Source organism: Dasypus novemcinctus, chromosome 9 (genome assembly GCF_030445035.2).
Source record: "Dasypus novemcinctus isolate mDasNov1 chromosome 9, mDasNov1.1.hap2, whole genome shotgun sequence".
NCBI classification, from domain to species: domain Eukaryota; kingdom Metazoa; phylum Chordata; class Mammalia; order Cingulata; family Dasypodidae; genus Dasypus; species Dasypus novemcinctus.
The window spans coordinates 106101976-106390333 of NC_080681.1; the positions used below are offsets into that span (position 1 = coordinate 106101976).

The following is a 288358-nucleotide window of genomic DNA, read 5'->3' on the forward strand; positions in this document are numbered from 1 at the left end:
CCTGACTCGTAGTTCTGTGCTATGAAAACTGCCCCTAATCTGGATAGCACAGAATATTCAGTATGCCAAATTTTTTAATGGACATGTTTGTGCTCTTCTTTCCCTCATCCCTTCATTCCACAGGTTTCAGTTTTGTGAGCCCCAGTAGCTCTTTTCAGAAAGACAGCTGGCCATTGGCACACACCATTCTGGGCAACAAAGACCAGGCCTAGGTACCACCCAGAAAGCCCAGTCATTTCAAACTCTATGCCCACAGCCTCTAAGCCTATTCCCAAGACAGGACAATCTCTTTTCCTCCAAGCCTGTCACACACCCCTCCTATGCCCTCACCTTCCCTCCGCAAAGAGATCCGCCTGTTGGTTAGTAAGAGTCTCATATAATCGATAAAAAAGCACACACCTGGATCTGTTCCTACCAGCTAGGATGTCCCAACAAACTCAGCCAGCAAAGAGTTTGGGTATATCCTGCTGGCTCCCACTGTTGGGAGCAGGCTTTAGGCTTCTCTCTCTGGCTCACTGCCCTGGAGACCCCAGTAACAGTATGAAAATCTACTATCTCATGAAGTGCACTTCTAGCCTAGATTTAAGATTCCAAGAAGATTCCAAGCAGATCTGTTTGTGGGAAGCAATATGAGAAATTAGAGAAACCCTACTGAATAAAAATATCCGTCAATTTCTACCAGAGGTGCAAAGGAATGGGAATTGGGAATGTCAGTCCTCCCATTTCCAAAAACAAAATAAACACAAAGCCCACCACAAAACCAAGCCTAAAAATCCTGACAGTCTTAGATGGCAAGTGGGGATGAGTGGAGCTGGTGCTTGTATCCCTGGTCATATGATGTTTTGTGGGAAGGATGGCCCCTCAAAGCCAATTCCCTTATTCCAGAGGAGTGTTTTCAAGTAGGTGCCCGTGGGAAGGAAGAAAGGTCAGGGAACACAAACCTCTCTGAGTTATATTCCTTATCATCACGCAATTAAAGAGAGGTCAGGGATGGTCATCCAGAAATATTTCTTGGCAGGATCTGATTGAGGTAAACCCACCCTTCCCCTGTGTCAAGTGCACACTCCCAGAACTGGAAAACCTTATTTAAAAAACCTCATTAACTTTCCTTCCCCAAATCACCACTAAAAAGGTGTCATTAGAGCTTTTGGCTGAAAGTGCCTACTTTTCCGTGAGTTTTGGTCTCCTGAGATGGAAGCTGGGGGAAGAACTTAGCAGAGCCACTGCTTCTGCTGGGCAGCTGGGGAGGGAGGGCAGGAAGGTGAAGGCCACGGATATGTTCAAACATTCACAGTATCAGATATATCTCAAGCAACTTCTTATGTCTTTGATCTAAAGAAGCTCCAAGAAGAATGGGAGGGAGGAAGGCAGGGAAAAAGGAAGGAAAAGAATATTACATTCTTAGCAGAAGTTTCTGTTTCACCCAAATCACCTGCAACAGAGTGAGGGCCAGGGACTTTTTCCTGGGGTCTGTGGATCAGGGTAGCCACCCTGTATGACATTCTGGTAAAGTCACATCATTGGCTCTGAGAAAGGGCTCGTTTTTAAAATTTTGCTGTCATTCAAAGGGTATAAAACTAGGAGAGGTGCAGGGAAGCTCAGCTGGCGTTGGCCTCCAACACAGCTGACAGAGTCTTTGGAGAATTTCCTGAAGAATTCTGTGGACCCTGTTAGTATCTGAATTGGAAATAAATGGGGAAAGGCAAGGTTGAAGGGGTTGCAAGCCACCCCATTTAAAAGAAAAAAAAAATTTAAAAACAGTCCAAAGAGCGAAAAGCTAAGCAATTTCTGGTATCACAATATAGAAAATGGTATTCAAAAGGATCAGTGATACCTAGAAGAATCTCTTGGTATAAATTCCAAATAGAAAATAAAATTTTCTGGTGGTTTAGGATAATCTTGAAAGTCTGAAGTCTGACTACTCCAGGTTAGCTTCTTTATCATTTTGCTGGTTTTCTCTTGTATGGGAGAAGAGCAGGGAGTTGGGGATAAGATAGTTCCTAAAGGAAAGAAAGAAACACAATTTTAAAATCCTGCGAAGGAGAGAGTTGCCCACTCCTCTTTTTCTCTGATATGGTATCACTGCCAAGTTCTTGTGGTCACAGGGGGCAATCAGGGCTCAGAAAGTTTTCCAGGGTCTAGTCTCAGTTCTCATCGACAGCTTCTATAAGTCAAAGGTAAACTACTTTTAGGCATGAATTTATTTGGATCCCTGGCTCCCAGAAAGCAGCTACTCTGTTCCCAATTTTCTAGTCTTGCTCCAGAGTTTCAGCCATTCCTCCCCCAATACACCCTGCTCTAACCCCCATCCCCCATTTCCAGACATCTTTTTTTTTTTTTTTTTTTTAAGATTTATTTTTATTTATTTAATTCCCCTCCCCTCCCCCGGTTGTCTGTTTTCTGTGTCTTTTGCTGCGTCTTGTTTCTTTGTCCGCTTCTGTTGTCGTCAGCGGCACAGGAAGTGTGGGCGGCGCCATTCCTCGGCAGGCTGCTCCCTCCTTCGCGCTGGGCGGCTCTCCTTATGGGTGCACTCCTTGCGCGTGGGGCTCCCCTACGCGGGGGACACCCGTGTAGCACGGCACTCCTTGCGCGCATCAGCACTGCGCATGGGCCAGCTCCACACGGGTCAAGGAGGCCCGGGGCTTGAACCCGGGACCTCCCATGTGGTAGACGGACGCCCTAACCACTGGGCCAAAGTCCGTTTCCCTAGACAGACATCTTGATCTTGCCCTTCTTGGTTTTGTTTTCCTCTTCTTGTTCTTCCAGGTAAGCTCAGAGATACCGGTAACAAGTGGGTTAAAGCAGCAGAGAGAAGGGAGGAGGAAGGTGAAGTGGAGAAGTAGGAAGATACATGAAGATTTCGCAGGTGGGTGGGGGTTTATCTCCAAGTTTGGTGTATCTCCTCCTACCAGACACTAATGTATGGTTAAGTTGGAGCCAGATACTTAATAACCTCCTGTATCTCCCACAACACTTAGCCTCTCCTTGGTCTTCATTTTACCAAGTTCCAGTGTGGATACCTATTTGTAGAGATGGGCTCCCCAAGTGTACAGGGTTCCTGTCCAGAGCTCTCTGAGTCTGTGACAATGGGTATCCTCAATCCAACAGAAATACCCCCTACCTGAGCTCATTCCTCAGAGATCTCGGTTTCCTGATGGACAACCACCTTGGTCACTGACATGTCTGGGTGCTGTTCCTTTGCCTCCTTGATGGCTTGTACTAGGACCTGAGAAAGACAGAAACAAGCCCATTAGGCAAAGCAGAGTTCATAGGATATCATTTCTCTGGCTAATACAATACTACTGTCTGCTGTCCCAGGGCAACATTTAGGCTAAACCAAGCTGACAAATACCTTACCCACCCAATCCTACAAAGGGAGATTCCTGAACTGGTAACACAGAGACAGGGAAGGTTAGTGCTTTTTCAAGAAATCCAGAGAGGGACTTCAGGGGTCAGAGCTGCACCTGCTTGTGCGGGCCAGGGAGGAGTCACTCAAGAAGTAAGTCTAGAGGACAAAGGAAAATCTGAGTTCAACGTAGTGTAACCAAGAAGTTCAAGACAGGAGAGGAAAATAAAGACGTATGCTACATGGTTTGGGGAATGAACTATGGACTAAAGTATACTTACCAGTATTCTACTATAGACTTATTGTGATTCTAGCAGGTATAATATGGGGGCATTTTCAGGTCTTGGGAATCATCCTGAATGACATTACAACAACAGATACAGGCCATTATGTATCTTGCCATAACCTACAGAATTGAGTGGAAGAGAGTGTAAACTACAATGTAAACTATAATCCATGCTTAGTGGCAATGCTCCAGAATGTGTTTATCAATTGCAATGAATGTACCACGCTAATGAAAGATGTTGCTAATGTGGGAAAATGTGGGAGGTGTGGGGAGCAGGGCATATGAGAATCCCCTATATATTCTCTGTAGCATTTATGTAATCTAATATCTTTTTTAAAAAAAAAAGGAAAAAAAAAAGAAGTGTGCTACAAAAGGGAAGTGATATCTTTGGCTAAAGTAGAGAGAATGAAGGAAGGATGAGGAAAAAGGAAAGGAGGAAGTGAACATTCACTGCATGCCTACTATATACCATGTACTGGCCTAACCATGTAATTTATTTATCTTCCTCACAGCTCAGTGAATTAGGATAGTATCATTATTCCCATTTTATAGATTAGGAAACTGAAATTCAATGGTTAAGTAAAGTGCTTAATGTTTCATAGCTAGTAAATAATGCAACAGCATTTAAAAAAATAATATTTTACTTTAATAAACACTTATCTGATCACAGAAAGATGTCTGGAATGATACACATCAGACATTATCAGCGTCTAAGGTGTTATGGTCTAAGCTATCAAGATCTAAAGTATGCTATCATGGATGACATATGTCATTCATAGTTTTTTTGGTACTTTTCTAAATGACTATTTTTATGACCAGAAAATCATTAAAACATGTATTTTTTTGTCAAGATATAATTCACATGCCATAAAATTCACTCATTTAAAGTGTATAATTCAGAGGTTTTTAGTACATCCACTGTGTTGTACAACCATCACCCCCAAAAGAGGCTCCACCCATTAGGTTTAATATACAAAATATAAAAAGACCAACAACTCAACAACTAAAAGACAGAAAAGCAAATTAAAAAGTGGGCAAAGCATATTCCGCTCCCTGAAGATAGGCTTCATGGGGAAGAGGTGGGGGACTGCAGGCTGGGTTACGACTACCCCAGCCCCAGGGTAAAGGGGCCCTGCCCTTAGGCTGCTGCAGCAGTGAGGAGGGGAGGCGCGTGGCAACCAGTGAAGGTATAGGGCCACCTTTCCCCCCTGTTCTGTCAGAGGATAGGGCAGGCATTGCTTGTCTCAGTCTGGGACCCTCCTCCGGTTTCCTATTTGCAGTTACTTGAATTAAAAAAATCCTTTTCTGGGAAAAAAAAAGGAAAACTGAACATATTTGAACTTTTTAATACAATCTATAAAATTTATGGGAATTTGACTAAGTTTGTGATTGGGATAAAATGCAATAGGATTTTAATTCATCTATCAGACTTTCTTCTTTACCACTCTGTCTTTTTGTTTCCTAGGGTGATCCGGGTTTTAGATTTGGAGAATTTTGATTATTTTATTTTTTAAAAAATATTTATTTATTTATTTTATTTCCCACCGCACCCACTCCAGTTGTCTGTTCTTTGTGTTTATTTGCTGCATGTTCTTTCTTTGTCCGTTTCCGTTGTTGTCAGCAACACGGAAATGTTGCGTCATCTTGTTCTGTCAGCTTTCTGTGTGCGACACCATTCCTGGGCAGGCTGCACTTTCTTTTGCTCTGGGCAGCTCTCCTTACAGGGTGCACTCCTTGTGTGTGGGGCTCCCCTACAAGGGGACACCCCTGCGTGGCATGGCACTCCTTGCGTGCATCAGCACTGTGTGTGGGCCAGCTCCATACAGGGTCAAGGAGGCCCGGGGTTTGAACCGCGGACCTCCCGTGTGGTAGACGGACGCCCTAACCACTGGGCCAAGTCCACTTCCCTTGATTATTTTAGAAAAGTTGAAGAGAGCAGAAGGAAAATCAAAGGAGAGCAATGACGCTACTCTCCTTGGTCTGCAAGTCTCTGTGTAATGACATTACTTTCCTTGGTCTGCAAGTCTAAGGTATAATACTTGTTCAACACAGTGTTTGCAGCAAGGAACGAATGGTAGTATGGGGATTCTCAAACTGTCAATTCCCCAATCAGAAAGGACTTCAGTTAGACCTGACCAGTTGGACTGCTGACCCTGGCTCTTAATAACCATCTCTAGGAGAAAATGGGAAAGAAAGAAGATGCCTCTTCTGGTCTTGGCTCCCATTAAAGCCAAGCTTGGATCTGCCACCTCTATACCTTAATAGGCTCCTGCTTATGCTACTTGATCCTGTTTGTCCAAACCATCTGCCCATGCTTGAGATCCACTTGAAGCTCTCTCTCTGGTTAATCTATGAAACCCTGCATGATACTGCTTCTCCTTAGTCCTTAAAGTACCTCATTCCCCAGCCAAAATGTACTGATCTTATGCATTCTGTATCTTGGTACCTAGGAGAACTGAGGGACAGTGGAGTACTTCTCTGAGCTATCCCTTTGTCACAACAACCCGGGAAGAAACTTATGATTATCTTTATTTTATAGATGGTAAAAGTATAGCTTACAGAGGTAAAATAACTTGTCTAAGGACAATCAAGCAGTGAGTTGCAGAGTCAGGATTCAACCCAGGTCTATCATTCCAAACCTCAAACACCTTCTCATTTTTTTTTTAACATCTTTTTTTTTTAAAAAAGACTTATTTATTTATTTTATTTCTCCCCCCCCCCCCCCCCCCCCCGCCACTTTCTCATTTACTACTCATGCTGTCTAGCACAGACTGAGCACATCCACAGTAGGATTCTTATCATCCCAACTAAATAAGTAAGTGTAGGCTGGGCATGCAGTGGGACCCACTGAGCTGGGCAACAGACTGCAAGGTCTCTTACTTGGGCTTCACAGCCTTTCTTCTGGGACCCTGAGCCTAGTGTCCTCATCTGTATGTCTCAATTTTCCTAGCAAGGGAACTGCCAACACTGCAGCCCAGCTTTCCTTTTTTTTTTTAAAAAAAAGGCATTTAGCATATGAGCATAAAGGCCAAAGAATTATTGCTTCAGCAATCCTGTCAATGATTTCAGAAATATGTGCATGCAGTCTCTTCTATCCCCTCTTCTCTGCAACTTTACTTCTAATTTATCCAGCAGATAATTGGGAACATTAATCCTGACCTTATTATTTGCTAATTGCTTACAGAACACAATTAGCACCTAATTAACATAAAACATAGATTTTTTAGCACTCAGAAGGGCCCAGAAATTATCTAGATCAACCTATTCTTTTTGAAGAGGAAAAAAATTCAGAGATAAAGTGATGTGCCCAAGGTCACACTGCAAGTAAGTGACAGATCCAGGACAGAAACCAAGTTTCAAGTCTCCTGATTTCTTGTCCATCACACCATGTGCCCCCTAGTTGTATCCTTAGCTATGACAGCCCTCTAAGGGTAGGGGTTATGCCTTCGCTTTGTTTTAGTATTATCTACCATCTCTGGCACAGATTTTGGTACATGGTAACTCCTGAATGACAAGAGCTCTATTTACTGCAAGTCCACCATGTGCCACACACTTGTACATCCAGTATATCATTTGAGCCTCAAAACATCCTTGAGGGAAGCAGATTTGGCTCAATGGATAGAACGTCCACCTACCACATGGGAGGACCAGGGTTCAAACCCAGGGCCTCCTGACCCGTGTGATGAGCTGGCCCATGCTCAGTGCTGATGCACACAAGGAGTGCTGTGCCACACAGGGGTGTCCCCCATGTAGGGGAGCCCCACACGCAAGGAGTGTGCCCCATAAGGAGAGCCGCCCAGCGTGAAAAAAGTGTACCACACACATGGAGAGTTGACGCAGCAAGATGATGCAACAAAAAAAAGAGACAGATTCCTGGTGATGCTGACAAGAATATAAGCAGACACAGAAGAACATACAGTGAAAAGACAGAGAGCAGACAACTGGGGAGGGTGGGGAAGGGGAGAGAAATAAATAAAAAATAAATCTAAGAAAAAAAAACCTTGAGAGAAAGACATTATAATCCCCATCTTATAGAGGAGAAATTGAGGCCCAGAGAAGTTAGGTGCTAATTACGAATCAGGATTTAAACCAAATTCAATGTGAGTCTAAAGCCCCTGTTCTTTCCATTGCACATTCTGTGTATATATATATATATATATATATTTTTTTTTAATTTTGTACATTTAATAATTGAAAATATAAACAATTAAAAACTAAAAAGAAAACAAAGTTGAATAAAAACCATTGCACATTCTTACTTCCCTAATTTACAAATGCAGCACCTGAAGCTGCTTAGGCTCTGTTCTACAGGAAGCTCATGAGGCAGAGGCTGTGAAGGTAAAAAATTCAGCATTTATACCTAATGATTAAATGAATGAATTAAAAAGGGTTCTTTCCATAGGATAGGTCTCTGTATTTTTATTTTTGTTGTCCTTTTTTTTTTTTCCAGGAGGTACTGGGGATTGAACCCAGGACCTTGTATATGGAAAGCAGGTGCTCAACTACCAAACTACACCTGCTCCCCTCTTTTGTTCTCCTTCTTGATTAAGAGCCAGAGTGGCAAAAAGGGCCTCTTTGGAGATGAAGATGGCAGGGGAGCCCTTTGCAAGCAAACTCCTTCTACATTCAACAGTCTTCCTGCCCAGCGACCCCTCACCAGAATCTCCTCAGCATTCCCACCTGATCATGGTCAATATCGGCATCTCCTGTGATCACAATTCTTTTTTCAATCCGGGTCTCTGAAATCCCACCTTTCACAGTCTGAAACCAAAAGGAGTTGGTCATATGAGTTTAGTAATATAATGAGAGCGAGAGTGAGAGAGAGAGAGAGAGAGAAAGGGAGGGCAGGTGGAAGGAAGGGAGGGAGGGTGGGAGGGAGAAAAGAAGGAAGGTAGGAAGGAAAACAAGAGAAAACAGAATAAAACTACAGTAAGAGATTGTTCTTAAAGCTTCACTTCAAATTTTAGTCTGCTGCTGGGTTCTGCATAGGCTAGCTTTCTCACCCACCTGTCCAAAATCTTGGCTAAGAACTGATAAACTGAGCACAGCTCTACTCCATTGGATTGCTAAAATCTTTAACAAATTAAACTGAGGGCACAGTGCTCTATTTATTTACTCTTTCCTCTTTCTTCCTCAAAACACAACAGAAATTCAGTGAGTAAACAAAACGATAGGTGTTTCCCTTTGTTCTTCTCCTGTATATCTTATTTGATAATTTTCAGAAGGGAAAAAACAACAACAGAAAATAATGAACAAAATGCCACACAGATTGAAATTGGAGTCTTTTTTTTCTTTTTAGGAAGTACCAGAGATTGAACCCAGAACCTCATACATGGGAAGCAGGTGCTCAACCACTGAGCTACAATCTGCTCTCCAATGAGAGTTGATTTTTTTCATTTGTTTTGTTTTTAGGAAGTACTGGGGATTGACCTGGGACCTCATACATGGGAAGCAGGCACTCAATCACTTGTGCTACATTTGCTCCCTGAAATTGGACTCTTTATTTTAAAGCATTTCCACATTCTTGATGTCAAAAGATCTTCAAATAACCTTCTGAGGGTGGGTAGGTATCTCTGCTTGGCATAGGAGGAAAGTGAAGGTCTAGACACATTACGTAATTGGCTCCCAGTCATCTTTGTTCTAAGAACCTAGATTCTTATCTACAAGAAAATACATTTTACTCTAGTGCTACAGCAAATATGGATTGTCTCTGATTTTCTGGGGATAGGTCCAATTTTAGATATCTTGTCCCTCTTGCCATATTCTAATAATTCTAATATTTCAGCATCGAAACAACAGTTTACATGGTCCAACCTGGACATGACACAAAGATTCTTTGTCAGACCCTTGGTCCTGATTTTTAGCTTGGGAAATATGGTTGCGTAATAATACAAAAACACCTGCCTTTAAACTGACTTTTTAAACTTACCTCTACAGACAGATAGGGGACTCACTATCAGAGATCAGAGAGGCTGACAGATGTGCAAAGAGAACAACCACTTACTTCTTGACTGTGGTTCTTTTTGGAAACTGCTGAGATTGCTAAATAGGCAGGAATATTCTTAGGGTCTCCCTGGGTTCACTCCTGGGGAAAGCAGCAGGGCCTTTCCACAGAGGAAGCTTAGAATAACTTGTGTTTCTAGGGATGGCACTGAAAACCTTTACTTAAGGACCAGGGTCCTTCAGGAAAAGAGGCAGCAAGCTCAGCATGCTACTGGATTCCAGAAAAAAGTTATAGCTGGTCTGTTACCTTAGTAATCTGAGTTGTGGTGGTGCTGCTTGTGGTCTCAGATGTGATGGTCTGAGCTGTCAGCAAGACTCCTGGGTCTAAGTCTCCACTGCTATCATCAGCCTGCAGAAGGAAGCACAACTCATCACCATGACTTGTAGGCAAATGTTGAAGGCTGAAGCTTTGCTCTTCAGCTGCATATTTTAAATAAAAAACTTGACTTCCTTAAGGTGAAGTAGTAATAAATAAATTCCCTGGGAACAAGATTCCTTCTAAAAAAGTTAGATGGATCCAATTTCCTTAGCATTGGGTCAGTGAAGGAACTGCATCAGAAAGATGAGGCAGAAGTATACAGGTTCAAGAGTGACAATAACTACACACATGTATAAGCATTTTATAGTTTACAAATGGCTTTCAAAACATGTTTTTTGATGTTCGTATTAGCCCCATGAAACAAATAGAAAGGGCAAAGATCACTAGCATTCCCAGGTAAGAAAACTCAGGCTCAGAAAAGGTAAATAATTTGCCCAAAGACTCAAAACTAGTAAGTGACAATCATTCTTTCTACAGAAATCTGGTGCTCTTTGCATACTGCCTAAGGCAGAAAAGGTATAAACTCTTAGTTGGTTAGGCCCTGGGTAGGTTCTGAATCATATCACAGGACTTTTCAGAAAGAACTGGGAAAGTCCTTGCTGGGGTTTAAGAGGCCAAGAAATTTCAAGCTATCTTCTTTGAAGATCAGGATGGGATACTGGAGCAAATGAGGTAGGAAATGTCCTTTTAGGGCAAAATAAGAGGAGATATGTCTAAAATCTCTTACTGACATTTCTGATAACAAAACTATTATTGAAATGGGACCTCCTTATTAGGAAGGTTTTTAAAGTATTTCAAAGACCGAGTCACACAACTAATCTATATAGAGAATAAGAGCAGTGGGGCTACTTCTTGTTTCTCCAGTGCTCACTCTATTATGACTAAAACAAAATGTTATTATGATATTATGACCAGGCTGAGAAGTGACATTAGCAAAAAGGAAGAGAGATGCAGGGGACAAACTCAGCCTGACAAAAAGTTATCAGCAACACTTTGGGCTGTCAGTTAGACTTAGAGCTACTGACCCTGTGACCAAGACAGAGAGAAAGGGACATGGAAGGATGGAGTTTGCCTACTACAACATGCTTTTCAGGTAACAATGACCTGAAATACCTGGTACTGTTATTGTATACTTCCTCTGAGAGGGATTTAAAGAATTGCAACCATTTTCATACAGTACACTACAGAAAGAAAAAAAAATTAGGTTACTAACTTTCTCTGTCATTATATAAATCACTTAGATTTGCCTTAAAAGCAGAGGCCTCCAATCATTTTATGACCAGGATCATATTTCATTGAGCCAATACTCTGAGAATTGAGACAAAACCAAAGAGAGGAACATGATTATGGCACTTAAGTAAGCCTTATTATATGCCACCATCATACCAGCTATATAACTGGCTAATTCACCAACATTTTCTTTTTCTTTAAAAGATTTATTTAATTTATTTATTCTACCCTCCATCCTTGTTGTTTGAGGTAGCTGTCTGTTCTCTATGTTCACTGCCGTGTGCTCTCATCTTCTCGTTAGGAGGCTCTGGGAACCGAACCTGGGACCTCCCATGTGGAAGAGAGGTGCTCAATCACCTGAGCCACCTCAGCTCCCTGCTTAGTCGTGTCTCTCATGGTCTTTTCTCTGTGTCTCTTTTGTTGCATCAGCTCACCACGCCTGCCTGCTCTGCTAGTTCACCTTCTTCAGGAGGCACCGGAAACTGAACCCAGGGCCTCCCAAGTGGTAGGCAGAAGCCCAATCGCTTGAGCCACATCCACTTCCCACCAACGTTTTCTTAATCCCTGACCCATTTATCTACCTTAGATTCATACTCAACTAATATTTATTGCACTCCTACTATATGCCAAGTATATGATTCAAATTATCTCAATTATACCTCTCAATATCTGAGGTAGGTACTATTATTATTATTATACTGTACAGATAAGAAAACTGAGGTCCAAGGAGATTAAATAATTTATCCAAGGTCCACAGCTAACAAATGTTTGAGGTAGAAGTTAGAAAGGGCAAGAAATTTCTTGTCAGTTCAGACAGTAACTAACTGTGGGATATTGACAAGTCATTCTGTCTTCTCTGAGCTTTAGTTTTCTCATTTGTGAAAGGGAGTACTGTAATATGTACTCTGCCTACACTACAGCATTGTTGCAAGGCTCAAAAGAGATCAGAGATACAAAAATAATTTATAAATAGTTACATGAATATGAATTTGCACGCCAGAGTGGCTACACCCTTTTGAAGAACTCTTCCTCTATTAAACCTGTGACTATCTTTTTCTACCTCCCACTCACCTTAACACCCCTCTGTCTCTGAAGAAGGTAAAGATCGAGGAGATATTGTTATGATTTCCTACTTACACTCCTCCCTCATAGGACCTCTTCTCCTTGACCCTCTTACCAAAGTTCCCTGTAGACATATCTCATTTTTTTCTCATGTGTCTTTGGAATTTGCTTATAAAGTTAAACAACCATTTATCTTATGGCTCAGCAGTTCCACTCTTAGGTGTTTACCTGAGATAAATGAAAGCATATTCCACAAAAAGACATGCAATGTGTGAGACTGTGGAAGAAAAACAAAAGGTATCTGGGCTCGTCAGGCAAGATAATAAAAACAGCAGCAAAAACACAGTAAAAAAATATTAACAATAGCAAATGATTATCTGGTACTTATATATCAGGCACTTTGAAAGCATTTCCTGTGTATTAGTTCTAAATAACCATCTTTAGTTCTAAATGATGGTCTAAATGGCCATTCTTATAACCGTTCCATGAGGTATAATTATTATTAGCCCCATTTTACAAATGAGGAAACCAAGGTACAGGGAGTTTCATAATTACTTGCCTGAACATTAGTAAGTGATGGAGTAGGTTCAAAACCAGGAACACCTTTCCCTATTATACTACACTGTCTCTCATCATTAATACGAAGCAATTTGTATCTTGGCCTATTATCATAAGCCTGGTTAAAATTTTAAATATAGATTATAGCAATATAATATGATAATAGCTACCATTTTTAAATAGATACTATGTCCCAGACACACATTATCTTGATCTCAATACCTTAAAAGGTATTTTTCAGAAGAGAAAACTAAGGCTCAAGGAAATTAAGTGTTGTGCCCAAGGTCACAAAATTAGCAAGTTTTGGAATTGAGATCCAGGTCTCCTGGGACCTCCCATGTGGTAGGCGGGATCTCAATCACTTGAGCCACATTTGCTTCCCTGCAGCTATTTTTAAAAGCCTCTGATGAAAATAATCTCCAAGATAAACTGTTAAATGAAAGATACATTGTTAAATGAAAAAGCACGGTACAAAGTGGTATGTATAATATGCTACTGTTTATGAGACAGAAAAGGAATGTATGTATGTATGTACAGGCTTCCATAGGAACACACTATCCCTACATGGACACTAAAAACAAACAGCAGCAGCAATGGTGGCCTCCACTGAAGGGAGCTGTGGCACTGTGGCCAGGTGTGAAGAGAGACATTCTTCAGTACACTATGTTGAAGTTCTTAAATTTTGTGGTATATGCATGATATCAAGAAAAAATTCTAATGGCTCAAAATAAATTGTTTTAAAAAGGTGTTAGGGGAAGTGGACTTGGCCCAGTGGTTAGGGCGCCCGTCTACCACATGGGAGGTCTGCGGTTCAAGCCTCCTTGACCCGTGTGGAGCTGACCCATGCGCAGCGCTGATACGTGCAAGGAGTGCCGTGCCACGCTGGGGTGCCCCCGTGTAGGGGAGCCCCACGTGCAAGGAGTGGGCCCTGTAGAGAGAGTTGCCTAGTGTGGGGGAAGGTGTAGCCTGCCCAGGAGTGGCGCCGCACACAGAGAGAGCTGATGCAACAAGATGACACAGCAAAGGGAGGCACAGATTCCCGGTGCTGCTGATAAGGATGGAAGTGGTCACAGAGGAACACACAGCAAATGGACACAGAGAGCAGACAACGGGGAGGGGGGAGCGGAGAAGGGGAGAGAAATAAATAAAAAAATAAAAAGGTGTTAGGACCGTTAGGACCACTTTGCTCACAGAAGCCCATGTGGTTTGAGTATAGCCCTTACAAAACAGGCAGAAACAAGCAGCCATTTAAAAATATCCTAACATGGGAAGCAGATGTGGCTCAAGAGATAGAGCTTCCACCTACCATATGAGAGGCCATACTGATTCCTGGGGCCTCCTGGTGAGAAAGAAGAGAAAGCGTGCCCATGAGGCAAGCCAGTGCCCATGTGAGTGCCCGCATCGTGAGTCACTGCCCATGTGGTGAGCCAGTGCCCCATGCAAGTGAGTCACACAGCAAGATGATGACACATCAAAAAAGAGAGACAAGGGGAGAGTCAAGGTGAAGTGCAGCAGAAACCAGGAATTGAGGTGTGTAATTGACAGGGAACCTCTCTCCCCATCAGAGGTCTCTAGGATCAAATCCCAGTGAATCCTAGAAGAGAAAATGAGAAGACAACACAGACAGTAAAAACAGCAGGGTGGGAGGAGAGGAAGGGGGGGAAATAAAAAAATAAATCTTAAAAAAAAAATCCTAACACATAGGAGAAACATAGCGTGATGTGCTAAATAAAGCATATGGTTTTAGGAAACACAATGAGACAACAAAGCTGGGAGTGGAGTTGACTCAAGCAATTGAGCACCTCCCTCCCACATGGGAGGTCCCAGGTTTGGTTCCCCATGCCTCCTAAGGAGAAGATGAGCAGACACAGAGAGCAGAAAGCATGTGCAAACAGCCAGGGTGGGGGAGATTAAAAAAATGGCTGCAAAGAATTATCTTAAGTGGATATAGCATAATTATTTAAATAATTCCCTACTGATGGATATTTAGGTTGTTTCCATGATAGTGACAATTTAAAGGGTTTCCCTCCTGTATACAAGTAATTCTTTTCTACATCCTCTGGCTAATCTTAAATTAGTTTCCTATTCCTTCCCTTTCCAGTCCTCTTCATTGTCAAGTTCTACTCATTCATTTCTCTGTTCTTCTAGACCAGGGGTTCTTAACTATTTTTTTTTTAAGATTTTATTTATTTATTTATTCATCCCTGCCCCTCATTGTTTGCATTTGCTGTGCCTGCTTGTTGTGTGCTGGTCTTCTCTTTCTAGGAGGCACCAGAAACCAAATCTGGGAACCTCCCATGTGGGAGGGAGGTGCCTAATCGCCTGAGCCACCCTTTGCCAGTCAAGTGAAAACCATGGGCCCCTTCTCAGGATGTAGGGGCATTCAACTAGCGTCAGGTCTAACAACTACCATAATTTTGAAGTATGGATGAGTGTAAGCGATTTTTCAAGATATACAACAATTGTAATGTGATATGAAATGAACACTACTGAAATTTATTGCATACATTCATAAATAAAGGAAACGCTATATTTCAGTTAGAAGTCAGAGAAAAAGATAGTAAGTTGATTTTTTTCAATTCAAGATCATGGAACCCCTGAAATCTTTCCCAAGGGGTTGGTGGACCCCTGGTTAAGAACCCCTGCTCTAGACATATCTCTTTTTTTCTCATTTCCTCAGGCTACACTTAGTTCTTTAAAAGCAACTCCCCAAACCCACCTTAGTCACATTCCTGTCTCCAGGCATTTCCCCTACTTAAAAATATTCAGCACACAGCTTAGGAGTCATCTTCCAAAAACATTGCTTTGATTATGCCACTTTATCACCACAGCTCAAAAACTTTAAGCAATCCACTCATTGTTTACCAAATTCAAATTCCACACTCTGAACCAAAAGAGAGAGAAAGGGGAAAGCATACTAAAATCAACTGAATGTCTATGAACATACCAAGTGCTTTACAGACATTTCACTTAATCCGTCCCAAATCTTGCATGGTAGGTAGTACTGTCCCCATTTTACAGTTGAGGAAACAGGCTTAAAGAGTTTAGTGACTTGTCTAAGATTATCCAACTAGTACATGGTTAAGCTAGGATACAAATTCTGTTTATATAACTGCAAAGCATCAAACCACACTGTTTACTAAATGGGGATATCACCATTCAGTTCACAGTGATATGAGGATTAAATGAAAGGAATTAAGTGAGAGCAACCAGCTCTTTTCTTCCCTACATTCAGTCCCCAGTCAAAACATCACCTCCTCCTTGACTGTTCTAGACAAAAAGTAACAATCCTTCCTGTAGTCCCATACTATTTAATTCTTTTTTTTTTTAAGATTTACTTATATTTGTTTCTCTCCCCTTCCCCTGTCCTGCCCCAGTTGTCTGTTCTCTGCGTCCAATTGCTGCCTGTTCTTCTTTTGTCCACTTCTGTTGTCAGCAGCAGGGGAATCTGTGTTTCTTTTTGTTGCATTATCTTGCTGTGTCTGCGCGGCGCCATTCCTAGGCAGGCTGAACTTTCTTTCGCGCTGGGCAGCTCTCCTTACAGGGCGCACTCCTTGCATGTGGGGCTCCCCTACGCGGGGGCACCCCTGCATGGCAGAGCACTTCTTGTGCGGATCAGCACTGTGTGTGGGCCAGCTCCACACAGGTCAAGGAGGCCCAGGGTTTGAACTGTGGCCCTCCCATGTGGTAGGCGGACACCCTATCCACTGGGCCAAGTCTACTTCCCACTAATTAATTCTTTACTTCAGTTTACTTTCTTCATAGCATTTACCAGTGTCTGAAATTTATTTATACATTTACTTAGGTATTTTATTGCCTGGCTCTCCTTACTAGAATATGAGTTGAGAAGGATTGTGCCTACATTGTTCACTGCTTTGTATCCCCTGGGCTAGAATACATGATATATAAATGTTCAATAAATATTTGTTGCATGAATTAATTAACAATGACTCAGATTATAGAGGGAAAAGTTTTCCTTGCTTTTAGTACCTGTGAATAATAATGAAAAAAGATAATTCAACATCAATCAACCCTAACCCATTCAAATTACTAGCACTGGAGGAAAATTTTACTGCAAGTAGGAAGTAATAAAAAATTTTAAATACTTAAAGTCTTATGTGATTTTAAAATTAATTTAATTTAAATAATTATTATAGCTGCAATTTATTTATGCTTTCAAGCATAGTGCTCAAGTTCTCTCCACAATGCTATATCTTATATAATCCTCATAACAACCCCATGCCATGAGGTAGATACTGGCTTCATAGTGGGGGATAGGGGTGGAGACGGGATGGTGTGAGGGGAAGAAGGGGATCAAGGCTCAGAGATGTTTAAGTATTTGCCCTAGTAAGTAAATGGAGGAGCCAGGACAAAAACAAAACTCATGTTTTAAACCATTACACTAATTGAACTATGTGGATATAAGCAATCAGATTTAAGATGATTTTATTTTTAATAAAGCATTTTGGGACATCCCTTAGATCAGGAGTCTCTTCTAGAAAGAATTGCTCCAAAAAAGCATGGCTTTATTTGCAGTAAATACTAGAAATCCAGTGGAGAAAAGCGGTTATCTATTGTCTTTACTCCAGTCTTTGATTTTGTGAAGTAAAATAAAATGGTCACCTGCATTGCCCAGAGAAAAACCCCTTTCCAAGAAGGATTTGTCCAGAGGACAAAAATGATTGACCTGCAGGAGTTTCCCCAGAAAAGGGAACACACCCTACAGGCTAGTGGTAAGTAATACCTGGTGATAAAACTAGTAGAGGTCCCATAGAGAGGGCTTACCAGAATGGACAAGCACACCATACCCATCAATGTATATTTGCTCCCCACTTTCTAAGACACCTCCCCTCCAATCAGAACATTTCTTCACTTGCTTCAGCATTTGTCTTATATGAGCTTCCCATTTCCATTCTCTGGGGAAGTTAGATCCCTTCTTCTTTCTGAATGGGAATTACGCAATAAAGCTATGAGATCCTCAATTTCATGCAAAGTTTTTCTTTTAATGGCATCAAACTGTGCCCTACCTGGGCAGCCTCATAAGTGATGGTCTTGGTCTCAGTGTGGACAATAGGGACGTCTTTGGTTGGGATTTCACCTTTTGTAGCATTGGCAGTATCTGAGATGGTGACAGTCTGAGTCTTCACCAGTGGAGGCTGTGAAGCAGTAAAGAGAGAGTTATTGGCGTCTTTTTGATAGCTGTGGAGAACTAACCTTCTGACATTGATCTGATCAAAGTGTTAGCAAAGGTTTAGCTCAATCTCCAAAGGTATTTACTCCATCCAAGACTTGGACACTATTCCAAAGTAGCCTTGACACAGTGTCAAATCATGATGGATATTAACAGCATTCCTATAATCACTTTCATATGCTTAATGGAAAGCTATAAGATCACAGTTACAATTAGTGACATAAAACACTTGAGACTGACCTTCAGAATTTGAATATAAAACTATTTGCCAAATAACAATCACTTTCATTTGTCCTTGTGAATGTGCCGCTGTAATTAAGAAAATCAGTCACATTTCCTACACAAAGTACACAAAACAGCAGTGGCTCTGGATGCATTACTCTGGAATTCACTAACTTCTTTCAAATCAATGTCAGACATTAATTTGAGAGTTGTTGAGAAGAAAGAGTATTTGGAAAACTGGAAAGAAAAAATCATTTCTACCACCACCTGGTGATTAACCTCAGAATTTCAGAAGAATGAACATTAGTGGAATATCAAAGTCTTTCTTGTCTATCAGCTCACCTTCCCCAAGACTATCAATCACCCTAAAATACCCATTTGAGAAAATTAGTGACTATGATCATAAAAGCTCCTGTGAGTGGGGTCAGTGGAAGTGGTGGGGCTGCACTATGTGGCTACAATACAAAAGTTATTCTTTGAAGCCTGAAATCTCATAAAAAGCTCACTTGCGACTTTTAATTAAAATTATTTGACTTTCTGAGCATGGTCTCAGAACACTTAAGCTCCTACCAGAAAAGTCTCAGAAACGCACCTCTTCAAATAGCCCATGCTTACATAAGAAAAAGGGGAACATACTTAAACCAGCCTCATAAAGATAAAGAGCTGGAGTTTACACTCAAGATTTCTTTTTTAAGTCAGCAGAAGAGAAAAAGCATTTCTAGCCATGGAGTTAATTCCTCCAAATAAATCTCTTTGGAGCAATCAATGGCTTTAATTTTATTCTGTGATTTTAAAAAAGCACAGGGCGGCTACCCTCACCACCACTACCACCTCTCCACAGAACAGATTCTGGCCCTCTCCCAAAGAGAGTCGTCAGACCTGCATCAAACCGGTTACTACCTGGAAACTTCGAATGAGGGTTGTGAACTGGTTACCCACACGAGAGGAAAGAAATGATCCATTTTGCTTTCCAAGTGGCTCTCCTGGTGTAATATATTCTTCACCACTCTCTGCCTGTTTTTCACCAAGTTGCAGCTGACAGGAAGCTGGTGTAACTGAGCACTTGCCTAGGGGGCCTTTCAAGGCACTGACCTGTTCCTCCACTCCTATACATTCCCCACTTGGGCCTCTTGGCACCTCCTTAATGTCAAGAGGAGCTGCCCCCTGCACCTTCTCTTCTGTCTCCTTGCTGCTTATGGAGAGGAAGCCAAAGTCAAAGCTTTGTGGAGATTCCGCTGGGGTGGTCATTTGGTTCTCACTAGGAACTACTGAAGGCTTGGGGCCCTCCTGTTCAGAGCCAGGGTTAGTAGATGGCCCCTTTGCCACAGCAGCCACCTCCTCTGTGCGAATGCCATGTATACTCTACAAATGAATGAACACATACAAAAGGAAAAAAGAAAAAATTAGGAATAATGGGGAATATACGTGTCCAAACTCATTTTAATCATATTTCTCTAATACTGTTAATGTGAGAAATAATTTCAATATGCCTCATATAGTATCCAGAGCACTTTGTATTCTTATGGTCTTCCCTGTAAAAGAAAATCATTTAAGCATGATTTTCTTCATGCTTAAATGAGTTACTTTGCCATTCCTAAATACCTAACTCATTACTGCACAAAGGGTACAATACAACTCATAAGTCAATCAAAACATACTCTTGAGGAGTACAATCCGGTTAAAAAATGTTTCCTATCTCCAAACCACATCTATCATAATATCAGCCTCTAACAGAGAAGTTAAAATCTAGACTGATTGGCAGGGATACAGAAGTTGAATACATCCAGCACTGATTTACTACAATCATTGTCATGGCATCAAATATATCAAAAATACTTAAACGCTTTTCGTAAACAGAATAAAAGTGATTCAACAGCAGGCAGAGATCCATTTCTTCACAGATGACTGATACAACACTTCCAACCTCCAAGTGAAATAAACCCTGGAAACGCAGCAGAGTTCCCTCCTGGGTTAAATGCCTCACACCACGTGAAAAAATAATTCTAAATTAAGTACTTCAAAGATAATTTGGTTGAGAAAACACCAATTATAGCAGACAAACCTAAACTTTCTAAAGTTTATAGAAAAGTGCTCTAGGTGGAGGAAGAAAAGGAATTTACACTAGCAGGAAAGGAATATGAGTCATTTGAAAAATGAGAACAATCTAATGGAAGCCAAATGTCATGGCAAGTAACACCTGAATGTGCTTACCAGAAAGCTATAAATAAGCCACTTAGGACTGAATTCTTAAGATCATTTTAGCATATTATATACCACACAGGAACTTTAAAACAGAAAGGGTCTTTTAAGGTGTGCAAAGGTGTGCCTGGAGTATACGAAATATGCTTGGACAAGCTTACATATTTTCATACTCAAATCATGTTATAAATATTATGCTAAAATTTTTGCCGTTCATGAACTTGTAAACTAGCCGACATTGCAATGAATATAAACCAGTGCTCTAATAGGGCAAGAAAAGATGTACTGCACTAAAAAACTTCAGACCAGGGGACTGGATGTGGCTCAAGTGGGTAAGTGCCTGCTTCCCACCTGGGTGGTCCCAGGTTCAGGTCCTGGTACCTCCTAAAAACGAAAAAACAGCATACAAAAGAAAAAAACAACTCAGGGGAGCCAATGTAGCTCAGTGGTTGAGCACTGGGTTCCACATACAAGGTCCCAGGTTCAATCCCCAGCCCAAGTACCTCAAAACAAAACAAAACAAAACAAAAAAACAAAACACTTCAGACCAACTTCATTCCTAAGTCATTCTGAAACATGCCACTCAAGAGCATCTCAAAGTGGCACAAGTTGAAATCAGATTAGGCAGGTCTTTCACTGGCAGATTATTAATATTACTTAGGACAGAAAAGACAGAATTGAGAGATGAATATAGGAGCTGTTTCTGTCTGCAGATCTATCAGAGAAACAAAATATTCTTGCTAAGGGTAAATGAATTTCCTCAAGTTTAAAATGAGAATACTTGGCTTGACTCATAGGGTTGTGAGGACCAAATATAATAACATACATGGAAGCACTTTTTAAGTTCTAAATCACCATACAGATCTATTTAATTTAACCAACATTAACTTGTCCTATTATGTGCTAAAGGCCTGCTGTTATATTATTAATATACTGTACTACTTTCTAAGGTACTTCTCTCACTATCTCACCAGTCCTTTTGAGTCCACGAAGCTGCTGTAGAGCTGTCCAAAAATAGAGCAGCTGGTAATAAACAGTCTTTCTCAAATGGCTATGTGCTAGCCCTTGTATTGTGAAGAGCATATCCAAACCTATTCACATGGAGAGGAATTTCATGGTTTCTCCAGATAACTTTGTCACAATTGAGAAATGCTAATTAATAATCAGGAAAATACTTAAATATAATCAAATAAGTGCCAACTTTGGGTATTCTGCCCAAGAAATAAGTGGTGTCCTTTCATCAAGAAGTCATTTGTGCATTAAACATTGCTTAGGCCAGCACCACCTGGCTAATAGCCCAAAGTTCCTAATGCTGAGAAAAATTAGATCTATCCTTATTTTCAAAGTGTGTAGAGAAGACACCAAGAGTAGCAGTTGTAACCATTGTAAAATTAATTCAGCAAATTCTTACTGAGCCTAATATGTGATACTTAAAGGAAAACGGATTACAGTTGGGTTACCATTGATAGCACTCTCACCTATGGGCAAATCAACCTCTCCATGCGGCCCTGTTGTCCAGATCTCTGGATATCTTTCCAAGCATGTGGAATGCAACATAAATAAACTAATCTCTGCTGCTGCCTGGCTCCCCCACCCCAACTTCCTCCCATCTTTTCTATTATGTTGGGAAATGGTACCATAATCCATCCAATCTTCTATTTCTGAACCCTGACAGTCATCTTCAGTGCCTTCCTCACATTCATCCCCCAAGCCCCACAGACTACATCAAGTCATTTTTATTCTACTTTAATTTCTCCTTTACCTATCTGCTTGTCTTCATTCCCACATTCACCAGCTTTGTTCAAGCTCTTATGTCTCACCTAGACTACTATTAATGCCCTAAAACAGGTTTTCTTTTTTTCCTTCTCATTTCAAACCTTCCTTGAAACATTATCTACACTGCTTCCAAAGTATTTATTTCTAAAATGCAATGTTGAAAGTTGCATTTTCCAGCTTAAAATCCTTCACTTGCACTTCTTTGTTTTCTGGTTAAACTCTAGACCCTTTAGTAAGACATAGAAAACACTTCAAAATCTGATCCCCACCTCACAGCCTTCCCTCAGCTAATATAATATTTGAAGATTTTCAGTTTCAGTTTAAAAGTTATTGGAGGAGGGAAGCAGATGTGGCTCAAGCGACTGAGCTCCTGCCTACCACATGGGAGGTCCCTGGTTTGGTTCCTGGTGCTCCTGGAGAAGACAAGCAAGACAGTGAACTGGCAAGATGGGCAGGCACAGCTAGCTGACACAATAAAATGACTCAACAAGAGACACAAAGAGGAAAGACAATGAGAGACAACAAAGCAGGGAGCTGAGGTGGGTCAAGTGATTGAATGCCTCTCTCCCACAGAGGAGGTTCCAGGTTTGGATCCCAGTACCTCCTAAAGAGAAGACAAACAGACACACAGCACACAGCAAGTAGACAGAGGGAGCAGACAGCAAGCGCAAATGAGGGGGGGTGTGTGGAATAAATAAAATAAACCTTAAAAAAAAATGTTAATGATGGAGCAGATGTGCCTCAAGCAGTTGAGTGCCTGCCTTCCACACGGGAAGTTCCATGTTCAGGTTTGGTTCCCAGTTCCTCCAGAAAAAAATAAAAACAAACAACAAGCAAAACAAACAAAAAAGCCAACTCAGGGAAGTCAATGTGGCTCAGTGGTTGAGCGCCAGCTTCCCATATACGAGGTCCTGGGTTCAATCCCTGCCCCCAGTATCTAAAAAAAAAAAGAAAAAAAGAAAAAAGTTAATGGCTCCTCCTAAATATGATAATTCAATATTTTCTTCGTTTGGGGGAAGAAAAATGGATTTTTTTCTAAAGGCATTCTCTTGAAAACTATTTATTCAAAGGGATTATATCTCAAGATCATCAAACTCTGTGGATGTATGTGCCTTTATAAGTTAAAAATTATCCCCCCCCCACTTGTGGAGTTCAGATATCATTAAGAGCAGGATGTGGGTGTTTTACAGGTATTCTGCTGCCACTCTATTAAATGCAATCCAGAACGTTTTTCTTTTGAGGTTATTTTTTAAGTAAAGAATTTACATATTTGAAGAGACTGTCAAAAGAGCCACAGTTACACTTTATAAGACTATCTTATCCTACAAGCACCACAGTGAACATACATTTTGAAAATGTTTCTAAATTTTTGCTACATAAGTAAAAGCCATAATTTTTTTTTTCCTGGAGGGCATATGTAGTAGTTTTCCACACACATTTGGTCACTTGTTCCCTGCTTAGTGAAGACCAATTTCATCTGTGGGTGGCAACAGAAAAACAATTCCTTTCCCTGTTAAAATGAAGAAAAAACCCAAAACCATGCTATTGTTTCATTTTATCTTTGTATATATTAAAATCCTGGGGGGAGCGGATGTGACTCAAGCAGTTGGGCAACCACCTTCCACAAGGGAGGTCCCAGGTTTAGCTCCCAGTGCCTATTGAAAAAACAAGCAGCAAGCAAAGCAGAAAAAAAAAACAACTCAGGGATGCTGATGGGGCTCAGTGATTGAGCGCCAGCTTCCCACATACGAGGTACCAGTTCAATCCCCGGGCCCTGGTACCTCAAAAAAATAAAAAAATAAAAAAAATGTTTTAAAACCCTGGGCTGGTAGATAAAGACCAAGTGAAGAACTACAACATTACTGCCAAGCTTGCCAACTGATTTTTTTTTTTTAAGATATATTTATTCCCCACCACACACCGTTGTTTTTGCGCTCACTGTCTGTTTCTGTGTCTATTTGCTGTGTGTTCTGTGTCTGCTTGTCTTCTCTTTAGGCAGCACTGGGACCGATCCTGGGACCTTCCAGAGGGGAGAGAGGTGCTCAATCTCTTGCACCACTTCAGCTCCCTGGTCTGCTGCATCTCTCAATATCTCTCCTCTGTGTCTCTTTTTGTTGCATCACCTTGCAGCACCAGCTCTGCTGCGCAGGCCAGCACTCCTACATGGGCCAGCATGCTGTGCAGGCCTGCCTGCCACACAGGCCAGCTTCCCTTCACCAGAAGGCCCCAGGAATTGAACCCTAGACCTCCTATATGGTAGACGGAAGCCCAACTGCTTGAGCCACATCTGCTTCCCTTGCCAACTAATTTTAAGGAAGCACATTCATCTCAGGACAATGGTTAGATGTTGGGATTAGGTAAGAAGACAAAAGTGCTGACTTCAAAGACTAAACCCTCCTCTAAATAATGTGCTATGTTTTTATTTCTTATCCATTTAAAAATCCTATTTTCGTATATATGTAATTATATACCTGAAAAAGACTGTAAGGATATATACTAAAATATTAATAGTGGTGGGGAAGCAGATCTGACTCAACGGATAGGGCGTCCGCCTACCACATGGGAGGTCCAGGGTTCAAACCAGGGCCTACTGACCTGTGTGGTGAGCTGGCCCACGCACAGTGCTGATGCGTGCAAGGAGTGCTGTGCCACGCAGGGGTGTCCCCCGCGTAGGGGAGCCCCATGCACAAGGAGTGCACCCCACAAAGAGAGCCGCCCAGCGTGAAAAAGTGCAGCCTGCCCAGGAGTGGTGCCGCACACACGGAGAGCTGACACAGCAAGATGACACAACAAAAAGAGACACAGATTCCCGGTGCCGCTGATAAGAATACAGGCAGACACAGAAGAACACACAGCAAATGGACATAGAGAGAAGACAATTGGGGGGGGGAATAAATTAAAAATAAATAAATTTTAAAAAAAAATAGTGGTGAGATAGCAAATGTTTTTTTTTCTTGTGGGTTTTTCATTTCTAAAATGAATATATATTATTTTGTAACCAAAAAAATGTTATTAAAATTATTTTCCTATGGAAGCTTTTGTATCTGGCTTCACTAATAGAATGATTTTTAAAATCTGAAGAGTCTGGTAAACAACTTACGAAGTAAGTGTTGATAAATCCTTAATGTTATCCAAACCTTTAAAAGTAATTTAAAATAAACCTTAATAGGTTCCTACAAAGAAAAACTAGCTAATGGGAAAAGTTGTAAGAAATGTCAGTAATTGTTAAATAGTATGAAAATTCTCTTTTATAACAATAATATAAAATATGAAACTGTTAATTTAGTGAGTTGGTTTGAAAATCAAAGTCAATGATGATGAACTTTACATGGTAGGAAAAGAAATAGCTCAAATTTAAGTTGTAGCTTCATTATAGTCTGTTTAATGTTTTCTAATTTAGAGATGCCAGGGATATTCTCAGGAATACGAATAAAGATATGGTTCTATCTGTGATTTAATTTCTCAGTAAATTTTATTAGCTCTCTGCCTCTGCAACATTAAAGACACTCAAAGGAAATGATCACTCTCTTGCCAAAGTAATGATAACAATTGGGAATTTAAAATATGAAAGATCAAAGTAACTAAAAAAACTTGCTTTAAATAATAATTTGAGATTTGTGGTATATGCTATAGATCAACACCATCATATTTCACATCCAGAATGATTTCATATTTCTTACAAGATTACTTTTTGCAAAGAAATATGAACTACAGCAATAAAGTCATCTAGCTCCTATATGGCAAATAAATGTTTTCTGATCACCTGAAATGGTCTAAGCCCATGGATTTAACTTTCAACTTTTGTTAGCAAGTGCCCAATCAGGTCATCATTATATTTTAGAGAGCACTACTAGCCAGAACTTTGAGGAAAGAAATTATAATAGATAGAAGATAGAAATTAAAATAAGTAAATATGTGACTATCTAATAAATATTCCTTAGCCGAGATGCTCAGGAAGAACAATGGGTAGGCCATTTTTAATGGATAGTTTTGAGATCTATATTGTCTATTAAAAAAGAAAATAGAAGGAGTATTTCTGATTAGTCAAAAATTAACAACCATTTTAAAGCTTGACAGATTTATTGCTGTTTCCAGGGCCCAAAGCATGACTTTCTATATAATGTTAATATTGCACATTTTGGTTCCTGTAAGTACTAACTTTTCCTCAAAAAGAGAATCTGAAATTCAGCATACTCTCTCTAGTCAGTTTACACAATGGAATTTCAAAGTCTACCACACCTTTTAAGCTATTATTTTTTTCTACATAACCTTCATTCTATTTTGCCATGTGATCAAGTAAAATAAGATTAAGGACTGGTGTTTTAAGTACTACTTAATGGTATATAACCAACTGTGAAATGTCACCCTTATTTTTGCAATGACTTTGTGACATGTTGAAATGCAAATACCTCAGGGAAAGTTAATACATTAAACTTTTACTAGTATCTCTATACTTCAGAGAAAAGGGATTCATCAGATTTTTAAAATAGATTTATATAGATTTTAAAGAATAAGTTTTGATAAGAAAAAGGGAGAGAACAGGAGGTGGTAGTGAGATGAGAGGAGGGGGCACAGACAAACATACACCCACAGAGCATATTACCCTTGCTTTGCAAACCCAGTAAGAAATGCTTTGCACTTCAATTGCCCACAGAACCAGCAGGAAACGAGGTTATCTTGCTAAGCACAGAGAAGGAAGATACCCAGCAGAAGAATCCAGCTCCTGGTTCTTAACTAAAGTAAACAATAAATATCATAGATAACAAACAATAAATATTATCAACAATGTATTTAAATAATAGCCCCAAATAGTCTATAACATGCAAACTAAAAAACTTAGAATCCAATCTTGATAAGATCAGTTAATTGCGAGTGCTTTATTTCTATATTCTTCTCTTTAATAAAACATGGCAAGTTTATGTCTCAGCAAAGAATGCTTTAAACAGTTGGAGAAAAAGCTCTAAAAAGTGAAACATATAGCTTTATAAGTTAATATATTATCAATATTTGTCATTTCCTATTTTGAAAAAAAATTAATATCAGTGTTTCTCTTGGTTATATAATAATTAGTAGGTTAATATTAAAACTGATGAATTTTTAAAACATGTTAAGTCACAACAAATTCTTTTAAATGGGCACTTGCAATAAAAGATAAATCAGATGTGGTAATGGCTTCTTTTATAAAAGCTATGTGTAAGCAGCACATAAAAATGACAAGTCAAGCAATAGTAGCCCATTCTTCAGCCAAAAAAGGAAACAGAAGAATAAAGAACAAAAAAAGAAAAACATCCATTGCCCCTCCGCACCCCAAAAGCCTCATAAATAATAGTTTTGGTACACTTTTGGTAGAAAATGCAGGCCAACTGGCGATTTAAAAAGAAACATTATAAACACAAACACTGAAGACGGGGATAAACTAACAACCATGTGGCTAGAAAAAGAGTATTTAAAAATTCTATCTTTCCTTTCTGGTGTGCCATCCTTTATCATACATATATTTCTCTTCATATTCTTGGCTAGACTCCCTGGGCTCACTTTTTTTTTTTTAAAGTTTGCTATTGGTTGCTAGCTAGAAATGTATCTTTTTAGTGTTCACTAGCTTCTCCATGAAACTCAGAGCTATTTTCACAGTCCACTGCTACTCTCTGATATATAAAAATTTTAACTAGATAAAGGAGCTTATTCTGGAAGACGCTGGCCTTTGCTAAATTAAAGTTGCTAAAATAAACTGCTTATTATAAGAAAATCACTAATTCAAGTTTTCTGTGACTTTTACAAATGCCAGCAAATGAAAATTGCCAATGACAATTATCCTTGAAACATAGTTTTACGATTTTCTAAATAGTACTGTTATTAGATTATCCCCAGAAGAGATGAATGTAAAAGCAAACAGCTTCAAAACCAGTGCCTGACGCAAAATTTTAACTATTAAACAATAGAAAATTTTGCCTTTACACTGCACTCACCAGTAAGGACTCCACTGATCAAATGAATGTTCTCAAACCTGAATAGAACTACAGAAGTCAAAGTGCTTGGGTAAATATTAAAGGTTATACTAAACCTGTCTAGGAGATAAGAAGCTTTTACTGGTCAACTTTATTTCATGAGACTATGAAGGGCCATGTGGGTGGGGGAGGCAGGGCAGATAGTGATGGAGAGTAAGGTGCTGTAACCAGCTTTTGTGTTCTAACCATTTAGTATGGTCAGGATTTAGTAAGGAACAAAATTGAATTCATTTGGAAAGATTTCTTAGAAGTCACAATTCCAAAAGTGGTAAAAAGTACTTAAGAAAAATATTACACCTCTATTTGATGGCTAGGAAACAGCATCTTGAGTCCTAGTATTCAATGCAAAAGAAAATTATCATTAAACACTTAACTAGTTGTGTCTTCTCTTTCTGGAAAATTCTATAATAATGAAAATGGCTTTCCATGTTAACATTTTCAAAGGAATTCCTAAAAGGAATATGGCTTTGGGGAAACACTACAAAATTTTTATATTACTCAGACATGGTCACAAGGTACATACATTAATCTAGTAAAGAGACCACTGTAAAATGTGAAGTGTTCATTTTAAGTATTCACCTGGATAATATAATAACATCTACAGCTGTGAGAGTAAGATAAGACAAGGTTTACCTAAGGTGAAGTAAGAGATAAGCTGATATACTTTCTGTTAATTTCACATTACAGGAGCAAGCTCTTGTCACACCCACACATCCACACCCACTCCATTCTTCACTCTTCAATGTGATCAGAGTGGCAATACTGGATGGTTAATAACTACTACTCTGTAGACTGCTTAAAAAAAAACAAAAGCAAAATTTATCATATTAAAAATGCTTCTAACAGATGTGACACTTATATGTGTTGTAGTGACTAAGTGTTGTAGTGACTAAGGTGGTGAGAAAAAAGTTTGTTATTTTTAGCACTTGGTAGAAATAAGTCAAATGAGTTCAAAGATGATTTAAAACTTTACTGTTTTGAGGACTGAAGAAATTCCAATAGGTCATCTCTTTCTTAGGACAGAATAAAAGACAACGACAGTGAAAATATCAAAAAAACAAGAGAACATTTCTGGAAAGACTGGCTGACAGTCATCTTATAGATCAGTTTGAAACAGTGGTTCCCTTCCCCGTTTATTTATTTATGTATATATGTACGTATGCAGTGGGTCTGTCTATGCACAGCATTATTGGCTTCTATTTCCTTAATGACTAGGAGCAACCAGAATCAGATTTTCAGTACGGTTTATTCATAAATTTACATATTAACAGAACAAATAATTCGAGAAAAATATCAGAGAATATGTTCCCAAAGAGAAGTTCTTTAGCAGATTTCTTTAGGTTCAAATATCTTGTTGAGCTGTTGATGGATGAACAGTTTATTCAACTAAGTATCAGAGCTAAAGAATCCTGGGCAAGAGAACTAAAGGAACATAGGTTTAGGGATTTATTAGAAAGCACCTCCCAAAGCTAATTACATATCAAGGAATCCATCAGAACACAACCATGTCAAATAGGACACTTCCAAAGGAAAGTAATTTTATTTTATTGTGACTTATTGGTAAACACTGACCAAATAGGCACTAAATTAGGGAATTCCCCTCAGAGAAATGTCTTTATTTTAAAAGTAACGATTAGAAAGATGGACTCTTCTGAAATGGTTTCCTTACTCAACCTTAAATTTATACATCTGCCGCCTTAAAGCATTGAAGTGCACCAAAAGCTCAGAATGAAAACTTTCACCTTCTTTACGTGAACTGTTAGATAACTCTAAAACCTTGTTAAAGAGAAGCCAGTTTGGGAATTGTTGTTATTAATCAGTTTTCTGGTCTACATCAGAGGCCAGGGTCGGTAAACTGTCCAGCAGGCCAAATCCAATCTTCTTTTTGTAGGGCTATGAGCTAAGAATCATTTTTATATTTTTAAATGTTGGGAGAAAAAAAACAGAGAAATACTTAGTGACACATAAAAATTATATTAAATTAAATGTCAGTGTCCATAAATAAAGTTTTAACATAGGCATGCTCATTAAGTAATGCATTGTCTATGGCTGCTTTCACTCTACGATGGCAAAGTTAGAGAGTTGTAGCAGAAACTATATGGCCTGCAAAACCTAAAATATTTATCTGACTCTTTACAGAAAAAGTTTGCAAACTTCTGATCTGTATGGTGTACAAAATCCAGAAGAACTTGATATATCTGGTGTTTTTATATCAAATAAAATATAGCAGAAAGGCATTAAATTGCTCTGTGATTTATTTTAGATAAACATAAATGGTCAAATAACTGGTTCCCTTTATATATCCAAGATGAGCTTACATAAACCTACCTGCATCCCAGTCTCAGATATTTTCTATAGTGAAAATAGTTGATTATTGCCTCTTATAAATGAACAAGAGCTTTCGTTTTAAAACCAAATTATGAGACATTAATAAGAGAGACTGTCATCTACCATAGAGGTACACATAGATTGTCTGAATCAACCAAAGACAATACTATAAAATTAATGAGAGAGAGAAATGGCTCATGAGCTGGGTAGCAGAGGGGAGGGGACAGGAGAGGAGGGAAGGAAAGAAAATTTCAAAGCCACAAAATTACCCTTGTCTCATTTATCTAAAAACAATTCCAAAGGCCTATTTTTCTATAGGAAGATGAGATTATCAAGGATTTCAAAATGTGCTTTTAGAGAGAGCAAGATGATGGGTAGGGACATAAAGCTGAATAAACCATAAAGAAGCAAACTATGGACAGCAAAGCCAGAAAGAAAAAGAGCTGATAAAAAAAAGGAAAACTAGAAAGAGAGGATGAAAGAAGAATAACATGCTAGTGGGAAGATTAGGAAAGATCTGAGTATCAGATGGTAAGTCATCCAAGTGCAGTAACTGTGACAAATTCCAACCTTTATTTTTTTTTTAAAAGATTTTACTTATTTATTTATTTCTCCCCACTCCCTTGTCATTTGCATTTGCTGTATCTGTTTGTTGTATGCTGGTCTTCTCTCTTTTTTTTTTAGAAGGCACTAGGTACAGAACCTGGGACCTCCCATGTGAAAGGGAGGCACCTAATCGCTGGAGTCACCTCTACTCCCTGCTTTGTTGTGTCTCTCATTATATTTTTCCTCCCTATGTCTCTTGTTGCATCAGCTCACCATGCCAGCCCATAGGGTCAGCTCTCTGTCTTGCTTGTCTTCTCTAGGAGGCACTGGGAACTAAACCTGGACCTCCAATGTGGTAGGCAGGAGCTCAATTGCTTGAGCCACATCCACTTCCCAAGAGCTACCTTTAATTAAGTGAAAAACTACAATGTGGAAAAAGGTAGGAAATTCTTCAGAATGCCTTCATTCAGAACCAAGAAATTAAAGCTAAAGGGAAACAGATTTTGATTTAATGTAAGAATGGTTCATATATAAAATCAGAGCTGTCTATAAACTTCAGGTTGACCAAGATGGAGGCATAACACACTCCAGGGGGAAGCAGACTCGGTCCAACGGGAGGTCCACAGTTCAAACCCCGGGCCTCCTTGACCCGTGTGGAGCTGGCCCATGTGCAGTACTGATGAGCGCAAGGAGTGCCGTGCCACGCAGGGGTGTCGCCCACATAGGGGAGCCCCACGTGCAAGGAGTGTGCCCCGTAAGGAGAGCCGCCCAGCGCGAGAGAAAGTGCAGCCTGCCCAAGAATAGTGCCGCACACATGGAGAGCTGACACAACAAGATGACTCAACAAAAAGAAACACAGATTCCCGGTGCCGCTGGTAAGGATAGAAGCGGTCACAGAAGAACACACAGTGAATGGACTTAGAGCAGACAACTGCGGGGCAGGGGGTAGAGAAATAAATAAAAAAATAAATCTTTAAAAAAAAAAAGATACTCCAGGGTGCCATTTTCCCACAGAATCTTTCAACAACTAGCAAAAGTCGAAAGTCCTCTTCCTCAAAACCCCAGAAAACAGTTAAAAGACTGCAGTATCTGGGCGACTGCCAAAACAAAAACACAGCTTTAAAAACAGTAGGAAATGATGATAGACAACAACCATCCCAAGGAACAGAGAGAGTCTACAACTGCAAGCAAGATAGTTCCATCTATCTGACCCATGGGATCTAAGCCCCCTCTCAATTATAGGCAGAGTGGGCATCACCATCCTAGAATCCTCAGGATTGGGGAATGAATGATGGACTACAGTAGACTTACTGTTATTCTACTATACACTTATTGTTATTCTAGCAATGGAAGAACTTTTATCATTGATGTGGAGGCAGTGGCCACTAGAAGTTCTGAGGGGAGGGGAAGGGAAAAATAGGTGTAATATAAGTGTATTTCTGGGATACTGGAATTGTCCTGAATGATATTGCAATGACAGATACAGGCCATTATATATCTTGTCATAACTTACAAAACTGTGTGGAAGAGAGTTTCAACCATAATGTAAACTATAATCCACACTTATTGGCAATGTTCCAATATGTGTTCATCAATTGTAACAAATGTACCACACTAATGAAGGGTGTTATTAATATGGGAAAGTGTGGGAGGGGTAGGGAGTGGGGCATATGGGAATCTGCTACATTTTTAATGCAACATTTATGTAATCTAAGTATCTTTTTTTTAAAAATTGTAAAGCATTTAATAAGAAAAAAAGAAAAAAAATAGTAGGCGAGGTTCCTGGTGCCCTTGATGGCTCCTCCCCCACCCACTCAATGGCATGGTGTAGAGCTAGCCTGTGTTCCTATTTGGGTCCCTGGACATGTTCCAGAGGGAGTAGAGTAACCCTTATATACATACTGGGGTGCCTGTAAGTTGATGAAAATCTATTAAGTGAAAGTCTGAAAGACTGAATGAGGAAACTGGTCTTTGGCTCACCCTCCCAGAACTTGTCCTGCAGGAACACTAGCTTGTGGACAACTAAAGCAGTGTAAGAAACAATTCAGTCAAAACAGCCTGGAGCAAAAGATTAGTTGCTTTAAGTCATACAATAGAGTACACTGAAGGGGGAAAACTTCCATTTCCTTGGGAGTAGAAGGGACATTTGTATGCTGTAAACAGGAATTCCTAAGGTTCTGAAAAGATAGATAGGACCCTGTATTTTGCTTTTGCTTGCACTCTGATCTTGATAAGAGGGCTAAATTATGAAGGGAAGCACCAGCCAATACAGAGAAAATTTGCAAACACTGTGAAAGGTGATTTTTTTTTTGCTTTGGTTTTTTTTTTTTAGCTTCTGGCATGAAGAAAATCTGTCATCTCACTAGTTGTTTACAAACTTAAGGAATGCAAAATTCCAGAGGTAACACATTAATCTCACATAATGGAATTCACATTATGTTAACAGACATCTCATGGAGTAATAGCCAAAGATAACATGTATTAAAATGTACAGTGCGCACTAAAAGATTACAAAACCAAGAAACAAGAATGATAGCCCTCCAAAGTGACAAGATAAAATTCAGAAATCATAAATGAAGAAGACCAGACTGCACATATTAGACAAAGACTTACACACACATACACAAACACACACACACACACACAGAAAGAACTAAAGAATATCAGGAAAACAATGAAAGAACAATATAGGGATCTCAATAAAGAGATAGAAATTCAAAAAGGAACCAAACAGAAATAATGGAACTGAAAACCACAATAGCTGAAATGAAAAATTCCTTAGAGGGTTTCAACAGCAGATTGGAGATTGACAGAAGAAAGAATCAGTGAACTTGAAGACGAGACAATTGAAATGACTCAGGCTGAGGAGCAGAAAGAAAAAAGAATGAAAAAAAAGTGAACAGAGCCTAAGAGAACCTAGGGACACTATCAAGCTTATCAGTGTATGCATTATGGGGAGTCATTGGAGGAGAAAAGAGAGAGAGAGGCAGAAAGAATATTTTTTAAAATGGCAGAAAACTTCCCAAACAAAAGATAAGAATATGCACATTCAAGAAGCCCAACCAACTCCAAACAGAATAAACTTGAAGAGAACCACACAGTAGTCACTCTACCAAATGCAAAGGAAAAGAGAGAGTTTGGAAAGCTGCAAGGGAAAAGCAACATGTTATATACAAGGGAATCCTAACGTGATAAGTTCCAATTTCTCACAAGAAACCATAGAGGTGATGAAATATTAAAAATGTCAAAAGAAAATAATTGCCAACCAAGAAATTTATATCCAGCGAGACTGTCTTTCAAACATGAGGGAGAGATTAAGACATTCCCAGATAAAAAAGAGCTGATGGAGCTTGTTACCACTAGACCTGCACTACAACAATGCTAAAGGCTTTAGACTGAAAGGAAAGAACACTAAACAGTGGATCAAAGCAGCATAAAGAAGTAGACTTTCAGTAAAGCTAACCATATGGGTAATTATAAATGCCTGTACTGTTGTATTTCTCAGTATATCACTCCACTTTTCATTTCTTACAAGCTCTAAAATACAAATGAATAAAAAGTAATGATAAATCTATGGTTTTGGACATATGATGTATAGTTATAATTTGTACAAGTACAATAAAAATGTCAGGGGATGGAAAGATATAGAAACAGTGTTTGTGTATGCTATTGAAGCTAAGTTGATATCAAATCAAACATGATTGTTACAGATTTAGGCTAGTAAACTTAAGCGCCATGGTAACCACAAAGAAAATTTCTGAAAAAAGAAACAGAAGGAAATGAGAAAAGGACTCACAACTGTACAATATAAAAAATCAAATAAATACAAAAGTAAGCATTAACAGAAACATTGAGGCACAAAAAAAGTGTAGGACTTACAAAGACTATAGAGCAAAGTGGCAGAAGAAATTTACTTTAAATATAAATGGCTTAAACTCTTCAATCAAATACAGAAATTGGCAGAATGGATAAAAATGTATGATGCAACTATATGCTGATTACAAGAGACTCACTTTAAATTCAAAGATCCAAGTAGGTTGAAAGTAAAAGAATGGAAATATATATATATATACACACCATGCAAAGAGTAAGGAAAAGAGAGCTGGGATACCTACTCATATCAGATAAAAGAGACTAAGTCAAAAACTGTTACAAGGGATGTGGGGGTTCAAAGCTGGATGTACCCCAGAAAAACACATTCTTAACGTTAATACATCCTTTTCTAGCACACATGGAACATTCTCCAATATAGACCATAAGTTAGATAACAAAACAAGTCTCAATAAATTTTAAAATATTGAAATCATTCAATTTATCTTCTCCAGCCACAACGGAATGAAGCTGGAAATCAGTAATAGAGAGGGAAGTGGAAAATTCACAAACGGGAAATTAAACCACATACTCTTATACAATTAATGAGTCAAAGAAGAAATCACAAGGGAAATTAGGAAACATCTTAAGGTGAATGAAAATGAAAATACAACATATTAAAACTTATGAAATGCAGCAAAGGCAGTGCTGAGAGGAAAATTTATAGCACTAAATACTTACATTAAGAAAAAAGATCTTAAATCAGAGACAGAAGCTCATAACTGGAAGAACTAGAAAAAGAAGAACAAACTAAACCTAAAGTGAGTAGAAGGAAGGATATATAACAATTAGAGCAAAGATACATGAAATAGAGAATTTAAAAACTTGAAAAGATCTATAAAATTGACAAATCTTTAGCTAGATTGACAAAGAAAAACAGGGAGAGGACACAAATAACTAAAATCAGAAATGGAAGGGGACATTACCACTGACACCACAGAAATAAAAAGGACTATAAGGGAAGTGGACGTGGCTCAATGAATAGAGCATCTGCCTACCACATGGGAGGTCCACAGTTCAAACCCAGGGTCTCCTGACTCATGTGGTGAGCTGGCCCATGCGCAGTGCTGATGTGCACAAGGAGTGCCATGCCATGCAGGGGTGTCCCCCATGAGGGAAGTCCCACGCACAAGGAATGCACCCTGCAAGGAGAGCAGCCCCCCGTGAAAAAAGCACAACCTGCCCAGGAGTGGCTCCGCACACATAGAGAGCTACACAACAAGCTACACAGCAAGATGACACAACAAAAAGAGACACAGATTCCAGGGCCACTGACAAGAACAGAAGTGGACACAGAAGAACACACAGCGAATAGACACAGAGAGCAAACAAGTGGGGGAGAGAGGGGAGAGAAATAAATAAAAAAATAAATCTTCAAAAAAATTAAAAATAAAAAGGACTATAAGAGATACCATAAAAAACTATACACCAACAAATTCAATATTCTAGATGAAATGGACAAATTTCCAGAAACACAAAAACTACCTATATTGACATAAGAAACAGATATCAACAAACCAATAAGAGATTGAATCAGTCATCAAAAACCTCCCAACAAAGTAAAGCCCAGGACCAGATGGCTTCACAGGTGAATTTTACCAAACATCTCAAGAAGAATTAACACTAATGCTGCTCAAACTCTTACAAAAAATTGAAGAAGGAAAACTTCCTAACTCATTTCTATGAGGACAAAATTGACTTTATATCAAGCCAGACCAAGATACCAGAAGAAAATGGGAGCAGATGTACCTCATATGGTTGAGCACCTGCTTCCCATGTATGACATCCTGGGTTCAATCCCTGGTACCTACTAAAAACAAACAAATGAAAAAGCCAACTCTCATTGGGGAGTGGTTGTAGCTCATTGGTTGACTGCCTGCTTCCCATGTATGAAGTCCTAGGTTCAATGCCTAGTACTTCTTGGGGGGAAAAATCAGTTAATGTAATATACCACATTAATGGAATGAAGGGGGAAAAACACATGATCTTCTCAACTGACCTAGAAAAGGCATTTGACCAAATCCAGCATGCCCTCCTGATAAAAACAATTAGAAAACTAGGAATAGAAGAAAACTTCCTCAACAAGATGAAGGACATATGTGAAAAACCCACAGCTAACATCATACTCAAAGATGAAAGCTGGAGAAGTGGATGTGGCTCAAGCAATTGAGCTCCCACCTACCATAAGGGAGGTCCCTTTGGTTCCCCATGCCTCCTGGAGAGGACAAGAAAGACAGCACGCTGGTGCAAAGAGCAGGCGCAGTGAGCGGACACAACAAGATGATGCAACAAGGAGACACAAAGAGGAAAGACAATGAGACATGCAGCAAAGCTGAGGTGACTCAAGCGATTGAGCCCCTCACTCCCACATGTGAGGTCTCAGGTTCAGTTCCTGGTGCCTCCTAAAGAGAAGATGAGCAGACACAGAGAGCATACAGTGAATGGACTCAGAGAACAAAGACCCAGTATAAAACAATGAAGGAGTGTGTGAATAAATACAAAAAATAAATCTTTAAAAAAAAAACACAAAAAAACAAAGACTGACAGTTTTCCCTTTAAGATGAGGAATAAGGCAAAGATGCTCACTATCACCACTGTTATTCAACATTGTACTGGAAGTTATAGCCATAGCATTTAGGCAAGAAAAAGAAAATAATAAAGCATCCAAATCGGAAAGGACAAAGTAAAACTTTCCCTCTTTCCCTATTTGCAGATGACATGACCCTATACATAGAAAATCCTGAAAATTCCACAATAAAGCTACTAGAGCTAATAAACGAATTCAGCAAAGTGGTGGGGTTCAAGAGCAACATGCAAATATCAGTAGTATTTCGATACATTAGTACTGAATAATCTACAGAGGAAATCAAGAAGAAAAAAATTCCATTTACAATAGCGTCTAAAAAAATCAAATATCTAGGAACATATCTGACCAAGGATGTAAAGGACTTGTACGTGTAAAACCGTAAAACACTGCTAAAAGAAATCAAAGAACTAAATAACTGCAAGGACATTCCACATTCATAGACTGAAAGATTAAAAAACATTAAGACATCTAGTCTATGCAATCTCAACCAAACTTATAGAAATGGAAAAGTCAATCATCAAAGTTGGAGGACTCACACTACTCAATTTTAAAACTTATTATAAAGATATGACAATGAAAACAGCATTGTACTAGCACAAGGACAGACACAGACCACTGGAACTGAATTGAGAGTTCAGATATAACCCCTCAAATCTATGGCAAATTGATTCTTCAATGGGAAAAGAATAGTCTGCTCAACAAATGGTGGTGAGAAAATCAGAAATTTTTATGTGAAAGAATGAAGACTGATCCCTACCTCACACCACATACAAAAATCAACACAAAATGACAACAACCATTTTATAAGAACCAAATCTATAAAATTCATAGATATAACCCCTCAAATCTATGGCAAATTGATTGGGAAATATCTTCAGGATCTTGTGTTAGGCAATGGTTTCTTAGACTTTATACCAAAAGCCTCAGTAAATGTTACAGTGGACCCCAGAAAATCCTGTTTTTAAAGTTAATCCATTTCTGTGCATGTAACCGCATTTTAAGTAGGACCTTTTGATTAAATTACTTAAGTTAAGAGCCTTTGATTGGATTGCGGGACCTAGATGGGTCTTAATTCTTTTACTAGAGTCCTTCATAAACGGAGGAATAAAAAAAGCCACAGGTACAGAAAGAAGGCTTCAGAGATAGAGAGAAGCCTCTAGAAGTTGAAATTGCAAAAACTGGGAAAGAGAAAAATCACAGATGGAGCAGCCTGAAGCTGAAAGCAACAAGGCCCAGAGGAGAGGTAAGATATCAGCAGGCCCTGCTGTGTGCCTGATGGCCCACAGCTGTAGCTTGGTGAGAAAGTCTCTCTGATGATGCCTTTATTTGGACACTTTCATGGCCTCAGAAATTAATAAATCTCATTGTAAAAGCCAACTCATTTCTGGTATATTGTTCCTAGCGGCTATTCACATTCACATTTCACACTAAAACAAGCAACAAAAGAAAAAAATAGACATTTGTCTAAAGAACAAACACAAATGGCAAAAAAAACAAAAAAACAAAAAACCCATGAGAATATGTTCAACATTATTAGTGATGAGGAAAATATAAATCAAAGCTACAATGAGATATCATTTCATACCTATTAGAATGGTCACTATTAAAAAGACAGATTTTTATGTACCATTTATGTAATCTAAATATCTTTTAAAAAAATAAAAAAGTATATTGTTTAAAAAAGAGAGAACTACAAGTGCTGGAAAGGATGTGCAGAGATAGGAATGTTTATTCACTGTTGGTGGGAATGTGGTGTGGTATGGCCACTGCAGAGGACTGTTTGGCAGTTCCTAAAGAAGCTGTATATACATTTGCCACAGGACCCAGCAATACCACTACTGGGTATGTTCCTAGAAGAACTGAGGGCAGTGACACAAATAGACATCTGCACACCAATGTTAATGGCAGCATTATTTACAATTACCAAAAGATGAAAACAACCCAGGTGTCCACCAACACATGAATGAACAAACTGTGGTATAAAAACATGATTGGATATTACGCAACTGTAAGAAATGAAACTAAAACATGGCAACATGGATGAACCTGGAGGACATTATGTTGAGTGAAGCAAGCCAGACACAAAAGGACAATGATGATACACAACATTGTGATTATGCTAAAAGCCATTGATTATATACTTTAGATAAGAGCGTATGGTATGTCCATATACCTCAAAAAAACTTGCTTTAAAATAAATATGCAAGAATGAATAAATATGCAGTAATAGCAGCTATGTACAGCAAGAGAAGCAGAGAGAGATTGAGAGGTGATGAATTTTTTGTCTGTTTTTTATTATTATTAAAATATTGAATATGCTCTAATAATAATTGAAGTGATGAATGCACAACTATGTGATTATACCAAAAACCACTGACTGTACAATTTGGATGGATTGTATGCTTTACTGATATATATCAGTAAAATTGATTTGTTTAAAAAAAGAAAGAAAAAATAGATAAATGGGACCTCAATGAAATTTAAAACATCAAAGGACTTCATCATGAATGTTAACAACAACCTACAGAATGAGAGAAAATTTTGGAAACCACATATTCAATAAGGGTTTAATATCCACAATATATAGAAATGCTACATATTAACAAAAAGGCAAACAATCCAATTTAAAAATGAGCAAAAGATTTGAATAGACATTTCTCCAAAACCGATAAACAAATGGCCAAAAAGCATATGAAAGATACTCAACATCATTAGCCTTTAGGGAAATGCAAATCAAAACTATGAGAGGGAAGCAGATGTGGCTTCAGCAACCGGGCTGCCTACCGTATGGGAGGTCCTGGGTGTGGTTCCCAGTGCCTCCTGGAGAAAGCAAGCTGGCATGGAGGGCAGGCACAGGGAGCTGGTGCAGCAAGATGATGCAACGAAAGATAGACAAAGAGGAAAGACAATGAGAGACACAACAAACCAGGGAGCTGGGGTGGCTCAGGTGACTGAGTGCCTCTCTTTCACTTGGGACGTCCCCGGTTTGGTTCCCGGTGCCTTCTAAATAGAAGATGAGTTGGCCCTATAGATAGGGCATCCACCTACCACATGGGAGGTCCGAGGTTCAAACCCAGGGCCTCCTGATCTGTGTGGTGAGCTGGCCCATGCGCAGTGCGCATAAGGAGTGCCATGCCACGCAGGGGTGTCCCTCGTGCGCAAGGAGTGCACCCCATAAGGAGAGCCGCCCAGCGTGAAAAAAAAGTGCAGCCTGCCCAGGAATGGCACCACACACTGTGTCTTATTTTTGTTGCGTCATCTTGCTGCGTCAGCGCTTCATGTGTGTGGTGCCATGAAGAGCTGACGCAGCAAGATGATGCAACAAAAACAAGACAGATTCTGCGTGCCACTGACAAGAATACAAGCGGACACAGAAGAACACACAACTAATGGACACAGAGAGCAGACAATTGGGGGGAGGAGGCGGGGAAGGGGAGAGAAATAAATAAAAAATAATTTTTTTTTTTTAAAAAGAGAGAAGATAAGCAGACACAGAGAGCACAGCAAAATGGACACAGAGAATAGGCAGCAACTGCAAACAATGGGGGGGTTTAATAAAATAAATCTTAAAAAAAACAAATCACAATGAGATACCATTTCATACCCACTAGAATGGCTACTATTTTAAAAAAAAAGGAAAATAACAAGGGTTGGAGAGGATATGGAGAAACAGGAAGGCTCGTTCATTTTTGGTGGGAATGTGAAATGATGGAGTTGCTGTGGAAAACATTTTGGTGGTTCCTCAGAAAGTTAAGTATAGAATTACGATTTGACCTGGCAATACCACTTCTAGGTATATACTGAAAGGAATTGAAAGCAGGGACTCAAAAAGATACCTGCATACCAATGTTCATAGTGGCATATTATTATACAATTGCCAATAGATGGAAGCAACCCAAGTGTCTAACAACAGATGAATGGCTAAACAAATTGTGGTATATACATACAATGCAATGTTATTCAACAGTAAAAAGGAATGTAGTTCTGACACATGCAACAACATGGATAAACTTTGGCAATATAATATTGAGTAAAATTAGACACCAAACAAAAATATTATATGCTCTCTCGGATATTAAATAATTTAAGAAAGCAAATTCATAGAGTTAAACTAGACCAGTGGTTACCAGGCACCGGGGTGGTGGCAGGGAATGGAGAGTTAACAATTTATTGGTACAGAATTTCTGTTTGGAGTGACAGAAAAGTTTTGGTCATGGATGGTGGTTATGGTAGAACAACATTGTGAATATAATTACCACTGAATTACATATTTGAATATGGTTAAAAGGGAAATTTTAGGTTGTATATATGTTTCTAGATAAAATTTAAAACAACACAGGACTATACAACACCGTAAACGCTAACATAAACTTAGTATACTTAGTATAATTATTATATTGTTTCATCAAATCTAACAAAGGTGCAACACGAATGCAAAGTGTTAATAATTGGAAAACTGCATGTGTGAGAGGGGTATATGGGAAATCTATATTTTATGCATGATTTTTCTGTAAACCTATAACTTCTCTAATAAAACAAATTATATATATATGTATATACATATATGTACATATACATATATAAAAATCAGAGCTGTCCAAAGGTATAATGTTCTAAGGTAGGAGATACTTAAGCACAGGCTGTGAGATCACTTGGTAGGGATAGTGTAGAGAATAGTTGATCAGTAGGAGGGGGTTGAATTGGATTAGGGACCTAACCAATCCTAAAATTCTGATAATCTTTGCTTTCTATAATGCACAGCATAATGCCTTGCTTGTGGGCAATTAATGAATAGATAGCAATAATCATGTTTATTCAGGGTGAAGTTTATAATAATAATAAAAATTACTGTGTACAAGGATGAAAACTGGAAATATAATCTGAAACAGGTATAAAAGAATTAATAAAATGTTTACCCCTTAATTCTCAGTCTCTGTCTTACTGAGATAAGATCCTACATGTGTGAAGACTCTTCATAAACAGTAGAGAAGAAACTGAGAGGCTTAATGACAAGCTTTATTGACTTTGGAGACACAAGAGATAGTTGAGACTCTATGCCTTTCCCCTCCCTTTTATTCTTTGAAATGCCAGATTTATTCTATTTACCAAAACAGGATTCTGACTATGATAAAGGGGAGGGCATTGCTGCCTCTAGGATATCAATCACAAAAGCATTCCCAAAGCATCCATTTCTTCAGGAATCTGTCATCTATATATTTAGTTAAGCTAGTATTAAAATTATTTAGGTTTAATCTGTATTTCTGATCTGTGGTAGTAATAACTACTTATTACAATGAACTATACTTTTTTTTTCTTTCAAGTTCTAGTATAAGAATTTAGTTTATCAATTATTGGTCATAGCCATCCCTCTCTCTCTTTTAGCTTAACTTGATATGGCTACCTCTCTTATCTGTCCTACCTTCTTTTTATTTATTTATTTATTAATTATTATTTTTTAATGTTACATTCAAAAAATGAGGTCCCCATATACCCCTCCACCCCCCTCACCCCACTCCTCCCATATCAACAACCCCTTTCATCATCATGGGACATTCACTGCATTTCGTGAATGCATTTTGGAGCACTGCTGCACCACATGGATAATGGTTTACATTATAGTTTACATTTTCCCCCAGTCCACCCAGTGGGCCATAGCAGGACATACAATGTCCAGCAACTGTCCCTGAAGTACCACCCAGGACAACTCCAATTTCTGAAAAGGCCTCCATATCATATCTCTTCTTCCCTCTCCCTACCCTCAGCAGCTACCATAGCCACTCTCTCCACATCAATGCTACAATTTCTTCCTTACTAATCACAATAGTTCCATAGTAGAATATCAGTAAGTCCACTCTAATCCATACTCTATTCCTCCACCCTGTGGACCCTGGGATGGTTATGTCCACTCCACCTCTATATCAAGAGGTGCCACTTCCTAGCCCTGGACCAATGTGTTTCTTTTTGTGTTGTACATATTCTATTGCAGTAAAAAGGATATCCTAAAACATGAACAATAACAGCAGCAGAAATAAGACATGCCTTTTTGATGTCATACACTATAGAGTACAGGAGGCAAATATGGTTACCCCATGTCATACAAACTACAGAATAAGGAGTTGGCCCAGTTTCTAGTACCCAAATACAAATAGGGGCAGCTCAAGTGAAATGAAAAAAAAAAATTCTGCGTGTAATATAACAGTCTATCTTTACAGTCTGCTGTAAAGAAATTTGAAACTACAATGTAAACTATGGTCCATGCGGTGTGGCAGTGCTCAAGGGTATATTCACCAAATGCAATGAATGTGCCTCACTGATGAAAGGGGATGCTGATGTGGGAAGAACAGGGATGGGAGTGGGTAGGAGGTAGGGGGGTGGAGAGTGGGGTATATGGGAACCTCTTATGTTTTTTAACGTAATGTTTTGTGTGTTCTATTTTTTTTTAAAAAAAGACAATAAACAAAAGACAAAAAAAGAAATTTGAGATTTTATAATTTCTATGAAAAGGAACAGGATAGCAACTCTGTAGAGAAGTTCTATATATCTTTACTATACTCAATGCCCTGGGGAAAAAAGCAACAATAATAAATGTCTCATAGTATTTTTGCCTTTTCTGTCTTCCTTTGGTAAGTGTGTGGCCACTGGGTAAAGCCCAAGTGAAAATTTTGATTGGTAATGGCAATTTAAAAATAAATGTACTTCTAATGATTAGCATGACCTATATACTCATATGTAGGTATTTTAGAAGTGACTTAGGAAATTAGGAGAAAATGAATTTGTTTACATCCACAGAAAATTCAGAGTAAAATTTACAATAACTTAATAGAAAGAAATATACCAGGTTGTAGAATGACAACTGGAAATCTACTCAAAACTGGTTAGATCTGCTCGGCTATTGAAATCCACAGATAATTCCTAGTCTGATTTTAGTCAACAAAGTCAATCTTTTCTCCCCTCAAAACTTTTACTGAAAATGTAAACAAGCAGTAAAATTGACCCATGCAAATTGAATGTCTTTCAGATTCCAAGTGTCAGCATATAAGAAAATTGCTAAAATATAGGTCCAAAATATAGATGTTGGGTTTATTTTCAAGTATTCCACTTGGAAAAAACAAATTGCTTACAAGTAGGATGAATTTGGAAAGATATTTTTAACTTCAGTAGTTTTAAGTGCATGGTCAAATATCAATGAAGAGACGGAAATACACACAGCTATTTAAATGCTTACTTTCAAGAAACAATTCCAAGAAGTTTTTATAATCTTTATGTTCTTGGCTCTCTAAAGACCAAGAATTGATCTGCTGTTAAAATGACAACTAGAACCTTTGGTTCCTGGAATGCTACAGATTCATTCTCATGAGAAAGGTTTGTCTCCATGCTACTAAGTGGAAATCTGGTCACCAAGTAGTCAAGTGAACTGAGTCACCCTGGAAATAAATGGCAAAACCAAGGCAAAACCCCCAAGACTTTTTACTGGTCTATATTGATGCTTTTAATCCAAATAGTTTTTTATGTATCAACCTACCATTAAGAAGCTAAACCAGGGTAAAAACAATAAACAGTTATTTAGATCTCTCTATGGTATTAAGAATAAAATGAGGTGAGGGAAGGAAACCAAGAATATTTACAGCTTTATGTTACAAATATAGGAAAAATCCTATATTTGTATAGTGTACTTTGTTTGGGTAACAAAAAGCTGGAAAATCCAGTATTTTTCCTCTGATAACTATGATTGGTATTATCTTTGAAGCCTACATTGGCCAGTGTAGTGCAATACAAAGGTTTGGCCATTCTCTTCTTCACCATTCTTACTCTATTAATGGATGAAAAGACCTTTCCTTATACTATCAGTAAATACCTCTGAGGACTCCTGTCAAGTTTCAGAAAACTGAAAGTATCTATGGCTTAGACTAGAATTTTAATGGTCCTATAGAATAATTCCAACACCAAGGGAGACATAATTCAGGGTAAAGTTTATAATAATAATTAATAAAAAACTGTGTACAAGGATGAAAACTGGAAATATAATCTCAGTTATAAAAGTATTAATAAAATTCTAATATTTCATTTTTAGTTCCTTAAAAAAAATCCAAAATAATTTAATCAATGCTATAGTTGCATTTGTTCATTAAAGAAAGCTCTTATGCCTCTATTTCACAGACAAAGGGGAATACTTGTAATTACCACTTTCTGTGTTAGAGAGTAGCTTTGCAATATTTTAAGTAGATTTGAGGTTTCTCTTTTCTTATTATGAGTTAATAAATAAATATGCTTAATTACAAAATATTAACAATAAACAGACAGCATGTGACATGAAAGAAGGATACTCATACAAGATTTTAAAATTTAACTATCCCTTGCTTCTTTTCCCATTTTTTGGGAAGTCCTATAATGACACAGTAGTGGTTCTCAGGAAATAACAGAGAATTATTTCTACATGTCTTGAAAAATAATAGAATAATATTGGTGGATGTTGAAGGACAAAAGCTTCTTGGCTTTACTATTCTCTTTTGTTCTAAGAGGCCATCTCCTCAAAGACAAAAAGTCTTGTTTAGAAGTTTCATCAATGAAAAGGGTTGAGAAATAAAGTGCAAAACTCTGCTTGATAACCGTATAAATTCAGATTTCAAAACAAATATTTAAGACATTAACAAAATCATTCATATTGGTACATTCATATGGACATTAAAAGCAAGCTACATGCAAGGTTTCACTAATATTGGGGTAAAAAATAATTGGTTAGGCATCAGTTCTGTTTCAAACAGAAGGTGCACTAATATTTACATTCAGGGAAGCCTTAAAATCAACATGCAAACAGAGGACACATATTTATCACAACAGTACTTTAGCTCACAAGGCCACTGATTAAAAACAATTGACTTCAACACAAAGTGAAAGAACAAACAGGACTGAAGTGCATCAGGAAAACGAAGTATGTAAATATATATCTTAAGCTTATCATAATGGCTCAATATTGCTTCTAGTGACATAATTAATTAATTCAGAAATAAGCCACACTGTATTTTAATTCTGAAAAGGGTATGTTTTACAGATCATGAATAAACCTGTATTTTAGGACTTTTAAAGATGGGTAGGAGAAAGAATAGTGTGGGAAATTCAGCCATGCCTAGAAGCTACAGAAACCAGCACCATTTGCCATAAGCCATCAATACCCTACTTGTGAAAAGATGGCATTTACCTTTTTCAGATATCTGTACACTAGCAGAATAAAATCAACAGTCCCTGGACATCTCAGAAATACTTATAAGAAGGCCACAGAAGTCAAAAGCCCTTTTCCAGAAAAGGCCTTTGTTTATACTGGTTATGGGTTTGTAGATTAAAATGTATCATTTTAAGGCTTCTGAAAGGTTAGCCAGTCAAAATTTTTTTCTTAAACTACAGAGCCCATGCCACACAAATGATGGTAGATGATTAGGAAAATATTCCATCAAACGTTTTTAGAGAGAATCCTCCTTTGTGAGAAGTACTAGAGAGGTGAACATAGCAACGGTAAATAGTAAAAACATGCAGGATCTAAGAGTTAAAGCTTTTGGGGAAAGTACCAAATTGCCATATACTTAAATCTGATTTGGCTGTGCAGTATAAAGGCTTGTTAAACTTCAGTACATAAAAAGTTCAACAATTTTTAAAGTTCAACCAATGGCTTGGGCAATTCACTCCTACTCCTTTACACCACAAGTCACATACTCTACAAAGAGTAACATTTTATTGGCAGAAAAGCATTCACAAGAGCTCTCCTAAGACAGTGAAGAATCAAGATCAGAACGCATTATACAGAAGTAAACACAGTAGAAGCAACAGACAAAAATTCAATGGTTTTAGTCTTGACATTTCAGATGAGCACCCTGTTTTCTGATCACAGAAAGACCAACCACCAAATAGCCAATGCAAGGACCACAAGAAAAGACATCATGAAAGGAATACGAGGAGATGGAAAAGTACTAGAGTAGAGGTGGCACTTTTTGAGAGACTTGTGATCCTCAGGAATTGGAATAGAAACCTTGGGAAGATTTTCTTCATTTTCTTGCTGGGGCAAGTCTCTTTCAGTAGATCTCTCTTGCCTTTTAATTTTCTCTTCATCCTGTACTAACAGAGCACGTTGCTGTGTCTGCTTTCATGGTAGAAGATCAAGAAAGACAGAGAAAGATGAACAAAATGACATGAAAAATGCTCAAAAACGATACTTGGGGATGTGCAAAGGTTTTGGGAAGATCTTTTGGACATTCTTCACTTTAGCTTCACTTTCCTTAGGCAATATTTCCTAGAAAAGTATTTATAACTCATTAGGGTGCTCAACAGTTAAGTTTCTGAATTAATCAACATTAGAGCTTCTGAAAGTTCAAGAAACCACTTGCCTTCCTTTGTTACATTATTAACTCCTCCTTCAGAGGATATTCACATATGAACTTTGGGTTACTTTTCATTGCTTTGGCACTGCCAATTTTGCTTAGATCAAGTGAGCAAAGCCAGTAATGAAGCATTTTCTTGCCATCAGAAAAGTTAATTTTATTACAAATAGAATGGCAGAATATAAAAAGATAATCTCATATCTCTTCATATAGACTTAAAAAACTGCAACAGTTCTTTTGGTATGGTAATTAGCTTTTGCTCAAGGGAGTAAAAATCTTAGTTTTATACATTTTAAAGCCTGCAAAATAAAAAACAAAAATATAAAAGTTTATAACGTGCCTCCAAGGTCTACTTAAGTCGAACACACATGATTCAATTCTTGGAAACCTTACACATACAAAAAAGGAAAAAAAAACCAACCACCAAATTTTAAGCAATCGCAAACTTCCTCCCTCTTTCTCAGAGTCATGATTAAAAATAATAACAACCATCATGAAGGCTTATGTATTATATAAAGCAAATGCTTTTGATACTTTTAAGGAAAGTTTTTTTTTCCCAATTTGAGTAGTTTTTTTCCCCCTGTCCCCCAAATTTCTGTACTCTGCCCTCCATAGTTAAGACATGTTATCTATGAAAGGAAAAACTTGGCTCTAAGTTCTCTCAGTTGAGCCAGTCTTCTCTGATCAGTTTGGAAGTTCGACACTGGTTCTTTGCACACCCCTAAGTGATATGTATCAGGGAGAAAGTAGCTGGGGGACTGGTCAGCAAAAAGAAAAAAGAAAAAGAAAGGATGCAAAATTATAATGATTTTTAAAGAAAAAAATAGGGGGAGAAGAAAGACAACATAAAAAGAATAGGGTACAATTAAATTTATTTTCTTTCTAAATACATATTTACATCTTCATGCAGCTTTTCAACCAGCCATGCGCCGAAATAAGCAAATTGAAAGCTGCAAAAGCTGCAGCAGTGAAAATGTTACACGTTAGCCCAAAAGGCTGTGGATGTGAATTTACAACTACAGCCAAAAGAAAAAGGAAAAAAAAAATTACTCAGCAGCTGCTGTTCAGTTCTGGGGGGATTATGTGCTTAGTGCCATGACAAGAGCAAATTCTGATGGAGAAGCACAAGTCATAACAGCAGCTTTACCTCTGGCCCACCAACCTTTCTTTCCGAGGGAAGGATAGAGGTTTTCTTCACCTGGTCATACACAAATTATATAAAATTCAGTTGTATTGCAATGCAGCAACAATGCTGTTAAAGGTGGAAGAGGTATCCCCAGAGAAAAGAAATATTGTCCTAAATATTAAAGGAAAAGTAAGATACTCCAGACAGGGGAATTATCCTGATATTAAAAGGTTATCATAGTAGAGCTCTTATTTGTTACATAATTTATTTAGAGGGGTAACGTATGTAAGCATAAGAGTTAAAATTGCTGAAGGTTTCTTCATGAATTTAATTCAGTTTATAAAATGTTATTTCTTTAAAGTCCACAGAACAATATCTCTATTCCCAATACCAGATCTAAGATGATTTCTGGAGGGTTTCTATTAAAAGACATGATATATTTTTAACTGGAGACCAATTCAAATTTAACCTAACCTCATCCAAGAGTCATTAAGTTACTTTTTCAAAGCAGTAGAGCATCTTTTATAACTTGCTCAGAGTTAAAAAGAAAATTTCTAAAAAATATGCAGTTATGGTTTGTAGTTAGAGCTAACTAGGTCAGAGAGCAATGAGGCATTTTCTCATGGAGCCACAGACTTATAGAATTTTATAGTTAGTGAGGACCTTAACTATCACCCTATAAGCTAGGTCCTGACAAGAAGTGACTTGTTCAGAATTATTCATTAGACTATGATTAGCCTGACTCTCTCAATGAAATGAAGCCACTACCACTGCTATATCCTTTATGACTCGTATTGCTAGAGACTTTATCAGAATAAAGTATTTGACACTGAGAGTGGTAGTCTCCCAGAAGTTAGGATCATTGTTTCAGTTCTGGGTACATTCTCTAGAGCCACAAGGCACAACTAATGTCCCTTTATATCAGGGAATGGAATCTGAGAGACGGTTAGTAAGAAAAAGAGTCTTCTATTATCCCTAGTAATTCTATTTTTCTACTTAACATTTAAGTATTCTCCAGCCTTACTTGGATAAACTCATTCAACTCTGTTCAGAAGTTGTTAGCCAATTTTAATCAGTTTTCAAAAATACAAGAAGTATCCTTTGTGGACCGAGTTTTATCATCTCCAGTTTCAGAAACTAAACAATAATTTGGATAGTTCCGCATGAATTCAAAATATAAAAACAAGTTTTTTAATTATTAAGATGTAGGAGGGGGAGGGATGGGGGTATACAGAATCCCCCTATATTTTCAATGTATCATTTATGGAATCTACAGCTTCTTCAAAAATAAAATAAAAATTATTAAGACATCATTTTGCCTCTCTTAACTAGAATTGCTATTGCTTTGGGGGAAAACAAGCAAATAATTTTTAAATCAGTGTAATCACTCAATGAGTCATTGGGACTAATAATACATATAAAGTGACTGTTTATATAAATATTTAACCTGTATAGGCAAAAGATTAAGTAAAGGATCTTTGGGTATATGCTCAAGGTAACTTTCAAGATATTCTCATTACACAGATTCATTTATTCAGATAAAAGATTTCTAAAATAGGTAATGACAACAATAGAAAAACAGCCCCTGGAAAGTATTTCTGGCCTCCTCTAAATGTGACTATCTTATAAAACAGCATATTAAAAGTTTGATTTTACTGTTTATAAATAAAAAATAAATTGTCAATAGTGTTTCTAAAATTTAAGTACTATCATTAATTCTTGGTGTTCTCCATTCTCTGGTTTAGGAGCCTCCTTGGTTTATTACATAATTATGGCTAAACATTCCAGACATTACTAAGTTGTACAAATGTTCAAATAAAGTAAAAAAAAAAAAAAAAAGATAATCCCTTTCCAATTTTGACTTTACTAAATTTAGTAAACTCGCTGGTCCTTGAAGGCAAGTTTGAATATAAACAAAGCTCTACTGGCTTATGGTCAATTTGTAAACACACAGCTGCAGACAGTGCTCAGAGGCTCCTCTACTAATCATTTACTGGTGGCTCTAAATGGCTCCCATAATTGGATTGGGTAGCCCACTAACATAAAAAAACAATATTTGATTATGAATGCCTTAAAACTGAAAAAAATTGGTAAGGCACCAAAGTTAAATTTCAACTCTAACCTTTCCCTCAGATATAGAATATTAATAAACAAAGATATTTATTCTGTTCATTCTGGTAGTTGCTCACATGGACAAAATACTCACTCCTTCTCCTGTGGGGATTTGCCCATTGATGTTAAGTGTTCGGAAGGGAGAGTGAGTGGACAAACGTTTATCCCATTCACTAGGCCGTGGTTCTGGTACAGATTCCATGAAGTTCTTTTTCAGCTCACTGATGCTGGCATGATGTTTTTTAATCTCTTCTTGACTCTTGTCTAAGTCCTAAAGTTAAAATGACAAAGATGCAAAACAATAAATACTCGGGGATGTACCAAGAGCAGCCCATCAGAGACTATGGGCACTGGCAGAAAACATACTATATCTAGGATAATGTGCCTAATCCACAAACTGTATTCAAACTGTAAATATACTACATAGTATATTTGCTTGGTTTTGTTTTTTTTTTTAACAAGGTGCTTTTCTTGGAAGCAGTGAAGCGTCATAACCCCTTAGCTCTTAGTAGTTACAGAGTTCACTTTACATAAAGAATTTACTCCTTAATTTTATCTCTTCCTCCCACTATGCTAGATCTCCAACTCCCCAACCCGAGAGGGTAATCCCACAATTCAGCCTCAGCTTGATATGAACTGATTTAGGCTCTGCTTAGGCAGGATGGAGATCACAACTGATAAGGAAAAACCATTAAACAAGGACGGCTGAAAGATTCAACTCCCACCACTGGCTTTATTTTGCATTGGTCATGTGCAGCTATTCAGTCTTCCTCTAGTTCTATCTGGGGATAGTTTTGCTTCCCTCTTAGTAGGTGGCTGTTGTTGCTTTTAGATAAACAGGAACATTCCTTTCTTGATATGACTTTATGACTGACATTCCTTACTCAAGCCTCCAGAGCAGATTGTTATTACCTCTGGAAAATCACTCAAGGGTATGGAATATAATGGCTGCTTTTCTTTGCCAATGCTATTTACATGCATTAAAAATTGTATGCTTTCTAACTTCTAACAGCTTCATTACATTCCTTACTTAGTACAATTCAAAGTGAAGACCTTCTAGTAACCTTCAATGGGTTGGAAGTGAGTAAACAAGAGTTTGTCAAATACTTAGTATAGCTCCTTAACAATTTAAAATAAATGACTGTTCCAGAAATTTGAATACTGGGCAACCTGTGGTAGGGACAAGCTCTTAAATGGAATATTCTAGGGAGAAATGATAAAAACTAAGGTTAATAAAGCATGAACTAAAAATAATATTTAGGTTTATGTAACAGGAGTTAAGAAATATTAAGTATAAAAGTATAAAAGGAATGTCAAGAGACGGTCCAAAACAAGAACTTTCAAAAGAAGACTTAACCAAATATAGTCTGGGAGATGCAACTTGAGGACAAAAACTCAAATGTTTTTTGTCTAACACACTTAGAAAAAACTCAAAAGAGCTATGCTTGAGATCAAAATATGTGGGAGTCTGTCACTTGATAACTGATGAAAATTATGTTTATTATATATCAAAGAATCTCTGTATCCAAGAAAAGCATGCTAAATAAATCTTCTGATATGTTGTGTATATTTTGGGATTAGTCTTTCTTTTTTGGCTCTGTGGGAAACAGCCTAATTTTGGGGGGGAAAAATTGGAATTAGTTTAAATCTAAATTTGTTTGAAGGTTTTTCCTTAGGGAAATATAGGCCTCAACTAAATAAAACTTTTCCAAAGTAATGCCAAAGGGGAAATAGCATAGGAAAAAGAATCAGTAAGATACAAGAAAATAATTTTGATTCTGAAGGTGGTCATTCAGAAAATTCAGTTACTGGTCTACCCTTTTTATTTATTCAAGACTGAACCATGTACATTTGCTTTGTGATCCATCAAGGAAAACCAACCCCAAAAGGACAATCCTATAGCTCCCCCATAAGAGTACCACATGCCTGCTGGAATGAAATGTAAGTATATCTCACGAATATTGGTTTCGCTATGGGAAAATAGCAGTTTGCACTTTAGTTCTAGCTAAAAGCAAGAAAAGCATGTTTACTAGTTAAGGAAAAGCATAAACAAGCTCATTCAAAGACTCAGCGGTAAGCTGATCAACTGAGACCCACATGGCCCCACTAGGCACCTAAGGCCCTATGACCCAGTTCCTGATTTGAATTTCTATCTGCTTGGGCCAAGAACAACTTAACACTTTACACATAAAGAAGGGTTAAAAGTGAGAATGGAGCAAAACAAAAGTGAGCAAGAGATACTAGGTCGGATCACAACTCTCTGGATTAGACTTTTAACATGAGAGATGGTGATATGTTATTCTTCTTGCCTAGTTTTTGATTGGCTTGGAACCTGAGAAAATAAATGTTCCAATAAATCAGCAGCTTCTTATGGCACTTTCTCAATCTTTCTTAGCTGGCTTTGTTGGAAGCCTGTGGGGGCACAGAGTAAAATTAAGATCTCAAAGGGACCTGTTCCAAATAGAATTTGTCATAGACATGCTACAGGTTCTCTCTGGGAGATGGAGGAGGAGGCGGTAGATCTAAAAATGAATATGACCTTATTTGTGCCAGAACAAAGCATTAGTGAGGGTGGGGTAGGAGTAAGGGGAGGAGGGATGCTTTAAAAAAAAAAAAAAACTGCCTAAGTGACAGATAACTTGGGAGAACTTTCTTAGGGAAAAAAAAACCTCCTTTTTACAATGTCTCAAGAATGATGGTTGGCCAGATTACCTTGGCTGTTTTCCGATTAGACACTTTTTGATGCCTACCATCTTATAATTTTAGCAACAAACCAAATACTTCATTAAATATAAAATATTCTCAAAAGGCAGTTTTAATTTTCAAACACACACTTATTTAGGAATCTTTTCTCAAAGCTGTCAATGAAATGCTGGGAAAAATCACATCACACACAAGCACTTGGTAAGTCTAGAAGCCATAACACACCTCACAGAACAAATGGCAAATATATGATTGGTACTACCGGTTCCAGTTAGAAGGAAGCACTGAAGATGAATTAGTCAAAAAACAACAATAAAAAAACATAAATTTGGAATTGGGGGATGTTACATTGCTGAGTATAAGGAGATCAACTGACACCTATTATCTTTCCTATTCTCTGAAGACAGAAGACAGAGGTTTTCCAGCTTTGGAAAACTTCATGTTACATGACATAAACATATGTAAAGCACTTGGTATTTTGCCCAGTATGCAGTACATGCTTAATGAAGGCTGGCCAGTAGTATAATTTTTATTAATTTTACCAAAATACCTTATATACAGCAAAATAAAACATATATAGACAAAGAAAAAGAGGAGGTTAAGTAATTTTTAGAGGCCATATATTAAACCAGAGATCATTCAGAAAAGTTTCCTCAAACTACCAGTTTAATATTTATCACATTTAAAATATGTTCATAATTCAGGTCTCAACTAAAACATTACTTTGTCAGAAACACCTTCCCTGATTGCCTTCCAAAAAAATCTTTAAATGTCGAAAAAAATTTTAATAAGTTAAAACCTTGATACCAGAGTTAAAACTCATTTCTTTTGGCTCTGTCTTAAGTATAGTTGTAAGATACAATTCTGCTCATCAGGTTCCAAAGGTGACTTTTTCTGATTCAGAAACTAACTTAGTTGCTGTTTTTTCCATATAGAAGAATTCTCATTTCCTTATTTTTTCCTCTAAACTTCTAATTAGTTTTATATTTCTGTATCTAATGTGGAATCCAAAACTAAGTAAAATACACAAATATAGGTCTGCTAAAATCATACCAATGTGGAATATAATGGGAATGGGATGTTACTATTTCTGAATGGAAAACTATAGTTAGTAGAGTTAGACAGACCCTAACTCAAATCCTAAATTTACCAATTTACCAGCTCTGTGATCTTAGGGAAATTAAATTACTTAAATTCTCTAAGCCTTGATTTTCTTATCTTTAAAATAATGATGTTGTATTCACAGGCTTATTTTTGAAAGTAAATTATCTTATCTCCTAGTAGGTACTCATTAAATGCTAGGCTCCCTTTCTTCTCTTCTGTGCCTTACTTTTTTTTTTCTTTCCCCTCTCCTATCAGTTTCAAGTATCTCCAATATTTTAAGTCCTTTCTGAATTATTATTTTTCCCTACTTTTCCACACTGCCTTACTTCAGAAGATGAAAAAAATAATGCAAATTTGCTTCTTGAAACACTTTGAAAATTCAAAGACCTTTTAGCAGTGATGTAGAACTTTCTAAAGTGGGTAAAACAATGGAACCATGAGAAGGAGAAGTATTCCCAATCATATATTTTTAACGTAAGTATGAGAGATGGAAATAAATGGAAATAAAAAGTATCAGGAGGAGAGATGGTTGCGTTATCTTCAAGTTTATCAACATGCAAAAGCATTTTAAACCTAAAATTCTCTCATGCAATGGCATGCAAAAACAAATGCAGCATAGAAAGAAGAAAATGGAATGCAGAAGTTCCAGGGCATCAACTGAAATAAGCTTCAAGTTCATACAAACCTCCAACATTAAATTGCTATGTCTGATATAAATGCTTTCACCATCTAGTCTCTCTCTTTTTTTCTGTGAAAATGAAAGGGAAAAAAACAGAAAAGCATAAAAAATTAAAACGTTGTTCTTGCAGAGAAAAACCGCAAACTGGCAAACCAAAAATATTTAAAATTAAATGTCTGCAGTGCAGCATATGCCAACATGAAATGGAAACAGAAGCACAAGGACACACAATGAACACAATTACCACTAGAAAATGGATGACCTTGTTCATGAATGATGAAATAATAGGATGATGTTATTTAAATAGACAGTGCTCCTGGCTTCATTGGCTTCTTATATATCAAGTTGTTTCATATTCACTTTTCAAATACTATTTGGGGGTTTTTGAGCACTACTTTAAAATTTATGACTTTAAAAAGCTTTGAAACACCAAGTTCCATGGAATAAAGAAATGCCTGAAAATATTTAGCTTTTGGGACATATTTCATATTTAATAATACTGTAATATATATATCTCTAATACCTGTCATAAGAAAGATCTATAGGCATTTTATACATAATCAGTTAATATTCTTTTAAGTAAGAACTGATCCATCCTGCTCTGTTGTTGGGAAGAGTGAGGTGCAGAGCAGTCAAACCCACAGTTATTAACAATATTGAGAGTTGCTGCTATGATGGTTTTTATCACAAATATGTAAAATATATTGCCAACAATTCCACAAACATAATGCATTGTAAAATATTTCTTCTTTTTTTTTTAGGAGGTACCAGGGAATTGAACCTGGGACCTCATACAGGCAAAAAGCAGGTGCTCAATCACTGAACTACACCTGCTCCCCTGAAATATTTTTTATAAGGTTTAAGTATAAAGGATAGGTTTGGTCTTCACTCACTACTTTATTTTGTTTAAAGATATATTTTCTTATGGAAAGTTTACCTAAATGTGGGATTATAATTTCACTGGTGGTGTGTGTGTGTGTGTGTCTGTGTGTGTGTGCGCGCGCACGCGCCTGCTCTTTCAAAATAACTTCTGATCAAGAGAAATCAATGAAAAGAATGGAACACTGTCTTTTTAATGCACTGTATATCAGCATGGATGAAATGGCAATGTAGTTTTGTGAAAGTGAAAAATGGCTAACCTTCCTCATTCTTATCAGATCTTCAGTATTTTCAGTAAGCTTCTGTTTTGCCATAATTTTAAAAAGAAAGAAAAATAAAATATTGGCTCACTGAAGTTTGTTTGAACTTTTATTTCATAACTTTTGTTTTTAGGGATAGGGAGTAGGGGGAAAAGAAAAAATTGAAGGGATGGGAGGAGAGAGGAACAAGCGACCTGTTGGCACAAACCTGAGTTTGGTCACCATTTGAGGTGGGTACTGTGACCTCGATGTGGGTTTTTTCCACCTACATTTAAGAAATAAAGTGGTAAAAACATTTTAGGTTAGTAGGTTTCTATGAATAGCGTTGTTTCAAAATAAGCTGAAACTTTAAGTGGGTTGTGAAATATGCACTGACATGTAATCTTCATGATGCAGTCTTATGGAGGGTGTTACAGGGAAGGATATCACTCAATGCAATCTGTTACATTCACCATCACACTTTCAAGGCAGAGGAGGTAATATTGATATTCAAATTATCAAAAAAAATCAAATTAAGGTAATTATTCCACTAAAGAAAACATTTTTATATTTATTTATAAAAAAGTATTTATTAAAAAAATAGTTTAGGTTTGTCTAATGCTACAGACATGCTTTTGTTTTGCTGTTTTTTAATGATCTGGAAGTACTTTAAGTAACATTTAAAAACAAATTTACAAACGAAGATACCAATGTATGACATACATGACAGAATTTAAAAAACAAAATCTTTACAGTTAAAACATACATATAATAAGCCACATATATATACAAGCATATACAAACAAGTATATACAAAGGACTTTGCTAATTGACTGATTTATTTAAGGAGGCAATTTCAACCCTTCAGTTTGCTAGACAACAAAATATCAAAATCAACTCAATCCAAATTTTTCTGACACAAAATTACTCTCAGGGCTGATTTATAAATAAGTACATTCTGGGCTCAGCTATAACATTCAACATTTGTAATCTCCTCTCTAGAGGGTGGAGTCCATGTGTTTGGTGAAAGGGCAAGGTTCATCCTCAATAGTATGAAGAGAGTAGCTGAATTCTCTGTCTAGATTTGAAATACCTTTAGTAATAGTCACTTAATATCCACAAGATACAGTAATTACTTAAAGTAGGCTATTAAGAAGAAGCATAGCAGAGTGAACAAAGCCTATTACACTGGATATTTCAAAATTAGAAAATTAATTTTTTATCAAGGGTTAAATCAATCACATTGTATCATTAAGTTCTTATAGAGACTCATCAGTCTGGTTTTGACACTCTTCTCATACTTGGTAGCATTACCATGTCATTGTGCTACCTCCTCTAGGACTGAATGTAAAGAACATAAGATAACACCAAACTCTGTGACACTGTCAAATCATAAGCACATCCATTTAGAACACTTTTAACTATCAGGGGTAATTAACAATTTGGGACATTTCTACTGTGAATTCCAGTATACTTACAGTGTAGCCATTAACAAATTATTTTACCTCTCTGAACTTAAGTTTTCTTGTTGATAAAATAGAGATAGTCTTATATTGTACACCTGTATAATGGTAGTTTTTAATCATTCTATAATGCTTAAATTCCTTGTTTTAATAAATAATGACTTTTTTTTTGCTTTGGGTCCTTTAGCAATACAATAGTAGAAACTGAGAGCCTTTACTTCCGTCTAAAAATAAAGTCCAAGTAACAACAGCAGGTCTGTGTATGACCCCACAGACAACCTTTAATAAGATGAAGATGTACATGAGAGAGATGTGCCACCTCCACACCTTCAGAATAGGCTTTGTCAAATAACTCAAGATTGCAAAAAGCTTTCTCCATCTGGCACTAAATTAGTGTTAGATGATGAAATTTACCTAGTTAACAAGGCTACTTTATTACTACTGACACTTTATATAGTAAACATGGCTTAGGTGAATGCCATTATTATTTTCTAATTGCTACAAATAAAGTCAGCTCAGAGTCACCCTTTATTCTGCCACTATTATTACAGTGGCTGAAGGTTATCAGAACAGGCTTTCAGTCTGATTTCGACAAGAGTATCATATTTATATAGAATTAATTGACAGCAAAACCCTCTACTAGTAATTGAAAGGCAGATATATACCAGAGAGAGATCTCTCCATTCTGCTGAGGTCTCAAGCCAAGTGTACCTATTTTTGAAGATACTTGTGCCTGTCTTACAGGCAAAAGGAGAACAAGTAAATTAACATAAGGCCAGAGGAAACTTTGCCACTCAGGAAGGTTCCCTTGCCAACTCCAGTAATCCAACAAAAGGAAGGATAGCGAGAGTGCCAGATGAGATATTCTAACCTTAAAAAGGCATTATTGATACTGAAACTGATGACCAGTATCATGCACATTTAACTAGGTACAAAAATGCAAACACCATTTGCTCAATCTTTTTTTCTCTCTGGATTCAAATTAGTCTCAAAGGACAATAAAAACTGCATGTCGATATATTTAACAGTTTATTTTTTAGATAATAACGTTAAAAGAGATCCAGATTGGCCACTGTTCTACCATAAATTAACCAGATATTGAACTGGTTCCAAAAGAATAGGATTAATCCATCTCCAAAGGTAAGAGTATTTCAAAAATTTAGTCTTACACATTTTTAAATTTAATAGACATATAAAAAATTAATTCTTCTTGTGGACACTACTTCTCTGAATTTCTATTGTCAACAGTGAGGCTTGTATTTGCTTCAATAGATCTGAAATAGCACCTCAACTTTATCACTGCTTAAATGTGTTTAAAATGCTTATAGACATATAAAAGTAACTGTTACTCCTGGCAAATATGCTAATTAAATTGGTATTCTTGCAAAATGGCTCAGTGATTGTGGGTATCATCAATTCAGAAAAAGAAACAATTGAGCAGCATAACCTCTCCTACACAACAGATCTTCCCCTGTTTGTAAAGTTAGCTTAGGATCTGAAAAATGGCATAGATGTGTTTTATATTATATCTGTTCTCTGGAAATGTGCATACATCCATCTTAGAAAATCAAATTATATTTTAATCACACTAGCAGAACTTACTCTAAAAAAGGAATGTGGAGACTCCTTTTAGATGAGTAAAAATTCTTTTTATAAAGCAGATGATCACATACTGGTCTGTTTCACAAACTCATTTTTTTAGATACTAAGTTCGGTCCAGGGGTGGGTAATCTGGAAATTTCCTCTGGGATAGCTTACTGTTTTTATGGCATAATTCTATGAAATTATCTTATAGGTTCATGGGAGAAGCCATCTTCAGAAAGAATGAGGAAAAAATAACTTTGTTAGTATTCAATAAAAAAATCAATTGCTTTGAAAACCTTCCTGATCAAGGAATTAAGATCTGTAAATCGGAAAGTGAATTAGTTGGATATTTGGACTTATGACATACCTTCCACACTTCTGTGGGTGCTGGCTCAACTTGCTCAGGTGGCACTTCTTCCCTTTTCACTTCAGCCTTAACTGTTTCCTTCTGTGTTTTAGAGACCACTGTTTTTTTGACAGAAGTACCTGGGACACTGACTTCTGTGACCTGACTCTGAGCAATGGCTGGTGCAGAGGTGGGCCGAGGACTTCGGTCTGCTGAATCAACAGCCGCTGTCAAGTGGGAAAGGGTAAAGGGAAGAATAAGTGAAGGCAAGGGTCAACTGTACTACTTCAAAAGTCACTAGGAAAACTAACTGTGAAGCCAGGATGCATATGAGTGTTCCAGTGTCCAGTAGGCTATCATACAGAAGGTAAGAAAGAAATCATTTGTGTTCTGCCAGGTAACCAATGAGAACAGGAAAGCTGAAAGTCCCCAAATAGAAAAGCTAAAATGTGCTAATTATCATGCTCCATAAATGCTGAATTCTGGTGTGTGTGTGGGGTGAAGAGGGGGAATCAACTTAAGAAACTGAAAACCCATGTTGTTAGTTAGCAAGATTAGTTAACTTTGTAATCTGCTAAAAGTATAGGAAGTTTCAAGAATCTGCAATGTAGGCAATGGAGGAAAACAAGAAATCAAGTCTGATTTCTTCCATGAAACCTTTTTGAAATAAAGACCAGTTTATTTGTAGACAATTTCAGGAACCTAAAATATATTCTAGGAAAAAGGGATTAAGTCTGATTTCCTCTGTGAAGCCTCCTTGGAATGATTATAAAAGAGCTTGACAAATAAATCTTGATAAGAAATTTACTATTATTCGATGCTTGTAAGGGCAAGTCGTTGAACCAGATACTTTCTTTTTTAATAACAAATCATTTGATTAAAATAATATGAATTCAAAACCTTTGGCTCTCAGTCCTACCTAAAACAAAACCTTTTGGGTTCTGTCCTACCCCTCTCCCAGAGTCTTCTCAATTTTTATTATAGCTTCTATTCTCTAATATATTTAGGGCTTTTGTTCCCAACCGGGTGTGATTCCCCACCCCCACCCCCCAGGGACACATTTTGGCTGTGTTTGGAGACCTTTTAGGTTGTCACATTTGGGGGGTGGGAGTGCTACTGGCATCTAGTGGAGGGCAAGGATGCTGCTAAACATCCTACAATGCACAAGATAACTCCCACAATAATCCATCCCCAAATGCCCACAGTGCTGAAGTTGAGAAACCCTGATTTAGGGAAAGGCTGTACAGACAATATTAGAGAGAAAGAATAAACAATATTGGCTTATGAGAAAAGCTTGATCTTTTCACAGAGCTAATTGCTGTTTTGAACTACTTGGCATTTATGTTTTGATAGCTCACTCCAAAACAATCACTCTTACTCTTTTTATGGTTTCTATTTTCATTCTCTCAGGGACTAAAAGAAAACATCTGAGCATTTTGTAGTAACACCTCACTTATCTGGCAGGTCTAGGAATAAAGGTGTTATTCCATATGATTTAATTTTCTGATAACAGATCATTATACTTTCACATACTGAGACTTAAATTTTAATCATTTTGCATGGAACTATTTACAATTTTTATTACATACTTTCTTGTCTTCTTCAACTGAGTATACTGAACATAATTTACTTGACAAATTTAGATTCATAAGCTGTAAGGATTGGGCAAAACAAAGGAATTCCATGAATCAGGACAATTAAAAAATTTAAATTCATGGCTCCTTCATATACACAATGTTTAGAAAGAAATGCTCATTATCATTTATTGGTCTCCAGGAAGAGAAATCACTCTTCAGAGAATGGAATAGGGAAAATAGCACAAGCACAAGAATCTATTTTATGTTTCAGTGAAAAATTTGTGGACTCTTCCAATTCCCTTCTACTCACGGATGCTCAAAGCTAGTCACTGCAAGAATGGCAGATGGCAGACCAAATCTAACAACACAGGAAAATGTGACAAAATATTTTGCTCACAGTTGTGTTAAAATATCATCATACATGTGTATTCACACCTCCTCTCAAAGAATTAATTTAACTCTGCTGGGCATCATAGAAACATAGCCCAGGCTTTCACCATGTGTTATTTTACCACTTGCATTGTTTTTTTTTTTTTTTTTTTTAATTGTTGTTGTTGCTTTTTGAGCATTGGGTTTTTTGTGTTTTAAGATTTATTTATTTATTTCTCTCCCCTTCCCCACCCCGGTTGTCTGTTCTCTGTGTCTATTTGCTGCGTTGTCTTCTTTGTCCGCTTCTGTTGTTGTCAGCGGCACGGGAGTCTGTGTTTCTTTTTGTTGCATCATCTTGTTGTGTCAGCTCTCCGTGTGTGCAGCGCCATTCCTGGGCAGGCTGCACTTTCTTTCGCGCTGGGTGGCTCTCCTTACAGGGCGCACTCCTTGCGTGTGGGGCTTCCCTATGCGGGGGACACTCCTGAGTGGCAGGGCCCTCCTTGCACACATCAGCAATGCGCATGGGCCAGCTGCACACGGGTCAAGGAGGCCTGGGGTTTGAACCGCGACCTCCCATGTGGTAGACGGACACCCTAACCACTGGGCCAAGTCTGCTTCAGGCATTGGGTTTTAATCCAACACTAACATTGCAGAGCCAAATGATGTGTCTTCAGCATTCCTAACCCTGGCAATCTGCATGGTATGTGAAAAAGCAGGTGTAAGTAGGGAAACTGGGAGTTAGAAATAGAGGCAGAAACAGAGTTGGGAGGTTTGGAAAAATGATGACATTACAATGAAAAGTCCTGTCTGTGAAAGGCAGTGTGTAACAGACACAAAAGCCAAATCATAAGTCTTAGGTTTGAGCTCACTTTAGTAATACATAGCTGTATGATGACCTAGGGTAATAACCTTACTCTTACAAATATTAGTTACGTCATTTATAAAATGTGGAAGATATCAATTCTATAGGATAGTTCAGGAAGGGATATTCCAAGGATATAAAATACTTTTTAAACCATAAATATAAATAACTTTTAATGTTGTACTGAAGTTCCTGTATTTCTCTGGTTCTGGGTTAATATTATTTCAAGAGTATGTTGGGCAAAAATTAATTATGTACACATTGATGTGCAATTCAAGTGAAAGATATCACCTGGGAGCCCTGGAGAGTGGCAATATTGCTCTCCTTTTCTCAATAAGGAAATTGCAAACATGGATCACAGAGAATCATGGTAGTAATTACATTGTTTTTTTAAAAAACCAGTTATATTGAGGTATAATTCACATACCACACAATTCATCTATTTAAAGTATATAATTCAATGTTATACTCACTGGATTATGGGTAGTGATTTAGACGTTTTGGGCTCTTTCATTTGTTACCTTTTACAAAATTTTGGTGCATGTATAGAGGACATTTAAGTTTAAACAGATCTCCCATTTTTGAAGGCCTGGTAAAAGAAGAGTGCTGGTGGTAATAACCTTATGGATACACTAAACATATGTATTATATTGTTCTTGGTTGACAATAGCAGAAACTTAGACAATTACATAATAATCCAGTAAAGAGTAAAACTTAAAGAAAGCCTTAAATTCTAGCCTAGCTATGTTACTTAACAGGGCAATTCCTGGTATAAAACAGCTATGCAATGGGTTATAGGGTCCACATGAACCATCTGTGGATCTTGAAAAATAAACAGAAAATTTTAATCAATGCTCAGGTTAGACACATGAGTTAGAATATCTAAAAGTGAGATTTGGATGTAAGTATTGTTTGTTTTTTTAAATTTATTTCTCTCCCCTTCCACCCCCCACCCCCCAGTTGTCTGTTCTCTGTGTCCATTTGCTGTGTGTTCTTCTTTTTCCGCTTCTGTTGCCGTCAGCGGCACAGGAATCTGTGTTTCTTTTTGTGTGTCATCTTGCTGTGTCAGCTCTCTGTATGTGCGGCGCCATTTCTGGGCAGCCTGCGCTTTCTTTCACGCTGGGCGGCTGGCTCTCCTTATGGGGTGCACTGCTTGCGCGTGGGGCTCCCCTACACGGGGGGGCACCCCCGTGTGGCACAGCACTCCTTGCGTGCATCAACACTGCGCGTGGGCCAGCTCCACAAGGGTCAAGGAGGCCCGGGGTTTGAACCACAGACCTCCCATGTGGGAGGCGGATGCCCTATCCATTGGGCCAAGTCTGCTTCCCAAGTTTTGTTTTAAAACTCCAAAGATGATATGGATACACTCCTCTGGGAACAATCACTGAAGCCACTCATCACCAAATAAGTAAACAACCTGATTGTGTGACCCTAGTAAATTATATATATATTTTTTGCCCTAGTATCCTCATGATTAAAACAAGAATTCCTAAGTGCTTCTTTGCTGATATTAAATAGGAATATATGGGAACTGTTTGGAAAGCAAAAAGTGAAACAAAAATGTAAGGTAAAAAATTCTTCTCGTTATTAGCTATCCTTATGACCTATCACTCTATCACATAAATTGAGATCTTAACTAGTTTTAGTTCTCCAGCTGGTAAAGCAGATGCTCTGAGCAGCAGACATAACAGAAGAGAAAGGAATGCTCACATGTAATATTAAAGTGAGGCCCCTTATAAAGCAATACTTGTAAAAGTTCCCCTATTACACTATCTCTAGTTTAGAGGACTGTATTAATTAAAAAAGGAATAGGGTCCTAAATAAGGAAAAATCTCTTTTTGAGGAGGATGGAAAGGATCTAGGAAAAGGAGAGAAAAAATAGTTTTAAACATGTTCTGTTCCCAAGTTGTTATACTGAGAAACAGAGCACACAGAGGAAAAAGAAGACATTTGAAAACAGAACTGCAAAAATCTTTTGTCTTAGTTTGTGTGCAATTTACTTACTTAAAAGATAATAAATGTAAAGTGCTATAACAGTGCCTAAAACACACTAAATCCTCATATTGGCTATTAACATCTTTTATTCTCCCCCTTTCTACAAAAAAAAAAAGTCATCATGGTGGAAAGTAAACAAAACTGGTCTGGGAGAACAGTCCTAGCTTATACCTCCAGTTCTGTCACTAACTAGCTCACTAAATAGCTATGTGACCTGAGGCAAGTTACTTAAATTCTAAGGTTAGATTGTAAGAAATAACAAACATCAGTGGGTATCCATTTCAAGAAATTAGGAGGAAAAAACCCAGTAGATCAATAAAAGTAGAAAGAAAAAAAATACAAAAAATATGAACTGGCACAAATTAAATTTAAAAATTACAATAGGAAAAAACAAGAAACCTAAAAGTTGGTTGTTTGAAAAATTATTTAATCTAGCAAGACTCTTTAAGGAAAAAAGGGCACAAATTACTAAAATAAGAAATGCAAAAAAGGAACACTGCTATAGATCTTACAGATATTGAAAAGACAGTAAGTGTACATTATGCCAACTTTATGTTAATAATTTGAAAATTTACATAAAATGGATATTTCCTAAAAAAACACAATCTACCAAAACTGAAACGAGAACTATTGTTTTTTTTTTTTAAGATTTATTTTTTATTTCTCTCCCCTCGCCCGCCCCCACCTGTGCCTCCCCAGTTGTCTGCTCTTCTGTGTCCATTCACTGTGTGTTCTTCTGTGTCTGCTTGTATTCTTCTTGGTGGCACCAGGAATCTGTATTTTTGTTGCATCATCTTGCTGCATCAGCTGTCCGTGTGTGCGGTGCCACTCCTGGGCAGGCTGTACTTCTTTGGCGCAGAGCAGCTCTCCTTATGGGGTGCACTCCTTGCCTGTGGGGCTCCCCTACAAGGGGGACACCCTTGCATGGCATGGCACTCCTTGCATGCATCAGCACTGCGCATGGGCCAGCTCACCACATGGATCAGGAGGCCCTGGGTTTGAACCCTGGACCTCCCATGTGGTGGGTGAACACTCTATCAGTTGAGCCAAATCTGCTTCCCTATTACTTCTAAGTAATTCTATATCTAGTGAAGAATTTGAATCTGTAAGAAAAATCTTCCCACAAAGAAATCTCCAGGCCCAAATGGTTTCATTGGTGAATTCTTCCAAACATAATAAGTAAGAGAGTTAGAACTAGAATCTAGTTTCAATTGTTAAAACTTTACTTTTCTGGAGTAAATCCAATTTGACCATAATATGTTTTTATTTTTATATCAGTTTAGGACTTTTGCAACTATTTCATAAGAGAGATGGGCCTATAATTTTCCTTTCTTGTAACATTATGGTCAGGCTTTAGTACCAAATTTATGCCGGCTTCATATAATTAGTTGAGAATAATTTCCTCTTTTTCTGTTCTCTGGTAGAACAGTGTTATTTTGGTGGAAATTGACAAGCTGATTCTAAAATATATGAGAAAATGCCAAGGGTCAAGAATAACCAAGATATAGGGAATAATCTAGGGACTGAATAACCTAATGAACTTGGTGGTAAAGAAGGATTATGGTTAATAGTACAAACACGAGAGTGTTCTATGAATGAGAACAAATGTGCATCACTATTACAAGGTGGTGAGGATATGGTGATGCATGGGAAACATACAGTTAACTTATTACTATAATTAATAGCAATATTGTAATATTCTTGCATCCATGTCAAAGATCAATGCTAATGGTCAATTATAGGGGGGTATGGGACTTTTTCTTGTGGACTAAGGAAAACATTCAAAAGTTTACTGAGGAAATGACTGCACAACTCTGTGATGAAAGTGAGAGCCACTGAGTGTATACTTTGAATGGACTGTACAAGGTATAAGACTGTATAACACAGTGAACCATGATAGACTGTGGTTAACAGTATAAATATGAGTGCATTCTCTAATGAACTACTAGCAAATGTACAATATTAATATGTGATGTTAATAATAGGGAGGTATATGGAAAAATATACCAAATGTAAGGTACAGATCATAGCTAGTAGTAATATTTTGATGATGTTCTTCCATAATCTGTAACAAATGTTCTACAACAATGCAAGGTGTTGGTGGAGGGGTGATGTAAGGGAACTCTGCACATTATGCATGATTGTTTCGCAAGCTCACAACTTCTGTAATAAAATATATATATTTTATATAAGAAAGAATAGCCAAGACAATCTTGAAAAACATATTTGGAGAACTTACCATAAAAACTAAATAGTGCTGAGTCAGCCAAATATCCATACGGAAAATTATTGCATTTTTATCTCTATCCCATTCACACATAAAAATAAATCCCAGGTGGATTATTCGCAATATGAAAGGCAAACATTAAAGGTTTCAGGGTATTTTTTATGACTGTGAGTAGTTAAAGATTTATTAAATAGGGCCCAAAAAGTTCTCATGATAAAAGAACAAGTTGGTAAATTGGATGACATTAAAATTTAGAACTTCTGTTCATCAAAAAAACACTCCTACAAGAATGAATATGCAAGCCATAGAGTGGGATAATTCATTGCAATACTTAAATCTGACAAAAGATTCATATCCAGAATAAATAACTTCTACAAACTAATAAGCCAAAAAGCCAATAGAAATATGAGGAAATGATTTGAATAGGCACTTCAGAAACGACAAAATGTGCATGCCTATAAAAAGATACTCAACTTAATTGGTCATGAAGGTTTGAGTGAAGATCTGAAAAATCAGGAAAAAAATTAAAACTTTAATCCCAAGAAGTTAAAGAGTATTAGGAAATTCTAATACATTTAAAATATTACAAAGAGACATCTGGAACTTAACCTTCTACTCACATTCAATGTACTTTACATATGAAAAATAATCATTTTATTTACAACATTTATTGAGTACTTACAATGTAGCAAGTACTGTGGTAATTATCAGGACCATTTAAGATCTTTAATAATTTCTTTTAAAGATTCACAAAATGTAAAGATAGGAAGGAGGAGCATGGGATATATATATTTAAGAAGATTGATTAGGACTTCTGAAAATGTGGATTCTGTTCTAAGTTTATAGTAACTAATTCTGTTACTCTGGACAAATTACTTTGCTAGACTTAAGGATCCACTAGGTGGCCAGAAAAAATGATTTCAAAAATTGTTTTCCAAGTCCCAAACCTTTTTAATATTAATGGTAAAACCAACAAAGCTATAACCATCTATTCTTAAGAATTGTCTTACATGATTTGGTTTGGAAATCTCAAGCATTAATTTAGAATTCTGAAGGATGCGGACTTGGCCCAGTGGTTAGGGCGTCCGTCTACCACGCAGTTCAAACACCAGGCCTCCTTGACCCATGTGGAGCTGGCCCATGCACAGTGCTGATGTGCGCAGGGAGTGCCCTGCCAAGCAGGGGTGTCCCCCGCAAGGAATGCGCCCCGTAAGGAGAGCCACCCAGCATGGAAGAAAGTGCAGCCTGCCCAAGAATGGTGCCGCACACACGGAGAGCTGACACAACAAGATGATGCAACAAAAAGTAACACAGATGCACGTGCCGCTGACAACAACAGAAGCTGACAAAGAAGAACACACAGCAAATAGACACAGAGAACAGACAACTGGGGTGGGGGGAAGGGGAGAGAAATAAATAAACAAATAAATCTTTAAAAAAAAATTTAGAATTCTGAAAGCAAATTTTTGGAGATAACTCCCCCTGCCCCAAGAGTATAGTGAAAAACTTACTAACAACTAGTCAGTATTAGCTGGTGACAGCAAACATTTTTTAAGGTATTGAACTATGAGATTTCTACAGCTAGAAAAACAGAGACAGGCAGGATGTGATTTTTCTAAGTAAAGCTTTTTAACTTGTTTAAGGTACCAAAGCTAATTAACACTTGCCTCTGGTTATTTTTGCTATCATAAAGAAAAGATATATCGGGCATAGTATCTACCTAACTATGAAACCTCTTAGTGGAAAAAAAACAAGGGATATGGTATTAGACAGACCTGGGTTTTTGTCCTACCTTTGTAGCTAGTATCTGTGAGATCTTGAATAAGTCACCACAACTTTCTAATCTTACCTGGAAAATGGAGATAAAAATAGCTTCTAATATCTAAGGTAGAATGGAGGTAGGATGACTTACTGGAAAAGGAAGGAGATGCCTGATGATATTATAAGTGTATGGTAAAATATCTCAAAAACAAAAGTCTTGATTTTCCATATCTCTAACACTGCTTGCATCTCTCTCAGACTTTCCTACTGCACTAAATGGTCAAACCTAGAAATAAACCTTGATTTTCTTTTCCTTACCATTTCCAACCCTTAATTTATCAGCAATTCTGTCAGCCCTGCCTCCAAAATATATTCCTGATTACTTTTTTAATTTTTTAAAAATTTATTTATCCCACCCCCCCCCCCCCCCCATTGTTTGTGTTAGCTGTCTGCTCTCTGTTCATCTTCTTTTTTTACAGAAGGCATGGAGAACTGAACCCGTGATTTCCCATGTGGAAAGGAGGCACCTGATCACTTGAGCAATCCCTGCCCCACCCTGGTCACTTTTTACTATCTCCATTACCAATACTCAAGTCTAAATGTCATAATCTTTAAATAGATGCTGCAACAGACTTTTCCATGCTTTTGCTTTCACTCTCCCTTCAGTGGAGAGTATTATTTACTCAGCAATCACAATGATCTTTTATTTATTTATTTTTTTGAGGTACCAGGGACTGGGGAATGAACCTGGGACCTCATATATGGGAAGCCAGTGCTCAACCACTGAGCCACATTGGCTTCCCTGAACTGATTGTTTGTTTTGATTGTTGTTTGTTTTTGTTTTTTCAGGAAGCACAGGCAACTGAACCTGGGACCTCCCATGTGGAAGGTGGGTGCTCAACCACTTGAGTCACATCTGCTCCCACAGTGACCTTTTTTTTGTTAAGATTTTTTAAACTTATTTATTTGCCCTCCCCCTTGCGGCTTGCTTGCTGTCTACTCTCTGTCCATTTGCCATGCTTTCTTCTGTGTTTGCTTGTCTCCCTTTTGTTGTGTCATCTCGCTGTGCTAGCTCTCCGCAGGCGCAGGCCAGCTTGCCTTCACAAGGAGGCCCTGGGACATAAACCCAGGGCCTCCCATATGGTAGATGGGAGCCCAATCAATTGAGCCCAGCCACTTCCCTCCCACAATGATCTTTTAAAAACGGAAATCAAATCATATCACTCCCTCTAATAGCTTCCAATTGCAATTATTAATAAAATAAAATCTAAACTACTTACTGTAGCTTACTAGGCCCTATACAAACTGGCCCTTGTCTACCTCTCTGACCACATTCATTTTTTATTTCTCTTCCCTCATTCACTAGGATCTAGTCCTGTGTTGTCATATATGGGAGCTACTAGCCATATATAGCTATTTAAATTAAAATTCAGTTCCTCAGTTACATAGGCTCATTTCAAGTTCTCAATGGCCACAAGTGGCTATTGGCTACCAAACTGGAGAGTGCAGATTAGAAGACTTCAATCAGCACAGAAAGTTCTACGGCACTGATATGCCAAACTCTTTCCTATTTTCAGGTCTTTTAACTTACTATACCCTCTTCTGGACCGCTCTTCCTAGAGATTTTGGGATGACTGGCACCTGCTCATAAATCAGGTCTCCCCAGGAGTCTTCTAAATTTAGATTGGACCACCCAAATTAAAACAGCTCCCCACAAAAGGATAAATGGTTTAAAAAAAGACCAAAACAACAGCTCCCCAATATCTTCCTATTCCCAGCCACTCTCTATGCCCCTACCTTGTTTTATTTTCTTCATAGCACTTATCATTATCTCAAATCATTATTTTTTTTTTTCTATTTCCACCCATAGAATGTAAGCGCCATGAAGAGAGAATGTTGTTGGGAAATCACAGACACATCTAGTTGCCATCTCCCAGCCGTGGCCTATACTCCTGCCTTTTATATTGTGTGCAGATGTTTCAACGTTTCCATTTGGCAGTCCAGAAGAAGATGTTAGGTCTAATGAAATGGCCTGTCCATACCTTAAACTGGAAACCAGTTTCAGCTGCTTCTCAGGGCTGAAAACTGGCAGGGCCCTGTGCCTGAGGTGTAAAAATACTCAATGCTCAAAAGAGTACAGGGTCTCTCTGACTGAAGCAGGGTTTGTGGAGCCACCATCCACTGACCTAACCTAAACAATTAGCCTTCCTGGAAGTCATGATGGCATCGCTTCCCCTGCTCTTTTGGACCCTTTGTGCTGTATAAGTAATAAAGAAGTCATCTGCTGAAAGTTTTGTGGTGCTCACTGAGCCTGTATTCCCATAATGTTGTAGTAACTCATTCCATACATGTTTATGTGTTCATAGATGTATTATCTAAAACCATACCCTGTAAATAGGGAGTGCATAATGAATTTCTGAAAAAAGTAATAAACGAATAAATATCTGAAAGTCAAACCAACATGAAATCCAATTCTGGTATTTCCACTTACTAGGTATCATATCTTAAGATCCCTGAGCCTAGGCGGCAGACTTGGCCCAGTGGTTAGGGCATCCGTCTACCACATGGGAGGTCCACAGTTCAAACCCAGGGCCTCCTTGACCCATGTGGAGCTGGCCCATGCGCAGTGCTGATGCGTGCAAGGAGTGCTGTGTCACGCAGGGGTGTCTCCTGCGTAGGGGAGCCCCATGCACAAGAAGTGCGCCCCGTGAGGACAGCGCCCAGAGTGAAAGAAGGTGCAGCCTGCCCAGGAATGGTGCCACACACACAGAGAGCTGACACAGCAAGATAACGCAACAAAAAGAAACACAGATTCCTGTGCCGCTGACAACAGAAGCGGACAAAGAAGACGCAGCAAATGGACACAGAGAACAGACAACCAGGGTGCGGGGGGAGGGGAGAGAAATAAATAAATAAATACATCTTTTAAAAAAAAAAGATCTCTGAGCCTAATTCATGTTGTGATGAAAATTAAATAAGACAAAGCATGTAGTGTGCCTTGTACAGTTACTATTAAACAGTCCTTTCAAACTAAGTACAGTAGAGAAACACCAAGGGAAGAAGCATGGCTCACAGTATGGAAATATAAAAATCCTGGTGGCGGACTTGGCCCAGTGGTTAGGGCATCCGTCTACAACATGGGAGGTCTGCGATTCAAACCTCGGGCCTCCTTGACCCGTGTGGAGCTGGCCCATGTGCAGAGCTGATACATGCAAGGACTGCCGTGCCACGAAGGGGTGTCCCCCGCATAGGGGAGCCCCATGCACAAGGAATGCACCCCGTAAGGAGAGCTGCCCAGTGCGAAAGAAAGTGCAGCCTGCCCAGGAATGGTGCAGCACACACGGAGAGCTGACACAACAAGATGACGCAACCAAAGGAACCACAGATTCCCATGCCGCTGACAACAACAGAAGCGGACAAAGAAGAAGACGCAGCAAATAGACACAGAGAACAGACAACCGGGGTGGGGGAAGGGGAGAGAAATAAATAAATAAATCTTTAAAAAATAAAAATAAAAAAATAAATAAAAATCCTATTGCTTGTATTATTTCTTTTCCACATATCATCGGCCAATTCCTGATTTCTCTAAACACACTTAGGTATATATGATACATGCTTCTATAACGCTCTGTTTTCCCTATTACTGTATTATAATATCCCCATTAGGTTGAGACTTCAATGAAGGCAGGGGCTATATGTGTTTTATTCACCATATAATATATACAACTATAATACCCCTAGCACATAGAGCATTATCTAGCACAAGAGGTGAATAATCTATGAAACAGGTAGGAACATCCCAAGAAAATCCTCTTACTTTCTATTATAAAATTTCCTCATACCACAGAAAAAAATACTTGCTGAAATAATAGAGAATTTCCAAATAGCGCTTATGATTGCTGTAGGATGCTATAGATGCTTCCTTAGGGGGTCTGGATACATAAATAAGCCAGAATATGGGTGCATGGCTCTGGATGATACAAAACAAAATATTAATGCAGTGGCCTTCTTAATTATAGTTAACAATTTTGCAGGGCACTTCTTAAGTGCCAGCCATCGCACTAAATGTCATACTTATAACATCTCATTTATTCCTCACAAAAACTCTTTGAGAGAGTATATTATCAGCCTCAATTTATGAATGAGAAAACTGAGACAGAGAGATTAAGCACCTTGTCCAAGAACACAGAAGTATTGGGGTTGAAGAAACCAGGTCTGTCTGATTCTAGAACCCAACCCTTAACTTCTAGAGTCTATACAAACATAGTGACATGTATCTTCCTTTCATAGTAGATAGCATAAGGGTTTGCACTGGCAAATCCTTAAAAAATGTTAATTGATAATGAACTATTTTGATCTTTTGAACTATCAGTGTATAAAATCATGAAAATAGTTTATTTCCTCCCTATTTTAAATAAGTAAAATTCATGCATAAATAAATTTGGATAAAATATTTAACATTAAATGTCATATAAATATTAAATATTCATTTAAATATTTTATATAAATAGAATTTGAGGACTCCAATAATGGGACTGCTTTTTTTTTAAGGAGGTACTAAGGATTGAACCCAGGACCTTGTACATGCAAAGCAGGCATTCAACCACTGAGCCACAGCAGCTCCACAGGACTGCTTTTTCTCCATCTATAATTGCAATGAGACATTAGGCTTAAACGTGATTTTAAATGATTGCTGTACTCAGGCAGACTCTTTGTCTTTCCTATTAGAAAATGCTCAATGTGGTATTTCTTCTTTCTTTCTTTCATTTTTTCTTCTTTTTGCATTAGGTTTTGACTCTGCAGTAGAGAGACTGAATTCTGATTAATAAAGGTGTTCAGTCTACCACTACCTAGTTGTGGAACCCTGATCTAGTCACTATTTTCTGTGAACCTGTTTTCCCTTTCTTAAAATGACTCTACTGAATTAGACAATTAGTAAAATACCTTTCAGTTTTACCACTGAGATTTTTAAATTTGATTCTCTTATAGATAAATAACTATACTTTCTTTGTCTCTACCTAATGAGTTAGGATCACAAGAAATCATTAGTGATGGATATAGGCCATAACATATCTTGTCATAACTTATAAGCTTGTATGGGAGAGAGTGTAAACTATAGTGTAAACTATAATCCACACTTAGTGGCAATGCTCCAATATGTGTTCATCAATTGCAATAAATGTACCACACTAATGAAGGGTGTTGTTAATGTGGGAAAGTGTGGGAGGGGTAGGGAGTGGGGCATATGGGAATCCCCTACATTTTTTATGTAGCATTTCTGTAACCTAAGTATTTTTAAAAATTAAAAAAAAAAAAGAAATCATTAATACTCAATACAAACCTCCATCAAGGCTCCGTGATGCTCGTTTGCTTGCTGTGCGTTCAAAGTGTGGGGCAGGCCTGTCAATCAGAGCACTAGCTTGCCTGGTCTGAGCCTGAGTCCGACCACTATACCGAAATTTGGATCCCAATGCAAGAAATTTACTTTTGGGAATGGTGTCTGTAGATGTCAGCCTGGAAAAATAAACCCATAATAATCATATATTTTATATGTATATAATATCTTATTATTCTGAGACCATGAAATAATGTGATTAAAAATGAAATCAAATATAGAATGAGAAAAAATAGTTGGAAATCACATATCTGATAAGGGTCTAATATCCCAGAATATATTAAGAATTGCTATAACTCAACAACAAAAAGACAAACAACCAAATTAAAAAATGGGCAAGGGACTTGAAGAAACATTTCTCCAAATAATATATACAAATAGCCAATAAGCACATGAAAAGATACTCAACATCACTAGCCATTAGATATATACAAATCAAAACCACAATGAAACATCACTTTACATCTACTAGGAAGACTATTATTTAAAATATGGAAAATAACAAGTGTTGGTAAGGATGTAGAGAAATTAGAATCCTTGTGCATTGTTGGATAGGTGAAATGGAAAACTGGCAGTTCCTCAAAAAGTTATTCATAGAATGACCATGTGACCCAGCAATTCTATTTTCATATATACCCTGAAGAATTGAAACCAGGGTTCAAACAGATACTTGTACACCAATATTTATAGTATTATCCACAATTGCCAAAAGATAGTAACAACCCAAATGTCTATCAACAGATAAAATGTCTAATACACATACACATACATACACACAATGGAAAATTAATAGCATAAAAAAGAATGAAATTTTGATATGTGCTGGAACATGGAATTATTATGTTGAGTGAGGGAGACCAGACACAAAAGAACAAATATTTTATCATTCCACTGACATTAAATACCTAGTGTAAACGAATTCATACAGAAAGAAAGTAGATTAGAAAAAAAAGAAATATAAAAGGAGAAACAAATAAAATAAAGTAGATTAGAGGTTACAGAGGCCAGCAGGATCAGAAAATGGGGAGTTTTTGCTTAATAGATATAGAGTTTCTGTTTGGGGACAAGAAAGAATCTTGATAATGGATAATGGTGATGTAGCACAATATTGTGAATGTAACACCACTGAATTGTACATATGAAAGTGGTTAAAATGAGAAATTTTGTGTTATATATATGTTACCACAATAAAAATATTTTAATCAAGGAAAAAAAAGGTTCCCAATTTTCATAAAATCTGTATAATTACCAGAACTGATTTACAAACAATCTTATTTTAGTTCTTCATCATTTCTTAAAGTAACCAGTTATAATTTACTTGGGACCTATATTAAACCTATCATCTTATATATCTACAGATAGGGCCTTGTGGTTTTCTAAATATATTTATAGTATAATAAGATTTTCATCACATTTCTGTAATATTTTCACCATTTTATAGATATACAAAACAACCTAAAAAAAGAAAAGTTACTTAATGTTACACAACTGTTAAAAGGTTGGGCAGTAATATAATCCAAGCTCAGAGCTCCTTTTTTCCCTCTACTAGAATAATAATTTTGTCAAATGCACTCCAAATTCAATTAATGATTGGTAGATTATTTGTGTATTACCAACTCATCTTCTTGCTATGGAGTATGCAGGGCATCCTTTGTCATGGCATTTACTACACTACATGGAAACAATTCACTTACGTACTGGTCTTTCCTCTACAAGACTGCAAGTTCTCCAAAGGCAAAAGATAAAGACTATGACTTGTTTGTCTGTGTTTTTGCTTTCAGCATAGTGTCTGGCAAGAATGTGGCACCTGACAAATGTTTGTCAAATAAATATATAAACTGCTACCTCAAATACTACCAAAAAGGGAGTATTTTTTCCCCTCTGAGATAGTTCATTTTAATCCAGCAAATATTTACTTCTTTTATATTTTCTTTTATGTAGTGGAGCATTGTACTTAAATAGATCCTCTTATTTTGACGCAGTGAATTTATTTATTTATTTATTTATTTTTTATTTATTTCTCTCCCCTTCCCCGCCCCAGCTGTCTGCTCTCTGTGTCCATTCACTGTGTGTTCTTCTGGATCTGCTTATATTCTTGTCAGCAGTATCCAGAATCTGTGTTTCTTTTTGTTATGTCATCTTACTGCATCAGCTCTCCGTGTGTGCGATGCCATTCCTGGGCAGGCTGCACTTTTTTTGCACTGGGTGGCTCTCCTTATGGGGCGCGCTCCTTGCGCATGGGGCTCCCCTACGCAGGGGACACCTCTGTATGACATGGCACTCCTTGTCAGCACTGCGCATGGGCCAGTTTCACCACACGGGTCAGGAGGCCCTGGGTTTGAACGTTGGACCTCCCATGTGGTAGGCGGATGCTCTATCAGTTGAGCCAAATCTGCTTCCCGCAAAGAATTTATATATGCTATCCTACAGGTGATGCATTGGCTGCAGCTGAAATCTATACTATAGAATGTACATTCATTATCACTCTTCTCCATTTTCTGTGACTCTTTTTTGAAACTCTACTTTCTTGGTTTGATTTTAAAGATGACAGAAGTATAAAGAAATGTCCTAATGCCAGTAATTTTAAAATTCTTTAATAAAGTGTACTCTCATATCTTATTTTGAAATAATTGAAATATTATTTTCCCTGACTTTTCTTCCTGTTCATTGTGCTACAGTATTAAGTATGATACGAGAATACAAATAGGAGAATATATCAGGATTATGTCTCTTGAGAGATTTATAAATACTCCAGTTTATTTATGTATGAAATGACATGAATTCTGGGATTTGCTTCAAAATAAATAGGGAGAAGGAGTGGGTAGGGATATAAATGAAACAGAATAGGCCTTGGGATAATTATTGAAGCTGGGTGATAGGTACAAGGGAAGTTAAACAAACTCTTCTCTTTACTTTTGATATGTTCACAAGTTTCTTTTTTTCCTTTTGTTTATTATTATTATTATTATTATTTTAAAGATAGGTCACATAAAATACAAGTTTTATTAATAAAATGATTTTTTTTAAAGAGGAAAGCTGACTGTAACTATTTGGCTTTCTTTTCAACACAAGTTATTACTTATCCATGGTCTGTCTTCTCTGCTAGATTGCATGCCTAATCAGCAGAGAGAATAGGGTTATTTTGTAGTATATTCCCAATGCCTAGCACAGTGCCTGCACAAAAGCATCTTCTGCATACAGAAAATGCTTGGCAAATGAATACAAGGGGGTTAATAATGTGCCCTCCTGAAAGGTAGAGGATATGAAATTTCCTTTAGTCTTCTGATTATCTGGATAATTGGGCTTCCAAGTGGTCCCCTGTGCTCCCTTTCTGGGACTGATTAGAGCCAAGATAATGATCAGCTTCACACCTTTAACATTCCAGTATAAAAATCCACTGCAAATTAGGTTAAGTGCTGTCTTAGAGAAATTTCATGAAGGTAAGTCAGTGTTCCTTCTCCTATAGGACTGATTTTAACCTCAGTTAGGGCAATCACAGAGCCCATAAACACAGAGTCCTATTCTTCACTTCTTCCCTCCTCCAGAATAGCGTTCTGGGAGAGCTGGCGCATGTTTTTCAACCCAAGTGGGGAAAACTGAATTCTTTTTGTCTTACTTAAGATGATCTTATGTGAGCTTAAATAAAAGAGCTCCAGCCCTACAAAGAAGGGAATTTCAATAGCAGGCTTAAAATAGAAACAAGCATAAATAATTTATCGTTGAAAAATACCTAAGTGAGAACAATACCTGAAAAATGTGTGATGCTCTACACAGACTTTCCACAGTTTCTTAGCTGCTCGATAACTGGGAAGCTTGAATCCAATGGTACTTTCATATTGTTCTTGCTATAAAAACACAAATAAACATAGAACATGAGGTATTATCTGAGTCCCCTTACATGAATGATGCCAATTACATGATACAATACCAGAAAAATATGATTCTAGAGAAGAGGCCTTTGTGAATATAAAGTATGCTACCAGTTTAAGAATATAAAATACAACATGAAATTTTTTCCTACTTACCAAAAGAAATTCACTCACTGCGAGTGGTTTTTTCCAAAATAAGCAAGTCAAGGAATGCATCTTATTTTTGTTCAGAAATCACATATACTGTATGTTTTTCTGAGACATAATTAAAGTCACTTTTTGATTGTTCAAAGTCTGCTCTTCCTTAGCCACTGTCTACTTTGGGGATGCTCAATGATTAGGGAATGGGATAGCAGATGATTTCTCCAATCAATCAATGTTGTTTTACAATAGTAATTAATAGTAAGAACTAAAGATTCTGGCCCAAACCAGATTCTATTTATTTACTTATTTAAAGAAGTTGTGGGTTTATGGAAAAATCATGCATAAAATAGAGTTTCCATAAATACCTTAGTATTAACCCCTTGCATTAGTGTGGTACATTTGTTGCGAGTGATATTAGAATATTTTTATAATTGTACTATTACACAATTATAATATATTACAATAAATAAAGTTTCCTTTTTTTTTAAGGTTTATTTTATTTATTTCTCCCACCCCATTGTTGATTGCACTTGCTGTGTCTGTTCTCCTTGTATCTTTTTTTTTTCCTCTCTCCTTCCGCCCCGCCCCCCCCCCCCTTCAGTTGCCTGCTCTCTGTGTCCATTCGTTACGCATTCCTCTGTGACCACTTCTATCCTTATCAGCGGCACCGGGAATCTGTGTTTCTTTTTGTTGTGTCATCTTGTTGTGTCAACTCTCTGTGTGTGTGCGGCACCATTCTTGGGCAGGCTGCATTTTCTTTTGCACTGGGTGGCTCTCCTTACGCGTGGGGTTCCCCTACCTGGGGGACACCCGAGTGGCACAGCATTCCTTGCGCACATCAGCACTGCATACGGGCCAGCTCCACAGAGGTCAAGGAGGCCTGGGGTTTGAACCGCAGACCTCCCATATGGTAGGCGGACGCCCTATCCATTGGGCCAAGTCTGCTTCTCTCCTTGTTTCTTTAGGAGGCACTGGAAACTGAACTTGGATCCTCCAATCAGGGAGGGAGGTGCTTAATCACCTGAGCCACCTCCATTCCCTGCATTGTTGTGTTTTTCATTGTCTTTCCTCCTTGAACATCTTGTTCGAACAGTTTGCTGTACCTGCCTGTTGTGTCAGTTTGCTGTCTTCTTTAGGAGGCACTAAGAACTAAACCAAAGACCTCCCATGTGGTAGGTGGGAGCCCAATTGCTTGAGCCATATCTGCATCCCCATGGTTTACTTTTAAAGTTCACTGTTAGGTAAAGAAGGTCAACCACCACACCAGAGAGCCAAAAGTGCCTACAACTGAAAGCAGGAGAATTGCATCCATCATCCATGTGGAATCGAAGCCCCCTCTTAATATAGATGTGGAGTGGACACAACCATTCCAGGGTCCACAGGATGGAAGAATAGAGTATGGATTAGAGTAGACTTACTGATATTCTATTCACGAACTACTGTGATTAGTAATCGAAGAAAATGTAGCATTGATTTGGAGAAAGTGGCCATGGTAGCTGCTGAGGGTAGGGAGTGGGAAGAAGAGATGTGATGTGGGGGAATTTTCAGGACTTGGAGCTGTCTTCGGTGATACTGCAGGGACAGTTACCAGACATTGTATGTCCTCCATGGCCCACTGGGTGGACTGGGGGAGAGTGTAAACTATAATGTGCACCATTGACCATGTGATACAGCAGTGCTCAGAGATGTATTCACCAAGCGCAATGAATGTCCCATGATGATGGAGGAGGTTGTTGTTGTGGGAGGAGTGGGGTAAGGGGGGTGGGAGGTATATGGGGACATCATATTTTTTGAATGCAACATTAAAAAAATAAAGACAAAAAAAAATAAAAAAGTTTACTGTTAGTGTTGTATAGTCCTATGGATTTTTAAACAATTTTTTATTCTAGTAAAATATATACACCTTAAAATTTCTCCTTTTAACCGCATTCAAATATATATTTCAGTGCTGTTAATTACATTCACAAGATTGTTCAAACCAGATTCTTGAATTATTAAATGTGTACTCTTTTCATCCTAGGATTGATCACTAACTTATCTAAATACATCTTTCAAACCATATCCTGCGAAAGCTACTAGAAACACTGTCCTGCCTGCTCTCTTGTTTCTTTGTCTCTGCCTTAGGCATAGTTTATAAGATGGAAAGGAAACTTACATTTATCAAGTTCCTATTACTGCCAATAACACTATAATATAGGTAGTATCATCTGTATTTTAAAAATAAAAAAGATGAGGTCAGAGAAGTTATTTGCTGTGCCTCCCCGCTCTTAAAGAGGTAGAACTGGAATTTCACCATTTCCACTATACCTACCTACTTCTAAATAATTTCCTGCACTACTGTATTAATATTCTCTTTTTAAAAAAGAGTTTATTTATTTCTTTCTCCCCACCACCCCCTTGTTGTTTGCATTTGCTGTGTCTGTTCATTATGTGCTCATCTTCTTTTTAGGAGGCACCAGGAAGTGAACTCGGGACCTCCCGTGTGGTAGGCAGGAGCTCAACTGCTTGAGCCACATCTGCTTCCCTGTATTAATATTCTACTTCTCAAAATCCTACTGTTGAGAAGCAAATTTGGCTCAACTGATAGAGCATCCACCTACCACACAGGAGGTCCAGGGTTCAAATCCAGTGCGCAAGGAGTGCCCTGCTATGCAGGAGTAGCCCCCACGAAGGGGAGCCCCACCTGCAAGGAGTGTGCCCCGCAAGGAGAGTTGTCCCACGCGAAGAAATTGCAGTCCTGCCCAGGAGTGGTGCCGCACACGAGGAGAGCTGATGCAGCAAGATGATGCAACAAAAAGAGACACAGACTCCTGGTGCTACTGACAAGAATGCAAGCAGACACAGAAGAATACACAGCAAATGAACATAAGAGAGCAGACAACAGGGGGGACGAGGAGAGAAATAAATAAAAAAATAAATCTTAAAAAATAATTCTACTGTTGTTCGTGATTACTTTATTAAAAAAGAATTCAGAATTTTAAATATATTTCATATAATTGACATTTATAGAAATCAAGGACTGCCTCATTATCTTATTAATATTTGCACACATATATTTATTTTCTGCCTTCCCATGTTAAAAATGAAAGATTGTTGAGGAAAGAGGCTTTATTCACTGCTATACTTAGTGCCTAGAATAGTGACTGGCACAAGGAAAGCTCACAATAAACATTTTTGACTAAATGACTCATGGATCTGAAACTTCTTGAGGGAAGAAATTGTTCTGGTTACTTTGTTCTGGGCACAATTAAATAATTATGGTACTAAATAGATGGCTTCAATGATAATCTTTATCCAAAAATTTTAAAAGGCTGCTAATTCAATGTTTCCATACTCAAATAATGAGCCATATTCACCAGCAGATGGTGATATATACACAGAAAAGCCAAATTCATTTATGGTGCTTTCCTGTTGGGGGCTAGTACAGTTGTCTTCTCATTTGATCCTCAAATCAACTGTTAGCACTGCCTGATATATATACCCAGAAGAACTGAGAGCAGTGACATAAGCAGACATCTGTACACCAATTCATTGCAACATTATTCACAATTGCCAAAAGATGGAAACAACCCAGGTGTCCATCAACTGACGAATGGATAAATTGTGGTATATATACAGAATTGAATATTATTCAGCTGTAAGAAGAAATGAAGTCGTGAAGCATATGACAACTTGGATGAACCTGGATGACATTATGTTGAGTGAGGCAAGCCAGGTACAGAAGGACAAATATTGTATGATTTGGCTATTATGAACTGAATAAAATGAGCAAATCCATGGAGTTAATAGCTAGTATATAAGTTAACAGAAAATAGAATGAGGTTAAAGAATGGAAAGTTGAGGTTTAATCTGTGCTGAATTGGTAAAAAGATTGTTTGTAGATGTTTGGAAATGAATAGAAATGATGAAAGCACATCATAGTGTTGATAATTAGCAGAACTTCTAGATGGGTATGATAGTGGTTAAAGGGAAAGTCTCAGATTGTGTATATCATGCAAAGAAAAGCTAAAAAATGAAACACGGGAATGTATAGCATAGTGAACCCTCTTGTGAAAATAAATATGGTTAATAGTGCATACATAAGAATGTCTTTCTCTGAAACAGAACAAATGTATATTAATGTTATAGGAGGCTAATATCAGGGTCATATTTGGGCAAAATACAACTAAAGCAAACTATGCACAGTGATGTATAGTAACATATTAATAACCTTCCATCAATGGTTAAAAAAAAAGGAAGTATGCTAAGTGAAAGAAACCATACAAAAAGTTCTACATATTGTTTGACTCCATCTATACAAAATATATGAATAAATTATAGAGATGGAAATAGTCTAGCAGTTATGCAGAAGAAAGAATGATTAAGAGGTGACTACTAAAGGATAGGCTTTTTTTTTCTTTCTTCATTTTTCTTTTATTTGTGGAGAAAGGAAAATGCTCTAACATTGATTGAAGTGATGAAAGCACAACTCTGTGATTATATCAAATGCCACTGATTGCACACTTTAAATGGAGTGTATGGTTCATGAATATGTTTCAATGAAATTGATTTAAAACAACAAGAACAAAATCAATTGTTAGGGAGAAGGTATTATCCTGCTTGAATGATAAGGAAGCTGAGCCTTAGATTTACTCAAGGCCTTTTTTTTGCTAGTAAATGGCAGAACAAGAGCTAGAACTAATTCATTTTCTCTCTCTCTCTCTGGATTACTTTTTAAATGATTTCTACCACAGTATGATGGTGCTTTAATACAAAAGTTGCTTGGCCAGCATTAGTATATCATGAAACTTGACCATTACCTAATAAGTGAGTTATCTCATACAAAGTTGAACATCCAACTTTACTAAAAAAATAGAATGACCCTAGAACATATTCTCAGTAACATTAGAAGCTTCGCATACAAATAAATTTTAATTATATTAGATAAGGGGTGGGTGGTACAAAAATATGAGTAATTTAACCCCACAAGTAATTTTAAAATCTCATGCTAGTCAATTTAAAAGTATTTTTCCATCAAGCTTTTATCTGAGGTAAACAAGGAGCAAATTCATCAATCTGAGTTTCACTTTGGCCATGCTATATTTACTTAGAGGAAGAGAAGTGTCCAGAAGACCAGCAGTAAGAAAGAAAAGAAGCATCACAAGACTGATAAATTTAGAAAACAATTAACAGCCAATGAAAAGTTGGCTATGGGGACCTCTTAATGATAATATAAGTTAAACTGGATGAAGAGATATTTTAGACCTGGTCTGTATTTAGTTTGGGAGAGAGAAACAAGAATCCTGTACCTCTCCAGGCCGAATCTTGATGAAAAAGCTGCTACGTTTATAGGAAATCTTCAGCACTTTAGGCCAGGGAAAGCGGTTAATTCTCAGCTTATCTTTATAAACCAGAAGGCCACTAGAGCAGACACCCAGCATGATATCCACTCCCTCCAAGTCCTGAAACAGAAAAGAATTAGCATCAGTCTCCAGCAAAGTCCTCAACACGTAGGCATCGATCATGAGATAATCTGAATATATCCACAACCAAAACACAGTTACAAAGCACACACTGATATATGAAGCTTAACCTAACAATCATAATCCACAGGACTACTAAGTGTATGTAAGAATTTTGTTATGACACAACATATTAAAAATCAGTGGTATTACCTAATACAAACGGTTTTAAAATGTCCAAATCTGACTTGGTAGTTTAACTTTTGTACTCTATTCTAAGGAAATAATTTCAATTACAGAGAAAGTTTAATACATGAAATGTTCAGAGTGTTCTAAGAGTGGAATACTGGATATAACCAAAATATACAACTAAGAGAGTTAAATTATCATCCATCTATATAGTGAAATACAATTCAGCCATTAAAATAGTTACATAGAATTTGGAAAATATACGGATAAATAATTACATTTAATATTTAGTGAAATAAAGCAGGATAAAATTATACATACAATTTGATCTCAACAATATAAAAAATACACATAGGGTAGCGAATGTAGCTCAGTGATGGAGTGCCTGCTTCCCATGTATGAGGTCCTGGGTTCAATCTTGAATCCCTGGTACCTCCCCCCCGCCAAAAAGAAATACACACATACACAGAAGAAAGATGAATACACCAAATGTTAACAATGGCATTCTTTAGGTGGTATGATTATGAGCAATTTTTCATTTTAGTTGTCTTTAATTTCCAATTATAATAAGCATATATTATCTTTTACATTATTTAAATATAAAACTAATATATACGTAAAAAATTTCAAACAATAGAGAAGTACAAAAATAAAAAGCAAAATTCTACCCCTTCCTCCTATACTTGTTAGCAATAATCACTAATAATTTTATAATTTCCAAGATTATCCTATTTCTAGGTACATACAAATATACCCATATACATACACACACACAGTATATATAGTCTTTATAATCAGGAAAATAACAATTAGAAAAAAAAGTTACAATCCAGTTCTTGAGGGCAGAAACTGTATTAGTCACCTCTGTATCATCCAAGATATTTATTGTCTGTTATTGCAAATATATTCAATAAATGTTTACATTGGATTTGTTACCTTCCTACATTACTACTTATAATTTATTATGCCAACATTAGGTAAATTCTTTATTTCTGATTTACATAAATCTTTATTCACGTAGGTGGATAAATCAAGGAATTTCAAGGTATTTTAGTAACAATATACATTAAGCTTAAACTTTAAACCATTACAATTAATTATTTCATTCATTATTATGGCTCTAAGGTAACATCTACTTTTCCCTTGGTTCAAGAAACATGGACATATACATATCGTACTCACTGAAGGAAACCATCCGCTACAGAAGCAATATAGCTATCACCACTACCCCCCACCAAAGTCATTGTGAAATGTCACTGGACTTGCACCTCATCCACTTTCACAATAGTCTTTCCATAACTGAAAAGCAAAGTTGTAAAATAAATTGAGCTTCAAGTCTTCTGGAGGAAAAGGGACTCCATAAAGCTGAGGCTCTACATCAAAAGGTTTCCCTAAAATCCAAAAAGGGATACTAATTTACTTTTATCATGCCTATCTATACACAAAATTCTAGGATAAGCCATTCATGTTCTTATTTTTGTCTTACAGTTCTAAAATACACTTAGCTCAAACCAATCACTATCTTAATTGCAAACAAGGACTGCATACTCACTGGATATAGGATAGGAAATACATCAGTGTCTGTGCCACAATGATGGAAGAGTTTGTTGATGTGGGAGGGGTGGCGTGGGTGGGGTGGGAGGTATATGGGGACTTCAAATTTTTTGAATGTAACATTTAAAAGAAAATAAAGAAAAAAAAAAAGAAATACATCAGGGTCCACTTGTATATAATCATGTCATTCTGCTGTGGTAACTGCATGTCCTATGCATGTATGTTTTAGTCCACAGACCATATGCGTTTAATTTATGAGTTCCTAGAGCCCAGGGTTTAGGGCTATGTATACTAATATACTATGTATATTTATATATGCACAATTATAATCCTTGTTTATCTTTATGATAAAGCAGTTCCCCCTCCAAAAATCATGGTAAAGATATATGCCTTTTCCCAAAATTGAGTGTAAAGAAACAGATTAATGCCTACATATGTTATATACAAACACAATAAAGAAGTTGAAATTATTATATAGCTCCTATTTGATGACTATGTAACTAAGAATGTCCTAGAAGATGTCCTCTTAAATTTTTAAAGGCTGTGGGTACAACTATATATCTCTCTTAATGATACGTTTTGGAGAAACAATTTGCTACATAACACTTGGGAAAGGAACATGCTGCCTGACTCCATCCATTCCTGATAATTACTGAATGAACACCAGCCTCAAGCAGGAATTGAGTAGTAAACCCTTGTAGTTTTGGTTGTGGAAAAACACTTGTTCTGATGTACTGACTTTCCTACCATCTACTTTACAGATTCATAGAAGTTACAGCATCCAGCCCAAAGCAATCTGGAGTAGCATTTTAAGAAAAACCACTGAAAGGTGATGAATTTCACTGAATTAATAGAATTTGAATAAGGAAGAGATTTCAATATCAGATATTCAGGATTGGGAGAAGTCTTAAAAGTTATTTTAGTCCAATCACCTACCAGATGCTTGAATTTCCTTTTCTAAATTCTGAAGTGATTATTCAGCCTATCCTCAAATAATTCCAACTACAGGAAGCTCACTACCTGTTAAGGTAGTGCATCCTATCTTTGAATAGCTCTGACTGTTAGGCAATTTGTCAAACTGAGCTAAACAGTTTTCCCTATAGTTTCCATTTTATTGGTTCTAGCTTTATATCTTGGGGACATAGAACTATCTTTACTTCACAAATCAATCCTTAAATACATGAAGACAACTATTATGTCTTCCCTAAACTTTCTCTTCTCTGGACTAAGTATCTCTATTCCTTGTATTGTTCTCATTGGGTACGGTTTTGAGTTTCCTCATCAGGCATCCCAGTTAAGTTCCTTTGAATGTGCCTCAGATAATCTCTTTGAATTCTCTTCCTCATCATGCCCTCAACCTCTCCAGCCATTTTAATAGCTGAAGATGAGAAGTCAAGGTACTTGAATTAGTATTTATACTGTTAGTTTGTACTTTGCAGAACTAGGAAAAAGCTCAAGTTTCCAATTCTCTAACCCAGGAATTGTCCAATGAGTGTTGGTGGTTCATTTTGTGTGCATCAAAATCAGCTGGGGAGTATGTTAAAACACAGATCTGTGGGCCTGACCCCCAGAGTTTCTGATTCAATAAGAGTGGAATGGGGCCTGAAAATGTGGGTTTCTAGCAAGTTCCCAGGTGATGTTAAATGCTGCTGGTTCAGAGAACACACTTGGAGAACCACTATGCTACACCAAAGGTGCTCAAATTCAGTATGCATAAGAATAATCTGGAATGCTCATTAAATCTGGAAATCCTAGAGCATCTCCTCCAAAATAATTGAGTAAATTTGGGGAGGAGCTCAGGAATCTGCATGTTTAATAAACACTGCAGGTGATTCTGATTGTAGGTGATTGTGATTTTACGACAGACATGCCTTGCTGCCACTCGACATTTTCAAATATAACTGTGTCAAAGATGTTAGCATTTTAGGAAAATATCATTTCATTTGCTCTAGGTACTATATCTCTTGTTTGGATGTGAAATGTCATCCAGATGGTAAGGGGTCAGATTCAATTGACACTTAAAATTCTAATAAGAAATATTATTTCATTTGAATATTTTAAAATATTCCAGATAAAGGCTGGTAAGAAGTATTATATAACATAGTTCTGATTCATGCACATTAATGAAAGTCAAAGTTACCATTACCTTTGCTTTATGAAGGTCAACTCCATACATAGACAACTTTTTGGCATTCTCAAGAAATTCCAGGTCAGCCTGAGCTGGAGTCATGGACCTTTGAGAAAATAAAAACAAACTCTATGGAAATAATATTTGCATATCACTGAACCTTATATAAAGAAATATACATATACATACCAATATGTATGAAGATATATTTCATAGTCCTGAAAGTAAAATGTTATGGAACAGGATTCTTATCACTACCTGCATCTAAATAATTGAAATATGCCTTAGAAAAAGAGATCTTAGGGAAATGAAAAGTCATCAAAAAACTATATGAAAAAATATATTTTCAAAAAATCCTACTAAACAATTTCCTTAAAACTGCCTCATCCACCATTAGTTCTACCCCTCCCTCTCCTCAATCTTCTTTTCCAACACACATCAACTCCTCCCACTAATTTTTCTTGCTAAGAAGGTGACCAAATTCAGTCCTCTGAGGGCATGGTACAATTTATAATATCTTCTTAGCTGCCTTTTTCTATATATACCCCTGAACTGAATTATTATGGAAATTAAACAAGTGAGCAGCTGATGTTACTTAATGGGGGACTCTTAATTAGGGTAGGCTTGATGTAAGGAAAATTTCTGGTAACAGATGGTGTCCTGCCCACTGATTAAAACAAATCAATTTGGTTAACAGACGTATGTAGATAATGGGGTTGTTTTCTCTGCTAGTAAGATGTCTCCATTACTAGGTATATAATGAATTGGATTTGTTTGAAAACAATCAGTCTCACTGTCTAAACACTCACTGTGAAGGTCTTTCCTTCTTTGTAAGGCTCTTCTCTTTTGAAGAGTGCTCATGAGTTGTTATGCTGAGCTTTCCAGACAAAAGACATCACTTCTAGTGCAGCACAATTCAGACCAAATGTAACTTTATAGTAACAATAATGCGGCCACATCCTCAAAGAAAACCATATAAATGCCTGTTTCCCATAGGACTGCCTCAAGTTATATGAAGCAGCAGGGGCCTCTTAATTTAACAAGGAAAAGTCTCTTCCAATCCCATCTGTCTTTACCCTCATTAAAAAGAACAAAGTTTTCTACAAACAAAAAAGAAAAAAAACTCAGTAGAGAACTCAGCCCAAACTTCTTTTCACAGTTTCTAAAGTATCACACCTGAATTCTATTCATGAATGGACCTGAAATTGAAGAGGCAAAAAAAGAATGGTAAAATTAACCTATATACAAATCTGTATATTCAAGTTATTAAATACACCTCAGAAACATTTTTTTTTCATGTAAGTTGTATAATTTTCTAGTTGACATTACTCCCAGTTATATTATCCTTTTGTTGTTGCTTTTTACTGCTATCAATGGGATGAATTTTAGGATTTTGAAAATGAGTTCCTAAGCACATAGTCACAGGCAGGTTATGAATCCTAGTTGGAGGAAGGAGGCTTAGGTCAAGACTCAAATCACAGCTCTAGGGCTGGATTCCTGGCTTCTGCCCTTGAAGTGTGGTGGCCCAGAATCTCCCTCAATCTCCTAATTATAAAGTAAAAATCATAATAACTACTTCCAAATACAAGGATAAGTAATATATATATATATATATATTTGCCTTTGCTAAATAATGAATGTGGCATTATCAAATGAGTCAATGGTTGTGAAATTGCTTTTTAAATTATAAATGTTTATTTTTATTGCAACTTTGGTTTTCTTATAGTCTAGTGGTCCATCTATATATAGCTAATAAAATAAAATAAAGAGAAATAACTTGCATCACTTGATTTGGAAAACAAATTTTGAAACACTAAATGATGCAATCATGATAAACCCTGGTTATGAACTCTGCTTTAGTGTGAATTTCCTACAAAGACATTCTCCCATATAACCTCAATAAAAGCGTAAAAACCTGCCGTTAGCCCTGGAATCAGATTCTTCAAGGAGCCCTAGTTTCTTTCAGTGGAGAATGAGTTTTAGAGCCTAAGATATGGGTTATAGCTATGCTTATTGCTACTGGATATTGCTATTCCCAGTCCCTCTCTATGCAGAGTTAGGAGACACACACACACACACACACACACACACACACACACACCTATTTACATCTACCTAAGTCTGCTTTATCTACTGAAAACCATGAATTCACATTGACACCTACAGTTTTAATCCAATACCACAGTGCTTATTTTAGTTTCTCTCTTTTCCTATTGTATCTCCTTTTACTGACAATAAAAAACATGGCTCCTATTATCCTTAATATACTGATTAATTTGACGAATCTCCCCGAATATAACCTTTCTCTCATTTCTGCCACTAACCCGTTCCCCATGTGGATCCGGCTTGGACTGTGAATCTCCCATCCTGGACCACTCCCCAACACATGGATGCCCTTCTTACCTCACCCAGGTTCAGACTGCCCATGTTGGGCCACTCCTTCCATGGACATCTTTTTTTTTTTAATTTTTTTATTTTTTATTGACTTTGTAATAATATTACATTAAAAATATATATGTGAGGTCCCATTCAACCCCACCCCCCCACTCCCCCTCTCCCCCCCCAACAACACTCATTCCCATCATCATGACACATCCATTGGATTTGGTAAGTACATCTTTGGGCACCTCTGCACCTCATATACATTGGTTCACATCATGGCCCATACTCTCCTCTATTCCATCAAGTGGGCCCTGTGAGGATTTACAATGTCCGGTGATTACCTCTGAAGCACCATCCAGGGCAGCTCCATGTCCCGAAGACGCCTCCACCTCTCATCTCTTCCTGCCTTTCCCCATACCCTTTGTCCATTATTCCATGGACATCTTCATCCTGCTCAGGCTTTGACACCCTATACCAGGCACCACCTATGTGGACATTCACGCCCCACAAGGGCCTTACCCCCATGTCATGGATGCCCTTTTCACTGTACTTGGCTTTGATATCCACCACCAGGTGCCCTACACATAAGCACACTGTTCATCCTGTTTGGGCTCTGACTCCTCATGCCAGACTGCCACTGACCCCATGGATGCTCTTCTCATCCTGCTTAGGTACCAATATCCCAAGCCAGATTGCCCTTCTGCATGGATGACTACAAACAGAATTGTTTCAGGAAGCATTATCTGATTATGGAAATGATATATATTCATTGTATTAAATTTGGAAAATACTAAGAGTATGGAAAGAAAAGAAAATCTCCCATAGTCCTACCACCCACATCTGTACATATAAATACAACATATTTATTTGAAAAACTTGGTAACAAAATTGAATTACATTCAACATAAAATTTAAAGATCAAGGTTTTCCCTAAAATTTCCAAGGCTCTTGAAAGTAACAACAATAAACCATTTTCTCTCTGGGAAGGGATTACCTTTAAACCATTAAGCATATTGTGTTGAGTTTATTCAGTAACACCTAATAACTTACTATGTGTAAGTACTGCAGTTTCCCATATATCTAACCACAGAGCTTTGACACTGGCTTACTGTTGCTCATTAAGAAGAATTATAACAAAGTTTCCTTCTATTTATTTATTTTGAGCAAGTGGGGTTAGGATAGAACCATTCAGTGAGTTACAGTGTTATGATGTGACAGCCTTTTAATAGTGTTTGTTCCATCAGCTAATTAAGAACTGTGACTTTAAATAACTGAAGGGAAACTGACAAGTCTAAATACCTTCCAAGTACCTATTAATGAAGGGCAATTTATTTTAAAGCTTGATCTGCTAGAATAATGTTAAAGTGTTAATTATAGCTTCAAAGTCCCTCTGGGCAAAGGGCCACTACTAAGGGTTCCATTTCGTAGGCTATCTTAACATTTAACTGGGAAGCCGGATGGTATTTGCTTGTAGTTTTCTATGTATAGTAAAATGCTTCTGCCTCAGCCGAAGAGTCTAAGAATTAGTTAAGATGACATGTTAGATGAAATTAAAATTTTCTTTTGGGTTTCTGTTTGTGAGGATTGTCAATCTTTTTTTTTTTTTTAATCCACCCCCCACCCCCCCGCCCTGCAACGTTGCGCACTGTCTGCTCTGTGTCTATTTTGCTGTATGTTCTTCTGTGTCTGCCTTTATTTTATTTCCCCACCCCCCCTTGTGGCGTGCTTGCTGTCTGCTCTCTGTGTTCATTCGCTGCTGGCTCTTCTGTGTTCTTGCTGGTCTCCCTTCTTTCGTTGGGTCACCTTTGCTGAGTCAGCTTCCGTGGCATCTGCAGGCCCGGCAGCGTTCCGCAGCATGCGGACGAGCCTGCCTTCACAAGAAGGCCCCGGGTCGGGAACCGAGGGCCTTCCATATGGTAGACAGGAGCTCATCTGATTGAGCCACAGCCGTTTCCCTGCCAATCTTTTTAAAAAGGAGACCTCTAAATTTTCTAGTTATGGAGATCCATTATTTCTATCTATATACCTAACAGAACATCAACTGGAACACATCCATCTGCCCTTTGACATTGTCTCACCTGCTTTGAAGTAAATTTTAAGTTCCAAAGAGTAGTTCTCCCAAGTAAACCCACATTCATCACTTGTAAAATGGGAATAAGAATCATTATCCAAGTAAATATTTGAACACTACTATATGCTAGTTAAGTACTTTACTGAATTTTGATTTAACAGTCACAAAATCCACAATATCACCCTCATTTTTTAGATGAGAAAACAAAGCTTAGAGTGATTAAGTAACTTACTTGGAGTTATTCACTTACTTAGGGTCACATAGCTAAGAAGGAATGAAGCCTGAATTCAAAATAAGGCAGGCTGACTCCAGAACCCATTCTTTTAACTACTGTGCCCAACTGCTCAGCTCAGTGGTTCTCAAACGTTTTGGCCTCAGAACACCTTTTCTCATATAATAATTACTGAGAACTCCAAAGAGCTTTTCTTTGTGTGGGTTATATCTATCAATATTTACCATATTAGAAATTAAAACTGAGAAATTTAAAAAATATTTATCAAATCTTTAAAAAATAACAATAAGTCCAGTACATTTTAATGAAAATAACATTTTTTGGGTGAAAGATAAAAATATTTTCCCCCCAAAATGTAGTGAGAAATGTGGTATTGTTTTCCATATTTGAAACTCTCATTAATGTCTGACCTAATAGAAGACACATGGATGTTCATATCTGCATTCAATCAGTTGTAACATATTGATTTGGTTGTAGTATATGAAGAAAATCTGATCACACACAGGTTTGTAGTTAGAAATGGAAGGCTAAATAATTAAAAATAGTATTCTTTGATACTATACCAAAACTCAACAATTACAGTTTCTTAAAGCGTTAGTTGCAATATGAAATCTGAAAACGTATCAATGAAATTCTTGTACAGTTACAGTAAAATCTGTCTGTCTGGGAAGCAGCTGTGGCTCAATCAGATGAGTTCCCGCCTACCATAGGGGAGGCCCTCGGTTCACATCCCGGGGCCTCCTTGTGAAGGCAGGCTCACCGGCAACTGCAGAGTGCTGGCGGGCCCGCAGACACCGCGGAGAGCTGACTCAGCAAAGGTGACCCAACAAAAGAAGGGAGACCAGTAAGAACACAGAAGAGCCAGCAGCAAATGAACACAAAGAGCAGACAGCAAGCAAGCCGCAAGGCGAGAGGTAAAAATAAATACAGACACAGAAGAACGCACAGCAAAATGGACACACAGAGCAGACAGCACGCCAAAAAAAAAGTCGCGAGGGAAGAGGGATTAAAAAAAAAGTTAGGCGGTGGACTTGGCCCAGTGGTTAGGGCGTCCGTCTACCACATGGGAGATCCGCGGTTCAAACCCCCGGCCTTCTTGACCCGTGTGCAGCTGGCCCACGCGCAGTGCTGATGCTTGCAAGGAGTGCCCTGCCACGCAGGGGTGTCCCCCGCGTAGGGGACCCCCACGCGCAAGGAGTGCGCCCGGTAAGGAGAGCCGCCCAGTGCGAAAGAAAGTGCAGCCTACCCAGGAATGGTGCTGCACACACAGAGAGCTGACACAACAAAAAGAAACCCAGATTCCCATGCTGCTGACGACAACAGAAGCAGACAAAGAAGACGCAGCAAATAGACACAGAGAACAGACAACCACAGTGGGGGGAGAAGGGGAGAGAAAGAAAGAAAGAAAAAAATAAAACTAAAAAAAGAATTAAAAAAAAAAAAGCTAAAAAAAAATCTGTCTACCTTCCTTTTTTCTTTTGAGGTAGCAGGACCAAGGATTGAACCCAAGATCTTGTATGTGGGAAGCTGGCACTCAACCACTGAGCCAAATCAGCTCCCCTATCTTGGATTTTAAATGGATCTTTACCCCATACATGATTTTGTAAAACGCATTTCATATCTGGAAATACCGGTCCACTGAGTTGTGCAAGTCTTTCAAAGGTTGCCACATTTCATTATAAAATATTGAAAAATTATATTAATATTACCACCAACCTCATTAGAAAAGTCTTTAGATATTAAGGGGATGTCAAGATCATGGTGGTAAATACAAATTTTCCAAAATTCTAATTTTCACTTAAAAGCTTGAATTATCATTGGTAACAAATACTGTTAATTATTTTTCTTAAAGCACCAGCTCAGCTCATTCATTTCAAGAAAATGTCTGCCAAATAACCAAGTCTGAATAACCATAGTTTGTCAGCCATGTTTTCAAGTAAAAATGATATTCCATGAAAAAAAGTGGCTAATTCAGCTCATAACTCAAACAATTGCACCAGTGCTTTTCCTTGCAACAACTATTGTACTTAGGTATAGAGTAGAAATGCCTTATTCATATGTCCCATTTAATCACACTGAATATTAAATAGAGATGCATTCAAGATTTAATAATAATAATTTTATTGCTTCCTAAAGGAAATTCTTTTTTTTTTAATTTTAAAAACAATTTATTAAACATACATAAACAATAAGTGTATAGTAAAAGTTGGGAAATTAGAAAACAAACATGCATAACATCAAACAGGACTCCCATACATCACCCCACCACAAAAACCTCAAATTGTTGTGAAACATTTGCAACAAATTATGAAAAGTAACATCTAAGTATTGCTACTATGGACCCTATCTTATATTTGGTGGATATTACCCCCAACCCACCATTTTTTTTGTTCATAAACCATATAATTTATCTAAAGTGTACAATCAACGGCATTTGGTATAATCATTGAGTTGTGCATTCATCACTTCAATCAATATAAGAGCATTTTCATTACTCCAAAAAAAACCCAAAAAACAAAAACAATCATACCCATATGTTAGTGCTACTAATTACAAATCCTTCTGATGTGCTTTCATCACTTCTATTCATTTCCAAACATTTACAAAAACTTTTCACCAATTCTGCACAGATTAAACCTCAGCTTTCTTTTCTTTGTGACTTATATTCTAGCTATTAACTAAATAAGTTTGCTCATTGTATTTAGCTCATAATAGTGAAGTCATACAATATCTGTCCTTTTTATATATTTTTGTACATTTAATAACTGAAAATATAAACAATTAAAATAAAAAAGAAAACACAGTTGAATAAAAACATACATTTCTCAATTAAATGTACTGGATACAAAAAAAGTTTTTTTTTAAAATCACATAATAAGTTACACGATATATTGGTTCACATAACACAGTCATACAGTATTCGTCCTTTTCTATCTGGCTTGCTTTGTTCAACATAATGTCCTCCAGGTTCATCCACATTGTCATACGCTTAACAACTTCATTTCTTCTTACAGCTGAGTAATATTCCATCCTGTATATATACCACAGTTTGTTTATCCATTCATTAGTTGATAAGACACCTAGGTTGTTTCCATTTTTGGGCAATTGTGAATAATGTTGCAATGAATTGGTGTGCAGATGTCTGTTCATGTCACTGCTCTCAGTTCTTCTTGGCATTTACCCAGTAGCAATATTGCCAGGTCACATGGTAGATCTATACCTAACTTCCTTAGGAAGTACCAAATCGACTTCTACAGTGGCTGTACCTTTCTGCAGTCCTACCAGCAGTGAATAACTGTTCCTATCTCTCCACATCCTCTCCAACACTTGTAGTTTTCTGTTTTGTTAATACTGGCCATTCTAATAGCTGTGAAATGATGACACATTGTAGCTTTGATTTGCATTTCCCTAATAACCAGTGATGCTGGCTATTTTTTCATGTGCTCTTTTGCCATTTGTATTTCTGGTTTAGAAAAATATCTACTCAAGTCTTTTGCACATACACACACACCCTTTTTGAGGTATGGGGGTGGGGGGCTGGGGATTGAAGCTGGGACTGCCTATGTAGGGAACTGGTGCTCAACCATTGAGCCACATCAGGTTCCCTGCTTGGTTTTATCATTTGTTTTGCCTGTTGTTTGTTTTTGTTTTTTCAGAGACACAGACACTGGAAACTGAACCTGGAACCTTCTATGTGAGAAGTGGGTGCTCAACTGCTTGAGCCACATCTTCCCTTTTGCCCATTTTTTTTTCAAAGATTTATTTTATTAGTTTCTCTCCCCTTTCCCTCCATTGTCTGCTCTCTGTATTCATTCGCTGTGTGTTCTTCTGTATCTGCTTACATTCTTGTTATGCAGCTCCAGGAAACTGTCAATTTTTGTTGCTGTTGTTGAGTCATTTTGCTGCATCATCTTTCCATATATGCAGTGCTATTCCTGGGTGGGCTGCGCTTTTTTTGTGTGGGGTAGCTCTCCTTGCAGGGCGCACTCCATGTGTGTGGGGCTCCCCTATGTGGGGGTCACACTTGCGTGGCAGGGCACTCCTTGCGTGCGGCAGCACTGTGCATGGGCCAGCTCACCACGCAGGTCAGGAGGCCCTGGGTATCGAACCCTGGAACCTTCATATGGTAGGCGGATGCTCTATCAGTTGAGTCACAACCACTTCCCTTGCCCATTTTTTAATCAGGTCATTTGTCTTTTTATTCTTGAGTTGTAGGATCTCTTTATATATCATGGATATTATACCCTTGTGGCATGTATGATTTCCAAATATTTTCTCCCATTGACTAGGCTGCCTTTTTACCCTCTTCACAAATTTCTTTGAGGAGAATGTTTAATTTTGAGGAGGTCCCATTTTTTCTGCTTTTTCTTTTGTTGCTTGTGCTTTGAGTATAAGATTTAAGAGACCCCCACCTACTACAATGTCTTGTTGATAGTTCCCTATATTATCATCCAGGAGTTTTCTGGTCCTGGCTTTTTTTCTTTTCTTTTTTTTTAAGAAATGTGGGTTTTTTCCCCTTCCCCTCCTACTCCCCCACCCTGCTGTTTTTGCTGTGTCCATTCACTGTGTGATCTTCTGTATCTATTTCTCTTTTTGTCTTCTCTTCTTGTCTTTCTCCTTTAGGATTCACCAGGATGCAATCCTGGGGACCTCTGAGTGGAGAGAGGTTCCCTGTCAATTGCACCACCTCAGTTCCTGGTCTCTGCTGCGCTTCATCTTGACTTTCCCCTTCATCTCTCTTTTGTTGTGTCATAATCTTGCCATGTGACTCACTTATGTGGGCACTGGCTCACCGCGTGGGCACTTGGCTTGCTGCACGGGCATTTGGCTCAACCACACAGGCACTGGTTCACCACGTGGGCACTGGCTTACCACATGAGCACTCATATGGGCACTTGGCTCACCATGTGTGTGCACTCGGCTCACCACGTGGGTACTTGGCTCATTGTGCGGGCACCCACATGGACACTTGGCTCACCATGAAGGCATGTTTTCTCTTCTTTTTCACCAGGAGGCCCCCAGGGATCAAACGCAGGTCCTCCCAAATGGTAGGTGGAGGCCTTATTGCTTGAGCCACATCTGCTTCCCCATGGTCCCGGCTTTTATGTTTAGGTTTTTGATCCATTTTCAGTTGATTCTGGTATAGGGAGCTAGATAGGGGTCCTCTTTCATTCTCTCTCTCTTTTTTAAAGATTTATTTTTTATTTATTTCTCTCCCCTTCCCCCCCGCCCCAGTTGTCTGTTCTCTGTGTCCATTTGCTGTGTGTTCTTCTGTGACTGCTTCTATCCTTATCAGCAGCACCAAAATCTCTTTTTTGTTGTTGTTGTGTCATCTTGTGTCAGCTCTCCATGTGTGTGGCGCCATTCCTGGGCAAGCTGCACTTTCTTTTGTGCTGGGCAGCTCTCCTTATGGGGCGCACTCTTCAAGCGTGGGGCTCCCCTATGCAGGGGACACCCCTGCGTGGCAGGGCACTCCTTGAGTGCATCAGCACTGCACATGGGCCAGCTCCACACGGGTCAAGGAGGACCGGGATTTGAACCGCGGACCTCCCATGTGGTAAAGTGGACGCCCTATCCATTGGGCCAAGTCCCTTCCCCTCTTTCATTCTTTTAGTTATGGATATCCAGGTCTCCCAGCACCATTTATAGAAGAGACGGTTTTGTCCCAAAACGTGGACTTGGTAGGCTTATCAAAAAGCAGTTGATCATAGAGGTGAGGGTCTATTTCTGAACTCTCAATTTGATTCCATTGATCAAAGTGTCTATCTTTATGCCAATACCATGACGTTCTGATCACTGTAGCTTTATAATACACTTCAAAGTCAGGGAGCATGAGTCCTCCAACTTGAATCTTCCTTTTTAGGATGTTTTTGGCTATTTGAGACCTCTTTCTGTTCCAAAAAAAAATTGGTAATTGACTTTTCTATTTCTGTAAAGTAGGCTGTTGGAATTTTGATTGGTATTGCACTGAATCTATGAGTCAATTTGGGTAGAACTGACATCTTCACGATGTTTAGTTTTGCAATACATGAACACAAATGTTCTTCGATTTGCTTAGGTCTTCTTTGACTTCTTTCATGAGTGTTGTATAGTTTTCTGAATACAGATCCTTACACTGCTCATTAAATTAATTCCTAGATATTTGAGTCTTTTTGTTGCTATTGTAAATGGAATTTTTCTCTTGATTTCCTCCTCATTTTGCGCATTACTAGTGTATAGAAACACTACTGATTTTTGTGTGTTGATCTTGTATCCGGTCACCTTCCTGAACTCAATTAGTTCAAGTAGCTTTGTTATAAATATTTTGGAGTTTTCTAAATATAGATATATGCCTTCTGTGAACAGTGAGAGTATAACTGCCTCTTTTCCAATTTGGATGCTTTTTATTTATTTTTCTTGCCTAATTGCTCTAGGTAGAACTTCTAGCACAATGTTGAATAAAGTGGGGACAGTGGACATCCTTGTCTTGTTCCCAATCTTAGAGGACAGTTTTCAACCTCTCCCCATTGAGTATGACATTGGCTGTGGAATTTTCATATATTCCCTTTCTTGTGTTGAGGAACTTTCCTTCTATATCTATCTTTTGAAGCATTTTTATCAAGAAAGGATGCCGGGTTTCGTCAAATGCCTTTTCTGCGTCAATCAAGATGATTATGTATTTTTTTCTCTTTGATTTGTTAATGTGGTATATTACCTCAATTGATTTACTATTTTTAAAAAGATTTATTTTTTATTTTATCCCCCCTCCCCCCAAGTTGTCTGCTCTCTGTGTCCATTCACTAGGTGTTCTTCTGTGTTCGCTTGCTTTCCTGTCATCGGCATTGGGAATCTGTGTCTCTTTTTGTTGCAGTCATCTTGCTGTGTCAGTTCTCTGTGTGTGTGGCACCACTCCTGGGTAGACTGCACTTTTTTCACACGGGGCAGCTCTCCTTGCAGGACGTGCTCCTTGTGCATGGGGCTCCCCTACACGGGGGACAACCCTGGTGGCACAGCACTCCTTGCATGCATCAGCACTGCGCATGGGACAGCTCACCACATGGGTCAGGAGGCCTTGGGTTTAAACCCTTGACCTCTCATCTGGTAGGGAGATAACCCTATCAGTTGAGCCAAATCCATTTCCCTTGATTTCTTATGTTGAATCACCCTGGCATACCAGGAATAAAACCCACTTAACATGATGTATAATTATTTTTATATGCTGTTGGAGTCTATATGCAAATATTTTGTTGAGAATTTTTAGATCTATGTTCGTTAGAGAGATTGGTCTGTAATTTTCTTTTCTTGTAGTATCTTTATCTGGTTTTGGTATTAGGGTGGTGTTGGCTTCATAAAATATGCTAGGTAATTTTCCCTCCTTTTCAATTTTTGGGAAGAGTTTAAACAGGATTGGTATTAATTCTTCTTGAAATGTTTGGTAGAATTTACCTAATGAAGTCATCTGGTCTTGGACTTTTCTTTGTTGGAAGATTTTTGATGACTGATTCAATCTCTCTGCTTGTGATTGATTTGTTGAGTTCCAGTAATTCTTGTAGAGTCAATGTGCATTGTTTGTGCATCTCTAGGAATTTGTCCATTTCACTTAGGTTGTCTAATTTGTTGGCCTATAGTTGCTCATAATATCCTCTTATGATGCTTTTTATTTCTGTTGGGTCAGTTGTAACTTATTCCCTTTCATTCCTGATTTTACTTATTTGCATCTTCTCTCATTTTTTCTTTGTTAGTCTTGCTAAGGATTTGTTGATTTTATTGATTTTCTCAAACAACCAGAATTTGGTTTTGTTGATTTTCTCTATTATTTTCTTGTTCTCAATTTCATTTATTTCTACTCTAATCTTTGTTTCTTTCTGCTTGCTATAGGATTGGTTTGCTGTTCTTTTTCAAGTTTCTCCAGTTATCAGTTATTTCTTTGATTTGATCTCTTTCTTCTTTCTTAATATACACATTTGGGGCTATAAATTTCCCCCTCAGCACTGTTTTCACTGTATCCTGTAAGTGTGATTGATATGTTGTATTCCTGTTTTCATTCATCTCAAGATATCTATTAAATTCTCATGCAATTTCTTCTTTAACCCACTGATTGAGTGTACTGTTTAGCCTCCACATATTTGCAAATTTCCCTCTTCCCCACCTATTATTATTTTCAGTTTCATTCCATTATGATCAGAGAAGGTACTCTGTATGTATATATATATTTTTTTAAGATTTATTTTATTTATTTCTCTGTGTCTGTTCTCTGTGTCCAGTCACTGTGTGTTCTTCTGTATCTGTTTGTATTCTCATTAGGTGGCTCTGGGAACCGATCCTGGGACCTTCTGGAGTGGGAGGAGGTGATTACTTTCTTGTGCAACCTCAACTCCCTGTTCTACTACATCTTCTTCTTTTCTCTCCTCTGTGTCTCTTGTTGCATCATCTTGCTGCGCCAGCTCTCTGTGTCAGCCGGCACTCCTGTGCAGGGTGGCATTCCCACATGGGCCGGCACTCCATGAGGGCCAGTTTGCCCTCACCAGGAGGCCCTGGGCATCGAACCCTGGACCTCCTATATGGTAGATGGGAACCCAGTTGGTTGAGTCATATCCATTTCCTGTATATTTTCAATCTTCTTGAATTTATTGAGATCTGTGTTGTGGCCCAAATGTGGTCTACCCTGGAGAAAGATCCATGAGCACTTGAGAAGAATGTATAACCTGCTGATTTGGGGCACAATGTTCTATATATGTCTTTCAGGCTCAGCTCATTTATCATATTGTTCAAGTTCTCTGTTTCCTTGCTGGTCTTCTCTCTAGTTGTTCTATCAATTCATGTGAGTGGTGCATTGAAATTTCCAACTATTATTGTAAAGATGTCTATTTCTCTTTTCAGTTTTGTCAGAGTGCCTCATGTATTTTGGGACACTGTGGTTAGGTACATAGCTATTTATTACTGTTACTCCTTCCTGTTGGCTTGTCCCTTATTAATATATAATGGCCTTCTGCATCTCATTGCTTCTTTTTTGCACTTAAAGTCTGTTTTGTCTGACACCAGTATAGCTATCCCTGCTCTCTTTTGATTATTATTTGCATAAAATATCTTTTTCCAACCTTTCACTTTCAGTCTATTTGCATCCTTGGGTCTAAGGTGAGTCTCCTGCAGACAGCATATGGATGGCTCATGTTTTCTTATCCATCATGTCAGCCTAGGTCTTTTGACTGGGGAGTTTAATTCATTAACATTCAATGTCATTACTGTAAAGGCATTACTTCAGCCATTTTATCCTTTGGCTTTCATATGTCATATCTTATTTTTGTCCATCTTTTTACCTTTTTGATTACCCTTTCTGATAGTCTTCACTTCTATACTCTACTCCAAGCCTCTCTCTCCTGTATTGTCTTTTCTGGCTACAGAACCTCCTTTCATGTTTCCTGCAGGGCTGGATTCTTGTTTAAGAACTCTCTTAGTTTCTGTTTATCTGTGAATACTTAAAGCTCACTGTCATCATAGTTGAAGGACGATTTTGCTGGATAGAGAATTCTTGGCTGGCAGTTTTTCTCTTTCAGTATAATAACTATATCATACCACTGCCTTCTTGCCTCTGTGGTTTCTGAAAAGAAATCCACACTAAGTCTTACTGGATGTCCCTTGTATGTGATGTTTTGTTTTTCCCTTGCTGCTTTCAGAATTTTCTTTTTATCTTTGTCATTTGTCATTAAGGCATATTACGTGTCTTGGGGTAGGTCTATTTGGATTTATTCTAATTGGAGTACTCTGTGCTTCCTGGATATGTATAATCGAGTCTTTCATTAGAGTTGGGAAATTATTGGCCATTATTTCCTCAAATACCCTTTCTGCCCCTTTTCCCTTCTTGTCTACTTCTGGAACTTCCATAACACATATGTTGGTGCACTTCATGTTATCATTCAACTCCGTGACTCCCCTGCCCATTTTTTTTTTCTCTTCAATTTCAGTTTTTCTTTCCTTTACCTCACTGATTCTTTCTTCCATGATTTCAAATTGGCTGTTGTGTGCCTCTGTTGTGTTTTTAACCTCATTTACTGTGTCTTTCATTCCCATAAGCTGTTATTTTTCTATTCAAGATTTCAAATTTTTCTCTGTGCTCACTCAAAGTGTCTTCTTAATGTCTTTTATTTCTTTAGCTATGTTGTCCATCAACTCCAAGATTTGATTTAGGAGATTTGCATGAACCTTATTGATGAGCTGCTTCAAATTCTGTTTCTCATCTGGACCTTTGATTTGTTCACTTGCCTGAGTTATATATTCCTTTTTCTTTGTATGGCTTGTAATTTTTTGCTGCTGCTTCAGCATCTGATTCTGATGCTGAGTTTTGATGTTCAGTTTCTCTCTCTTGTCTAGGGATTGACTGTTAAGTAGCTGTGTACTACCACTGTTCTTTGACTCTTGATTCAACTTGTTCTAGATATTTAGGATTGCCCCTGCTTGCTCAAAGCAGGGCTAAGGACCTAATAATAGGATGCAGGCCAGTTTCCAAGGATCTTGGAAAGGCGGGCAGTAAAGGCACCGGCTTGCCTTTTATTTATTGTTTTTCTTTTTGTGCATTTCTCCAGTCTTGCCAGAAGAGGGTGCTCTTGGGCAAATCTCTGGTTCAGACTCTAGGTGCTAGGGGGGAATGCATTCAGTAAAACTCCTCAGGCAGGTGGGTGGTACAGAAGCAATGTCCTTAGGGCTGGCCAAGTCTCACAAACTATACTGATGCTGTTCTCCACCCTTGGCCAACAACACCCTTCCTCCCTCTGTCTCTTCAGCAACCAGCCAGGGTCAGTAGGGAGGGTGTTTGAGAAGGCAAATTATCTTTAGCTTCCTGTGGGCTCTCAGGGCAGATAATGTCATGGCCTCACTAGGCCTGAAAGTGTGAAACCCCTCCAACAGCAGCAGACCAAGTTTGCTGGCCAAATCTGAATTTGCTGTAGGCTACGTCTCTTCCTCTCCTCTTTCCTCCGGGAAAAGAACCCTTGCAATCCCCTCAGTCTGAAACCACTGCAGTCCACATACTGCTATTTGCCCTGTGGGTAAGGGGAAGGCACCTGCTGCTGCTTTTGTAGCTCTACTTACAGGATGTTTCAGCCAGCTGAGACTCCTTTCCTTTGCCCCTCTCTCTTTTGGATAGTATCTCATCTTCCTCTGAGCCCCAGAGCAGCCCTCCAGGAAGTCTCCACCTGTCCTCTAGCTATTTTTTCTGGGAGAGAAGTGATCCCTCTGCCTCTCTAATCATCCATAATCCCCCTCAAGGAAATTCTTAAGTGAACTTGATTTAATTTTTTTTTAACTGCACATATATGTTGGTGAAGAATATAATCACTACTAGCAGAGTTTGGTGCCACTGCCTTGATTCATGCTCTACCCATTCCAACCCAGTGAAAAGGGGAAATAACATCTTAGTATTGTTATGGAAGTAATTGTGACATAATTTTGACAAGAAAGAATCTTGTGGGTCCCTAGGGGTCCACGGACACACTTTGAGAAATGCTGGCTCAACTTAAAGGGTGGACATAAAGATTAAATGTGATATTGTAAATAAAGTGCTTAGCATAGCACCCAGCACTTAATAACAGATGCATGATAATTAGCTGAGTATAATTAGTATGATGATTAAGATAAATATATAACAATGTTATAGAGGATGATCATGCATTGGATGAGAGTTAGACTATATGAAATACCTCCAAACTTGAGATTCTATTATGAACAAATGATCTTTACATCAATCATCAGATATAGGTTTAATGTACCAATTATAATCTGACACCACTTGTTCCGTTAAAAACTATTTTCTGCACTTCAGCTTTATGGCAGCAGTAATTTTCTTTTACTATTTTACTGATTACCCAAAGATTATACTACTACTACTAAGAACTATTTTAAAAATTATTAGAAAATGAACAGTCTTCTACAACCCTGCCATTATAATTAATCAAATTATTTTAATTCATTGTTTCTATGTACTATTTCCTTTTTATATCTGTAAGTATATATAAAATACATATTTTATTTTAAATACATATATGTTTAAATATACACATATATATTTATATATGTATATATACACACACATATAAATACATATATACACATAAATACATAAATATAAATTTTAAAAATCATTATCGGAATATAGGTTAAAGTATTTTAAAAATATGCAAGGGCCTGGCATGGGCACCAGTACTGGCATGACTGTCTTTTCTCATGTCCACACTGAATGCATGGCTACTCCAGTCTGTGCAGAGCTGCCGCCCCTGCCATCTCTCTGTTCACCTCTCAGCAGTTCAAAATGAAGCTGTTGTCATTTCTGGAAGGAAACCTGTCCAGCAGATCAAGCAGGAAGTGCATGATGAGGTGAAAGAATGGGTGAGGCCACAAGCAGCCGCACCTGGGGGTGGTTCTGGTAGGTGAGAACTCCACCAGGAGCTCCTGTGTTCTCAAAAAGACCTAGGCAGCTTGAATGTGGGAATCAACAGTGAAAAGATTTTGAAACTAGCTTTGATTTCAGAGGAAGAATTTTTTAATTTGATCAAAAAATCAAACAATAATGACAATGTAATGGCCTCCTTGTTCAGCTGCCTCTTACAGAGCACACTGCTGAGAGAAAGATATGCCATGCCATTTCTCCAGACAAGAATGTTGACTTTTGTGTAATGAATGCAGGGTGAATATGTTTGTACCAGTATTCCATGCTCCCTGCTATCCTATGGGGTATGTGGGCAATAATTAAGCAAACTGGAATTCCAACCTAGGGAAGAATGTGGTTGTGGATGGAAGGTCAAAGAATGTTGGAATGCCCACTGCAATGTTACTACACACAGATAGAGCAGAGCCCACACTTGTCCTGGAGGTAATGCCACCGTTAAAATATGTCATTGTCACATTCCCAAAGAACAATTGAAAAAACATACTATTCTTGTAGATACTGTGGAATCCATTGCAGACATTCTAAATCTGATCACAGTGATATGATCAAGGAAAAAGCAGTAGTCACTGATGTGGCAACAGAGTTGAATATCCCATAACCAATCTCTAAACCCAAATTGGTCAGAGATGCAGATTTTGAAGGAGTCAGGAAGAAAGCAGGCTACATCACTCCAGTCCCTAGGGGCATGGGTCCCATGACAGTAGTGATGCTAATGAAGAATACCATTGTTGCATGCAAAAAAAAACTGCTGAGGCTTGAAGAACGAGAAGTGCTGAAGTCTAAAGAGCTTGGATATAGTTAACAGATAAAACCAATTAACTGTTTTATCTTCTTTTATTAATAGCCTTCCAAGCTGGTTCAAGAAGCAAAACAGGCCAACAGAAATGCAGTATTTTTTTTTTTTTTAGTATTTCTTTATTCTTCTGAAATGTTTTAAAATTGTGCTTTGTATTTATTCAAAGTTTAAATGGGTGGATGTTTACACAGATAGCTGTGAGAGCTACCCCCAGAAGCACTCCAGCATCCTGCTGGGCCATGGAACCCAAGAGAAGTCATTCTCTTAGTGATTAACAGGGGCACTCTCGTTGTGAATGGATGCTTCACTAAGGAAGGCCACTTCAGTTGTTAAAATTTGCCTTTTCTAGGATTGCATTTCCCAAGTGCTATTCCAATAAGAGTTGATACTCACTTCAGGTTCCAAACCTCTTGAGTTCAACTGGTCAAAAGAAAATGTTTTTAAAATGTTGCTAAAAAATTAAGGAACAGTAAACAGAAAGAAATGATAGCAACTGACGAAGAAAAAAATTTACCAAGATTTATCCATGTATTCACTGATAGCCAGATTTATCTAAATAAAACAATTGGGTGGGAAAGAAGAAAAACTATATGCTAATAGTATTGGTAAGCTGCCATTTTGTGACTTAGTCATTGGAAAAATGTTTAGGGTTCTATTTGTTATTAGCTCTCATTTTATGTTATCATTCAGGGAGATCTCCCCATTTTAGTTTTCCGAGATTGAAAAAGCTTATGTTATAAATTATTCATATGTGTTGTCATATTTGACTTTTGCTATATTTTAAATTTCACTGTTAAATTCTTTACTACTAAAGATTATCTATATGGTTTCTTTGGTATATCTTGAAACCTATTTTTGAAAAACAAATCTGATATAGAGTTGGAATTGATAATCATGAGGGCAGCTTTTATAAGTATGTAACTTATTTTTCCACCAAAGAATTGTGAGTAGCTGCTTCCTTTTCTCTTTGAAACTGTTGGTTTTCCTAAAAGGTTTTTAAGAGTTTGAGATAATATTGAATTTAATCAGAATTTCTGATTAAAACTTTTAAAAAACAAAAATAATTTGGTATGAAAAAACAAAGTATTCAAGGACCATACAGCATCCTTAAGCTACAATCATCAACAAGTTAAAAATGTTGTATTCAATGCCCCCGACATCAGGGCATTGGAATGTATAAGCCCAAACTTGAAAAGCAAATTTTGACAGTTCTATCTAGAAATACCATGAACCCATAAGAGTTAGGTGACTTTTATAAGACTATTACTCTGTAGGTTGTAGACATTAAAGCAGCCCTTATTTTGGTTCTCATGACTGGGGTATCGGAACCTACAGGGGTAATAAGGCACCCAGAATTGGGATACCTTGAATTAAAGCTGTCTCTTTTGAAGCATCCCAACCCATGCAAACTTATTGAAATCATCCCAAGGAAAACAAGACGGCTCAAGAGGTAACAAGTATTCTGTCTTACCATCATGGCAAGCCTACCAATACCACTTTCTGGATTTCTCTTTGAGTAGTGGGACCATTTGGAGCATGGTTACCTAACACATGCTAACATAACCCAGGGAACTAATTCGTGTCCAAATCATACATTCATATTAATAGGCTGACAGATTTAAAATTTAGCCAGCAATCATAACATATCATTCAAACAATAGGATATTTGGTAGTATGAAACAAATTATTCTTGCACTTTAATATTAGCTAACATCATTGAAGTTTTATGATGTGCATGACATTGTATTAAGTGTTTCACACACATTACCTTTTCTAATCCTAGCTATCATCCTGTTTCCTCTGAGGTAATGTTCTCCATCATATACATAAGGAACTTGAGGCTCAGAGGTTAAGAGAACTGACCAAAGTCACAAAGCCAGAATGAAATGGAGCCAGAATGAAATGGAGCCAGAATTTCAACCTAGCTCAGTCTGATTAAAAGCCCTTGTTCTTGATCACTATTTTATGATACCTCCAAACATTATCAATTGCTTCTGTGGAAAAAAAAATCAGTATAGGCCAAGAATTTAAAAAACTGAATAATTTGGCTGAATTAATGACTATTGAGTTGCTGGCCACCTAAACATTACTGCCCTTCCCCCAACTTTCTGAACATTTTAACATCTAAACAGAAGGTCAATAAGGAAATAGAAGACTTGAACAACACTCTTAACCAATAAGACCTAGAGGACATAAATAATATACTCCACCCAACAACAGCAGAATACACATTCTTTTCAAGTACCACTGAACTGTTTTTCCACAATGGCTAAATCATTCTATATTCCCACTAACATTGTATGAGGGTTCCTATTTCTCTTTATCCTCACTAACACTTCTTATTTCCAGTTTCTTTAATAGCCACTCACCTGGGTATAAAATTGCTTTAATTTGCATTTCTTTAATAACTAATGATGTTGAGCTTCTTTTTATATACTTACTGGCCATTTGATTATCTTCCCTGGAGAAATGTCCATTCAAATTCTTGGTACATTTCAGAATTGGATTGCTTGTCTTTTGTTGCTAAGTTTTAAAAGCTCTGTAGGGAAGCGGACTTGGCCCAGTGGTAGGGCGTCCGTCTACCACATGGGAGGTCCACAGTTCAAACTCCGGACCTCCTTGACCCGTGTGGAGCCGGCCCATGTGCAGTGCTGATGTGCGCAAGGAGTGCCCTGCCACGCAGGGGTGTCCCCCGCGTAGAGAAGCCCCACGCACAAGGAGTGCGCCCCATAAGGAGAGCCGCCCAGCACGAAAGTAAGTCCAGCCTGCCTAAGAATGGCGCCTCCGACACGGAAAGCTGACACAACAAGACGACGCAACAAAAAGAAACACAGATTCCTGTGCTGCTGACAACAACAGAAGCGGACAAAGAAGACGACGCAGCAAACAGACACAGAGAACAGACAACTGGGGTGCGGGGGTGGGGAAGAAGGTGAGTGAAATAAATAAAAATAAATAAATCTTTAAAAAAATAAAATAAAATAAAAGTTCTTTATAAATTCTGGTTATTAAACCCTTATTAGACATACAGTTTTAAAATATTTTCTCCCATTTTGTAGGTTGTCTTCACTTTCTTGATAATGTTCTTTGATGCACAAAAGAGTTAATTAAAAAAAGATTTATTTATTTATTTAATTCTCCCCCTCCCCCGGTTGTCTGTTCTCTGTGTCTATTTGCTGCGTCTTGTTTCTTTGTCCGCTTCTGTAGTCGTCAGCGGCACGGGAAGTGTGGGTGGCGCCATTCCTGGGCAGGCTGCACTTTCTTTCATGCTGGGCGGCTCTCCTTACGGGGTGCACTCCTTGTGCATGGGGCTCCCCTACGCGGGGGACACCCCTGCGTGGCAGGACACTCCTTGCACGCATCAACACTGCGCATGGGCCAGCTCCACACGGGTCAAGGAGGCCCGGGGTTTGAACCGCGGACCTCCATGTGGTAGACGGATGCCCATACCACTGGGCCAAGTCCGTTTCCCAAGATTTAATTTTGATGAAGCCCATTTTATCTATTTTTTTCTTTTCTTGTTTGTGCTTCTGGTGTAAAATCTAAAAATCCATTGCCTGAAAATATTTCCCTCTGGTTTCTTGAAAAATCTTTAGAGTATTAGCTTTTATATTTAGGGCATTAATCCATTTGGAATTAATTTTGTATATGGTGAGAGGTAGGGGTCAAAATTCATTCTTTTGCATGTGGATTTGCAGTTGATCCCAAAACCATTTGTTGAAGAAACTATTATTTACTCATTTACTGGACTTGGCATCCTTGTCAAAAACCAGTTGGCCACAGATATGAAGTTTTACCTCTGGACTCTGAATTTTATTCCATTGACTTATATGTCTATCCTTACGGCAATACCACACTGTTTTAATTACTATAGCTTTGTCATAAGTTTTGAAGCCTTGAAGTGTGAGTCCTCCAACTTTGTTCTTCTTCAAAATTGTTTTGGCTATTCAGGGTCCTTTGCAATTCCATATAAATTGGAAGATAAGATTTCCCACTTTTGGGGGGAAAAAAAAAGTCTGCTGGAATTTTGATAGGGATTGCACTGAATTTGAAATTGCTTTAGCCAATATTGGCATCTTGACAATATTAAGTCTTCCAATCCATGAACATGGGATGTCTTTCCATTTATTTAGTTCTTCTTTAACTTTTTATTCTTTTATTAATTTATTTAAAAATTTATTTATTTATCTCTCCCTACCCCCTTGCTGTTTATACTTGCTGTGCCTGTTCATCTTCTTTGTTTCTTTTGGAGACACTGGGAACCGAATCTGGGACCTCCGATGTGGGAGGGAGGTGCCTAATCACTTAAGCCACCTCCATTCCCTGATTTGTTGTATCTCTCATTATGTTTTCCTCTTGTGTCTCTTGTTGCATCATCTTGTTGTGTCAGCTTGCCATGCCCACCCATCATTCCAACTCACCATCCTGCTCGTCCTCTTTAGGAGGCACCAGGAACCTCTGCTCCCTGCTTTGTTGTGTGTGTCTCTCATTATGTTTTTCTTCTTTTGTCTCTTGTTGCATCATCTTGTTCTGTCAGCTTGCCACTCCTGCCCATTGCACCAGTTCGCTGTCTTCTTTAGGAGGCATCAGGAACTGAACCATGGACCTCCCATGTGGTAGGCAGGAGCCCAATCGCTTGAGTTACATCTGTTTTCCATTTTTTATTCTTCTAGATGTATTATAAATGGAATGGTTTTAATTTTTTTCAGATTATTGATTACTGTTATATAGAAACCAAACTGACTTTGTGTTTATCTTGTATCCTGCAAACTTGCTGAGTTCATTTATTAGTTCTATTGGCTTTCTTGTGGGTTTTTAGGGGTAATTTTACTTCTCCCTTTCTCACTTGGATGCTTTTTATTTCTTTCTCTTGCTTGACTGCTTTTGCTAGGAATTACAGTACAGGTTTAAAAAAAAAACACAAAAAAACAATAACAATGGTGACACTGACATCTTTGTCTTGTTCCTGATCTTATGGAGAAAGCTATCAGTTTTTCACCATGGAGTATGATAGATGCTAGGGGTTTTTCATAAATGCCTTTTACCATGTTGAAAAAGTTTCCTTCTATTACTAGTTTTCTGAGTCTTTTTCATCACAAAAGGGTGTAGTATTTTGTCAAATGTCTTTCCTGCATTAATTGAGATGGTCATTTTTTTTTCATCCTATTAATGTGATATATTACACTGACTGATTTCATTATGTTGAATCATTCTTGCTTTCCTGGAATAAATACCACTTGATCATGGTATATAATCTTTTTAATATAGTATTGGATTCATTTTGCCAGTATTTTATTGAGGATTTCTGCATTTATATTCATAATGAATATTGGTCTATAATTTTCTACTCTTGTCCTGTGCTTATCTGGCTTTGAGGGTAGGGTAATGCCGGGCTAATAGAATGTCTTAGTTTGCCAGAGGCTGCCAATGCAAAAAATACCAGAAATGTGTTGGCTTTTGTTGTGGTTTAGTTTGCTTATCTTGTTCTAGTTTCTTTAGATGTGAAGTTAGGTTATTGATTTGAAATCTTTCTGCTTTCTTATTTTTGGCACCAATAAGTCTTTATTTATTCACTTTATTATCCCCAGGAAAAAAGGGGAAGGGGAAAGGGTCAGCATATGTTACAAAATGATAGCAGAAGGGAATGGAAGTACTAAGCACAAAATCAACCATCAAAGAAACATACCCAATGATGGGGTCACCAAAGCCCAATGGGGCTCAGTCTCCTGCAATTCAGGAATGAGGGGAAAGAATTAGGGGAAGAATAGACAGGTACACACTTTCCAACCTTCCTTTCATGCCAATAAATTCAAGATTCCACACAAACCTTTGGTTTCTAGCAGTAACCATGGAGTTATATTCTTCCATCTCTTATTAAACAATCTTGTGGCCACTTTGACACAAGTTTCTTGTACTGCATAAAAGTTCCTGAGTGATTTGGATATACATTCATGATCCCTTTCTTGATCTCTCACCCCTGCTTTCTACATGGAAACCAACCCCTTCCCCCATTGTTTCTCTCTGTCCTAGGAGTGATGATTAAGTAGATTTGGTCAATCAAAATACAACAGTATTAATCTTTTGGCTTGAATCACATCAAGGAATGGTCTTTATTCAGAAGGTTAGTATGGCAGTTTGAGATTACTTATGAATCCCAAAAAGAGAGACTGTTCTTGTAAACTAATCTGTTCCTCTGGGTGTGATACCCTTTGAATGCATTAGATTCAGCTGACATTATTTGATTAAATTATCTGTTAAGACTAGGTTTTTGAGTTCCCTCTCAATTAGAGGCAGAGTGGGCATCACCATCCCAGAATCCTCAGGATTGGGGAATGGATGATGGACTTATTATTTTGATTTATTGTTATTCTAGCAATGGAAGAACTTTATCACTGATGTGGAGGCAGTGACTACCAGAGGTTCTGAGGGGAAAAAGAGGGAAAATCAGGTGTAATATGGGGACATTTTTGGGAGACTGGAATGGTCCTAAATGACGCTGCAATGAAAGATACAGGCTATTATATATCTAGTCATAACTTACAAACTTGTGTGGGAGAGAGTTTAAACTATAGTGTAAACTATAATCCACACATATTGGCAATGCTCCAATATGTGTTCATCAATTGTAACAAATGTACCACACTAATGAAGGGTGGTGTTAATGTGGGAAAGTGTGGGAGGGGTAGGGAGTGGGGCATATGGGACTCCCCTACACTTTTTATGTTACATTAATGTAACCTAAGTATCTTTAAAATAAAAAAATTTTAAAAGTATATATTTTTAAAATTAGGGTTTTGATTCTACCATGTCAGTAGGGCATGACTCAGGGTTGAGTCCCTGTTCCTTAGTGGGCTGACATAAATGGACACTCACACAAGAAGACGCAAGGAAAGAGCAAGAGCTCCACAGATGACAGAGGAGAGAACTCTGTCATGTGACAGAAAGGAGACGGTTCAAACAGCTAAAGCCCAGAGAAAGATGAGCCATTCTCCTGATAGTTTGCAGCTAAAGAAAACAGAGCAGCTGAGTAGCTGAGAAGGCCTGGAAAGAAATGAGGCCTACACCAGCCACTGACATAGAAGCCCTGAGAGACCAGGCAAAGATCGTCAGCAACCATCTTGCTGCAACACATGGCAAGTGACTCTGGTGAGAAAGCAGCCTTGAGTTGGACTCTTTAGGGCTTCTACCCCAAATAAATACCCTTTATAAATGCCAATAGATGTTGGTACTTTGCATCAGCATCCTTTTGGCTGATTAATACAGTTGGGAATGTGGAATGGAGTGTTCCTAGATTTTTCAGGTTTTTTGTACAAATCATTGAAGAATTGTGGAGATATCCCCAAAATTAATGTAGGGGAGATTGAGGAGGGGGAACTGGAGAGGGGTGATGGGGTAAGTTTTCAGGACAGAAGATCTAGTCTAAAATAGGAAATAGGGGAAAGGAAACATAAAAGAAAGGATGGCTTGTGATCACTGACTGCTTCAAGAGGGGACCCTAAGTATATGTTTCAGATCCTTTTTCATGGTGCAGAATCTTTGGTCAAAGATGCTTTGGCTCTGTTTTTTTCAACACAAAATAGAAGTTTGTAAACAATAATAACCCCAAAAGAACATGGAGAAAGATGAACACATTATATTTACACCAACTAGGCCACAGCAATCACCAAACCAGCGATTTTTGAAGTTCTACAAAGCCCAGACAAACACAATAACTACTGGGGGCAGCATTTGGGGGAGACAAGAACCCAGGATCAGGCACGCATCACCCAATGCATTCTATTGTATTTGCCCTGTTTTAACACAGTGAGGTAGGTTGGCAGTGATTTCATAGCATGTAAACAAAACTCCCTTTCTCCTTTAGCTACTATGACACTAATCACTACTGCAGCAGAGTAGGACATTGGCTCTGGATACCACAAAGTAGCCTCCACTTATGGCCTCTCTGGAAGCCAAGCAGGAAAAGTCTACGTTTTTTTAAAGGTTAAGTATTTCAGTCTTTGCTTCATACATCCACCCTTGGACACACACATACACCATTTTTTGTATGGCAAGCCTAGCCTAATCCAGTAAAGGACGGATCTGGGGTGCCCAGCAAAAAAAAAAAAAAAAAAAAAATCCCATGTTCTAGGATAAAAAGGCTAGGGACAGGAACGCTTTTTACATATGTAGATGACTCTCACGTAACCTTGGCTTCCTCTCTTGACCTGTGACATGGCCCTACCTCTCCTAACCTCTCTGTACCATGTTCGCTTTTAGATGAATTTCCAATCTTTCAATAGGAGATCAAGTTATGGGGTGACCCTATTAAAAACCTAGTCTCCCATGAAACACTTTCCAGGCGGAGAGATTTCAAGAGGACAGTATGGGAGAAAAGTCAGCTGTAATTGGCAAAAATGAGGTAGTTCAAATAGTTGTTCTTTGTGGTAATAAAGCAACAATCAATAACAAAGAAGTATTCCTGCAGTGCAGATCTGGAGCTGCTGCCAAGTTATCCCCGAGATTGCTCTTGCACCTGAGAACACAGTGCAGGAATGTTGCCTTAGATTAAAACAGACAAAAATACAAAACCAGAATATTTATTTCAAGGAAAATAAGTTTAAAAATGCACAAGAGACATCATTTGCACACAGCTAGTGCAATTAGCATCCTGGAGAAATTGGGACCCAAGGTGCAGTTATCCAAGGGAGCAAATAAATAAAACTGTTGGTCCAGAATGGGGTAAGAGTGAGCTTAGGAGCTGTAGGCCTGCAGTTGGCCAACCACTCCTTTTGCCTGTTATCACAACCCACTGCTTGGGAGAGTTCCCAGCACCCTGTCTCCAGAGTATGTTATGAGGAGACAGACCTGGTAAAACCCTGCCCTAGCCCTGAGATTCCCTTCTACAGAATGTTAGTGGCTCCTGGGTTGGGTCCATCAATCTGCTCTCATACTTAATCTTTCATGCTGGCATGAGAAATATTTTTTTTTTTTTTAAGATTTATTTTTATTTATTTAATTTCCCTCCCCTCCCCCGGTTGTCTTTTTTCTGTGTCTTTTTGCTGCGTCTTGTTTCTCTGTCCGCTTCTGTTGGCGTCAGCGGCACTGGAAGTGTGGGCGGCACCATTCCTTGGCAGGCTGCTCCCTCCTTGGCGCTGGGCGGCTCTCCCTATGGGTGCACTCCTTGCGCGTGGGGCTCCCCTACGCGGGGGACACCCCTGTGTAGCACAGCCCTCCTTGCGCGCATCAGCACTGCGCATGGGCCAGCTCCACACCGGTCAAGGAGGCCGGGGGCTTGAACCGCGGACCTCCCATGTGGTAGACGGACGCCCTAACCACTGGGCCAAAGTCCATTTCCCGAGAAATATTTTTATAAATCTTTCTTTCAAGGGAAAATGTCTTCCCTTTCCAGGCCGCTGTCAAAAAGCTGGAGATTCTAAAGGATATTTTGTACAGGCTTTCCAAGTATTTCCCTCACTTGCATTTGGATAGAGCATGGTTATGGTTCCTTTGCCTCACCCCTTTCCCCAACCAAGATGGAAGAGGGAGTGATGCTATGGACCCCGGACTGAGATACAGGACATGCAAGCTGTCCCCTACCCTCCCTATCCCACTTTCTCCACTCTGCTGATTCTTGCCTGCTCCTCAGAACTTCTTGATTGCAAAAGGATTTTTGCATCCACTGTGTCTCAATTCTGGGCCTCTGGGATTAGGGCAGGCTGTGGATCTCTTCTTCCTCCCGAGGGCTAGAGGACTTTCCCTGGAAACTAGAGGCCTGCTGAGCTTTCAGTGGACATGAGGCCTCCATATGGCTGATACTCTGGCAGAAGTGGCACTTTTTAGGCTGGGGTGGCAGCTTGCATTCCTTGGCATAATGATCTAGACCTCTACAGTTGTAGCACCTCTTTTTTTTTTCCCTTAGGAGGTACTAGGGATTGAACCCAGGACCTCATACATGGGAAGCAGGCACTCAACCACTGAGCTACATCCACTTCCCAGTGATAGTTGGTTTTTGTATTTAGGAGGTATTGGGGATCAAACCCAGGACCTAGTACATTGGAAGCAGGTGCTCAACCACTTGAGCTACACTTGCTCCCATCTGGCTCTCTCTCTCTCTTTTTTAAGATTTATTTTTATTTATTTCTTTCCCCTTCCGACTCCCCCCACCCCCCCACCCCCATTATCTGCTCTCTGTGTCCTTTCACTGTGTGTTCTTCTGTGTCCACTTGAATTCTTGTCAGGCAGCACTGGGAATCTTTGTCTCTTTGTTTCATCTTGCTGCATCAGCTCTCTGTGTATGTGGCGCCACTCCTGGGCAGGCTGTGTTTTTTTCATACGGGGCACACTCTTTGCGTGTGGGGCACCCCTACATGGGGGGCACCCCTGCATGGCATGGCACTCCTTGCTCGCAGCAGGACTATGCATGGGCCGGCTCACCACACAGGCCAGGAGGCCCTGGGTACCAAACCCTGGACCTCCTATATGGTAGGTGGACACTCTATCAGTTGAGCCCTATCCACTTCCCGCTGGCTCTCTTTTGGTTACTGTTTGCACGGAATATTTTTTTCCACCCTTTTACTTTCAACCCATTTGTACCCTAAAGTGAGTCTCTTGTAGATGGCATATAGATGGAGTAAATTTTTTCATCCAATCTGCCAATCTCTGCCTTTTAATATGGGAATTTAATCCATTGACATTAAGGTAATAACAAGAAGGATTTACTTCTGCCATTTAGCTATTTGTTTTCTGTATGTCTTGTATGTATTTCTTTCTTCAATTACTACATCACTGCCTTTTCTTGGTATTTAGTTGCTTTTTTGGTATTATACCAATTGATTCCCTTCTTTCCTTTTTTCTACACTTTTTAGTTATTTTCTTAGTGGTTAACTTATAATTACAATTAACATCTTAACCTAATTACAAACTAGTCTGTCAAGTACTAACATAGTTTCAGTAGTATACAATCTCTCTACTTCTATATATCTTTGTCTCTCTTCCTTTATATTGTTATTTCTTAGATTACATCTTTATATGTATTATATGTTCATTAACAGAGATCTAAAATGTTATTTTATACATTTGCCTGTAAAGTCATATAGGGCGGAAAGCAGTTACAAACCAAAAGTATAATAATACAGGAGTTTATATTTACCTATGTAGTTAAAGTTACCAATGCTCTTCATTTCTTCCTTTGGGTTTGAATTACTGTCCAGTGTCCTTTTATTTCAGCCTGAAGAGCTCCCTTTAGCATTTCTTCTAAGGTGGGTCTTCTGGTCATGAACTCTTTAAATTTTCGTTTATCAGTAAATGTCTTAATTTCTCCTTCATTTTTAAAGGATAATCTTGCCAAATATAGAATTCTTGGTTGACAGGTTTTTAAGGACTTTAAATGTCATCCCACTGTCTTCTGGTCTCCATTGTTTCTTATGAGAAATCCACTGTTAGTCTTATCGGGGATAAATCATTTCTCTCTTGTTGCGTTCAAAATTCTCTCTGTGGTGGGGGGTGGGGTATATAGGAACCTCATATTTTTTAATGTAACATTTTTTGTGATCCATGTATCAAAAAAAGGCAATTAAAAAAATTTTTTCTCTTTGTCTTTGGATTTTCACAGTTTAGCTATAATATGTCTTAGGGTCACTCTCTTAAGAGTCTACCCTACTTGGAGTTTGTTGAGCTTCCTGGATGTGTATACTCATATCTTTCATTAGATTTGAGAAGTTTTCAAGCATTCTTTTTTATTTTTTTTTAGGATTTATTTTTATTTATTTCTCCCCACCCCCATTTGTGCTCACTCTCTGTTCATTGCGTGCTTGTTCATTGTGTGCTCAGGAACTTAACCTGGGACCTCCCATATGGGAGGGAGGCACCTAATTGCTTGAGCCGCTTCCACTCCCTGCTTTGTTGTGTCTCTCATGTTTTCCTCCTTGAGTATCTTCTTGCATCATCTTGTTGCATCAGCTTGCCATGCCAATCCGTGCCTCAGCTCGCTGCACCAGCCTGTTGCATCAGCTTACTGTCTTGCTCATCTTCTTTAGGAAGTACAGGAAATGGAACCCAGGACCTCCTATGTGGTAGGCAGGAGGCTCAATCATTTGAGCCACATTTGCTTTCCCATTATTTCTTCAAATACTTTTTTTTTAGGAGGCACTGGGGATTGAAACCCAGGATCTCATGCATAGGAAGCAGGTGCTCAACTACTGAACTACATCTGCTCCCCAGTAAGAGTTGCTTTTTGTTTTTAGGAGGTACCAGATATTGAATCCAGGACCCCATACATAGAAAGCAGGTGCTCAACTACTGAGCTACATCTGCTCCTCAATGAGAGTTGTTCATTTTTTGTTTGTTGTTTTTAGGAGGTACTGGGGAAGAAATCTTGGACCCCATTCATGGGAAGCAGGCGTTCAATCACTTGAGCTACATCCACTCCCCTCTATTTTTTTTTTTTTTTTTTTAAAGATTTATTTATTTATTTAATTCCCCCCCTCCCCTGGTTGTCTGTTCTTGGTGTCTATTTGCTGCGTCTTGTTTCTTTGTCCGCTTCTGTTGTCGTCAGCGGCACGGGAAGTGTGGGCGGCGCCATTCCTGGGCAGGCTGCTCTTTCTTTTCACGCTGGGCGGCTTTCCTCACGGGCGCACTCCTTGCGCGTGGGGCTCCCCCACGGGGGGACACCCTTGCGTGGCACAGCACTCCTTGCGCGCATCAGCACTGCACATGGCCAGCTCCACACGGGTCAAGGAGGTCCGGGGTTTGAACCGCGGACCTCCCATATGGTAGACGGACGCCCTAACCACTGGGCCAAAGTCCGTTTCCCTCCCTCTATTTTTTTTGAAGATTTATTTTTATTTATTATCTCCCCTCCCTCCATTGTCTGTTCTCTGTGTCTATTCACTGTGTATTCTTCTGCGTCTGCTTGTATTTTCATTAGGCAGCTCTAGGAACTGATCCTGAGACCTTCCGGAGTGGGAGAGAGATGATCATTCTCCTGTGCCATCCCAGTTCCTTGGTCTGCTACATCTCTTATTGTCTTTCCTCTGTGTCTCTTTTTGTTGCATCATCTTGCTGCATCAGCTCTCCAACAATGGCCAATACTCCTGTGCAGAGCAGCACTCCTGCATGGGGCAGCACTTCGCATGGGCCAGCACTATGCATGGACCAGCTTGCCTTCACCAGGAAATCCTGGGTATCAAACCCTGGACCTCCTATATGGTAGAAGGAAGCCCAATTGCTTGAGTCACATCTTCGTCCCCCACTCCCCTCTTTAAATACTCTTGGTGTATCTTTCTCTCTCTCTCTTGTCCTTCTGGGACTCCAATGATGTGTATATTGGTGCTTGATGTGTCACAATGGTCCCTCAGACTCTGTTCATTTTTTTTCATTATATCTTCTTTCTGCTTCTTGGACTGTATAATTCCAAATGTCTTGTCTTTGAGTTCCCCAATCCCATCTTATGCTTGTTCAAACCCAATGCTGAATCCCTCTAGTGAGTTTTTTATTTCTATTATTGTGCTTGCAGATCCAAAAAAAACGTTTAATAATAATATTTTCTACATTGATTTTGTTTGCACAACATTTTCCTAATTTCCTATACTTCTCTTTATAAGGATTGCTTTTGCTCATTGAACATATATTTAAGACAGTTGATTTAAAGTCTAATAGTTTCAATGTATGACTTTCTCATTTATGATTTCTGGCAAATTTTTTTGTTTTACCAAATCAGTTTCAATGATACATATTAATAAAGCATACAATTCATCCAAAGCTCTAATAATGATTGAAGTGATGAATGCACAACTATGTTATTACACCAAATACCACTAATTATATACTCTGAAATTTTTTTTTCCTGTGAATAAGCCATACTTTCCTGTTTCTTTGTGTTTTTGTCATTTTTCTTGAGAACTGGACATTTTGAGAATTATGTTGTTGTACCTCTAAAAATCTAGTTTTCCCACTCCCACTCCTCTGGGATTGCTAGGATTTTTTGTTGTTGTTATTGTTGAGGGCTGAAGCCATCAATTTGTGACTTTTCCAAATTATTTTTACTACCAAATGGAAAATGAAAAGAGAAGAAATAAAAAGAGGTACTGTCTCTTTAAACATATCTGCCACTTTTGCTTGAGGGGGTGAGGGGAGTTGTAACAATGGCTGCCCTCAGAACCTGCCTCCAGCAAATCTGAAGTAGTTTATCAAAAGCAGGGATTAACAATCACCACATACTCCCAGATTTTGGAGAATTAGGTCCTTATAGCCCACCCTGGTACCAGCAAGCTGTACAAGGAACTAGGTACAGTCCCCACGGCTTCCTGTTATGTGGTTGGGAGATAGTACCCACTGCACAGAGGGTGAAATTCACTGATTTTTATCACAATTTGTCAGCCTCTTCCTTCAGCTCTTCCCTGGATGCCGCACAGTGAGTGATCCACTAGACCTGGAGTTTCAAAATAGTTGATCTAGACAATTCATGCCGGCTCAGTAGTTGTTTTAGTGGAGAGACTGACTCCTGGAGCTTCCTAATCTACCATTTTCCCAAAATCCTCTTCTAACTTCATTTTGAACCCTAGATCCCTTTCAGAATCTAAGGAAAACTGTAGATTCTGCACAGGAAAAAGGGACATAGTTCCACACATTAATAAAATTTTTTAAAAAACTACCTTCAGGAGTTTCATGGGCCTTGTGACATTTATTCAGGGACACATGTGTCCCAAGTTAAGAACCCCTGCTCCAAGGATCTCAAGGCACTCAATACAGCATAATACGTTTAAAATCTGAAAAAATAATATTAGCTACAATTTGAGCACCTACTATATGCAAGGCACTGTGTACATGTTTTACATACATTACTTCATTTAGTTTTCATCCCGCAATGCAACTCTCATTACTCAAATGAGAAAACTGGTTCAGAGGGTTTAAATAAACTTCTCCAAAGTTAAACAACAGAGGGAACTAAACTCAAGCTGACTCTTCCACACCATGCTCCCTCGAAGGCAAGCACTGGATCAATACCAGGCAAGAGTTTAAAATTATTGCCAAAACAAACAGAGCAAATACTGGAGTCATATTTACCTGTGCGACTTATGCAATTCCATGACCTTCTCTTCAAGTTCCTTGGTCTGATTTGGGGCCAGTTTAAAATCACTGATATAATCCACACCATGGAGTTCTGGATCGTAGTCTCCCAGCTCAGACTGGATGGTATAAGAACCTAATAATGCCAAAGTTGCAAAGGAACAGGGCAGACGCCCTGCAACTATGTCCTGCCGAAGTTGAAGACATAAATAATATCTACAGGCAAAAGAGGAAAGATGTTATCATGTCAGCAACAACAATTACAACAAAATAGATAAAGAAAAGAGGGAAGAGGACAAAGGAGGAAGCGTGAGAAGGAAGAGAAGGAGAGAAGAGGAGAAAAAGAGATATAAGTAAATATAACAAAATATTAATAATTGTTAAATCTAGGTAATAGGTAAATAGCTATTGAGTGTACCATTATTTTTTACTTCCATGTGTTTGAAAACTTTCCACATAAAAATTTTTTTAAGTCTAAAAACTAAAATCATGTTGGACTCTGTATCAAGAAAGAATTTACAAAAGAGGAAAAGTTGAAAAAAGTCTGAAGAAAGAAATTAATATTTTTTGAGTGCACTAAGTACCTTCTATATATAAAATATCTCATCTATTCTTTCTAAAAAATGTATTAGGTGGGTATCATTGTCAAATACATTGTCAAACTAAGCCTCAGAGGCTTAGCTTCCTTAAATCAGAGAATAAAAAGACTGGCTGGCTCCAAAACTAGGTTCTTTCTTTTCTATCAAACTACTTTATAAAATGTATACAAAGATGACATATTGACACATTTTCACTAGGATATGAACACTTGGGATATTTTCCCCACAAGATGGACTACGTTGAAAGCAGCTTTCCACACATTATCATCAATCACCCTGTGAGACTAATTCTACCTACATGGTAAATTATTGGGAATTCAAACTTGGATTAGAACAATTTAGTTCAACAAACATCAGTTGAGTTCCCCCACCAGGTACTAGGTATTTTCTGTCAGTATGATGTCAGAATGTCAGCTTCTGTGCACTTGTTTTAACTGACTGAGCTGACCAGTCAGACCATTTTACCAAACAGGAATGCTAGAAGGTGTGATTAAACTAACAATTCCTATATTAACATCATACCCCCACTTTGACCATAAGATGTTGAATAATATACACATCAGTAATAGTTTTGTTAGTTATAATTAATCACTCAACACATATTTAAAAAATAAATATCAGAAAGAATCGTAAATTCCACAAAAATATAAGTAATTTAAAGATTTGGGGAGATGACTAGACAAGGAGCAATAATGATGAATAAAAAATGGTATAGACTTTTCACAGAACTTGACAATCAGACTTATAAAGCATTTGCTTAGTCTATTCTCTAATTTTAGAGATATGGAAACTGAGACCCAGAGATTGTGAATTTATCTTAATGTGATAGATGATAGCAAAAGCAGAATTAGAAAGCAAGTTTACTGCCAACCAACAGTTTAATTCAACAAACATTTACCAAGCACCTACTATGTGTAAAGTTACTTGCAAGATATTGTCACAATATAAAAATATGTACAGTAGTCCTCTCCAATATACTGCTTTTCCGTTTTCTTCTTTTGTTAATATTTTTATAAAATTTTAAAGACTCCAATAAAGGCCACTTTCTTAGAAGAAATCAGTAGGCTTCTTTTTTTAGAGTATAAGATTTAATTAATAAATTAAGGGCACTCAATTACTGAGGAAGAGTCAGTTCATGAGGATCATGTACCAATCATACATTTAAAAAGAGATAGAAGAAATAAGAAAAATAATACACAGAGTTTAGTTTTTTTGATTATTATTCGATGTTTCTAGCCTAAGGAACATCATGGGAGAGGAGTAGCTATTTTACCACTATATTAGTGTTTTGCCCTTTGGAGGTTATATGCTTTATAGGAACCCTGCCCATAGCTCGGCATAGTACCCAAAATAAGAAGGGCTAATTCACCTACCAATTTCTTCCAGGCAAATCGCAGATACATTGGCTCTTAGGCTCACCTATTTGCAAGCCTGCCTTAAAGTGACAAGAAATTTCCTATCTGAAGTTAACCATTTTGTAGCTCATCCTGTTTTTTTTTTTTCAGTTCTGAAAAGGAAATTCCCAGAATTTATGATGATGAGAATTATTTATTATATATTCAACTATTAATGAATTATTTACCTTGTTATATCTTCTGTTAACTGTGCTGGGTCAGGTGGATAAAATTTTACATTAAATGTGAAATTCCAAGGGACACCTATAAAAATAAACACAAAAGAATTTTATATTTTATGCCAAAATTTCTGATTCTTAGAAATATCTCAAAATATTCAAAAGTTTCTTTTTCTGAAGTCTTTTAATATTTTCATCCTTTGGGGGTAAAGCATTATTTTTATTTTAAATAAAAAGGAGAGCTGCTTAGACATTTCAGAGTCAGAGATCTCATTCTTTTACCCAACTTAATAGAACAATTTTGTCTATAGAAGATTAAAACTACATGGGGAACTGTGTTTCAACTGATAAAGCATCCATCTACCCTATGGAGGGTCCACGGTTCGATCCCCAGGGCCTCCTGACTGTGTAGTAAGCTGGCCCACACTCAGTGCTGCTGCACACAAGGAGTGCTGTGCCACACAGGGGCGCCCTGCGCAGGGATGCCCCCCACACGCAAGGAGTGCGCCCCATAAGGAGAGCCGCCCCACATGAAAAAAAGCGCAGCCTGCCCAGGAGTGGCACCGCACACATGGAGAGCGGACGCAGCAAGATGACGCAACAAAAAAGATGCAGTTTCCCAGTGCCGCCGGATAATGCAAGCAGACGCAGAAGAACAAACAGGGAATGGACACAGAGAACAGACAACTGGGAGGGGGGAACAGGGCGGATGGGGAAGGGGAGAGAAAAACAAAAACAAAAAACTACATAGGGGGAACAGATGTGGCTCAAGTGTTGAGCACCTGCTTCCCACATGGGAGGTCCCAGGTTCCGTTCCCATTGCCTCCAAAATAAAAAAACAAAACAAACAAACAAAGAAACCAACTCAAAGGAGTCAATGTGGCTCAGTAGTTGAGCGCTGGTTTCCCACATACAAGGTCCCAGGTTCAATCCTCTGCTCCTTCTACCTCAAAACAAACAAACAAACAAAAACAAAAATAAAAAAATATACAAGTAAAATATAACACAAAGGAAAACAGCCTACAAGTCAACATATTTGTAGCAGTAGTTTTAAAAATGTGATCTATATACCACTCTGGGTTCTCAAAGGTCATTCAGGTGATCCATGAATGTTTTCCTTTGGTTCTGGCATTACTTGTAAAAACTCTCAATATTATCTCAAATAAACAAAAGCATACTTCCCATTAATATGGGTGAAATTTGGAGATAATTTTAGAAATAAGAAGGAAGAGGTAAGATAGGTGGCTCTTTATTAGAATCCATAGCTCTAATAAAAATATTTTAGGTATAAAGAGTACAAGAGTTCAATTTTGAAACTCAATCAAATGAGTTATATTTTTGATCTACAATGAAAACCAGAGATTATGAGTAAAGGTTAGATGGAGAAAGCATTTCAATTTTTCCAGGTGTGTGCTACTCTTCAGAGTTTTTCTGTCATGTAAACTAACCTGACTGTTGGGTTCCCAAAGAATAAGGCCTGATTTCAGCCAGAAACAAGTGTGATTGTTATGATACTAAAAGATGCCATTTAGTTCAGTTCTTATTGTATGATATCCCTCTTCACTCATTTAATTCTCATAGCAACACAAAGTGGTATTAATTCATTTTAGAAAAGAAGAAACAAAGGCTTAGGAAAGTACACAGCTAGTGAACTCAGGGTTCTCTTAATCCAAAGCCCATGCTAATCACTGGATATTACTACCCTACTATAAACATCTACAGGTATTTAAACTTTTTTTTTTTTGGAAGATTTATTTATTTATTTATTTCTCTCCCCTTCCCCCCCACCCCAGTTGTCTGTTCTCTGTGTCTATTTGCTGCGTCTTCTTTGTCCACTTCTGCTGTTGTCAGCGGCACGGGAATCTGTTTCTTTTTGTTCCATCATCTTGTGTGTCAGCTCTCCATGTGGGCGGCACCATTCCTGGGCAAGCTGAACTTTCTTTCTCACTGAGCAGCTCTCCTTATGGGGTGCGCTCCTTCCGCATGGGGCTCCCCTACGCGGGGAAACCCCTGTGTGGCACGACACTACCTGCACCCATCAGCACTGTGTGTGGGCCAGCTCCACACGGGTCAAGGAGGCCCAGGTTTGAACCACAGACCTCCCATGTGGTAGGTGGAAGCCCTAACCACTAGGCCAAGTCCGCTTCCCACGGTATTTAAACTTTGTGTCTAACATCATTCTATATTTTGTATTCAGTGTTTCATCCCAAAATACCACTTTTACTGCTAATATTTGAAAATAACATGCAAATTATAATTTGAAGTAATTTGAATGATTTAATGGGTTGTAGTTTTAAGCATATAAAGTATTTTTAAAAGAAATGGTCAACATGTTCCTTCAACATTTGAACTAATGGGCAAATTTCAGACAATTTCACAAAGACGTCTCGAATCCTAGACATACCAATATTTATCACCACTTCTAATGCTTCAATCTCCAAAATTTTAAGTGACATTTGGATTCAAAAAACAATCCTATTACTGTTTCTCAAAATTAAAAAAATTTAAAAAAAGGAATGGGCAATATTTAAAGTATGTACTATAAACCAAATTAATGTATCACCTGTTGTTTCACTTCCTGATATAAAATCACATTATCTAGGGAAACAGATGTGGCTCAATGATAGAGTGTCCACCTACCACATGTGAGGTCCAGGGTTCAAGCAGAGGGCCTCCTGACCTGTGTGATGAGCTGGCCCACATGCAGTGCTGATGCACGCAAGGAGTGTAGGGGAGCCCCACGCACAAGGAGTGCGCCCCATAAGGAGAGCCACCCTGCGTGAAAAGAGCGCAGCCTGCCCAGGAGTGGCGCCGCACACACAGGCGCAGCAAGATGATGCAACAAAAAGAGACACAGATTCCCCCTGCCACTCACAAGAATCCAAACAGACACAGAAGAACACACAGCAAATGGACACAGAGAGCAGACAACTGGGGGGTGGGGAGAATAAATAAAAAACAAATCTTTAAAAAAAAACATTTGAAAAAATATCAGTGGACTCATTAAATACAAAACTGAGGACAGTGAGGGCTTCTGCAGGAGAAAGAGAGGAGGACACATTTGAGAAAGGTCATACCTGGGTTTCTAAGGTACTGATAATGTTCCATTTCTTAATTGGGTAGTCAGAACACAACTGTTGATACATATAATACAACATGTACATATGTATGTATACACATACACATACACACTGTATATTTTTAAAGTATATTTGTATATCTGTGTGTATATGCATACTTTTTAATCTATATGACAATATGTCACTATAATTTTTAAAAGAAAAGCATAGTTCCATCAATAACTTATCAACGTGGTTAGCTTACATACTTCATGAAAAGGATGGTCTAATATATGGCGCTTTCATGAATTCCACTATAAATTTTTTTTTAAACATGGAAGGATATTTTGAAAATGTCCATAATTTGTGTTAATTTTACATCAGCATTTTACAGTGTATACATAAGGTATAAAGATTCTTGCTTTTGATATGTACGGTTCTAGAAAAATGGGGGGTGGTTGGTGGCCTGACTCAATAGGTGAGGTCTTTCTTACTTAGAACCAAAGAAATAAACAAAACAAAAAATTAAACTGGGAGGTGGGAAAACAATAAATTTCAGGAGAGGGTCCAAATGGGTAAGACTAGGTCTGATGGGGGAAAAAAACAACCGAAACAACCATACTAAGCAATACTATATATTGTACACAGAATGGATATGTGAGGGAATATATAAAAACATGACTGAAAAGAATCACTGCAAATTCTTAACAGATTCGTAGAGGCAGGGAGAGAAGGTGATAGGATTCAGAGAAAAACATAGGAGACAAACTTTACCTGTTCTGTTCTAAATTCTTTTAAATTAAAAAGTTAACACATATTAATTCTAGGTCGTAGGTACATGAGCATTTGTTACATATGCCTCCTACATTTCTGTTTTTTTTTTAAGTATGGAAAAAGAAAACCTTGCTGTTGGGGAAGTGGATGTGGCTCAAATGACTGGGCTCCCGTCTACCATATGGGGGCCCCTGGTTCGGTTCCCAGGGCCTCTTGGTGAATGCAATCTGGCCCGAGCCACGAGAGCTGGGCCACGCCACAAGCTGATGCAACAAGATGGCACAACAAAAGAGACACAGAGGAAAGACAATGAGAGACACAACAAACCAAGGAGTTGAGGTGGCTCAATGATACAGTGCCTCTCTTCCACATCAGAGGTCCCAGGATCAGTTCCTGGAGCCTCCTAAAGAGAGATGAGAAGATAAGAGAAGCAGACACAGAAGAACATGCAGCTAATGGACACACAGAGAGCAGACAGTGTGCGCAGGTGGCAAGGGGGAGTGGGGTGGAGAATAAATAAATAAAATAAAAATAAATCTTTAAAAAAACACAAAAAACCTTGCTGTTGAATAGCTATCACAATTTTAAATATTCATTGACTTAGGTGTGGATTTAGAAATTCTATTTCTAGGAATTTATCTAACAGACACATAACTGCACATATATATATATCTGCAATGTAAGTTCACTACAACCTTATAACTGTATTTGTCACAGCATACTATTGGAATTAACACAAAATACCCATCAATAGGACTGGTTATAAATATTGTGCTACAACTATATAATCACTAAAAAAAATTTTTTAATGAAGTAAATGTATATATTTTGATATGGAGAGTACAGCTTATGTTCAGTAAAAAAGATTGATTGTAGATTTGTATTAAAATAAATACATAGGAGCAGATGTGGCTCAAGCAGTTGAGCACCCACCTCCTACATGGGAGGTCCCGGGTTCAGTTCCCGGTGCCTCCTAAAGAAAAAAAAAAAGAGACAAAGAGAGTCAGAAAAGTATATGTATGTGTCTATATATACTCAAAACATCTCTGGAAAGAAAAAATTTGGTTACCATGGTTGTCTACAGGAAAGGAAACTACATAGCTAGGAAAAGGTTAAAAGGGAGATTTCTTTTGTACTATACCCATCTCATTTTTAAATTCGTACCACATATTTATATCAACTATTTTTTAAAATTACTTTTAAAAACTAGGTAAAAAACAAAAACTAAATTAACCAAAAACAAGCAAACAAAAGAAAAACAATATAATTGTATTTTTTAAAAACATGTATATGTATATGTATATGAATATGTATATGTACATGTATATGATATCCAGAGAGTAGGATTAGGAGACTTATACTTTCTCCATTATATTTCCATAATGTTTAAATTTTTTACAATGGGGATATATATATTTTTTAAATAATTTTTTAAAAGATTTATTTATTTATTTATTTCTCTCCCCACCCACCCCACATTGTTTTGCACTCGCTGTCTGCTTTCTGTGTCCAGTCACTGTGTGTTCTTCTATGTCTGCTCGTCTTCTCTTTAGGTGGCACCAGGAACTGATCCTGGGGCTTTCCAGAATGGAAGAGAGGCACTCAATCTCCTGTACCACCTCAGCTCCCTGGTCTGCTGCGTCTCTTATTGTCTCTCCTCTGTGTCTCTTTTTCAAGTGTCATCTTGCTGCGCCAGCTCTCTGCATGGGCCAGCACTCTGCGCAGGCCAGCACTCCTGCGCAGATCTGCACTCTGCATGGGCCAGCACTCCACATGGGCCTACTCTCCACTAGGGCCTGCTCGCCATGCGGGCCAGGTTGCCATCACCAGGAGGCCCCGAGAATTGAATCCTGGACCTCCTATATGGCAGATGGGGAGTCCCATCTATTTTCCAAACATTTGCAACATATAAACATTCTTTTATTTGGCTTAATGAGAGGTTGCCATTTTTATTCCTTATTAAAGTTTCTGTTAGGGGCGTGCTTTTTTCCCCTGTAATGAACCAAAGGTTTTTATTAGTTTATATATATTTTTTAAAAAGAATAAATAGGGAAACGGATTTTGCCCAGTGGTTAGGGCGTCCGTCTACCACACGGGAGGTCCGCGGTTCAAACCCTGGGCCTCCTTGACCCGTGTGGAGCTGGCCCATGCGCAGCGCTGATGCGCGCAAGGAGTGCCCTGCCACGCAGGGGTGTCCCCCGCGTAGGGGAGCCCCACGCGCAAGGAGTGCACCCTGTAAGGAGAGCCGCCCAGCGCCAAAGAAAGTGCAACCTGTCCAGGAATGGCGCCTCCCACACTTCCCGTACCACTGACAACAGAAGCGGACAAAGAAACAAGACGCAGCAAATAGACACAGAGAACAGACAACCGGGGGAGGGAATTAAATAAATAAATAAATCTTTAAAAAAAAAAAAAAAAAAAAAGAATAAATACTTAAATTCTCTTTCTTAGCAAGAGATCTTTTTTATAGCCAAGAAGATAATCTACTAAATATTTTTCTCCAATCTATTAGGTATTTTTCTCCACTCATCATAAATAAAGTCTGTCATAACTTTTCTTCCCAAGGAGTTCTCTTGCACAATATGTTCCTGAGTAATACTGACTATTAAAAGAAAAACATTAAATATTGAATTTTAAAGGAAAACATTTCACTATAACAAAAGTGTTTCCTTTCAATAAACAAATGAAAAATAAAATTTATTTTCAGGTAGTAGAGTTAAAACTCAGTAATCATTATATTAACTATTGCATTTCCTTAAAGTTTCCTCAAAAATAAACTAAACTGAAAGGAAATACAGTCCTATAAAAGAAAAAAAAAAGTCTTTACCCCCTAGATAGCCCATTGGGCCTGGAGGTTGCAAAATTTTAACTTATATTTTTTTCAACCTGGAAATATTTATCCCAGGACACCAGTTTGAGCAGGATGTGCAACAGTAATATATGCTAGAGGGCTTGGAGGTAAAGGCTAAGCCACAATGTCACAAGGGCTACTGGTAAAGAATTCCTGTTCTTTCCTTTATTTTTTTTCTTCCACAGTTCCTTATTCTTCAATTTGGAAGGGGTCTGTTGGAAAGGGACAAAAAGAGCTATAGAGAGGAAAATATGTTGAAAGAATACAATAGTCCAGAACAATGGAAAAGAAGCAGGATCCAGTAGCAAACTCCCAATAGTAGGTTACTACCATTTCAATCACTACCATTTTGAGAACTGACTCTCATATTCTTTTTTCCTTCTCATCTATGTTCTTTTACACCTCTGCTACTCTCAACTGCTCGTCTTCTGTAATTTTTGCCTAGTTGTAAAAAAAAATAATAATCAAGATCTGACCTACATCTCAATAGCATCCACCTTTGCTGCATCCTTCTATTATGGATTCTCCAACTTGCATAGGCTTTATCTCAATTTCAAAGCCATATGCCAAAGTCAGGATTCTAAAGTGACCACAGCTAGAAAATGGCTGGAAATCCCCTGACTTATAAAAGAAAGAACTATAAAAGGGGCTATATCCACTTACCATGAATCTGTTTTTTTATTTCTTTGGCAGAATCCAGCCATGTCTGTAAAAAGAAAAAGAGGAATTCACAAAGAGTTTCAAATATATAAACAACAGAATACCAGAAGCAGGACAACTAGCCATCTTTAAATAGTGTCTCAATGTCAATCAACATTTCCATCCATATTGTTTGCATTAATTTCATATAGCATAGTGATTTTGAACAGAGACATAGGGAGCCAGACTTCTAGTCTTGAATCCTAGCCCCACTACTTCCTAATTGAATAACCTTACACAATATATCTCTCTTTATCTCAGTTTCCTCATCTATAAAATGGGTATCCGTAGTAGTGCCTATCTCATAAAGTTATCGTGAAGATTAAATGAATTATATGTAAAGCTTTTAGTAAACAACAAATGCTAAATAAGCACTTGCTATTTTTATTATTCTGTAAACTCTAGTAAAGATCTACAATCAGGATTAACTGACATCACTGAAATTTTATTTTCCCTTCCAATCCTGACCTCTGGTTTCATTCAAGTTTTTTTCTATGTATAACACCATGCATATGGTTTGTACTCAATTAATGTTTACTGAAAAAAACAACAACCAAATATTATATTTTCCCTGACTACTCTTACCCACACTATTCTCTCCCTTCACTATTTTCAATTCCACTTAAGAGACTGCATACCACTAGGACAGGGCTTCTCAACCCTTCCTTGCCAGACCATGCAAATTAATGGCACTTGAAAAGTGCTTCATCATTAACATCTTTCAAAAGTCTCTTGGGAAATGTTTAAAGGCAGAAATTTCTAAACTGAATTGTTTAAAACAGTTTTAGTGAAGTACAAATACCTATATAAAAGTTAAAAAGCATTTAAGTGTATAATAGGTTTTCTGGAACTTCTGAGAACCTTGGTTTATGCTATGCAATCACAATCCAGAATCCTCAATAAAAACTACTTTCTTCCACTGTGGAATGGACATCTCCCAGTATTATAAAGAAACTCCATACTTTCCATTATTTTTAAAGGGAATCGCCCAAGGTAGCTGGAAGCTGCCAAGTTCCTACCAGGGATTTCATCAAGCATTCTATGACTATGGAGCTAGAATTCCCATAAATTTAGACAAAGAAAGGGGAAACCCCAGATTTGTGTCAATCGCATGGGGACCCCAAGGTGTAAGATACCTTATAGAACAGATTATTATTGCTTCTGTACCTAGACCTCCAAATTAAAATAAAAAGCAGAAACAAAACCTTCTGGAAAGAATAAAAATCAGTGTGTCCAAGAATAGGTACTCTTGTACTCAATTTAAATTAAATATTAAATTCATAGAATTTTATTTAACCAACAAATGTTTGAGGAATGCCTCCATGTGCTAGGCACTATGGTTACAAAAAAAGGATAAACAATAGTGTTGTCCTCAAGGAGCCATGAGTCTAATGGGATAGTCAAATAGTGAAAAATCAGTTTCTTCTAAGTGTGATAAGTGCTGTGATCAAAATGTGTGATAGTGTTCTGATTGAGAGATGCACAGAGAAAGGGCACCAAAAAGGACTATGATTAAAAGAATGTTGAATATTAAAGGACATATGAGTTAGCCAGGCAATATCTTAAGATCCCCCTTAAAAAAGCAATTCTGGAGAATCTTCTAGTCTCTATTTGAATACTTTCAGGGAACTTCAAGGAAGATGGAGGACTAGAAAGACAGGGGCCAGTAATAAAGATTCCCTTTCAAGAGGCCATTTTACCAATTATATCTTCTTTTTTTATATAACTAACATTTTTTTAAAGATTTATTTTATTTTATTTCTTTCCCCTTCTGCCCCCACCCCCTGCCCTAGTTGTCTGTTCTCTGTGTCCATTTGCTGCGTGTTCTTTTTTATTTTTTGTCCGCTTGTGTTGTCAGCAGCACGGGAATCTGTGTTTCTTTTTGTTACGTCATCTTGCTGCGTCAGCTCTCACTGTGTGCGGCGCCATTCCTGGGCAGGCTGCACTTTCTTTGGCGCTGGGCGGCTCTCCTTACGGGGCGCACTCCTTGCGCGTGGGGCTCCCCTAAGCGGGGGACACCTCTGCATGGCACAGCACTCCTTGCACGCATCAGCACTGTGCATGGGCCAGCTCCACACGGGTCAAGGAGGCCCGGGGTTTGAACCATGGACCTCCCACGTGCTAGACAGACGCCCTATCTACTGGGCCAAGTCTGCTTCCCTCAAATTCCATCTTGAACTTAAAAAAAAAAGACTTCAAATAATATAGAGATGAAAAATAGCAATATCCTGATCTAGATCTTCATTTATTAAACAGAAGTACTACAGGTCTTCTCACATGTTGTTCTTTCTACTTGGAATACTCTGTCCCCATTTCTGCATCTGGACGCTTCCTGACCATCTCTTGTAATTCAGTGCTGATTTAACCTTGTTCAGAAAGCAGCCCATTCTGACTCTCTAGGCTATTTGGATACCCATCTCACTGCTATCCCCTAGTCAGTCTGAAATGTCCCAGAGGAAAGAGACTGTTTTGTATAGCCCTGTCCAGCACAAGCAGATGCTACTTGCTCAATAAATGGTTGATGAACAAATGAATGAACAATCAAATGAAGCTACTGAAATAAACCAGAACAGATATGGTAAAGTTTCAACTAGGACAATGGCATATTAGCAGGTGGGATGAAGAGGAGCTGTTAGTATCTTTTGCAGCAACTATAACCTTAGGTTATAAGGCTCTACAAAAACAACTACAGGCCCTGAGTTGGCCATTAGCTACCCTCATCTGGAGACCTTAAAGCCCCATTCATGTAAACATGAGATTTATACAACAGGCAAATACTTGTCTTCTGAGACTTATCTATAAGCTCCAGAAGTCTGTCTTTCTTAACTTGAAGAATAACCATTGTTTAAACTGCTATTAGGATGTTGACTTTAAATCAGAACTCCAAGGCATGTTTATAGAAACTCTATAATGCAGCTAATTTTAAGCTCTCAATCCTCATGTGTTAAAAATTAAATCCACTAGAGATGTTAATCCAAATCTTCCTAGCCAAAGACAAGATCCCAAATGTAGCCTCCCTCTATTCTACAAGTATTATTTACAAAATTCATCTTAGTCTTTCTAATTTACCAGAAACAAAGATACAGTAATTACTGACACTTGCCTTCAGGGCCAGTTATGAATCAACGGAAAAGAATCCATCCTTTCATACTAAATTCTTCATGCTCAATTTACTATTTACTCCACTGTTCTTTGGTTTTACAAGTTGAGAAAAAGACTTTCTGGATATGACTGATCATCTTTTCCGAGTTGATTATCTGGCTCCAAAGGTAAGAAAAATTTATCCATACAGGAAATGAAAGAAGAAAGAAAAAGACCATATACTGTTGAATCAAATGTACTTCTAATTTAAAATTCTCATTATTTATCAGGAAAGCTTGAAGTTTTTTGCTTAGAGAGGGAATTTGGAGAGGCATTTAATGTGGGTGACTTTTCCCCAAGGAAAGAAACCTTAATTCATTCATAAATAATGAATTCTAAGCAGGAATAAAATGCAAGAAAGCAACTGTTTAAGTCATATAGCTTAGAGTCATAGTGGTAATAAATATTTCTTAGGGCTACAGAAGTCTGTTTCTAACTGCTTTTCCTCTTCAGACAAACAAAGCACACAGACCTAGAAATTAGGAGAGAAGTTACATTCTCAAGGAAATTAGAGTCTGGCAAGGAAGACAGACATAGGCCCAGACCACGGATGAAAATCAACCCACACCAAGATATATCAGTGTGAAATCCCAGAACCCGAAAGATATTAAATAAAAAAAAAAAAAAAATTCTACAAGAGGAAGTAGAGGGGTGGGAGGGAGTTCATACATCCAGACTGTAGCAGAGGAACTTAAAAGGTATCATATTAAAGGACTATTGTCACCAAGATACTTCTAGCTAACATATTGACCCTTTAACTTGACAATGCTTAAGTAAGTCTTGCCCAGATTTATTTTTTGTACAAGATCTGCCTTGGCCATCTACTAATGAAGTTCCTGCTTTCCCTTAGCCCTGCTTCCTGGATCAGCTAAGGACTCTCATTCTAATCCAAAGAAATACACTGCTTTGACTTTTTCATGAGAGCTAGAGATTGGCCATGAGGAGGTCAAAGGTATTAATAGAAAATATGGAACAGCACAATCCCCCTGACCATATTCTTGCTGGATATCTTGGCCTTACTCCTGGCCTTACTACCAACCTGCCAAACGCCCAACATATACATCCTATGTTTCCCAGGATTCACTTGCCCACTGACATATCAGAAAGGGCTCTTATAAATTATCAGGGAAGCTGAAGCCAGATTGTTATTTAAGGACATTAGCTTTTCTTTTCCTGAAATACTTTATTTAAGAGGAAAAATAATACCTCTTCTACAGCCAGGTTTGTGCTTTGCTTATTCAGCTTTTATATTAGGCCCTTTATTTATTTATTTATTTCTCTCCCCTTCCCACCCCCCGCCCACCGCCCCAGTTGTCTGTTCTCTGTGTCTATTTGTTGCGTGTTTTTCTTTGTCTGCTTCAGTTGTTGTCAGTGGCACGGGAATCTGTATTTCTTTTTTGTTGCGTCATCTTGTGTCAGCTCTCCGTGTGTGCAGCGCCATTCCTGGGCAGGTTGAACTTTCTTTGGCACTGGGCGGCTCTCCTTATAGGGCGCACTCCTATGCGGGGAAACCCCTGCGTGGCAGGGCACTCCTTGTGTGCATCAGCATTGCTCATGGGCCAGCTCCACACAGGTTAAGGAGGCCCGGGGTTTGAACTGCGGACCTCCCATGTGGTAGACGGACACCCTAACCACTGGGCCAAGTCCACTTCCCTATATTAGGCACTTTAAACAAGATTTTACACATAAATATATAAATGAATATAAACAAAGCAATTTAATATTTGCTCATTAAAAAATAAACAAGATGATGAAAACCACTGTAAAGGAAAATAAAACTGCTGACAGGACAAGAGTATTGATGGTACCAACAAAAATACAAAGTTTCCAATGCAAGTGAAAGTTTTTGTCCCAGCAATGGAACATAGGAGCTCAACTACAAGTAGAAAGGATTTCCTAGGCTGAATTCCTATAGCTGAGCTGTCTCCTAAATATTTAAACATGCTTGGCTCTTAGAAAAATTCTTTCCAATTATATTAAACAAATAGGTACTCAGTGACTTTATTTACTTCCAAAATATAAGGATTCTCAATTATTCTCAAATTATTCTTGGTTGGTTTTTGTTGTTGTTGTTGTAACAATATAACAACATTCGATTTCTAAATCAAAATGATCTCACTGGGCTTATATAACATAAAATATGTTTCACAGTCTTTTACTTGAGAATTTTCTAATTCAGAGATGCAGAGGATTTTTTATTGTATTTTGTTTTCTAATTACACTCAGTGTTCTCTTACTAATGGAAAATAGAGGCTTCAGAAAGCTGATTTAAACCTTTAGGGCAAAAGAGTGAGAGTTAAATTCTTAAAGGAAAATATTAACCTACTTCCGGGAGACTTAGTTCCTCTATTTAAGTCAATAGTGATCCATATAGAAGGAACGAATTTGTAAACTGCTAAACTAAATAAATTCTACAAATAGATTTGTTTAGGCAAAAGGTTATTTCATCTCTTCTAGTTTTCCTTATCTGACTCAAATAATCCCAGTCTATAGGGTTTGCCATTGTTAAAACTGTTGCCCCTCAACTTTTCTTAATATTGAAATCTTGGGGAAAGAATCAACTAAAATGGCTTAAATAAATTGTATACAAGGCTCTCTCTCCATGACCTGGGCCCTCTATACCTCTCTAGATTCATGTATTACTCTATTCTTTACTCCCTAAGTTTCATCTAGGTCAGATGGCTCTCAAACGTCACTCTCAACTCCAAGTCTTTATACAAGTAATTCTCTCTCTACTTTATTTGCTCATTTATCCTTTAGTACTTGGCTTAGGCATCATCTCCCCAGAGAATATTTCCCAGGCCAAACCCTCCCATGGCATGCTGTACTTTCTCTTTTTTTTTTAAAGATTTATTTTTTATTTATTTCTCTCCCCTTCCTCCACCCCCCCCACTGCACCCCCCCCCCCCCGCCCCCGCCCAGCTGTCTGCTCTCTGTGTCCATTTGCCATTGTGTTCTTCTGTGACTGCTTCTATCCTTATCAACGGCACCGGGAATCTGTGTTTCCTTTTGTTGCGTCATCTTGTTATGTCAGCTGTCCGTGTGTGCAGCGCCATTCTTGGGCAGGCTGCACTTTCTTTTGTGCTAGGTGGCTCTCCTTCCAGGGTGCACTCCTTGTGCGTGGGGCTCCCCTACACGGGGGACACCCCTGCATGGTACAGCACTCCTTGTGCGCATCAGCACTGCACATGGGCCAGCTCCACATGGGTCAAGGAGGCCCGGGGTTTGAACCGCAGACCTCCCATGTGGTAGGCGGACACCCCATCCATTGGGCCAAGTCCGCTTCCCTGTACTTTCTCTTGTTTAACACATTACAGCAGTAACTAAAGTCATCTTTGCATTAAACTGTACACTCAAGTAGGCAAGGATCATGTCTATAATGTCCACAGTTATAGCCATATCGCCTACCATAGCATCTGCAGATATCTGTTAAACTGGACTAAAGTTTTCATCTTTAGATTTTAAGCAAAAGATTTGGAATTTTCAGTTACATAGCCCAGGAAATAATTTCAATCGTTCTAAGACAAACATCTGCATATAACTTTTCAACCTTTCTAGCCTGTTTCATGCTATCACCCTTTCTTTTACTTCCTTCAAAAGGTAACTGGGAGGGGATGTATAGCTCAGTGACTGAGCACCTGCCGTCCACATATGAGGTCCCAGGTTCAATCCCTGATACCTCCTAAACAAAACAAAACAAAACAAAACAAAACAAAACAAAACACTGTATCCTCAAACTATAATATAATAATAAATTATTGTAATTATACATCTAATATTACATTATTACATCAATGAATATCAGTGATAGACCATCTGTTCAACAAATACTTATTATAGATTTCTTTGTAATAGATACAATACTAAATGCATAATACATGAAGTTACTGGTATCTAATCAGCACCTTATACCTCTTTATATTCCCTGCCTTTTAAAAATACATAATAAATACTTCTTTTCAAAGATAAAAGAACACACCAGTAATGGTCCTTTCTTTAAAATGTTAATTCTAGAGATGAAAATAGCAGGAAAAATCTGAGAAACAAGAATAGACAAAAATAACTCTAAGTGTGCCTTGGTGAAGCAGGCATACATACATTTTTAACAACAACTACTAAAAAATCAAAAGGAATTTTTGTCAATTTCTTAATCTACAATCAGTCTCCTCACCTTAGAGTTTGCATTATCCCAAATGGCTAGACCAAAGTAATCTTCTTCCAAAAGATTGAGGTGCTCACATACTCGTTTAAGCAAATCTTGTCCTACAGCATGTTTCTGCAAAAATACACATTCTTAGTTGAGATTTCCTCTTGTCCCCATATTCATTACCAAAAAAAAAAAAAAATGAAATGTCTTTTTCCAACTTCCTCTTTATGCTTGCTTGGTTACTAATAAACTTCCGGATGGCTAGAATAATATGTTACAAAAATCCTGTTCCTCAATTTGTCAGGTTACATATTCAACACTGACGGTGGCTTGGAATGCTACAATTCAAAGCTAAATTCTACCTTCCCTCCATCCACCATTTCCCACCTCCATCCCAAATACCACGTTTTTATTTTTGGTACAATATTTTCCAGACCATGCTATGGGCTCCTGTCAGTCACTGATAACCTGAGTTAATTTTATTATCAGCTGTTGACATTGTCAGTTAACTGAGGCTATAAAGATCATTACACTCCCTTCCATTCCCAGATCAAATGTCCCATGAGAATGAGTTAAGCCTCAACTACCTATAATCTCTTTCAGAAGAATAAATAAAGTATAAAGTTCTAGACATCCTACAGACACTACCCATTACGGTGCCTCTCTCAGTGGTGCTATGAATCATTTTCTTAATATTTCTTTACCTAGAAAATCAAAATATCACCCAATTTATGTACTCAAACTCCTATTTCTAGGGAACAAATACCTTAAGAGATCAAGAAGTTCTGGCTCCTCCATGTACTAACCAAGCAACCTAAGTTGATTCAATTAATCTTTTCAAAATGTTAGGTTGCTCATCTGTAAAATGATGAGAATATTTATATTTGCCCTACCTACCTACTGGAATTGCATATGTGGGGGTAGGAATCAGTCATGCTAACACCTACTAAGAAATAAAAACCAAAATACTTCAGAAAATTAGAAATCTTTTTTTGACACACAATGACATGTCCTTCCCTCAATGAGTTACTTACAAAGACTATTAGTAAGTCAATAGATGTTCATTCATTTTCAGACTTAGTCCATCTACATTGTATCATTTTCCTCATTTTTTCCCACCTATGTTTTCACTTTAAAGGACAGAAAATTATTCGGGAATTTTTCATGTACAAGTCCCTAATCTTTTATTCATAATTACAAATTCTAAAAAATTTGAAGACACATTCTGATTTGAACTGTTGTAAGGTTATTTATGATCTGCACTTATTCCTCTTAGAATGAATCTTCATATATTTTACACAGAAATGTCTTTGATCATGAGGGTGCTGCTACAGACCCTGCTGGGGGTATATTAGGAAACATGCAGAACACGCACTTATTGCCTTTCTAAAATTCAAAAAAATTCTGAATTCCAAAATGCATCTGCCCCTAAGGGTTTTAGATATAAGAGATTCATTTCTCGATCTTGGACTGAATGGGAAGAGTGTGGAATTAACCTTCCCCATCTCCAATCTAGCTAGTGAAGAAGCAGAGAATGCATACCTTAGGTCATTTCTAACTACCACATGTAGTAACTGTTTTCAGAGCTCAACAGTACATTTTTCTTGATTTCCTTCCCACCCTCCACCCCCAAAATGGCTCCCTCATTTGTTCGTTGTTTGCCCTCATCTGCTCATTGTTTTTTTTTTTTTTGCTCATTGTCTGCTTGTTGTCTATTAGTTTTTTCTTCAGGAGGCATCAGGAACTGAGACTGGGACCTCCCATGTGGGAGGTGGGCACTCAACTGCTTGAGCCACATCCACTCCCTCTTGATTTCTTTTTTAGAACTTAAGAGGGTATACCAATGAATAAATATAGTATAATTTTTAGACCATTTCTTTTGTGTTTGGATGTATTTGCATTTGCACATAATTCAATTCAGAAAGAATGTGTTGAATACTCAAGACAGAAATACGAATGGAATACATATTTTTAGCAATACGAGCTATTATTAAGAACAATCACAGGGGATTGCTGATATTTCAAGCATATCATAATTGAAAACTGCTGCTCTATTTTTATAAAAGTTAGATATTTAAAGATTTTAACTTGTCCTGAAAGAGCAAAAAGGGTAACTGAATAATTCTGATATGTTTATTCAATCCAATTCAATTACTCATTCTTTCACAAAATAATAGTAAATTTTAAGGAATTATATAACTTGATATAATTTTTTATATGCTATCTCATGGGGCTAAAGAAGTACATTAAGTAAACCAAATCTTATTAAGGTTTAGATTTGGAAGACCAGAAATGTAACAAATAGCAATTTTTTAAGGACAAATATAATTATGGGGGATAGCTGGACGTTAATATCTGACATTGACGCCATCCTGGAAAACCTAGTCATGGAAGGTCACTCTAAATAAACTTTTTTTTTTAACAAAATTGTTTTTGATCATAAAAGAAACACATGCTCACTTCACAAGATTTTGGCAGAAACCAAAAAAAGTGAAGAAAAATAAGACTCACTCATTATCCTCCCACTCTCATCTCCAAAAAATCAGTTAACATTTCAGTCCATAGATAAAGATATATTCCATAGCTCAGAACATGACAACACTTACCCAAGCCTATATGAAACAATCTGTAAGAGTTCTGATTACTGGAAATTAAAAAGTACTCACCTCCACAACACATTCATAAACTGTGTCATCCAGCAAAGATACCTTGCAGTGCATGTTTCTATGTCTTCTGATTGACTTCTGGGAAGGCTTTAATTCTCTTTCTGCTTTTGATTTAGGACTTTCTTCTTTCACTTCTATTCTGGAGCTCTCTTCAAGTCCTCCTTCCTTAGTTTCAATATCTGGATCTTCTCTGTGTTCTTCCTGAGCAGGCTATATATCCATAACATAATCAAGTCAGTAATAAAGACATTTTACGAAACATGCTGTATACATTTTTACCTATAATAATGTTACCAATAAAAGTACCAACTGGAGAACAAAAATTGTTAAAACAAACACTAAAAAGTGACATTAGGATTAACTATTATTTTTCTATAAAGGATCCCAAAAAAGATCTACAGATTTTGCTATTCTTAAAACTCCTCAGATAGAATCCCATCGCTCACTTTAATAAATGAAGGTTTCAGATAAACCAGAGGACACCAAAACCTATTGCTCTCAGCACTACATATTCCTCCTGACTATGTCATTTTATGATGTCATTAAAATTTACAAAACTTAAACAATGTTGTCCCATACTCTTCAATTTTAGTAAGGTAGTCTTATGAATTGCAAAATGAGGTATTATTTTCCACATATTCTAAATTTTATAAATGGCTAAGGAGGTGGTTGGAAACCATTTTAGAGCATGAAGCAACATATAGAGTGGGCTAAAAACTGTAACTTAGAGTTAACTCCTTCCTATCAGGTATCATTAATGTTAAATACAAAGAAGATTCAAAGAAGCAAGGGATAGATAGTCTGGGTCTCCTTGAATAAGCAAGAAGTCATCCCAAAGCAATACAGGTAGGCGACATTTTGCTATATACTTTCTGACTTCTAACCCAATAAAATTGCTAAAAAATTCTTTTGGTGTGGTTCCAGGACCCAGGATTGAACCCTGTACCTTGTATGTAGAAAGCCAGTGCTCAACCTCTGAGCCACATCAGCAACCCTAAATTTGTTTTTTCATTTGTTTGCTGGTTGTTTGTTTTTAGGAGGTATCATGGACTGAACCTGGGACCTCCCATGTAGGAGGTGGGTGCCCAACTGCTTGAGCCACATCCGCTCCCCAAAACCAAATGTTTTTAAATGAAAAATGAGGTGTATATGCCTTCATCATATCCACATCCACACATCCTTACCTGTGTTTCTGCACTGCTTAATGAATGAAGATCCAAGGATGGGTCTGTTTTGAGTTCAGGTTCAGGAGCTGCAATTGGGGCCTTTAAAATGATCTCTTCATCAAGACTGGTTCCAAATTCTATTACTTTCTGACCTCCTTCAAGCTTCTCTTTAGTTGACTCTACTTCTTTGCCTTCCTCCTCAGAGACCTGAGACTTGGGCCTTTTGAGAAATGAGGAGAACAGCCGTGACAGGCCCCTGCTTTCTGATGTCCGCTCCTTGTTCTTGGTCAAGTCTTCATGTGTAGGACTGTCGCCATTAGATGTTTTCAGCTTCTGCTCACACTGACCATCTCCCTCAGCTGCTGTTTGAGAAACCTCCTCCAGCTGAGTTTCTTGGTCTACATTTGTGGCTACCTCACCCTCTTCCTTCTGTTGTTGGTGTTGTGAATTTTCAGTGTCAGCCACTAAACTCTTCTCTGTTGTCATGATGTTGCTATTAAAAAGAAGAAGAACTCTCATAGGCAATACAAATAACTGTAGGCCAAACCCTAAATCAGATCAAGTGTGCCAAAATTAATAAACTTAGATATTCAATAATTAACAAACAGTACTCTAACTCCATTAAACATAAGGCTTTTCCATTGAAGTACAAATATAGCTTAACACTACATCATCCTGAATAAATTACTAATACCTTGAATCACTAAAGGTATGCATATAGAGCAGGGGTTCTTAACAAGGGGTCCGTTAGCCTGAATTGAAATTCAAAAAAACATATTCTTGTGGGGACATGTTGATACAAATGTGATATATTTATTAAGTAATACACAATATAGTGTGGATTTAGTAGGGGTCTGTGATTTTCACCTGACTGACAAAGGGGTCTGTGGTACAAAAAAGGTTAAGAACCCCTGATATATAGAGAGATTACCTTAAAATAGTACCCAGAGGCCACCTTAGTTGAAATGCATCATATTTTAAATTCAATGTTCTCAACTATATCTAGAAAATAGTTTTATCCTTCTAAAAAAGGATCTTTTTCATATATTGTCCTTCCAGGGTATCGTTCTGAAAGTGCAGGATTTGCAGGAATTATTTTCTGCAAAATTCTCTCTACCCCATGAGAAGATAAGATTAAACAGTTCTCCAATTCTTTATTGTTCTTTCTTTATATTTTTTTAAATGCAGTCTTCTCTATTAAAAACAGTAAATGTAGATTCCTGATTGTTAGAAGCCTTGCCAACTGCAACTGCAAAAAAAAAAAAACAACTGCAAAAAAATTCTTTAGGTCTTTTATATTACCCAACTATAGCCTCTTTCAGAAGTATCCAATTTTAAGTTCTTTAATACCTTTTTTCTTTCTGACAAATATGATTTTGAAAACTAAGCAGTTTTAAGAGTAGAAAGTGAAATGATCACAAATGCATCTCAGAGAAAAAAAATTCAGGAGGCTAATGTCAATTCATTAATAGGAGAGAGGGAGAAGTCAGTTGTGGACCACATATATTTCAAACTTGTTGATTTCCTAGCCTCTTGATCTCAAGCCTCACAGTAATAGTCAATAAGCATTGTTATGTCTAGTTTACGGAAGAATAACCAGCCTACATAGGGTGTTCTCTAAATAATTTCTTCAAGTAAATTTATTTCAAATATTCATTTAAATGAATGAAGCACCTAGCACCTGTGCTGATGCTAAGGCTACAACAGTAAACAAAACAGACAAGGTCTCAGTCATTATGGAGTTTACATTCTTAATTCAGCTTTTTTAAAAAAAAGATTTATTTATTTATTTAAAATACAAGCTAAACCTAGAATAACTGTGTATAAATGGAACAAAGCAGTATAAAGGAAAGAGAGCAAACATGTATTGAGCACTGTTTCTGTGCCAGGCATGTCAAGGACATTATCTACATGATCTCAATTAAGACATTCAACAACCCTGAAAGGGAAAAAAATCACTTAATCTAATCTTATAGTTGAGGTACTAGAAACTCAGAAAGTAACTTAACCAAGATCACATTGCCAGCTGGTGGCAGACCATTATAAGGGGTATTGAAATAAACACAGACATAGTAATAAAAGGAAAAGCCTTTATACAGGCTCTTATTGACAATCTGCTCAGTCTTTTATTTTAATCATTAAAAATATTTATTTAGAGAAGTATATTTCTAGCCTCATTTACTAAGTTACCAAAATTACTCTGAACTAGTGCAATTTGTAATCCAGTCTTTATAAGCACTATACAAAACATTTTCCAACCCATATACATCCTCAATTTGTTACACCTGAGTAAGGCACATTTGTACTTACATAAAAGCATAAAATTTCTCTTTATATTAGGAGAAGCAGCTGATTTTTCCAAAATTTTTTTTCATTAATCTTTAAAGTAACCGAACTTGACTGAAAAAGAAAATCTGGATCCTAAAACTACAGGTTATTCTAATAGAGTTAATGATTTGACTGGAGAGCAAAATTTACTTCATGTTTTCTTTACAAAAAATAAACAGAAAATGCCAAGGATTTATAGTACTATTTTCCAGAGATTTCAGACATGGCTTCATCATTTACCTGATGAATAGGAACAGAAACCTCTTCTATATTAAAATTTTCCTACATAACAAACTTTACACCAAGATCTCTCATAGTCTACAAGAAATTATAAAACTTTTGTGAATGTTTTAGCAGATATGAAAATCACTTCAACTCTATTTCTAAGTCTTCAGTTTAAAGAGTATTTATTCTATTGTTTTGCTATTTTTTTCTTAGAGTTTTAAAAATAAAAAATATCTTCTAAGGCTATCACTATAATTGCTTTCATGTGAAAGAGTGTCTCTAAGGAAGCAGCTGAATTAGTATAAGCACCCTCCGGTTTATTAAAAAAACAAAACAAAACAAACAATGTTAACAATCTATATACTATATGTTTACTTGTTAAACTCTAAAGTGCATCAAATCACCTAACACTCTTGTTAAAATGCAGATTCTGATTCAGCAGGTTTGAAATGGAACCTGAGATTCTGCATTTTAAACAAGCTCACAGATGTTGCCAATGCTGCTGGTCTACCCACCACACTGTGAATGGCAAGGCATAGAAAAGAACTATCACAACCACTTTGGAATACACCTCAAAATGCCTAAGAAAACAAAGATGGCTAAAAGCTACTTTTAGAAAATGGAATGTGAACAGTGAGAAATATTTTACCCAGTACATGTTCAACATATGTTTGCTAAATTACTGATGCAAAGAATGCAACATGGCAGTGGACTTGGCCCAGTGGTTAGGGCATCCGTCTACCACATGGGAGGTCCATGGTTCAAACCCCAGGCCTCCGTGACCCATGTGGAGCCGGCCCATATGCAGTGCTGATGCGCACAAGGAGTGCCCTGCCACGCAGGGGTGTCCCCTGTGTAGGGGAGCCCCACATGCAAGGAGTGCACCCCGTAAGGAGAGCCACCCAGCGCGAAAGAAAGTGCAGCCTGCCCAGGAATGGTTCCGCACACACACGGAGAGCTGGCGCAGCAAGATGACATAACAAAAAGAAACAGATTCCCGTGCCGCTGACAACAACAGAAGCAGACAAAGAAGATGCAGCAAAAAGACACAGAGAACAGACAACCAGGGTGGGGGGAAGGGGAGAGAAATAAATACAAATAAATAAATCTTAAAAAAAAAAAGAATGCAACATATTATTAAACATGGAAGTTAAACCATTAACATTTTTAGAATTCTTTTTGGTGCTTAATCAGACCTTGAAACTTTAACCAAAAAGCTGTGCAGCCATTCAGTGTTCTGGTTATCTCCATTGATAATGACATCTTTGCCACATTTAGGAAGAAATGATCAAGAAATATAACCAAATAATTACAGAATATTTAATCTATCAGTGCAGAACGAATGCATTGCATTGCATTGCATTGCATTTTGCCACATAATTGGACATGTGAAAAACAAGCTGGTCACAGGTAAAGAACATATATGAAGAGAACATAAGGAACAGTTTAAAGAAAGTTGAAAAGAGCACACAAGCAGAAGGGCAAAAGAATCCTACTGGAACATATTAAAACCACCATCAGGTAATAACATACTAAATGCTAAAAGGCAAATAATCAAGAATTCAGCAAATGCAGCATTCTTTGCAATTCAATCTATGCAAGGAAAAAATAGATAAAAATAAATTTCTAAGGATCGTTTTTCTGCAACATTCTTTCCAGCCATGCTTACATACAGAGAAACCAGACAGGTATTTCTGGTTACCTCTGAGGTTGATTAGAATTAAAGAAAAAATAAACAGCAAATAGAAAAAAAATCCTAATGGACCATTTACTAAAACCTCAAATAAATTTGCCCTGGTAAATCTGCCACATAGATATTCAGCCAACTTCTTTACAATACAAATGATAGGGTGGGTAACCAGACGAAAAGATAAAAAGAAGTCACATAGCAAAAAAAGAGGATAAGTATTCTTTTACAGAAAAGTGGATGTGGCTCAAGTGATGGAGCTCCTGCCTACCACATGGGAGGTTCTGGGTTCAGTTTCCAGTGCCTCTTAAAGAGAAGATGAGCAGACACAGAGAAAATACAGCAAATGGAAACAGAGAGCAGATAGCCAGCACAAACAATGAGGAAGGGGAATAAATAAAATAAACCTTTAAAAAAATATTCTTCAAACAGGCCCTTCCTATGTAAATGATACTATTTTCATTCTGGATACAAAATCTAAAAGGAGTATCTATTTACTTACTGTCAGAATGAGGTCTTTAATTAAAAACAAACAAACAAACAACAATGGAAAAAACCCACTAGCCCAGCTCTGAAGGACAAATGAATGATGAGCTCCCATTCCATCCTAATCCTAATCCTCCAAACCCTAAGAATTATACCCCACCTGATATCAAAGATACACTTGTTTTAAAAGTGCATATCTGCTGACCTCTTTAAAAACCTCAAACTGAACACACAGCAATGGCTGGATAATATCTCATCTGTTTTGTATCTCTAACATTAGTACAGTCAATGTTCCATTAATGCTTTTTGAGTGGAAAACTTTGTAAAAACTCTATAGGGAGCAAATGTGGCTTGAGCAGTTGAGCACCTGCCTCCCACACGGGAGGCCTTGGTTCCCAGGGCCTCCTGAAAAAACAAAAACAAAATAACAAGTAAAACAAACAATAAAACCAACTCAAGGAAGCCAATATGGTTTCCTGAGCAGTGTTTGAGTGCCGGCTTCCCACACACGAGGTCCCGGGTTCAATCATCCCCGGCCCCTAGTACCTACAGTTTGTCACACCAAGAAAATTTCCCCTACAATTTCCATTTGGGGTTGAAGTTTAATGATTTAGTTATTGGTATTATTCTTCAAATTAGCTCTCTTTAACATTTATCAGTATTTTCTGAGTGCTAATCATGTATAAAGCTTGGCTCAGCTCTCAGAGGGACCAAAAAAGAATACACAGCTCTTAGGGAAATAAGATATATACATAAATAACTTAAAAACAAGGCAGTACCTGTCAAGGCCTCATGAGTGTACCAACTAAGCATTAAGGAACTATAAGTGAGAACTTTCAACTAAAGGGTTCAGGAAAGGCCACATGGAAAATATGGTTTTTAAATTATGCTTTGATGTATAAGATGTCAATAGAAAGAGACTTGAAGGGCAGAGGGCAAATGGAATATCAGGCAAGAGAAATGGCATTAGTAAGAATATTGTAGGGAAACGGACTTTGGCCCAGTGGTTAGGGCGTCCGTCTACCATATGGGAGGTCCGCGGTTCAAACCCCGGGCCTCCTTGACCCGTGTGGAGCTGGCCATGCGCAGCGCTGATGCGCGCAAGGAGTGCCGTGCCACGCAAGGGTGTCCCCCGCGTGGGGGAGCCCCACGCGCAAGGAGTGCGCCCGTGAGGAGAGCCGCCCAGCGTGAAAAGAAAGAGCAGCCTGCCCAGTAATGGCGCCGCCCACACTTCCCGTGCCGCTGACGACAACAGAAGCGGACAAAGAAACAAGACGCAGCAAATAGACACCAAGAACAGACAACCAGGGGGGGGGGGGGGGGAAATTAAATAAATAAATAAATCTTTAAAAAAAAAAAAAAAAGAAGAATATTGTAGCTATTCAGGGGCTAGCAAATAGTCTAGATTGGCTGGAGAATACAGCTACAATGGATTACAATAGGAAAGTAGGAAGAGTAAAGTTAACATAAAGATAGCATTTAAAGGGAAACGGATGTAGCTCAACCAATTGGGCTCCCATCTACCATATAGGAGGTCCAGGGTTCAATACCCAGGGCCTCCTGGGGAGGGCAAGCTGGCCCACACAGTAAGCTGGCCCACGCGGAGGGTTGGCCCATGTGGGAATGCGGCCCCGCGCAGCAGAGCCACCCTGCATGGGAAAGCCACCTTGCATGGGAAAGCCACCCCACACAGGAGTGTCGGCCTACGTGGAGAGCTGGCACAGCAAGGGGATGCAACAAGAGACACAGAGGAGAGAAAATAAGAAGGCGTAGCAGAACAAGGGGAGCTGCAGTGGTGCAAGAGAGTAATCACCCCTCTCCTACTCTAGAAGGTCCCAGGATCGGTTCCCAAAGCCACCTAATGAGAATACAAGCAGACACAGAAGAACACACAGTGAATGGACACAGAGAGCAGACAATGGGGGGAAGTGACAGGGTGGAAGAAATGATTTTTTTAAAAAAAGAGCATTTAAAATTAGACTCTAACTGAAATAATAAAATAGCAGCTATCATTTATTAAGTACTACTAAATGTCATACATTATTCTACATGCTTTACCATGTTATCCTACAACCATGCTGAGACAGACATTCTCGTTTCCCAGATAAATAAATAGGCTTTGGGAGATTAAAAAGCTTGCCTCCAATCGCAAAGCTAAGCCATACTTTGAAAATATTAATATATGACAGAGTGGTGATTCTATTGTAAATTCTTAGGCTAGTATCTGTCTCTGGAAAACCTAGTGCTGTAATTACTTCAGATAACACAATCCTACTGTTTTCTGCAAGAAACCACCATATCTGTTGAGAATGTATGGGCAGTTTATTCAGTCTGGCCAAGACCACCTTCCTTCCCACAAGTTTCAAGTTCCTCACCCAGGTACATACTTCTCCTTCCATGCTGTGTATGCTAAAATGGGGAGATGAGGAAAGATAGGCAAAGGAGATTGTAAAGGGACTTGAATATCACGCTAAATAGTTTGGACTTTATCCTAAAGGCAGTGGAGAGTCATTGAAGGTTTTTAAACAAGGAAGTGGATAAATAAAGTAGAAGTTAGAGAGGCTAGTGGCAGAGAGAGACTCAACAAATAATTGGGTAAATTCAGGTTATCAGGGAATATTCACAATGGGAATCCCTAGGGAAGATGAAACCAATACTGGACAGAGAAACTTGAAAAGCCTTGCAACCAAAGCTTAAGAACCATTGCCACCTTTAGCTTCTTTAGCTTATTCTCATTAACATGCTTCCCATACAGTTTCAAATCTGAGCCTGGAGGCCTTTTTATAATATACCTCCTTGGCCCATTCTGATAAATGGTATAAGAAAAGAAGTATGGCAATAGAACCAAAATAGGAAAGAGAAGAAAGATGGGTATTTCCCAGGCACCTCAATACAACATGTCCATATTTAAAATTATTCCCCATACTCTGTTTTCCCCATCTCAGAAAATGCCCTATCACACCAACCCAGGAGCTCAAACCAGAAACCTATAATCCTTCTCTCAGTTCTCTCCATTTCCATTCCCAATCAAATCCATTTATTAGTCCTATAGAGTCTACCTCCAAAACATATATTTTAATCAGTTCACTTTTCTTCATCTCTACTGCTGCTATGTTTGCGCAAGCCTCCTAACTTCTCGCCGGAATTAAGGTCCTTGAATGATCTGTTTTTTGCCTACCTCACCAACCTCACCTTGTTCCATTTTCCCCTACCTTCTATACTCCAGTCACACTTCCTTGGTTTAAGACATATGTACATGCCAAACAAGTCTGGTTTCTTCTTATCCTTCAAGCTTCAGCTTGAATAATACCTCCTCAAAAAGACCTTATTTGACTGCCTTCATATCCACATGTCTCCCTAATAAGCATCTCCTCTATCCCAGAACCTATTTATTTCCTTCACAGAATTTCTCTGTGTATAAAAACATACTTACTTGTTGTTAACTTATTTAATGGCTATCCTCCCCAGTTCACCACAGCCACCACCACCACCACTGTGGTAATACCCATGACAGAAGGGCTCCTTTCCTTTTCTCAGTATGTATACCTAGCACCGCACATAAAACCCAACACATTTTAGCTACTCAATAAATATTTGCTATAAATGAATAAATATGAGGAAAAAGACATATTTAGGTTTAACAATAGCAATTATACACGTACAGGATGAAGGTTATCCAATTTGACAACAGTTAACAAAAAAAGGTCTTGATTGAACAAGACACAATAGAGATAAAAATTCTAGCAATCTTTACCTGCATTTCTAGATTTATACTGATCAGAGCACGCATTTGACTCTTCAACATATATTTTGAGAAGTTACTATGTTCCAAGCACTATGGTAAGCAGTGGGTTACAACAGTGAGAAAGACATAGTCCCTGTATTCCTGGACTTTACTCCCCATCCAGATGATCATGGAAAATAACAATCCCTCAGTTTTCAATATTTATCTTATATTCAGTTCTGGGAACTTTGTTTTAAAGGGACCAGAGTCTGTCCAAAGAAGAGAGAGAAGATAATGATGGAATTTGAAACCACTACATAAAATAAATAGGAGGATATTGGTGTGCTTAGCCTAGAAAAAGAGAATACAAAACAGGGCCTGATTCTTGCCCTCACAAACTTCGAGAGCTGCCAAATTCTGTTACTCCAAAAAGCAAAACTCAGATTAGTCCATGAAAATTACAAAGCAGCTTTCATGTAAATAAAGTAAAACGAAGAACTTCTAATAAGTATACACATCCAATAATTAAATGAGTTGCCTTAGGAATAGTAAGCTTATCATCATTGGAAATATTCACTCAAAGCTGAACAACCATCTGTCACAGATACCAGAGAAAGGATTCTTCCCTTAAGTGGGCCCTTATATTGCTGACCTCTAATACTGAGATTCTACATATACAAAGGAAAAAAAAAAAGGGAAGTGGATTCATCCCAACAGATAGGGCGTTTGCTTACCACATGGGAGGTCCAAGTTTCAAACCCAGGGCCTCCTGACCCCTGTGATGAGCTGGCCCCCGTGCAGTGCTGATGCGCTCAAGGAGTGCCATGCAGGGGTGTCCCCCACGTGGGGAGCCCCATGCACAAGGAGAATGCCCCATAAGGAGAGCCACCCAGTGCGAAAAAAGTGCAGCCTGCCCAGGAACGGTGCTGCACACACATAGACCTGACACAGCAAGATGACACAACAAAAAAGAGACACAGATTCCAGGTGCCACTGACAAGAATCAAGCAGACACAAGAAGAACACACAATGAATGGACACAGAGAGCAGACAACTGGGGGTGAGAAATAAAGAAAAAAGGAAAAAAAAAGAGGACATTAGAACAGTGACACCCATGTATTTTTTTTAAAGGCTCTATTGCACACACATAGACCTGACACAGCAAGATGACACAACAAAAAAGAGACACAGATTTCAGGTGCCACTGACAAGAATCAAGCAGACACAAGAAGAACACACAATGAATGGACACAGAGAGCAGACAACTGGGGGTGAGAAATAAAGAAAAAAGGAAAAAAAAAGAGGACATTAGAACAGTGACACCCATGTATTTTTTTTAAAGGCTCTATTATAAAGTCAGAGTTACCATTTGGGTTAGAAGAGGATGGGGAAAAAAAGAGAAAAATAAAGAATAAAAGACCACTTTTACTTCTCTAATCAGACAATAGAATCCAGTTGCATTCTTTCTGAGAGAAAGAAAAAAACGTTCAAATATTGAAGTTTCAAAAACATGCTAGGGAGTGGATGTGGCTCAAGTGATTGAGTGCCTGCTTCCCACATGGGAGATCCCCGGTTTGGTTCCCAGTGCCACCTAAAAAAACAAACAATAAGCAAAACAAATGAAACAACCAACTCAGGGAAGCCAGTGTGGCTCAGTGGTTGAGCACCTACTTCCCACATACAAGGTCCCAGGCTTAATCCTCAGCACCTTAAAAAAAAAGCTAGAAGACAGTTTGCTTCCCAATAAATATCAATCCCCCCAAAACTACAGTAAATTATCTTTCCTTTATAATTCTACTTAAATATGCTAGTCAGCACTTTCAGAAAAATATGATAACCACCTATGTGGTTTTCAGGTGAAATGGTAATTTATGGAGTTTCTTTGTGATTATTCCTCCATCCTCCCAACATTATTTGGACTTTAAATTATTTCTTATGGAGACTTTTAATTAAAGAATACCTGTGATACTAAGTGAATCAGGAATGTCACTCAACATGAACATGCTGTTTTCAACAACTTACGTTTTTAATTTAAGCCATTTCTATGGTGACTAAAACCGTTGAATCAACTCATTCAAAGATACTATTAAATAAACAAACTTCTACTCATCTCATTCTGAGAAGACCAAAAAATGTTTATTTCTCTATAGAATTCAAACTTATACTTAGAAGATGTCTAGACTATTCTAAATGTACACCACATGAACCCTTTCAGCAAACACTACCCCCATGTTCACTAGTGAGGAAGATGTGAAACCAAATTTGTTTTTTCCATAGACCTGAGTTTTATTCTAAGAGCCAAAATGCGTTATTTTAGCCATTCTGGATAGAAATAGTCCTAAAATAGAGTATATACTTCCTTATTTCATTTTTTAAATCTATAGAACATAATTACACCTTTACTGACTTAGTCATCATTATGAACTTTAATTACTATGCAGTGTTGATGGCCTCAAGGGTTAGTGAGGGCTGTAGGGACGTTTAGCTCTGCCAGAAGGATACATGAACACAGTGCTTTTTTATTTCTTGTATCTATCTTGGATTGTTTTTCTTTTTTCCTCATTTGCAGAATTAACTCTCATTTCTTACTGATGTCAAGGTGGCCTGCCAATAAGTAGCCTCCAACATCTCCTCTTCTAGTTTGCTATTTGCTGATCTAATACTGACATGAATTAAAGAGCCAAGTATATTAAAATTATGTCTAAAATACAAGTGAGAGCTAAGAAAGAGCAAGAGTAGTATTCCATATTATTGGAAAAAATTTAACACATGGATTTAGTGAAATCTATTTTAGCTCCTCAAATACCACGTGAGCCTACACTGAGGTTCTCATTATATTGTAACTAGTTGAGGTTATGAGATAAGTGATAAAGCACACCAATATAATGACCATTGTCTTTCTTTACCAGTAGAGATTTTAAAAATTTTAATGCTGTTATTTATAAGTGTGGCATCCATAAAAACTCTTCTTTAAGACATAAAATGAAGTGTCAGTTCAGTCTGAAAATAGAACAGGGAAGAGAACCACAAAGAAAATGCTTAATAGCATAAAAATTTCAATGTCAATACAAACAAAACCTGGAAAGTTCTACCTTAAAGGGATTATAGTAATAGCTAAAACTATGGACCTCTTCTTAATTCTTTATTTTTATCTTAGAGCCAATTCAACCTAACAATGTTAATTAAACAATTTCTAAACTCAAGAAATCCCCTAAGATTTATCATATTGGTAAGTTTCACTTTAAGCAACTATAATAAATTAACTGAATATCAAATGTAATACTGAGTACAAGTATAAATCAGAAAGTTACATTGGATCATGGTCTGTTATAACGGATACTCTGACAACTGGAACAGATGCAATGGTTGTCTTCCACTGTTGTTCAATGTGAAAAATATACTACACTATAGACTATGCAGTCAGACGAGATACAATGCTTTCTTTTTTTAAAGATTTATTTATTTATTTAATATCCCCCCCTCCCCTGGTTGTCTGTTCTTTGGTGTCTATTTGCTGCGTCTTGTTTCTTTGTCCGCTTCTGTTGTAGTCAGCGGCACGGGAAGTGTGGGCGGCGCCATTACTGGGCAGGCTGCTCTTTCTTTTTCACGCTGGGCAGCCTTCCTCACGGGCGCACTCCTTGCGCGTGGGGCTCCCCCACGCGGGGGACACCCTTGCGTGGCACGGCACTCCTTGCGCGCATCAGCGCTGCGCATGGCCAGCTCCACAAGGGTCAAGGAGGCCCGGGGTTTGAACCGCGGACCTCCCATATGGTAGACGGACGCCCTAACCACTGTGCCAAAGTCCGTTTCCCGATACAATGCTTTCTTACGCAGTTTTAACACTGGCACAGAGACAAGACTTCATTAATGGTAGAGTATTTCAAATAACCCGCCATTTGCTAGAAGAATCCAATAGAATTACTAAGCCTGCTGACAATTTTCTTTCTCAAAATGGAGTGGATTTTGAGATACTACTGTGGATTTAATTTTGAGCAATAAAGAACAACTGGTTGGCCTGGAAGCAGCTGTGTCTCAAGCAATTGAGCTCCTGGTTACCATATGGAGAACCTGGGTTCAATCCCTGGGACCTCCTGGTAAAAAAAAAAAAAAAAGGTGCCCCAGACCTGTGTGGAAAGGTGCAGGCCTCTGGGCAGTAAAGTGGTACACCAAGAAGATGATGATGCAACCAGATCACATAACAATGGATATAGGACATGTTAACGTACACCAAAAATGTATACAAGTCTATAAACTAAAATGTAAACCATAATGTAAAACATAGGGATACTAAAAATTTAGAAATATGTACAGTCTAAAATATAAACCATAATGTGGGAAGCAGACTTGGCCCAGTGGATAGGGCATCCGCCTACCACATGACCCATGTAGAGCCAGCCCATGCGCAGTGTTGATTGCGCAGGCAGTGCTGTGCCACGCAGGCAATTGTAGAAAGCAAAGTTTATTCAATGAACACTGCACAGATAGATATTAAATGCCAGGTTCTTTTCTAGGCGCTAGGGATATGGCAGTGAAATTTTCCCTATACAATAAGGAATTTTTTAAAACCACAAGGAAATTATTAAAGAATGATGTTTTTAAAAATAGCACTGCAAAGGAATGCCTATAAAAATAATGGGAAAGGCTAAGATTCAGTAAAGGATAGGGCTAAAAACTTGTTGAGTATGGGGGAAAAAAAGAGTATGTGAGAAAGAAGAAAGGGGAGGGGGAGGAAGGAAAGGAAGAAAGGCCAAAATTGCCCATGCTCTTTCAAACTAGTTAAAGAAGAATTTACAATCAAAGATAATTCACACTAGTATAAGTAATCTTACATCTTAAAATGTGTTTAGTTCCCCAGTCTCAGAAAAAAACGTATTTCAAAATTTAAAAGTAACTTGCAAAATTTGATCTCAGGGGAGGAGATGTGGTTCAAGCAGTTGAGCCCCTGGCTCTTGCATGGGAGGTCCCAGGTTTGGTTCCCGGTGCCTCTTGAAAACACAAAAACAAACAAGAAGCAAAATGAATGAAAAAGCAACTCAGGGAAGTTGACGTGGCTCAGTGGATGAGTGCCAGCTTCCCATATACAAGGTCCCAGGTTCAATCCCTAGTCCTGGTACCTCAAAAAAAAAAAAACTGATCTCAGATTAACTAATATACCATGGTTCCTTATCAAATTTGCAGCTAGTATGATTGAATTTTAAAAAATATTTCAAGCTAGAAAAATGGACCAAAACTAACAACGTAGAATTTAAAAGAAATGATTTCTATATTGTTTTGAAAAAAAAACTTACAAAGAAAAAAAAAGTGGAAACATTCATGAGAATCTCATGGAAATATCCATGAGAATAAATTAATAATAAATTCATAGAATGGAAACCTACCACAAGGAAAATGAACTAGAACTACACATATTAATATAGATGAATCTCATCATGTTCAAAGAATATTTTATCTCGTGTAATACTGTTTATATAAAATTGAAAAACATACAATTTATATACATATATTGATTAGAGATATATATGTAGCAAAAGTGGGGGGGGGGGGAGCACAACTACAAAATTAGAACAGTGGTTACCTGTAGAAGAAAGGGAGAGAGAAATGAGATTGGGGATACCTTACAGATCCTCAAACTACATCAGTAATGTTAGAAAGCGGGATAATGTTTACCTTTTCCTATTTCTTAAATATTTTAAACATATATTTTAAAAGAATTATATACTTACATTATGGGAAAGACCTAACAGTAATATTTTTTAATTACTCATATGACACATAATGCATTGTGGATTCAAAAAAAATTAGTGTAATCTTGATACAAGTATGAGATCCAAATCATGGGAAATACTGACCCACTTATGCTTTACAGTTAGCCATGGGATATTGTTTCATTCTGAACTCTGCATTTTAAGCCAGTCATTAACAAAATAATATATCCAATGACCAGAATGATGAGTCTATAGACCATGATCTCAGCTAATTCATGAAAAGAAGTGAGGATGTTGTTTTGTAGGAGGGTAATAAGACTGAGGGTGAAACTGAAAAGTTGCCTAAACATAAAAACAGGGGTAAGCTCTCTCTGTGTACACCTATACATCCTATATTTTATATATTACAGTGTACTGCAATTGTTTGCTTAAAATGTTCTACAAAGGCAGCAACTACATCTTTCTTATTAATCTTGGTCTCCTCGCTTACCTTAAACATAATGTCATATTCTCCACCAGGACCTTTGTAATTGTTGTTCACTCTTCCTGGAAAGCTGTTTCCCAGATATTCTCACTGTTATCCTCTTTGGGACATTACTCAAATATCACTTTCTCAGTGAGGCCTTCCTCAGTCACCTTACCTAAAATTGGAACCTGTACCATACTACTTACCCCTTTCCTGCTTTATTTTTCTCTATAAGACTTAACACTCTTTAATAACATACTATACAGTTTTTACTTATTTATTTAGGTTACTGTCTGTCTACCATACTGAAATGTAAACTCCATTGGGGCAAACGATTTTGCATGTTTTGTTCACTGCTGCATCCCGAATGCCTAGGATCTTGCTTGGCATGTAGTCAGTGCACACTAAATATCAGTTCAATGAATAAACAAATAAATGAAGGAATATTTGGCCCTGATATGCCTAAAAGCCAAAAACTAATTTTCTCCAAACAAAGAGGGCACACACAAATCATTTGATGAAGGGTAAAAACACTCAGACTCCAGACATACCCAAGAAGAATACAAACGTTTTATTTACATATCCAAGGTATTCACAAACTTCAGGCATAAATATGTCTGAGTCCTCCTTTCAGACATTTCACTGTGTCAATAATAAGAAATGTATGGGGAGCAGACAACTGGGGGGGAGGAGCAGGAAGGGGAGAGAAATAAATAAAAAAATAAATCTTTAAAAAAAAAAGAAATGTATGGATACATTTAAGTAAGGTTTTCATCCAACTCAATTTCAAAAACATTAAGGAAGGGCTAGGCACAATGGGACATTCAAAGATGAACAACTTATTTCTATCTTTAAGGAATATACCATAATGCAATAAATAGGTTTAAAAACAAACACTTCAAGCAGAATGTGGTATATTCTGCAAGAGAACTATAAAGTATTATGAGGAAAATGAGTAATTCTAGCTTACTGAACCCATAAGAGGATAGAGTTAATTCTCTCCTGCTCACCTCCTCATGGGCACCTTTTAGAACAGGTCCCTCATTCCTAAAGCAGAGATCTTTTCTTCCCTAATCTTTTATTCCGGCTCCCTCACAAGACTAGCTTTACCCACATCTTGTTCAATGCCACTATCCATTACATCCCACATGGTTTACAAAGCTTCTACTATGACTGCTTTTATTTGCATGAACATCACTAGTCCAAAAGTTACCCCTTACAAAAGGCTAATTTATAGAAATAATGTCTATCCCCCAAAAGGGTAAATGCTTTAATTTGAAAATTATACAAATGCTTTTTGAACAGTCTCTAAAGGTTAAGTTATCTCAAAACACATGCATTTTCTAAAATTAAGACTAATCAAATGCAAAACCCTTTTCCTCAACTGGATTTTTTTCCATAGCTCTCTTTTGCAAATAAGATTAAATACATTTGAGTGAATAAATTGATGACTGATATCTAAACTTTATATTCCTCTTCCAAAGCTTTCCTTTACCTGTAAATATTTATTATTTTAAGGAAAAATATTAGCTCAAAGGAGAACTTTGTCATTTAATTACAAAATAATAATTAATGAAATTATTATGTTGCCTAGCAGCAAAAAGAAATTAATTTGCCATCCCATGTGGAAGTACAAGAACTTGAAAAAGCTCGTTTATTCCAAATATTTTCTTGTGTAGTCTAGATAGTCTCTAACAAAGGTAGCACTGAAAGGAGATCAGAGTGATGAGCATCAGTGCAAAAGGCAATGACCTCAGATTCCCTAAGTGTACACAGTTCTGGGTCAGCTCCCAGGAGTCTGAGTCCAGAGAGAGGCAGACCTAGGCATTCCCAAGTAACCTCTAGGTCATTCATTTATGTGTGCTCTAAGGAAGTGGTGTTTCAGTTTGCCGAGAGGATCATGAACCAAACTAGATTACCTGTTAATCTCCTTCTATATCTACATCTGATTCTTCACCCTTTTCCTCTTTGATACAGTCTTCAGCTAACAACTTATTCTCTAAGTAATATTACCCTATCAGAAATCCTATCAGGAAATAACTTCCAAAAAATTTTTAAAATGGGGGGTCAAAGGGGTATAGGAACATAGTTTATGTATGCTATTGCTATAGATTTAGGATGTTAAATTTAAGCCTCATGGTAACCACAAGGAAAATAGGCAAACTCATAGAGACAGAATGGTGAGTACAGGTTATGGGGGTATGGAGGGGACAGGAGCAATGGGGAGTTAATTATAAAATGAGTGTAGGGTTTTTGAGGTAAAGGGAAAATTATAGTAAAATAGATAGTAGTAAGGTACTGCAACACTGTGAAAGTGATTAATTCCACTGAATGGTATTCTTGGGAAGAGCTGGGATTAGAAGATTATGTTGTATACATGTTTCTACAAAAGGAAGGAAGGAAAGAAAGGAGAGTCAAGGGATCACTACCAAGTACCAGCTGATGACGTAACTAGAAAATGACCTTGAATAAAAGGTTCAACTCGGACCAGCAGAATATCTCTGTCTACATATAATAACAGGAGTTAAAAATGCTTTTTGACCTAAATCAAGGGGGAAATGGAAAGGACAAATGGTTTATATGGCTATGAGTCTCTAAAAAAGAGTCTGGAGGTTATCAGAAGGGTTGCCCTTATGCACACCTGAGCAGAGTCTCAGAGACAGATAAAGTAGACACAACCCCAGGTACTGGTTCTTCTGAGGGCTAAAGAGACCCACGGGTTTTATGGTCATGGCAGATGGAGTTCACTGCCATGTCAGTTGGCCCTTCTTTGGAGTTGGTGTTTCTGCGTGATGGAGCTGGACTCAGATGTGATCTCTTTTAACAAGCCTTTCCTGTTACTTTACCAGAATTGTACTTGGTGCTGGGGTTTAAGATATATCTAGGGGATCTGAATCTCTGGACTGACCATATGATAGCCAGGCCCTGAGCCTCAACAGACTTCAGCTCCCACACTCTGGTTTATTGGACTTACCCCACTCAGCTAACATGGAGTTGAAGAATGTCAACCACCACACCATGGAGCCAAGAGTGCCTACAACTGAAAGCAGGAGGATTGTATCCAGTATCCATGTGGAATCTAAGCCCCCTCTTGACATAGATGTGGAATGGACACAACCAATCCAAGGTCCACAGGATGGAGGAATACAGTAAGGATTAGAGTGGACTTACTGATATTCTATTCATGAACTATTGTGGTTAGTAATCGAGAAAATGTGGCATTGGTGTGGAAAAAGTGGCTATGGTGGCTGATGGATGCGGGGAATGGGAGGAAGAGATGAGATGTGGAGGCATTTTCGGGACTTGGAGTTGTCCTGGGTGGTGCTGCAGGGACAATTACCGGACATTGTAGATCCTCCCATGGCCCACTGGATGGAACGTGGGAGAGTGTGGGCTATGATCTGGACCACTGACCATGAGGTGCAGCGATGCCCAGAGATGTACTCACCAAATGCAAAGGATGTGTCATGATGATGGGGGAGAGTGTTGCTGTGGGGGGAGTGGTGGGGTGGGGGCAGTGGGGAGTTTATGGGGATCTCATATTTTTTGAATGTAATATTTTTTAAAAATGAATAAAAAAAATAAAATTAAATTAAAAAAAAAAGAAAGGAGAAACTAGAGACAATGACAATTAAATGCGATGCATGGAATCTAAGATTGGAGGAAAAAAGGCTTAAAAGCACATTGTTGGAAAATAAGAAAAACTGGAATATAGAATGTTAGTTTTATTTCAAAGTTAAATTTCTTGAACTTGATAACTGCACTTAAGGTTATTACATAAATAAATATCCTTGTTCATATTAAATGTACATGGATATATTATGTGTTCAAGGTATATGATGTCTGCAACAAGCTAAATATTCAGAAGGTAGACAGATAGAAATAGAGAGAGAGGGCAAAGGTGACAAATGTTAAAATTGGTGGACCTGGGTATCTAGGGGAAGATGTTGGAGTTCTCTGTATGGAGTTTGTATTATTTTTGTAACTGTCCTGTAAGTTTGAAATTATTTCAAAATAAAAAGTTCTTAAAAATTATAAAGTGCTTTCCTGTGTTACTTAGGCTTTATATTAAAATGACAGGAAGGTCAGTGATAATTACAATGCCAAAAAAAGTATTTTTCCATAATTAAACCACCAAATATTTTTTATGATTTCTCCTTTGAAGAAAAAGAAAATTAAAGTTTTGCCATAATTACAAGCAATATATAAACAAACCCATTCACTACTTCAAACAAACCCATGTACTAATAAACATTTATTGAACATATCCTAATATTCTAAATAAGCATCATGCTGAGAGCCAAGGTTGCAAAAAATATAAGATGTGGCTCCTAACTTCAACAAGTCCAAGTGTATTAAAAAAGTCAGGCAATAAAGAGCAAGCAGTTATGTAATAATGCTCAGAAATTAAGCAGAGCACAGGGAAAAGCATTTAACCAAGCCAACATAAAGGCTTTTTAGAGACAACCTGAACTCAATCCTAAAAGATAGAGTAGAAATGAGTTAAGTGAAGAAATAAGGAAAGAGTATGATCACCTGAATGAGCACAGGAAAGACTGTGCCCATCTGAATGGGAAACAAGTAATTTCCTAGAGCTGGAGTATAAAACATAGAACACAAAATAATGGAGGATAAAACAGGCTTCGGAATAGATAGAGGTAGATCACAGAAAGCCTTCCTTTGCAAGACTCAAGAATTTATACTTTACCCTCTGTAAAACAGGGAGCCATTAAAAGATTTTTAAATATGAAAGTACCTCGGAAAAAGATGCTTTAAGAGATTCCTTCGTGAGTGGTGAAGATTGGGGAAAAAATGGAAACAAAGAGGAAGCTCTTATAACAGGCTTGATAAAAGATCCTTTGAGCCTGAACCAGGTTGTTGAGATAGAAGAAAAGGAGATAGATTAAAAACCTAATGAATAAAGGTAGTATTACAGAGTAGATAACAGCACCAGTGCTTTCAGAGTCAGAAAAACCACTAACTGGCCTTTGGCAATCTCCTTAACTTTTCTAAGCCTCGGTTTCTCCACTTCTAAAATCCTCCCCACTTGACAGTTTTTGCAATGATTAATTGAGAAAATGTCAATCACTTAGCATAGTAACTATCCCTTGATAAACACTTATTTTATAGTAGCTATTATTAATCATAATATAAGGTGACCAGGCTTTAGTGACTGAATGTAAGTCATGAGACAAAGGAAATCAGGGTTGACTCATGTTTTTTCCTAAAGGAATAGTTGGATCAGTGCAAATTTAGAAGAAGAAATAGATTTAAAGTAGAAGATGATTGTTCTGTTTTTAGGCATGCAATCTACAGGATGTCCAAAATAGCTTAAACAAAGCATTCTGAGACTTCAAAAACAATATTGAGTATAAAATGTAACCCTGCATATGTAAACTGATCAGATCAGAGTTATAATGAAGCACAGAATGTTAAACCTCAAATAGAACTCAAAATTCATATCGTCTAATCTTTTTGATGTCATGGACCTTTTGAGAATCTAAAGAAAAGTACACATCTTTACCCCAGAAAAGTTCTAAATTAAATTTTGCAACAAGAGATTAGGAATCCTCTGATCCATTCCCCTCAAGAAGCACTGAGATACAATTTTTTTTTTTTAAAAAGAAAGCACAGAGATACAACTAGGCTGAGTTTCTGCTAATTACACACACAGCCAAAACCAAAACCCAAGCCTATTAACTCTCAATTTCATTGTATTTCTCCATTACCTGCAACCTGAAAGATTCTTTCATATTTACATTTTTTTAATTGGACATGGTAGGTTAATATCCGCACACACATACACAATGAGATTTAGATTTTACTGTCAGCTTGTAGGCCCCATCAGGCTTTCTTGATCCAATGGCATTTCTCAAAAGTCAACTGTTTGCTATTCAAGCTAACAGAACTAGCACTCAAAGTAAGTAGAGTATTGGTGGTAGGTTCTTTTTTGTTTCTTTGTTTTGGTTATTTACTTTTTTTCCTAAATAAAAAGTTGTTTTACTTTTTTAAAACATTTCTTCCCAATGGAAAACGATTTCTTTAAATGTAAAGAATACTGTTACATTTAATTCAATAAACACTGACTGACACCTAACAAGTACAAGACACTAAGAATGCAAAGATAACTAAGAATCGCAAGAACATCCATTAAAAGAAAAACAAACAAATGCCTAAAACTTTAAGGAAAAAAAAAGAGAACATCTTTGTGTCAACATCATTGAATTTTGTCTTATTTAAAGAATCCATGGGGAAAGAGACCTATACTTAACTATTGGTAGTTCAAAGTAGATTGAGTGCAAATAAGTGCTCTAGGAGATACAAATATCAAAACAGAAGTAAGGGGACCATGGTTGAAGAGTAACGGGCTTGGAATCTGACAGACCTATATTCTAGTCCTACATGTGCCTCTTCTAAATTGGGAACCAGGGTAAATTACTTAAATTCTCCAAATCCATCTGACACACACACACACACACACACACACACACACACACACACATTTATCGTTCTGACAGGAAAATTGTTTTACAGATTACTTTTGTAAATTACAAAAATTACAAGTATGCTATATTAGCTAGTAAATATATTCTGCCTCATTAAAGTGGAATCTGCTTCTATGTCATAATTTGGGAAATATTAATACGGGATAGGATGAAAACAGATTAATCAAATATGAAAATAATATAAAAAGATTTAATATCAGAGAAAAGGAAATATGGTTTCAAAAGAAACAGATAAGCAAAATGTGGTATATCCATACAATCAAACATTATTAACCTATAAAAAGGCATGAAATTATGATATATGCTATAACAGAGATGAACTTGAGGACATCATATTGAATGAATTCAGTCAGATGCAAAAGGACAAATGTATGATTCTCCTTATATGTAATACTTAGAATAAGCTAATTCTTAAGAGACAAAAAGCAGAATAGTGGTTACCAGGGGTGGTAGGGGGGAATGGGGAGTTTTTGTTTAATGGATATAAATTTTGGTTTAGAATGATGAAAACAGTCCAGAAATAGTAGTGAAAGTTATACAACATTGTCTATGTACTCAATGTCACAGAATTGTCCACTGAAAATGGTTAAAATTATTTTTATGTTATGTTTTACAAAAACAAAATAAAAATTAACGTGTAACTCCTGTATATTTAAGGATAGTTACTGTAATGACCTTATAGCTTATATTTGTATATTTTTGGATTAAAACTCTTTTTAAAAAAAAATAAAGAACTGCTGTAAGAATAGTATCTGAATACTCACATGTAAAATAATGCTTTTGGACCCCTACCTCACAGCATATGTAAAAATTAACTCAAAATGGATTAAAGACCTAACTAGAAGACATAAAACTATAAAAATCTTAGAAGAAAACATAGGTGTAATATTCATGACTTGGATTGGTAACAGTTTCTTAGAAATAACACCTAAAGCTCAAGCAATCAAAGAAAAAATTGATAAACTGGACTTCAGAAAAAAAACTTTTGTGCTTCAAAGGGCACTATCAAGAAAGTGAAAAGACAACCCACAGAATAGGAGAAAATAATGTAAATCATATATCTGATAAGCGTTCTAGTATCCAGAATATATAAATAACTTACAACTCAACAACAAAAGGACAAAAAGCCCAATTAAGAAAAATGGGTATACATATGCAAGAAGCACAATATACTCCAAAAAGAATATATCAGAATAGACCTACTCCAAGACACATACTATTCAAAATGTCAAATGTCAAAGATAAAGAAAAAATTTTGAAAGCTGCAAGAAAGAAGTGATAAATTACATAGAAGGGAAGTGTAACAAGACTTAGTATGGGGAAACGGACTTGGCGCAGTGGTTAGGGCGTCCGTCTACCACATGGGAGGTCCGCAGTTCAAACCCCGGGCCTCCTTGACCCGTGTGGAGCTGGCCCATGTGCAGTGCTAATGCGCGCAAGGAGTGCCCTGCCACGCAGGGGTGTCCCCCGCGTAGGGGTGTCCCCCACGTAGGGGAGCCCCACGCGCAAGGAGTGCGCCCCGTAAGGAGAGCCGCCCAGCGCGAAAGAAAGTGCAGCCTGCCCAGGAATGGCACCGCCCACACTTCCCCTGCCGCTGACGACAACAGAAGCGGACAAAGAAACAAGAAGCAGCAAAATAGACACAGAGAACAGACAACCGGGGGAGGGGGAAGAATTAAATAAATAAATAAATCTTGAAAAAAAAAAGACAGTATGGATTTCTCATCAGAAACCATGGAGGCAAGAAGTATGATATATTTAAGATACTGCAAGAGGAAAACTGTCAGCCAAGAATTCTTTATCCAGCAAAACTATCTTTCAATAATGAGGGTGAGTTTAAAATATTCACAGATTCACAGATAAACAGGAACTAAGAGTTTGTAAAGAAGAGGTCAGCTTTATAGGAAATGCTAAAGGAAGATCTGCAGCTTAAAAGGAAAAGACAGGAGAGACAGGTTTGAAGGAGAGCATAGAAGTAAAGACTATCAGAAAGAGTAGAAAGACAAAAATATGATATGACATAGGAAAGTCCAAGGATAAAATGGTCAAAGTTAGTTATGCCCATACAGTAATAACACTGAATGTTAATGGAGTAAACTCCCCAATCAAAAGATACAGGCTGACAGAATGGACAAAAAAATAAGCCATTCATATATTGCCTACAAGAGACTCACCTTAGACCTGAGGACACAAATAGGCTGAATGTGAAAGATTAGAAAAAGGTATTTCACACAAACAGTAACCAAAAATATATATAATATAGCAGAGGTAGCTATATTAATATCAACAAAATAGGCTTTAAATGCAAAAAGGATATAAGAGATGTAGAAGTTCATTATATATTAATAAAAGGGGCAATCCTCCAGGAAGAAATAACAATCATAAATATTAATATCTATGTACCTAACCAGGGTTCCCCAAAATAATGAGGGAAACACTGGCAAAACTGAAAGGAGAAATAGATTTCCACAATAATAATTGGAGACTTCAATGCACCACTCACATCAATAGATAGAACAACTAGACAGGATGAACAGGGAAACAAAGAATTTGATCAATACGACAAATGAGCTAGACCTGACATATACAGAACACTGCACCCCAAAATAGCAGGTTATACATTCTTCTCAAGTGCTCATGGATCCTTCTCCAAGACAGACCACATGTTGAGTCACAAAATAGGTCTCAATTTATTAAAAAAAGATTGAAATTATACAAAGCACCTCCTCTGATCATGATGCTGGAAATCAGTAATAGGGAGGAAAAGGGAAAATACCCAAATATATAAAATCTAAACAACATACTTTTAAACAAACAGTGGGCCAAAGAAGAAATTCCAAGCAAAATTAGTAATTATCTCGAGAAGAATGAAAACGAGAACACAAATTGTCAAAAATTATGGAAGGGAAGCAGACTTGGCTCAGTGGATAGAGCATCCACCTACCACATAGGAAATCCACGGTTCAGACCCAGGGCCTCCTTGACCCATGTGGAGCTGGCCCACGGGCAGTGCTGATGCACACAGGAAGTGCCGTGCCATGCAGTGGTGTCCCTCACGCAGGGAGTGCGCCCCATAAGGAGAGCTGCGCAGTGCAAGAGAAGGTCCAGCCTGCCTAGGAGTAGTGCTGCACACACAGAGAGCTGATGCAACAAGATGACACAACAACAACAACAACAAAAAGAGACGCAGATTCCCGGTGCCACTGACAGGGATGCAGAGGAACACACAGTGAATGGACATAGAACAGACAACTGGGGGGGAGAGGGGAGAGAGATAAATAAAAATAAATCTTAAAAAAAAAGATTATGGGATGCAGTAAAAGCAGTGCTGAGAGGGAAACTTATAGCCCCAAATACCTTGTTAAAAAACAGAAAGCTAAAACCAAACACCTAATTGAACACCTGGACAAACTAGAAAAAGAACAGGAAACTAATCCCAAAGAAAGCAGAAGGAAAGAACTAACAAAGATTTGAGCAAAAATGAATGAAATTGAGAACCTTTAAAAAAAAGTTTTTTTTCAATCAACAAAAGCAAAAGTTGGTTCTTTGAGAAGATCAATAAAATTGAAAAACCTTTAACAGACTAACAAAGAAAAAAAGAGAAAAAATGCAAATAACTAAAATCAGGAATGGAACGGGGGGCATTACTACTGACACAACAGAAATAAAAAGGATATGAGGGTCTAATGAAAAACTGTATGCCAACAAATTAGACAACCTAGATGAAAAAAACAAGTACCCAGAATTGGACAAACAGCCTACATTGATGATAGAAGAAATACAAGACATCAAAAACCAGTCATAAGTAAGGAGATTGAATCAATCATCAAAAATCCCCCAACAAAGAAAGGCCCAGGACCATATGACTTCACAGGCGAACTCTACTAAACATTTTGAGAAGAATTAATACTGATCCTGCTCAAACTCTTCCAAAAATTTGAAAAGGAGGGAAAATTACCTCTTTTTATGAAGCTAACATCACCCTAATACCAAAGTCAGATAAAGATACTACAAGAATAGAAAATTATAGGCCAATCTCTCTAATGAATATAGATGCAAAAATTCTCAACAAAATACTTTCAAATTGAATCCAGCAGCATACTAAAAGAATTATACACTACAATCAAGTAGGTTTTATTCCTGGTATGCAAGGGTGGTTCAATGAATATAACACACTACATTAAAAAATTGAAGGAAAAAAAAAACACACGATCACCTCTATTGATGCAGAAAAGGCATTTGATGAAATCCAGTATCCTTTCTTGATAAAAACACTTCAAAAGACAACCAGCAAGATGGCAGCATTGTAAGGAGCTCCTAGAATAAGCTCCTGTTACAGGGCAGTTAGTAAATACCTAGAGCTATCTGAAGCACCTGTTTGGGGGCTCCAGGAGAGCAGAAGAGCATCCTGCAACAACCTTGAAGGAACAGAAGGAGGAGACTGCCCATCTGCAGAGAGGATTCATAAGTAGAGAGCTCCATGACACAGAGGCCGGCGCCCATCCTCCACTGGAGGCATAAGCCACCTCAGGAGCTATTCCATGGCTGGACTTGAAAGCTCCACTTCCCAATAATGGGGGAATAAGAGACAGTTGGGCACCAACTTCAGCTGGCTAAAGTGTAATCCTAAGAATAGCTAAAGTTTGAACCTGTCCAAGTCAGAAAGAGGCCGGGAGCCACCATCTTAACTCCGCGCCTGGCATGAGGGAAAATGAGGCCAACTGAAAATCACAGTGCGGGTAGAGACCAGCTTCTTTCCATCCAGGTCCCAGGTCAGACTGCAGCTCTGGCATAAATCCAGCCCTGCCTCTGGCAGGGAGGAAGCTAGGGGACCTCTGCCAGCCTCTCTGGGAAATTACAGGCTACGTCACGGAAGCCAATGATTATCCTACTTTGGCAGCTCAAGCTGCCCTAGGAACTATTCTGTGGCTGGAATTTGAAGCTCCATTTCCCAAACACGGGGAGTACTGACTGGTGGATTTGGCTGGCTAGAATATAACCCTAAGAACAGCTAAAGTTTGAGCCTGTCCAGGTTTGAGAGGGGCCAGTGACCACCATTCTGACTCTGCCCCTACCCTGAGGGGAAGCAGGGATGACAGAAAATAACAGTGAGGGTAGAGACAGTTTCTTTCACACAGATAGGTCTGCAGCCCTCGTCTAGGCTTCAGCCTGACCTCTGTCAGGGAGGCAGCTGGCAGGCCCTGCACCAGCCTATCCAGGTAACTGCAGGTACATTTGCTTGGCACAGACTGAATAATTGGAAGTATACTGGGGCAACTGCGGTCATCTTGGACCCATACTGCATAGACTGCCACCCACACCTACAGCTCCAGCCTCACCCCAGGCAGGGGAGAAAGAGGCGTGAAGCTTCATTACTCTCTGGGCAACTATAGTCTAGGCCTGCATGACTTGAATTATTCCACACAGCTGTGACTCTGTCACTACCCCTGGCAAAGAAGAAAGTTGGGGGATGCTTATCAGTCCCTGGGGCAATAAGGGCAGCCTGAGCCTCCACAGCTTATAGCACGAACTACATCCTTGTCTTCTACTGCACAACCAGCAAGGGAGAAAGGGCAGGAAGCCCTAAACTAAAGCGAAAAACTGTACCCAGCATAAATACTCTAGTAAGCCAGATGCCAAGACACCAAGAAAAAAATTACAATCCACACCAAGAAACAGGAAGATATGGCCCAGTTAAAGGAAAAAGATAAGCCTCCAGATGACATAAAGGAGTCGAGACAATTAATCATAGATGTTCAAACAAATCTCCTTAATAAGTTCAATGAGATGGCTAAAGAGATTAAGGATATTGAGAAGACACTGGGGGAAGCGGACTTGGCCCAGTGGATAGGGTGTTCGTCTACCACATGGGAGGTCCACGGTTCAAGCCCCAGGCCTCCTTGACCCATGGAGCTGGCCCACGCGCAGTGCTGGTGCGTGCAGGGAGTGCCATGCCACGCAAGGGTGCCTCCCACGTGGGGGAGCCCCATGCGCAGGGGGTGTGCCCCGTAGGGAGAGCTGCCCAGTGCAAAAGAAGGTGCGGCCTGCCCAGAAATGGTGCTGCACACACGGAGAGCTGACGCAGCAAGATGATGCAACAACAACAACAGAAAGAAACACAGATTCCCATGACACCGACAAAACAGAAGCAGACAAAAAGAAGAACACGCAGCAAATGGACACAGAGAACAGACAACTGGGGAGGCGGGGCGGAGGGGGAGAGAAATTAATAAAATAAATCTTAAAAAAAAAAGACTGGATGAGCGCAAACAAGAATTTGAAAGCATACATAGAAAAACAGCAGATCTTATGTGGATGAAAGATGCAATAAATGAAATTTTAAAAAAACAGTAGAGGATTCGATACCTAGGATCTCCTGGTAAAAAAGAAGAAGAGAAAGCGTGCCTGCATGGTGAGCCAGTACCTGTGTAAGTGAGTCACACAACAAGATGATGACGCAACAAAAGAGAGACAAAAGGGAAGCGCACTTAGCTCAACGGATAGGGCCTCCTTGACCCGTGTGGAGCTGGTCCACATGCACTGCTGATGCGCGCAATGAGTGCTGTGCCACGCTGGGGTGTCCCCCACATAGGGGAGCCCCACGCACAAGGAGTGCACCTCGTAAGGAGAGCCACTGAGTGCGAAAGAAAGGTCAGCCTGCCCAGGAGTGGCGGCCGCACACACAGAGAGATGATGCAGCAAGATGATGCAACAAAAAGAGACACAGATTTCCGGTGCCGCTAACAAGAATAGAAGCGGGTACAGAAGAATACACAGCAAATAGACACAGAGAACAGACAACTGGGGGCAGGGGAGGGAAGGGGAGAGAAATGAAAATAAAAAATAAAAAAAGGAGAGACAAAGGGGAGAGTAAAAATGAAATGCAGCAAAGACCAGGAACGGAGGTGACACAATTGACCGGGAACCTCTCTCCACATCAGAGGACCCCAGGATTGAATCCCTCTGAATCCTAGAGGAGAAAGATTGAGAAGACAAAAAGAGAAACAGCTACAGAAAATCACAAAGCAAATGGACACAGACAGCAAAAACAGCAGGGCAGGGGCAGGGGAGGGGGGAAAAAAAAAACATAAATCTTAAAAAAAAAAGTGTGATATACACACATTTGAGAAAAAAACATTGGAATCATGCCTCCATGACAAGGCAGGAGAAAGGATTGGTGAACTTGAAGAAATGGCCTCTGAAAGTGAACATACAAAAGAACAGATGAAAAGAATGGAAGAAAATTGAAAAAGGTCTCAGAGAACTAAATGACAGCAAAAGATGTGCAAACATACATGTGATAGGTGGCCCAGAAGGAGAAGAGAAGGGAAAAGGGGCAGAAGGAATATTTGAAGAAATAATGGTAGAAAATTTCCCAACTCTATTGAAGGACATAGATATCCTTGTCCAAGAAACACAACATACTCCTGTCCAAAAAATCTGAATAGACCAACTCTGAGACACATATTAATCAGAATGTTAAATGCCAAAGACAAAGAGAATTCTGAGAACAGCAAGAGAAAAACAATGCATAAAATATAAGGAACATCCAATAAGATTAAATACTGATTTCTCACCAGAAACCATGGAGGCAAGAAGACAGTGGTGTAATATATTTAAGATACTACAAGAGGAAAAACTTCCAGCCAAGAATCTTTTTTTTTTTTTAAAGATTTATTTTATTTATTTCTCTCCCCTTCCCCGCCCCCCCCCCCCCAGTTGTCTTGTTCTCTGTGTCCATTTGCTGCATGTTCTTTGTCCACTTCTGTTGTTGTCAGCGGCATGGGAATCTGTGCCTCTTTTTGTAGTGTCATCTTGTGTCAGCTCTCTATGTGTGCGGCACCATTCCTGGGCAGGTTGAACTTTCTTTCACGCTGGGTGGCTCTCCTTATGGGGCGTACTCCTTGCGCGTGGGGCTCCCCTATGCGGGGCACACCCCTGCATGACACAGCACTCCTTGAGCGCATCAGCACTGCGCATGGGCCAGCTCCACATGGGTCAAGGAGGCCTTGGGTTTGAACTGCGGACCTCCCATGTTGTAGACAGATGCCCTATCCATTGGGCGAAGTCCACTTCCCTCCAGCCAAGAATCTTATATCCAGCAAGATTGTCTTTCAAAAATGAGGGTGAGTTTAGAATATTCACAGATAAACAGAAACTGAGAGAATTTCTAACAAAGATACCAGATTTTCAGGAAATACTAAAGGGTGTGCTAAAGCCTGAAAAGAAAAGACAGGAGAGAGGGGCCTGGAAGAGAGTTTAAAAATGAAGATTATATCAATAAAAGTAACTAAAATTGTCAAAAGAGTGGTGAAAACAAAATATGACAGATAAAGCCCAAATAGTCAGGAATAAACTTAACCAACAATGTAAAGTACTTGTATTCAGAAAACTGCAACTCAATGTTAAAAGAAATTTTAAAAAGTCTAAACTGGAAGAACATTCCATGCTCACACACTGGAGACTAAATATCATTAATATATCAGTGCTACTCAAGTTGATATACAGATTCAATGCAATTCTGATGAAAGTTCTACCACCATTTTTGTAAATTGAAAACATGATTATCAAATTTATTTGTAAGGGTTAAGGGGTCCTGAATAGCCAGAATCATCTTAAAGAGGAAAAGCAAACTCTCATCTCCAGACTTTAAACCATATTACTTAGCTACAGTGGTAAAAAACAGCATGGTACTGGCATAAAGACAGATACACAGACCAATAGAACCAAACTGATGATTCAGAAACAGACCCTCATATGTACGGTCAAGTGATTTTTGACTAATCTGTCAAACCCACGCAGCTCAGGAAGAACAGTCCATTCAACAAATGGTGCTGAAAGAACTGGATATCCATAACTAACAGAAGGAATGTGGACCCCTATCTCACATCTTATCCAAAAATTTACTCAAATGGATCAAAAACCAAAAGTAAAAGCAAGAACTATAAAGCTGCTAGAATAAATTATAGGAAAATATCTTCAGGACCTGGTGGTAGATAGTAGATTCTTAAAGGAGATAAGAGGAGGACTGAGATGGACTACTGATGTTTAATGTATGCTGAAGTTTAGATTACCTTTACTGTAAAAGTGTGGAAATGTATAGAGTGGATGGTAATAGGGATGTGGCTGAAAATGGTAGTCTAGGTATGTAAATGCCAATTGACAGAATGCTAGAGAATAATCTAGGAACTGAATAGCACAGTAAACCTAGAAGTGGATGAGAATTGTGGTTGATGGTACAGATGCAAAAGTATCCTTTGTGAGGATACCTCTCTATTGCAGGGTGGTGGGAATGTGAAAAAGTATGGGAAAAATACAACTGGATGATCTATGGACTGTGGTTACAGTAATAAAGTAATATTCTTGCATCTATGACAAAGATGTACTGTGTTGATAAAGGGACAGTATGGAAAATGTGTGCCAAGTGTACACTATCGATGTGGTAACAATCGGATGATATTATTTTATAATTTGTAACAAATGTTCCACCACAGTGTGGTGTATTGATAGAGGGGTGTTGTTCAGGAATTCTGCACATGTGCACGATGGTTTCATAAATTTAATTTCCATCATAAAAATATATTTTAAAAATAATAATAGAGTGGGTTGGGGGAAAATACACCAAATATAAGATAAGGACTATAACTAATAATAAGGTTTTGACAATATTCTTTCACAATTTCTAACAAACGTCTCACAGCAAGGTGTTGGTGGAAGGTTGATGTATGGGACCCTTACATGATATTATGTATGTTTGCTTTGTAAGTTCACAACTTTTACTATACACTTATTGTTTATGTATGTTCATATACAAATGATATAAAGATAAAAATAATAATAGGGAGGGTTGGGAGTAGGAACTTTGGTTAGAAGTAATATTTTGACAGTGCTATTTAATCATTAATTAAAAATGTTTAACAACAATGCAAGGTATTAGTGGTAGGGTGAGGTATGCAAGTCCTGCATGATGTTATATATGCTTGTTTTCTAAGTTCACAACTATTATAATACACTTATTGTTTATGTATGAGTGATATACTTTAATAAATTTTTAAAACATGGAAAAAAATACTTCAAAAGATAGGAATAGAAGGAAAATTCCTCAATATGATAAAGAGCATATATGAAAAACGCATAACAACATCATACTTAATGGGGAAAGGTTGAAAGCTTTTCCTATAAGATTGTGAACAAGACAAGGATGCCCATTGTCACCACTATTATTCAACGTTGTGCTATAAGTTCTAGCTAGAGCAATGAGGCAAAAAAAAGAAATAAAAGGCATCCAAATTGGAAAAGTAGAAGTAACACACTCACTATATAGATAAGTCTATATTTTTAAAACTTCAAAATATCTACAACAAAGCTACTAGAGCTAAAAAATGAGTTCAGTAAAGTGGCAGGATACAAGATCAACATGCAAAAATTAGCAGTGTTTTTACACACTAGTAATGAACAATCTGAGGAGGAAATCAAGAAAAAATTCCATTTACAATAGCAACAAAAAGACTCAGATATCTAGGAATTAATTTAACCAGGAACATAAAAAACCTGTACTCAGAAAACTTCAAAACAGTGCTTAAAGAAATCAAATAAGTCCTAAACAAAAGGAAGAACATCCATGTTCATGGATTAGAAGACTAAATATCACTACTATGTCAATTCGACCCAAATTGATTTACAGATACAATGCAATTCCAATCAAAATTCAAAAAGCCTATATTCAGAAATAGAAAAGGCAGTTAGTTATCTGTGGCGGACTTGGCCCAGTGGTTAGGGCGCCCATCTACCACATGAGAGGTCTGCGGTTCAAACCCCAGGCCTCCTTGACCCGTGTGCAGCTGACCCATGAGCAGTGCTGATGCGAAAGGAGTGCTCTGCCACGCAGGGTGTCCCCCGCATAGGGGAGCCCCACGCGCAAGGAGTGCGCCCCGTAAGGAGAGCCGCCCAGAGCAAAAGAAAGAGCAGCCTTCCCAGGAATGGTGCCGCCCACACGGAGAGCTGACACAAGATGATGCAACCAAAAGAAACACAGATTCCCGTGCCGCTGACAAGGACAAAGACAACGCAGTAAAGAGACACAGAGAACAGACAACCGGGATGGGGGTGAGGGGGGAGAAATAAATTAATAAATCTCTTTTTTTTTTAAAGTCAATTACCAAGTCAATTACATAAACAAATGAAAAAACCAACTCAGGGGAGCCAATGTGGCTCAGTGGTTAAGCACTGGCTTCCCACATACAAGGTCCAAGATTCCATCCCTGGCCCCTAGACCTCAAAAACAAACAAAACAAAACAAAAACCCAGCATGGTATTAGCATAAAGATAGATACTTTGATCAATGGAATCAAATTGAAAGTTCAGAAATAGACCCTCACCTCTACGGTCAACTGATTTTTGATAACCCTACCACATCAACTTTACTGGGCAGAACAGTCTCTTCAACAACTGGTACTAGGTGAACTGTATATCCATAACCAAAAGAATGAAAAAGAACCCCTATCTCACTCCCTATACAAGAAGTTCTAAATATAAAAGCCAGGACCATAAAACTCCTACAAGATAACGTAGGAAAGTATCTCTGAGATTTGGTGGTAGGAGGTAGGTTTCTTACACCTCACATCTAAAGCACAAACAGCAAAAGAAACAAATACATATAAATGGGACATTATCAAAAGTAAACATTTTTGCATCTCAAAGGATTTTGTCAAGAGGGTGAAAAGGCAGCCTACTCATTGGGAGAATATATTTGGAAATAATATATCTGATAAGGGTTTAATACCTATGATCCTACAACACAGTGATAAAAAGACAAATGACTCGATTTAAAAATGATAAAAGACTTGAAAAGACATTTTTCCAAAGAGGAAATACAAATGGTGAGAAAACATATAAAAAGATGTTCAACATCACTAGGTATTAGGGAAATGCAAATCAAAACTAAAATGAGATATCATTTCAACTTATTATAATGTCCACTACTAAAAGAACAGAAAACTACAAGCGTTGGAGAGGATGTGGAGAAATAGGAACATTTATTCACTGTTGGTAGAAGTGTAGAATGATACAGCCACTGTGGAAAATTGTTTGGCAGTTCCTAAGGAAGTTAAATATAATTCTGCCATGGGATCTGGCAATACCACTACTAGGTAAATACCAAGAATAAGTGAGAGCAGGGCCATGAACAGACATCTAAACACCAATGTTCATAGCATCATTATTCATAATTGTCAAAATATGGAAACAGCCCAAATGCCCACCAGTAGATGAATGGATAAATTGTGGTATATACATATGATCGAATATTATTCAGCTGTAAAAAGAAATGAAGTCGTGAAGCATATGACAACATGAATGAACCTTGAGGAAATTATGCTGAGTGAAGCAAGCCAGACACAAAAGGACAAAATTGTATGATTTTACTATTATGAGCTAAGTGTAATAAGCAAACCCACAGAATTAATAACTAGACTAGAGGTCACCAGAAGATAGAATGAGGATAGAGAGTAGAATGCTGAGGTTTATTCTGTGCAGAACTGGTAAAAAGATTGTTTGTAAATGTTTGGAAATGGCTAGAAATATTGAAAGCACATTATAATGTTTATAATTAGCAGAATATATGTGTTTATAATTAGCAGTATACAATTACCAGCTAATATATGGGTATGATAGTGGTCGAAAAGGAATGTCTAAGGTTGTGTATATACTAGAAGGAAAGCTAAAAAATTAAACATGGAACTGTATAGCATAGCAAACCATCCTGTGGAAACTAAGTATTGTAATAGGTCATTTATAAGAATGTTTTGGGAGGCCGATGTGGCTCATGAGATTGGGCTCCCACCTATTTCCTGGTGAAGGCAAGCTGGCCCACGACGCAGCAGAGAGCTGACGGCCCACGCAGCCACAGAGAGCTGATGGCCCACGCCACCTCAAGGTGATAGCTGACTGCGAGGGCAAACAACAAAGAGGGGGTAAATAAGATGAAGTAAAATAAATCTTAAAAAAAAAAGAATGTTTCTCTCTGAAACAGAACAAATGTACATTAATGGTCCAAGATAATCAATATAGGGAGATATTTGGGCAAAATCCAAACAAATTAAACTATGACCAAAGGGTATACTCCATGGATATATTCTTCCATCAATTGTAAGAAAAAAAAAGAATGCTAAGTGAAAGAAACTAGACAAAAAGTATACTAGGGAGTGGGCAGAGATGGCTCAAGAGATTGGGTGTCTTCCTCTCACATGACAGATCCTGGGTGCAACTCCTGATGCCTCCTAAAAAGAAGACAAACAAACACAGAGCGAGCAGACGGACAGCAGACAGTGAATGCAAACAATGAGGAGGGGGGGAATGAATAAACAATCTTTTTTAAAAAGTATGCTATATATTGTTAGATTCCATCTATACAAAATGTAAATACAAATAAATTTATAGAGATGGAAATAAGGTAGCAGTTACAGATGACAGGAGAAGTAGAGAGGTATTGAGAGGTAACTTACTAAGGAGTAGAGGGGTTTTCTTGGAGTAATGAAAATGCTCTAATATTGATTACAGTGATGGATGCATAACTCTGTGATTATATCAAATGCTACTGACTGTACACTTTAGATGGATTATACGGTTTATGAATACGTTCAATAAAATTGATTAAAATTTTTTTAAAAAGAAAAATGGGTAAAGGATCTAAATGGAGGTATCTTTATCTCCAAAAAAGATATACCAATGGACAATAAGCACTTGAAAGGATGTTCAACATCATTTAGCCAAGAGGGAAATGCAACTCAAAACCCAACAAGGTTCTGCTTGACACTCACTAGGAAGCTATCATCAAGAAAATGAAAGAACTGAAAACAAATGTTATTGGAACCCTCATACATTGCTGGTGGCAATGTAAAATGGTGCAACAGCTTTGGATAACACGTTGGCCATTCCTCAAATATTTTAATATAGACTTAACATGTGACCCAACAATTCCACTCCTAGGTATAATATACATATAAGTAAACTGAAAATATACTCACACAAAAACTTGAACACAAATATTCATATTATCATTATTCATAATAGCCAAAAAGCCTAAACAACCCAAATGTCCGTCAATTCATGAATAAACAAAATGTGCTATATCCATACCATGGAATATATTCAGCCATTAAAAAATTAAGTACTGATACCTGCTACAACATAGCTGAACCTTGAAAACATGCTAAGTGTAAGAAGTCAGACATAAAAGGCCACATATTGTATGATTTCTTTATATGAAATGTCCAGAATAGGCAAATACCACAAATACAGAAAATAGATTAATGCTTGCCAGGAGCTAATGAGAGGGAGAAATGGCTAATGACTGCTAATGGTCATGGAGTTTCTGGTTGAGGTGATGAAAACGTGCTGAAATTCAGTAGTGGCAATGGTTACAATCCTGTGAATATACTAAAAATCACTTAATTGTATACTTTAAAATGGTGACTTTAATGATAAGTGAATTATATCTCAAAAACCAAAACAGAGAAATCTACTTAGGAATAAGAGCAAAAACAACTTAAAAATTATCAATAGGTCTTGAAATTACAACAGCATGTATAATTAAAATGGCCATTGTCAATACATCTATAAAGACTTGGAACTAGTCTGCCTGCCTCATGCATGAAGAACAAATTGATGGGAGTTACATTTAAGATTTAAACTACCCTCTAAAAATCGATGCACTCTGGATCTGGAAAGAGAGAATTAATCTTAAATTATGACAGTAAATTTGCATTGGTAAAAAGTTGAATTTTTTTCTTTTTCCTTTTGTGAAGTTATTACAGTCATGAGATAAGTGTTATATATGTATCCATTAAAAATGTATTACATACCACATACATGGAAGGACACAATTTGATAGTGTTATCTCACTTTTATCACTTAGAAGTAGATAGTAACAATATTATTCCCATTTTATTTTTAAAAAAGATACAATCTCAAAAGAATAACATGACCTATTCAAAGTCTACAATCGTAGGGCAGGGATTATAAACCAGGTGTTCTGATTCCCAACCTGGTCAATTTTCATTAAATCACTGTTCTCTAACTTTAGTATGCTACTTATTCCAGATTGAACTACATTACCCATTCTTCACATTACACATAATCAATCTTTCATAAGCAATGTTTTCTTCAACTCTTGCCTATAGAATTCTTACTGTTATTTTATGGCCAAGCTCAAATTACAACTCTTCCAGGAAGCCTTTCCTAAATTCTAGTTCTCAGTGATCTTTCCTCCTCTCCTGGAGACCTTATTTATACCACATAATCCAGCATTTCAATAAATTCTACTTTGTCCTGTATTATTTCATGCATATTACTAGACTACAAACTCCTCAAAGGCAGAGTTTATATCCTAAATATAACACAGTACCTAACCAGGGTAACTTCACAGCATGTATGCAATAAACAGTGTTTTTGTTTTGTTTTAAAGATTTATTTTTTATTTATTTTTCTCCTCTTCCCGCCCCTCCTCTGCTGTTGTCTGCTCTCTGTGCCCATTCGCTGTGTGTTCTTCTGTGACCGCTTCTATCCTTATTAGGGGCACCAGGAATCTGTGTTTCTTTTTTTGTTGCGTCATCTTATTGTGTCAGCTCTCCGTGTGTGCAGTGCCATTCTTGGGCAGGCTGCACTTTCTTTTGCATTGGGCAGCTCTCTCCTTATGGAGGGCACTCCTTGCACATGGGGTTCCCCTACACGGGGGATACCCCTGCACGGCACGGCACTCCTTGCGCACATCAGCACTGCACATGGGCCAGCTCCACACGGGTCAAGGAGGCCTGGGGTTTGAACCGTGGCCCTCCCATGTGGTAGGCGGATGCCCTATCCATTGGGCCAAGCCCGCTTCCCAAAAGAGTGTTTTTAGGTGATTCCTATTGCCAATTATCTTGTAGTGATATAAATATTAAATTTTACACATAATTCACTAACAGTGGAATTCTTTTTTTTTTTTTAAGATTTTTTTTTCCTCTCCCCATCCCCCCCATGCAGTTGTCTGCTCTCTTTGTCCATTCGCTGTGTGTTCTGTGTCCGCTTTGTAGGTGGCAACAGGAATCTGAGTCTCTTTTTGCTGCATCATCTTGCTATGACAGCTCTCCATGTGTGCGGCACCACTCCTGCACAGGCTGTGCTTTTTTGGTGCAGGGCAGCTCTCCTTACGGGGTGCACTCCTTGCGCGTGGGGTTTCCCTATGCGGGGGACACCCCTGCGTGGCACAGCACTCCTTGTGCACATCAGCGCTGCACATGGGCCAGCTCACCACACGGGTCAGGAGGCCTTGGGTTTGTACCTGGACCTCCCATGTGGTAGGCAGACGCTTTATCAGTTGAGCCAAATCCACTTCCCAAGAGTGGAATTCTTAAAGTTTATTTGTGTTTATGTGGTGCACAAAGGCAATATTGGTAATATTGATTGCAAGCAAACACAAAAATTAATTTGCCAAGCAACTTTTCAAAAGACAACCAACTCAACCTGTGTCAGTTATCTAGCTTCAAGAAAAAGTCCTTGTTCTTGGAGACCTACTGTGTAGGTCTGCTGATTGAGCCGGCAGTTATTTATTACTTTCAGATCTTCAAAACTAATTTTTCCATACAGCTGTGTTTATTCACACCACATGTCATTTATGCTAGAGGTGCAAAACAGCAGAGCCCAGATCTCTCCCTCTTTCTTTCTTTTTCCCCTTGCCTTTGTTATTTGCCTTTCTGCAGTCTGCTAGCCAAAGCTACAATTAGTAACACACATGGATCTATTCTTCTCTAATAATGAACAGCCTACCACACAGACATATATACACACACAGCCACGTGTTCCTAATGAATTAAGGTATTTTACACAAGCAAGCATCAAAAGCGTTTACTAACTAAATGGGAGTACTTTTACATGACAGCTGCAACTGACTCAACAGACTGCAGACTGATTCATCTCTTTCTCTCACTGTACCTTCTCTTTCTCTTACTCTTTCTCTTACCTAACTGCAAGAAGGGAAATAACCAACTGATTTTAGACTTTTTACCGTACTCATTGGTATATCTAATCTTTAAGATGCTACTGTAAATGCGATTGTGTCATCACCATTTTTTAAATTATTATTTTTATTTCTCTCCCCTTCACCCCCCTCCCCCCACTGTCTGCTCTCTGTGTCCATTCGCTGTGTGTTCTTCTGTCTCTTTTTTTGTTGCGTCATCTTGCTGCGTCAGCTCTCGGTGTGTGTGGCGCCACTCCTGGGCAAGTTGCGCTTTTCTCGTGCAGGGCGGCTCTCCTTGCAGGGCACCCTCCTTGCACATGGGGTTCCTCTACATGGGGGACACCCCTACGTGGCCCAGAACTCCTTGTGCACATCACACTGTGCATGGGCCAGTGCACCACATGGGTCAGGAGGCCCTGGGTTTGAACCATGGACCTCTCACATGGTAGGTGGACGCTCTATCAGGTGAGCCAAATCCACTTCTCTCATCATCATTTTTTCACACGAACATTGGCTAACAGAAGCTCAGGATTTAATGCTAAACATGGGGTTTTCCTGCTTTAGAGACAGCAACTTCAGACAAAACTATTTTTAATCTCCCTTTGGAAAAAATTAATAATTTTGAAAGGGCAGTTGTGCTTTGCAGCAAAAAAGAGCCATAATATTGATTTGTCCAGACCAGGTGCCAAGGGCTTATTGTTTAGCATTTTCTTTTACTTGGGCTTCTACAATGATGATAAATAGCATAGTGAAAACAATGAGTCCTCCCTAATCATTTGCCTCAGATATAAAACAATCAAGAGCCTATAATACTTTTAAATGGGAAATGAATATTTCTTGGGAAATAAGAAAAAAATACGGAGGAATAATATGCTATAAACAATTACAGCAGTGGTTATCAACCAGGAGTGCACACTAGAATTGTTATGGAACATGTGAAAAATATAGATGCCCAGGCCCCACCAAAGAAATAAGAAAAAGAATCTTCAAGAGTTGTTTGTTTGTTTGTTTAAGTACCAAAGGTGATTCTTCTTTTCTTTTTTTTTTTGGAAGTACCATGGCTGGGGATTGAACCCAGGACCTGGTATGAGGGAAGGTGGTGCTTAACCACTGGCTCCCCACAAAGGTGATTCTAATGTAGACCCCCTTGGTTACACCTGAGCCTCATTGTTCTCAAAGTATGGGTCCCTGTCTAGTAAAAGCAACATTATCTGGGAACTTGTTAGAGATCAAGTTCTGAGGCCTCATCCTGACATGTTAATCAGAAACTATACAGATGATGCCCAGAAATCCATGGTTTCACAAAAATTCCAGTTGATATTTGATGCAAGCTAAAGTTTAAGAACCACTGCTTTAGACTATGGTGCCCATCTATCCTTCATTAAATCTATAAGATGAAAATGGGACTTAACTAATACAAAATACTTAATTGAAAAAAAAATTAGCTTTGTTTCACCTAATCACTGTTAGTGTGGCCAACACTGGAAAACAGTTCAATTGATCAGGTTCTTGGATCAGGCTTCTTTTTTTTTTAATCTTTTGTTTGTTTGGTTGGTTGGTTTTTAAAAATAATATATATATAAAAATTAATTAATTTTAATTGTGGTAAAATTTACATAACTTAAAAATCATTTAAGTGGACAATTCTTTGACATTAAATACATAAAAATAACATGTAAATTTGACCACTATTTCCAGACTATTTTCATTATCCCCCAAACTCATAATCATTTACCAATAACTCAGCATTGCCCTCACCACCTCCAGTAACCACTATTCTGCTTTTTATCTCTATGAACTTAAGTATTTCACATAAGAAAAACCATACAATAGTTACCCTTTTGTGTCTGATTTATTTCACTCAACATGATGTCATCAAGATTAATCATCCAGGTTGTAGAATATACCAGGACTTCACTTCTATTTATGGCTAACTAATATTCCATTGTATGGATATACTACATTTTGCTTATCTATTCATCTGTTGCTTGAAGCTTCCTTTTTTAAAGATACAAAGGTGATACCTTGCTTTGATGTGCCTAGCATTAGACAAAACATCCTAAGTTAGCATGCCACTTTGTTACTCTGTTACCTGGAGAGCAGGAGTTTCATAGATTAATTGCAATCTTTAAGACAGTAAAAAACCCACAAGGTTTTCCCTTTTTATGTAATTTTAAGACTAAATGATATCTAGATTCAATTATCAATTAATAAGAAATAAAAAGAACAAAGAAACCTGTTAAACCCTACCCTCAAAATTGAAATTAGCAAAATCCAGACTGAGTAGAAACTCTACAGGAAAACTCAGTTTCTTCAACAAATACATTACAAGAAAGAGAAAGAGAAGGGTGAACCTAAAGATTATAAGAAACTTTTGAGACACTGATCTATCACCTGCAATGTGTAGATTTAAACGGAATTCTAATTCAAATACATAAACTACCAAAAAATGGTATTTGGGGGAAGCAGATGTGGCTCAAGCAATTGGACTCCCATCTATCATTCAGGAGGTTCAGGGTTCGACACCCAGGGCCTCCTGGTGAAGGCAAGCTAGCCCATGTGGTGAGCTGGCCCACATGGAGTGCTGACCCACGTGGAGTTCTGGCCAGCACAGGAGTACTGGCCCACACAGAGAGCTGACAAAGCAAGATGACACAACAAAAAGAGATGTGGAGAAGAGACAATAGGTGACACAGCAGACCAAAGAGCTGAGTTGGCACAAGAGAATCATCGCCTTTCCCCCACTCCAGAAGGTTGCAAGATCAGTTCCCAGAGCCATCTAATAAAAATACAAGCAGACACAGAAGAACACAAGGCAAATGGAAACAGAGAGCAGACAATGGAGGGAGGGGTGAGAAATAAAATAAAAATAAATCTTTAAAAAAAAAAAAGATATTTGGGGAGTGGATGTGGCTCAAGCAGTTCAGTGCATGCCTCCTACATGGAAGGTCCCAAGTTCAGTTCCTGGTGTATCCTAAAAAAAAAAAAAAAAAAAAAAAAAAAAAAAAAAAAAAAAAAAAACAACAAGCAAACAAACAAAAAAACCAACTCAAGGGAAAGGGATGTGGCTCAAGCAATTGAGCTCCCACCTACCGCATGAGAAGTCCTGAGTTCAGTTCCCAGGACCTCCTGGAGAAGGCAAGCTGGCATGACAGGCAGGCACAGTAAGCTGATGCAATAAAGAGACACAAAGAGGAAAGGCAATGAAAGTTACAACAAACGAGGGAACCGAGGTGGCTAAAGTGATTGAACGCCTCTCTCCCACATGGGAGGTCACAGGTTCAGTTCTCGGTGCCTCCTAAGGAAAAGACGAGCAGACATCAAGCACAAACAATGGGGGTGGTGGTGGTAGGGAAATAAATCTTAAAAAAAAACAAAAAAAAAAGAACTCAAGGGAGCTGATGTGGCTTAGTGGTTGAGTGCCAGCTTTCTACATACAAGGTCCTGAGTTTAATCCCCAGGTCCGGTACACACACCCCCAAAAAAATATTGACACTTGGAAACTTAAATATTGATTGGATGTAAGATACGAAATAATTATTGTTAGTTTTAAGGTACAATAATGGTTATGGGTATTTTTAAAAGAGTATCTTTAAAAAAACAGCCAATTATTTTACAGACAAAATGATTTAACGTCTGAGATTTTCTTCAAAATAAATGAGGAGGAAGAAAAGCAGTGGAGGAAGAGATAAAATAAGATTGGCCATGAGTAGATAGATAATTGTTGAAGCTGGGTAATGAGTACATGAGAGTGGATTATAATTTACTGTCAACTACTATTCTACATATGTTTAAAATTATTTCAAAAAGTGTTTTTAACTAAATGAAGTACAAAGAGATTGGCATTTCCAACTGACCAAGATGGCAGTGTGATGCTCCAGGTACAAATCTTTGAACAACTAGCAAAAGCGGGCAGAGTCATCTTCCTCAAAACTCCAAAAAACTGTTAAAGGGTTACTATAACAGGACAAGTGCCAAATAGAGAAAATATAGTTTTAAAAAACAGTAGGAGATATCTGTGGTACTCTTGGGGCCCCTCTCCCACCCCCTCCTTTGTAGAGCCAGCCTGCGTTCCCATTGTAAGCTCCTGTCCCTGTTTCAGAGGGAACAGAATAACCCTTATGCACCTACTGAAGCTGCCTGTATTTGATGCCAACATAGCAGGTGGTAGCCTGAAAGACTGAACCAGGAAACTCAACTCTGGCTTGACCTCCCAGAACTTGCCCTGCAGGCAGAAGCTTGCAGACAGCTAAAGCAGTATAAGAAATAATTAAATCAAAGTGACTTGGGACAAAGGATTACCTCTTTAAATCATACAATAGCACACATAGGAAGGGAAGAAAGACTATGTCATAGAGCCTAGAGGAGATGTTTGAATTCCTGTAAATGGGGGAGTTCCTAAGGCTATGAGCAAGCACAAGCCCAGGACAAGACTCACAGAGAATGCTGCACTTCACAGTTGCCTGGAGCTAATCTTCTTGATAGAAGAGCTAAACTCTAAAGGAGAGCACTGACAACCAAGAGCCAATTTGCAAAGATTGTGAAAGGTTTCTGTATATGTGTATGTGTGTATTGGTTGGTTTGTTGTTTTTTTTAATTTCTCTCCCCTTCCTGCCTCCCTCAACCCCGCCAGTTGTCTGCTCTCTGTATCCATTCACTGTGTGTTCTTCTGTGACCTCTCCTATTCTTATCAGCGGCACCGGGAATATGTGTTTCTCTTTGTTACATCATCTGTCTACATCAGCTCTCCGTGTGTGGGGTGCCATTCTTGGGCAGGCTGCACTTTCTTTCATGCTGGGTGGCTCTCTTTACAGGGCGCACTCCATGTGCATGGGGCTCCCCTACACAGGGGACACCCCTGCATGGCATGGCACTCCTTGAGCGCATCAGCACTGCACATGGGCCAGCTCCACACGGTCAAGGAGAGCCACCCTGCATGAAAAAAAAAGCGCAGCCCACCCAGGAGTGGCACCACACACACGGAGAGCTGACACAGCAAGATGACACAACAAAAAGAGACACAGATTCCCAGAGTCACCAAGAATGCAAGCAAACACAGAAGAACACACAGCAAATGGACACAAGAGAGCAGACAACGGGGGGGGGGGGGTGATAAATAAAATAAATCTTTAAAAAAAAGAGAAAACAGACACAGAAGAACACACAGCAAATGGTCATGGGGGGGAGGGGAGCAGAAGGGGATAAAAAAATAAATCTTTGAAGAAAAAAAAAAGAAACCAAATAGAAATACTGGAGTAGAAGACCATAATAACTGAAATGAAAAAATCCTGAGGTTTCAACAGCAGATTGGAAGTGGGAGAAGAAAGAATCAGTGAACTTAAAGATAAGACAGTAAAAATTATTCAGGCAGAGTAGCAGAAAGAAATAAAATGAAAAAAAAAAAGAAAAGAACCTAAGAAACCTGTGGGATACCATCAAGCATATCAACATATTCACCATGGAGTCCCAGAAGGAGAAGAAAGAAAGAAAGGGGCAGGAGGGCATTAAAAAAAAAATTAAGGGGAAGCAGACTTGGCCCAATGGATAGGCCTACCACATGGGAGGTCCGCAGCTCAAACCCCGGGCCTCCTTGACCCATGTGGAGCTGGCCCATGTGCAGTGCTGATGTACACAAGGAGTGCCCTGCCATGCAAGGGTGTCCCCCGCATAGGGGAGCTCCACGCACAAGGAATACGCCCCTTAAGGAGAGGTGCCCAGTGTGAAAGAAAGTGCAGCCTGCCCAGGAACGGCGCCACACACACATGGAGAGCTGACACAGCAAAATGATGCAACAAAAAGAGACACAGATTCCCAGTGCCACTGATAAGGAGAGAAGCGGTCACAGAAGAACACACAGCGAATGGTCGCAGAGAGCAGACCACTTGGGGGGGGGGGGAAGGGAGAGAAATAAAAAATAAATCTTTAAAAAATAATAATAATAATAAAATAAAGGCAGAAAACTCCCCAAATTTAGCAAAGACAAACATGCACATTCAAGAAGCTGAACCAACCCCAAACAGGATAAACTCAAAGAGAACCATGCCTCAGCACATAGTAATCAAACTGCAAAGGAAAGGAAAAAGTTCTGAAAGCTGCAAGAAAAAAAGCAACATATTATGTACTTCCTTGTCCCAATATTATTAAGTGTCAACTTCTCATCAGAAACCATGGAAGCAGTGTGACTAAAACTATTGCCAATCAAAAATTTTATATCTGGCAGGACTATCTTTCAAAAACGAGGATGAGATTAAGACTTCCCAGGTAAACAAAAACTGAGGGAGTTTGTTACCATTAGACCTGCCCTATATGCAATGCTAAAGGGAATTCTTAAGACAGAAAGGAAAGGAACCTAGACAGTGGATCAAAACAACACAAAGAAGTAAAGACATATAGAACACTTCACCAACAATGAACCAAGTATACCATGGTTCTCTTCTTCTTCATAGTTCATTCTCCAGTACAGACCAAATATTAGGCCACAAAACACTTTTCAATAAATCCAAAAGTACTGAAATCATACAATCTATCTTCTCCAACCACAATGGAATGAAGCTAGAAATCAGTAACAGAGGAACAACTGGAATTTCACAAACAATGTGGAAATTAAACAAGTCTTAATCAATGGGTCAAAGAAGAAATCAAAAAGAAAATTTGAAAAATATCTTAAGGCGACTTAAAACAAGAACACAATACACCAAAACTTATGGGATGCAGGAAAGGAAGTGCTGAATGTAAATTTATAGCTCTAAATGCTCACATATCCTACTCTCTGGTTCATTGGACTTACCCAGGTCAGCTAACAAGGAGGTGAAGATGGTCAACTACCACACCAGGGAACTAAGAGTGCCTCAACTGCAAGCAGGAGAATCGCATCCATCAACCATGTGGGATCTAAGCCCCCTCTTGACTGAGAGGTGGAGTGGACATCACCATCTCAGGGTCCACAGGATTGTGGAATAAAATACGGATTAGAGTGGATTTATTGGTATTCTGCTAGAGAACTACTGTGACTCTAGCAATGGAAGAAATTATATCACTGATATGGAGACAGTGTCCAGGGTAGTTCCGGAGGGCAGGGAGAGGGAAGAAGAGATGTGATGTGGGGGCTCTTTTGGGACTTGGAGTTATCCTAAATGATATTGCAGGGACAGATGCTGGACATTATATCCTTCCATAATCCACTAAATATACTGGGGAGAGTATAAACTGTAATCCTTTGTAGTGCAGCAGTGCTCCAAAATGTACTCACCAAATGCAATGAATGTGCCACAATGATGAAAGAAGTTGTTGACATGGAAGGAGTGTGGGGTATATGTGTACTTCTTATATTTTTTAATGTAACATTTTTTGTAATCTATGTATCTTTAAAAAAAAAAAGACAATTTAAAAAAAGAAAAAATAAATAAATGCTTACATCAAAAAAGAAGAAAGATCTCAAATCAAAGACCTCACACCTCCCAACTGAAAGATCTAGAAAAAGAGCACACTAAACCCAAAATGAACAGAAGGAAGAAAATAACAAAGATTAGAGGAGAGATAAGTGAAATGGGAAATTAAAAAACAACAGAAAGAGTAAATGTGGCTCAACCAGTTGGATGCCCACCCACCTACCACATGGAAGGTACTGGGTTCAGGTCCCGGTGCCTCCTAAAAGAAGATGAGCAGATGCTGCCCCTGCCACAAGAAGTTAGATGTCTCCCCTGTTACAATGAGCTAGATGTTGCCTTCAATGCAAACAAGCTAGACACCACCCCCAGGCGCAACAAGCAGATGCCACAAGCCAGCAGATGCCGTAGCGCACAGGAAGTGGATGTGGCTCAGGCCTTGGACACTCGCCTCTCATGTGGAAGACCCCAGGTTTGGTTCCCGGTGTCTCCTGGAGAAGGTGAATACTGAGTAGACAGACAAAGAGAACCATCTGGGGACAGAGGGGTAAATAAAAGAAAAATAAAGTAAATAAATAAATCTTTTAAAAAAATACAATCAATAAAACCAGAAGTTGGTTCTAGACTGACAAAGAAAAAAAGAAAGAGGATGCAAGTAACTAAAATCAGAAAAGAAAGGGGTAAACATTACTACTGACCCCTCAGAAATAAAAATGATTATTAAGAAGACACTATGAACAAGTGCACATAAATTAATAACCTAAGTGAAATGAAGAAATTCCTAGAAATACACAAACTATCTACACTATCTCAAGAAGAAATAGAGGGAAGCGGATTTGGCCTAACAATTAGGGCATCTGTCTACCATATGGGAGGTCCGCAGTTCAAACCCCAGGCCCCCCTGACCTGTGTGGAGCTGGCCCATGCACAGTGCTGATGCGCGCAAGGAGTGCCCTGCCACGCAGGGGTGTCCCCCGCGTAGGGGAGCGCACACGCAAGAAGTGCACCCCGTAAGGAGAACTGCCCAGCGTGAAAAAAAAAAGTGCAGCCTGCCCAGGAATGGTGCCGCATACATAGAGAGATGATACAGCAAGATGACTCAACAAAAAAAATGAGACACAGATTCCAGGTGCCACTGACATAAGCAGAACATATGGCAAATGGACACAGAGAGCAGACAACTGGGGGCGGGGGGAAGGGGAGAGAAATAAATTTTTAAAAAAAGAAGAAGAAGAAATAGAAGATTTCAACAGACCAATAACAATTAAAGAGTCATCAAAAATCTCCTAACAAAGTAAGGTCCAGGACAAGATGGCTTCACTGGTAAATTTTACCAAACATTCCAAGAAAAATAAACACCAGTCCTGCTCAAACTCTTCCAAAAAACTAAAGAGGAGGGAATACTTTCTAATTTTTCTATGAGATCAACATCATTCCAATACCAAACCTAGATAAAATACCACAAGAAAAGAAAACTGCAGACCAATACCCCTTATGAATATAGATGCAAAAACCCTCAACAAAATACTAACAAACCAAATCCAACAGTATGTTTAAAGAAGTATACACCAGGATAAAGTGGGATTTACCCCAGGTATGCAAGGGTGTTCCAACACAAAAAAATCAATTAACATAATATACCATATCAATAGAACAAAGGAAAAAAACACATGATCATCTTAATCAACACAGAAAAGGCATTTGACAATCTATTCCTCTTCTTTTTTTTTCCTGCATATCATGGGTCAATTTTATTAAAAGTATCATTACTACAGTTGGCAGCAATTTACATTTTATCTTACATGATAGCAGTTTTCAAAGGGAAAAAATAAAAGGACATCACACGGAAAAAAACAATACATTTACAAAGTCTCATCTGTAAACGTAAAGGCTAGGTGAGAGCAATACTGTTTAGCTTTGTGGCTAAAGTTAACAAAGTCCTTTAATTTTAAGAAGGTACCTGATTTTCTCTTCTCTCACTCTTTATCTATTTATTTTGTTTCTTTACATTACAAGATCATGAGATAGTCCTCTTAATAAAAACACTTAGAAAACCAGGAATAGAAGGAAACTTCCTCAACATAACAAAGGGCATATATGAAAAACCCAGGGCAACTCAATGGTGAAAAATTGAAAACTATCCCTCTAAGATCAAGGACAAGTCAAGGATGCCCACTGTCACCACTGTTACTCAACATTATACTGGAAGTTCTAGCCATAGCAATTAGGCAAGAAAAATAAATAAATAGCATCCAAATTGAAAAGGAAGAAGATAAACACTCTATTTGCAGATGACATGATCCTACATATAAAAACTCCTGAAAAGTTCACAACAAAGCTACTAAAGCTAATAAATAAATTTGGCAAAGTGACACAGTACAAGATCAACATGCAAAAACCAGTAGTATTTCTATATACTAGTAATGAATAATCTGAATAGAATCAAGGGAAAAATTTCATTTACAATAGCAATTAAAGGAATCAAATATCCTGGAATAAATTTAACCAAGGTTGTAAAGGACTTGTATACAGAAAACTTTAAAACATTGTTTTAAAAAAATAAAAAAGACCTAAATAAAAGGAAGAGCATTCCACATGCATAGATTGGAAGATTAAATATTAAGATGTCTATTCTAGCCAAAGCAATTTACAGATTTGATGCAATCCCAATCAAAATTCCAACAGTCTTCTTTGGAGAAATGGAAAAGCAATCATCAAATTTATATGAAAGAGTTAAGGGGTCCAAACAGCCAAAACCATCTCGAAAAAAAAGAACAAAGTTGGAAGAGTAACACTCCAGCGCCACACATATGGAGAGCTGACACAAGATGACGCAACAAAATGAAACACAGATTCCCGGTGCCAATGATAAGGATGGAAGCCATCACAGAAGAAAACACAGCAAATGGACACAGAGAGCAGACAACTGTAGGGGAGGGGAAGGGGAGAGAAAGAAATAAATAGATAAATCTTTAAAAAAAAAACAAAACTTATTACAGAGCTTGGGCAGCAGGAAGAGTGGTAGCATCCAGTAGCCTAGCTTTGCGAAGGCTCTGGGCACACTGCAGCATGGAGCACTGCCAAGACACCCAAGAGGAAGGTCAGCTCCGCCAAAGCGGCAGGGATGGAGGAGTCCAAGAGAAGGTCAGCAAGACTGTCCGCTAAACCTGCTCCTGTGAAAATGGAAATGAAGCCAAAAAAGGCAACAGGAAAGGATAAACCTTCAGACAAAATAAGTGTAACCAAAAGGAAAAAGGGGAACAAACGGAAAACAAGCTGAAGTGGCTAACCAAGAAACTAAAGAAATGGAGAAACTGAAAATGAGGAGAGTCAGCCATTGATAAAGCAGGAGAAAAAGAAGCCAAGTCTGATTAATACCATATACCATGACTTTTCTGTGGTCTCTGTTTCTCCCTTCTTGTACATTCCAGGGGCATATTTTTATCAGCTACTGTGTAAATGCAAGGGTTTTTTTCATGATATATATCAACAGTTCATTTATTTTTTTTTATTTTTTAACAAGTCAATTTTATTGATACATATTAATAAACATAGAATTTATCCAAAGTATGCAATCAATGGTATGTGCTATAATCCCAAAAGTTGTACATTCATCACTTCAATCATTATTAGAGCATTTTCATTAGTTCGATAATACTAATAATAAACAAAAAACAGACTAACAAGAAAATTCCTCACCTCTCAATCTGTCTATGCTTCCCCCGCTGTACATAACTTCTATTTCTGGCTATTCTATCCAAAGTGTATAATCAATGGCTTTTGGTATATAATCACAATGTTACACATTAACCATCTTAAAAATTTTAGAACAATTTCATCACTCCAAAAAGAAATACTCCAGACCCCTTAGCATTCCTTCCTCAGACCTACATAATAAAAATCTCCTTTCATTTTTATAAATTGGTAAATGCATGTTTTAGTAGCTCTAGAAGAAACATTTTAAAGAAGATTAGAATCCCACCTCATCCTATTTTTTAAGTGCTTTTTTTAAAGAGGGAAAATCATTTGTTGGTTATTTTTTTGTTACCACCAGAAAAAAAATTGGGATATTGAATTATGAGAGACTGTCTTGGTTGTCAACTTAACATTCCACAGGATGGAGGGGTGTACATCATTTAGTACAATGCATACTAAATGGTGATCTGGATTCACAGTCATGAACTTAATATATGTTGAACATTTTAAATTACTTCTATTCCCCCATTTTTTTTTAGCGGAATTATTTCTTAAAACCACCCGCTGATCCTGGCTTTCCCTGTCAGAACTGTGTACACTCTGTAACATGCTTGGTCATGGTCATCTAGTTGTTGGGTTTTTTTTTAAAGATTCATTTTTTATTTATTTCTCTCCCCTCTCCCAATTGTCTGCTCTCTGTGTCCATTCGCTGTGTGTTCTTCTGTGACCGCTTATATTCTTGTCAGCGGCACCTGGAATCTGTGTTTCTTTTTGTTGCGTCATCTTGCTACGTCAGCTCCCCGTGTGTGTGGTGCCACTCCTGGGCAGGCTGCACTTACTTTCGTGCTGGGCGGCTCTCCTTGCAGGACGCACTCCTTGCACATGGGGCTCCCCTACGTGGGGGACACCCCTGCGTGGCACAGCATTCCTTGCGCACATCAGCACTGCGCATGGGCCAGCTCCACACGGGTCAAGGAGGCCCGGGGTTTGAACTGCGGACTTCCCATGTGGTAGGCAGACGCCCTATCCATTGGGCCAAGTCCACTTCCCCTAGTTTTCCTAATAACTTTGTTATATGCTGTGAAAGATTGGAAATGTGAATATGCAGTGTATATAATATTAAATTGTGAATTAGTGGGACTTAAAGATGGAACAGTTTATCAACATTTGAAGATACTGGTACTTGATATCCTCTTAAGGAAAATTTGCCTCCAAATTTGGGGTAAAAGCTTACAGTTCCAAGGCTGAGAAAAGTCCAATTCAAGGCACCATAAAAGGTGCTTTTTCACTAAATTCAGCTGCCATGTGTTGAATCAAGATGACAGATGATGTTCTGTTCTCTGCCTTCTCCTCTGGGTTTCCTCTCTCAGGCTCAACTGTTCCTCTTTCTTCCCAATTTCAGCTGCAAGATGGCATAGGACTTGTCTTTTTCTGGGTCTCCTTTATCATTCCTGGCTATTCCACTTTCTTCCCAAGTTCAGCTGTAAGCTTCCAGGCAAATGGCTCATGTCTCCCCAGGGCCTCAGCCATTTGAGCCTCTCCTTTCTGTCACATCGCAGGATAAAAAATGGCTCTTTTCCTGTGTCCCTTTATATCAGACCCAGCAAGGAGTAAAGACTCAACCTCACTGACAAAGTCCAATAGAAAGCCCTAAAGCAATCTCATCATGTAATCTAATCAATGGCCCTCAACTGAACTCAATGCAATAAAAGGGTATCACACCCAGAGGCAAAGATTAGTTTACAAACTTTTTTTTTTTCTCTTTTTGGGATTCATCAAATAATCTCAAACTGCCACAATGGCTAACTGATTTTTTGACAAGGGTGCCAAATTCCACACAGTTGGGAAAGAACTGTCTCTTCAACAAATAGTGCTGGGAAAACTGGATGTCTAAACGCAATAGAGGGAAACGGACTTTGGCCCAGTGGTTAGGGCGTCCGTCTACCATATGGGAGGTCCGCGGTTCAAACCCCCGGCCTCCTTGACCCGTGTGGAGCTGGTCATGCGCAGCGCTGATGCGCGCAAGGAGTGCCGTGCCACGCAAGGGTGTTCCCCGCGTGGGGGAGCCCCACGCGCAAGGAGTGCGCGCGTGAGGAAAGCCGCCCAGCACGAAAAGAAAGAGCAGCCTGCCCAGGAATGGCACCGCCCACACTTCCCATGCCACTGACGACAACAGAAGTGGACAAAGAAACAAGACGCAGCAAAATAGACACCAAGAACAGACAACCAGGGGAGGGGGGAAAATAAATAAATAAATAAATCTTTAAAAATAAATAAATAAATAAAAATAAACGCAATAGAATATAAGTAGACCCCTTAACTCACATCATTTACAAAAATTAACTCAAAATGGCTCAAAGACATAAATATAAAAACCAAAATTATGAAACTCCTAGGATTGGGAAACAGATTTGGCTCAATGGATAGAGCATCCACATACCACATGGGAGGTCCAGGGTTCAAACCCAGGGCCTCCTGACCCGTGTGGTGGGCTGGTCCCTGCACAGTGCTGATATGCGCAAGGAGTGCCGTGCCGCGCAGGGGTGTCCCGCACGTAGGGGAGCCCCACATGCAAGGAGTGCACCACTCAAGGAGAGCCACCCTGCACGAAAAAAGTGCAACCTGCCCAGGACTGACACCGCACACATAGAGAGCTGACGCAACAAAAAGAGACACAGATTCCCGGTGCTGCCGAGATTGCAAGCAGACACTGAAGAATGCACAGCAAATGGACACAGAGAGCAGACAACTGGGGCGAGGGGAGAGAAATAAATAAAAAATAAATCTTAAAAAAAAGAAACTCCTAGGATAAAACACAGGAAAGCATCTTCAAGACCTTGTGTTAGGCAATAGTTTCTTAGACTTTACTCCAAAAGCACGAACAAGAGAAAAAAAAGATAAACGTGACCTCATCAAAATTTTAAAATTTTGTGCATCAAAGGACTTCATCATGAAAATAAAAAGATAAAAAGACAACCTACAGGGAAGCAGATAATAGCTCAGTGGTTGAGTGCCTGCTTTCCATATACAAGGTTCTGCATACAATTGCCAGTACCTCCAAAAAAAAAAAAAAAAGGAATAAAAGAGGAACGGGAAAATAAAACATGAGAGTCAAAAAAAAATTTTAAGTCAATAGAAGGGTAGAAAGATAATGAAAAGGAAATTTACATTTACCAGAGAGTATAGCAAAAAGACAATGAGATAACAAATAGAAAAGGTAAGAAAATTAGAGGATCAATCCAGAAGGCCCAATATCTAACCAAGGGGTTTTTCTAGGGATTCCAGAGAAAGCAGAGGGCAGGAAAAGAGGGATTGGCAAAAACTGTGACAGCAGTTCAGGTATTACCTGAAATACTGGAATCAGGAAAAGATTAAAAATGAATCTTTTTAGTACTTTCACAGCTTAAAAATCCAAATCCAAATAATGATTGTCCTGTGCAATTTAAGAAAAGAGTTTGCTAAAGTATAGTCATGCGAGCCTCTCGGTTTCCCTAAATCCTTTTAATTCCCTACAAAAACAACTATGTATGACAATATTTTACCATCCCATTGTCTAAGTCTATATGTAATTATGTTGATGACCTCAGCTGCACAAGGCAGCCATTAAACTGTTAAAGAGTGTGTATACATATGCTCATTGCTCATTCTTGCCTTAAGCCACTCTATCAACTTCTTCCTAAATGGACTGATTGAGAAACCACAGCTGAGGTTCTGCATGAAATCTGTCCTACTGTTTCCAGAAAAGACAAGTTAAATCTTTATCTTCATCCCAATTTACAAAACTATAAAAAAGAAGAAAGGGATAAATAGGGAGAAAAATTTCTAGATAACAGCCTTTGCCTGGAAATGCTCATCTTTCAAAATGTATAATACACATAATTTGATAACCTAATACCATCATTGTGGACACAAAGTGTTTAAAAATACACTTTGAAAGAAAAATACTAAGATAATTGTTTATCTTCCTGTGGAGGAAGTTTCCTTTTTCCTTTTTCAGTATTTTTCACATTTACTACAATGAGAGAGGGAGGGAAGAAAATGTATTTTACTACATTAGGTAATAAATTATAAGTATGAAGTCTCAATTCAGTATTCAATTAAGCATAATATATCACAAGCTATTAATTTCTATTTTTCTTCTAATGCTACCCTTGCCTGTATCTCCAGGATAAACTAGATACCTCTCTCAGTTCTCCTCAGGAGTGAAGAGGCAAGATCATCTCCTTTTGGTTTCTTTAAAGATTGACTTCAAAGAGTAGAGTAGGTAACACTAATCTTCAAGCCACTTCTTAAGTATAATATACTTCAGCTGTCCTGATTTCAAGAAATATTCACAAACTGGTCTCTTTTTCCTAGACAACTTCTGTCCACCTAGGCCAAATTCCCTTAGTAGCTATCCTTTCAAGTCTTTTTTAACTGATCAGCTTCTGTTCCATTATTGTACTCCTTACTCTCCTGTTTCAATGCCTCCAATATACATCAAATCATTTTGTTCTGCAGTATCTTTTTTGCTCAATCTCTGCCCCTACTTCTAAGCATCAATTCATTGGAATAATGTAAAAAATAACTATATTCAGTTAAACCCTATGAAATTATAATTTTATACGGTTCAACCTAATGTTCAACCTGATATCAGTTTCAACTCTATTAAGTTTTTAGAATCACATTTTCTCAATAATTAAAAAACAACAACTATAATACCATTCTTGATAAACTGAAGAAGGTTGTATTTCTTCACCTGATCTTGATATTTATGTGCAGAAACTGCTAGGTACCTACCTACCCAAGGGTGTCTCTTCATTTTTTTTATTAACTAAATCCCAATGGAATTAAGAAGCATGATGTGACCAACTAAAAGATTATACATGTTCTAATTTTCCTTATAGTTAGAGGTAGCCAGTAGGATATAAATGAAAATCATTGCCGTTTGATCTTTTGCCCTTTCCCCTAGTGCCTTCTTGTCTAGAACACAGATGGCTGGCTGGGGCTTGAGCAGTCATCTTGTGACCTTCAGAATAGAAACCATATGTTAAAGTTGGCAGAGCATAAAGTTAGAAGGAGACTGGATCTCTAATTTCATGGGACCAATAAAGCTTTCGGTATTTTGTTTTCTTAATATATAACATAGATTTTACTCTAAAATAGATGTCTGGCTTAAATATTCACACTAAAAAGTGTCTCAATTACACTACACCTAAAACCTGGTCATGGGCAGGTAGTGCAGAAAGACAAAACAACTTGCTGCTTAAAAAACTGGTCCTAAAGTTAAATAAATATGGGTCTGATTCTGTTTAGCTACTTGCTACCTACATGGTTCCTTGGACATATTACTTCACTTCTAAGCCACAGTTTCTTTATTAAACCATTAATAACTATGGGTTATTCTCATTATTAAATTAAATGCTTAACACTATAACTAACATTATTGAGGCAGGTTAGTATAGTGAAAGGGTGGCCCAGCAGACAGCATGGCCAACAGACAACATTGCTGACAAACAACATGACAGATAGACCACATGGCCATGAGACCCCACCCAGAAACTTCCAAAGCAGGCTGCCAGAAAGACACTGCGAGATCCTGGCCGTGAGAATCTCCTTTGGAACAAGAGGGAAAGCCCCAGGTATCCTCAAAAGGCCTCACCATTGGCCCCCTGAGAAATGACAGGTGGGAAAACCAGTGAGAACAGCAAACAGACTTTAAAAAGGCCTGACCTGAGGCCCCACCCATAAAACTGAACCTACAGTATGCCAGCAGTCCATGCCTCACATAACCTGTCCACTATAAACATCGTGACCTTTTATATTTTTGATCTTTAACATTTTTCATTTGATGAGGCAATGTGGAGCTTTATGAATTTCATCCTCCCCAGCCTCTCCCATTCTGATTCCACTGGGAAATCTTACTTTGTTGTTTAATTCAAATAGAATATCTGTTTACTAAAAGAAAAAGATAAAGTTCTTCCCCTGTATACATAGCAGGAGTGTAGATTTCAACCCTGGTCAATGGAACAAAGAAACAAACAAAATCTGATGTAATTTGGGAAAAGCTTTGGATAATAGTTCTTTGATTCTAAGGAAGAAAATCAAGATTCAAAACTAATTTTAAAAACCAGAATATAATTCTACTTATAAGTTTTTAAACCCTAATAAAGTTCTAATTAACAATGATATAAACTAACTTTACTCTGATTATGCTGTAACTGACCTTGGGACCATGAAGGCTCTCTTGGTACTTTACTGGTGAAAATCATCTGGGACAATTCTTGGGTAATATGTTTTCTTGAAGAGAACTGTACCTAGGACATTAAGTCTTTAGCTACTTATTATATTTATTATTTTTTTTATGTTGGGAAACAGATGTGGCTCAAGCAATTGGGCTCCTATCTACCATATGAGAGGTCCAGGGCTTGACTCCTGGGGCCTCCTGGTGGAGGCAAGCTGGCCCAAATGGTGAGCTGTCCCACACAGAGTGCTGGCCTGCACAGGAGTGTTGGCCCATGCAGGAGTGCTGGCCCAGCAAGATGATGCAACAAAAAGAGACACAGACGAGAAACCGTAAGAGACACAGCTGACGAGGGAGCTGAAGTGGTGCAAGAGACTGAGCACCTCTCTCCCCCTCTGGAAGTTCCCAGGATTAGTTCCCAGTGCTGCCTAAAGAGAAGAAAAGCAGATACAGGAGAACAAATAGCGAATGGACACAGAAAGGAAACAGCGAATGCAAAACAATGGGGGGGGAGGGGAGGCGGAATAAATAAATAAATAAATCCTTTTTTAAAAATGTTGTGGTAACATATATATAATATTTGCCATTTTAAGCATACAATAGCATTAATTAAATTTCCAATGTTATGCTACCATGACCATCATCCAATACCAAAATTTTATTTTTTTAGTCATATTGATAAAGACAGTGTGTATGCCTCTTTAGGGATGTGCCTGTGACATAATAGGATTTCAGTTAATTTTTGTTTATGATATTAACTACTTGGTGTTTGCTCTTTAGAATTTTTAAACATGATTTTTAAAGGGCTTAGATCAGCTGCCCAAAATATTGCAAATGAGAATATATCTCAGAAGATATCTTTTATACTACAATAGCATCATTTCACAGGAAGAAAGGTATGGTGGATCAGTGGAATATATTAGGTATAGATATTTAATGGTCTGTTTTTTTTTCTTTTTAGAGTATTTTTTATTTTTAAAAGATACATAGATCACAGAAAGTGTTACAGTAAAAAGTACAGGGGGGAACAGATTTGGCTCAACAGATAGAGCATCTGCCTACCACATGGGGAGGTCCAGGGTTCAAACCCAGGGCCTCCTGACCCATGTGGTGAGCTGACCCACACACAGTGCTGATGCGCCTAAGGAGTGCCGTGCCATGCAGGGGTGTCCCTGTGTAGGGGAGCCCCACTTGCAAGGAGTGCACCCCATAAGGAGAGCCGCCCTGCATGAAAAAAGCACAGCCTGCCCAGCAGCGGCACCACACACACGGACTGCTGACGCAGCAACATGACGCAACAAAAAGAGACACAGATTCCCAATGCTGCTGACAAGAATGCAAGTGGACACAAAAGAACACACAGCGAATGGACACAGAGAGCAGACAACTGGGTAGAGGGGACAGGGACAGAAATAAATAAAAAATAAATCTTAAAAAAAAAAAAAGTATAGGAAATGCCCATATTCACCACTCCCCACATCCCCCACTTTTCCCATATCAACAACTTCTTTCGTTAGTGTTGTACATTCATTTCATTTGATTAATACATTTTGGAACACTGCTACAGAGCATGGATTATAGTTTACATTGTAGTTTATACTCTCTCCCAGTGTATTCAGTGGGTTATGGCAGGATATATAATATCCTGCATCCGTTTCTGCAGTATCATTCAGGACAACTCCAAGTCCCATATTACACCTCTTTTTCTCTCTCCCTGCCTTTGGCAACTCCAGTTTAATTTCTTTAAGTTGGAAAGGAGCTAAAGTTATTAGATGTGCATTGTGAAGTAAACATCAGAATACTACAACTTAACAGTTGAATATATCCCACTCTAATTATTGTCTGTTTTGGTGGGGTTTCATAAATAGATCTGACAACAAAATTAGAAGATAAATTTCCATTCAAAGATATAAATCTTGCTGACTGACTGAATTAGATTGACATCTATAGCTAGTCTAGATTTGCCAGAGACATTGCAGTGGTACTGATTAATATAGCCTTATTTTGCAAGATGGCCTCAGACTACTGTAACACTTATGAATCAATCAGAATGTCCAACTATGACATAAGAACAGACATTGGACTGTATCTGGAAAATTAATCTTTGAAGAAGATGAGTTTATTCCTTTCAAATAAATACCATGAATACAAGAATAAAAATGGTGCCAAAACAGATTTGGTTTCTTGATATTGTGTAAAGTATAAATGTTTATTACTTTTTACTAATAGAAATAATAGACTTTTATGATCGAAAGAACCTAATTTATCTACTTTGACTTCCCATTCAGAACAGGAATCTCCTTTACTACGTTACCTAGTCATATACAGTTGGATAGGAACTTGGCAAAATGTGGACATACACAATTTAGGATACCTAGGAATGCTATGAAAATTTTGGATATTGGATATTTTGGATCCCACTTTTTATTTTGGTCTGATTTCCACTAGATGAATTTTGTAGTTCTGCATTATGTGTAAATAATTGCAACTTGAATAATAATTATACCTTTACTTTGAAACAATGACTATACTTTTCATTTCATTAAGGTAGCAATTACATTTTCTTTCATGCCTATCTTCCTGCAACCCTACACCTTGCTTCTATACAATATTCAGCATGTAAATTGGACCAATAAAACCAAATTATGAAGAAAATAGCTAGCCGGTTTAAATCTCAGAGGGCTGTCCTAGGGTTCTTGATGTTTGATGTATTAAAGGCATTTATAAGGAAAAACAGAGTGTTGGAAAACACTTGAGGTATTTTTATGCTTTTTAATGTAGAATGAAGTAAACTCAGACAAAAGGAGAGAGGTGGAGAAACCTGCATCATGACGGAAAGCAAAGATTCTGTGTATAGAGAGAATATGTAGAATATGGTGAAAGAACAAAAAGCAAAGCAATGGAGAATGCATAATTATCCAGGAATGGGAATGGAGCAGCTGGGGGTATGCGAAAGGGAGGGCCAAGTTAATGGATAAATGGAACTTTAAATTCTTTGCTTAACTGTGGATCTTAAATAGGCCTTTTAATCCCTCAAGGATGAATGGTTTTCTTTTTGTTAGATGCAATTAAGGACATTCGTCCAGTGTTTGGATATTTTTAAATATATAGTTATTCTAGATATACCACAGAATAGGCTGGGTATCTTAAGATTTAATTTTGGGATATTTCATATCCCTATTAACTGGCTAGATTGTTTTTGTTAAGCTGGTTCACTGACTAGAATGCATTTTGAATTGCTACAAATTGAAGTTTTTTAATAATTATAAATGTGCTTTTTTTCACATTCTCTTTAAATATTCCCCTTTTGTAGAGATTCCTTATAAAACATATTTATAGAATTTGTCACATTTAACCTGTATGCTATTTTATACTGCACAAATTATATTCACTATGTCTCAAGTTATGTGGGAATTTTGTGCAAGAGTAATGAAGTTGGCTAGTAAGGTAGGGAATCAATAGAAGGATCTGGAACCTGGCAGAGAATCGACATGGACATCAATAACCCCAAGATGTCTGCTGGAAAAACCCTCCCCAAGATTCTGCCATTCAATACAGGATTTCCTCCAGAAGCCAGGAAGACCCCTGGATATTCCTTGAGGACTTTATCCTCGGACCTTCCCAGGGGATTGATGGGTGGGGTAATCAACCAAAACAGAAAACAGCTGGAACTCCTCCTCTGCCATTAGCAAAGGGGTGGAATAATTAATGGTTCAAAAAGCAGGCACAAGGCCTGAATGCACACTCTCACCTTTGGACCCGTTCATGCCTTCTGCACCCTGCTCTCGCTATTTTTCCCCTGCCATAGTCACCACGCAAGTAAAACCTAGGTATTTATAATCTATAATGGCAAATCGTAGTCTGCAAGTCAGCCCACTTTATCACTTTTCAGCCCCTTCCTCTCTGTTTGGGACCCATGTTCCCATTTCTCGTCCCTTCCCTACCTGAACAAATTACTGGCCTAAATCACCAAACATGCTCTTAAAATTCATTTCTGCAGATAGTCAAGAACCTGGACAAAATCCCGTAACAGCAGTTGGACACATAGAAGGAGAGAAAACAAAGTAAATGATAAGTTCTTAGAAAGCTGCTAAGGACAGTACTGTATGTACTTGTGCTGAGTGGTAAGAACAGGTTATTGAAACTCTGATGCAGTAACTAGCAAAAGAAATGTCTGTTTTCAGTGATTTAAATCAGCGGATAGTTTCCTTTCACACTATTTTTATATACTTATTATGTGAGATTTGATACATTTTAAAAGGACATGGGGGGAAGCAGACTTGGACTAGTGGTTAGGGCATCCATCTACCACAAGGGAGGTCCGTGGTTCAAACCCCGGGCCTCCTTGACCCGTGTGGAGCTGGCCCATGCACAGTGCTGATGCATGCAAGGAGTGCTGTGCCACGCAGGGGTGTCCCCCGCGTAGGGGAGCCCCACGTGCAAGGAGTGGATCCTGCAAGGAGAGCCGCCCAGTGCATAAGAAAGTGCAGCCTGCCCAGGAATGGTGCCACACACACGGAGAGCTGACGCAACAAGATGACGCAACAAAAAGAAACACAGATTCCCATGCCACTGACAACAACAGAAGTGGACAAAGAAGAAGACGCAGCAAAATAGACACAGAGAACAGACAACCGGGGAGGGGAGAGAGGGGAGAGAAATAAATAAATAAATCTTTTTTAAAAAATAAAAATAAAAAATAAAAGGATATGGGAGCATGAACAGAAGGGAATGTGTACGCAGAGGCACGTTTCAGATCTGCTTTGTATAACTTGGTTCAACATTATGCTGGCCACAAGGTTTGTATGTCTCTGGCCACTACTTTCCAGGGTTTTCCACCTAGCTTTCACTAAGCCTCCCCTAGTCTGAAGAATTCTATCACGAAGAATCAATGGCTTTTAGCACCTAACAGGGAATAGGCCAGCAGGACAAAAATTGGGATCTGGCATGGGAAAACTAGCCAAGAACTCAAAGATAAAGCATTGGAGCTATTGGTAGAAAAAATATTTACAATTGATCAAATGGGAAGGATGGTTTGTCGCTGAAGGAGTTGCTGTTGGTCTCGGAGCGTTGTGCTTCTATGGCTTGGGAATGTCTAATGAGAGTGCAGCTACTGAAAAGGCTCTAATTTGACCTCAGTATGTAAAGGAGAGAATTCATTCTTTCTATATGTACTGCACAGGAAGTATTGGTTTAACAGCTTTGTCTGCCTTGGCAGACAGATCTCCTGCTCTTATGAACTTCATGATGAGAGGCTTTTAGGTGACGATTAGTGCCACCTTTGCAGCCATGATTTGAGCTGGCAAGCTGGTATGATACATACCCTCTGACGAGAGCCCAGGACAAAACATCTTGCTTGACTGCTACATTCTGGTGGCTTCCCTAGTGATCTTAGGAATAGATCACAAGTTAGGACATAACGCAAAGTATGTTCACTGACCACAATGAACTGAAATTAGAAATCAATAACAGAAGGAAATTTGGGAAATTCCACTGTGGAAGCTAAATAATATACTTCTAAATAACCAGCAGGTCAAAGAAAAATCACAAGGGAAATTAAAATAAACCTTAAAATGAATGAGAACAAAAACACAATATAATAAAACTTACAGAATGTAGCAAAAGAAATGGTCAGGAAAGTGTCTGTTGCTCAATCAGGTGGGTTCCCGTCTACCATATGGGAGGCCCTGGGTTTGCATCCCGGGGCCTCCTTGTGAAGGCAGGCTCGCCCGCATACTGTGGAGAGCCACCAGCTCGCAAGCACCATGGAGTGCTGCCGGCCCACAAGAGCCGCGGACAGCCAGCCCACCAAGGTGACACAACAAAAAGGGATACAAGCAAAAATGCAGAAGAATGCGCAGCAAATGGACGCAGAGAGCAGACAGCAAGCAAGCTGCAAAGGGGGGGAGGGGGGCAGAATAAATAAATAAAAATAAATACAGGGAAGTGGACGTGGCTTATGATAGCATCCATCTATCATATGGAAGGCCCAGGGTTCGGTCCCCAGGGCCTACTGACCCATGTGGTGAACTGGCCCACACGCAGTGCTGCCACGTACAAAGAGTGTTGTGCTACACAGGGGTGCCCCAGCATAAGAGTGCCCCACACGCAAGGAGTGCACCCTGCAAGAAGAGCCGCCCTGCGTGAAAAAAGTGCAGCTCACCCAGAAGTGGTGCTGCGCACACACAGAGAGCTGACAGCAAGATGATGCAACAAAAAAGAGACACAGTTTCCCAATACCACCTGATATTGCAAGCAACGCAGAAGAACACACAGCAAATGGACACAGAGAGCAGACAACGGGGGGGAAAGGGGAGAGAAATAAATAAAATAAATCTTTTTAAATAAATAAATACAGACACAGAAGAACACACAGAGAATGGACACAGAAAGCAGAGAGCAAGCAAAAAAAGCTGCAAGGGGGGGCGGATAAAAAAAAAAGAAAAAGAAATGGTCAGAGGGAAATTTATACCTATAAATGCCTACATTAAAAAAGAAGAAAGATCTCACATTAAGGTGGCCTTCCATCTTAAGAAACTAGGGAAAATAGACACAGAGAACAGACAACCGGGGGAGGGGGGTGTATTAAATATATAAAAAATTTAAAAATTTAAAAAAAAACATATGAAGGGGAGTCAACGTGGCTCAAGCAGTTGAGCGTCTGCTTCCCACACAGGAGGTCCCAGGTTCAGTTCGTGGTATCTCCTTAAAACAAAAAATCAAACAACAAGCAAAACAAACAAGAAGCCACCTCAGCTGGGTTGCTGAGAAGGCTCAGTGGTTGAGCTGAGCCCTGGCTTCCCACCAGGTCCCATGTTCAATCCCCAGCCCCAGTACTTCAAAAACAAATGAACAAACAAACAAAAATTATTCTTGGGAGCAGATGAGGCTCAAACGGTTGGGTGCCTGCTTCATATGGGGGGGGGTCCCAGTTTTGGTTCCCAGTCCCTCCTAGAAACAAACAACAACAAATAAACAAAATAACCAAATCAGGGGAGCAGATGTGGCTCAGTGTTGAGTCCCAGCTTCCCACATATAAGGTCCAGAGTTCAATTCCTGGTCCCAGTACCTCACCTATATATATATATATATATCAACGTAAGAGGAGTAGCGGTTGCACGTCTGCTTCCCATATGAGGTCCTGGGTTCAATCCCCAGTACCCCCTTTAAAAAAAAATCAATGTAATATATACCATCTCAATAGAAAAATGGACAAAATCCCATGAGCATCTCAATAGACACAGAAAAGGCATTTGAAAAAATCCAACACTCTTTCATGGAAAAAAAAAAGAAAAAAAACACTCAATAAACTAACTAGGAACAGATGAAGGGAACTGGGAACTACAACCTGACAAAAAGCATGTATGAAAAACCTACCACTTTCCCCATAAGATCAAAAATAAGAAAAAGATGCTCACTTTTGCCACTTACATTTAACATTGTACTGGAAATTCTAGACAGGGAAATCAGGCAAGAAAGAGAAATAAAAGGCATCCATATTGGAAAGGAAGTAAAACTACCTCTATTTGCAGATGACACAATCTTATATATAGAAAATTCTAGGAATTCATATAGACATGCACAAAATATTCCAGCTAATAAGCAAGTTCAGCAAAGTTGTAATACACAAGACCAACATGCAAAACATTTTTTTTAAGATTTTTTTTAATATATTTCTCTCCCCATCCCCCCCAAGTTGTCTGCTCTCTGTGTCCATTCGCTGTGTGTTCTTCTGTGTCCACTTGTGTCCGCCGCACCCGGAATCTGTGTCTTGTTTTGTTGCGTCACCTTGCTGCAGCAGCTCTCTGTGTGTGCAGCACCATTCCTGGGCAGGCTGCCCTTTTTTAGGGCTGGGCAGTTCTTCTTACAGGGACACTCCTTGCACATGGGCTCCCCTACACGGGGACACCCGTGTGGCACAGCACTCCTTGCGCGCATCAACACTGCACGTGGACCAGCTCATCACACGGGTCAGGAGGTCCTGGGTTTGAACCTTGGAAGTCCCATGTGGTAGGGGGACGCCCTATCCCGTTGGGCCAAATCTGCTTCCCAACATGAAAAATTTAACTGTATTTCTATATATTAGCAGTGAACCATCTAAAAATGAAATTAAGAAAACAATTCCATTTAAAATAGCATCCAAAATAATAAAATGCTTAAGATTAAATTTAACAAAAGAAGTATATAAGACTTATACTGAAAGATGAAACTCATCATTGAAAGATTAAAGAAGACTAAATAAATGAAAAAAAAAAAATCCCCTGTTCATGGATTGGGAGATATAATATTGTTAAAATGGCAATACTCTCCAAATTGAACTATACATTCAATGAAATCTCTACAAAATCCCAATTGCCTGTTTTGCAGAAATAGACAAGCTGATCCTAAAATTCATGTGGAAATACAAAGGATAGCCAGAATAGCAAAAAAAAATCTTGAAAAAAATAAGAACAGAGTTGGAGGAATTGCACTTAGCAATTTCAAACCTTTCTACAAAGCTACAGTGATCAAGACCATGTGATACTGGCGTAAGAGAGACACATAAATCAATAGATTAGAATTGAGACTCCAAAAATTATACAATACTTATATGGTCAAATGATTTTTAAGGATGCCAAGACAACTTAATGGGGAAAAAATAGTCTTTTCAACAAATGGTGCAGGGAAAACTGGATAATCCACAAGCAAACAATAAATTTAGACTCCTTCCTCACAGTATATAAAAAAATAACTCAAAATGGATTGAAGACCTCCTAAATGTAAGACATAAAATTATAACTCTTAGAAGAAAGCATAGGTGTAAATCTTCATGACTGTAGACTAGGCAACAGTTTCTTAGATACCACACCTAAAGCACAACCAACCAAAGAAAAAATAAGGTGGACTTCAGAATTAAATACTTTGTACATCAAAGGACACTACCAGTAAGTGAAAAGACAACCCAGAGAATAGGAGAAAATATTTGCAAATCATTTATCTGATAAGGATCTAGTATCCAGAATATATAGCTAACTCTTACAACTCATAATATATAAACATATAATTTGTGGTAAGAACTAAATAAAGGTGAGGGATGGAGGAGTACAGGAACATATTATGTGCATACATATTGAAGTTAAATTGTTATCAAAGCAAAGGAGGGTGTTACAGATTTAGGATGTTAAATTTAAGGCCCAAAGCAATTACAAAGAAAATATGGGAGAATATATAAGCTCATGGAGACATAAATTAGAAAAAGATTTGCCAGGGGTGGGGCAAAATGAGTGTAGAGTTTCTGGTTGGGGAGATGGGAAAGCTTTAGTAATGGAAGGTGGTGAAAGATTCCACAACATAGTAACTATGATTAACCCCAGTGAATGGAGTGTTTGGGAGTGATTGAGATGATAGTGTTGTATATAAAATTAAGTTTTATATACAACACAATTAAATTTAAAAAAAAGAAAGCAACTAAAGAGATAATGATAATAAAAGGCAATACATAACCTCGGGTAGGATCTAAAAAGAAAGGAGAAAAGGCTCAAAAGGACATTATTAGGACATATGAAAATACTGAAACATAGGCTATAAATTTTATATCAATGTTAAATTTCTTGAACTCGATAACTGCACTTAAGGTGGTTATATAAGTGATATCCTTGTTCTAAGGAAATGTACATGGCAGAATTAACTGGTCAAAGAGCATGATGCATACAACCTACACTCAAGTATTCAGAAAATGGACTGATAGATACAAACAAACAGTTAATATGGCAAAATGTTAAAATTGGTGGATCTGGGTATCTGGGGTGACAAGTGTATATTGGAGTTCTCTGTAAAGGACTTGTGTTATTTTTGTAACTATCCTGTAAGTTTGAAAGTATTTCAAACTAAAATATAAATAAATATATAAAAGATTTTTAAAAGCTTAAATGTTCAACAAAATTAGACATTTTCAATATAATTTAGAAATCAATTTTTTTAAAATTTAAATTTAAAAATATTGTGTATTATGTAAAATAATGCACTAAGAAGAAAATACCAGACCAATAATTACATTTGTACTAGAAGATGCAGTACTTCTTCAAAACCAAAAATAAAGCAAATACACAATTATGTACAAACTAAATACACAAAGTATAGTCAGCTTAAAATCTAACTGTATTGTGCTCTCAATATTTACATGGTCAAGGGAAACGGACTTTGGCCCAGCGGTTAGGGCGTCCGTCTACCATATGGGAGGTCCGCGGTTCAAACCCCGGACCTCCTGGACCCGTGTGGAACTGGCCATGCGCAGTGCTGATGCGCGCAAGGAGTGCCGTGCCACGCAAGGGTGTCCCCCGCGTAGGGGAGCCCCAAGCGTAAGGAGTGCTCCCGTGAGGAAAAGCCGCCCAGCGTGAAAAGAAAGAACAACCTGCTCAGGAATGGCGCCGCCCACACTTCCTGTGCCGCTGACGACAACAGACAACAGAAGCGGACAAAGAAACAAGACGCAGCAAATAGACACCGAGAACAGACAACCAGGGGAGGGGGGGGGAATTAAATAAATAAATAAATCTTTAAAAAAAAAAATATTTACATGGTCAAATGAGGTATTTAAATTTCTAACACAAGGTAAATAAGAAAAAAAATTTTAATAAAAATTTTTTTTAAATAATCTAACAAAATGTCTAGGCTTTTGTTTATAAAACAAGAGTGTGTGTTCTGGAAAAAAGCTTTACTCCTACTGTCACCAACTTCTCATGTCCTTCCTGTAACTCTTGCTCTCCAGAAAGCCACCCAAAAAATAAAACTGTTAAATGACAAAAAATATTAATGTAATTAAGGCCATACTATCATGGTGCAAGTTTGCGTCTAAGATTAGCAAAGTAGATAGCATTTTAATAACATACTTGATTATCACTATTACCAAAAGAGGTAAACAGAACTAAAGAAGCTGACGTGAAAGAGAAAATGCATTGACAGCCTGAAAATTAAACTAGTCTGAAAACAGACAGGGAGGTCAGATCTCAGGAACAAAGTACTGATAAACGCTATAACATGGATTAACCTTAAAAATACTATGCTAAATGAAAGAAGTTTGACATAAAAGGCCACGTCTTGTATGACTCCATTTATATGAAATGTCCAGAATAGGGAAATCTAAAGACATAGTTAGTGGTTGCCTAGGGATGGGGGGTGAGGGTATAGGGAATAGAGAATGATTACTAATGGGTATCAAGTTTCTTTTGGAGGGGAAGAAAATGTTCTAAAATTACAATTAAAATTGCTCAACCCTGGGAATATACTAAAAAAGGATGAATTGTACACTTTAAATGGGTGAACCTATGGCATGTTAATTATATCTCAATAAAACTGTTTAAAAAAAAGTCAACGTCAGACAATATGTCAAGTGCAAACTGGATTTTAAAGGAACGCCATTTAAAATAATAATAATAATAATAATTAGTTTCCATTCATTAAGTGCCCACTATGTGACAGGCACTATATGTTAAAAACATTACATATTATATCTAATATTTTCAACAATTGTAAAAGATAGGTATATTATATTAAATGTTATCTAAATTTAACAGATGAAGAAAATGAGAAATAAAGATAATAAATAACTTGCCCAAAGACATATAGCTAATCAGAGCCAGGATTCTAAACCAGGTCTCTTACTCTAAAGGTCTTTCACCCTATGACACTTTTCCTGTCTTAGAAGCAAGGTCAGTGACTTGTTCTACATCCTTAGAAATATTTTCATGTGTAAAGATGCACGGCAGCCACACCCCTTCAGTAATTAATACTCTGGCTACAAAGGACACATCCTTTAACATTTAAATTTAGCCTGCTCAGGTTCCATCTTGATCACAGCTACCTTTATCACTACTGTCCTCAGCCTAACTTTGGACCTGATTAAGTACTAGCATCTCAGGAAGCAGATTTGGCCCAAAGGATAGGGCATCCGCCTACCACATGGGAGGTCCAAGGTTCAAACACAGGGCCTCCTGACTTGTGTGATGAGCTAGCCCACGCACAGTGCTGATGCGCACAAGGGGTACCGTGCCACGCAGGGGTGTCCCCCACACAGGGGAGTCCCATGCGCAAGGAGTGTGCCCCATAAGGAGACCCGCCCAGCACGGAAAAAAAAGCAGCCTGCCCAGGAAGTGGTGCCGCATGGAGAGCTGATGCAGCAAGATGACACAACAAAAAGAGACACAGATTCCAGGTGCCACAGATAAGAATATAAGCAGACACAGAAGAACACACAGTGAATGGACACAGAGAGCAGACAACTGGGGGAGGGGAGGCAGGGAAGAGAAATAAATTTCAAAAATAATAATAAAAAAAAGTACTAGCATCTCAAGCAAAACTCTCAGAAATAAACTTACAACAAATTAAAGTTTCTGGGAAGTGGATGTGGCTCAAGCAATTGGGCTCCCGTCTACCATACTGGAGGTCCAGGGTTCGATTCCCAGGTCCTCTTAGTGAAGGCAAGCCGGCCCAAGTGGAGAGGTGGCCCACGCAGAGTGCTAACCCATGCAGTGAGCTGGCCTGAGTGGAGAGCTGGTGCAGCAAGATGATGCAACAAAAAGAGGCACAGAGGAGAGACAATAAGATACGCAAGAGACCAGTGAGCTGAGGTGGCACAAGAGATTGAACACCTCTCTGCCACTCTGGAAAGTCACAGGATCAGTTCCCAGTGCTGCCTAAAAAGAAGATAAGCAGACACGGAAGAATGCACAGCAAATGGACACATAGAGCAGACAGCAGGGGTGGGGGGTGGGGGTGGAATAAATAAACAAAAATAAATCTTAAAAATAAATAAAAGAAAATAAAGAGTAGCTTCTAAATTGTCAAATGGTAAGATTCAAAGAATGCAAAGAGAAAATGTGAATGGTAATTAGATATCCTGTGTAGCTATGGTCTCTTCTCCAAGGGTATAGAACTGGTATGGCTCACATGCAAGTAGTGGGTTCTCTCTCAGATAAAACCATAGGCTGGCAAAATAGAGAACCCTTTTTTTTCTCAAGGTCTTCCTCTCTGGGTTTGGAGCAATCTGGATATACCAAAGGCACTCCCAGGTAAAAAAGTTAAAGATGGCTTCTGCCATGGAAGGCAGATACATGTTTTGGATCAAGAAGAGAGGTAACCTAGGAGAAGACCACAAACTGAAGAGGAGTGAGCTTTATGGTATGAGCCAGAAGCATACTAGTACCTTTGTGTTTATTTCCCTTTTGTATCTCTGAGCCTTTAGTAAAGTACTAAATGTTCCAGCCTGACCTCACCTATGTACTAGAGGAGTATTAAGATAAGACTCACCTCAGAAAATTAAAGGGAAATCAATACTTCCTGAGGTCAGCAAAGGATTCCCCAGGGGAAAGTGAATCTTAGAGAACAAGAGTTCTTGCTGTGAGCTCCAATTACTCTACCGCATGTGCAAGATCTCCCTCCAACTCCGAAGAACCCTGGCTTTTATTTATTGTGATAGAAAGCAGTTTTTTTCCCCTATAAAAAGCAGAACCATACTGTAAAAACCCAGCTCCATCTAACTCCAAAATCTGTATTCCTATTGGCTGCTACATCACATGACCCCCAAATAATATTAATAGAAAACTATTCTGCAAAAGCATGGGAGAAAATAATTCAAGAGGAGGAAGAAGAAAAAGAAATGGGAGGCAGGAAGGCTGGCAAGCAGGCAGACAAGGAAGACAAAGAAGGGAGAGGAGAGAGGGATTTCACCAAAGCAATAAAAACTTACTATAAATTATCAAAAAATAGAAATGTTTTTATCAATTAGCATATCTGGAGAGTAGTACCTAATACATAATTAGCATTTGATAAGTGTTAATACTATTTTCCTTAGGAAACAAAGATTATAGAGTCAAGTAGAGAAATTCTGTATTAAATTTGGGCTTTCAAAAAGAACCAGAATTAGAGTGACTATAAAATTAAACATCAGTTCTCTGCTTCAAACAAAAAGGAGAACACAACATCTCACTTTAGCTTTAAACTATATAACAGCAAAAATATATGCAAATTCATTAAACTGCAAATTTCTTGCTTTTTTACTTACTTTACAACAATAAGAGACACTATCTTTGTGTAACTACTAAAAGTCACTAAGATTCAAGACACTTCAAATTTCAGGTGGCTTATGTACTAGTTCCCCTGCAAAAATACCCTCTCAACGATCTGCCAAACCCCTTCCTGTTTTTCAACTTTGTATGTTTACTTTCACATCTGCTATAAAAGATAAAAGCAACAATGGGGACATCAACCACATGACTGTGTCTTACCATGCCGGAAACCAAACCACAGTTGCTGTGAAATGGGTCTTTATAATACTCACGCACAAGCCTAAAAATGTTAAAGTATAAATCTGAAGCAAACCCAAAGATCACCACTAGATTAAGCATATGTTTTCTACAAAGTTATATCATGGATAATCATCATATAGATACATACATACCCAATTTAAGTAGAAAAAACTATAAAAATAGATGTAAAAATTATTCTTAAACCAAAGATTATTCTCCCCTATCTACAGGAGTTTAGATTTTATCAAAAGGGAAAAGGAAACTAATTCTTATTGAATGCCTGTATGCGATAAGTAGTGTGAGGTTTGTTTTTATTCGTTATTACTATGTATTCTCTACAATGTGGACATTAAATACTCATTTTACAGAAGAGGAAACTGAGGCATAGAAAAGTGCTTTCACAAGATCATGATTACTGAGAGCTCATTAGCTTCGAAAGGAGAAGTCCTGGATTAAAATCTCCCATATTACAGAATGAATAAACTGAAGTATATAAATTAAGTAATGCACCCAAGGTCACCAGCTAAAAGGTGACACAATTAGAATTTAAAGTCAGGCATCCTAGCCCACATTCTTACTATGTCATACCTATAAAACACATAGCACAGAGCCTGGCTTTTAACCCTAGCATTATTATTTTACCTGGTACATAATAGGCACCCAAAAAATAGTGGCTGAAAAAAGTTGAACTAAGTAGAGGAGCCCGAATTTTAACCCAGGTTTTACTCTGCTCTGTCCATAACTCCGTGTTTTTCCATAACACAGAGCCTGTATTCTTAAGTTTCTGAGTGTTTGCTTTATCACTTCTACCAATGTAGAACATTAAACTTCCTTCCAAATGTCTTCTACACTTGTGTGAGCACATTCACCCACAGGGCCTTGCTCATTTTAAAACCTCAATTCATATTTATTAAATGAATGGTCTTGCCATTCCTCCCTCTGCTCAAAATCCTCCCAAGATTCCCATCTCACTCAGAATAGAATGCAAAGTCTTTAGCATGGCCAACAAGGCACTACATGATCTGTTCCTTCGCCTACCTACTACCTCTCTGAATTCAATTCCTACTATTCTCCCCTAGATCACTTTGATCCAGTCAGGCTGGCTTACTTGATATCTCTCAAATACATCAAACATGTTGTCCGTTCTGCCTGGGAGGCTCTTCCCCCAGATACATGCATGGTTCATTCTTTCACTCCACTCAGGTCTCTGTTTAAATGTCACCTTATCAGAGAAGTATTCTCTGATCACTATCTAAAATCTCCAACCCACCACAAGCCCCTCTCTCTTTGACCCCTTATCATACTTCCCCTATTATCACTAAAATCTGATATAATGACTTTTCTACTGTTTTATTCTATTCTACCCTTTTCTGTTTTATTCATTGCTGTGTGCCAATGCACCTAGAACAGTGTTTGCTAAATAGAAGACAATCACAAATATTTACTGAATGAGTAAATGGTAGGTATATTAATTATCTGTTGCTGCACAACAAATCACCTCAGAAAATTTAGTGGCTTAAAACAATAAGCACTTATTGCATAGCATGGCTTAGCTGGGTGCCTGTGGCTCAGGGTCTCTCATGAAGTTGCAGTCAAGCTGTCAACCAAGCTCAAATTTCAACAGTGCCTGGATAATTAGCATCCTGCTCAACTCACATGGCTACTGTGAGGCATTAGAAGCTCAACCTCCAAGCTCACTTGCATTGTGGGTTTCTTTACATATATGTGGAATTCTCCTTAGTTGTCTGAGTGTCTTCACGACATGGCAGCTGGTGAATCTCTATGAGGGAAAGCCAAAAAGCACCCAAGACAGAAGCCATAGCCTTTCTGTACCTAATCTTGGAAGTGACATCCTACTACTTACACAGTATTTTATGCATTAGAAGTGAGTCACTGGGTCCAGCCCAAATGCAAAGGGGATAACACAAGGGTAGGAATACCAGGAGGTTGGGATCACTGGGGGCCATTTTAGAAGCTGACTACCAAAGTAGGAGTGCTGAAAATTTTAAAAATCAAAAACAAGAAAACCATAGCTCTTTGGCCACATACGTTCTTTTGTATATTTATTTAAAACATGATTTTAAGTTCATTATGCAATCATTTACTCCAATGCTAGCCTTTTCAGTCTTATAAAACATCAAAGTGGGGAGCAAATGTAGCTCAAGTGATTAAGCACCTGCTTTCCATGTACAAGGTCCTGGGTTTCCCTGTACCTCCTAAAAACAAACAAATTCTCATTGCAGAGCTGATGTATCTCATTGGTTGGGTGCCTGCTTCCAGGTACAAGGTCCTGGGTTCAATCCCTGGTAACTCCTTTGAAAAAAAAAAAAAAAACACCAAGGGGAATAAATGAACTATTGAACATATCTCGTTAACTAGTATTCATTAATAGTCATATTAGAGATAATAAACCAGCAAGGATAAGTTAGCGAAAATAGCATCTAGAAAAAAAATAATTAGGTAAATCTTGCTAAGTAGATGACATGATCTCTTCTATTTCATTATACAGGCATTACCTTTAGGGGATAAAATGCCCCTTAATAAAGTATCACTTTTCTATACTAAATTAATAAAAACTCAAAGGTTATTTAGTAAGGTAGAGGAAATATCAATTTACTGTTAAGAAATAAAAGGTTAGGAAGCAGATGTGGCTCAAGTGATAGGGCTTCCACTTACCATATGGGAAGTCCCAGGTTTGATCTCTGGGGTCTCCTGGTGAAAAAAAAGAAGAGAAAGCGTGCCTGCACAGCAAGCCAGTGCCCACATGGTGAGCCAGTGCCCACGTGGCGAGTTGAGTGCCCATGCAGCAAGAGCACCCACGCGGTGAGCCAGTGCCCGTGCAAGTGAGTCACACAGCAAGATGATGATGCAAGGAAAGAGAGATGAAGGGGAGAGTCAAGGTGAGGCACAGTAGAAACCAGGAACTGAGGTGGCACAACTGACAGAGAACCTCTCTCCACATCAGAGGTCCCTAGGATCAAATCCCAGTGAATCCTAGAAGAGAAAAAATAAGAAGAGAAGACCAAAAAGAGAAAGAGATACAGAAGATGGCACAGCAAATGAATACAGACAGCAAAAAAACAGCAGGGAGGGAGAAGGGGAGGGGAGGGAGGAGACGGAATAAAATAAATGAATAAATAAATCTTTTTTTTAAAAAAAAGGGTATGACTAATTACACATATCTAATGAGCAGAATTTTTGAAAATATATCACCATAAAATAAAACAAGACCAAAACTGCCTTAACAAAACACAAACAAAATGCCAAAATAATTGTTATTGTTATTATATTCCACTGCCAAATATAATTTTAACCCGTAGGCCTAATTTTAGGTACAAGTTGGAGATAAACTATAAAACATCAGATTTATTAAAAATCAGGAAAAGTCTATGTACTACAGTAGCAAAAGATACCCATCATCTTCTTTTTCCTTCCTAAACCCTACTTTACATCTTCCAAATTCATTTTTAAGGAATGCAGCTGACTTTATTTGTAACCCTCAAGAATCAACTGATGCTAAAAACCAATGGGAAATGGTAACTGGGAAAAAGGATATTTACAGGTGCCAAAGTATTACTCCAAATATTAAGAATATATCTTCACCATAGAAAAATCTGGTGGTTATCACTTTAACAAAGCGTCACTAACTGTGGGACAGCCTGACATTATGCACCTCTTCATGTGATGCAATATTAAAAACACATATTGCTGAGTAGGTATATAGCTCAGTGGTTGAGTGCCTGCCTTATCTGCATGAGGTTTTAGGTTCAATCCCCAGTACCTCCTGAAAAATAAATTTAAAAAAGTAAAAAGTGAAAAAACTCAGTATCTGTGGAGTACTCTTGCCAAAAATGTCTATTAAACACTACAGAGATAACTTCCAATTTACAGGAAGCAAAAATAGAGAGGAACATATTAAACAACATCTTGAGTAAACAAGACAAATCCAAAATAGGACATTCTACAAGGCAATTGGTTCCAGGACTCATCAAAAGTCAATGACAATAAGAGGGTTAAAAAAGGTAGGAGGGAGCGGGTATAGCTCAGTGGTTTGAGCACCTGCTTCCCAAATATGAGGTTCCAGGTTCAATCCCCCCACCTCAAATTAAAAAAAAAAGTGGGAGGGGGATAATGTTCTAGATTAAAGAAAACTAAGAAAAGAGACATAACCAAACACAATCATGAATACTGAGTGGATACTAGATTTAAACAACAACTACAACAAAAACTATTAAAGACATTTTGGGAACAACTGAGGAAACCAAAATATGGGTTGAATAAGGAAATATTGTTAATTTTCTTAAGTATGATAATGGTATTGTGGCTATATTGAGTAATATCCTTATTCTTAGGAAATGTACACTGAAATGTTTAGGAGTAAAGTGTCACGATATATGCATCTTACTTTCCAAGAAAATATGATAGAAAGAGAGACAGAGAGAAGTAATGAGAACCAGCATTCAGAATTATAAGACAGGTCTTAAATACTGTCCTAGAATTCACATTCTCACTGCACTATAGTTATTTATCTAGCTATTCTGCTAAGCATTATCTGTGTTTGGCAGGATGGAGAGTGAGGAGGACAATGAAAAACATAATATTGACCCTCTACCCTCCAGAAAGGCTCACATTCTCATTGGGAAATGCCAGTTTATATGCAATATAAAACAACATGCAATAAATCTGGTGTTTAAAACAAATAAATGCTGCAAGAGTTCAGAAGAGGATATCAATAAACCTTCAGAGAATAAAATACCTTTGAAACCTCTTCACTCTAAGAGGCTTCTTATTCTTGGCCTCCTTTCTCTTAAACAGCTCTCCTTTACCTATTGGCAACAACTGATTAATTATTTCTTACCCAAAGAAATTATCTGGAGACTGTTTAAATATAAAATGCATATTTCACCTGTTTGGAACACAGGAAATTATTTTAAAAATAAAATACTATTGAAAGGGGATATGGCTCAACCTGTTGGGTACCTGCATACCACATGGAAGGTCCTGGGTTCAGTTTCCAGTGCTTCCTAAAGAAAATGAGCTAGACGCCATACCCGCCGCAATGAGCTAGATACAGCACCCACCACAACAAGCAGGCACCTAAACAAGCAGATGCCACAAGCCAGGAGATGCCACAGCCCACGGGGAAAAGATGTGGCTCAAGCCACTGGGCACTGGATTCCCATATGGGAGGTTCCGAGTGTGGTTCCCGGTACCACCTGGGGATGGCAAGGAAACAATGAGCAGACAGAGAAGAGAACCATGTGGAGGAAGGAGGGATAAATAAAAAAAGAAATAAACAATCTTTAAAAAAAAAATTTTTTTTAATTTTTAAATACTGGAAAGGCCACTAACAGACTATGTAAATTTTCTTTTCTTCAAAAGCAGTTGTGTTATTTCAAGTGCTGAAGATGTCAGAAAGCTTAAAAATTTAAAAATAACCTCAGAGCTCTTTTCCAACACCAGATGGAAAGAAATTACTCTAAAGACACACATACATCATATGACACCATGCAAAGGGCTTACATAATTACATAATACCATCAAGATTAGCAGGACTCTGCAGGTAGTAAACTAACAAAAGTGTCAATTTTATGAATCACTCAGAAAAAAGGACAAGAAACAGCAAGTGGGTGGTAACAAAAACAAACAAACAAAGCCTTCCCCAAGCTGCGTTCCATGTGTCCCTATTGCATGCTCAAATGGTTGGCAGTGGCAGGTAAAATTTGAGGGCTTAAATCCTTGGCACTCTTCACAGTTCCGCCTGTGTCCATATGGCCAGAAATTGGGGAGTAAAACTGAATTTCAACAATCTGAACCAAGTATATGATCAAGGTGTAATACTCTTTACTTGAATATAACATAGAACTTCAAATAAATAAGTTAAAAATACATGTCTGGCATATAAATTAAAATGATATTTCTTTATAAGATGATATACTCAGATATGTCATAAAGATCTCGTAATAGTATCACTTAAGAATTTATGTAAGCACTAAGTAATAGCTGTATATCAATCACAATTGAACCTTGGCAGAGTATTACATATTCATAAATTACCAAAAGTATACATTTCTTTTAGACTGGGTCACAGGCTTAAATGGGTTTAAATTAAACCCAATCAAAATAACCTTATGCTTTAATATAATTAAATCCCTGAGTGTTTCTCACTCAAAACTTTTAGATCATCACTTTTTATGGTATATGTAGATATTATCAAAGCATAACACATAAACCTCAGTCTATGTTGTGTCCAGTGCTGCAATTCAGACATATAGAGGACCTACCAAAAGTTGATTTTTTTAAAAGTCGATTTACATTAGGATTTTTGTGGAGGATGAAAGACACAAAGAGGTGGATTGCATTTGTAAATCACAAAAAACTACAGAAAAATATATTGTATCCTTATTTATTGTATTACTTTGGCCTATTTCATAAAAGGAATTGAGGTATTCCTGTCTCTATTAATACTTAATAGAGCATCTAATGACTCTTCCAATCTCATTTATCAATATAAACTCATAGCATCATTTATTAGACAATCTTGCCTCTTCCTACACATTCTGCCAAGGTAAGTACCTACCCACTCTGCCAAGATAACTTTAACCTTACCCAAGCCTCCACTCCATATAGCTCAGAAACAATTTTAATCTCCACAAACAGGGATGGCCCTGAGAGTTACAGATGATAGAAAAGGCCCTAGGATTGACTGAGTGACAATGACTGAAAGACCCTTTAGCCATGGGAAAGGAGTAGTGATTCAATATATAATCACAGTTAATACATATGGATTTATCTTGGAGATAATCAAGAGATAACTGCAAAATGAGATCTGATCTTAATAAAATAATAAAGTAAACATGATGCCAGACTGGCTCTGGAATTTCTATACAGAAGGAATGTTTATAGGCAGCAATCTGATAGAGGATTTGTGTAGTAAGCATCTAGTGTTCACTCAGATTGCATGTTTATTTAACGTAGTTTTGGGGGAAGGTGTTGAAGAGTATGGGGTGTACGGCAGTTTGATATGGTTCATGAATTTCAAAAATAGATAATGAATTATTAGATTATGTTTGTAAATGGGTGTGTACCTGGACGTGATTAAATTATGATTAAGGCTTTGATTGGGCCACATCAGTAGGGTGCTGAGTCCTGGCCCCTTGGTGGGTAGGGATTTAAAGATAAAAGACATGGCAAAGGAGAGGGTTGGGGGTTTTGATGCTGTAGTCTTGAGCTGGAGTCCCAGGAAGGAAGCACACAGAGGAGCTTTGTCATGAGGAAAGAGAGAAGACCCTGGGAAGAGAAACAAGACATTCATCTACAGATGGCCTTGTGGAGCGAGGCAAAGCCTAGAAAGGCTCATAGTCTACAGCTGACCTTGTGGAGAAAACAGAAGAGCTGAGCCCAGAGAGAGATGTACCCTGGAAGAGAAGAACCCAGGAAGCCTGAACCCTGGTGGACTTTGGCAGCCATCTTGCTCCAACACGTGGCAAAACACTTTAGTGATGGAAGTAACTTACACTTTATGGCCTGGTAACTGGAAACTTCTACCCCAAATAAATACCTTTATAAAAACCCCAACCGATTTCTGGTATTTTGCGTCAGCACCTCTTTGTTTGACACAGGGTGGGAGGTATTAGAATCTCTTAAAGCCATTCCTTGAATTGTATTTACCACAGCATGGTATGGTGCTTTTCTGCAACGTCAAAGAGCTAGCCAATTTTTCATCATAATCATATTCTACCATTAAACTTTCCTAAAAAACACTTTCAAATGAGATCAGCATTCAATATATAATATCAAAGCTCTCCTTCCTAACACCTGCAATTTCTGAATAATGTTCATTACTATAGTTTTTTCTTCATCTTTCTCATTGTGTAAACATTAAATAAGAGCAAATCAAAACACTAATCTAACCCAGTGTGTACACCAGTGTATTTGTTACCCTGCATTTTACTGAATACACAATGAACCAACTCAGTAAGAACACACCAGCGACATACCAACAAATTTAAATTTTTCAAAAAGTAACCTATATATCTGGCATCCTGCTTTCCTCTAACTAGAATCTAATATAAATGCAATGAATCAATCACATTTCAGAAATTTGAATGTCTAAATAAAGTCCCTAACTGATCAGTCCGGAAGGCTCTTTATAAATTTTCATTTTGGGGGGATTTATTGAGAGAAACAAGCAAAGTGATTTACAAAAAAAAAAGTTCTTAGGGTTATGAAATAAGGTGATTCCAAGTAACTGGGACAAAACAAGTCCTTTTGAGGTAGTGATGAATCTGCTTCTGAATATGCATTTGACCAATCACCAGCTTGACAAGACTCTTGGAAAAATACACTGGCAATACTTGTGCTGGCCTGCTTCTTAGATAACAAGAGACTGGTCTAAATGTATTCTCTTCTTGATTTCAGGAGCAAACTCATCCCCCTCATGGCCAATGATACTCTAAAGCTATGAAATCAGACTGTGCATATTAAGTTGGATTTGTACATTCAAAAAATGTACAGCAGATGCAGCTCAAGTGGTTGAGTGCCTGCTTCCCACAGGGAAGGTCCCAGGTTCGGTCAGCAGTGCCTCCTAAAAACAAAAACAAACAAAAGCAAACAAAGGAAAAAACCAACTTAGGGGAGCTGATGTGGCTCAGTGGTTGAGCACTCAAACTTTCCACATATGAGGTCCCAGGCTCAATAATCCTCAGCCCCAGTACCCCCCCCCCAAAAAAAAAAAAAAAAGAACAAGCCTTATTGCTCACATCGTAAATTAGAGATCATATATTTTAGGTCCCAATCTGCTAGTAAGCATATCAAAGCACCTGCAAAGGATGCAAGAGTCCTGTGACTTTAGGCAATGCTCCTGACAAGTTTAACTCTGAAGCTCTTATTAGGAACAGGATGTAGGAAGCCAAGAAGCCAAACAGCGTCCTAAGAACACTATCTCCCATATTATGAATTTGTTTAAAATTAAGACCATAAACTAAGGAAAAGATGTAAGGCTAGCTCTGAAATTTTTAAAAATGTTAAAACTCAAGTTTCACACAAGAAAATTTCACACTGGTGAACTTTAAATGTGGGGTAAAAACTTGACAAAAGATAGTAAGAGGAAAAAAAAATATGTAGCTCATATCTCAACAAAATGCATAACCATTTCTTTCAGAAGAGATCAGAGCCTTTAAAATCATTTAATTTAGGTATGATCCCAGAGGTATTTCTTAAGGAAAAAGAAAGGAAACAGGATAAAAGCATTTTTATTTTATTTTATTTTATTTTCGGTTTCACAAACTCACATTTATTCACAGATTGTCAGAGGGACAGGGACGGACCTTTGTCACTGGGGACCCCCAGGGTCTGGCAGTTCCAAAAAGCATTTTTAACTATGCAAAAGAATTTGTGTATTGTATCATGTTATTGTATCATGTTATTTTATATGCTATATTAAGAGTAATCCCACTTTAAAGAATAGGTTAATTCCCCATAAGTACCTCTCAAATGCAAACAATGATTTGGGTGCTTAACAAATATTAAAGAAATATTGACCATCAAGAAAGAGAACAGGGAAGCAGACTTGGCCCAATGGATAGGGCATCCACCTATCACATGAGAGGTCCACGGTTCAAATCCCGGGCCTCCTTGACCCAGGTGGAGCTGGCCCATGTGCAGTGCTGATGCACGCAAGGAGTGCCGTGCCACACAGGGGTGTCCCCTGTGTAGGGGAGCACCACATGCAAGGATTGCACCCCGTAAGGAGAGCTGCCCTGCGTGAAAGAAAGTACAGCCTACCCAAGAATGGCACCACACACACTGCTGACGCAGCAAGATGACGCACCAAAAAGAAACACAGATTCCCAGTGCCACTGATAAGGATAGAAGCAGTCACAGAAGAACACACAGCAAATGGACACAGAAAGCAGACAATGGGGGGGGGGGGGGGTGTTAGGGGAGGAAGGGGAGAGAAATAAATAAAAAATAAATCTTAAAAAAAAATACTTATAAAAAAAAAGAAAGAGAACAAATGCAGAAGAGTAAGCAGAGACTTTCTTCTGTTAGCTTAGTCTATTTGCTGATACAGACAGTTTCTAAGCATTAACCTTGTCATTGGAGTTTTAGATCTGTGTAGAATGGAAGCCTAAAAGTTTTTTAAATTCACCATTAGCCATCATTCATTATAAGTGCTGCACACACACATGCACTAAGGGAACATTTAGGTCCTAAATCCTTTTAACAAATACCAGTTAAAGAAAATCCAACTGGCTGGCCATACTAATGAAGCTCAAATAAAATCTGAAACAAAACAAACAAAAATTTCCATCAAGTTCTTTCCACATAGAGCACTTTACCCCATATTTCAAATAACCAACATATGGAATATTTTTAAGCATCTATATACAACAAAAACCATTTAAGAGATAAGATATGACATATACACATAGGTGGAACTGCATGGACAAAGGTACAGAGATGGTAAAGCATGGGTTATTACTGAGAAGTTCTATTTGGTTGAAGAATACAAGGAATAAGGGGAATAAAGCTGGAAAGGTAGTTTGGCCCTATTATGCAAGACTTATCTATAAGACATTTTACACAAACATTGATGTAAATGTTGAGAAAATTTTGTTGAGGCCAAAGATTTAAACACATTTATTCCTAAGCTTGAGGGGAAAAAAAATTAGATTTGTTAGTCGAAAAGAGGAATCAGGTTAGCATGCTGAACTTGGTTCTGCCAATGAGTTCACTTTTAAAAGTGGCATAGATTTTTTGTGATGTATATATATCTTCAAAAAAATTCAATTTACTAAAATGATGGGGGTGGGGGTTGAGGAGTGGGTTATATGGGAACCTCTTATGTTTTCTAATGTAACGTTCTTTGTGATCTATTAACTTTAATAAAAAAGTGTAAAAAAGAAAACAAAAAAGTGGCATAGATATACTTCAACTCTTAAAAAATTGGAAAATATATTGTATGCTTTATATTGATGTTAAATTTCTTGAACTTGATACTACAGAACATTTAAGGTAGATACATAAGTGAGTATTTCTGTTCTTAGGAAATAGACAAGGCAGTATTAAGTGTTCAAGCATTATGTATAGAACCTACACTCAAGTGTTCAGAAAATGCGTTGATAAATAGACAGAAGACAGACAGATGGGCAGATAATAGATAGACTGATAGACTGATGGACAGACAGAATGACACCCAAATGTTGCACGATGTTAAAAAAAGTAGATCTGAGTTTCTGGGGGGATAAGGGTATGTTGGCACTCTCTGTCTGGGGTTTGTATTATTTTTTATATCATTCTGTAAGTTTGAAAGTATTTCAAAATTAAAAGTTTAAATTTTTAAAAAGATACACTTCCTTTTGTCCAGAAATATCAATAATACCTATCATTATCTTAATTAGAAGCTTCTTGTAGAAAGCACTGAACTGGTACCTTGATTCCAAGGCAATCTGATGATCAGTTATTATATCCAATTTTTAAAATCTGATTGAGTGCTTACTGTGTGCTAGATACTCTTCCACGTACAACTATTATATAGATTATAGTAACACACCCAAGAAACTATTTAATAAAACCCACAATTTTACAGCTGGCAAATAATTTACGTTTTCAACATAAAGAAAAGAGTGCATCAAGTTTCCACAAAAAGAGTTAATCCTAAATCAACAAAATTGGTCTGAGAAGAACTGTGTAAAGGAGATACATATTCTTAATTAAGAAGTCAAACTAACATTTTGCCAGGTCTGAGAATAAAGAAAACAGAAAGAAGCAACAGCACTGACATATATCCTCAAGAGAATATAAATCACCTATAATAATATCCAAGACACAAGACACAACCATTTCTTGCAATTTTCCCTAAAAACAGAAAGAACAAAATAGCAGCTGTGAAAGTAAACTACTAAAAAAATCTTGGAATCTCTTATTAAAAAAAAAAAAAAAAACTATCTCCTAATCAGCAACACATGCCAAAAAAACGACAAATCTCCACAGACTAGTCATTTATGGCAGTGTACAGCTAGAGAAACAACAGGATGAGAGTAGCTCTCCTATGGCCAGAAACCAATCCATCAGCAATTTGTTTCACGTGAGATCGCTTTCTCTCTCAAGAGAATGCCTATTCCTGGGAAGAATAAACCTGTTTTGGCAAAATCTCACCAGGGATAATAGCCTGGTGATGAATCTCAGAGGACCAGCCTAGATCCAGACTCTCCACAGGTACAAGCATCCTGGCAAGCATTAGGAAATATTTCCAAGCTGACAGATGAAAGAACTGAAAAAGGAGGTCACGAAGCTAGGAGAATAGATTTAACTCTTCGGTCACTAGGAACCAGGAAGGCTAAAGGGAAAGCATTTGCTCTCTGAGGTTTGGAGATTTTTTTGAATGATGCAGGTGTCTCAGGCGGGAAGGCCTAAAAGACCTTCCAGGGCTCCCTCCACCCTTCAGATTCTACCAAGCTACCTCATAGCGAAGAAATCGCTTGGCGACTGCACCCAACACCTTCGCCATCTGAAACCTGCAATGCTCATTTCTTTTCCTTCCAACCCTTCTGCCCACTGTACAATGACTGAGACCAGAGGGTACCGATTTTCCCTCGTTAAAAATATACCCCGAGCCTAACTTTTAAACGCTCCTCCAGCCCAACCCCGCTCCGGGATGCCCCTGCTCCTTTCCGCAGGAGCTCCCGGCCCGCCTCCTTTTCCTCCCGCGGGCCGCATCCTCGTTCAACCGCTTCAGCGCTCGGGAGTGCTGAGGCCATACAGCCCGCGCCCCTGGCCCGAGGCCTGCGGGGGGCCGAAGACAAAGAGGCGACGACGACGTCGCCAGGACCCGGCCCCCGGGGACAGCTCCGCGCCCTCCCCCCCTTCCCTGCTAGCGCGCCGCCGCCGCTCAGCCTCACCGGTGGCTCCCGGGCCCGGCCCCCCGCGCCCGACGCAGCAGCCGCCAGATGAACAATGGCAAGAGGAGGTGCCGGCGTCTGCGGCTCGGGCCGACTCCGGCTCGCTGGCCCGCAGGCGGCCGGCTGACTGACTGACTAACCCACCGACGGAGGGAGGGAGCGAGGGAACGTGCGGCTCCAGCGCGCGCCCTCTCCCGCTTTCCTTCCGCGCGTCGAGGCCGGCGGGGCCCGCAGCCAGCCCGCCGGCGCGTGCCCCTCCCTCTCCGGTCGCCACAACATTGTAGTAAATTCCTATTGGACGGCGCTGGGGGGGAGGAGGGGGCTGGGCCTGCGGCCCGCCCGCCCATTGGCTGAGGCCAAGTTCTGGCTCCTCAGGTTCCCCCTCCTCTAGGTGGGTAGGGAGTCGGGAGGGGAAGGAAAAAGAAGGGAAAAGGCTAGGGGCCGGTCGCCTGTGCGCACGCGCAGGTCGAACCGCAAGTCGAGCCCGGGTGTTCCTGGCCCCTGCAGTCCCACGTGGGTAAAGAAACAGCTAGTACCCTGGACGAAGAGGAAGCGTAGACGAGAGCCAGGTAAGACGCCGAGATTTAGAAGCCCAGGGAAAAGGAATTCACATAGAGGCTGCTGCTGGGCTATCCCAGGCGTAGTTCGGTTCCTGTTCTGCCTACTAAGGCACCTAAGGCACCTAGAGACCTTGGGTAAGCTATTCAGCCTTTTGGGGCTTCAGTTTCCCCATCTACCAGCGTCACTGTCTCTAGGCGCCATTCCAATCTTGATATTCAATGAGTTTACCTCTCCTGGCAACTGTGAGGCCTGAAATAGAAACTCAGAGTTGTGGCCACGCCAAGATTTCACCTCTTCTCTGCACCTAATTTTGCTTGTACCTTGGCACCCTCAAAATCATAAACCAAAATTCTTTGCTCTGGAATTGCCTGGCATTTATTTCCCTCCAGAAGTTTTAGGGGCTACTTGAACCTTCATACTCCCTACCACGCTGGTCTCTGAACAGGTTGTGATCCCACAGAGCGGAAAGAAGGTAAAGTATGATAGGTTCTGATACTCGCATTTTAGAGATGAAGAAACTGAAGGTGGGAGGCTTAGATCTGCCAGGATAAGAAGCCCCACACAATGGTATCGGCACCTGCACCCCAAACCACAGCGCTTACTAGACCCTTTCCTGGCATCTAATCCCAGCCCCCTCACAGAACAGCTCAGCCTCTGAAAACAGACTACCTGGATTCAATTCTCAGCCTCCAACCCTTCCTAATTGTTTGGCGTTTGTCAAGTACTTAAGCTCTCTCTGTGCTTCACTTTAATATTTCTTACGTCATAGAGTTATTGTAAGAATTAAATGAATTAACTAACATGTAAAGGGCTTAGAACAGTGCCTAACTTCAGAGTAAGTGCTACATAAGTGTTAATTATTACTAATATTTGGAGACTAAAATATGGACTGAGAGATCTGGGGCTGTCTGGTGTAATAATAATAAGCACTGGATTATTGAGGCAAGCACATTACATGACTTATCTGCTTGAAACCCATCATAAAAACCCCTTGAGGACTGCCTGACTACCCTATCTAAAACAGCCCCCACTCACACACCCTTGCCCTGCTTTCATTTTACTTCATAGCACTTACCCCTCCCTGACTTTCTACTATATATTTATTTGGTCTCCACCCACTAAACTACAAGCTCCAAGAGGGCAGGAACTTTGTCCCTCTTGTTCATCAGCCAGAACAGCACACAATAAGCATTTGTTGAAAGACTGAATGAATTATCCACATTTTACAAATAGGGAGATTGAGTTCTAGTAAGGGCAGGTGACTTGGAGACAGTCATTCTATATATTAAGGGTGAAATATCTGCTCTTGACTACTCTGGTCCACTTCCTCAGATCCTCAACTTTAACGATGCTTTTGACTCAAAAGCTCCATCCCTACCACTTCTGTGCTTGAGAAACATCCTTCACCTATCAGACGGAGAAATCTAGTGCTATGAAGGATGCTTACTGAAGACCAGTCACCAGGAGGCCCCCCACCACCACCATCTTACCTAGCAAATTCAGATTCATGAAAAACAATATTCTCCTTGCCATAAAGTGGTAGCCAATGACACATAATATTTAAAGAGGTTTAGTTGCATGGAATGTGTATCATTTAATAATCATCACTCTGAAAATAAGTAGGGGTCTCCAACTAGCAGAAAACAAATAAACACAAGTCTGGTGTAAAGCACTCTTAAAGTCAGAAGGCTGTACAAACATCACACCAAAAAAAAATGTTGACACAGGCTTTAGAATCTGAAAGGCCTGAATTCCAGTCTTGGCTTTTAATTCTTAACCTGGAGATTAAAGGGCTTTGTAAACTGTAAAGTGGTATCCACACATGGGGGATTTGGGGTTATTAATTAGGTACACACCATCACTTGTTAGGCTAAGTGCCCAATCCCTGAGTATAGCTGGGCCCATCACATAGTGGGGGCTAGGAGGATGAGAAATGCCCAATCTTAGTCAGAGAAACTACTACTCTTACCCCCTTGCTCTTCTGCTTTAGAAGGGGTTTCTACAAACCAGACATCCAATCCCAGCACACCTGCCATTGGGTACCAAGGGGAAAAATACCAAGCACCATCTCTGAGGCTAATTTCCTAGGCAGAAACTCAGCCCTGGCCCTGCCTGCTCCATGCTTATATCTGGATGGTGAGTGTACCATGCTCCACACCCTGGGATGGAGTCCCTTGGGCCACTTCTACCCCGCCTGCCAGCTGAGTCCACCACTGCCTCCCCCATCGCCCCTCCTGTTCCTTCCTAGGGGATACAGGCCCCGCTAGCTGCCTGTCAGCCCCTGGAGCAGTCAAAGACACTAAGAAAACAAACAAAGCCAGCATGAAAGGGTCCTAATCCTTTCCCCTTGCAAACTGAGCTCCAGCAAAAGCAAACACCAGCTGCACAGAAGAGGATAAAATTAGTTGGTAAAATTAAGTAGTGACCAGTGGGGACAGCCACTGAGGCCTGGCTGGAATATAGGGCCTCCACTGACCTGGAAGAGATGTGATGAGATTGAAAGAAAATGGGGGTGGTTTGGGGGAACAGTTGGAGTCTGAACCATCCCCAAATCTAGGATGTGGGTGGATTAAGGACGCAGCTGGCCTAGAGCTCCATTGCTAGGGCTCATGGAAATTGACTGATGGGGGAGATGGGGGTGGCAAGAAATGAAGAAGGCTTTGAAAAGCTAGGCCCACAAGTAAAGTGTTCTGGACAGTCACTATTAAATAAAAACCAATCCAGGTCCCAAAAGTAGATGCCCATGGTCATAAAATTGCAGTCACTTTAGACCTTTTAAAAACAAATGATAAACAAGCTATAAAGGATGAGGAAATTACTCTTCATTCAGTGGTGTGGTTTCTTAGGGGATTATTTTTAACAGTAGTACTTTACTTGTTCATTAAAGAATTAGCAAATAGATTTAAGTAAGAAGCAAAACATTTCTATCTCCATAAACCCACTACTCAGAAATAACCATCATCAATATTTTGGTGGGAGGGAAGCAGACTTGGCCCAGTGGTTAGGGCATCCATCTACCACATGGAGGTCCCCGGTTCAAACCCCCGGCCTCCTTGACCCATGTGGAGCTTGCCCATGCACAGTGCTGATGCTCGCAAGGAGTGCTGTGCCACGCAGGAGTGTCCCCCGCGTAGGGGAGCCTGATGCGCACACAAGGAGTGCACCCCGTAGGGAGAGCCGCCCAGCACGAAAGTGCAGCCTGCCCAGGAATGGCGCCACACACACGGATAGCTGACACAACAAGATGAACACAACAAGATGACGCAACAAAAAGAAACACAGATTCCTGTACCGCTGACAACAGCAGAAGCAGACAAAAGAAAACGCAGCAAACATACACAAAGAACAGACAACTGGGGCAGGGGGAGGGGGGGAAGGGAGAAGAATAAATAAATAAATCTTGGGAAACGGACTTTGGCCCAGTGGTTAGGGCGTCCGTCTACCATATGGGAGGTCCGCGGTTCAAACCCCAGGCCTCCTTGACCCGTGTGGAGCTGGCCATGCGCAGTGCTGATGCGCGCAAGGAGTGCCCTGCCACGCAGGGTGTCCCCCACGTGGGGGAGCCCCACGCACAAGGAGTGCGCCCGTGAGGAAAGCCGCCCAGCGTGAAAAGAAAGTGCAGCCTGCCCAGGAATGGCGCCGCCCACACTTCCCATGCCGCTGACAACAACAGAAGCGGACAAAGAAACAAGACGCAGCAAATAGACACCAAGAACAGACAACCAGGGGAGGGGGGGAAATTAAATAAATAAATCTTTAAAAAAAATTTTAAAAAAAGTAAATAAATCTTAAATATATATATACATATATATATATATATAGGTGGGAGAACTTCCCTTCTAGTATCTTTTCTATACATATACTTTCTTGTTTACATATATTAAAGCATATGAAAGTGCTGTATTTGTAGGTTAAAAATGGCCAAATAGCAATTTCGTATTGACTTGATGTGATGCTCTTTTTAAAAAGTTTAGACCATATTGTTTTGGAAACGACTTTTTTCATTTCAGTATATTGTGATAACATAGATGTTATCATTTTCTGTCCCTTTGAGAGGACATACCATAATTTATTTAACCCTATTGTTGGATATTTAGGTTGTTTTACATTTTTCTTTCTTATAAATGATACTTGACAAACATCCTTTTATCTGAATCATACCCATGATTATTTTTAAGATGTATTTATTGCAGCTTATTTTTTTTTTATTTTAGTGCATGAGGCTGCTGCACCAGTCGTATTTTGAGATAAAGGCAAAAGAAATCAGCAGGTGCAGTACTTCTGCACAATACTTTGTCTTTCATTTTGAAAGCACAGAGCATGTTTTGACCTCTTTGATAGAATGTACTTTGCTTGCAAAAATTGCATTAAATTCCATTAATTTCTGTCTGAAAGGGTTTTCTGTGCACAGTAAAAGCAAAAACTAAGTGTGGTTAAAATTTGTTTATTTTAAAGCAAATACATGAAGTGATGTACTTTCTGCTGCAGAGGCACTTCAAAGAACAAGGAGCAGAAAGGAAGAAAGTAAAAGAGGACCCAAAGGGACAGTTATGAAGGCATTTCTCTAGGCCTCTGGACTCATAAAAATGTTAGAACTGGGAAAGTCCTTAAGAGATCATTAGGCCCAAACCACTAACATTTAAAAAGACTGGGAAATGGGTCCATAGAGGTACTTGCCCAAGGCCACACAGCACAACAGCGGCAGTACCTAAACTTGAACCCAAGTCTCCCAACCCCTATACAGGTGTTCACTGCTTTCTTCTAAGACCAGCTACATTTGCTCTCCAAAGCTGGAGGCCAAGCTAAATTCTACAGCTATAAAATCTAGATATATCTGGGCTGGAAGGGACCAAAGAGATAATTTATTTTAAAATTAATAACAACTGTATTTATTATTTACCATTTGTCAGGCACATACTAAGTGTTTTCCCTGTATTATTTCATTTAGCCTCAATTATAGTTAAAGAAACTATAGCTTAAAAATGTTAGGTGAGGGAAACGGATGTGGCTCAACCAGTTGGGCTCCCATCTACCATATAGGAGGTCCAGGGTTTGATGCCCAGGGCCTCTTGGTGAGGGCAAAATGACCCATGCAGGGTGCTGGCCAGCGTGGGAATGCTGCCCCGCATGGGAAAGCCACCCCACACAGAGAGCTGGCACAGCCAGATGATGCAACAAGAGACACAGGAGAGAAAATAAGAAGATGTAGCAGAACAGGGGAGCTGGGGTGGCACAGAAGAGTAATCACCTCTCTACCACTCCAGAAGGACCCAGGATCAGTTCCCAGAGCCACTTAATAAGACTACAAGCAGACACAGAAGAACACACAGCGAGTGGACACAGAGAACAGACAGTGGGAGGAGAGGGGAAAAATAAATAAAATATATCTTAAAAAAAAAAGTTCAAGTGATTTGCCCAAGGTCCATTCAAACTAGGTCTGTCTGATGTGACTATCTGCTACTCCCTCCAAGTCACTCTCAGGAAAGCAATTTGGAAATTATACACCAACATCTGACTGTCCCCAAGACCCCAGGGGAAGGCTGTTGTGGCTGCATCTGACTGTAGCCCTGGGACATTCAAGGAGGGACCCAAGGATCTGCCTCCTGTGACCCTCCCCAACTCCCTTCTCTCACCAGCTGGAGCCAGCCTAATGATCCTGATAAAGCCTCCAACTCATTCAAGCTTAACCCACTAAGCTCTCTAGGCCTAGACAGTCTCCCACAAAACATGGGGAGAGGCTCAGTGCCACCAGCTAGATGAGCACCTTCTAAAACTGGTAGTTTAAGTTACCCTGGCCCAACCCTCACCTGGCAGAGGGGATTGGATACCAGAAATGGCCCAAGACCCTGCAAAACTGCTGTGGCAGGAGCTGCCTGCCTTTCATTCAGTTAACCTCAATTTCCAAGCCTTCCAGTGACTAGGAGTGTTGTATTGGGGAAAAGACAAATGACTACAAATAAGTTCCAGCCTTGGCTCTGCCATAAACTCACTCTGTAACTCTGGGTGAGCCAGTAACCCTCTCTGGGCTTCCATTTCCTCACTGGTCAAATGGAGGTGGCAGTGCCCATCCAGATTGTCTCACAGGATAGCAAGAAAGATCAGATGACGTAGGAGTGCAAAGTTAGAAAGCGCCACACCTGCACTGAGTATGATTTTTATTTTAACTCTACTTTTAACTAAGCAGAAAGAATTCTCAACCCCAAGGCAAAAGCCTTGGAATTGAGGACAAACTGACCTCACCTTTCTTCATCCAACAAACATTTATTGAGTACCTCTTTTGTGCAGATACTGGGAATCCTGGCATGAATGAAATGAGGCCAGTGGCAATGATCATAAACCCTTCATTGTCATCATCCCATATATGGGTGATAGCAAGAAGTGGGAGAAAGAATGTGGACTTTTGAGGCGGGCAAAAGACCTGGTTTCAAATCAAAGCACATGACCCCCCACTGAGATGCTATGTGAGCTCTGCAAGTCACTTTCCTTCCTTCAGTTTCCTTATCTGTGGAGATAACATGTGCCAGCCACTGTGCCAAGTGCTTTATATGCCATATGTCACAGAACCCTCACAACAGCCGTTTGAAGGTCTCACTATAATTCCCATTTTATATTTAAGGAGGTGGAGTCTCAGAGAAGTGAAAAAATTCACCCATGATCACCCAGTTAGTAAGCAGAGCCAGGGTTCAAGCCCACATCTGCCTGGCTCTATTACTAGTACTCTCTATACAGATTACAGATTGCCTGCATTGCAATGACAGTCATTACAGTAATGCCAGCAAAGCTGTACAGAGCACTCATTATATGCCTAAGTACTTTACCTGCATTCTCTTAACTTAATTCTCACAGCAACCTCATGGTGTTGGATACTATTTTAACCCCAGTTTACAGCTTTGGGAAATGAAGTCAGAGAAGCTAAGGAATTTGCCCAATGTCATACATGCTAGGAATGGTTATATTTGCGAAGCCAGGTGTGTCCAACTCCAGAAGCCAAGCTCTTTCCCATTACACTACCCCTGCCTCTGCTTACCAGTGAGCTAAACAGGCATCTTTATCTCTGCGTAATGGTTGAAAAAACTGAGGGAGTGAGCCATATGCCTAAGGTCAGGAAACATACCAGCAGCTGACCTGGGACTTGAAACAGGCTCCTAAATCTTAAACTATTTCTTCCACCCATAATCCCTGAATCCTCAGCATCAGAAAATGCCATTGACCTGCTCAATGGACATGGGAGGCCCTACACGTAGCTTCCCCACATGTTAGAGAGCCCCCTTTAGCCCAGCCCAGACATGGAGAGCCAAGAATGGAGGAGAGAAATGTTGGCCGGACACAGGCCAAGGAAGGCAGCAGTTGTGTTGGTGACCCAGGTGCCCCCAGCTCTGGGCACCTCCAGCTTGATCTCCCTAAGCCATGGCCCCAGAGCAGGAGTCAGGGGAGTTACAGGGAAAGCTGCTCTAGGCCTGGGTCCCACTGACCAGCTGGGTTGGTCAGCCCACTCTGCTGTGATTTCTACTGAAAAACAAAAGGCTCCATCCTCTGGACCTAAGTGCTAATTACCAATAATAGTAAAATAACCACTGTGAGCCAAACAGCCTCAACTAGAAATTCTGCATAGTTCAGGAACAAAAGATGTGGGCACTCCAACTGAAACCCTGGCAGAAAATGTCAGAAGCAAAAGGGCCTCAGGGTTGACCCAGGCAAAGTATTATCTAGTAAATGGAGAGGTTGATGACCACTCCATTTCTCATTCAGTCATACAATTATTTATTGAGAAACCACTTCATGCTCAGCATAAGTGCTAGACCCAGAGAGGACAAAGTTTCATTTAGTGTTGAAACAGGATTTAAACTAAGGTTTGTCAGCTCAAATCCCTCCTTTTAATCATTTAATAGTAGTAGAAACCTCTGACATCAATCCATCCCTTTCCTTTTAAAATCAGAAAACAGGGAAGCAGGCAGTTCGCCCAAGGTCTGACAGCATGGAAAGCTGGGCATGGGATGCTTCCTTCCACTCTACCATATTTTGGGCTGTGGATGAGCTTTTCTCCTTTAGGCCTGTTTCTGGCCTCTACACAAGTCTTAGAGTGGTTCTAGCGCCCTGAGGACAGTTCTGAGGCTCAATTCCACCCCTGTCCCCTTAGTCTAGGCTTGGGTTGAGATGGGGGAGAGGGAGGTATGTGTGTAAATGCTCCAGGACCCTTCGTGCATTCTGCTTTTTCAAAGTGCTTGCTGTGTCATCAGAGCAGAGGAAACTGGAGAAGGGAAGCTCTGCCCTCGTGTGGCTGCTGAGAGAGAGATCAGGCAGCCGTGGCACAAGGATGACAGAGATAGGTTTGGGCAGGAGCCGCAATTAGGTTGAAAGTAGTTTGAGCACCCCAGGCAGGAGGAGAGGGTGAAGTAGGGGTGGGGCCGGTTAATGATGCTCAGTCTCTAGCTTTAAAACTGGTTTACTGGGTGACATTTGTTCACTAAGAATCATTTCAAATGGTTTCTTATAAGACTGGGGATGGGTAGAGCAGAAGGTTCTTAGAGACAGCAATAACCATTGCCATAACAGTAGTAGCTTCCTACCACTGAGGGCTCGCTAGTGCTGGGCACTGGACTAGATGCTTTATCTACATTATTGCTTCACAGTCAAACTGGTCCCATTCTACTAAACACAGGAAACTGAAGCTGGAAGAGGTAAAGTGACAGCTAAGGTCACTGCACCTCACCCACTCATGGGACAGTGCAAAGAATGTCCAGAAACCTGGGTTCCTGCTTTGTGACCTGACACCATCAACTGCCTGCTCTGGACTAAGCTTCCCGCATCTGTACCAAAAGGGACTTGGTCGCCAGCACGTGCTAAGATCCAGGAAGCTCAGGGATCCAGTTCTTCCCTGACCAGATACAGGACCTCCCGCTCTTCTCCCAATCACTCAGAAAATTGAAATGTGCTCTCCTTTCAGGGCTGCCGCTGACTTTGGCCTCCAGGCAGGGAGGGGCCTCTGGGGTAGGGGGTGGGGGCATCCAGCCCTCAGGACTTTGTCCTTGGGGCTGAGGCCAAGAGGGACAAGGGGCCGGAGGGGAGCCACCTCGGCACTGGTCCAGGACCCCTCTGGAGATTTGGACTTGTTTTTTAATCTTTTCCTTCCTTTCTTGGCCAGAGCCAGCTGCCAGGAGAGGCAGGGGAAGCAGTGGGTGGGGCCAAGGAGGCAGAGGAGTCAAAATAATGATTTAATTAGAACTTCCTTTTACGGGGTGTCCATTACATGCAGACACTAAGCCAGGTCGTTTGCGGGGATTATCTGACTGAAGCCTCCGCCCTTCCCTGGGAGGCAGGCCCACTGTCTCCATTTTACTGAGGAGGAAACTGAGGTGCACAGGGGGGATATGAGTGACTCAAGGCCACACAGCTCTGCACATGCAGTTCCTTCCTCTCGGAATGCCCTTCCTCCTGGTCTTTGCCTAAGAACACCTACTCACACGCCAGTGCATCAGTCAAAGGTGGGGTTGGTGGTATGTGTCCTTGTCCCCAACTAGCCTCTGAGCTCCTGGGGACAGGGACCACACAGAGTCATGTCTGTGCCCCAGGCCCAGCACAGGTCAGAGTGGATGTGACAGCCCACGACTGGGAAAGGGAGGCACACTCTTCCTTTCCTGAGGCCTCCTGCCCCTCGCTGTTTCTCCAGGTGCCCTTTGGAACCTGTCAGACTAGGTAGGTGGCTGCTCCTCTATCCCTGACAGGCCCTTCTCAGATCTGGTCTCCACTGTCTCAAGATGAAAAGGTCTTTGTGATCCCCAAATAGTATTCATAATTATAACAATAACAGTAATAATGACTACCATTTATTGACCACTTCACTATGTTCCTCATAGGCATTATTTAATCCTCAAAAGAATCCTAGGAGGCACATAGGTTCTTTTTCATCTCCAGTTTACAGATAAGGAAACTGAGGCTTCAAGAGGTTAAATAGCTTTTCCAAGATCATGCAACTAGTAGGAACAGATACAGGATTCAAAGCCAGGTCTATCTGACTCTAAACTACAATGCTGTCTGGTCTTTTCCAACTTTCTGTGGTCTCCCCTCTTCAGAACTCTTAGACCACCAGGCCCGGGTAGAGGTGCAGAGAGAGAGAGAGAGAGAGTGTGTGTGTGTGTGAATTTATTCATCATTCAACAAACACTGCAGGAGCTCCCTGGGCTGGGCATTGGTGATGGACAGAGAGGACTCCAACATAGACTCTGCCTCCTTGAGGGAGGCAGGAGATTCACAACAGGGATCACCAACAGACCTGGGTCTTCCCCTGAATAACTATGTAACTCCGGGCACTCAGCTCCGGTTCCCTCAGCCACCAAGGGAGGATGATACTGCCTACTTCAGACAGGGACTGCCTGAGAAAATGTATCTAAAAAATCAGCATGAAACAACCATTCTGGCATATAAGAAACCTCCAATAAATTGCAATAATGTATATGATGACTAGAGATTCCCAGGATATCTAGGTCAACCTCAGATGCAATTCTCCAGGACCCTCCCTGGAGCCACCTCAGTCAGATGCTAATGCCTAGTCCACCCATTTTCTCATTAAACAACTCTAAGGGAAGCACCCTTTATTAGCCCTATCATACAGGTGAGGCAACCGAGGCCCAGAGAAAGTAGGTTACAGAGCAAAAGAACCGCCAAGCTAGAACCACCAAGCTAGAACCTCCACCCAGCTACTTCCATGCTGACAGAGCCCAGCCCCCATCTGGGGGCCCTGGCTAACCTGCTGGGGAGCTCAGGTTCCTGATTCCTAGAATCTGGTCCCAGCTGGGTGGAAAATTTATTTAAAGTGGGAGATAGAACCAAATAAGGGGCAATCTGCTTACTACCACATCCCACCCACCCGCTCCCTCCCCCCCCCCCCCCCCAACAAACACACACCCCAGAATGAGCCCAGGGCTGGGAGGAAACCAACAATTACCAAGCCATGCCCTAGGCTGGGTACTTCTCATTGATTCCTCCCCACACCCATGCTGGGAAAGTATTATAATCTGCATGTTGTAGATGAGATCTCCAAGGCTCAGAGGCGTTAATGACTTTTCCAAGGACACACAGCTAGGAAGTGGCAGTCCTGGGAGGGCAGAGTCCTTCCTCTCCCCTCCCTCCTCAGCCCCAGATTCTCCCAGCTGCCCCTCTCTTCTTACAAAACCTAGAGGCTCTGCCACTTCCTCCCCCAGGCCAGGTACCTAGGCCCCTCTCTCTGCTGATGGATGCCTGCTTGGTACTAAACCACACACTCAGGTCAGAGGACCCAGGGCTCACTGTGACAGAACCCTGGCCCCCAAAGAATTCACGGTCGAGTGAGTCAAGAGGGGATTCGTGTTCATGGAGTCCCTATGATGCTGGGCACTTTCTATCCATTAGCCATTTAACATTAACATGTTGACAGGCGCATAGGAGATGCACAATTAAAATGTTCATGGACTGGCCATCTGTCAGCTGGACCCTGAGCCTCAGCAGAGTGGCGACTCCTTCTCTATGATTCGTTGGTCTTACCCAGGTCAGCTAACAGAGAGGTGAAGATGGTCAACCACCACACCAGGGAATCAAGAGTGCCTACAACTGCAAGCAGAGGAATTGCATCCATCATCCATGTGGAATCTAACCCCTCTTGATCTAGAAGTGGAGTGGACATCACCATCCCAGGGTCCACAGAATGGAGGAGTAAAATATGGACTAGAGTGGACTTACTGATATTCTGCAATAAAACTATTGTGACGAGTAATAGAAGAAATTTTAGCATCGAGGTGGAGAGAGTGGCCACAGTAGTTGCTGAGGGCAGGGAGCGGTAGAAGAGATGTGATGTGGGGGCATTTTTGGGATTTTGGGTTGTCCTTAATGATATTGCAGGGTCAGATGCTGGACTTTATATATCCTGCCATAACCCACTGAATGTACTGGGGGAGAGTGTGAACTACAGGGTAAACTATTATCTGTGTAGTGCAGCAGTGCCCCAAAATGTGTTCACCGGGTGCGATGAGTGTGCCTCAATGAGGGAGGTTGTTGGTGTGGGAGGAGTCGGGGGGGGATATACAGGAACCTCTTATATTTTTTAGTGTAACATTTTTTGTGTGATGTATATATCTTCAAAAAAATAATTTACAAAAATGACGTGGGGGATGGGGAGTGGGTTATATGGGAACCTCTTATGTTTTTTGTTTTTTTATGTTTTTTAGTATAACATTCCTTGTGATCTATTAACTTTAATTTTTTTTAAAAAAGTTTAATGTTCATTCATTCAGAAATACTTATTGCACACCTACTGTGTGCCACCATGTCCTAGGTGGTGGGGATATAACAGTGAACAGATGAACAAAAATCCCTGCCCTCACAGGAACAAAATATGCTTGTGGGAGGCAGGCGTTAATATTCCCATTTTACAGATGAGAAGCTGAGATCCAAAGAGCCACCGCTGTAAGTGGCAGAGTAAGCATTCTATTCCAGGCCAGCCTGGCCCAAAAGACCTTTGCATTGTATTGTGTGACCCAAAAGTTAAGCATCAGGAGAGAAGTTGACCTTGGATGTGTGGGATCCTGATTCACAGAAAATGCCATCCTCAACTCCTCCACCCCATCTTAGGGCCTCCTTTACCCCTCCTGGTGGCCTCAGAGCCACGGGACATGCATTAGACTCAAGGCCATGTAGCCATCATTTATCCAATCCAGTACTCACCCAAAAGTAGCCGTCAGGGGTCACGCAGCCAGTCGGGGACAGGGCGTAGAGCCATCGCCGCAGTGGCACATGGGAACAAAAGACAGCAGTGAGACACACAGCCAACACGCAAGCCATCTAGGGCTTCCTCCTGGGCCTGGGCCTGGGCCTGAGCCAGTGGGGAAACCCTGCCCTCCCTCTGCCTCTGGGGCAGACACCCTTCTAGCCAGCAGTAATCCTATAATCATCCCTAAACTCACTGGGCCCCCAGAGCCTAGCCCACTGAGGCAGCGGAGTTCTGTGGGGCGAGCCCATCATTCGACAGACACTAACTGCGTACCTACTGTGCACCCAGTGTTGGGGATAGGGTATGAGCAAGACAGATATGGCCTCTGCCCTCGCGTAGTGCGGTGAGGAGGCAATCATAAATAGTACTGAATGACGACTGATGGTTGTGCTTCAAGGAGGAGATTTAAGAACTCGGGGTCAAATCCTGGCTCTACCACTCACTAACTTTGGGATGCTGGGCCCATTTCTTCTCTGTGCCTCATTTATTCATCTTAAAATGAGAATAATATTAATACCCACCTCCCAGGGTTATTGTGAAGGTTAAATGAGGGAATATAGGTACAACGCTTTGAACAATGCTTGACTCACAGTATTATTACAGGTGATTGTAGGTGCAGGGTCTGGAGGGACCCAAGAGTGGGTCAGGGCGCCATCCACCTGACAAGGTTGCTATTGGGGCTGAGGAAGACAAGAAGAGGTGAAGCTCTGAGCACGGGGCCTGGCTGCATGGTAAGTGCTCAGAAAATGGTGTCCTTCCTAGGGCTGCTCTCCAGAGCAACTCCAGGGGAGAAAGCCTTTGTGCAGAGGGGCAGTCGGTAGTGCCCCCAGTGGCTCCACACACAGACCCATGAGTGCAGCTTTGAGCTGAAAAATAACCCGCAACCACTAGTTTCCACCTGATTCTACAAATGCCTCATCTCCTTTGATCTTCATAATTATCCAAGATGTGGTCAAAGACAAAATGACTATTATCCTTATTTTACAGGGAGGTGAAAAGATTCCTTTCTACATGCCTCTGGGCAAGTCACTTCACGTGGCCCAGCCTAATCAAGTGGCCCAGACAGGATTCCAACTCACATCTGCCTGGATTTTGTTGTCCAGCTTTTCTTATTTTCCCTTCAGTCTGCTGCAAAGCCCCAAACAAGCTTTTGAACCTCTCAAATCTAGTCCCTTTATCTGAAGTAGTTGTCACACAGCCAGGCAAGATCTAAGGTGTTCCTGACCCAAACTCTTCTTCCACAGGCTCAGCCACTGCCATTCTGGCCCCTTCCTCAAATCCTTTACCCCAGCGCTGACCTCAGCCACTAACCCACGGGTCAAGGAATGTCTGTGCTCAACTACTCTAAATCCATGTTCTACAGATGGGGACGCAGAGCGCAGAGTTGGCCACATATTCCAGGTTGTCTTTCAGTGCCCAGCTCTTGCAGCTGGGCAGCAGTTGGATGGGGCTGGCTCCCAAGGGAAACTCGGGTAGGGCCCTGACTTTCACATTGCTCCTTCTGTCCCTGTCCCCTCCTACTGGATGTGTCCAGCCAGGCCCGGCCAGAGGCAGGGCCATGCCTCCAGGGGACACAGAAAGCAGGCAGCACAGCTTGCTCCTCACCTGCCCAGCCTGAACAGCCCAGGGCTTGGAACTTCTCCAAAGGGGTCAGGCAGGCTCCGCAGGTAACGACTGGGTACTGTGGATGCCTCCATCTGGGCAGGGTAGGAGCTCCCCCTCTTAGTTAAAGCTGAGCTTTGGAGTCAGACAGATCTGAGTTCAAATCTTGGCCCTGCTACTATCTGTGCCTTTGGTCAAATTGATTCACCTCCATGAACTCCTGTGAGGTAGAGATAATAGCTCTTCCCTCACGAGGCTGTGAGGATTAAATGAGTTAATGCAACATATTAAAGGCTTAGCACAGAGCACCATGCACTATGAGTGCTCAAGAGGCAGTGGCTCTAATTATGATTAGAGGACACAGGCAAAGAACAGGACTTGGGGGCCCATCACACCATACCTTGACCTTGCCCCATCTTCTCCCCTCATAAGGAATTAGGGTATGTGGTAGACTAAGTCCCAAGCCAGGTCCTGGAGGCTATAGTAATGGGTGCTGGAAGACTCTTACAGATTCTAGGTTCATCTCCCTTCCCCGCTTCACAGAATGGGAAACTGAGACTTGCGGAAAAGGTTACTGGCTCACAGACAGTAACCTTTAACGAACATCAGAATCTCAGGCCCTTAATTCATACAGATACACTCTGCAACCCCCTCCCAACAAATCCCATGCCTCTAAGGTAAGCCCTTTGAGGGTAGAGAGGGCACATATCCTGTTGAGCTCTATGGCTGGCAAACCTGCATAGGGTATACAGTATGTGCTCAGGAAGGGTTTAGGGAATAACCAAATGAAGTTCCTCTCTGGTTCCACAGCTCTGCCCACAGGCTCCCCCTCCGGGGTTTTCTCCTTATATCTGCCTTCCCAGCCTTACACTGACCTCTGTCTCACCCTGCAGCCCAGGACCCATTAGCTGGGCGCAGCTCCAGCCGACAGAGCTCTGGGCCTCCACTGGGCCTGCACAGCGTCAGCATCTTCCCAGCCAGGCTGGGATGTTCCAGCCCCGCACAGCCAGCCAGGCTCCTGGCCAGCATCCACTCTGCGGTGGGGGGTGGGGGGGGACGGGGACGGGACGGGGACCTGGGAGCCCTGGGAGCTTCTCTTGGCACCTGAGCCCTACAGCAGGGAGGCCAGCCTGGCCTAGGCAGCGCAGGGATGGGCCAGTGTGGGGCCTGGTGTGGGGCCTCCTCACCTCACTGAATGCCACCCACACACTGGGGCACTCCACCCACATTCCATGTTGCTGGGATCTGGCAGGCCCTGCCCGACGTTCCCACACACACGGGCACACCTCAGGGCTTCCCCACTCCAGTCACTTTTTAAAACACCCCCATGGCCAGATCTCAGACCAGCTGCCATTCTGGTCACTGCGTACTCATTGCCTCATTTGCTTCTGTTAATGCCTGTCAGGGCCAGATTACTGACTAAGTAGGCACCCAGGGCTCAGGGAGATGAGGTGACTTATGCAAGGTCACACAGTAAGGAAGTAGCAGGGCCAGAATTCAAACCCAGTTCTGCTGCAAGCAAAGCCTACAGGGCACCAGATGGCCCTACCCCTTCCTCCTCTCTACTCCTTACAGCTTCTATCCCACCTTCTACCTTAGTATCTAACCCAAACTTTCCACCTCCCTCTACAAGGCCTCCCTGCCCCCATTCCTTGTTGGAACTAATTGTTCCCACCTCATGGCTCCCATAGCACCTTGTTTACACATGCACCCGATAGGCTGACAGCAGCAGCTGGGTGCAGGAGTTATTTCGGAGGCATCTGCCTCTCTACCACTAAGAAGGGTTTTGAAGGCAGGGGCTGGCTCCAGTAGGTGCTTCTTAGACCTAAGGCTCTCTACATCCCTCTGCTACCCCCATGACAAGTCCCTCTGGCCCCTTCTGCCAATCCCCTCCCCACCCCCAGGCTCCAGACAAGACCATCCATCCCCCCCCAGGCCTATCAACTGGAATGGAGGTGGGGAGCTGGCTGAGGCAGAGCCTGGGCTAGTGCTCCTAGCTGAGGACCCGACCCTGACTGACCCCAGGCAGCTCTCACAGGCACTCCCAGCTGCCCTGAGCCCAGCGTGTAAGACCCTCCTAAACCTCCTTCTGGGAAAGAAGGGCTCACAGGTAGACGAGGGGCCCAGAGACTGAGCCACTCCCAACCAGGGGAAGCTGTGGGCCCTGGAAAGACTCCCCAACCCTACCCAACTAATCCTCTCCTTCCTCTCCCTGAGGTTGGAGCAGGCTCTGGCTGGGGTCTCTCTGAACACGTCTCTGCCTCCACACTGGAGGGGAGAAGTCCTGCCCTATCGAAAGACGTGGGGTCTCCTAGAAAGTGTAGGTGAAGGCGAGAAAACTCTTGGGGAAGGACAGGACAGACACGGAAAAATAGGCCACACAGAGACAAGAGATGAGCGCCCCTGGGAAATGAGAGGTGAGCCCGAGTCTGAGCCCGAAAGAGAAACCAGGGTCACTAGAAACAGAGGGAAGTCCCCTAGACTCAGCCTGGAAGGGAGTGTGCGGAGCGGCAGCGACGGAAGGGCCCCCCTGGCGGGCAGATTGGGCGTCCCGGCTCGCGGGTCCCCGCGACCCGACACTCAAAGTCAGTTACATAAGGGCCGTAACCGGGTGTGGGGCTCCTGGCCCCGGCGCCCCTCCCTCTGCGCGCCTCTCGCCCTCCGGCTCGCGACCGCGCTGCGGCGGGCCGGGCAGGAGCGTGCGGGGCCCGGCAGGGCGGGGTTGGGGGGGGGGGGGTTCTGGCTGCACCGCTCCACAGGGACCCGCCTGCGGGAACCGAACCCGGACCTCCGCCGCAGACAGGCCGGGAGACCGGCTGGGACCGGCAGCGGCACGTGACGAACTCCAGACCGGATCTCCTGGACCCCTCTCCTGGCCCCTCAACCCTGAACTTCGAGGCGCCTCGATCCCCTGGACCCCAACTCAGACCGTGGAACCTGGGACCCCTAGGGCCCTTCCTGGACCTTTAGACCCTGTTCTCGCCCCTCCCGGGACGGCCGGGGCCCTTGGGGGCAGGTCGACACGTCCCTCAGCCCGTCCTTCCCAGGGCCCCGCGGTCGCCCCCCAGGAGGTCCAGGCTCACCTGGGCTGACCGGGGCGGAGTCCTGGCCGCGCCGGGCCGGGTCGCGTCCTCGCTCTCCGCCGCTCTCGCCCTTTAAGAGGTTCCTGCCACTTTGCCCCGCCGGGGCCGTCCACCTGCACTGACAGGGCAACTCTGACGTAAGCCCCGCCCCCTGCCCGGGAGGCCTCTTAATTGGTGCAGGCAACTGCCAATCGGCGGGGCGGCGGGGAGGGCGGGGCGGAGGGGTGCCAGTGCCGCAACCGGGAAGGGGTGGGGGCTGCAGGTAAGGTCTTCCAGCCCCTAGCAGCCCCGCGAAGACTGGAGGGATCAAGGGAGGGTCGGGAAGGGAGCTCTTGAGTTGGTGTGGCCTTTGAAGTCACGTGGCGAAAGCCTGATGCAATTTACCACGTGGCTCTGCCCCTAAGGATACTAGATAGGAAGGGGATGATCTTAGGAATCAGGGGAGCCTGGCAAGACTCACCTGGATCACCTGTTCCACCGCTTTGCCCTGTGTGACCTTGAGCAAGTCGCTTCGCTGAATCTGAGTTTCTCAACTATAAATCTTAGGATGTTTTCCTGAAAATTAGTAACGTATGTTAAGTGCCAAGCACAGCACTCGGTAAAGGTGGATTCCCGTTCCTCTCGTCCCTATCTTGTCACTTCTCAGAGACTTTCCCCTTTGGACAGTCGGTCCCATCAGGTCTGGAAGGGGCTTATATTATCACTGATTCAAGTCTCTGCCCCTCCACCTCATTTCAGACCTGCGCTCATACACCTCCAATGGCAAAGCTCACCCCTGATCAGGGGACTTTGAAAGGGTCCAGAGACTTCTAAAGCTCTTCCTCAGGTTCAGGTTAAAGCTGTCCTCCAGGACATCTACCCAGAGAACAAGCCTAATCCTTCTTCCATATAGAGGAATCAGAGCATACGATCATAGGCTATTCCAGGCTGGAGAGCCATGGAGAGCCAGTCCCTTCTTTGACAAGTGGGGGAAACCGAGGCCCACTGAGAGCAAGTTACTTCCTATGAATTCAGAGGTCTTCCTACTATTAAGAGATGGGCTCCAAAGTCAGATGGCCTGGGTCCCAATCCCCAGTACTGCCACTTACCACTTGGGTTACTTTGGGCAAGCTACTCTCTCTCTCCAAGCTAGTTTCCTCCTCAGTAAAACAAAGTTAAATAAAAGTATTCTTCCTCAACGGTTGTTGTGAGAATTAAATGAAATAACCCATGTAAAGTCCTAAGAACGGTACCAGTCTCAGCGTATGCAAAGTGTTAGCATTTACTTGGTTATTAATGTTATGGTTGTAGCATACACAAATGAGAGGTCATAAATTCATTTTGTCCCCTCCCCCACCCAATTCACTGATGCCTCCTCTGAGCCAGATTTTAAACTTCAGGACCCTGGTCTCTACCCTCGAGGAGCTCCTCGTCCTGCAGAGGAGGCTGGGCTGAGACTCTGAATCTGGTGAATGCTTCCTGAGAGAGGTGGGGAGTTCCAGAGTACCAGAGAAGTTCTGGATCCTTTGACCAGAAATTGGACATGCGTGAGACCCCTTCAGCCCCTAGCCGTATGAATCCCATGGGGAGACCTGATGTACCCAGGCTCCCAAGCATCTTGTCACATCTGTCACTCGTCCACATACTCACCTGCCCACCAAGCAGCACTGCCCAGTACAGGGCAGAGAGCGTAGCATAGTTGTGTGCCCTTGGGCAAGTTACTTCCACTCTGGGATAAAATAGGATTAATAATAGTACTAACTTTTTATAGAGCGTTGTGAAGATTAAATTACAGCGGAAAAATAGATACGCAAATACCCAATAATGGATCGAGTATTATTTTTTAATTGCTCCCACGCGTAATTATTTACCCAGGAGAGAGAGAAGGCTGTGAACTTGATTTGGCCTCGGCAGACGTGTTCCCTCCCACCTAGACCTCCGATTCTCCAGGGGAGGGGAGAATCCCAGCAGTGGAGCGGTGGGAGCTAGTCTAACGAGCGGCGCAGGCCCCGCCCCCTCCCTGGTCGGGGCGGGCACAGGCCTCTAGCCGCGGCGGTGCGGAGCAGCCTGTGCGTGACTCAGCAGCGCCAGCGCCTGCCCCAGCCTGATAAGTGCCTGTGTATGTGCGTTGGTGCTGGTCAGGGAGGGCTCTGTGTTTCTCAGTTTTGGGGGGTGGGGGTGGGGGTGGTATATCTGGAAATGTGTTTGTGATTTTATGTGTGTCTCTTCTCCCCTGTGTATTGGGGTGAAGGGGTGTGCGCGAGGGTGTGCCCCGTTGGTGAATTTGTATGGAGGGTGTGACTTTGTAAAGCCTGTCTCTCCATGTGTCATATAAACAGGTTGCACCCCGTGCCGGGACCCGGGAGACCTAGGAGCTCTGCCCTGGCCCGGGGTCTTGTCCGCCCAAGCAGCCTGCGTGGGTTTCCTGTTGGAGTGACTTGTGCGCCTGTGGGTCGGTCACTGATGCAGGGGTGCTGTCATTGCCTGAGCTTCGGCACTCTCCCCCACTGCCCCTGCGGGTGGAGATCAGTCTCCATCTCCCGCCCAGAATGTGGGGAGCAATTTGCTACCTGAGATGCGACCCGGGAGGGGAGAGCTCCTGAGAAGGCAACTCTGATTTAGTCACTACTGCTAACAATTGTACATGCGTTCTCTCCTTTATCTTGTTCAATCTTCACAGCCAACCGTTTTCTGAAGAGGATCTGAGACTCTGAGAGCTGAAGGGACAGTGGAGGCCACACAACATTTAAGCAATCGTAAGGAGGGTGTCAAGGTGACAGGCAGCGTGCAGCTCCCCACCCCTGCCTGTGCAGAGCTGATAAGCTTGGGGCAGGGGAAGGGACCTGTTTGTGGCTCCTGCTCCTCCTCTGAGTTGCATGGGCCTCCAGTCAACTGCTTATCCTGCCACAGGCAGGACTGCCACCAGCTGCAAATAGGCCTTGAGGTGGGTGATAAAGAGGCCACAGAATGGGGAGAGGGGGTTAAGATTTGAGAGCGTCCATTCCTTCAACAAAACTTTATTGGGCACCTTATTATAAACCGATCAACAGATGGTGATGTAACCACAATATTGTGAATATAATTAATATTTCTCAATTGTACATGGAAGTGATTAAAATGGGAACTTTTTTTTTAATATATGTTACCATAATAAAAATAAAAAACAACTAAGGGTCCCTACCCAAAGCAGGGAGAGGGGGTTCATAAGACCTGGCTACATAGAAGAGTGGAGATGGGTCAAGGAAAAGTTCAGACCTGAGGCAGGGGGTATGGCTGGGATCAGCCTCAGGTCTGAATCCTGACTGCACCATTTACAGGTGTATGTGACTTGATATTCGCATTTCTCTTGTAGCCTGTCTCTTCATCAGTCAAAAGAGACAGCAGCTCTCACCCAGCCTGCCTTACCTGGCCCTGGGATACTAGAAGGGAAGGCTGTTTATAAACCATGGATTGCTCTCCATACCTAATGGATTTTCCTGCTGTGATTCATGGCTCCCTTTGGGGAGGGCCAGAAAACAGCTGTGCATCCAGAGCCCAGAGAGGGGAAAGAGATTCTATCTGGGGGATTAGGAAAGACTGCCTGGAGGAGGTGACCTTCCAACTGGACTCTTAAGGATGAATTCCTACATTGAAACGGGAGTGCATTTCAGGTGGAGGGAACAACCTGCACGAAGACCGGGAGGTAGGAGAGGGAAAGTGTGGTGCTCTGGGAACAGAAAGTGGTCTGGTATATTGGGAACAAGAAGTGAATCTGGATCGTTTGTGGAAGGCCTTGAATGTCAGGTCAGACATTTGGTGAAAACCAGGGAGTTTTCAGGCAGTCACTTTTATGGGGGAGGGGAATGGGGGCAGGAGGAAGAGAAAGGGAGAATTGTGGGCAGTGGGTCAGGGGTCGGTCCCCTCCAGGAGGATCCATTTGAAGCCTAGGGCAGATCCCCACGGTGACATCAAGGTGGGCAAAAAGCAGGAAGCGGATTTGGCCCAATGGATAGGACATCTGCCTACCACATGGGAGGTCTGCGGTTCAAACCCCAGGCCTCCTTGACCCGTGTGGAGCTGGTTCATGCGCAGTGCTGATGCGTGCAAGGAGTGCCCTGCCACGCAGGGGTGTCCCCCACGTAGGGGAGCCCCGCACACAAGGAGAGCAGCCCCGCGCAAAAAAAAGTGCAGCCTGCCCAGGAGTGGGGCCACACACACGGAGAACTGACACAGCAAGATGACACAACAAAAAGAGACACAGATTCCAGGTGCCGTTGACAAGAATACAAGTGGACACAGAAGAACACACAGTGAATGGACACGGAGAGCAGACAACCTGGGGGGGGGGGTAGAGAAAGAAATAAAAAATAAATCTTAAAAAAAAAAAAAAGGATGGGCAAAAGGCTGCAGAACCCCCTCCAAAGGAAAGCTGGGGACCAGCAGGGGTGAATAAAGAGAACCAGATCAGATATCCCAGTCCAGGGAAGGACCTGAGCAGGGCCACGAGGAAGCCCACCCCTGAGGAATACTGAAAGGCCCTACTACCCCAGACGGCCTCTGGGTTTGCTGCAGTGTGGGGAGGGGGCCGAGCCTGCCGGGAGAGTCCCTTTGCGAGGACGGTGCCCTCTCCACAAGCCCCTGTAAAAACACTCAGGTGCTTCACCAACCTATTCCCATGAGATACCCCCATTTCATGGATGAGGAAAGTGGCGCAGAGAGAGGCGAGTGGTCTGCTCTCGATCACACAACCAGTAAATGGCAAGGCCAGGACGTAAAGGTAGCACTCCCGATTTCCTGGGAGGGCGGGAAAGAGCTGAAATGTTTGGGCAGGGTTGCGATGCAAGCAACGTGGGCCGGAGAGCCGACCAGGGTGCTTTCGGGGCAGAAGGAACGGTGGTGTCTCGCGCCACCTAGCGGTCGTAGAGAGGATGGGGCGGAGAGGCGGAGCCGAGTTACGCGGACCGCAAGAAGGCTCGGAAGCAGGGGGTGGGGTGAAAAGGGGCTTTCAGGTGGGGCTGTCCTGGATTGCACCCCGTGTTCACCACGACTTGCTGCGAGTCCTTTAGTCTTGCTCTTCATCCCTTCTCTCACTGCCTTTGAGAGGACTGAAAGATAATCTTCACCCCGTGGAGACTTTTCAGTCTTTATTTTCTCTTTGTAGTTGGGGAAACTGAGGGTTCAGTGGGCCAATCCAGTTTCGTGGGGCCATGGAGCTTATTTGTGGGCCTCTTTAAGGAAAAGAATGAACAGTCAAGACTTCACCACTGAACTGTATGTATGCTTGATAGTGGTTAAAATAGGAAATTTTATTTTGTATGTATGGTTTTTTTTCGTGTATTTTTCTTTGTATGTATGTTAATGCCCTCAAAAAAGAAAAGCAAATTTTAAATTTTAACTGAGAATGCAAAACACTCCCTGACTGAGGACACAAGTGGGAAGGAGGGGAAGTCAGAATGAACCACAAGTCTTAACCAATTGAGGTTAAAATATTTTACTTATACGTTTTACTGAACCATATGGCCTTGTGAACACATTGCTAAATTCTCTCCCAACATCTGTGAAACTGTGAGGTCTGAAGCGTCAGCCTCATGGTAAGTCTGTCCCTCGTCCTGCAGGAATTACACATGAGCTCTTCCACAGGAGATTCGGGAATTCTGAGGCCACAGCAGGATCTGTTTCCGGTCTCCCACCCTCCCACTCAGGCAGGTCTTTCACCCATATCTCCAAGAGCTTCCCACCTGAACTGATCCCGTACCCACTGCACCTTCTGAGTGCTCACATCCTAGGAGCTGGGTGGCTCCAGCCAGTACTGCTCAGGACCCTCTGTTCCATCCAGACAAATCTTCCTTTGCCTTCCAGGCTTGGGTCCAACTCCATAAGCTCCTGCCTGCCCTCGCCTCCCCAGGCCGTGCCAGCATTGTGTGTGGCATTCAAAGAGGCCCGTGGTCAAAGCAGTGCTGTCACTGCAGCACTGTCAATCTAACGTCGTCCATGGGTGGTCAGTCCCAATGGACACAGCCTAAGACCTTCCTCCTGCAGCCAGGCCTGTGCTAGGTACCATGCAGGGGACAGAGAGCCCTAAACCCAGTCCCAGTCCTCTTTGAGTTCACCAGGTGGTAGGCAGGTTGGTGAGTTGAAGCTCTATGTAACCCAGAAAAACATGTTCTTAAATTTAAATGATTCCTGTGGTTGTGAACCCATCATAAGTAGGACCTTTTGAGGCAAGGTTACTTCAGTTAAGGCGAGGCCCACCTCAATCAGGATGGTCTTAATCCTATTACTGGAGTCCTTTATCAGAGAATGAAATTCAGACACAGAGAAAGCCACAGAAGCAAGAAGCTGAAACCAATGAAACCTGGAAGAGAAGGAAGAAACCAGCAGACACCGCCAGGTGCTTTGCCATATGACAGTGGAGTCTAGGATCACCAGCAGCTGATCTTCAGGAAGAAAGCATCACCTTAATGATGCCTTGATTTGGACATTTTCCCGGTCTCAAAACCATGAGCAAGTAAATTCCAATTGTTTAATCAGACCCTTTTCATGGTATTTGCTTTGAGAAGCCTAGGAATCTACAACAGCAGGTAACAGGAAGATAGTTCAGTCCCAGTTGTCCCAGTATTGAGTTTGAACAAACAGAACCTCAAACCTGGAGTTGAGCAGAGGTGGTTTTGAATCTAGCCTGGGGAAGCAGACTTGGCCCAATGGATAGGGCGTCCGCCTACCACATGGGAGGTGCGCAGTTCAAACCCCAGGTCTCCTTGACCCATGTGGAGGTGGCCCGTGTGCAGTGCTGCTGCGCGCAAGGAGTGCCCTGCCACGCAGGGGTGTCCCCCACGTAGGGGAGCCCCATGTACAAGGAGTGCATCCCGTAAGGAGAGCCGCCCAGTGTGAAAGAAAGTGCAGTCTGCCCAAGAATGGTGCCACACACACGGAGAGCTGACACAACAAGAGGAAGCAACAGAAAGAGACACAGATTACCGGTGCTGCCGATAAGGATAGAAGCGGTCACAGAAAAGAACACACAGCAAATGGACAGAGAGAGCAGACAACTCGGGGGAAAGGGGGGAGAATCTAGCTTTAAAACTTGTAGGACTAAGAAGAATTTAGAGCTCAGCCAACCCAGGTGGTTGTCAAAATCTTTTAGCCATGGAAGCCCAATGTGGGAAACAGAGGGAAGCAGAGCTGCTCTGAGTGAAGCAGTGGATATGTAAGAGCATGGGATGGGGGAGTTCAGCGGCTTGGCCTTTCCCTGTACCACCTCTGTTTGACCTCCCCTGGCCCCACTCATGAAATATGGGTTGGAACCACTATTCTAGATCAAGCCCTTTGCTTTAACAGATGAGGAAACTGAGGCCCATAAAGGGTAAGAGACTTGACCAAGGTCACTGAATTTGTTAGTGCCTGAGGCTAGAGTCAAACCTTTCTCTGCTCTTCTTCAAGTTTGGGGTTCTCTTTGCTTAACCTCAATACTGGACAGATGGGGCTGAACTGTCCTCGCCAGCCCTGATATCTCTCTGCTCCCTCACTCTGGATCCTCTGTCCATGCAGCAGAGCCAGAAAAGGAGAGAGAAGCTCAAAGGGGTCCTTAAGTTCTCATGAGCTGGGCCACTTTCAAAACTTCCACTCTGGAATGTGGTCAGGTATTTTTGTCTGTCTTGTTCATTACTTATCCCCAGCCTGAGTAAAGAGACTGCCACACTGTGAAAAAATAAGTATTAGTTGAATGAATGAACGTGAGGCAGTATCCCGAGGCCCAAGGTAGCAGTGCCATCCTGGGTGGGGGGCCCATCCCTCCAGCTTGGCCTTATCCACCTCTGGGTTCCTCGCCTGATTCCCTGAAGTGATGTGGGCCTGGCTTCCTTCCTACAGGCCTTAGCAAAGGCCTTCAACTTCACTGCTGCTTCACCTTCAGAGCACTGTCCTGACCATCGGAGGTGGCCAAGTTTGGATTCTCTGTCAGTCGTGTGACTTTGGGCAAGTCATTTCACCTCTCAGAGCCTCCATCTCCTCGTTTATTAAAAATATTGACCTTATAGGGTTTTTAATGCATTCATTTGAATAGTTATTAGGGTTTTTCACATTCCAGGCACTAGGTAAGTCCCATGAGAATGAGAAAATTAGTGAGATAGTAGTTTGTAAAGGACAGTGTAAAGTAAATGATAGCTCCCCACCCCACCTTTCCCACCAAGTTTCTTCCAAAAGAATTCCTCCCTCATTCTTTTTTTTTTTTAAAAGATTTTATTTATTTATTTAATTTCCCCCCCTCCCCCGGTTGTCTGTTCTCAGTGTCTATTTGCTGCGTCTTGTTTCTTTATCCGCTTCTCTTGTCATCAGCAGCACAGGAAGTGTGGGCGGTGCCATTCCTGGGCAGGCTGCACTTTCTTTCACGCTGGGCGGCTCTCCTCATGGGCGCACTCCTTGCGCGTGGGGCTCCCCTACGTGGGGACACCCTTGCGTGGCACGGTACTCCTTGCGCGCATCAGCACTGCGCATGGGCCACCTCCACACTGGTCAAGGAGGCCCGGGGTTTGAACCGCGGACCTCCCATGTGGTAGACGGACGCCCTAACCACTGGGCCAAGTCCGTTTCCCCCTCCCTCATTCTTGACCCTTTTTTAGGAACCAGCTCCAATCCACGGCTTCCAGGGATGAGGAATGAAGGAAAGGAGCCAGCAGGTGGCTGAAGAGTGAACAGAACTGGACAAACGCAGAGCAATTAAATAAGAGTGCCATCACTGATTATGGTCAGTAGAGGGCAGCAGCATCCATGAAATGAGCCTGTTCACTGGTAGCCTGGCTAAATTTCTCCCAGGCCAAGGTGTTTGGCTGTGTTCCTGTGTGTGCATGGTGTACGAACGAGGGTGTGCCTCGGTGGGAGGTGTGTGTACAAAGTGCCTATGATATGGGTGCATGTGTGCGTGAACAATACATATACAGGTTTCTGCATGAAACAGGAGTGCAGTTCGCAAGCAGGCATGTGCGTGTGCCTGTGTGCACATTCACGTGTGTGTATACACATCTCCATGTGAGTGTGTGTGAGCACAAAATGGACCTAAGGAGGGGAAGAGTGGAAGATGCTTGTGCACACAGTCAGGTGTGTTTCTGTGCGGGCCTTGTGGCCGTGTTGCCATCTGGACACTCTCTAGTGCAGCACCTCTTAACCTCCTGAGTCCCGGAGCCCTGGAGCATCCCATGAAGGCTGAGGATCCTCTCTCCTATAAAGCACAGAATGATATGCAGTGTACCCCATTTCAGGGGGGCTTTGGAATCATCTATGGATTGGAAGTATACCTAAATGTAACAGAGTAAGAGGCTACAGGTGATGCTTTCCCCCTTCTTTCCAGGCTTACCAGGTTTCTCAGTTTCTATAATGAGCATATGTTTCTTTAATATAGGACCAGGAAACCCCATAAATGTTATTGAAGGGGAAAAAAGCCCTCTGTTCCTTTCTGAGCTTCCTTCCCGTTCCCTTGTGGAGCAGCCCCATTCCCAGGGGTCTGGTGATGCTGTGTGGGCCCAGCAGGGCTCCTGAGAGAGGACAGGTCTCACTCGGAGTGGGGGCCACTGGCAGCCGCAGCGGAGATCCGAAGAGGGCAAGGGTGGTGTGGGAGGTGCAGTCAGAGAATGCTTCCGGGAGGCAATCAGGGGCTGCAGACACTGACACATACCAGGGCTCTGCCCTGCTCTGCCCCTTGGGAGAACTGCCTGCCCTCGGCAGTTCTCCTCTAGTGGGTCCCCTTCTTCCTCCAGGGGAGCGTAAGGTTGCAAGCAAGCAAGTTTGGGCTTAGGCTCCCAGAATCCTTCCCATTTGGAAAGGGCCCGAGGGGTCAGCTGGATTTGCCAGGCAACTGGGAGCCACCAAAGGTTGAAGGTAGAGTGTGTTTTCCCCATTGATAAGAAGGTACCATAGTTAGCACGCACAGTTGTAGTCTCACTGAGTCCTCAGGAGAATTCTGGGAAGTTAGCTTTTAAAATAATTATTACCCTACTTTACAAAAGGAAAGTAAGGCCCAGAGTGACCATACAGATATGCTTTCCATTTGGGCAAACACAAAAGTGAATTAAAACATCTGCACCTCACACATAAGTCACACAATCATACTCTCAGACACATAGTACAAACACAAACACCTTGAGTCAACCCCCCTCCCCACCCTGGGCAGCCCTTATCCCTGCCCTCCACAGTCCACAGTTGGGGGTTGCTGAGATTCCAGTCTGGGTCAGGGCCCAAGCAGTCCCCAGGGTGGGCAGCCCCTGGCTGAGGTCTTTCCTGACACTGGGTCCCTGGAGGGAGGTGGCCCCAGGAGCAGACGAGGGGCTCGAGGCCCAGAAGCCCTAAAGGCCTGGGTCCCAGGTAATGGGGAGGCAGCTCTTGGGCCAGGAAGTAATTCCTGTCCAGAGCGGCACTTAGAAACAAGCAGCCAGCAACTATGGGAGGAGCACGCTGAGGAGGCAGAGGTCTAATGCCCACCCGAGGGGCTGCCTGGGATGCACGCCGAGGCAGCTTGGTGCCTCTGTGGCCAAAGGCAGGGGCACTGCAGGGGCGGGGAGTGGGGGGGGGAGGTTGGAGTGGAGTTAGTGGGAGCCCCAGGAGGCAGGTGGTGTAGGCAGGCCCTGGAGGTCCAGGGCATGTGGATTAGGGTGGAGGGGACACAGCAAAGAAGCTGCTGATCTGGGTAGTAGGGAGAAGGGAAGTCCAGAGGCCTGGTTTGATTTGGGCCATGCTCTGGGAAGTGGCTGCAGCTGCCACATGTGCCTCTCACATCAGGCAGCGTTGCACCTCCCTGAGATGGGGTCTGAGGTAGGGCTTAGCTTTCCCCTCAGTGTGAGCAGGCAGGTCTACATCTCTCTCCAGACACCCACCCCCATCCAAAGGTGGCGTGAGCAAACGAAGCAGTCAAACGTGCAGATACTGAGAACAGTGTTCACTTTATTGGGAAAAACAGAAGGTTGGATCCTTGGTAAGTATGCGACCTGGGGTACCAAGCAGGCAGGTGTTTGAGTCACGCTTGGTTTTTGACCTGCCCGATTTCCTCACTCTCAAAATAGGATAGTCTGGATTATACCAGATCCCCAGGCATCCTTTTCCCTGCCCCTGAAAAACGCCAGGGGGCTTTACCAACAGATTTCTATTTCTGGAATCAGTTTTCTCCCCGGCTGGCAGAGCCCTCAGAAGCCATCAACTCCTACTCCTCTCCCTCCATCATAAAGAGGCCCAGAGAGGGACAGAGACCTTCCCAAAGTCACACAACAAGGAAATAGACGATGGAGAGTCAAACAGACGCACCCTGACTCCTAGAATGGGACTCGTTCCAAGAGGAGATTCTAGAAGCTGTGCTCCATCAGATGGATGTGACCTGCAGTATCACTCACCAATGGATTCCATCCCCATGACCCAGACATTCAGGCCAGAAGACCCAGACCTGTTCCACCCCGAGACCCTGCCTTCCTTCCAAGCTGTCCTCCCCTGCTTGGGTCCTTAGAAGGGCAGTCCTAGTAAGAAAACAAAAGGGGACAAGTAAGTATAAGGTACTTGGGAGAAGACACCTTGAAAAATGCTTCTCCAATGCAGGCTGTCCCGCCTTCTGAAACTCAAGGAGATGGTTAAAGGGGAAAGGCCTTTGCTCCTCCCCCTCCCCAGCATTAAGCATCATGGGTCAGAGCAGGTATAACCGACATCATTAGATACTACTTCAAAGCTCCATTTATTGAGCACTCACTATGCACTGGGCACTTTGCTCATCCACTCAATACAGCGACTACAGTGTGCCAGATGCTGGGAATACTGCCATGACCAAATCAAGCAAATTCCCTCACTCACAGCCTCTTTCTGTAGCTTCACAATTTCTTACCAGGTAAGCACTGTCATCCATGTTTGAGGAAATGGGCTCAGAGAGTGAAATGACTTGCCCAAGGTCACATGGCAGAGAAGGGGCACACAGCAGAAAAAATTACAGAACAATTAGGACTTCCGAGACAGGGAGGAAATGGATGGGGAGATGGACCTGCCAAGGTCACAGCAGTTTCTTGGGTAGCTGGCATGTGCCTTTCCTGCCCAGATGGTGAGGCCCAGAAGCTGGCACATGGAATCCTCAGTCCACGACCATGAGACTAGATGTGAGTGCTTCCCACTGTCCTAGGTGTAATCAGAGAGGTTCCCCTTGAGAGGAGGAGGAAAGGGGGAAGCGGGCTTGACAGTCCTCGGAGGGGATCCTATTTGGGTCTGCCTCTGACAAGTCATGTCGCCTTGGGCGAGTCATTCCCCTCTCTGTGCTTCAGTTTCCTCACCTGTAAAACAGGGGCAATAATGCCTACCTCCTAGCCAGGCTGGGGAGATTAAGCGAGTCTCTTAGTGTTAAACGAAGGTCCCTGGGCAAGTGCTTTCTACTCTGGGCAGGGCTGTGCACCAGGGGGGCTCATCCCCAGGGCAGGTGACCTGACTCCGGCTCCATCAGGCTGTTCGCCTTGAGCTCCCCCCGCCACCCCGAGTCCATTTTGAATTCCCAGCCAGAACCACTCGGCTGGCCCAGTCTCCTGTTTCCCAACATCTGCGAGCTCAGAGTGGGGGGACCAGGCCCTGACTCTCATCGCCTTCCCCTCCCCAGCTCCCAGCTCTACGTATTCAGTGCCCAGAAAGGAATTCGAGGAGCGCTCACGTGTTTGTGAGTGAGTGCTGGGGCCAAAACCTACGGGGGTCACTTTCTAGGGATTTGTGAGCCTCCGGGGCTGGTTCTCTGCCGGGATCTGCGACAGGTGCCAGGCCCTAGGCTACAGATCTGTTGCTGATGTCAGGAGAGGCGCTGGACTTTGGGCTGCCACCCAGCAGATGCCCAGCCTGGACTGTTGCTCCTCCAAGCGTCCTCTCAGGATCCTGGTGGCCCCTCTCCATTTGAGAAGCATTTCAAATTCCAACCAGGCACACTCCCTAGAGGGCTGCTGCTGGTACCGCTGTAATTATTAGAGAAGAACCCTGAATTTGACCCTTCTATGTTCAGGCACTGCTAACAAATGGCCAAGACCAGGACTCTTACTAGAGCCTGAACATCGTATTAGACTGGTCCATTCTCTCATCTTGGACCTAGGAGGAAACAGAAACTCAAAGAGGTTAAGTCCCTTGCTTGGGTCACACAGCCAGTTGGCTTCAGAGCAGAGATTTGAAGCCAAGTTTGGGGTCTTCCCAGGCCATGAAAAAGACAACGTGAGGGCTCTGGTTTACTCCTCCTGCAATCCCCCACCCCCAACCTCTCTTATGACTCTTGACATTATCCATCACTCCCTCCCCCTGGGAACGCCCTCCTCCTCCAGTTTCCATGGCAGCACATTCTCCCCATCCTGCCTGATTCTCCAGAGTTTCTTACTCCCAAAGGTGGCTCCTCCTGAGTCTAGGAAAAAAGGGGATCACCAGGCTGGGTTCCCAACATCTCTTCTCTCTGCATCACTACCTCTGAAAGCTCATCCACTTTCCCCCTCAGTCTCGAGCTCTGACCTTGCATCCCCCCTCCACTTTTGAGTAATAACAGCTACTTACCATGTGCTAAGGGCTTACTTATATGCTGGGCCCTAAATGTACATTATCTCATTAAATCCTTACAACAACCCCATGTGCAAGTCCACTTTACAGATGAGAAAACTGAGCTCAGAGAGGGAAAGCCAAGGTCTGATTTCACCCTTAAACACTACTTCTATTACATCCAGCAGAGATATGAAACTGTAGGGCACTTTGAAACTAGGAACAAAACCTTCCCTCCCACCCTCTGGAGAGGAAGGAATGGGAATTTGGGGGTGACAGGGAGGACGACCAGACTCACTCCGCAGTTCTGAGGGCCCTGTGCCGATCGAGAATGATTAGTTTGGAGCTTTAAAATGTACCCTGCTCAGCACATTTTGAAATGTGAAGTTAGAAGAGCTTCAGAAGGAGCGAAAGTTTGTGGAAAATTGCCCTTTTCTTCAGATTCCCCCCCCCTTTTTTTTTTTTTAGGAGGTACCAGGGATTGAATCCAGGACCTTGTTCAGAGGAAGCAGGTGCTCAACCACTTGAGCTACGTCTACTCCCCTCCACTTGGTTTTAAGTCTTCAAAAATTTCACCCCAGGTTTCGTGCTGCTAAGGTCCTTCTATTTCAGTGATGCCTGGAATTGAGTGGAAACTAGACTCTCGAGTTCCACCGACCTGAGTTCTGCCACTAACAGGCTCAGTGACCCAGGGGTGAGTAGCTTGGCGCTCTTGGAGTTTCAGTTTTTTTTCCTGTCTAAAATGGGAAAATACCACTTCTCCCACAGGGTTGTCATGAGGATCGAATGAAAGAATGTGCATAAAGTGCTTGGCACAGAGCCTGCCACACCGAAGTACTCAGTTAAGCCCTGGGCTCAAGTGGGGCCTGCCATGCACAAGAACATCTTCACGCGCTGTTGCGTCACACTGTCCTCTCTTTTTGTAGGCCCCCAACCCTATTCCAGAATTGCTGCAAACGCATTTCAAAAGAAAGCTAGAAGAGGCACTTCCCTGTGACACCCTCCCTGGGGCCCTCTGTCACTATTCTTATCACACTGAGGTGCAATTGTCTGCTTCTGCTTTTACCTCCCAGCATGGGCTTGGACCTTCTGAGCCCAGGGCTGTCTGACTTGTTTCTGAGCCCCACTACACATGCACAGCTGGGAATGAAGCAAGAGTCAATCCAAGTTTACTTTATCGTAAATGCATGACCCAGTCCCTGCTGACCCAGGACAAATTTATTTATCAGGAGTGGGGAAAAGCAACCAGCTCTCTGATATCCACAGGAGATGGCAGTGGGCAGGCCCAGAGCAGCCTCGAGACAGGCCTGTCCTGGGAGAGGCCCTGGCTCCAGCGTCACCTCCTTCAGGAGTCCTTCCCTGTTCCTAAATTGTCTCCCTTCCTGCCTTCTCCCCAAGCATCAACAGGAGGGGTCTCGGCTGATGAGGAGGGTCCACGAGGGTCCTCCGGCGTCTCCTGCCGGGCTGATCTCTTCTCCTCACCCTTCACGGACTCCATGGTCACAGGCTCCGTTTGAGTTATGAAGGTGATCTGGGTGGACTGGGATCCCCGGCTATAGTGGCCTGGGCTACGGTCCCACACCTGCCCAGCACTCAGGGGAGCCATTTCCAGGACGACTGTTCCCAGGTCTGGGGCTTCCAGGAACGTCACCCTGAGAAAGGGACTGTGCTTTGCCCGCTGAGAGCATCCTGCCCCCTGATCTGCTCCGCAGCCCATCTTGGTGCTAAGCCCTTGCCCCTTAAATGCTAGTTCAGTCCCTGCTGGAGTGACAGCCTCCCAGACAGGCAAAGGCTTTTGTTCCAAGGAAATGACTGTCAAAGAGAGAAGAGGTATATTGTTTCTTTTTTTTTGCCTGTTTGAAACAAAGACGTCAATTTCTTTCCATCTGTCCCAAAAAGGGAAGAAAATTAAATTTGTTTTTACAAAGGTGTCAGCACACTACTTCAATAGGGAGTCAAGGGTGCATGACTCGCAGCATCTGTGAGGGAGGGGAGAGGAGATGAGGCATGGGGGAGCACAGGGAGCAGGGACAGACCCGGATCTGGGAGCAAAGACCTAGGAGGGCCTGAATAAAACGACGAATGAAGAGAAAATCTATGCTCTGCTCCCAGCGGGGGGACCCACCCTCAGCAGCTGGAAGGGGGCAGTCAGGGAAGGTTGGGGAGCCAGGGGGGAACCGAAGAGCCTGGGGAGGAGACAGGGCGCACATGCTGAGGCCAGAGTCTGCGCTGTGAAAGCCTTCTCTCCCCCTACCCGCAGTTCCTTCAAAGCCAGGTCCCACCGGGGCGGTTCCAGCGCCTATAGGACACAAAAGGCACAGCCAGATGTCGGGAAAGGGGGAGGAGGATTTCTTCCTATCAGTCCCAGGAGCCACTTACCATCCATGGGGCTCTAACGCACGTAGCTCTGTCTTCGAGCACCCGGGCCGGAGAAGCTAGGGCCCTGGGGGCTCCGGAAAAGTACACTCACCCTCTGGAAGCAGAAGCACCGCCCCTCTACCCTTTCTGGGGCCGCAGCCCACCATCACCCCTCAGGAGCAGTGGGGCCTCCTGGCTCCTTAAAACTCGGGGCTGGGACCCTACCCCATCTGCGGCCCTGTCTGGCTACCTTATCTTAGGGCCGCTGGAACGGAGCGCTTGGGACACAATCCCGATGCTGGAGCCCCGCCCGTTCCAAGGAGACGACTGTCGAGGGCAGGAGTTATATTGTTCCTCTCTCTTTTATAAGAAGATAAAGATGCCAAGTTGGACCCTCACTGTGGCGAGCCCGCCCCCTGCTAGAACTCGGGGCTGGGACCCTACCCCACAGTTGAAGCCCTACTCCACTGCACGCGGATTCCATCTCGCCCCTCCCCGCTGCAAAGAGGCCCAGTCTTGCAGCTCCATTCTCAAGCCACCGTCCCCACCACGGCCCCCTCTCCGCTCCTGGGCCGCCGGGTTCCTTCTAGTCTAAGGCGGGACCCACACTCGCGCAAGCCCCCGCCCCCCACTTCCCGCCAGGACCTTAACTGAACTTGCCACGGGTGTGGCCCGGCTGCACTGCAGGGGCCCTATGTCGGGGCCCAGTTCTAGGTCCCACTCCCCCTGGGTCGCTAGTTCCCCGAACCCCGCCCAGGACCGTGCACCCAACAGCGGCACCGCCCCACCGCCCTGCCCTCCGCCCCGCCCCGGGCCAGAGGCTCTGGCCACCCCCGAGGCCCAACGTCAAGGCCCCCGTAGGCCCGGCCCTCTTCTCCACCACAGTGGCCCTATCTGGCGGCCCCGAGCCTCGGGCCCCACCACTGCCGCATCCCCTCGCCCCATCAGAGCTCGGCCTGGCCTCCAGGCCACCTCGGAGGGGCGCGCGGGGGGCCGGCCGGGCCTGGTCAGGCAGCGGCGCCCCCGCCGGGGCCGTCGGACGGGGTGCAGGCGGAGACCCGCTCGCGGGCGGTGGCTTGGCGCGCGCGGCCGAAGCTGCCGGGCTCCGGGCGGCCGCAGGGCGCGCGGCAGAGCTGGCGGAAGCAGCGCTTGAAGTTCTCGTCGAGGAAGGCGTAGAGCACGGGGTTGAGGCTGCTGTTGGCGTAGCCGAGCGCGATGCACAGGTGCAGCGCGGCCACCACGAGCGGGTCGCGCCGGTCGATGTCCACCAGCGTCCAGACGATGACGAAGATGTGGATGGGCGCCCAGCACACCACGAAGGCGCCCACGACCACCAGCACCATGCGCGTGATGCGCCGCAGGCTGCGGTCCTTCTCCTTGGAGCCCGACAGCAGGCGCACGCTGCGCAGGCGCAGCAGCATGAGGCCGTAGCACACCGTGATGATGAGGATGGGCAGGACGAAGGCGAAGAGGAACACGCAGATCTTGGTCACCCTGTCCCAGTACCAGCTGGGGCTGGGGAACTGGAGCGTGCACACCACCGCCCCGTCTGGGCCGGGGAAACAAGGACAGACAAACAGGGTGTGAGGGGTCTGTGTGCCCAAGGGACCCCGCCTGCCCCCTTCCCCCGGCAGCTTGGTCGAGTCCCACAGCCTCTTCCCAACCTTTTCCCAAGGACTGCCTGGAATGTCCTCCATTGCTTCTGTGCCTGGTGAGCTCCTGTTCACCCTTAAAGACCCAGCAGGACTGGCCCTCATCAGGGAGGGCCTTTCTAGGTACCCTCTCAGCTCCTTTATAAGCCTGGATGTCCGTGGATGGCAGGAATGGCATGTTAGCCCCGCCCACTAAGTGCCAGTCATTGTGATCACTCAAAAGGCCCCCACCCATTTCCAAACTGGCTCCAGTGGGAGCAGAACTTCTAAATTTGGCTGAAAGATTACGGAATTAAGAGGAGGATTCAGGTCCTACGAGCAGTGTGGTGTGACCCTGGTCAGATGACTCAACCTCATCAAGCTTCAGTAAAGTGGGAATAATAACAGTACCTACACGTCACGGGGTTGCTGTGCAGAGTAAATGGGCTAAGGCACACAAAGCGTTCAGCATGGGGGGTTTCAAACCCTTGGCACACTCCTAAGGCAGAGGGGTAAAATATGTGGGAGCCCAAAGGTCAGGGCTAGGGTCAGGGTGGGAGGGAAGCTCCAGGGAGGCAGATCGAGGCTTCATGTCAGGAAGAACTTGTCCAGAGAAAGCGGAAGCAGTCAGGATGGAATGAGCTCCCAGGTCCGGCCTGAGCTTAGGGGACATTGTGGGATTCAGACACAGGGCTGAGTGCGGCTGGCCCAGGGGATTCCCAGGATCTCACAGCATTCTGGGATTCGGGGAGTCACTCAGTGGCCTTGGAGCCTGAGAGTTTTGAGAAGGGGGCTTGAGATGCATGCCCTCAGCCCACAGACAGTGGGGGCCCACAGGACACCACGTAGGCAGGACCCCCAGGAATGATTTAGTTCAAGATCTTCAGGGTACAGATGGTGAAACCACACCCAGAGAGGAAGAACACTTGCCTGAGGTCACACGGTGAGTGGCATACGGAACAATAAGGGCTGATGGCACACAATGGGGAGTGTCTGTGTGGGAGTGTGCAAGGGTGGGGAGGAGGAGGCCCATCTGGTCCAGCTCCCAGCAGGGCTGCAGTTAATGACCCATACGCTGAAGGCTGACACTGAAGAACAGGCCCTGGCAGCTGAGGCAGGATGGATGGATCAGGCGCTGATGCTGTGTGAGGGCAGAGGGGGCTCTAACCTTCTGAGGGCCAAAGGTGACTAAGAAGCCCCTCACCAAGCCTGCTCCCCTCTCCCACCTGCAGCATTGACTCTGCAAACCTTCACCCCACCTGAGGGGCAGAGGGAGCAACATATCTGGAGGCAGGAATCTTGAGCCCATTCCACCAGATACCTTATTATGTGACCCTAAGTAATCCACTTGACTTCTCTGATTGTCAGTTTTCTTAAAGTCAAATGGAAGTAGGAGACCGTGCAGGATTAACCATGCTAACAGCTACTAGTTTTTGACAATAAGGTGGCCTTTCCTACATGTTTTATACGTATTTGTTTCTTTAAGTTCAACATTCCACGATAAAGTGTGGCTTAGATGGATTAATTAGGCACTAGTATTTTTGGCCCCCTGCTAGACTATGTTTCTTGCTCCCTTCCATTAAATTGGGGGGCCATGTGAACAGCCATCACTAGGAAGGAATGGGCCATAACATTTAAGAGCGGGTGTGCTTTCTTCCTATTCCCTCTCCATATTCATCTGATGGGCTGGATGCCGAGGAGTCAGTGGAGGATTCTGAAACCACTGGTTGCATCCTGGATCCCTTTAAGATTGTGCAGAATAGAGCTCCCCCTCCTCCTCTTGCTCACATGGTATTATGATATAAGTGAGAAATAAATTTCTACTGTATTAAGCCACTGAGTGTTGGGGATTGTTTCAGCAGCTATCTGAGTAATACAGGAGTTACTACAATATTACCATTTTACTCTGAGGAGATGTACCTATCTATCCACTCGGCAGAAGACTGGGCCTTGCTGTGGCCATCTGGACCAAATTGGGGAAGGTTTTTGGGTTGGAGCTGCAGATTTTGCAGCCTCCACTGCTCACGAGTCACCCTCACCCTACTGGACATCCATCTCTCTCCCTGGAGGTCAACCATGCACATACTCCTGGACAGCTGCCAATGTGCCCATAGACCAGCCATCCATAACATCACTGGCCAACCATTCATACATTCTCCTTGGCGAGCAACCCATACAACCACGGACCAGCCATTCATCCTCTCAAGTGTCAACCGTCTATAATTCCCCATTGGCCAGCCATTAGCCAGCCAGCCATGCTTTCACTGATGGGAGATCCACACCTCCACATTGAGCCACCTACACCTAGTGACCAAAAAAGCCATAGAGGCCCATTTGTTACCTCCTGTCCCTCACTCACTCACCCCGGGGGTGGGTCACAGCCATGACCATGATGGGCACACCAACACCTGAGGCCAGGACCCAGATGCAGATATTTATCAGCTTGGCCTTGGCAGGTGTACGGAAGTCCAGGGCCTTGATGGGGTGGCAGACAGCGATGTAGCGGTCGACACTCATCATGGTGAGTGTGAAGATGCTGGTGAACATGTTGTAATAGTCAATGGAGAGCACAGCCTTGCAGAGCAGTTCTCCGAAAGGCCACGTCTTCATCAGGTACTTGGCACTCTGGAAGGGCAACGTGCTGGTGGCCAATGCATCTGCCAAGGCCAGGTTAAAGATGTAGATGTTGGTGGCCGTCTTCATCTTGGTGTACCTTGGAAGGAAGTGCATGTATAATTGTTCCCATTGCACAGATTTCAATTTCACATGAAACTCAGGGAGGCAAAGTGACTTGCCCAAGACCACAGAAAAGACAACAGCAGAGGCAGGACTTGAACCCAGAACTATCTGACTCAGCAGCATTCCTTTCCACTATGGATGTAAAAGGATTTCTGTGGCTTTGGGTAACTTTGATGGAAGTTATCTTAGGAAAAATCCTTATCTTCTGAGAGGTGCCAAGCAATATGGTTAAAAATAAAACTAGGCTCCAGAGGAAAGCAGATCAGAGTTCTAATCCTGCCTCTACTCCTTATTAGCTGAGTGGCTCTGAGCCAGTAAGTTGAACTTCCTGAGCTTCAGTTTCTATAACTGTAAAATGAAGGGTGATACTTGTACCAACTTCACAGGGTGGATATGAAAATTTAGTGAAAAAATTTCACTTAGTCCTGAGCCTGATGAATGACATGGTAAGAGCTCAGGCCATCACAGCTGTTGTTATTCTTCCTTTATGAGGAATAAGGCTGGGGGCTAAAGAGGGACCTGACCCTCTGGCCTCTGCCCACTGACCTAGCCTTCTGGAAATATGATTGGCCAACTCGGGAAGGCTCTTTGCTTGGAGCACCAGCTGGGGCCTTGGAACCCCCGGGTGTCCTCCACGTAGCCCAGGGCTCCTAGTCCTCCCTGTGTTCCCATTCAGCTTTCTTATCCCCATGCAGCTGGGCTCACCCTTCTGTAGAAGTAGCAGCACATCCCCCTCCCCACCCACAGTGGTGCAGGGAAGGGGAGCAGCTGATATAATATTATGCATCTAAACTGGGGCATGAGCCCAGGTGTCCAGGGCAGATGCCTGCAAACCAAGCCTTGTAGCCAACACTCCCCAACATCCCTCATGCTCTATGTTGAAGCACAGCTGTAGAACCACAGCCAGCCCCTTGTTTGGCAAACATTTACAGTCTGGCCCCTTCTGCGCCAGGGCTGGGAGCCTGGAAAAGACTACATATACCAGACTGTCTCAGTGCAGGGTGACCACCACTGAAACACACAGGTACACTGAGGCAGGGGGAAAGACTTCTTCCATGCACCAGGAATGGTCTGGGAAGCACATTGACTTCCCAGTTGCACAAGTGACTCATTGTATTTCAGAGCAGGAAGGGCTCTGAGAGAGCAAGAGGATTGTTTTATACAGTGTGGCCTAAGAACTGCCTTTGGAATGACCTGAAATGCCTGTGAGAAATGCTGATTCCTGGATCCCATAAAACTTAATCTCTGCAACTGAGGCCTGGGAATCTTCATCTTTAACAAGGCTCCCTCCCCCCACAAGTGATTCTTATGAACTCTAAAATTTGAGAATCACTGATGTAGCCTAAGCTCTATTGGGAAGAGCTGGGGAGACAAACCAAAGCCCATCACTCACCCAAGTTCACACAGTGACAGTGGCACAGCCAAAGCAGGTACATATTAAAGATCTCCTGACTCCCAGACCAGAGCTCTCTTTCCGCTTTCCCACACACTGACTCTCCTTTCAACGATGAGCGCTCAGTATGCTTTGAATGACTGAATGAACTCACGTAGGCTAAGGCTATTCCTTTATGAAGTGACTGATTATGAGGGGTTTGGGGGAAAAAAAGGGAACTCACTCATTGTCCTCCAGGGCCAGCATCTGTCCCATTCCCTCCCAAAATAGCTGCCATTTGCACTGAGGCTGGAGAAGCAAAAAGTTTTGCTCAGAGACAGCAGAATTGCAAGTCTCGGGAAGTGTGTCTCCAGCGGGGTGCGGGATCACAGCTGTGTGGGAGGCGGTCTCAACCCCACAGCTGACTCGTCTAATTTTTCTTCGCTTACGCAGAACAATTAGAGGCTGTTCTTTGCCTGCTATTTTGATTTGTGAAGGATCCTTCAGTTTCCCCGGGGGCTGGGATGCTGGGAAAAGGGTGATGGCTGAGCATTACAGCACTGCCTGCCTGCGGGCAGCGCCGGAAACTCGCCTCCCCACAGGCCTTCCTCCCCCTCCCCCTCTCCCTCAGCCCGGACAGGCACCGGCTGCCCAGCCCAGTCCTGGCGGCCTCTTTGGCGCTCCCCTCTCCAGCCCCAAGACAATTGTGCTGCTCCCCTGCTCTTGACCTCCCACCGGCTCCCCTAAGTTCCCTCTGGGTTCTACAAGCTGGTCGCTGACCACCCCCTGGCTTGGCCCCCAGTGCCTTCCCTTTAGCCGATGTCCTCGCCCACCCCCCACGGGCCTCCTTGTTGTTCCTTGGACACGCCAAGCCCACTCCCACCTCAGGGCCTCTGCACTTGCTGTTCTCTCTTCTTCTCAGTTCACTGAATTAAAGACTCTATTCAAATGCCATCTCCTCAGAGAGCTCATCCCTGATCACCTTATCCAAAGTGCCCCTCTCCTGCCATCACTTTCCAGCTCCTGAAACCGCTACATTTTCCTTTATTGCACAAACCATCAACTGCCTTGCATTTGTGTTCTTTCCTATTCATTTGTCTCTCTCGACCACCTAAGCTGTCCCTGAGGGCAGGCACTTTGTCCATTTTGTTCCCTACTATGTCGCCGGGCCTACCAAGAGTGCCTAGCCTACCAAATAGCAGGTTCTCAAGAGATAATATGTGTTGATGGGTGTCTAAATCCAGGCCTCATCTGCGCTCTCGGGCATCACTGCAGCAGCCTCTCTTCCCCACAATTCATCACCCACATAAGCCAGGGCGCTCACTCTAAAAGGAAAGTCTGCTCAGGACAGGGTCCTGCTTACTACTCTTCTGTGGCTCCCCATCACCATCCTGGAAGCCTCCTTCCCTACAGTACCTCCCCATGTCCAGCCACAACCGTGGTTCCTCAGACTGTCTAGCATGCCACTATACCGGTTTGGTGGAGATCCTTCCAAACCATATATATGGATACAGTTTTAAAATAAATTTTATTTCTGCAAATGTAATACAATTACATAGTATAAAAAAGTCATACAGTACTAGAATGAACAGTTGCCCCATCCCCCAACCTCCTCCTCACTCCTCCTCACACTATGGGAATCTGTCCTGATTCCCATAGGCAACCACCTTTAAGGTGTTAACTATTCTCCCAGTGATTATCTCCACAATTCTAAATAACATGCTTCATCACCTATTTCTTGGTTTATCAATTTTAGATGGTATCTGTAATCAGGTAAGCTATGTGTGGTAGTTTGAATTCTGTACCCAGAAAAAAGACATGTTCTTAGCCTTAATCCACTCCTGTGGGTGTGAAGCCATTGTAAACAGGGCCAAGTTGAAGACGTATTTTTAGTTAAGGTGTGGCCCAACTGACTGAGGCTGGGCTTTACTGCTGTCACTGGAGGCCTTATGAAGAGAAAGCCACGTGGAGGAGCAGCAGGAAGTCGACTGAACTTGGAAGAGAAAGAAGAGGCCACCATGTGTTTTGCCATGTGACAGAAAAGTCAAGGCCAAGGATCGCTGGCAGCCAGCCCCAGACCACCGGTCTTCAGGGAGAAAGCATCGCCTTGCTGGTGCCTCCATTCTGGACTTCTTGCCTCAAAACCATGAGCCGATAAATTGTTCAAGCCAACCCATTTTGTGGTATTTGTGATCACAGTGGGGAAACAAACACATTAGGCTATGTAGCAGTAATAATCCCAAAACCTCAGTGGCTTAACAAAAGAAAACTCTCTCTCTCACTCCAGTAGGGTCCATTCGGGGTCTCCAGAACAACTATATTCCATGAGGTCACTCCAGGCTATTTCAGGCGTGTGGGCTCTGCCATCTTCATCCAAGCCCTCAGTCACCACAGCAAGAGAAGAGGCAGGTACGGTGTCACCTTAGCTTCCGCCTAGAGGTAACACATCACTTCCACCTGAAGCCCACCGGCCAGAACAGGCCATGTGGCCCCGCCCAGCTGCAAGGGGCTAAGAAGTGCAGTCTTCCATGTGCCCAGAAGCAAGTAGAGCCCAGCATTAGTGAGCACTAGTCGTGTCCCTCACAACTCCCTGTTATGGTTGATGAGGATTAACTTTTTTTTTTTTTTACCACCCACCATCCTTCAATATAGTTTTTCATAATTTTTAGGTAAATTGGTATTCAAGGTTTACTTTTTTTTTTCCCCTTTCAGGGTTTACATTGTTATGCCTTTGTAGACACTGCCCACTGCTGAGCCAAATGTAGATATGGTCCACTACTGAGCTATAATTATACTTATTTTCTAGTATAACATTTTGGTTTTTTTCCTGGGGTTAATAATTGCCTCTTTCTTCTTATTTGCTTGGTTTTGTGTGTATATTGTCTCCTCGAGCATTCCAAAAAATCTGTAAACTGCCTTTTCTGTATAGTCAGATAATCTAGCAGTGCCTTTTGCATTCCTAATGATCTACCTCCCTTTGCAGTCGGGGACTGGTTGTGTTCTACACCAACTGCACACATGTCCTTCTGAATTGGAATGTCTGTTTTCTGGCTTGCAAGTTTCCCTTTATCTTGGGTTATATCCTCATTTCGATAGAACACATACTCTAGTCACATCGTGAGAAAGAGCACATAGAAGGTGAAATTTTTACACCTTGCCTGCCTGGAAATGTTTGATTCTAGCTTTCCTTTTGATTTATAGTTTGGCTGTGTATGGAATAGTAAGCAGTTTGGAAATCATTTCCATCAGAATTTTTTAACCATGGCTCCTTCGCTTTCTAGCTTCCAGTGTTGCCACTGACAGGTTTGAAACCATCCTGATTCCTGAGGATTTGTGTGTGATCTCCACCACACACACACACACACACACCACAAGAAACTTTTAGGATCTTCTCTTTATCCCTAGTATTCTGAGATTTCATGATGATGTGCCTTAGGTTGCCTCTTTTTCATTTGTACTGGGCCTTACCAGTATGAAGATTCACATCCTTCAATATGAAATGCCATCACATTATTTCTTTGATAATTTCTTCCCCTCTGCTTTCCCTGGAATCCCTAGAAAACCTCTTAGTCACATATAGGGCCTTCTGGATTGAGCCTCAAATTTTCTTACCTTTTCTATTTGCCATCTTGTTGTCTTTTTGCTATACTCTTTGGCAAATTTCCTTTTCATTATCTTTCTACCCTTCTATTGATTTAAACATTTTTTTGGCTCTCGTGTTTTATTTTCCCACTACTCCTTCTTCTTTTATGATTATTCCCTTTTTTTTTTTTTTAGGAGGTATCGGGAATTAAACCTGGGACCTTGTACATGGGAAACAGGCACTCAACCACTTGGGCTACATTTGCTCCTATTCCTTTTTTTTATATAGCATCTATAGCATCTTATTTGATGGATACAACATCTTCTCTTAACTCCTGAGGACACACTAATTTGGGAGGGGGGGCATTAATTTTCTTCTATTCTCTGCATTGTTCATTTGCTTCAAACATTTTTGTTTGTTTGTTTTTCTGGTTTGGCTGTCGTACTGGGTTGAACAATATCCCCAAAATTCATGTCTACCCAGAACCTCAGGATATGACTTTATTTGGAAATAGGGTTTTTGCAGGTGAAATTAGTTAAATTAAGATGAGGTCGTAGGGAAGCGGACTCGGCCCAGTGGTTAGGGCGTCTGTCTACCACATGGGAGGTCCGCGGTTCAAACCCCAGGCCTCCTTGACTGTGTGGAGCTGGACCACTCTCAGTGCTGATGCGCGCAAAGAGTGCCATGCCGCGCACGGGAGCCCCCCACGCAAGGAGCGTGCCCCGTAAGGAGAGCCGCCCAGCGTGAAAGAAAGTGCAACCTGCCCAGGAATGACGCTGCACACACTGAGAGCTGACACAACAAGATGACGCAACAAAAAGAAACACAGATTCCTGTGCCGCTGACAACAACAGAAGCGGACAAAGAAGAACACACAGCAAATAGACACAGAGAACAGACAAATGGGGCAGGGGGGAAAGGGAAGAAATAAATAAATAAAATCTTAAAAAAAAAAAAAAGATGAGGTCATGCTGGATTATGGTGGACCCTGAATCCAATATGACTGATGTCTTTATAAGAAGGGGAGAGGACACACAGAGAAACAGATGCACACTGAGGGGAAAAGTCCATTTGAAAACAGAGGCAGAAATTGGAGAGATGCAGTGATAAGTAAGGCAACAACCAGAAGCCAACAAGAGGCAAGGAAGAATTCCTCCCTAGAGCGAGCACGGCCCTGCTGACACCTTGATTTGGGACCTCCAGACAATAAATTTCTGTTGTTTTAAGCTACCCAGTTAGGGTAACTCATTATAGCAGCCCTAGAAAACTAACTTAGCCTCCCTCTTTTATTCTGGGGACTTCCTTCAACTATCTGGTGATGCTCAACTAAAGGTCAATTGGTTAGTGCAGCACTAACTAACCAGCTCTGTATCAACTGGTGGGATTCGGTAGGGGCACTGAGTGATGCCTGGCTTTTACACTGGGGGGTGTCTAAATATCAACTTCTTTAGGTCTCTCTCTGGGCCCTTCAGAGAAGAACCCCATACCTACTGTCCGGGGAGCATACTTCTGGCTGGCAGGATCCCAACAGCAGGGCTGGAGAAAAGACCTGGAGAGTTCTCCCCTCGCTCCACCCCCATTTTCCACTTGGTATCTCACTCCTGGCCTCTTCTGTGTCTTCTGGCCCCTTCTGGTTCCTCCATGTTAACTTCCCCAGGAAATAAACTTTGACCTCTTGGGGGGAGTCACATGTGCAGGGTACAGGGGTGGAGAACCCGAGGGTGTCACTGCTTCCTCTGTGAACAATCTCCCTGCTGCCTCTTTTTTCAGCCCCACACCTCACCCCTACTCAGCTTGTTACTCCTCTTCTACTTCTTTTCCACCACCCAGGTATGTGTTGACATATCTCAGAGAAAATAAAACTGAGGCACAAAAGGTGAAGTGATTTGACTTACCCAAGGTCACATGACTTGTAAATGGCAGCGCTGGAATTGAAATCAGGAAGTCTAGTGCCAACACCTGGTTACCACTTTGCCACACTGCCCTCAGAATTTGTTATTTTCCTTCCTCCGAACCTCTCATAATTAATGTCATATAAAGGTCAATGTGAACTTATTATAAGCTGAGGCTGCTCACACATCCAAAAGGTATTAAATGTGTCAGGCACTGACATAGTCATACAGGAGTGAAGAGGAAATTCTGCCCTCTTGAAACATAAGGCCTTCAGCAGGGACAGGCATTGAACAAACTGCTGCACTGATAAATGTAAAGTTCCCTCTGTATTAGTCAGCTAAGGGGGAGCTGATGCAAAATACCAGAAATCTGTTGGTGTTTATAAAGGATATTTTTTGGGGGTAGAAGCTCACAGTTACCTGGCCATAAAGTGTAAGTTACTTCCCTCCCCAAAGTCTGTTGCCACATGTTGGAACAAGACGGCAGCCAACATCCTCTTAAGACTCTGTGGTCCCAGCTTCTTCCAATATCAGCTGTAGGCTGGGATAAGTCTCATTTCTCTCCAGACTCAGTTGCTCTGCTCTCTCCACAAGGACAGCTGTAGATTATCAGGCAAATGGCTCGTATCTCTTCCCAGGGTCTCTGCTAAGTCTAACAGAGCCTTCTCTCCTCCCTCACATATCTGCTTCTCTGTGTATTTACTTCTCGGGGCTCCAATATCAAAACTCCATCTGACTCCTGTGCCTTGTCATTTTCTCCTACTGATGTGGCCCAATCAAAGCCCTATTCATAATTTAATCAAGTTAAAGTGAAATCTCCAAAAGACCAGTTTATAAACATAATCCAATATTTATTTTTGGGATTCATAAACAATACTAAATTGCTACATCCACTATTACCTCTCTGCCACAAAGGATAAGAATGGAGTACAGCAAGGGAGACTAGCGTGTATGGGGTGGGGAGGGAGTGGAGGGAGCCTGGCTTAGATTGGAAGGGTCATTGATGGCTCCTCTGAAGAGGTGACATTTCTGCCAAGTTAGTCAGGATGTGGCAGGACAGAGCTTGATGAGCTGCAGGTACGGTCAGAATGCCAGCGTGACTAAACAGCAGTGAGCTAGTGGGGAAGTGATGGGAGATGCATGGGAGAAAGTCAGCAGGAGTCAAACCATGCAGGGCATTTGGGCCATGGCAAGAAGTTTGGATTTTATTCTGAGTACAACAGGAAGCCACTGGAGATTATAAGCAGGTTTAATTTATGTATGTTTCTTAAAAGATGGTTCTGACTAGTGTGTGGAAGCTAGGTGGAGGGCAGAGCAAGAGTGGGCAAGACAGTGAACATTCTAGAAAAAATAAATCAGTTACTGGGCCATTTCCCAAACATCATCATTGGTCTGTCTCTGGTCACCTCCACCCCCATTTTTTAAAGCGTGGGTTCATCTGGGGCCATCACTGTGTCTATTTTCCCAGCTCAGGAGTTGGAGTCATTCAGATCTTGGCTTTTCTACATACTTAGCTGCATGATCTTAGGCAAATTACTGCACTTCCCTGAACCTGTTTCCTCATTGGCAATTTCACAGTAATCATTCTTTCTGGGAGCCAACATAGTGAAAGCGTCTAGCTTGCTGGCAAGCATATGGACAAGAATTTTTCTGCTTTTTTCTCATAGAGTTTAATCCTCATCCATTGGCCCCAACCCAGAGGTATGGAAAGAATAAAGGTCTGGCTGACACTGTACTGACTCTGAAATGTCTTCAGAAAGCCTTAACTTTCTTAGCTTTGTTTAAATTCTGCAGGTGCTGGGGAACTCGCCCCCAACCATCTTTCTCAGTCCTCAAGGAGGCTCAGAATGGCCAAGCATGTCCTTTCCAGAGCCCTTAACCCAATCCATCTTCTGCCAAACAAGCCCCATCAGCAGGGAGGATCGTCATCACCCCTATTAATTTTCTCTCAATTTGATGGAGATTCGGTGCACTCGGTGATTGAAGTGCCTCCTCCCACTTCAGCCTGCACAGCCAGGAATTATATTAAATCTGCACACGTTCCTGGGCCTCTGAGAGTTGGGTTTCTCAGCTGAACATCCGAGAGCAAGCTGATAAGTAAGCTTCTAGTAAGAATTTTCTCCCCAGGCAAACCCAGAGTGCTTGAGCAGACTGATGTCATAATGCCCAGTGCCCTGGAGAAGGAGGTCATGGCATTCCCTCCTGCATACCAGGCATCCATGGGTCTGGTCTGGGTGGGCTGCCTGTTTTCCTTAGGCAATGTACTCTAAGTGTCTTTTCTTATATGTGCCAGGTCCTCTGCCAAAAGCAGCAATAGCATGATTTCATCTTATCCTCACTGTAACCCTGAATACTAAAACCGTCTTCATTTGACAGATGAGCAGAGTTAGATGATGCACCCAAAGACACACAGCAAGGAAGTGACAGAGCAGGATTCAAACCTAGATCTTGCTCCCTGCCCTGGCTTATCCAATGTTGGCCATGGTGAGAGCGGCCCAGTTTGGTAGCCAGGACAGAGTGGGGTAAAGTGGTGCAGAGGCGGGCAGGCTCCACAGCCTTCATCTGTTGTTCACACATTCTTCCATCCTGCATTGGTCCCAGGATTTGAAACTGACGTGCAGGGAGTGCACAGCCCAGGTGGGGTTGGGAAGGGTCAGACTTGTAGCCATCAGGACCCTGTCAGCTGCACAATGACACGGCCCAGAGGCTGATGTAAAACATTCTCCTTTGGAGCGGTAGCTGGTATTTGGGGACAATAACTACTTGTCAGGTCCTTCTCAGGCCTGATTTCATGTACTCCTTATACCTATGAGATAGGTGTTTATTTGGTTTTGTTTTTTAATGGTTAATAAACATTTGTTGAACACATACTGTGTGCCAGACTTTGGGCTGCACATATTACATCATCTAGTCCCCCCAGCACACCTATGGGGTAGACAGTATTTATTATCCCCACTTGAGGTCATCAAGTCCTGAAAAGGCCAAGCTGAAATTCAAGCTCAGGCATGTGACCTCAGAGCTGCTGTGCTCTTCGCCCAAACCCCAGAGCCTGACCTTCCTCATATCTTTGGACCCAAAGTACTCTGGGTGCATTTTACATAGTCTGCCAGTAAGTAAAATGCAAGCTCCCCAGGGCAGGAATCACATTTGTCTTTGCTCACCACTGTAGCACACAACCTACAGCACAAGTCAGGTAGTTGCTCAGCACACATTTGTTGAATGAATGCTGGCTACTAGATCGGCTTGTCCTTGAGGTAGGAACCATCCTCCTCATGGTGCATCCCAGAATTCAGCACAAGACCAGGTTCAGAGTAGCTATGGGGCTCCCTGGATGCCCCCTTTATGCATCCTGCTCCTCGGAGGTAACCAACCACAGACCAAAGAGTTCAAAATGGGACAACCCTCTCTTCCTCTCCTTATCTCCCTTTTCTGCTGCTTCCCTTTTCCCACCCAGGACCCACTGACGCCCCCCAAAGGAAACAGGAGTCTAACCACCCTGTCTGCCCTGAATCTGAAGTGACAGCTCTGCCATTGGTGGGGGGAAATGTACAGTCAGATCATCTATCCAAGACAGCTTGTTAGTTAACTAGACTGAGGGGGATTTCCCTCTTATACACACAGCCTATGGGGTAAACATCGGGGCAGAGACCTAAAACAAAACACAACTACAGCAAAAGCAACAAGGTAAGAACGTAGGTACTCTGTCAGTCTGCTCTACCTTGCAACTCTTTAGGGACCAAATCAAACAAACTGGCTTCCGCCCACTTTTGGGGGGAGTGGGTGTAGCTCAGTGACTGAGCGCCTTCTTCCCATGTACAAGGTCCCACGTTCAATCCCTGTTACCTCCTGAAAAATAAATAAAAAATAAACCATTTTGTCCCTGTCACAGTTTGGTGAATTCCAAAAAGAAATATTGATTATGTTTGTAAACTGGTCTGTTCCTATGGGTGTGATACCCTTTGATTGTATTAAATTCAGAGGTTTCACTTTCATTTAATTATATTAAGATTAGGGCTTTGATTCAGCCACATCAGTAGGATGTTGAGTTCCCGCCCCCTTGGTGGGTGGAGACTCACACAGAAAACAACACGGCAGAGGACAGAGGTTAGTTTTGACATTGGAGCTCCAGGGAGAGAGCCAAGCTGTTTACCTGATGGTTTAGAACCAGGCTTGTGGAGAGAACAGAGCACGTGAGAAAGCCCAGAAAGAAAAGAGCCCCCAGGAGAGAGACGAGCCTTATGCTAGCCTACAGCTGAGACTGGAAGAAGCTGGGATCAGGAGCCTTAGGAGGAAGAGGAAGGCTAAAGGAACCCATGAGGAGATCGGCAGCCATCTTGCTCCAACACATGGCACAGACTTTGACGAGTGAAGTAACTTAACTCTTTATGGCCTTGTGACCGTAAGCTTCTACCCTAAATAAATACTGTATTAGTCAGCTAAAGGGGTGTTGATGCAAAGTACCAGAAATCTGCTGGCTTTTATAAAGGGTATTTATTTGGGGAAGAAGCTTACAGTTACTAGTCCATAAAGCGTAAATTACTTCTCTCATCAAATTCTGCTGCCATGTGTTGGAGCAAGATGGCTGCCAGTCCTGTGAGGGTTCGGCCTTCCGCTTCAGACTCTGTGGTCCCAGCTTCTTCTCTTCTCAGCTGTAGGCTGGTATAAGGCTCATCTCTCTCCCCGGGCTCATTTCTTTTCAGGCTCAGCTGCTCTGTTCTCTCCATAAGGTCAGCTGTAGATTATCACGCTCTCTCTCTTCCCCAGGCCTCTGCCGCGTCTATGGAGCCATCTCTATTCCTCTGGGTTCTTCTCCTGTGTATCCAATTCCCAGGGCTCCAGCATCAAAACTCCAATTTTCTCCTCTACCGTGTAGTTTTCTCTTTTTGTACCTGCCACCTTGATGGGTGGGGACTCAACATCCTATGACTGTGGCTGAATCAAAACCCCAATCTTAATTTAATCAAGTAAAAGCGAAACCTCAGAATCTAATACAATCAATACACTCAGAGGAACAGACCAGTTTAAAACATAATCCAATATCTATCTTTGGAAATCATAAACAATACCAAACTGCTACAAATACCCTTTATAAAAGCCAACAGATCTCTCGTATTTTGCATCAGCATCCCTTTGGCTGACTAACACAGTCCCAAACTGTGTGGATAATTGGAGTATTTAGAATTAATTTTATTCTCAAATACTCTTTGAGATCTCAAAAATAACAGTTGCTCACTACAAAATCGTCAAACAATATAGAATTATTTAATAAAGAGAGTAGAAAACCCACTGTTAATAGTTTAGACCATTGTTAGCCAGCTCCATGCAAATGCACGTATGAATACTGTTTTATGTGAATGGGAGCTTGTTCTAATACTGTTATATTTCTTTCTTTCTTTCTCTCAAAAAGAGGCTGTGACCATCTTTCTATAGCCATAGATACAAATTAATATAATATTAGTGGCTAATGATTTTTTCCCTAATCCAAGACTCAGCAAACTTCTGTGTGGGCCAGAAAGTAAATATTTTAGGCCTTGCAGGTCATATAAAGTTTCTGCAGCATTTTCTTCTTCGTGGTGTTGTTGTTTTATAACACTTTAAAAATGTAAAAACCATATTTAGCTCCAGGGAAGAACAAAGACAGACCTCAGGCTGAATCTACTCTCATGTACAGGTACTAAATACTAAAACTACTTAACAATGTTATTTAATAAAGCCTAATAGAGGACATGTAGATTTTTTCTGCTTTTTTGCTATTTAAAATTATGCTGTGGAAGTGGATTTGGTTCAAATCCACTATAGATAGGAGGTCCAGGGTTCAACCCCAGGGCCTCCTGACCCATGTGGTGAGCTGGCCCATGTGCCATACTAATGTGTGCAAGGAGTGCCCTGCCACGCAGGGGTCCCCCATGTAGGGGAGCCCCACACACAAGAAGTGCATCCCATAAGGAGAGCTGCCCCGTGCGAAAAAAGTGCAGCCTGCGCAGGAGTAGCACTGCACACACGGAGAGCTGACGCAGCAAGATGATGCGACAGAAAGAGACAGATTCCCAGGGCCACTGACCAAAAAATGCAAGCTGACACAGAAGAACACACAGCGAATGGACACAGAGAGCAGACAACTGGGGCGGGGAGAGGGGCAGGGGAGAGAAATAAATAAAAAATAAATTAACAAACACAATGCTGTGATAAACATCTTTGTGCATGGGACTGATAGTCTCCTTGGGAAAAATTCCAAGAATCTGAGAGTTGGAAGGAACTTTCGAGGTTCAGTGCTTCACAGGGAGGGCATTCCCTCTGTTGCCCTCCAGACAAAAGGCAACCCAAGTTTCTATGTGAGTATATCCAGGGACAGGGATCTCACCACCTACAGGCACAATCCACCTGTCATTAGACAGCTGGCAGGGTAAGCAAGTTCTTTCTTTTGCAAGCTAACAACTGCCTCCCTCTCCCCTGGTTCTGCTTACAGAGTCAGAATCTCAACCTAAATGGAAATGGTAATAATACATCTCACCAGGCTGTGGTGAGACCTAAGTGAGTTAATACAACTGAGCATTCGGTATGTTAGGAGTTATGGGGGTTGGCATGGCTGTCCCTTGGAGCCCCAGCTTCGTTTGTCCTCATGCATTCACAAGTGTGATTATCTGAATGAAGATGACACTGCTCTCTTATGTTAACGGAGGGCCTGAGATGATGTAGATTAATCTCATTGCAGGTACACAGATGGTGCTCAGGCTCTGGCCTTCCCCCCTTTCTCCAGGCAAGTGAGGTCAAATCCATATCCCGTGGGAGCTATAGTCTCAAATCCATCAACGTGGGCATATGCCCTGCCATCTGGGCTTGCCTCTGGAGAAGATTTGCAGCTGTGGTCCGGCCCCATGGTTGGTTGCATCTGCCCACACCCAGATGTGGTCCTCAGTGTGTTTTACCTTGCTGGCATCACTGCTGGTGGAAGAGCTGCTCAGCCTGCACCGTGTCGCACACACTGCAAGTGGGGTTTGGCCGATCGCCACCAGCATGGCACAACCAGTTCACAACTTTATTCATCCCCTGCTTCCAGACCTCTCCAGAAAGCCCCTGCATGCTGCGCCTCCACTTTGTGGGTCAGGGACTCAGAAGATATGGTCACCCGCTAAGGTTGTAATAAATATCTGTCCATGTCTCAGCTCTCAGAACCTGTGAGCTTTATCTTAGAAATATGGCTTTATTTTAGAAAAAGGGTCTTTGCAGACGAATTAAGCGCAGGGTCTCGCGACAACATCATACATTGACAAGTGTCCTTATAAGAGACACACAGAGAAGAATCACATGGGGAGAAGGGGGGAAGGCCGTGTGAAGAGGAAGGCAGAGATGGAAGGGACACAGCCGCAAGCCAAGGCAGGCCTCGAGCTCAGAAGCTGGAAGAAACAAGAAGCCTTCTTCTCTGGAGCATTCGGGGGGAGCACAGCCCTGGCCACACCCCGATTCCAGGCTTCTGGCCACCAGAACTGTGAGAGAATATGTTCTGTGGTTCAAATCCCCCAGGGAGTGGTAACTGGTTACGGCAGCCCTAGAAAACTAATATAGTAATCGTCACTGTACCTGATTTGGCGCTTTGTCTTCATGGTGGAGTTTCAGGGGCTCTGCAGAAAGCTGCTGACAAGCCGATCCCAAAAGGGCCAAAAGGGAAGGGGCAGTCCAAGGAGAAGCATGGACTTTAACACAGGCACATTTAGGTTCAAGTCCTAGGTCCGTCCCTAACTAGCTACAGTGAGAACTCCGAGTTCTCTGGGCCTCAGTTTGCTCCTCTGTGAAATGGGCGTAGGACCCTACTACCTTGTGAGGGTGTGGTGAGTACTGAATGAAGTACAGCACACGAGCGAGGCTCCTAGCTCACAGCCCGGCACGCCCTTACCATGGCGGCTTCTCTTCCTCTTTCAGTGAGAAAAGCAGGCCCAGAATGACAGCTGCTGGGCTGCGCTGGGGAGGACCTCCCTCCAGACTCCTTGGCTGGCTCCTGGTAACCTGCCACCACTGGGGCAGGACACAGAGCCCTGTGCTGGGGTTTCGGCGTGGGGCGAGGTCCTGACCCATAACCCTGAGTCCAAGCCTCCTTTCCCACTTTACAGATGGGGAAACTGAGGCCTGGAGAGGAGAAGATGAATGCACGAGGTCTCCTGACTTCTGATAGACCAAGTCCTTTCCACTTCCCTGAGCTGTCCTCCCGGATGCTAAACCTTAGATGAGCGCTGAAGGGATGGGGCGTGGTCCTGACCGAGGGCCTCCACAGCCACCACAGGAGGTGAGCACTAGGGTCACCATTTTACAGGTGGGGAACGTTAAGCCTCAGAGCAACGAAGTAACTTCCCAAAAGTCCCACAGCTAGCAGAGACAGGGCCTGGCTTGGGCCTTCGGGGCTGCTGACTCCAGAACTCACACTCCTAACATCCACCCCACCTTCTTCTCCCGAAGGTCAAGTTCAGCCCCTTTGTTCTGCAAATGAGAACACCAAGGGGCAGCTACAGCAGTGATCACAAAGCCTCTAAGCATGGCCGGGAACAAACAGATTAAATAAAGCCACTGCCAGCCAGACGGGGTCCAGCTGGGGCTCCCTCTGTTTGCAGACAAAGGGCGGCTTCTCTCCCAACCGGCAAAACACGCAGGCGGGCAGCAAGGCCTTCCCGCGGCGCCTCTGCCCGCCCTGTAACAGGAGCGGCTGGTGAGTGGCCAGAAATTAATTAGCTGCCTCGGTTTTGGCAAAGCCTGAGGAAGGAGAGCAGTTTAATTTTTAATGAAGCCCAGTGAGCCTGTCACTGGAGAAGACGAAGGGCTGGAACATGGAAATAAAGAGCCCCTTCAGTTTGAACGTTAAGTGGGGAAGCCTGGCTAGTTACGCTCAGGAACAAAAAGGGCAGGCGCATTGTTCAGTTTAGTTCAAGACCCACAACATACCCATGGGAGCCGGGGAAGAGGAGAGCTCCAGCACCCTGGCTCTGCTTCTGGCTCAAGAATGGCCAGAGGGATGAGGCAGGTGGACACAACGGGTACTCAAGGAAAGCAGGCCCTCAGAGTGGCAGGGCAGCCCAGGGGTTCTGGAAATAGGATATGTTCCTCCTGTAAACATCTACTGACACTTCCTGAGCATCAGCCCCTCGGCGGGGGCTCCAGCTGAGCAAAGCACACTCCTCCCCCGTCCCACAGCCACTCACCTGGAGAGAGAGCAGCAAGCAGGTGTCCGAAATGGTACATGGCCCCTGCTCTGATGGAGACACGGAGGAGGGGTACCTGTTGCCTTGAGGGCATCAGAGAAGGCGTCCGGAGGAAGGATTTACTAAACTGAAAGGTAAGGGGTTACTCTAGAGGCACAGAGGCCTGCGGTTCCTGGATATCATATTCTTCTCTTGTAGTGCAGTTGGGGATTTTTATTATAGATCCCAACAGTTCCATGGAGGGAAGTTCATTAACAAGATGCCAACTAAATACATGTAGTTAAGAAATACTTAGGTCCTTAGGGCCAGGGACTGAGCTAGGAAACAGGATATAAAGATGAATGAGACACATGGTTCCTGCCCCCTAGGAGCAACCAGTCTAAAAGGGAAGGCAAACACAGAAACGAGTAACTATAGTAAGATTCTAAAACAGTTTCCTGGCCATCTATTTTTGCGTGCATTGCCCATCCTTCTAGGTGCCAGGCACTGGGTGACAGCACTTGAGTGACATTATCACATCTCATCCTCACAACAACTGACCACAGGATACTATCAACCACGTTTGGCCGATGAGGGGACTGAGGTTCAGAGTGGTGGAGAAGCTTGCCCAGGGTCGCACTACCCATTGCTTGCAGAATCAGTACTCACAGACAAGTTTATCTGGCCCATGAGCATCACCGCTAGGCTAATGCCGGCATCAGGATGCCACACAATCTCCTTCCTTGAAAAAGGCAATGACAATAAGCGCCTTCTTGGGTCATTGCAGGGGGCCAATGTGCTGAAAAGCAGCATGATAAAATGGAGAGAGGGAGGGCTCTGCAGTCATATACCACCTGGGTGTCCTTGGACAAAGGGCTTACATCACCAAGTCTCAGCTTCCTCACCTGTAAAATGGGCACATGAAATTGTTCCTGCCCAAGGAAACTAAATGAGATTTTGCATGTAAGGTCCCCTGTACAGCACCTTCTGATCATGCCTGAGCACATACCATGGATGTAATTGTGGGTTCTTCATTAGTCTGTGTCCCTACCATCAGCCAATTTAAGGTTTCAAGCCCACAACTCCTCGTAACAATACTGCCCACAAGCTTACATTTTTAGTGACTGCTGTGTAGATGCTGCACAGTTTGCCTAACCTGTGCCCAAGGGACGCTCTTTGAGGACGATGCGCCAGGCAGGCCAAGTACAGAGCACTTTATACCATTTCTCTCATTTGAACCACACCAACCTTGGGAAGCAGAATGTACTATATTCTCATTTTGTATACATAAAGAAACCGTAGCCGAAAGAGAAGGGCTTGACCCAATTATAAACTGGACAGACTGGGGATCCAAAGTCAGGTGTTCTGAGAAATCCAGGTTTCCCACTTCCAGGCCTTTGCTCATGCTGTGTGTTGCTTTTCATTCCACCTCTCTGTGCCGGGCACATGATGGAGTTTCACTTTTTTTTTTTTTTTTTTAACATTCTATTATTTTAATTACTTAACATATAAGTCTACCCTGCTCCATGGCCTCTTCCTACCCAGGACTCATGACAAGTCATTTTTCCACAGCAGGAATCAGAAGTCTCATGGCTTCTACCCTTTTTACAGACATTGCTTTACATCCACTTTGCCACATGTGGGCTATAGAGCCAAGAAGGTCTCAGTTTAAAGGCCAACTCTGTCACTTCCAACTGTGGCCCTGAGCAAAAGAACTATCATCTCCACTCTCAAATGGAGATGAACATGGACCCATCTCAAAGAGTCGGGGGAATTAAATGAGACACTATCCAGGAAGCCCTCGGCACAGAGCTGGCCACCTTGTCAGCACTCAAGAAAGGTCAGCTGTCCTATTTTTTGTTAAGTGCCATCGAGTCAATACGCCATATCGTGATGTTGAACCCTTTCTTATCTGGGGTGACAAGGTCTGGGCAGGTGGCGTGTCTTGTGGCTACCCTTCCAGCAGGACAGCCCTCTGTCCATGTGCTGGGTTCTGCTTCCCCCCACTAGAAAGGCATGGAAAATCACTAGATGTGGAGCATTTCCTAGCACTCCAAGAGAGGATGTGTTTTTGTAATCAAGGGAAACAGGGACATCTCCGTCTGTCCTGCAGGGACATCTGGCCTAGCCAGAAGCAGCTTTTCTTCCATGACTTCATCCCTGGCCCTGGTTCTAGAGTGCTGGGTGACCAGCCAAAAGGCATCATTGTCACCAGCATCAGTTTCCTACTATGGGACAGCCCCAGTGCTAAGGTCAGACATGCAGCATCTCCCTTAACCTTTGCCCTTGCTGTTCCCTCTGCCTGAAATACTTTTCCTGCCTGCAAAAGGCCTCTGATCAAATATCTCTTCTTCTCCTGACCCCTACCCCATTCTATCCCTGCAGGCCCACCACTCCCCATCCTCTTACCCATTTTATTTTATTTCACTGCCTATAGCCTTTGCCTTATATCTATTTGTTTATTGTTTATCTTTTCCCCACTAGAATGTCAGCTCCACAAGGGCAGGCACTGTGTCTTGGTCACTGATGCTTTGTCAGCACCTAGGACTGAGCCTGGTACCTAGGAAGGCTCAGAAAACAGCTGCTGAGTGTGTGTTTACCACAGTCCAGTGATGTTGGTATTTTTCTATCATTCCCACTTCTCAGATGAGAAAACAGAGCCAGAGAAGTGAGCATAAGGGTGGACAGCCAACAAAGAGTGGATTTGGATTTGAAGCCTGATTTATCCACCTCTGAAAGATGTGGCTGCCTCTCCAGTTGCTGGCCACATTGCAGGCACTTGGGGTTCTTTGGGCTGGTAAAGGGTTGTCAGTGGCCCCCAGGCTGGGCTCTCTGTGCAAGAACCCATTTTTCACGCTTTCAGGTACTACAGCTTCTAACCACCCTCTTGTTCTCCCTTAGTTTCAAGCATACGAAACATGAAAGGAGAGAGAAAGGACAAGGGGTTAGGAAAGGTGGGTTCCAGTCCTGCCTCTGCCACTAACTCAAAAGACATAGAGCTTTCTAAACCCATTCATCTGTGGCCAACTGAGGTTTGACAAGGGTGCTGAGGCCATTCAATGGGTAAAGGACAGTCTTGTTAAGAAATGTTGCTGGGAAAACTGAATAGTCACATGCAAAAGAATGAAGTTGGACACCTACCGTTTACAAAATTAACTCAAAATGGGTCAATTTTAAAAAAAAAAGAAAAAAGGGGAGTGGGTATAACGTAGTGGTTGAGCTCCTGCTTCCCACATATGAGGTCCCAGGTTCAATTGCTGGTACCTTCTAAAAAAACAAAAGACCTAAATATAAGAGCTAAAACTATAAAACTCTTAGAATAAAATTTAGAGAAATATCTTCAGGACCTTGTATTAGACAATGGATTCTTAGATTTTACACCAAAAGCATGAGCAATGAAAGAAAAAAATAGATAAATTGGACTTCACCAGAGTTAAAACTTTTGTGAATCAAAGGATATTATCAAAAAAGTGAAAAGAAAACCTACAGAATGGGAGAGTATATTTGGAAATCATATATCTGATAAGGTTTAATATTCAGAATATGAAAGAATTCCTATAAATCACCAACAAAAAGTCAAAAAACCCAGTTAAAAAACGGGACCAGGACTTGAATAGCTATTTCTTCAAAGAAGACACACAAATGGCCAATAAGCCTATGAAAAGATGCTCAAGATTATTAGCCATTAGGGAAATGATACCACCTCATACCCTCTAGCAGAGCTATTATTTTAAAAATGAAAAATAACAAGTGTTGATAAGGATGAGGTGAAATAGGAACACTCATACATTTTTGGTAGGAATGTAAAATGGCGCAGCAGCTGTGGAAAATAGTTTGGCAGTTCCCCCAAAATTAAATATAGAATTGCCGTGTGATCCAGCAACCCCACTTCAAGGTATATGCCTCAAAGAATTGAAAGCAGAGACTCAGAGAGATATTTGCACATTGAAGTTCATAATTCATTGACATTATTCATAATAGCCAAAAAGTGGAAACAACCCAAGTGTCCACAAACAGTTGACTGGATAAACAAAATGATATATCCATACAATGGAATATTATTCAGCAATAAAAAAGGAATGAAGTTTTGATATGCAATATGGATATACTTTGAAACATTATGTTAAGTGAAATAAGCCAGACACAAAAGACAGATGTATGATTTCACTTCAATGAAATGACTAGAGTAAGCAAATTCATAGGGAAAGAAAATAGATTAAAGGCTACCAGAAGGAGTGGGGAGGAGGGGAATGGGGAGTCAATACTTAATGGGGGGAAGCGGACTTGGCCCAACGGATAAGGTGTCCGCCTACCACATGGGAGGTCTGTGGTTCAAACCCTGGGCCTCCTTGACTCATGTGGAGTTGGCCCGTGCGCAGTGCTGATGCTCTCAAGGAGTGCCCTGCCACACAGGGGTGTCCCCCGCATAGGGGAGCCCCACGGCAAGGAGTGCACCCCATAAGGAGAGCCGCCCAGCGCAAAAGAAAGTGCAGCCTGCCCAGGAATGACACCGCACACACGGAGAGCTGACACAGCAAGATAACATGACAAAAAAAAGAAACACAGATTCCCGGTGCCACTGATAAGGATAGAAGTGGTCACAGAAGAACCAGCAAAGGCACACAGAGAGGAGACAACTGGGCAGGGGGGAAGGGGAGAGAAATAAATTTTTAAAAAATAAATCTTTGGAAAAAAAATACTTAATGGGTATAGAGTTTTTGTTTGGAGTGATGGAAAAGTTTTGGTAATGAATGGTGGTGACAGCTGAACGACATGAATATAATAAATAGCACTGAATTGCATAGTTGAAAGTGATAAAATAGGAAATTCTATGTGATATATATGTTACACAATAAAAGTTTTTAAAAAAACATAGAACCACACAGCACAAGGAGTAAACCCTAATATAAACTATGGACTTTAGTTTATAATAACATTCTGATAATATTGGTTTATCAGTTGGAACAAATGTACCACACTAATGCAAAATGTTAATAATAGACAACACTGTGTGTGTTTGGGGGGCAGGTATCGACACTAAACTTTCTGTATAATTTTACTATAAACATATAACTGCTCAAAAAAAAATAAAAATCTATTCACATCCAAGATACACAAAGAATTCCAAACAGGATAAAGCCAAGCAGACTCACACAGTGACATGTTATAATCAAACTGTCAAATGCCAAAGATGAAGAGAGAATTCTGAAAGCCATAAGAGAGAAGCAATGTGGCATGTACAAGGGAGGCTCAGTAAGATTAAGTGCCAATTTCTCATTGGAAACAATGGAGGCAAGAAGGCAGTGGGACGAAATACTTAAGTGCTGAAAGCAAATAATTGTCAATCAGGAATTCTATATCCAGCAAAAATATCTTTCAGAAATGAGGAAGAGATTAAGATATTCTCAGATAAATAAAAGCTAAGTGCATTCATTACCACTAGACTGGCCCTACAAGAGATGCTAAAGAGAGTTCTATATGTTGAAAGAAAAGGACAATAGACAATAGATCCAAGCCACATAAGGAAATAAAGATCAGGGTAAAAACCTGGGTAAATATAAATGTCAGTATTATTGTATTTTGGGTTTGTAAAACCACTTTTTACTTCCTAAAGGATCTAAAAGGTAAATGCCTAAAATGTAATGATAAATCAGTGGTTTTAGATTCAAGTATGCCATTTTTAACAAAACTACATAAAAGTGAGGGGTTGAAGGGATATAAGAACATAGTTTGTGTATAATATTGAAATTAAATTGGTATCAAAGCAAATGAGATTTTTATTGATTTGGGATGTTAAATTTAAGGCCCAAGGTAACTACAAAGAAAATAGAGAATATACAAGCTCAAAGAAACAAAAATTAGAGTATGGTTGCCAGGGGTAGGAGTCAAGGGGAATGCGGAGTTAATGCCTAATGGATGTAGGGCTTCTGTCTGGAGAGATGGGCAAGGCTTAGTAACGGGAGATGGTGAGGGTACTGCAACATTGTGAATGTGGTTAATCCCACCAAATGGTATGCTTGGGAGTGGTTGACATGGAAAAGTTTATGTTGTATATATATTCACACAATCTAAAAAAAGAAAAAGAGCAACTAAAGAGATAATTACAATTAAATACATGATTCTAGATAGGATCTAACAAGGAAAGAGGAAAGGCTCAAAAGGACATTATTGCGACATGTGAAAAAACTGGAATGTAGACTATAACCTTTTTATCAATGCTAAACTTCTTGAACTTGATAGCTGCATTTAAGGTTATACATAAGTGAATATTCTTTTTCTTTTTTTTTTTTTAAAAGGTCACGATAATTTTTTTTTTTTAAGATTTATTTTTATTTATTTAATTCCCCTCCCCTCCCCCGGTTGTCTGTTTTCTGTGTCTTTTTGCTGCGTCTTGTTTCTTTGTCCGCTTCTGTTGTCGTCAGCGGCACGGGAAGTGTGGGTGGCGCCATTCCTGGGCAGGCTGCTCCCTCCTTCGCGCTGGGCGGCTCTCCTTATGGGTGCACTCCTTGCGCGTGGGGGTCCCCTATGCGGGGGACACCCCTGTGTGGCACGGCACTCCTTGCGCGCATCAGCACTGCGCATGGGCCAGCTCCACACGGGTCAAGGAGGCCCGGGGCTTGAACCCCGGACCTCCCATGTGGTAGACGGACGCCCTAACCACTGGGCCAAAGTCCGTTTCCCTTAAGTGAATATTCTTGTTCTTAGGAAATGTACATGGCATAATTAAGTGTTCAAAGAGCATGATGTATACAACCTATACTCAAGTGGTCAGAAAATCGATTGATAGACAAGCAGATAGATAGAGAGATAAAAAGTAGAGCTATGGCAAATGCAACATGACAAAATATTAAAATTGGTAGATCTGGATATCTGGGGGGACAAGGGTATGTTGCAATTCTCTGTATGGGTTCGCTATGTTTTTGTAACTGTCCTGTAAGTTTGAAAGTATTTTTTTAAAAGTTTAAAATATAAACAAATAAAGTCTATTAAAAAAAAGACAGAGCCTCTCGAGGTCTCGGTTACCTCATTTGTAGACCATAGGGGTTGAACTTGGCGGGCAGGGTGATGTTAGGACAGGGCAATGGTGAAGCATATGGGCTCTGGGGTCAGAACAACCTGAGTTCCAACCCTGGCCCTGGGACTCTGGGCCAGTTTTGTCATTTCTCTGAGCCTCAAGTTTACTCACCTGTAAAATGAATGCAACTATGCTCACCTCCTATGTGTTCTGTGAGGTTTATATAGGATAGTATATTTGCCACTCTAAGTCCAGTGACTAGCACAAAATAGATGCCCAATAAAGAGAATATTATCTGTAATTCAAATTTCTATGCCTTGATAGAAAGGGTACTTCTGCAGGGGAGGGGAGGGAGGCCATTTCCACCCTCCCTGTATAGTATCTGAACAGGGCTTCCTGACCTCCCAGGACTTGGACGTTTGCATTCTTTCCCCTTAGCAAGAAGGACTTGGAAAGCTATGGAAGACAAGATTTTTGCCGCACACACCCTCCCCAGCCAGAGACAAAGGTGTTGATTTCTGCAGCTGCACTGGGAACTATAAATCAGTAGAACACAGCCAGGACACCCACCCCATCCCACATCCCCCAGCTGGGAACGGGGCCGGTGGTAAATTGCTCATATTAACCAGACTTTCTGTTCTACCCTGCGATTATCCCTCTTCCTGTGTATGCTATGATGTTCCGCATAGCCAATTTGATTTCCAGGTCCCAGAACTCCGAGAGTAATGAAATCACGCCTTGCCCTTGCACAGACCCCATCCTCTCAAAGCTCAGGCACCTGCCAGGGAAGAGAAAAGGGAATCTGAGATCACAGCATCTGAGAATCGTTTGTCTTCAGAGCTCAGCCATGGAGAGAAGGGGCTGAAATTACATTTTTCCTATCTTTTCTCCACCCGAATCTCCCTTGCCATACCTCCACCTGGTGGTCTTCCAGGCACTGCTTGCACACCCGAAGTGATGGGAAGCTCCTTTATTACAAAGCAGCCAAAACCTTCTTGGAGAGCTTTGACTGTTGGAAAATCCTTATAGAAATAATCAGATATATACACAAGCATATGTGCTCAAGAAAGTTCGTGGCAGAATTACTTAGAGTGACATAATACTGGAAATAACTTATCTTCCCAAATAGGGCAGTTCATGCACTGCGGTCATCAAAAACCATGTTTCACAGAATGTTTGATAACATGAAAACATACCCATGATATTATATATACATACATATTATATATGTGTGTGTGTGTATATATATAGAGAGAGAGAGACAGAGAGAGAGAGAGAGAGAACCCAGAAAAATAAAAGAGATGGGAGGAAATATGCAAAGGGAAATGCAAGTTTCCCTTTGTGGTGGGATTATGAGTAATACCTATCTCTGCTTAAATTTCCACATATTTTCTGAAATAACCCCTATATTTGTAATGTAAAAGAAAATTTCTAATATCGAGCTGATAATGTCTCCCATTATTTCTAGTTCTTCCTTCTGGGGATCAATAAATGTTGACTGAACAAATGAGAAACATGTCTCACTCCTCTTCTAAATAGTCATAAAAAATAAAAAATGTTGAATGCACGTGCTGAAGGCCTTCACACAGCATACTTTATAATCACTCTGTGAGGTTCTAGTACTGCTCCCATTTTACAGATGAGAAAACTGAGGTTCAGAGAGGTGTATATGCATTGCCCAAGCTCACTCTCTTAGAAAATGGCACAACTGGGACTCGCTCCCAGGTCAGCCTGGCTCTGACACCCAGCGCAGTTACCTTTCAGAGGTTTGCGGACAATCCGCCCTCCTTCCCCCAGCCCAGTACCTCGCTCCTCTAACCAGAGTCCACAGCTCTCTCCACTCCCCGTGCGTCTGACAGGCAGCAGGGGCAGAGGGAAGTGGAGTCGTGGAGTCAGAACAGCCTGGGTTTGAATTTCGGCTGTGAGAGGCACTTGCTCCCTCTGAGCCTTCGTGTCCTCATCTGTAAATGGGACTGGAAGCCCCCGCTGCAGGGCTGGTGTGCGGCTTGGAGAAGCATCTGGCCTGTGGCCGAGGCTCCTCCGTGTCCTTGGGGATCCTCTGGACTCACCCTGAGGGTCTGGGAGTCACGCCCCCGCCCCTCCAGGGAATGGGACCTGGGAAGTGGCAGGCCCTGGGCCAGGCCAGGAGGCCCGAGGGAACGCCAGCTGGCTCTCCCCACTCAGCTTCACCGGAGGTCAGCTGGCCCTGCCCCCTGCTTCCCAGAGGTGCCACAGCACCCCCATTTACAACAGGGGCAACTGGGGCCAGGGTTTCAGTGGCCCATTCAAGGCACTCAGCTCTCTTTCCTTTGTTCCGAGCCAGTCTCTCTCTCTTTCTCCACACTGTGCCCCTCCCCATCGAGCCCACACCTCTCAACCCCACACCAAATTTGTTTTCCTGAATATTATTCTGCACACGCTGGTTCAAAATTCTCTTCCCATCCATGGTCTGTACTCCCAAACACCCTCATTTCCCGGCATGGCCAGCCTCACCGTGAGATCGAAGGCCTGACCAGCCTCGGCCCCCACAGCTCACTCTCAGCTCTGGCCTCGGCACAGCGGCTGGCCCCTAACGCAGGCTTGTGGGCCTGTCTCCAGGCCTCTGCAGTCTTCCCTCTCCAGCCCCCCATCGGAAGGACTCCCTCCAATTAGCTGGGGCTGGTCCATAGAGCCCCTCTAACTTTTCACACTCCCCAGGAATTTTGGAAGGCACGGCCCAAGTCGCAGATTCATCCCGGGCTCCCCAGGACCTGGCTGAGGCTCCCACACACAGCAGGCGGCCGTGGTGAGGAGGACGCCTGCTGGCACGGCCCTTCCTGCTCTGGTCCCTGCCGCCTCCCTGTCCTCACAGCCACCAGGGTGAACTCCCTGGCCCCTGCAGCTCATCGGCTTAACTTTTCTTTGCTCCTGCTGTTTCCTCGCCTGGAAGGCTCTGCCTTCGCCTTGCCAGGTAGCCAGCTCCTGCTCCCCTTCACAATTCAACCCAGGCAGCACCTCCTCTGGGAACCGGTCCTGGACCTGGTGCCCCCCCAGGTCTGCCACGGTCCCAGGAAGCCGCAGCTGTCCCTGGAGTCATTATTCACTGGGCCTCCTCTGGGGCATGGCCGTGGTAGGAGCCAAAGGCCATATTTGAGGTCCAGCTGAGAGTCTGGGCAGTGGGAGGTGAGGATAGACAGGCCCAGCAAGGGTCAACAGCAGCAAATACTTGTTGAACGTGTAAATGTATAGCCAATGCAAAAAGTGGGAAAACACCCAAGGTGCAGAACGTGGACCGTCAGGCC

At 40.8% G+C, this 288358-nt stretch overlaps 2 protein-coding genes, 1 long non-coding RNA gene and 2 pseudogenes across 23 annotated transcripts; 3 read left to right on the forward strand and 2 right to left on the reverse strand.

Annotated features, from left to right (window-relative positions):
- Positions 1 to 1305: 1305 nt before the first annotated feature.
- EPB41 (erythrocyte membrane protein band 4.1) lies at positions 1306 to 241999 on the reverse strand. Of its 21 annotated transcripts, none has more exons than XM_004455665.5 (22): positions 241857 to 241999; positions 141279 to 141736; positions 140095 to 140304; positions 137453 to 137557; positions 130105 to 130147; positions 122767 to 122842; positions 120583 to 120801; positions 87660 to 87747; positions 83618 to 83770; positions 78064 to 78161; positions 74263 to 74435; positions 60152 to 60357; positions 56967 to 57023; positions 56759 to 56800; positions 55626 to 55688; positions 51228 to 51404; positions 19118 to 19579; positions 17832 to 17960; positions 9883 to 9984; positions 8313 to 8393; positions 3122 to 3226; positions 1306 to 2000 (listed from the first exon to the last, which is right to left on the reverse strand). In XM_004455665.5, the coding sequence occupies exons 3-21, from the start codon at positions 140146 to 140148 to the stop codon at positions 3128 to 3130; spliced, it is 2427 nt and encodes an 808-aa protein (XP_004455722.1). In that variant the 5' UTR covers positions 140149 to 140304; positions 141279 to 141736; positions 241857 to 241999; the 3' UTR covers positions 1306 to 2000; positions 3122 to 3127. The 21 variants fall into 21 exon arrangements, with proteins under 21 accessions (XP_004455722.1, XP_071073690.1, XP_071073692.1 ...); XM_071217589.1 differs by lacking the exon at positions 241857 to 241999 and adding an exon at positions 237126 to 237141 and having other exon boundaries at positions 141279 to 141753; XM_071217591.1 differs by lacking the exons at positions 19118 to 19579; positions 241857 to 241999 and adding exons at positions 49058 to 49093; positions 223872 to 224276 and having other exon boundaries at positions 141279 to 141753.
- LOC131279889 (uncharacterized) lies at positions 10970 to 70858 on the forward strand. The gene is made up of 3 exons (XR_009187387.2): positions 10970 to 11047; positions 69771 to 69810; positions 70792 to 70858. It is a non-coding gene; the product is annotated as an uncharacterized lncRNA (long non-coding RNA).
- LOC139439589 (bifunctional methylenetetrahydrofolate dehydrogenase/cyclohydrolase, mitochondrial pseudogene) lies at positions 104522 to 105546 on the forward strand (annotated as a pseudogene).
- LOC105745873 (growth hormone-inducible transmembrane protein pseudogene) lies at positions 201470 to 202104 on the forward strand (annotated as a pseudogene).
- A 16689-nt stretch (positions 242000 to 258688) lies between the features above and the next one.
- On the reverse strand, positions 258689 to 262042 carry OPRD1 (opioid receptor delta 1). Its single transcript, XM_012524134.3, has 2 exons — positions 261676 to 262042; positions 258689 to 259230 (listed from the first exon to the last, which is right to left on the reverse strand). The coding sequence occupies exons 1-2, from the start codon at positions 262040 to 262042 to the stop codon at positions 258689 to 258691; spliced, it is 909 nt and encodes a 302-aa protein (XP_012379588.2).
- Positions 262043 to 288358: the final 26316 nt, after the last annotated feature.

Coding starts and splice junctions, on each gene's coding strand:
- EPB41 (XM_071217589.1), bottom strand. CDS start 141,746: ATGACAACAGAGAAGAGTTTAGTGGCTGACACTGAAAATTCACAACAC. Junction 57,024..60,151: donor CACCCACAGAAGTGTGGAAG/GTATGTCATAAG, acceptor TCTTAAATGTAG/GTGGAAAAAACCCACATCGA. Junction 3,227..8,312: donor CCGATATTGACCATGATCAG/GTGGGAATGCTG, acceptor TGTCTTTCTCAG/GTCCTAGTACAAGCCATCAA.
- OPRD1 (XM_012524134.3), bottom strand. CDS start 262,042: ATGCACTTCCTTCCAAGGTACACCAAGATGAAGACGGCCACCAACATC. Junction 259,231..261,675: donor GGCTGTGACCCACCCCCGGG/GTGAGTGAGTGA, acceptor TCCCCGGCCCAG/ACGGGGCGGTGGTGTGCACG.